The sequence below is a fragment of the Pleurodeles waltl genome, chromosome 6 (assembly GCF_031143425.1).
Source record: "Pleurodeles waltl isolate 20211129_DDA chromosome 6, aPleWal1.hap1.20221129, whole genome shotgun sequence".
Lineage (NCBI taxonomy): Eukaryota > Metazoa > Chordata > Amphibia > Caudata > Salamandridae > Pleurodeles > Pleurodeles waltl.
Window position 1 is genome coordinate 419,571,612 of NC_090445.1, and position 288,358 is coordinate 419,859,969.

General features: G+C 45.6%; 1 protein-coding gene across 2 annotated transcripts; it reads left to right on the forward strand.

Moving 5' to 3' along the window:
- The first annotated feature begins 36,427 nt into the window (after window positions 1-36,427).
- MDFI (MyoD family inhibitor) lies at window positions 36,428-160,500 on the forward strand. Of its 2 annotated transcripts, XM_069238403.1 has the most exons (5): window positions 36,428-37,632; window positions 100,037-100,141; window positions 131,387-131,872; window positions 156,720-157,001; window positions 158,219-160,499. In XM_069238403.1, exons 2-5 carry the CDS (start codon window positions 100,048-100,050, stop codon window positions 158,470-158,472), a joined length of 1,116 nt encoding a protein of 371 aa, XP_069094504.1. In that variant the 5' UTR covers window positions 36,428-37,632; window positions 100,037-100,047; the 3' UTR covers window positions 158,473-160,499. The 2 variants fall into 2 exon arrangements, with proteins under 2 accessions (XP_069094504.1, XP_069094506.1); XM_069238405.1 differs by lacking the exons at window positions 36,428-37,632; window positions 100,037-100,141 and adding an exon at window positions 115,478-115,547 and having other exon boundaries at window positions 158,219-160,500.
- Window positions 160,501-288,358: the final 127,858 nt, after the last annotated feature.

Here is a 288,358-nt window from a genome sequence, read left to right on the forward strand (position 1 = left end):
CTGGAGTCTTCCCCCTCTCCCGCTGGGCACTGGACAACTTCTGATGCTTTACAGGTGGGGGACTGTCGGTGCTGTGGCTCCGTGCCACACTGGCTGCCCTGGTGGCCGGTGCACTCCAGATTCCGGTGACTACAGGCACCACTGGTCCCGGAGATGTTGTGGCTGAGGTGCTAGGTTGGGACCTGGAGAGTCGGGCCCTAGGAGGGGGAGGTGTGGGAAAGAGGTCAAGGTTGGACAGGAAAAGTTTTTGGGAAACACTGGGACGGGTAACTGGAGGGGGTTTGGGAGTGGAGGAAGAGGTTGTAGTTGTAGGAGGTGTTTGTTTGGTGACTTTGGGTGAAGGTGCATGCGCTGGAGGCTGTTGTGAGGTGGATGGCTGTTGGGTGGGTGTGTGCCTGTGTTTGTGTATCTTGGGAGGTGGCGTCACAGACACACTGGGAGAGGACACAGGGGACATGTGAATGGTAGTGGGGATGGTGACTGCACATGAACGGGGTGTAGTTGTGGGTGTGCTGGTGATGGCAGTAGTGGCTGTAGATGTAGTGCATGCAGGTGTGAGTGTAGACGAGACTGGGAGGGAGGAGGGAGACGAGGAGGAGGGGGAGGCAGTAGATGTTGGTATGTCTCCATGTGTGTGATGCTTGCGTGAGTGCCTGTGGGATGTGTGGTGCTTATGTTTGCCAGAGCTTCCCTTGTGTGTTGAGGGGTGTGCATGCTGGTCTGAAGGTGTGCTTGGGATAGGCTGGGGTACAGGGGATTGGGTCTGGGTGGAGGAAGTTGGGGGGGAGGCTAGAGACTGGGACAATGGCTGCCATCAGTGCTGAGGCCAGAGTCTGAAAAGCTCGCTGAAGGGCCGCCTGACCAGAATAAATGCCCTCCAGGAATGCATTGGTTTGTTGCAACTGCCTTTCAACACCCTGGATGGCATTTAAAATGTAGACTGCCCAACAGCGAGGGACCTGAGGAGGTCAATGGACTCCTCACTGAGGGCAGCAGGGGTGACAGGGGCAGTGGCTGAGGTGCCTGGGGCGAAGGTGATGCCCACCCTCCTGGGTGAACGGGCACGGGGCAAAGGCTGAGGGGCTGCTGGGAGGGCGGTGCTGGTAGGGGGGGTGGCGGCTCTACCTGTAGATGCGGGGGGCACAGATGTTGCCCCCACCACAAGGGAGCTCCCATCAGAGGACGAGTCCGTGTCGCTGGTGTCAGCTCCTGTGCCAGCCGTGGAGCTCCCCTCGCCCTCCGCCCCACTGGTGAACTCCGAGTCCGTAGTCTCGCCCTCCATGGACATGTGGGATGCAGCTCCCTCGTGCTCCGGTGCCACTGCTTCTCCACCTGATGATGCTAATGCACACAAGAACAGGGAGACCACAAAAAGTGGGGGGGACGACAGAAGAAAGACATGTTGAGTGCATGCATTACCGCTACCTTTGGCGGACACGACAGACACAGAAGCCCCCTGCACTACGCCGCGGTCTTGGGCTCCACTGTTCAATCCCTGGGAAATGGCCTACTAGGCTATCATGGATGACTTCTGCACACATGGATGACACAGGGGCATGACTAGGTGTACTTGGCACTCTACAGAGGTGGGGTGCGAAATGGCCTGCCTTACGGAGGGACCTTGCCTACTAAACTCACCCTGGCCTAGGGAAACCCACAGCCCACCTCCCCCAGCCAGACCCCTCCGCTGCACGCAAAATCAGCAGGATGAGAGTGTACTGATCCCCTTGTGGCTGCTGTGATGCCCCCAAGCGCCCATCCAACTCCGGGTACGCCACCGCATGGATCCTGAACATCAGGGGGGTCATGGTGCAACGGGCATCCCTCCCACGTTGGGAGGCCATCCCCAGGTGAGCCTCCGCCGTCTTTTTGCTCCAGCGGTGAATGTCCTCCCATCTTATCCGGCAGTGGGTGCTCCGTCTGTGATAGACCCCAGGGTCCGGACGTCCTTGGCGATGGCATGCAAATATGTTTTTTCTGGTGAGTGCTGACCTACATGAATTGTACAGGGGGAAGAGAAATGTATTACCAACTGCACCATCACAGTCATTGGCCCCCATCCCTACCCTTGGCATGTGGCACATGCACTCACCGTCGTTTCATGCACGCCACACTCCCCCCCCTTCTTACATGCACTCCACTCCACACAGGCATAGCCCATACAGCATGCTCCCAGTGTACTTACCTGTTTGTCTGGAGGACTATAGAGTAGCGTGTACTGGGGGAGGACCCCGTCCACGAGATTCTCCAACTCCTCCGATGTAAAGGCAGGGGCCCTTTCCCCAGACACTTGAGCCATTGTCTCTTCCAGACCGAGGTCACAGCAGCACTTGCAGTGTAGGTCCTCTCCTGTTGAAGATCAGGTATCGAGTGATTGAACAGATGGAAAATGGCAGTCACGTCTGCGGCGGTGCGTACCGTCATTGGGTCCTGGGACCCATAGGGTCCAATGTTAACCAATGCAGCATTGCGCCGCGGTCTTCGACCGCCTACCACAACGGTGTACAACGCAAGCGCAGTTACCTCACATCCCATTGTCCCCCTTTAGAGGTCAGGGAGCCGCCATTTCAGGGGCCTACATCGCTTCATTTTCAACTGCGTCACACATACCTAGGCCTAGACTCAACACACGTACAGGCCACTTTTCGGATTATGATTCATGTTCTGTGTAAACTGTGGGCACGTACCTCTGAGTTGGTTGACTCTGTGCTCGCTGTTGTCCTTCATAGGCACCGTCCGCTGGGACATGTGAGGAGATGGCGGCATCCTCCGGTGTACAGACTGCTGGTGGCCCTGTCGACAATGGAGGAAAGACATGTGATCATCACATACAGGCTTGACCATGCCACAATCCAGGAACTGTTTACCCAGCTGGAGCCAGACCTGATGTCAGCTATCTGCCATCCCACAGGAATCCCCCCTCAAGTGCTGTCAGTACTTCATTTCCTAGCAAGTGGGTCATTTCAAACAACAGTGGCCATAGCATCAGGGATGTCCCAGCCTATGTTTTCCAACGTGTTGTCCAGAGTGTTGTCTGCCCTGCTGAAACACATGCGGAGCTACATCGTTTTCCCTCAGGTGGAGGATTTGCCTACAGTGAAAGGTGATTTCTATGCCTTGGGACATATCCCCAACATCATAGGTGCCATTGATGGGACCCATGTGGCTTTGGTCCCCCCCCACAGGAGTGAACAGGTGTACAGAAACTGGAAGAGTTATCATTCGATGAATGTGCAGATGGTATGTTTGGCAGACCAGTATATCTCCCATGTTAATGCCAAGTTCCCTGGCTCAGTGCATGACGCCTACATCCTGCGGAATAGCAGCATCCCTTATGTGATGGGTCAACTCCAGAGGCACTGTGTGTGGCTATTAGGTGAGCACCTGGAAGCAAGACAGTGGGAATGGTTGTCTGGGGTTATCCCTACAGGTTAGTGTGTGTCTAACAGTTGTCCCTCGCCATTTGCAGGTGACTCTTGTTACCCCAACCTGTCATGGCTACTGACCCAAGTGAGGAATCCCAGGACAAGGGCAGAGGAACGCTACAATGAGGCCCATGGGCGAACACGGCGGATAATCGAGCGGACCTTCGGCCTCCTGAAGGCCAGGTTCAGGTGCCTCCAAATGACAGGTGGATCCCTATTCTACTCACCAAAGAAGGTGTGCCAGATCATCGTGGCCTGCTGTATGCTTCACAACTTAGCTTTGCGACGACAGGTACCTTTTCTGCAGGAGGATGGTCCACATGGCGGTGTTGTTGCAGCTGTGGTGGCTGTGGACAGTGAAGACGAGGAAGCAGAAGAAGAGGACATCGACAACAGGGACTCGGTGATCCTGCAATATTTCCAGTGAGAAACAGGTAAGAATACAAACCTGCCTACTACATGTACTTTAACACTACTACCTCTCTACTGTCTGTCGTTTTCACCCAGTGTATGGTCACTGAGTTGTCACTTTCCCTTACGATTTCACAGATTTGGGTCCCACTGTGTGACATCTGCTTTGATTCTTCATGGACTAGAGCTGTGTGACATAGGTATGTTTACATTGCAATTGAAAGAGCTTTTTGCCACAGTAATTGCTAATACACTATTTCGAAATTACACACTGACTCCAGATTGTTTTGTGCTTCAAGGGTGTTTAATTAAGTGCTCAATATTGGAGGAGGTTGCAGAATGGTGAGGGGTGATGGTGGAGGTATGTCCATGGCAGAGTCCAGTCTATTAGTCTCACAGGATCATTGCCCAAATGGGCATAGGAAGTGGAGCTGGGACAGTTTAAGGATGGACAGGGTGACAAAGTGGGACAGAAGGATGACATTCAGGGTGGTCTCATTTCTTGGCGGGGGTCTTGGCATCGTTCTCTGTCTTTGTCCTGGAACTCAGTGACCGTTTGCGGGGTGGTTCCCCCTCTGCAGGGGGTGGGGTGCTGGTGTGGTGGTCCTGTGGCGGTGCCTCCTGTCCACTAGCACCGGCGGAGGTGGTGGGCAGTTCATCGTCCAGGCTAGTGTCAGGGGCCCCTTGTTGTGCCACAGTGTCCCTCCTGGTGTTGAGTACTTCCTTAAGCACCCCTACGATGGTGCCCAGGGTGGAATTGATGGCTCTGAGTTCCTCCCTGAAGCCCAAATACTGTTCCTCCTGCAGCCGCTGGGTCTCCTGAAACTTGGCCAGTACCGTTGCCATCGTCTCCTGGGAGTGGTGGTAGGCTCCCATGATGTTGGAGAGGGCCTCGTGGAGAGTGGGTTCCCTTGGCCTGTCCTCCCCCTGTCGCACAGCAGCCCTCCCAGTTCCCCTGTGTTCCTGGGCCTCCGTCCCCTGGACCGTGTGCCCACTGCCACTGCCCCTAGGTCTCTGTTGTTGTTGGGGTGGTGGGTTAGCCTGGGTTCCCTGTAGTAGAGGACACACTGCTGCTTGACGTGTCCTGGGGACAGAGGTATGGGCCCGCTGGGTGGGTTCTGTGCTGGTGTTTCCAGAGGGGGAAGCTCTGTAGTGGCCTGTGACTGTGTGATGGGAACCGACTGTCCTGAGGTCCGCGATGGGCCGGGCTGGTCATCTAGATCCAGTTGGACAGAGGTGCTGTCATCACTGTGGGCCTCTTCTGTTTGTGGTGTGGACATGTGTGGACCCTCCTGTCCGGTGACGTTGGGTAGGGGTCCTGCAGGGGTATAAAAGGATGTTTATTACATCTGTGTGTGCCATGGTGTGCAATAGGTGGGTGACCGTGTACCCCAGTGCTTGCATTCCTGTGTGGGACCTTGTGTGATGATGGTTTAGGGGGGTGTATGGGTTTGTGCAATGGGCATGCTTTTGTGATGGGTGTCCATGCTTTGGTGTTGCATGCAGGGCTTGGTGTTGGGATGTGTGGTTTGTGATGTTGGGACATTTGTGAGGAGTTGAAGTGATGGAGGTGAGGGTGGGGGTATGTGATGGCATGCAGGTAGGGTGGGGGATGTAATGGTTAAGATTTGACTTACCAGAGTCCATTCCGCCAGCTACTCCTGCGAGGCCCTCAGGATGCAGAATCGCCAAGACCTGCTCCTCCCATGTTGTTAGTTGTGGGGGAGGAGGTGGGGGTCCGCCGCCAGTCCGCTGAACCGCAAGGTGGTGTCTTGAGACCACGGAACGCACCTTCCACCGTAGGTCATTCCACCTCTACCTAATGTCATCCCGATTTCTTGGGTGCTGTCCCACTGCGTTGACCCTGTCCACTATTCTTCGCCATAGCTCCATCTTCCTTGCAATGGAGGTGTGCTGCACCTGTGATCCGAATAGCTGTGGCTCTACCCGGACGATTTCCTCCACCATGACCCTGAACTCATCCTCCCAGAACCTGGGGTGTCTTTGCCGTGCCATGGGGTGGTGTGGGTGATGTGTGGGGTGGTGTGTGTGGTGATAAGTGTGCTGATATGTAGTGGGGTGTTGTGTGAGGTGCGTGGAAGTTCTGTGGGTGATGGTCTGGTGTGCCTGTGGATGCTAGTATTGGTGATGGTGGTGTCTCTCTGTGTGCTTCTTTCTCAATTGTGGTCGTAGGGGTTTGTGGGTGATGTGGGTGTGTGTTTTATATTGTGTTGGCTGTGTGGGAGTGGTGTGTGTATGTGTATCAGGTGTGTGTATTTTGAATTGTCCAATGTGGTAGTGTTTTGTAAGAGTGTGTGTATTTTGAGCACGGTGGTGTGTACCGCCAATGGAATACCGCGGTTGAAGGACCGCCGCGTGGATTTGTGTGTCGTGATACTGTGGGCGTATTTCTATTAGCGTGACAGTGGAGGTTTTGTTTTCGCCAGTTTATCACTGACCTTTGGTGTGATGGACTTGTGGGTCTCAGAATTTTGGTGGTTTCCGTGCTGTGGGTCATAATAGCTGTGGTGGATTTCCGCGGGCGCGGCGGTGTGTTGGCGGTCTTCTGCACGGCGGTAAGCGGCTTTTACCGCCAATGTTGTAATGACCCCCTTTGTCCCTTTCTAGCTTGCTGTGGATGCACTGCACAGTTCCTGTGCTTAAAAGCTTTGCTAGAAATGTAGACATTTGAGATGGGCAAATTTAAAGCGTCGGTGGTGTGGTAGTGCACTCTAACAGGAGCTGCTCTCCACCTAAACTTGGTAACTACCCAGAGGTCTCTGCTTCTTTTTTGCATAATTTATGCAGCATTCTAAGCCTGAAAGGGTATTGTTTTAACTTATACTTGGTGCTCCCTTGTGTCTGGACTAAGCTAAATCTCTCTGAAGAGCTACAATGATATAATGATAGCAAAACATGTGTCAGAGGTTGCTTTTGCTCATTCCACGTTGACTTTGATGGTACTTTACCAGTTCAAAGCTGTAATACTGTGTCTGGAAGGGTGAAAGGCTTTTGTCATTTGCAACTCAGAGTACGTGCACATGTACCAATCCTATGCTTAAAGACTTTGCTGTATAAATGGCAATGGGACTTTGGGGGGCAGCCGACCGACGGAAAGGTCTGCCCCCCCAGGTACTTTTGGGACCGGGTGCGGTCAAAATTGCACTCCACATTGCTTTAGGGCCTTGGGCTCCCTGGGAGCCCAATGTAGCCCACATTTTTCTATATACTGGGCGGATTTGGACTCCCAGACATCTTTTGCTCTTAAGAAGACCTGGTGGCCGAGAATTTTTGTTTCCTCATGCTTGTTTCTGGATGGTGTCGGCAGACATAAAGGTTGTGGAGAACAGTGGCTGCTACATGAAGCAGGCTGCATGGACCTCATAAGGTCTGGAGCAAGGGAGTCAATGCGACCGGCATGGAAGGCGGCAGAAAGAGTTGCGGCGGCGGTCACTCCCTGCTTGGCGCCATGTAAACTCAGGGCATCGTCACCATGGGTGAGGCAGTGACAATGCCTGTCTCCGGAGTGCAGCCTCTCAAGAAGACCATGGTGGGCTAGGGAGCTGCAAAAGCGAACCTCACCCGTGACAGTAATCGTTCACACCCCCCGCAGCCTACTCTCACGCTGCGTGGGGGGATGGGGCGAAGAACAAGGCCAGCAACGTGATATTCCAGCCAGCAGTGCCTCCCTCACCTGAATATTGTTCAGCTCATGCATGCCCCAGGAGTGGGTATGGACTTGCCTGTACAGATGGCAGACGGGGAGGCTGAGTGGCCTTTGGCTGGACCCGGTCATGGGATGATTGAGTGGCACCCGGTGGTGCCCCCTCAAGAAGGGATGCTTTTGGAGAAGGGTAGGATGTTTGAGGTAAAGAGCAGTACCCTCCATAGTGGGTTTGGGGACCCTGTAGATAAAGGGGCCCCACAGCATGTGGCAGCAGAAAAGCCACACTTGTGGGAGGCAGGTGGGGAAGAGGACCCTTGGTTGGGGTGGTGGAACTGGCTTTTGAGGGCCCCACAGGCACTCCCAGAGCAGTGGGTGGATGGTGGCCCTTGGGGGCCAGTACCTTCGGGACACGCACAGCCAGGCATGAAGGGGCAGGGTGCAGGGCCCTGTGAGGCACCAGCCACAGGTCTTTGTGACTGAGGCAGTGGTGGTTAGAGTGGAGTGGGGAGGGGACACTGGGGCAGCCAAAAGGAGGTGGTAATGCCCTTTTCGAGGTGATGAACAAGGCAGTGTTGGCAACCTCCCAAGGGAGCATTGGCTCCCTTGGTGGATTTAGGTGGGGCAAACAGAGCAGCTGGGCACAGGCCACAGAGTCAGGTGCAGGTACAGAGGGCTGGGAGTGGGGAGTCAGCACACCAGTCCTGTCCGCTGTTTTCCAGGTTAGCGATTGTCGGGCTGTTCCGGATTTGGCAGAGCTAGGAGCGGCACCAAAGTGCCAAAAGGAAGAGATGACTGGGCCCGCATGGCTCGGCAAACACCTGCAGGGGACCTCAGTGCAGTGAATGCATGTAGGTCTAAGATTACCTTGTTGGCTCCAACAATGAGTAGGTTTAGGGCGACCACGAGTCAAGGTAGTAAAAAGGATGGACGGGTTGTGTCCACAGACCGGTATGGTGGGGTCACAGTGGCCCTCCTAGGTACTGGTGTGGGCTTATAGTTAGGGATAATTCCTCATTCCCAGTACGGCATGAAGGAGGAGGAGGCCCAAGTTGGGTCAGGGTGGACTATGGGGAGGACAGCCTTGAGGAAGGAGAATTGCATTACAGGACAGAAGCTGGGGACTGGGTTTGGTGGGGGCTCAGCTAATGTGTTGCCTAGTATCTTGCAGAAGAAGCACGTGGCAGCATCAGAGTGGAGGAAGCCACTGCATGGCAGCACACAGCTATACGGTTCTTGCAGCCAGGGAAGGGCCTTACAATGGGCTTGGTTCCCTGTTTTGGCATCCCCAGGTGTGGATGCAGGTTGTGGCACAGGGGATGGGGTAGGCTGAGTAAAGGTAAGTATGTTGCGGATGTAGGAGGGGACACGGACACAGAGCACCATCTTCGTCAGCAGCAAGCTCAGAGGGGCCGAGTCTGGGGGAAAAGGAGGGACAAAAGAAGCAGGAAGAGCGGTCATCTGCACACAGGGTACAGACGAGGGAGGTAGTAAGAAAGAAGGGCCTGAGAGCAAGGAGCTGAAGGTGAAGTGTCTACCCTACATGTGGACCACTAAGCCTTTGGGGGCACCCTTAATGCTGGCAACCAAAGAAAAAATTTGGAAAGGTGAATATGTAGAAATGCTTTAATTGCGACATAGTAAGTGTGCTAAAAGAAGTATTAAAGAAAGAAGAATACGAGTTGGCCAAGAAGCCAAAGGTCCCCCTAACGATAGGAAACTGGACAACAGCACTTCTCTTCTACACCAGCGTACACTGCAAAAAGTTTCCTGAGTGCTCAGTGTGCATGTTTAAATACATGAATGTCATCTGCAAAGCCGAGCTGATGTTCATGAGTTCAATGCGATGAGAAATTCTGGGCACATATGGTGTGGGACCCGGAGGGGAAGGGGGGAAATTAGACACTGACTTCTGGCAGCATACCATGGGCCCTGCAAAATTTGGCAAGACAGTCGTCACAGCTAGTGGCCTTCCCATTGTCTATAAGCCCTTTCAGGGGCACCCCACCCATGGGGACAGGGACAATCTCCAATGCAACTTGATGGATTGAAAGGGGCATACTGTGATTTTAATAAGGGACTATGTACCAGGGAATACTGCAAATTCAGGCATGAGTGCTCTAAGTGTGCGGAAAAGTGTGCGCTCATACACTGCCTTGGTGAAGCAGCCAGTTACCATGGGTCAAACACAGGGCAATGGCAGCAGCAGGGACACAGTCAGAATTCTCAGCAACAGCAGTTCAGCTACATGGGAGGCAGGGGGATGCAGGGACCTAATGCTAAAGGCTCATACACCAATTAATTTGAAGAAGTTGGAGTACTGGTTGGAGTTTATGATTGAACACAGAAGGCACAACTTTTGAGGGAAGGTTTCAGACAAGGTTTTCACTTAGGTTATAGGAGCCCCAGGGTGCGGAGATTGGCAGACAACCTGCGCTCAGTGAAGGATCACAAACAGGCAGTACGGGAAAAAACAGACAGAAATCACAGAAGGGAGAATGGCAAGCCTTTTTGAGGATTGGCCTATGGATAATCTTATTGTCTCACCTATTGGTGTTGTACCCAAAAAAGGGCAAGGCCAGTTTTGGTTGTTCCAGCATTTCTCCTAGCCTGACTCTGTTTGCGGGGACATCTGGCTCGGTGGACTGCCAGGAGGCATTGGCAAGATTCTAGGAGCTTATAGGTGACCTGGAGGTGGCTCTGGCACATGAGAAAACAATGGGTCCAACACAGACAGGATGGAGGCGAGGCTGCCCCGAGACAAAAAGGAGGCCATGCAAGAATGGTTGGTGACTATGGCCCTCATTTCAACCTCGGCGGTCTTTTTACAAGACCGCCGAGGTTCTGCCGGGCCGAAGACCGCCAGTGTAGGTGGTCTTCCGCCAACCATATTATGACTGCTGGCAACCCTCTGCACTTTTTTGGACGGAGAGCTGCCAGCAGCCATACTGGCGGTTGGCGGTGAAGTGGAGGCTGCTCCACCGTCATCACCACGTCATCAGAACACCGCCCACCATAATACGACCCAGTAGTCGGCGTGGCGGTGTTCTGGTGACGGGGTGCTGGCTGCGGAGCAGCCCCCATGGATCCCGTTCCCTCCTGGAGGATCACCGGAACAGATAAGTAGATCGTCCGTTAGGGGAGGGGGATGGGGGGTGTTTTGTGTTGTGTGCATGCATGGGGGTGTGCGTGTGTAGATGGGTTGTGTGAGTGCGTGTATGCATGCAGGTGGTGTATGTGTACATGTATGTGCATGTGTATGTGTGTGAGTGGTGTGAGCGTGCGTTTAGGGGGATGTGGGGGGTATGTGTGTGGGTTTCCATGGGGTGGGGGTGGGGAGGGGGTCCTACCACTTTTGGGGGGCGGTAGGGGGGTCGTGGGTGTTGGGGGAGGACTCAGGGGAGGGGAAGGAGCGAGGGGGAGACCCCAATCGGTGCAAGTTAACAAATTCCCTGGCACTGATGGTACATACCGCCATGGATTTTGTGGCGGTAGAAAACTCCACGAAATCCATGGTGGTATGCGGGGTCCTGATACCGCCGGCGGTTTAGTGATGGCCGTCGGGCTGGAGACCGAAGTCTCCAGCCCATCGGTCGTTACCACCCTGGCAGTCAGTGCGTTAAAGTGACGGTTTTGGATGGCGGTAACCGCCAGGGTCCAAATCCCATTTTTTTTACTGCCGGCCTGTTGGCGGTATTACCGCCGCTTTAACACCCACCACCAGGGTTGTAATAAGGGCCTATGTTGGCAAAAGAAAAGGTGAAGGTGACGGACACACAAGTACTGCTGGGTCACCTTAATTTCACTTGCAGGGTGGTCAGGACTAGAAGGACTTTCTGTAGGAGGTTGGATCTGCCCCTTACATGGGGCAAGCTACCACACCATCATGTGGGCCTGTCTGCTGGGGTCAAAGAGGACCTCAAGAGTGGTCTTTCTTTTTTAGCTCTTTCAGTGGTATTACAATGGCTAGACAGGAGGACCTGGAATGGGATGTGCAATTTGGTTCTGGTTTGGGTTTTGGCCTGTATTGACAAGTCTGTTGGTGCACTCAGGGGTTGCTGGAACATTGGAAAGCTGGGAGCAGAAGCATTGCTTTTCTAGAATTTTTTCTTTTGGTTGTAGCCATTTTACTATGGGGCAAACAGTTGGCACACCAAAATGTTCTGTTCAGGGTTGTCAACATGTTGGTAGCACAGACAGGGGAGGTCAGCTAGGGATGCACAGGTTTTGAAGCTGTTGCAAGTTTTTGTCTTGGGTTGTCTGCATTATGGCATCTCTTTCAAGGCGCAGCATGTCCTGGGGTGGAGAATGACATCACGGATGCTCTCTCTCGTTTTCAGTGGGAGAGATTCCATAGGCTGGCCAAGGATGCGAACAGATGTAGGACACCTATCTCATTGGTACTGTAGTCAGTAACTAGAAGAGCATACAGGAAAGCTTGGCTGGAGTTCTTGCATTCAGGGGTGCTGCGCAGGCCACCAGGTCAGAGTTGGACAGAGGATGTAGTGCAGTTTATACTGTGCATGATGGACAAGGGACTCTTGCAGATGACAAAAGCAGGGAATCTAGCAGGTATTGGTTTCATTTGAATGTTGCTGTGGGATTATGCCCCGTTGGCTGCTGAGCTGGGAGACAGAATGCTCAAGGGGTGGGCCTGGGACCAAGGCTGTCTGGAGCGACTTAGGCGGCCCCTTACCTGGGATCTCCTTAGTCAGGTCATCCGATATCTGCCTCAGGCAGTGCTTAATTTGTGCTTGTTGTTTCCGGTGCTGAGCACCGGCACTTATTTGTGAGGGCCGGGGCTTATTCTTCTGCCTCAAGCATTAGCTGCGAGCAAAAGACACATATGAGAAAGACAGAAGAAGGAAAAACTAAAAAGCATCATAAAGGGAGAAAGTAGAAAGTTGCAGGATGAACTGAAGGGCAGGGGTGGCCATAAATGGATTGAAGAGGCCGAGATGGCTTCAGGATTACGTTGCCTCAGTATTCCATGCTGGCAGATTTAATTACAGCAGTCTTGTGTTTAAGAGAAGGGCTTTAAGCACCGGCACCTCTTTATTTACAAATTAAGCACTGGTCAGGTGTGCAAGGGGAGGTAGAATGTATTCATTTTCTCCATATTAATGTCATGGATTTTTTTGGGCACTTTTAGGGTGTACTAGTTGCTGGGAGGCAATGATAAGGAAGGGGTGCTGTGGGAGAAAGTTTTTAGGAGGGAGGACATGTGTGTGGTGAGGCTTCACAGGTCAAAAAATGACCACAGGTCTGTAGGAAGGAATGTGAGTTTGCATGTGATCCCAGGGTTAGATATATGCCCCGTGACTTGGGGCGAGAGACGGGTGGCTCAGCGCCCCATTTTGGGGGGTGTTCTTCCAACATCGCTCTGTGGCTAAAGTGTCTACTTTCAATTGATTTCTGTCATTTGCAAAGTGCTGGCAGATCTGAAGGCCACCCACGTGGAATTCGATATGCATTAATTCCGGATAGGAGCTGCTATGGAAGCGGGCACTACAGGATAGGCCAGGGAGGATATGGTCTCCGGATGGTCTTCGGATTGTTTTCGGAGATACTCGCGCTTGCTGCAGGGAAATAACTGCGAATAAGAGATAGTGGCTATGTATATACTTACAGTTTTTTCTGTTACAGGTTCAGTTGCAGGTCTGTCAGTGACAGAGATATCCATCTGGGTTGTAGGGCATTCATTCCTCAAATGGGCAGAAAAGCAGGTGCCCAAAGGGTACCTGGGACCAATTTGGGTTTCAACAAACAGCTTCTTATCCTTTGGAAGGAGGAGGGTGGCATGCAAGAGAGCTTATCCATTGCCTCAACAGCATGATGGATGGGGGCAGGTGCCCGGACATACTAGTTATACATTTGGGGGAGAATGACTTGGTTGGGGAGAATAGAGTGGTTTTAATGAGGGCTATTAAGCATGATCTGCGGCAGTTGAAGGCCCGCCTGCTGTACCCCGCAGGCAGTGGAGGGGGGCAGCGAAACCGGTGGCCCGTAGGAAGGTCAATAGGGAGATGAGCCATTTTTGCAGGGAGCTAGGTTTTGGTCGCCTTTGACACATAGATATCCAGTACAATTGTGTGAAATTTTGTGACGGAGTGGATCTGTTGAGAGTAGGCATGGAGTTACACCTGTTAGATTTCAAAGAAGTAGTGGCAAGGGTTTTGAATATCAGGAGATGAGAATGGGATACTGTGAGACCTCAGGGATGAGTAGGCCAGTAAAAATCAGTAGCATGCCTTTTACTGTGTGGCAGTGGCCTGGAAAGTTTTCCAGGAGGTTCACAGAACTTGGTGTGGCATTGCCATTGGGAAGCACAGGAAAGGGTAGGTAGACAAGAAGTTTAAGGTTAAGAGGTTGGTTGTTTAAAGTTAATATTTGCATTTTTAAGATACAGGGGTAGGCTAAAGTTTTGAAGGTTGAAAAGAGTTGAATTTCCATTAAATGTGGGTGGGGTGGGTTATGACAGGTGGGACAGTAGGGGTGAGTGTAGGATTTAGTTAATTTACTGATTGTTAATGAGGTAGTAGTTCTGTAAGGCAGTTTTGGCAGGTTTATGTTGACATTTCAGCACCTGTTTCAATAAAGAGGCCTTTTCCACACTTACAAATTAGTCAGTGGTTTTTGCCCGCACCCATAGCTCCCAAAAGACTTTGGGCCTGATTTAGATCTTGGCAGTTGCACCGGCAGACCTGAGAAGACCGCCAAGTCAACGGTCTTTCGCTCACCCTATTTAGATGTATTGCAGCTGAGCCGAAGACTGCCATGAGGGAGTGCTCTTCCTAGCCGTATTTAGATTTTACAGTCAGACAGGCGGTGTAATGGCAGCGTTTTGCTGTAAGAGGGAGGACATCGGAGGACCAAATGGACACCGGACAATGCCAGTGGCTGTGGAAAAGAGATAAGTCACACACACACAATTTACCCTTCACACATGTATCCTCCTGCATCACACACGACACAACATACCACATACATACCATTATCCATTGCAATGACACTACAACACAACACCTAGATGCAGCAAACTCGCATACATGTACATCCATCACACAAGATACACACACTAGTGGCACTGCACCCACACACAACACAACCACAACATCCAACACACTCATCTACACAAACACACACACCATGACAGTGACTGCCACACAACATGCACCCACACACAACACAACCAACACACTCATCTACACAAACACACACCGCACAACATTGACTGCCACACAACATGCACCTGAGATCTGTACGTAACAAGACAACACACAACACAATGTACAAAACAACATCCACGCCATATGCAAGTGGCACACATACTGACATAACCACATCACCCACTACACTTCCCTTTACCTCAACCAGCAAATCGCATCGCACACACATATACACACAATTCAAGAACAACATGACAGGTACATGTCCCCTTGCAATGTGTACACATCCGCAGAGTTGGCAAGTGTGAATGTACAGTCATTCTGGTGCCAGCATTCATTTGGCAATAAATACTGACACCATATTGACAGTAGTATATGTGTTTAATGTGTTGTGTACCAGTGTGTCCCTATCCGTGTCTGGCCCACTTTTTTCCCCTACATATGCATGCCACAGTAATTTAAAAAAATTACTGTGACATGTATATGTCTGCAGTGGTCTTGTGCCCATGTGCAGTGACCTTCCCCTCTACACAGCCAATGCGGGTTGCTTACCTTTGTGTACAGCAATGGGGTGGGGTCATGTTTTCTCTGGTGTCCTGTGGCAGCGGCGACAAGCCCTTTCCAGTCATGTCCAGCTGGAAAAGGAAGGAGGATTGGGAGAAAAGGTGAGTTTTCCCCTCTTCCTCCTCCCCCCCAATCCGCCAAGCCAGAAATGGAGGTCAGACTGCCACTTTTTGGCTGTCGGTACAGAACATCCAAATCTGCTTCACTTAAAAAAACAAAGGTTACAGGGATGTAACAGTTAGGTTCTGAATTTACTCATACAAAACCATAGAGATTCACCAGTTATAATTATAGTTATCTCAAGTAACTATAACTCGTGCCCTGGGGCCAACCCCTCTAACCACTCAACCCCGAGAGAAAGTGTGAGAGAGAATAATTGAGAGATTCATGGAGAGAGAGCGATTTGCCTTTGATTAATGCTGTACGTAGAATGAGATATTTTAGGACAAATTAAAAAGAAAAATGTATTTGTTGTTTAAAACGAGTGAGATCAACTTTCAATATGAACTTTTAACTTGTAAAATAAATTAAAGAAGGGAAAAGACCACAAACACATCTGGAGTAGAGCCCTCAACTTTCAGTTTGAGGGCCTGTGACCTTAAACATTACACCATAGGTGACTCCTTACTTTCCTGCTTCCAGATATTCCTATGACATTCAGCCCACACATGTGATAGGATAGAAAGTTCCTTTACTAGGAAGGCGTAACAGTCAAAACACTAGTGAATAAACAAACACACTGCCAAGTGATACTTAGATTTGAACCTTCAGCCTAATAAATGACAGCACAAGACCTTGACCATTAGGCCATAAGTGACTCTGTTCTGCTCTGCATCCAAACATAACCATAACAGTTGTACCAAACATCTTGCTAGTTTGACACTTTGAAGTCATTGCATGGAGAGACCAGTTCAATGACAATCTCTCTCTCTCTCTCTCTCTCTAGCTCTCTCTCTCTCTCTCTCCTTCTCTCTCCCATTATGGGATGGAAGAGAGAGAGACAGAAGAGAGAGGGAAACAGATGAAAACTTCACTTTTTGCAAGCGAGAGCTGTTTGACAGCTCTCACTTGCAGAAAGTGAAGGGTTTGCTCTGACTTTGTGAGAGCTGTCAAAGCTCCTGCCAAGTCAGCGCAAACATCTATGTCCCAGAGATGGGCACCACGGGAAATAGCAGGAGCCAGCCCTGCCTACGTAACCCTTCCTCCAGTGTAAATAGCCCCGGGGAGGTGGGGGTCCCCAGGAGTACCCCCTACCTTTTTTAAAATTAGCCTTGGGGAGGTAGCCGTTCCTGGGGCTGCGGGGGCTGGGTGGCCCCCGCATCCATTTAGTTTCAAGCCCCAGGGAGGTGGCAGTCTCTGGGGCGGCTTGCAGCCCCCACATTAGATACCAATAAAGCCTCAGGGAGGTGGCGGTCCCTAGGGCTGCAGGGGGGCCTCTCCCCCGTATTGAATTTCATTTAAGCTCTAAGGAGGTGGCGGTCCCCGGTGCTGTGGGGGAGCCGTGTAGCCCGCCTGCATTAGATTTAGTTTGTGCCCCAGGGAGGTGGCGGTCCCCGGGGCTGCAGTGGGCCACAAGGCCCCCACATTCTCTTTCACTAAAGCCTGAGGAGGTGGTAGTCTCCTGGGCACGTGGGGGCCATACAGCCTCCTGCATATTACAAATGATAAGTCCTGGGAAGGAGGCGGTCCCTGGGGCAATAATAAGGCCAGAAGGGTGCCCCGTGTGCCCCCCCTCCTTATTTTTTCATATGCCCCGGGAGGTGGCCCACCCGGGGGCTTTAAAAAAAATAGTGGGAGATCGTGCTTGTTTTTTTACTGCAAATTCACAGCAACACCGCAAGTTTGCAGCAATATTTTTTTTTTTTAAACTGTTTTTTTGCCCTGGCAGGGTCCCTCTGGGAACCCAGCCCAAGAGCACCAGAGCTAGGGGGTCAGGGTGCCCCTACCCTGACCCGTTTTTTTGGCTCTTTTTAGTGGGACTCAGCTGAAGCCAAGTCCCAAGATGGCTACCAACACTTCCTGGTTAAACTGTAGGCAATCAATCAGAGCTGTGCATTTCCCTGCACGAGCTCATCATGATTCGCAAAGTCATCAGGGAGGATCCTTGGCCCTAGATATACAAATTTATTTTCTCTTTAATATTGCCAAAACTAATGGATGGATTTACACAATGAAAGTGTAATCTGTGTACCAAAAGCTAGCTTTTTGCCAATTTTGGTATAATTCTGTCCAGCGCTGCGGGCTATAGCTGTACACATATGTATATATACACACACATAAACACATGTAGACACACACAATGTCCTTCCAGGCTTCGAGTGCTGCATAAATTGTGCAAAAAAGGACGCATGGAAGTAAAGGTAGTTCCCAAGTATTAGGTGGAGATCAGCACACTATAACACCATCAACACTCTGAATCAGCTCTCCTCAAATGAATCTGGGGTGATAGATCTTAAGGACACCTAAGAAAAATTAAGGTATCAAATTAGTCATGTGAGAGAAAGAATGAGGTGTTAAACTCCCTCCTCCTTACCTTTTTGCCCAAATAACTAATGATATCCTAGAGAAAAGTAAAGAAAGGGTGATGTATTTATTACATAATCTAAACTTCCCAATTCTAGTGGGAGATGCTGAAAGTGCTGCATGTGTTGCATCGTGAAACGACTAGCTGATGGACGGCTAATGGGATGGAAACTGGGGCAGTGTAATTACAAGTGCAAGCAAGCATAGCATGTGCAACAAATCAAGGGAGCAGGAGCGTGGCAAGTGGTGGCATGGCTGAAGTAGCTTAGCAAATGCAAAGGTAGATGTGATACTGACATGACAACTCCCTATTTGCTGCAACCACTGACATGATCTTGACTGGTGCACGCCATTACGAAACAAGTAGCCAGAGCTGTTGGGAGTGGATTTAAACCTTCACCTGGGAAAGTCTGAGACTGATGACCAAGTGAAAGGCTCGGGACCTTGAATATGTGCCCCAACCCAATAGATAAGCCCAATACCTTAGCGATAATGATAGTGAAAACTCTGATGACTTCTTCTGGGTCCAGTGTGATTCCCATGTACAGTTCTGACAGTATCTAGACTCTAAAGAAGGGGTTGAATCACTATTCACATCCTTCAGTCTCCATTTTATCACATGAATATTACTAAACAACTTCAAGGTCTGATAAAATACATAGAAATCCAGGAAGAATTACAAACTGTTTTGAATGCTATATTCCTAGCTGGGCTGATGTGAATCAATTGATTCTTGTTATTATGGCTGGAGCATGAATGACTGACCAGCTGGGCAAGTGAGAAATCCCCAGGAGCCCCAGGAGGCCTGTTTTAAAACTTTGAGGCTGGTTTCCCCCTCCAGGAGTGGTGGTGTACGTTATGTGATCCCAGTTGCAATTTGGTTCTGGTGCTCATTAGCACGTCTGCACACAGGGGCTGAATTTTTAATTTTTGCTAGGACTGTGTTAAGTTCCCAGTCTGGCCCTGGCCTGGAGAAGTCCGAGACCAGTTGGTGAAGCAAACTCAATTGGCCACAACAATCACCTATTGACAATACTGCTTTGATTGCTCCCTGGGATGTTTTGTAGAATGCAATTGCTGAAGAATGTTTTACTAAAACTAATTGGAGCACAATTAACAACTTTATACAAGAAAAGGATAAGACCCTGCTTACTTCATTCTTGTTCTGGGAACACTGCAAAAAGTGCTCAATAAACGGTGGGAGCCCTTTTTATCGTCAAAGATGCAAGGACAATGAAAGATCATATTTGTTGGTTGACAAAACAAGAATTGGTTTAAATTGGCCTCTGTAGCACATCAGTATGTAGCTTCAAGATTGTGAGAAAGAATCTACTGAATCAAAACTAATGTCATTGCAAGTGCAGTCTTTTCATAGAACATTCTGAAGTTGCCAGAGTAGGGCTAAATGGGCACGCTGAACTGGAAGGTGGAAAGGTAGGAAAGAGACAAAGGTTGGCAAGGGGAAAGTTTGGTCCACCTGGTAGCCCATCATGCTTCAATTGTGGTCAATTAAGATTCTGGAAACAAGACTGCTTGAATCTTCTACCATGATCAGCCAGAATAACCAAATTTTCTTCTTCCTCCTCAGAGCAGGGACCCATCATTTTAGGAGACCCAGAGGGGAGCCAGTTGCTTTGTACATCATTTGATGTCCATGTACCGCAAAAAACCATATGCATGATGTTACATCAATGGAAAGCCCACTTCATACCTTTTTGATACTAGTACTAGTGAATCCACTCTGAAAACCTTTGAGTTTCTGACTCTTCCTCTCTTACGCAAAATGATTCATGGAATAGGCATGTTTTCGTCTGAGTTTATTTAAAAATGAATAGTGTAAATCACAGAGATTATAGGCAAGCAGGACCCGATATATATCAGCACTGGAGCAGGGATATCCGACACAAGGCAGAGACAGAGTTGAGTATGGATCACATGACAAAATTCTCATCAAGAGAGCAAGTAGGTGTCTAGCTGTGCTCATATGAATTAGTAGGTAGCTTTCAAGAGTAAGAAAAACGTAAATTCTTTTGGTAGAGATAGCTAATTTGCAAACTTCCGTTTGTTTGTGTGCCAAGATGCAAACATCTTATGCTCAGAGATAGGCATATTCGCTAGCTTATCATGTGAACGTTAACATGTCTGTAGCAGGTTACAGTTATAACAACACTAGCAAATGTGTTTAAAATCGTCCACAATCCCTCCCTCTAGCACTAATAATTGCACTTCACTATTTATTTATCACCCTTCACTATTTATCACAACACTTTTTTCACTTCACCTTCTTCTCCACTTCCCACAGTACCATCATCAAACCCATCATCCATCTTATAATCATTATCATCATCATCATGGGCTTTTAGAGGACAAGATGAAGAGGTACTTTTCCCTCTAGAAAAACTTAAGGTGAAGGAAATACAGACTCTGACATCTAGGTAAATAAGCAAGAGAGAATCTATTTTGATCAGAATAACCCACTCTCCAAAAATACTTTCCAGCAATGGCACCAGTCCGCACCATTCCAATCCATCATCAGTCGTGAATAGCAGCAACCTGTTTGTGGGTCTCTACAGAAATATCAATGATAAATATATAACCTTGAACTCAAGTTATCGTACAAATGTTACCCCTAGTGGCCAAGATGAAATCTAGTACCATCATACTCTGTAGGATTATTGTTGCCTGGGCTATTATTTGAGAATTTATTACGTTTAGAGGATTAGCAGTTGAATTAGCTGCCTCCACCAGTATTTTAGCAACACAATTTCATGAATAGATGAACCTATTTCATAACTCAGGATATCAAATAATCATACAGTCTCTGAAATGTCTCATTTCTTTCTCCCAGGCAGGAAAGGGCACAACATATCTAGGATAGTAGGGAATAGACATGTCTTTAAGAACCCAAACCTAAGCCTGATTGCCACAAGTGGTGTTGTTTCCAGTTTGATCAGAGACACCCCTTTTAAGGAACAGTACACCAGTCTAAAAGTAGTTCCTGGGATTTAAGCCTGGAAAAGGGATAGAGGCAGTTATGTATAATCATATGACACTCACTGCATTCCAAGAAGATGGTACAATTCCTTCTTCACAAACTAGTAAATTGGTAGCTCAGTCAAATGGATAGTAGAAGGCAGCAGTTCTTGGTCGGGCAAGGGTACAGTCAGATCATCAAGTGTAACACAGGTGGTGTTGTTATTGCATTCGGGGATAAAGTTGTTTTTGTCATTCAAACAAACTGGAAACAAAGGTACTCCCCTGTTAGAGTCAGTGGCCACATTGGAGCACAACCAGAATGAAAAAAGCTTTAGGTCCTGCTTGAACTGATCCTTGACTTGCAGAAAAGTATTGCCTTTGTTGAAAAAAAATGCTTTTTCTGAAAATGACCAGTGGGCTTCATACCCCTGCCCCCTCCTGACACAACCTCATGATGAACCAACCAAACATATTAGCAGTTAAGAAGGCCAGCTAGCCCCATTGTGCGATCAGGTGCTGTGACGTTTCCCAATATGAGATTGCAGACTCTAGCCATAGATAGGAGGAGGGTTACATCCTTACTATTCCTCTGTGGTATACTTTTTAGGGACAAGGGCTCTTCTGTCAGTGGGTCTGATATCTTTTGGCTCTGAGGTCAATTTGCAGTGTGATACATGGATTCCGGTGGGCAGTCTTCAGCACATGGTAGCAATATTTTGTGATGAGCTGGGCTTGGAACAGACCTCACCACTGCTGTTGAAGTTATGACTTTCATTGGCGAGACTTAATATGAATTCAGTTGCCTGGCTGCAAATCGTGGCAGATTTGGTTTGGCTGGTTTGGTTGGAAGCTGTTGAGACAGCAAATCCATTGTTTGCAGTACTCTAAAGTCACGTCATCACAGATATGCAATTCAAGTAAAGCTGGAAACACTATAGAGGTGGAAGGGTAAATATGTCTGTCTATAATAATTTCCTATAGGTTCAGTTTAGTCTCTCATCAATGTTTGCGCTAACAGTAATCTATTTGCGTGGATCACTGAAAGAAGTTTGTTCAGTGGTGCAAGACGGAACCTCTAAACCAGTTTCAGTTCTCAGCTTCCCAATTTTCTGTGTTTGCACTATAACTTGCCCTGCAAGGTCTAGCAATGACTACTGTGATGGGCTATTTGACTGCCCTTTTTGCCTTTATGTTTCTCCCTGACCAGTCTTCTATTTTTAAGTCACAAATAGTGGTGCATTTTCCAAACAGTTTACTGTATTTATTTCTTACAAGTCTGTTTATTGTTCTTCAGTGGGATTTGTAACTAGTGTTGACTTTCCTTATGGTGTCCCCATTCGAGCAGATACAGAGTTGCCTGGCTCAACGTCCTATTCTACAGACTGTTCTCTGGAGGCAATAATGTCAATCCATAGAGTAGAGAAATTCAGCCCCTCTTAGTTCATCCTCCGTTTATGGTATTCTACCAGGAAAATTTGGTCTATATCTTTTACAGAATGTGGTACCTAACTTTCAAATTAGCTAATCCACTACTCTTCCATTTATCTTCCCTCCTTGTCCCACCACAGAGGAGGAGTAGCTGCATAGACCAGACCCCAGGTGTGAGGTATCTGTACATTGACCACAATCAACAAGACAAACAGGATGATCGGTTCTCTGGGGGCCTCATCTGAACCATGAAGGGCAAGACAGTGTCCAAATATGCCATTTCACATTTGGTTATCCTATAGATTAAGCTCTGCTGCACCTTGGCCACATAAGACCCTTCAAAATATGTTCATGTCTACTCCACTAGGGCCATTATTGTTCCTTCCATTACTCTTTTTAGATGTGTCCCACTAGTTGACTTCTGCTAGGAGGTCACATAGACATCCCTGCATACTTTTTCTAAACATTACTGACTCACAGTTCAAGCATGCATGAAGGATACTTTGTCAGGGTTGTGCTGCATGATTTCCCGATAATCCAACACTCGTTAGCCTTCCCTCCTGGGCAGTATTGCTTTGGGACCTATTCATAAGATAAGGAATCTGCAGGAAGATGTATCCATCAAAAGAAAAACTTTACTTATCTTTAGTAATTATATTTCCGGTGGATACATAAACTTCCAACAGATTCCTAACCAGGTCCCTCCTCCATTATGAATTTGTGCTATTATTAATAAGAACCCAAGGCATGCAAACTTATATGCAATATTTTCCTGTTGTTGGTGCTCTCTGGATTCCTCCTAAACACCTCAATGGGAGGTGGGAAAACCTAAAAAGGAACAGACCCCCAGTAATCCGGTCACATCCAGTGGGTGGAGTCATGGAAAAATCCACATGGTACTCCATGGAGACCTATTACTGAAGAAAGGGGCTTCCAGATCCTGTTGGGCACCCAGAAGATATTTATAAGGTGAAGAATCTGAAGGAAGATTATACATCCACCAGAAATATTGTTACCAAAGGTAAGTCCGTTTTTTAGGACCGCATGCAGTGTCCCAAATTGTCAATCACCATGCCAGAAGAAGGCAAAAGCACCTATAATTAGTTGTGTGGAATGGAATTCCTACAGGTTTTTCAGCAGAACAAACACTCTCAACACATTTAAAAGCTTTACTGGGTGTGTAATTCCACATATGGTTATCATGTGAAATGCTGAACCCAGGAAATCCGCATCCAGTCTAAGTAATACCACCTGCTTTTCTGGCCACATATTTCACTGGCTAACACCCGCATATTATTCTTCATACTGAGCCCAAAAGTTTAAATCCCCTGATACTGGCATGAACGTCAATTCACCAAAATGCCAGAGGCATAAGCAGAGACCTCACACACCTTTTGACCTTAATAACAGGACGGGATGTCACATGACCTGAACAAGGAGGCAATTACAATAACTGACAGAACACAGAAAAACGTCCATTTAAGATCCCACCTATATTAGGGTGCTGACATGATATGTTAGTGGAGCATTACTTATTTCCCTTTTTTTATTACATGAAAAAGTAAGGACCTGATTTAGATCTTGGCGGGGTAATAATCTCATTATATCCTATGGAGATTGTAATACGGCAGACAGGATATCCGTCACGGAGTATTCCATCTACCAAGATCTAAATCAGGCCCTAATTGTTCATTTGAAGAGGATTTAAGGTCAAACAATGTATTGTAGCAACAGTAACCTAAATTATCATGCTTTAATAGTTCTCATAGTGTGTACTACAACCAGAGCAGTATTGATGAATCCTAGGGGTCGGGAAAAAAAGAAATGAAACAAAAGTAGTAATGCTCACACATATTAATTAGACAATATAATTAATTTGATTTGTTGTTGGCCTAATTATTTCTTAATGTTAAAACCTTTTGATTTAAGATAATCTTCAAAGCATTATCAATCGGGTGAAGCACAGATATGATAGTTGTATTTAAGTTCATAAATGTTCATGTATCTGCAATAATGAAATGTGCAAAACTGTGTTTGCTTGTTTGTCATTTTTATTTAATCAGGAGAGTGCATATTGAAGTACTGAATATATGTATTTTATAATAAACCTAAAGCATAATATGCTGGCCCAAGTGAAAATTGCAGAAATTAAACAGTGCTCATAACAGCACTGTTTACCCTGTGTGTTCTTCCATTGGTGGTTAGTAATTTTGAAAAGTGGTGGGAAGTAATACTTGCTCTGAATTATAGCATGCATGCAAAGTGAGCCTCACCCCTTCTAGGAAGAGTACGGGGGCTTTCTCCCTCAAGAAATATGTAAAAGAAGAGGTCAAATACTACATATACAAGCATCATTTTCAATACATCTGAAACCATAGCTAATGAAATAATTCATCAAAAATAAGGGGTACCCAGTATTACAAGGAACATGTGTAATAAGGTCATAAACATCAGTTTTTCCCTAGGAATAATTCGGTCATTAAGTAATACATAAATGAATGATACAATTGGCCAAGTATTAGTACATCATAAATGCAGTCAGTACACTTTCACCAGTAATCAGTGTTTAGGTATCACAACATGAGTACAATACAGTCAAATCAATGTAGGTGCCCCAAGTGACAATGCTGTGTAAGTGCAACATATAATACATTGATAATATTTAGAATATATACAAACGTCCATGCCTGTAAAATGAAAAGACTGTATAGAAACCCAACAATATAGATATTTAGGTTTGAACAGTCCAATAATTAATCATATGTGTGGAATGCAACAAGTCGATGTTTCGACCCTTCAAACTGAGTCACATGGGGTCTTCATCAGGACAGGAAAATATTGGTAGTAACTTACAGGAAATCACATAGGAACTGTCAGAGACTGCACTGGTGTTCAACATGATAATGTCAATACACCCATGAGACGGCTGAATCCTACCTGACCAAAAACAATCTGATCTGCACCTTATAACCTATGAGTAGTCTGGATAATGGAATTTGAGGGATAATAAATCAACTGGCCAGTCAATCATCAATTTGTCAAGGGAGGGGCTGCAGATGTGGCTACTACCAACACAAGACCCCTGGGTAGAGACAAACAGGAAGAGAGAAATATGAATGGTGAATAACAGACTCATCAGTAACACTGATTGTGAGGTGCCAGTCTTCAATTTGTCCAGGCGTAGTTTGACTCCAGGTGAAGTGCCAGTATTGTTCCACCAACAGAGCTGACCCCTTTCTAGTTAAATTAGAATTACAAAAATGTTGTCACAAGATCCGATTAAGGAACTTCTTTTTACACAATTCTCACACAGGCAATACCAGTCCCACAGGGCTACGTCTTTCTTTTTTATTCAGTCCTTCCACCAGCACCCTCCACACCCCAGAAATCACTACCTATGAGAAAGTTTTTATCAAGGATATAGTAAATATTCACAATACCTGGAGATACATCAAGAACAATAGTATAGCCAATGAAAGAAAGGTCTTACAGACGTGACATTGTAGTTAAACCTGCTGACAAAGGGTGAGGTGTTATTATACATGATAAGGAATCATATTGTTCTGAGATTTTTTAGACAACTCTCTGTGGAAGACCACTATACCATATAAGGGGACATCCCACTTCTGAGGTCAAATCCCTCATCAACATAGTCATGCAGAAAGCCTTGGAAGAGGGTTTTCTATCGAGCCCTGAGTACACTTTTTTAACGCAAACAATTCTAGAATTGGGTTGTTAGAAACTAAGTTTTCTGACTGGCAGAGGTATGCACCCTGTCCAAGCAAGAATCACAATCCTAGTCAGGGTAAGTCACAAACACAACCTAAATTAAGCTGTTCTCACTCCGTGGTACCTTGGCACAGAGCAGTCAGGCTTAACTTAAGAGGCAATGTTTAAAGCATTTGTGCAGCACTTAAGACAGTAAAACAGTGTAAACACCCACAAAAATAATCCACATAAGGTTAGGAAAATAGAGCTTAGTTTAATGAAAAAGACAAGACCAAAATGACAAAAATCCAATATGTAGAAGTTGAGATATGAATTTTTAAATAATATCTGCAAATTGAGTGCTTAAAAGCTTAAAGCGTCAACCAGGGTTATCTGGTCGCGCTAAATGGGTTGAATCGGAAAAGTGAAGCTGACCATGATGAAGTGCGGGTCAGATACAGGGACTAACCTTGTTCCACTGAAAAAGTACCTTTGGGAAGGAAGATGCGTCAACGTCAAAGTCCTGATGCGAGGAGCAGGAGGTGGCAATGCACAAGCGATATGTCAGTTACGATCCATGCAGTCACCGATGTGTCATTGACTAATCCTTTATGTTGAAGATGATGCATAGATGTTGAGCTGCACAGCTGGTGATGTGATGTCCTCGTCATCAGTGGCAGAGGCGATGCGTCAGTGTTTGGGCAGGTGATGAACTGGTTCCGATCTGCGCAGTGACGGTGATGCTTTTTTTTTTTAAACAGCTGAAGAACACACTTCCAAGGGCCCAGGACTGGATTGGCACCACTTCGCAAGGCACAACTCACAGCTGGAGGAATCCACAAGCTGTAGCAGGGTTGAGTGTAGTCTTTGATATCCCTGAGACTTCGGAACATGAGACAAACCAGCAAGCCCTTGGAGTCACTGTAGTTCTGTGGATGTAGGGATGCAGAGTCATTCCTTCTCACTCCCAGACATGGAGGGCAGCAGGGCAGGCACAGCAAAGCAGGCAGGAGTCCAGCAAAGTCCAGTAGATTCCAGCAGAGTGACAGTCCCATCATCAGCACAGCAGTCTTCTTCCTGGAAAAGTGTCCTCAGGTCCAGTCGTGTACTGATTTGGTAGGGTGAGAAGTTCAGTTCTTATACTCAGTGGTGCCTTTGAAGTAAGGGAGACTTCAAAGACAGGCCTTTGAAGTGCACAACGCCCCTGCCCTGGCTTCAGACACACTACAAGGGGGTTTGCAGCCCTTTGTTAGGGCTCAGGACACAGCCCATTCAGGTTTGTGTCAGCCCCTTCCTCCCATCCTACCTAGGATGGATCCTCAACATGCAGATGGTGACTCAGTCAAACCTAAGCTCCCTTTGTGTATGGCTGTCTAGAGGCAATGCAGAAGAGCCCTGCAATCACCAACCCAGATGCATATTCAGAGACAGGCAGAAGGCACTCAATGGTTTAAAGTAAGAAAACGCCAACTTTCTAAAAGTGGCATGTTCAGAATTAACAATTTAAAATCTGACTTCACAATAAATTGTGATTTTGAATTGTGATTCCAGAGACCCCAAACTCAGAGGTCCCATCTCTTCCCAATTGGAAATTACACTAATCAAATGTAATAAGGTAATCTCAATGTTAACCTATGGGAGAGATAAGCCTTGCAGTAGTGAAAAATGAATTTAAGAGTTTTTCAATACCTGGACATGTAAAGCTTAAAAGTACATGTTCAACTTTTGAAATACACTGCACACTGCCCTTGGGGCCTACTAGAGCCTACCTTAGGGGTGACATATGTATTAAAGAGGACGGTTTGAGCCTCACAAGAGGGTTACCTTGCCAGGACGACATGGCAGTTTAAAACTGCACTCAAATGCTTTGCAATGACAGGCCTGAGTCATGTTTAAAGGGCTACTTTGGGTGGCACAATCAGTGCTGCAGGCCCACAAGTAGCATTTAATTTATAGGCCCTGTGCACATGTAGTGTAGTGTATCATGTCTTAGGGAAAACACACATGCACTTTAGCTCTGGTCAGCAGTGGTAAAGTGCCCAGAGTCCTAAAACCAGGGAAACCGAAGTCAGCAAACAGTAGATCATAAGGCAAGAAAGTCAGGAGAGACAATGCGAAGGATGCCAGGTCTAACACTGGTCAAAAGGCATTTTCAAATGTGGAAATTGCTTAGCCTCGAAACAAAGTTCTTTGAACATAGTGATGTCAAATGTGAACTGAGCTCTTTTACTAACTGCAATTCTAATTATGTAATCCACCCATTTGGTGACCATGACCAATTAATTATATTGGTCGGCCCACACAGAAAGTAAAGAAATGCACAATAAAACAACGGAGCAGATCAATTGTAAAATGGCTGGAGCACCTCTGGCGGAACATTTTGAACAACATGGCCACATGATGGAAGATAGCAAATAGCAAGTGGTGGCAGCACCGAAATGTGACCTTAGAGACAGCAATTCCAACAAAAGACTATTGGCATCTGGAATACAGGTGGACTGAATGAGTGCAGTCCATACAAAACAGACTGAGTAAACAGTGTGAGCACACTTTACCTTATTTGGTCTTTTATAGTTTAATTTACAAGGGGACGCGTTAGAGGTTCGACTGACCTTTTGACTACGCTTGTAGTGATTCCACTATGAGCTTCACTTTTAAACATCAATCAACATAATCAATAAACTAACATTTCATCTGGAGATAATAATCTTCACGCAGCACAACCCATTTGGCCACGAATAACCACACTTGTGAGTGAAATTTAGAATGTTTATTTCCCTATATTAACAATCCTAAAGTCACGTAAGTTAATCTCAAAATCAAATGATAAACAAAAATGAATTACACCAGCTGACCAAATCTGCTAAAGAACCTCAGTTTAACTAAAGCATTTATCAGTAAGCCTTCAAGAGTCACAGTACAAATTAATAACAAGAATAACTGTGCAACAGAAATGACATACATCTAGATTCAACAGGTAAACAACATCAATTCTTTGTTGATTGCAAAGTTAACATTTCCAGGGCTGCCTAACTAACCTTCTTATTACAATAGCATGTTTGGACTTCATTCAAAACAGTTTTAGTTAAAGTTAATTTGGAAAGCATCTAAACTATGGCTCTATCAAAATCGCAGTTGGTACCTAAAAACAAAGAACAAAACTACAGCAAAGACAATAGCATTGTGTTATACCTCTCCTCAAATGAATCAGCACACTGCGATTCTCTTTGTCAGTTGGACATCCGTCTGGTCAGCTTCACCAACGGGCAGTGAAAGGGAATGGTTCAGACACAGGAGACTCTAAGCTATCTGAACCATTTAAGGAACAATATATAAGGGATCAACATTCAGCGTTAGAAACTTAAGCAACATAGTCAAAGTTAGAAATAAAGTCATCAGGAACTGTTCAGCTCCTCAAACAGAACCACTGCGGTGAAAGTCAAAATAGGAAGAAGACCTCTGTCCTCTGTGCTATTGAGCTAAGTTAGAATTTCCTAAAGAACTAACAACCCTATCATTGGTCAGAAAATTGTACGTTTACAGTTAGTCCAAAAGAAATGTAAAACAAAATCTGAGATATAACTAAACTGTCTTTCACATGTCGATGCTTGGCTCCTCTTCTCCTGTTCCCATCGTCAGGCTTGTCAGGTAACTTTTCATGTTGCAATCCGTACTCCAGTCAGTGCATCCATTGTCGGTTCCTGGGAACACTGCTGTCTCGCTCATCAAATCTTTACAAAGTTGCAATTTCTAATACAAGGCATTCTAGCAGGCAGTTCTCATGAGAAAGTTAAAGACATCTGCAAATTGATTGGTCAGCACAGTGCGAACAATGAAAGCATCAAATCTCTGGTCATACATTTCCCACTATTTTATTAGTCAATGCAGCTTAATATGAGGCTGTGCAGACTAGGCCCAAGTCTCTCTAACTTAAGGCCTACAGTAATTTAAGGAAATACATAGCTTATAATCATTACTATGACATTCTACTACAATTTTCTAAATGTGTGCACTTCAACTAAAAATAATATGCATTTAATAAAGGGATTACATTTTTAATGGCAGTCACTCAAGTGGGCACATTTTCCAAATCGCACATTATTTTCTTTATGTTAGCTTTTTCTATGCAAATTCTTAACCCATAACAAATAAAAATCATCAGTGATTAATTCAGCTTTCATAACAGGACGTCAGTTCATTACTCATATGACTGGCTAAACCGTCATTTCTTTCTGTGAAATCATAATTCTGTCCCCTGATCATTTAATTGCTTGGCTAACCCACCATTTCTTTTTCACTTTTCTGTTCTGGTTATGCATGATGTAATTCAACCAAGGAATGCACTGATATAACTATATTGATTCGTTAATGCATGAGCCTTTCTATCTTATATTTAGCAGTAAATCACAATTTGTCTTAAGGGAGGCATTGTTGTTTTTCTTTTATATCATTATATTTATGGAACAGCGAATACATGGCTGTCTTACCTTTCTATCCCAATACACTTTTGAAACTTTGAACAGGTGCACTATCGTTGAAGTATGGTTGAACCCTCATAATGTAGGAAACCACATTTCTCTTGTTGATTTTTCTTTTTCAGGGCCTGAATATATGACAAGGCCATTGTTAGCAGAGGAACTAGGCAGTGCTCTAGTTGTTCTGTGGTCCGATTGTAATGCAGGTGATCTTTCTTCCACTCAGTCTGTCCCTTCTTTGGTTCAAGTCCCAGTGGGTGTAGTGGTTGTTTCCTTGCCACACATTGTGGCACACATTGTCTAGTTGTTAGTCGTCTGCACTCTCTTCTGCTCATGTGGTTCCCTCTTCCTTTTTCTATTGGGGATTTATCTCTCCCTGCAGGCCAGTGGTGTTTGAGTTTGATACACGCATGCTTCAGGTAACAATACTTGTCTTTCTGACTACACTCTGTTGGAGTTGTGTTTTGATACATGCAGTTTCACTCATATTCTGGATATTCTTTACAGTGAGCCCTAAAGGAGATATTTTAAAAGAAACCCAGGTTTGTTGTTGAAAAAATAGCAGCTGTTTCCACTACACAATTACAGGCATTTTTGCTTAGACTTCTATTTGAGTGTTGGTATGATTATTTTCCTTTGTGGTACCATGCTATGCACATTAGCAAAGAAGAATCACCACAATTGTGACTACAGCATTTATACTCAGACAGTTGGCTCATATCTCCCTTCACTTGTGATGGATTTATACACTTTTGTATAACAGAAAAATTCCGAATGAGACCAAATTGTCTCTGCATGTGGCACTTGATAAATTACACGTTGCATGTATGATATGACATACTGGAGTTTTTGTTTCTATCTCTTCCTCATGTTCCATTAAGACTTGACAACAGATTGACTAGTTGATTTATTCTCCCTCAGATTCCATTACCGACAATACGTGGAGGTTATAAGATACAGGCCAAATTGTCTTTGGTCAGATGAGATTCAGTCTCCTCATGGATGTATTCACATTATCATGTGGAACAATCAATGGAGTCTCAGACAGTTACTATGTGAATTCTTGTACGTTGCTGCCAATTTTCTCATGTCCTGATGAAGACCCCATGTGACTCGGTTTAAAGGGTTGAAACTTCACATTGTTGGGTTCCACCCACATGATTCATTGTTGGACAGTTCAAACATAAATGTCTATATCCCCTGGGTTTCCCAAAAATTATTTTTATCCTATGGGTGTGGACCTTTGTATGTATTGTAAATGTTGCCATTTGGTTGGTTATTGTTTGGCTCACCTGTTTGTATTTACACTGCGTCATCACTTGGAGCACCTGCGTTGTTTTGACTGTTTATTAGACAAGTTGAAATACTTTATTATAAAACACTGATTACTGGTGAAATCATATTGACTACTTTTATTATGAACCCCCGTTTGGTGTATAGTGGTGTCCCCTGCCCTGAGTGTCCAACTGCGAGTATCTCGTAACTCAGTTTTTCGATTTTGGCCCCAGCTTCACAATAATGAAGTGGGCTGCTGATTAGTCCTCCTGAAACTCCATTTTAGTGGATGGTGAGTGTGGAGGGTGGGGCTGCAGTTCCTTTAGAAGGGAGTCAGTCATTTGTCTCTCTTCCTGAACAATGACAGATGTAGCTATTGATAGTAAGGTGCAGATTACTCACACTTCTTGCTGTCGCTACTATGGGTGCTCTAGCCTGGAGACAACACTATTGTGAGGATCATCACTGTAGATGAAGGGTGAGTCTGGAAGATCGATTGAGAAAGGCACATGAAAGGAGAACCGACCCAAAAGGGTTCTGTAAGGGAAGGCAGAGAATACACATCCCCTGTCTACTATTGTTGCATGATAGTGGAAGTTGTTGTCCCACTTGTGGTTTCAGTTGCAAGATCCCTGTGACCAAGGAGAGGTTATGCTACGACTGAACAGGACCCTATAAGTCGAAACCAGTCATGGGGTGCTTCTTTCCTGGTTCAGAGAGGACCTTACTTGGCAGTTTTGTCATTGTTTACCCCCACCCAATACATGCAACTGTTCACTTTCCTTGTGTCAGGAACTATCTCCAATAAGGCAGCAACAGTATTTTGCAAAGGGTGCTTTGGCAGAATACCATAGTCTCATTCATGACTGTTTCATTTACTCACTCACACCCACTAATTGATTTTCACTCATGTGCATTCAATCTTCCCCACACTCATCCACACCCACTCTTACTATAAGTCACTCATGCTTACTCAGTTTCACTCACTCCTAGTCTCACTCATTCTCAGTTATTCTCACTCATTCTAACTCAGGTATTCTTATTCATTCGCACTCACTCACATTAACTCATACTTACTCAAACTCATGTGCACTCACTTTTGCTTGCACTAATCCATCCCCACTCACTCTGTCTCACTCGGTTACACTCACTAACTGTTGCTCACACTCACCCACACTCCATCAAACTTGATAACACTACCTCACGTGCATTCGAATCCAATCTCACTCTCGTTTGAAGCCACTTTCCTCAATCATTCATTCTCACTCACTCACACTTACTGTCACTCATTCTGACTCACTACTTGTCACTCACTTTTACTCCACACATACTCATGCACACTGGTACACAAATACACATAATCTCTTCCACACAAATACACTTTCACCTGCATGTATCAATCAATCAGAATTTGAAAAGCGCAACACTGTCACCCCTAGGAGTATCTGGGCAATGAAGGTGTCATCTCTCTGTTGAAAAGCCAGGTCTTGAGCTTCTTTCTGAAGTTCATCAAGGAGAGTGCTGTTCAGAAGTGGAGGGGCAGGTCGTTCCAGAGCTTGGCGGTAATGTAGAAGATGGAGCGGCCACACCAGTGTCTGTGATGGATGCAAGGTGTATGCGTTATGGCGAGTGAGAAGGAGCGCAGGTGTCTTGTGGGTTGAATAAAGTTAAGACAGTTGTTGATGTAAGAGGGTTGTTGATCGTGTAGGTGAGCATGAGGATTTTGAACTGTCATCTCTTTTAGATGAGGAGCCCGTGGAGGTTTCTGAGGTGGTGGGTGATATGGGCCCACTTATGAAGATTTAAGATGAGTCTGGCCACAGTGTTCTGAATGGTCTGGAGTCTTTTGAGGAAGTGGATGGAGATTGCGGAGTAGAGGGCGTTACCGTAGTCGAGGCAACTGATTATGAGTGTCTATGTACAGTTTTTCTGGTGTTGTTTGGGATCCAGCTGAAGATCATGTGGAAAATATGAGGGTGTGAAATCAGGAGGAGTAGACTACGTTGATTTGTCCTTTCATGGTTAGTTGACTATCTAGGATGATACCCAGGTTGCGAGCATGATCTGTTGGCCTGGTTCTAGGTCCGAGTTCTGCTGGCCACCAGCTGTGGTCCCATATGGAAAAGTTATTTTACCGAAAATCAGTACCTCAGTTTTGTGGGTGTTGAGTTTAAGGCAGTTGTCTTTCATCCACTTGGCTATGCTTGCCATGGTGTTGCAGAAATTGGGTTTGGTGTTGGCGAGGTCCCTGGAGAGTGAGAGGATTTGCTGGGTGTCATCTGCATATGAGATTATTTTGAATCCATGGGAGTCATGTAGATGTTAAACAGGGTGGGACTGAGGGACAATTTCTGGAGTACGCCGCATATGATGTCCTTGGGCATTGATGTGAAGGGAGGCAGTCGGATGCTCTTTGTTTGCCCTGTGAGAAAGGAGGCGATCCATTTGAGGGCATTTTGCTACATGTCAATGTTGTGCAGTCTGTTGATGATGGTGTGATACTTGTCGAATGCAGCAGAGAGGTTGAGGAGGATAAGAGTGACAGTTTCTCCTTCGTTGAGGAGGGTTTGGATGTTGTCTGTGGCGGCGATCAGTGCTTTCTCTGTGCTGTGGTTGGTACTGAATCCTGATTATGATCCATCAAGGTGGTGGTTCAATTAGAGATTGAACCACCAGTAAGGGAGCTGGGAGATCGGTCTGTAGTTTTTGAGATTGTTTGGGTCGACAGAGGGTTTCTTTAAAAGGGGTCTGACATATGTGTTTCTATTTTCTGGAAAGTATGATGGGGAGATGCAGGTGTTGAGGATGATGGTGAGTTCTGTAATGATTTGGTTGGTTCTGAGGTTGAGGGGATGGTGAGGCAGGGGTCGGTTGGTGCCCCGGAGTGGATGAAGCCATGATGGATGCAGTGGTATGAATGGTGAATGGGGACCAGGTAGTGATCATGTGGTTGGTGTTCGTTGGTTGGTTGGGGTAGTTGAGGGTGAGAAAAGTGGGTTGGAGGTTGAAGTTGTTGTATATGGTGGTGATCTTGCTATGGAAGTGGTTAGAGAGGATATTGCAGAGCTCTTGGGAGGGGTTGATGGCGTGCTCAGTTGCTTTTGGGTTGGAGAATTCCTTGACTATATTGAAGAGTTGCTTTGTGTCTCTGGCTGCAATATTGATGCGGGCAATGGATTTGCTGGTTTTAGCGGTGCAACATTGTCAGCGTAGTCAGTGATCCATGCAGTGAAGTTCTGGGCTGCTTGGTTCAGGTCTGCTGAGGCTTCGGGATAGGGTGGAGCTGAAGGCCTGTGCCCATTGAGTCTCAGTTACCTTGCTCCAGCAGCGGTGGGAGAAGCTGTTGTGTGTGGCTGTGGCCTATTGGTTGTCAGAGATGGAGAAGTGGATGATGGCATGGTCAGTCCAAGTGAGGTCAGTGACATGGCTGAATTTCACTTGGTCGCTGGCAGAAAAAATGGCGTTGAGTGTATGCCCTGCCTTATAAGTGTTAAAGATACATTTTATTTTACTTACCTCAGCTGCCACCAAACGTCCCAATTCCAGCTCTGAGTGCTCCATTTTCCATTACATGAATAGTGAACAAAAGATTTTTTCACTTTTAGTATAATAAAAATGGGAAGAAACACAGACAGTGGAGCCCCAATGCATATAAGGGCATGTAGCCCCTGTGATCTATGCATTGATTTTGCACCTTTGAAGCCAGGGTCCGCAAGGGGCAAGCCACGGGTCACAGCTGTGACCCCTAGCAACCTCTAAATGACGTCCATAGGTAGTAGGGTGGCAGTACTAGGCCTGGTATTGTTGCATCATTTTTACTGGGTGGCTGCTGTTGAGGGCCCATAGAAGATAGATACACACACATACATATACCCACATTCGAAACGTTATAGAGGACTGGTTGGTGGAACGTTACACGGAAGGGACACTAGGCAGTCTCATCATCTGGGGTACCTTCTAAAAAGGCCTTTACCCTGGAGATATGGCCTGCTGCCAGGACCAGTCACCGCATAACCTGATAAAAGGGTGCAGTAGTGACTCTTGCTCTGGCAGGGGCACATTATGGTTGCCTTTACTTTCAGTAGAGCTAGGTTCTTTCGTTAAGCCCCTCTTGTTAAAAGGGAGAGCCTCTCCTCTGGGATTGTTGATTTTCAAGTCTACTGCTGAAAGAAATCCAAAAAAGCGGGTCTGAAATAATCCTAAAATACTAGGGATAAAAATTATTGAGACCATTTAAGGTCGATGAAAAAGACACTTTAAAAGGGCCACGCAATCCTTTGTTTTCAAATTCAGTGTGTCGCTGTTATTTACGCCCCAATGTCTCGAAACGAAGCTATAATTTAGTCAGAATGTGTTTACTCCTTAACTCTTCATAAAACTCAGGCAAAGTTGTGAGTGAAAGATAAACTGGGTTGTGGAATTAATTAAATCTTTTGCACACACCAGTCTCTCTCCTCCTTTACGTCCAGTCTGAGACAATCTCCCAAGCTAGCAAAGTCTGTACACTAATGGTTGTTTTGAAAAGTTAAAACTTTCAAAATTGTGCTATTTCACATTCCAATTTAAAAACAGATGTATTCGTTTGCCTGTTTTTGTTTGGAGAAGAAGCGGGTTACTGCTGGGTTGTTCTTAAAGTTTGCTTTTTTGTGGTTTTTCTTCATTCCCAGCATCTTTTTTTACCTCGATTCCTGCCAGCCGATAGGTTGCACAAACTCCAAAATCTCTGTGGCCAGAAGGAAGCTGGTAATCATCTGCTCTGTGATTTCCTGTGAGAGGAGGAGGCAGGGCTGGGGAGACAGAGAGATATTCAGGAACTCGGCGCCGGGAGACTCTGCACGGCAACAAGTGGGGGTGGAAGTGGGAGGGAACAGGTAGGCGCTCGGAGGTTCGGGAGCGAACCAAACGACACCGGGAAGAGCAGATACCGCAGGACGGGACCAGCACTCCGAGTCCGTGGCCAACCACATCGGAGAGCGCATTCCAGACCTCCGAGAGCGCGCCCCGCAGCCCGAGAAGGGAGCCCAGCCAGATGTGAGAGTTCACTAAACCATCCGCAGTTCGAGAGGGAAGCGAGGGAGCCCAGCGATCCGAGAGCGAAGTCGTCAGCAACTGAGAGTCCACGCAAACGTCGGACAAGGGTAGAGCGAAAGGAGGACCGGCAATCCAGGAGTGCAACCAACGAAACGAGAGCGCGTCCAACATTCCAGCTTTATACCCAAGAGTGGGAGTGACACAACCAGCTGAGAGTTCACCCAAGAACTGCAGCGTGGACCTAACACAGCATGTGCAGAGCCAGAAACCCAACCGCACCCACAGCAATCTGAGCGCGCACCCAACAAATGCAGAGTGCACTCTACAGTACAGCCGTGGGGCCAACAGCACACCCAACAATCTGAGCTGGAACCCAGCAGCTTCAGAGCAACCCCGATACAAGCGTGGACCCAGAAATCTAACAGCCCACAAACAAGTGCGAAACCCACAATCTGACTGATACAAAAGCACATGTAACAATCTTTACGGCATCCGAAACAACTAAAGGCTGCACACAACAGCACATCCAAAAACCGGACAAGGGAAACAACGATCTGAAGCAGACACAGTCACCCAGGGGCTAACCAGCAATCCAGTGTTCAGAGAGCATCCCCGACAACCGGGCTTTGAACCCCGCCAGCCGAGCCAGCGATTGCCTTCAACTAGGAAAGGAACTCCACAACTTCTAGCCAATCTTAACAGCCAGTGAAGGACGCAACCGTTCAGGCTCAAGCCCATCAAGACATAAATACACCAGATGTATGAGCGTACGCCCGTGGGATCAGACACACTCTAGGGGTCACACAGCCATCTAAAGCCCCGAGGTCAGAGGTGAGGAAGCAAAACCACCGAAGGGCACGTCTAGCACCCTGATCCACCAAGTCTTAGCCTGGGACCAGCCGGCCAAGGGCCCAGTGCTTCGGATATAGCGCCTAGAATGAGAGGACATCTGCGCCGAGGGAACCTGCCCTGATCCTTTTACAGTGAGTACAGGTGTTATCCACCTACAGAGTATATAGGCACACACGTGTATAGACCGTATATGTGCCCAAATGGTGCACGTGTAGTATGAGCGCAATGTGCACACACAACCGATGTACATCCCGTGTGCATTTCTACACAAACTGCCGACAATATATTAACACATGGAGCATTGCAGTCTGCACATAATGTATGGCACACATGCAAACCGCACACGCAATATATAATAACACGCAGTCAAAATAGCAACACATTATATTCAGTTTGCCGACCAAAGCAATGGTGTTTTTGCACGTTCCCTGCTAGTTATCCACACGTTGCATGTCAGCTCCATGGTGATTTCATGGGACGGTGGCATGCTGAGCACATGCTTACTTGCAGTTTCCTTGGAGGTTCTGAGCTCTCTGCCATGTCACTTCTAGGCCCGCTGGTACAGATTTCGTGCAGAGCCCATGAAGGTGCAGTGCTGGCTACATACAGGTTATTAGCTACATACAGGCAATTAGCTGGTTTTGTGCAGAGCCCGTGGAGATGCAGTGCTGGTTACATACAGGTTACAAGCTGGTTTCGTGCAGAGCCCATGAAGGTGCAGTGCTGGCTACATACAGGTAATTAGCTGGTTTCATGCAGAGCCCGTGGAGATGCAGTGCTGGTTACAGGCAGGTTATAAGCTGGTTTCCTGCAGAGCCCATGAAGGTGCAGTGCTGGTTACATACAGATTATAAAATGGTTTCGTGCAGAGCCCATGAAGGTGCAGTGCTGGTTACATGCAGATTATAAACTGGTTTCGTGCAGAGTCCGTAGAGATGCAGTGCTGGCTACATACAGGTTATTAGCTGGTTTCATGTAGAGCCCATGAAGGTGCAGTGCTGGTTACATACAGATTATAAAATGGTTTCGTGCAGAGCCCATGAAGGTGCAATGCTGGTTACATACAGATTATAAACTGGTTTCGTGCAGAGCCCATGGACATGCAGTGCTGATTACATACAGATTATAAACTGGTTTCGTGCAGAGTCCGTAGAGATGCAGTGCTGGCTACATGCAGGTTATTAGCTGGTTTCATGTAGAGCCCATGAAGGTGCAGTGCTGGTTACATGCAGGTTTTTAGCTGGTTTCGTGCAGAGCCCATGAAGGTGCAATGCTGGTTACATACAAGTTATAAGGTGGTCTTGTGCAGAGTCCGTGGAGATGCAGTGCTGGTTACATACAGGTTATAAGCTGATTTCGTGCAGAGCCCGTGGAGATGCAGTGCTGGTTACATAGAGGTTATAAGCTGGTTTCATGCAGAGTCCGGGGAGATGCAGTGCTGGTAACATACAGGTTATAAGTTGGTTTTGTGCAGGGTCCATGAAGGTGCAGTGCTAGTTACATAAAGGTTAACAGCTGGTTTCATGCAAAGTCTGTGGAGATGCAGTGCTGGTTACATACAGGTTATAAACTGGTTTCGTGCAGAGTCTGTGGAGATGCAGTGCTGGTAATATACAGGTTATAAATTGGTTTCGTGCAGAGTCCATGAAGATGCAGTGCTAGTTACATACAGATTATAAACTGGGTTTGTGCAGAGTCCGCAGAGATGCAGTGCTGGTTACATACAGGTTATAAACTGGCTTCGTGGAGAGCCCATGAAGGTGCAGAGCTGGCTACATAAAGGTTATAAGCTGGTTTCATGCAGAGGCCGTGGAGATGCAGTGCTGGTTACATAAAGGTTATTAGCTGGTTTTGTGCAGAGTCTGTGGAGATGCAGTGCTGGTTACATACAGGTTATAAGTTGGTTTTGTGCAGAGTCTGTGGAGATGCAGTGCTGGCTACAAACAGGTTCTAAGATGGTTTCATGCAAAGTCCGTGGAGATGCAGTGCTAGCTACATACAGGTTAAAAGATGGTTTCGTGCGGAGCCCATGAAGGTGCAGTGCTGGTTACATAAGGTTATGAGCTGGTTTCGTGCAGAGTCCTAGGAGATGCAGTGCTGGTTAAATAGAGGTTTTAAGCTAGTTACGTGCAGAGTCCATGGAGATGCAGTGCTGGCTACATAGAGGTTATAAGGTGTTTTTTCGCAGAGCCCATGAAGGTGCAGTGCTGGTTACCTACAGGTTATAAGGTGGTTTCATGCAGAGTCCGTGGAGATGCAGTGCTGGTTACATACAGGTTATAAGCTGGTTTCGTGCAGAGCCTGTGGAGATGCAGTGCTGGCTACATACAGGTTATTAGCTGGTTTCTTGCAGAGTCTGTGGAGATGCAGTGCTGGTTACAAACAGATTATAGGATGGTTTCGTACAGAGTCCATGGGGATGCAGTGCTGGTTACATACAGGTTATAAGCTGGTTTCGTGCAGAACCCATGAAGGTGCAGTGCTGGCTACATACAGGTTATAAGCTGATGTTGTGTAGAGTCCGTGGAGATGCAGTGCTGGTTACATAAAGGTTATTAGCTGGTTTTGTGCAGAGTCTGTGGAGATGCAGTGCTGGTTACATACAGATTATAAACTGGTTTCGTGCAGAGCCCATGGACATGCAGTGCTCATTACATACAGATTATAAACTGGTTTCGTGCAGAGTCCGTAGAGATGCAGTGCTGGCTACATACAGGTTATTAGCTGGTTTCATGTAGAGCCCATGAAGGTGCAGTGCTGGTTACATGCAGGTTTTTAGCTGGTTTCGTGCAGAGCCCAAGAAGGTGCAATGTTGGTTACATACAAGTTATAAGGTGGTCTTGTGCAGAGTCCGTGGAGATGCAGTGCTGGTTACATACAGGTTATAAGCTGATTTCGTGCAGAGCCCGTGGAGATGCAGTGCTGGTTACATAAAGATTATAAAATGGTTTCGTGCAGAGTCCATGGAGATGCAGTGCTGGTTACATAGAGGTTATAAGCTAGTTTCATGCAGAGCCCATGAAGGTGTCGTGCTGGCTACATAAGGTTATAAGCTGGTTTAGTGCAGAGTCCGTGGAGATGCAGTGCTGGTTACATAAAGGATATTAGCTGGTTTTATGCAGAGTCTGTGGAAATGCAGTGCTGGTTACATACAAGTTATAAGATGGTTTCGTGCAGAGTCCGTAGAGATGCAGTACTGGTTACATACAGGTTATAAGCTGGTTTTGTGCAGAGCCCATGAAGGTGCAGTGCTGGTTAGATACAGGGTATAAGCTGGTTTTGTGCAGAGTCTGTGGGGATGCAGTGCTCGTCACATACAGGTTATAAGCTGGTTTCGTGCAGAGCCCATGAAGGTGCAGTACTGGTTACATACAGGTTACAAGCTGGTTTTGTGCAGAGTCTGTGGAGATGCAGTGCTGGTTACACACAGGTTATAAGCTGGTTTTGTGCAGAGTCCGTGGAGATGCAGTGCTGGCTACAAACAGGTTCTAAAATGGTTTCATGCAAAGTCCGTGGAGATGCAGTGCTAGCTACATACAGATTAAAAGATGGTTTCGTGCGGAGCCCATGAAGATGCAGTGCTGGTTACATAAGGTTATGAGCTGGTTTCGTGCAGAGTCCGAGGAGATGCAGTGCTGGTTACATAGAGGTTTTAAGCTAGTTACGTGCAGAGTCCGTGGAGATGCAGTGCTGGCTGCATAGAGGTTATAAGGTGTTTTTTTGCAGAGCCCATGAAGATGCAGTGCTGGTTACATACAGGTTATAAGGTGGTTTCCTGCAGAGTCCGTGGAGATGCAGTTCTGGTTACATACAGGTTATAAGCTGGTTTCGTGCAGAGCCTGTGGAGATGCAGTGCTGGCTACATATGGGTTATTAGCTGGTTTCTTGCAGAGTCTGTGGAGATGCAGTGCTGGTTACAAACAGGTTCTAAGATGGTTTCATGCAAAGTCCGTGGAGATGCAGTGCTAGCTACATACAGGTTAAAAGATGGTTTCGTGCGGAGCCCATGAAGGTGCAGTGCTGGTTACATAAGGTTATGAGCTGGTGTCGTGCAGAGTCCTAGGAGATGCAGTGCTGGTTACATAGAGGTTTTAAGCTAGTTACGTGCAGAGTCCATGGAGATGCAGTGCTGGCTACATAGAGGTTATAAGGTGTTTTTTCGCAGAGCCCATGAAGGTGCAGTGCTGGTTACCTACAGGTTATAAGGTGGTTTCATGCAGAGTCCGTGGAGATGCAGTGCTGGTTACATACAGGTTATAAGCTGGTTTCGTGCAGAGCCTGTGGAGATGCAGTGCTGGCTACATACAGGTTATTAGCTGGTTTCTTGCAGAGTCTGTGGAGATGCAGTGCTGGTTACAAACAGATTATAGGATGGTTTCGTACAGAGTCCATGGGGATGCAGTGCTGGTTACATACAGGTTATAAGCTGGTTTCGTGCAGAACCCATGAAGGAGCAGTGCTGGCTACATACTGGTTATAAGCTGGTGTTGTGTAGAGTCCGTGGAGATGCAGTGCTGGTTACATAAAGGTTATTAGCTGGTTTTGTGCAGAGTCTGTGGAGATGCAGTGCTGGTTACATACAGGGTATAAGCTGGTTTTGTGCAGAGTCCGTGGAGATGCAGTGCTGGCTACATACAGGTCATACAATGGTTTTGTGCAGAACCCATGAAGGTGCAGTGCTGGTTACCTACAGGTTATAAGCTGGTTTCATGCAGAGCCCATGAAGGTACAGTGCTGGCTACATAAGGTTATAAGCTGGTTTCGCGCAAAGTCCGTGGAGATGCAGTGCTGGTTACATAAAGGATATTAGCTGGTTTTATGCAGTCTGTGGAAATACAGTGCTGGTTACATACAGGTTATAAGCTGGTTTCGTGCAGAGTCTGTGGAGATGCAGTGCTGGCCACACACAGGTTATAAGCTGGTTTCGTGCAGAGCCCATGAAAGTGCAGTGCTGGTTCCATACAGGTTGCAAGCTTTTTTCGTGCAGAGCCTGTGGAGATGCAGTGCTGGTTACATAAAGGTTATCAGCTGGTTTTGTTCAGAGTCTGTGGAGATGCAGTGCTGGTTAAATACAGGTTATAAGCTCGTTTCTTGCAGAGTCCGTGGATATGCAGTGCTGGCTAAATACAGGTTATAAGCTGGTCTCGTAAAGAGCACATGAAGGTGCAGTGCTGGTTAAATACAGTTTATAAGCTGTTTTCGTGCAGAGTCCGTGGAGATGCAGTGCTGGTAACATACAGGTTATAAGGTGGTTTCCTGCAGAGTCCATGAAGATGCAGTGCTGGTTACATACAGATTATAAACTGGTTTCATGCAGAGTCCATAGAGATGCAGTGCTGGCTACATAGAGGTTATTAGCTGGTTTCGTGCAGAGCTCATGAAGGTGCAGTGCTGGCTACATACAGGTTATAAGCTGGTTTTGTGCAGAGTCCGTAGAGATGCAGTGCTGGCTACATACAGGTTATAAGATGGTTTCATGCAGAGTCTGTGAAGATGAAGTGCTGGCTACATAGAGGTTATTAGCTGGTTTCGTGCAGAGCCCATGAAGGTGCAGTGCTGGTTACATAGAGGTTATAAGCTGGTTTCAAACATAGTCCGTGGAGATGCAGTGCTGGTTATATACAGGTTATAAGCTGGTTTCATGCAGAGCCCGTGTAGATCCAGTGCTGGCTACATAGAGGTTATTAGCTGGTTTTGTGCAGAGCCCATGAAGGTGCAGTGCTGGTTACATAGAGGTTATAAGCTGGTTTCATGCAGAGTCCGTGAAGGTGCAGTGCTGGTTACGTAGAGGTTATAAGCTGGTTTCGAACAGAGTCCGTGGAGATGCAGTGCTGGTTACATACAGGTTATAAGCTGGTTTCATGCAGAGTCCGTGGAGATCCAGTGCTGGCTACATAGAGGTTATTACCTGGTTTTGTACAGAGCCCATGAAGGTGCAGTGCTGGTTACGTAGAGGTTATAAGCTGGTTTCATGCAGAGTGCGTGGAGATGCAGTGCTGGTTACATACAGGTTATAAGCTGGTTTCGTGCAGAGTCCGTGGAGATGCAGTGCTGCCTACATACAGGTTATAAGATGGTTTCGTGCAGAGCCCATGTTGTGCAGTCTGTTGATGATGGTGTGATACTTGTCGAATGCAGCAGAGAGGTTGAGGAGCATAAGAGTGACAGTTTCTCCTTCGTTGAGGAGGGTTTGGATGTTGTCTGTGGCGGCGATCAGTGCTTTCTCTGTGCTGTGGTTGGTACTGAATCCTGATTATGATGCATCAAGGTGGTGGTTCAATTAGAGATTGAACCACCAGTAAGGGAGCTGGGAGATCGGTCTGTAGTTTTTGAGATTGTTTGGGTCGACAGAGGGTTTCTTTAAAAGGGGTCTGACATATGTGTTTCTATTTTCTGGAAAGTATGATGGGGAGATGCAGGTGTTGAGGATGATGGTGAGTTCTGTAATGATTTGGTTGGTTCTGAGGTTGAGGGGATGGTGAGGCAGGGGTCGGTTAGTGCCCCGGAGTGGATGAAGCCATGATGGATGCAGTGGTATGAATGGTGAATGGGGACCAGGTAGTGATCATGTGGTTGGTGTTCGTTGGTTGGTTGGGGTAGTTGAGGGTGAGAAAAGTGGGTTGGAGGTTGAAGTTGTTGTATATGGTGGTGATCTTGCTATGGAAGTGGTTAGAGAGGATATTGCAGAGCTCTTGGGAGGGGTTGATGGCGTGCTCAGTTGCTTTTGGGTTGGAGAATTCCTTGACTATATTGAAGAGTTGCTTTGTGTCTCTGGCTGCAATATTGATGCGGGCAATGGATTTGCTGGTTTTAGCGGTGCAACATTGTCAGCGTAGTCAGTGATCCATGCAGTGAAGTTCTGGGCTGCTTGGTTCAGGTCTGCTGAGGCTTCGGGATAGGGTGGAGCTGAAGGCCTGTGCCCATTGAGTCTCAGTTACCTTGCTCCAGCAGCGGTGGGAGAAGCTGTTGTGTGTGGCTGTGGCCTATTGGTTGTCAGAGATGGAGAAGTGGATCATGGCATGGTCATTCCAAGTGAGGTCAGTGACATGGCTGAATTTCACTTGGTCGCTGGCAGAAAAAATGGCGTTGAGTGTATGCCCTGCCTTATAAGTGTTAAAGATACATTTTATTTTACTTACCTCAGCTGCCACCAAACGTCCCAATTCCAGCTCTGAGTGCTCCATTTTCCATTACATGAATAGTGAACAAAAGATTTTTTCACTTTTAGTATAATAAAAATGGGAAGAAACACAGACAGTGGAGCCCCAATGCATATAAGGGCATGTAGCCCCTGTGATCTATGCAGGTTGCAAGCTTTGTTCGTGCAGAGCCCATGGAGATGCTTTGCTGGCTACATACAGATTATAAGTTGGTTTCGTGCAGAGTCCCTGAAGGTGCAGTGCTGGTTACATAAAGGTTATTAGCTGGTTTCGTGCAGAGCTCATGAAGATGCAGTGCTGGCTACATACAGGTTATAAGCTGGTTTCGTGCAGAGTCCGTAGAGATGCAGTGCTGGCTACATAAGGTTATAAGTTGGTTTAGTGCAGAGTCCGTGGAGATGCAGTGCTGGTTACATAAAGGATATTAGCTGGTTTTATGCAGAGTCTGTGGAAATGCAGTGCTGGTTACATACAAGTTATAAGATGGTTTCGTGCAGAGTCTGTAGAGATGCAGTGCTGGTTACATACAGGTTATAAGCTGGTTTTGTGCAGAGCCCATGAAGGTGCAGTGCTGGTTACATACAGGGTATAAGCTGGTTTCATGCAGAGTCCGGGGAGATGCAGTGCTGGTAACATACAGGTTATAAGTTGGTTTTGTGCAGGGTCCATGAAGGTGCAGTGCTAGTTACATAAAGGTTAACAGCTGGTTTCATGCAAAGTCTGTGGAGATGCAGTGCTGGTTACATACAGGTTATAAGCTGGTTTCGTGCAGAGTCCGTGGAGATGCAGTGCTGGCTAAATACAGGTTATAAGCTGGTTTCGTGCAGAGCCCATGAAGGTGCAGAGCTGGTTACATACAGGTTATAAGCTGGTTTCGTGCAGAGTCTGTGGAGATGCAGTGCTGGTAATATACAGGTTATAAATTGGTTTCGTGCAGAGTCCATGAAGATGCAGTGCTAGTTACATACAGATTATAAACTGGGTTTGTGCAGAGTCCGCAGAGATGCAGTGCTGGTTACATACAGGTTATAAACTGGCTTCGTGGAGAGCCCATGAAGGTGCAGAGCTGGCTACATAAAGGTTATAAGCTGGTTTCATGCAGAGGCCGTGGAGATGCAGTGCTGGTTACATAAAGGTTATTAGCTGGTTTTGTGCAGAGTCTGTGGAGATGCAGTGCTGGTTACATACAGGTTATAAGTTGGTTTTGTGCAGAGTCTGTGGAGATGCAGTGCTGGCTACAAACAGGTTCTAAGATGGTTTCATGCAAAGTCCGTGGAGATGCAGTGCTAGCTACATACAGGTTAAAAGATGGTTTCGTGCGGAGCCCATGAAGGTGCAGTGCTGGTTACATAAGGTTATGAGCTGGTTTCGTGCAGAGTCCTAGGAGATGCAGTGCTGGTTAAATAGAGGTTTTAAGATAGTTACGTGCAGAGTCCATGGAGATGCAGTGCTGGCTACATAGAGGTTATAAGGTGTTTTTTCGCAGAGCCCATGAAGGTGCAGTGCTGGTTACCTACAGGTTAAAGGTGGTTTCATGCAGAGTCCGTGGAGATGCAGTGCTGGTTACATACAGGTTATAAGCTGGTTTCGTGCAGAGCCTGTGGAGATGCAGTGCTGGCTACATACAGGTTATTAGCTGGTTTCTTGCAGAGTCTGTGGAGATGCAGTGCTGGTTACAAACAGATTATAGGATGGTTTCGTACAGAGTCCATGGGGATGCAGTGCTGGTTACATACAGGTTATAAGCTGGTTTCGTGCAGAACCCATGAAGGTGCAGTGCTGGCTACATACAGGTTATAAGCTGATGTTGTGTAGAGTCCGTGGAGATGCAGTGCTGGTTACATAAAGGTTATTAGCTGGTTTTGTGCAGAGTCTGTGGAGATGCAGTGCTGGTTACATACAGATTATAAACTGGTTTCGTGCAGAGCCCATGGACATGCAGTGCTCATTACATACAGATTATAAACTGGTTTCGTGCAGAGTCCGTAGAGATGCAGTGCTGGCTACATACAGGTTATTAGCTGGTTTCATGTAGAGCCCATGAAGGTGCAGTGCTGGTTACATGCAGGTTTTTAGCTGGTTTCGTGCAGAGCCCAAGAAGGTGCAATGTTGGTTACATACAAGTTATAAGGTGGTCTTGTGCAGAGTCCGTGGAGATGCAGTGCTGGTTACATACAGGTTATAAGCTGATTTCGTGCAGAGCCCGTGGAGATGCAGGGCTGGTTACATAAAGATTATAAAATGGTTTCGTGCAGAGTCCATGGAGATGCAGTGCTGGTTACATAGAGGTTATAAGCTAGTTTCATGCAGAGCCCATGAAGGTGTTGTGCTGGCTACATAAGGTTATAAGCTGGTTTAGTGCAGAGTCCGTGGAGATGCAGTGCTGGTTACATAAAGGATATTAGCTGGTTTTATGCAGAGTCTGTGGAAATGCAGTGCTGGTTACATACAAGTTATAAGATGGTTTCGTGCAGAGTCCGTAGAGATGCAGTACTGGTTACATACAGGTTATAAGCTGGTTTTGTGCAGAGCCCATGAAGGTGCAGTGCTGGTTACATACAGGGTATAAGCTGGTTTTGTGCAGAGTCTGTGGGGATGCAGTGCTCGTCACATACAGGTTATAAGCTGGTTTCGTGCAGAGCCCATGAAGGTGCAGTACTGGTTACATACAGGTTACAAGCTGGTTTTGTGCAGAGTCTGTGGAGATGCAGTGCTGGTTACACACAGGTTATAAGCTGGTTTTGTGCAGAGTCCGTGGAGATGCAGTGCTGGCTACAAACAGGTTCTAAAATGGTTTCATGCAAAGTCCGTGGAGATGCAGTGCTAGCTACATACAGATTAAAAGATGGTTTCGTGCGGAGCCCATGAAGATGCAGTGCTGGTTACATAAGGTTATGAGCTGGTTTCGTGCAGAGTCCGAGGAGATGCAGTGCTGGTTACATAGAGGTTTTAAGCTAGTTACGTGCAGAGTCCGTGGAGATGCAGTGCTGGCTGCATAGAGGTTATAAGGTGTTTTTTTGCAGAGCCCATGAAGATGCAGTGCTGGTTACATACAGGTTATAAGGTGGTTTCCTGCAGAGTCCGTGGAGATGCAGTGCTGGTTACATACAGGTTATAAGCTGGTTTCGTGCAGAGCCTGTGGAGATGCAGTGCTGGCTACATATGGGTTATTAGCTGGTTTCTTGCAGAGTCTGTGGAGATGCAGTGCTGGTTACAAACAGGTTCTAAGATGGTTTCATGCAAAGTCCGTGGAGATGCAGTGCTAGCTACATACAGGTTAAAAGATGGTTTCGTGCGGAGCCCATGTAGGTGCAGTGCTGGTTACATAAGGTTATGAGCTGGTTTCGTGCAGAGTCCTAGGAGATGCAGTGCTGGTTACATAGAGGTTTTAAGCTAGTTACGTGCAGAGTCCATGGAGATGCAGTGCTGGCTACATAGAGGTTATAAGGTGTTTTTTCGCAGAGCCCATGAAGGTGCAGTGCTGGTTACCTACAGGTTATAAGGTGGTTTCATGCAGAGTCCGTGGAGATGCAGTGCTGGTTACATACAGGTTATAAGCTGGTTTCGTGCAGAGCCTGTGGAGATGCCGTGCTGGCTACATACAGGTTATTAGCTGGTTTCTTGCAGAGTCTGTGGAGATGCAGTGCTGGTTACAAACAGATTATAGGATGGTTTCGTACAGAGTCCATGGGGATGCAGTGCTGGTTACATATAGGTTATAAGCTGGTGTTGTGTAGAGTCCGTGGAGATGCAGTGCTGGTTACATAAAGGTTATTAGCTGGTTTTGTGCAGAGTCTGTGGAGATGCAGTGCTGGTTACATACAGGGTATAAGCTGGTTTTGTGCAGAGTCCGTGGAGATGCAGTGCTGGCTACATACAGGTCATACAATGGTTTTGTGCAGAACCCATGAAGGTGCAGTGCTGGTTACCTACAGGTTATAAGCTGGTTTCATGCAGAGCCCATGAAGGTACAGTGCTGGCTACATAAGGTTATAAGCTGGTTTCGCGCAAAGTCCGTGGAGATGCAGTGCTGGTTACATAAAGGATATTAGCTGGTTTTATGCAGTCTGTGGAAATACAGTGCTGGTTACATACAGGTTATAAGCTGGTTTCGTGCAGAGTCTGTTGAGATGCAGTGCTGGCCACACACAGGTTATAAGCTGGTTTCGTGCAGAGCCCATGAAAGTGCAGTGCTGGTTCCATACAGGTTGCAAGCTTTTTTCGTGCAGAGCCTGTGGAGATGCAGTGCTGGTTACATAAAGGTTATCAGCTGGTTTTGTTCAGAGTCTGTGGAGATGCAGTGCTGGTTAAATACAGGTTATAAGCTCGTTTCTTGCAGAGTCCGTGGATATGCAGTGCTGGCTAAATACAGGTTATAAGCTGGTCTCGTAAAGAGCACATGAAGGTGCAGTGCTGGTTAAATACAGTTTATAAGCTGTTTTCGTGCAGAGTCCGTGGAGATGCAGTGCTGGTAACATACAGGTTATAAGGTGGTTTCCTGCAGAGTCCATGAAGATGCAGTGCTGGTTACATACAGATTATAAACTGGTTTCATGCAGAGTCCATAGAGATGCAGTGCTGGCTACATAGAGGTTATTAGCTGGTTTCGTGCAGAGCTCATGAAGGTGCAGTGCTGGCTACATACAGGTTATAAGCTGGTTTTGTGCAGAGTCCGTAGAGATGCAGTGCTGGCTACATACAGGTTATAAGATGGTTTCATGCAGAGTCTGTGAAGATGAAGTGCTGGCTACATAGAGGTTATTAGCTGGTTTCGTGCAGAGCCCATGAAGGTGCAGTGCTGGTTACATAGAGGTTATAAGCTGGTTTCAAACATAGTCCGTGGAGATGCAGTGCTGGTTATATACAGGTTATAAGCTGGTTTCATGCAGAGCCCGTGTAGATCCAGTGCTGGCTACATAGAGGTTATTAGCTGGTTTTGTGCAGAGCCCATGAAGGTGCAGTGCTGGTTACATAGAGGTTATAAGCTGGTTTCATGCAGAGTCCGTGGAGATGCAGTGCTGGTTCCATACAGGTTATAAGCTGGTTTCGTGCAGACCGTGGCGATGCAGTGCTGCCTACATACAGGTTATAAGCTTGTTTCGTGCAGAGCCGATGAAGGTGCAGTGCTGGTTACATAAAGGTTATTAGCTGGTTTTGTGCAGAGTCCGTGGAGATGCAGTGCTGGCTTCATACAGGGTATAAGCTGGTTTCGTGCAGAGCCCATGAAAGTGCAGTGCTGGTTACATACAGGTTGCAAGCTTTGTTCGTGCAGAGCCCATGGAGATGCTTTGCTGGCTACATACAGATTATAAGTTGGTTTCGTGCAGAGTCCATGAAGGTGCAGTGCTGGTTACATAAAGGTTATTAGCTGGTTTCGTGCAGAGCTCATCAAGATGCAGTGCTGGCTACATACAGGTTATAAAGCTGGTTTCGTGCAGAGTCCGTAGAGATGCAGTGCTGGCTACATACAGGTTATAAGATGGTTTCATGCAGAGTCTGTGGAGATGAAGTGCTGGCTACATAGAGGTTATTAGCTGGTTCCGTGCAGAGCCCATGAAGGTGCAGTGCTGGTTACATAGAGGTTATAAGCTGGTTTCATGCAGAATCCGTGGAGATGCAGTGCTGTTTACATACAGGTTATAAGCTGGTTTTTGTGCGGAGTCCGTGGAGATGCAGTGCTGCCTACATACAGGTTATAAGCTGGTTTCGTGCAGAGTTCATGAAGGTGCAGTGCTGGTTACATAAAGGTTACTAGCTGGTTTCGTGCAGAGTCCATGGAGATGAAGTGCTGGCTACATACAGGTTACACAATGGTTTTGTGCAGAGTCTGTGGAGATGCTGTGCTGGCTACATACAGGTTATAAGCTCGTTTCTTGCAGAGTCCGTGGATATGCAGTTCTGGCTAAATACAGGTTATAAGCTGGTCTCGTAAAGAGCCCATGAAGGTGCAGTGCTGGTTACATACAGTTTATAAGCTGTTTTTGTGTAGAGTCCGTGGAGATGCAGTGCTGGTAATATACAAGTTATAAGGTGGTTTTGTGCAGAGTCCATGAAGATGTAGTGCTGGTTACATACAGATTATAAACTGGTTTCATGCAGAGTCCATAGAGAAGCAGTGCTGGCTACATAGGGGTTATTAGCTGGTTTCGTACGAGCTCATGAAGGTGCAGTGCTGGCTACATACAGGTTATAAGCTGGTTTCGTGCAGAGTCCGTAGAGATGCAGTGCTGGCTACATACAGGTTATAAGCTGGTTTCGTGCAGAGTCCGTAGAGATGCAGTGCTGGCTACATACAGGTTATAAGATGGATTCATGCAGAGTCTGTGGAGATGAAGTGCTGGCTACATAGAGGTTATTAGCTGGTTTCGTGCAGAGCCCATGAAGGTGCAGTGCTGGTTACGTAGAGGTTATAAGCTGGTTTCGAACAGAGTCCGTGGAGATGCAGTGCTGGTTACATACAGGTTATAAGCTGGTTTCATGCAGAGTCCGTGGAGATCCAGTGCTGGCTACATAGAGGTTATTACCTGGTTTTGTACAGAGCCCATGAAGGTGCAGTGCTGGTTACGTAGAGGTTATAAGCTGGTTTCATGCAGAGTGCGTGGAGATGCAGTGCTGGTTACATACAGGTTATAAGCTGGTTTCGTGCAGAGTCCGTGGAGATGCAGTGCTGCCTACATACAGGTTATAAGATGGTTTCGTGCAGAGCCCATGAATGTGCAGTGCTGGTTACATAAAGGTTATTAGCTGGTTTCGTGCAGAGTCCGTGGAGATGCAGTGCTGGCTACATACAGGTTATAAGGTGGTTTTGTTCAGAACCCATGAAGGTGCAGTCCTGGTTACATATAGGTTATAAGCTGGTTTCGTGCAGAGTCCGTGGAGATGCAGTGCTGGCTACATACAGGTTATAAGCTTGTTTTGTACAGAGCCCATGAAAGTGCAGTGCTGGTTACATACAGGTTGCAAGCTTTGTTCGTGCAGAGCCCATGGAGATGCTTTTCTGGCTACATACAGGTTATAAGTTGGTTTTGTGCAGAGTCCATGAAGGTGCAGTGCTGGTTACATAAAGGTTATTAGCTGGTTTCGTGCAGAGCTCATGAAGGTGCAGTGCTGGCTACATACAGGTTATAAGCTGGTTTTGTGCAGAGTCCGTAGAGATGCAGTGCTGGCTACATACAGGTTATAAGATGGTTTCATGCAGAGTCTGTGGAGATGAAGTGCTGGCTACATAGAGGTTATTAGCTGGTTTCGTGCAGAGCCCATGAAGGTGCAGTGCTGGGTACATAGAGGTTATAAGCTGGTTTCGAACAGAGTCCGTGGAGATGCAGTGCTGGTTACATACCGGTTATAAGCTGGTTTCATGCAGAGTCCGTGGAGATCCAGTGCTGGCAACATAGAGGTTATTAGCTGGTTTTGTGCAGAGCCCATGAAGGTGCAGTGCTGGTTACATAGAGGTTATAAGCTGGTTTCATGCAGAGTCCGTGGAGATGCAGTGCTGGTTACATACAGGTTATAAGATGGTTTCGTGCAGAGTCCGTGGAGATGCACTGCTGCCTAGATACAGGTTATAAGCTGGTTTCATGTAGAGACCATGAAGGTTTAGTGCTGTTTACATAAAGGTTATTAGCTGGTTTCATGCAGAGTCCGTGGAGATGCAGTGCTGGCTACATACAGGTTATACAATGGTTTTGTGCAGAGTCTATGGAGATGCAGTTCTGGACCCATACAGGTTATAAGCTGGTTTCGTGCAGAACCCATGAAGGTGCAGTGCTGGTTACATACAGGTTATAAGCTGGTTTCGTGCAGAGTCCGTGGAGATGCAGTGCTGGCTACATACAGGTTATAAGCTGGTTTCGTGCAGAGCCCATGAAAGTGCAGTGCTGGTTACATACAGGTTGCAAGCTTTGTTCGTGCAGATCCCATGAAGATGCTTTGCTGGCTACATACAGGTTATAATTTGGTTTCGTGCAGAGTCCATGAAGGTGCAGTGCTGGTTACATAAAAGTTATTAGCTGGTTTCGTGCTGAGTCCATGGAGATGCAGTGCTGGTTACATAAAGGTTATCAGCTGGTTTCATTCAGAGTCTGTGGCGATGCAGTGCTAGTTACATACAGGTTATAAGCTTGTTTCGTGCAGAGTCTGTGGAGATGCAGTGCTGGTTACATACAGGTTATAAGCTGGTTTTGTGCAGTGTCTGTGGAGATGCAGTGCTGGCTACAAACAGGTTCTAAGATGGTTTCATGCAAAGTCCGTGGAGATGCAGTGCTAGCTACATACAGGTTAAAAGATGGTTTCGTGCGGAGCCCATGAAGGTGCAGTGCTGGTTACATAAGGTTATGAGCTGGTTTCGTGCAGAGGCCGTGGAGATGCAGTGCTGGTTATATAAAGGTTATTAGCTGGTTTTGTGCAGAGTCTGTGGAGATGCAGTGCTGGTTACATACAGGTTATAAGCTGGTTTTGTGCAGAGTCTGTGGAGATGCAGTGCTGGCTACAAACAGGTTCTAAGATGGTTTCATGCAAAGTCCGTGGAGATGCAGTGCTAGCTACATACAGGTTAAAAGATGGTTTCGTGCGGAGCCCATGAAGGTGCAGTGCTGGTTACATAAGGTTATGAGCTGGTTTCGTGCAGAGTCCTAGGAGATGCAGTGCTGGTTACATAGAGGTTTTAAGCTAGTTACGTGCAGAGTCCATGGAGATGCAGTGCTGGCTACATAGAGGTTATAAGGTGTTTTTTTGCAGAGCCCATGAAGGTGCAGTGCTGGTTACCTACAGGTTATAAGGTGGTTTCATGCAGAGTCCGTGGAGATGCAGTGCTGGCTAAATACAGGTTTTAAGCTGGTCTCGTACAGAGCCCATGAAGGTGCAGTGCTGGTTACATATAGGTTATAAGCTGTTTTCATGCAGAGTCCATAGAGAGGAAGTGCTGGTAACATACAGGTTATAAGGTGGTTTCGTGCAGAGTCCATGAAGATGCAGTGCTGGTTACATACAGATTATAAACTGGTTTCATGCAGAGTCCATAGAGATGCAGTGCTGGCTACATAGAGGTTATTATCTGGTTTCGTGCAGAGCCCATGATGGTGCAGTGCTGGCTACATACAGGTTATAAGCTGGTTTCGTGCAGAGTCCATAGAGATGCAGTGCTGGCTACATACAGGTTATAAGCTGGTTTCGTGCAGATCCCATGAAAGTGCAGTGCTGGTTACATACAGGTTGCAAGCTTTGTTCGTGCAGAGCCCATGGAGATGCTTTGCTGGCTACATTTAGGTTATAAGCTGGTTTACAGGTTATAAGCTGGTTTCGTGCAGAGTCCGTGGAGATGCAGTGCTGGCTAAATGCAGGTTATAAGCTTGTTTAGTACAGAGCCCATGAAGGTGCAGTGCTGGTTTATTCAGGTTATAAGCTGTTTTTGTGCAGAGTACGTGGAGATGCAGTGCTGGTAACATACAGGTTATAAATTGGTTTCATGCAGAGTCCAAGAAGATGCAGTGCTGGTTACATACAGATTATAAACTGGTTTTATGCAGAGTTTATAGAGATGCAGTGTGGTTACATACAGGTTATAAGCTGGTTTCGTGCAGAGGCCATGGAGATGCAGTGCTGGTTATATAAAGGTTATTAGCTGGTTTTGTGCAGAATCCTTGGAGATGCAGTGCTGGTTACATAAAGGTTAGTAGCTGGTTTCCTGTAGAGTTTAACAAGACGCAGTGCTGGTTACCTACATATTATAGACTCGTTTCATGCAGAGTCCATCGAGGTGCAGTGCTGGTTACATACAGGTTATAAGCTGGTTTCGTGCAGAGGCCATGGAGATGCAGTGCTGGTTACATAAAGGGTATTAGCTGGTTTTGTGCCGAGTCTGTGGAGATGCAGTGCTGGTAACACACAGGTTATAAGCTATTTTCGTGCATGGTCCGTAGAGATGCAGTGCTGGCTACATACAGGTTATAAGGTGGTTTCATGCAGAGTCCCTGGAGATGCAGTGCTGGCTACATAGAGATTATTAGCTGGTTTCCTGCAGATCCCATGAAGGTGCAGTGCTGGTAACGTACAGGTTATATGCTGTTTTCGTGCAGAGTCCGTAGGGATGCAGTGCTGGCTACATACAGGTTATAAAATGGTTTCGTGCAGAGTCCGTGGAGATGCTGTGCTGGCTACATAGAGATTATAAGATGGTTTCGTGCAGAGTCTGTGGAGATGCAGTGCTGGTAATGTACAGGGTATAAGTTGGTTTCGTGCAGAGTCCAAGAAGATGCAGTGCTGGTTACATACAGATTATAAATTGGTTTCATTCAGAGTCCATAGAGATGCAGTGCTGGTTACATACAGGTTATAAGCTGGTTTCGTGCAGAGGCCGTGGAGATGCAGTGACGGTTTCATAAAGGTTATTAGCTGGTTTTGTGCAGAGTCTGTGGAGATGCAGTGTTGATTACATACAGGTTATAAGCTGGTTTCTTTCAGAGTTCATGAAGGTGCAGTGCTGGTCACATAAAGGTTATTAGCTGGTTTCGTGCAGAGTCCGTGGAGTTGCAGTGCTGGTTACATACAGGTTATAAGCTGGTTTCATGCAGAGTCCATAGAGATGCAGTGCTGGTTACATACAGGTTATAAGCTGGTTTCCTGCAGAGTCCGTAGAGATGCAGTGCTGGTTGCATACAGGTTATTAAATGGTTTTGTGAGGAGTCCGTAGAGATGCAGTGATGGTTACATACAGGTTATAAGCTGGTTTTGTGCAGAGTCCATAGAGATGCAGTGCTGGTTACATACAGGTTATAAGCTGGTTTCCTGCAGAGTCCGTAGAGATGCAGTGCTGGTTGCATACAGGTTATAAGATGGTTTTGTGCAGAGCCCATGATGGAGCAGTGCTGATTACATACAAGTTATAAGCTGGCTTTATGCAGAGTCCGTAGAAATGCAGTGATGACTACATACAGGTTATTAGCTGGTTTCGTGCAGAGCCCATGAAGGTGCAGTGCTGGTTACATACAGGTTATAAGGTGGTTTTGTGCAGAGTCTGTGGAGATGCAGTGCTGGCTACAAACAGGTTCTAAGATGGTTTCATGCAAAGTCCGTGGAGATGCAGTGCTAGCTACATACAGGTTAAAAGATGGTTTCGTGCGGAGCCCATGAAGGTGCAGTGCTGGTTACATAAGGTTATGAGCTGGTTTCGTGCAGAGGCCGTGGAGATGCAGTGCTGGTTATATAAAGGTTATTAGCTGGTTTTGTGCAGAGTCTGTGGAGATGCAGTGCTGGTTTCATACAGGTTATAAGCTGGTTTTGTGCAGAGTCTGTGGAGATGCAGTGCTGGCTACAAACAGGTTCTAAGATGGTTTCATGCAAAGTCCGTGGAGATGCAGTGCTAGCTACATACAGGTTAAAAGATGGTTTCGTGCGGAGCCCATGAAGGTGCAGTGCTGGTTACATAAGGTTATGAGCTGGTTTCGTGCAGAGTCCTAGGAGATGCAGTGCTGGTTACATAGAGGTTTTAAGCTAGTTACGTGCAGAGTCCATGGAGATGCAGTGCTGGCTACATAGAGGTTATAAGGTGTTTTTTTGCAGAGCCCATGAAGGTGCAGTGCTGGTTACCTACAGGTTATAAGGTGGTTTCATGCAGAGTCCGTGGAGATGCAGTGCTGGCTAAATACAGGTTTTAAGCTGGTCTCGTACAGAGCCCATGAAGGTGCAGTGCTGGTTACATATAGGTTATAAGCTGTTTTCATGCAGAGTCCATAGAGAGGAAGTGCTGGTAACATACAGGTTATAAGGTGGTTTCGTGCAGAGTCCATGAAGATGCAGTGCTGGTTACATACAGATTATAAACTGGTTTCATGCAGAGTCCATAGAGATGCAGTGCTGGCTACATAGAGGTTATTATCTGGTTTCGTGCAGAGCCCATGACGGTGCAGTGCTGGCTACATACAGGTTATAAGCTGGTTTCGTGCAGAGTCCATAGAGATGCAGTGCTGGCTACATACAGGTTATAAGCTGGTTTCGTGCAGATCCCATGAAAGTGCAGTGCTGGTTACATACAGGTTGCAAGCTTTGTTCGTGCAGAGCCCATGGAGATGCTTTGCTGGCTACATTTAGGTTATAAGCTGGTTTACAGGTTATAAACTGGTTTCGTGCAGAGTCCGTGGAGATGCAGTGCTGGCTAAATGCAGGTTATAAGCTTGTTTAGTACAGAGCCCTTGAAGGTGCAGTGCTGGTTTATTCAGGTTATAAGCTGTTTTTGTGCAGAGTACGTGGAGATGCAGTGCTGGTAACATACAGGTTATAAATTGGTTTCATGCAGAGTCCAAGAAGATGCAGTGCTGGTTACATACAGATTATAAACTGGTTTTATGCAGAGTTTATAGAGATGCAGTGTGGTTACATACAGGTTATAAGCTGGTTTCGTGCAGAGGCCATGGAGATGCAGTGCTGGTTATATAAAGGTTATTAGCTGGTTTTGTGCAGAATCCTTGGAGATGCAGTGCTGGTTACATAAAGGTTAGTAGCTGGTTTCCTGTAGAGTTTAACAAGACGCAGTGCTGGTTACATACATATTATAGACTCGTTTCATGCAGAGTCCATCGAGGTGCAGTGCTGGTTACATACAGGTTATAAGCTGGTTTCGTGCAGAGGCCATGGAGATGCAGTGCTGGTTACATAAAGGGTATTAGCTGGTTTTGTGCCGAGTCTGTGGAGATGCAGTGCTGGTAACACACAGGTTATAAGCTATTTTCGTGCATGGTCCGTAGAGATGCAGTGCTGGCTACATACAGGTTATAAGATGGTTTCATGCAGAGTCCCTGGAGATGCAGTGCTGGCTACATAGAGATTATTAGCTGGTTTCCTGCAGATCCCATGAAGGTGCAGTGCTGGTAACGTACAGGTTATATGCTGTTTTCGTGCAGAGTCCGTAGGGATGCAGTGCTGGCTACATACAGGTTATAAAATGGTTTCGTGCAGAGTCCGTGGAGATGCTGTGCTGGCTACATAGAGGTTATAAGATGGTTTCGTGCAGAGTCTGTGGAGATGCAGTGCTGGTAATGTACAGGGTATAAGTTGGTTTCGTGCAGAGTCCAAGAAGATGCAGTGCTGGTTACATACAGATTATAAATTGGTTTTATTCAGAGTCCATAGAGATGCAGTGCTGGTTACATACAGGTTATAAGCTGGTTTCGTGCAGAGGCCGTGGAGATGCAGTGACGGTTTCATAAAGGTTATTAGCTGGTTTTGTGCAGAGTCTGTGGAGATGCAGTGTTGATTACATACAGGTTATAAGCTGGTTTCTTTCAGAGTTCATGAAGGTGCAGTGCTGGTCACATAAAGGTTATTAGCTGGTTTCGTGCAGAGTCCGTGGAGTTGCAGTGCTGGTTACATACAGGTTATAAGCTGGTTTCATGCAGAGTCCATAGAGATGCAGTGCTGGTTACATACAGGTTATAAGCTGGTTTCCTGCAGAGTCCGTAGAGATGCAGTGCTGGTTGCATACAGGTTATTAAATGGTTTTGTGAGGAGTCCGTAGAGATGCAGTGATGGTTACATACAGGTTATAAGCTGGTTTTGTGCAGAGTCCATAGAGATGCAGTGCTGGTTACATACAGGTTATAAGCTGGTTTCCTGCAGAGTCCGTAGAGATGCAGTGCTGGTTGCATACAGGTTATAAGATGGTTTTGTGCAGAGCCCATGATGGAGCAGTGCTGATTACATACAAGTTATAAGCTGGCTTTATGCAGAGTCCGTAGAAATGCAGTGATGACTACATACAGGTTATTAGCTGGTTTCGTGCAGAGCCCATGAAGGTGCAGTGCTGGTTACATACAGGTTATAAGGTGGTTTTGTGCAGAGTCCGTGGAGATGCAGTGCTAGTTACATACAGGTTATAAGCTGGTTTTGTGCAGAGCCCGTGGATATGCAGTGCTGGTTACATACAGGTTATTAGCTGGTTTCTTGCAGAGTCCGTGAAGATGCAGTTCTGGGTACATAGAGATTATAAGATGATTTTGTGCAGAGTCAGCGGAGATGCAGTGTTGGTTACATACAGGTTATAAGATGGTTTTGTGCAGAACCCATGATGGTGCAGTGCTGGCTACCAATAGGTTATAAGCTGGTTTTGTGCAGAGTCTGTGTAGATGCAGTGCTGGTTACATAAAGGTTATTAGCTGGTTTCGTGCAGAGTCTGTGGAGATGCAGTGCTGGTTCCATATAGGTTTTAAGATGGTTTTGTGCAAAGTCCGTGGAGATGCAGTGCTCCCTACATACAGGTTATAAGCTGGTTTCGTGCAGAGCCCATGAAAGTGCAGTGCTGGTTACATACAGGTTATAAGCTGGTTTCGTGCAAAGTCAGTGGAGATGCAGTGCTGATAACATACAGGTTATAAGTTGGTTTTGTGCAGAGTCCGTGAAGGTGCAGTGCTGTTTACATAAAGGTTATTAGCTGGTTTTGTGCAGAGTCCGTGGAGATGCAGTGCTAGTTACATACAGGTTATACGCTGGTTTTGTGCAGAGTCCGTGGAGATGCAGTGCTGGTTACATACAGGTTATAAGCTGGTTTTGTGCAGAGTCCATGGAGATGCATTTCTGGTAACATACAGGTTATAAGCTGGTTTCGTGCAGAGCCCGTGAAGATGCAGTGCTGGCTACCTACATGTTATTAGCTGGTTTCGTGCAGAGTCCATAGAGATGCAGTGCTGGCTACATACAGGTTATAAGCTGGTTTCATGCAGAGCCCATGAAAGTGCAGTGCTGGTTACATACAGGTTGCAAGCTTTGTTCGTGCAGAGTCCATGGAGATGCTTTGCTGGCTACATATAGGTTATAAGCTGGTTTATAGGTTATAAGCTGGTTTCGTGCAGAGTCCGTGGAGATGCAGTGCTGGCTAAATGCAGGTTATAAGCTGGTTTAGTACAGAGCCCGTGTAGGTGCAGTGCTGGTTTATTCAGGTTATAAGCTGTTTTTGTGCAGAGTACGTGGAGATGCAGTGCTGGTAACATACAGGTTATAAATTGGTTTCATGCAGAGTCCAAGAAGATGCAGTGCTGGTTACATACAGATTATAAACTGGTTTTATTCAGAGTCCATAGAGATGCAGTGCTGGTTACATACAGGTTATAAGCTGGTTTCGTGCAGAGGCCATGGAGATGCAGTGCTGGTTATATAAAGGTTATTAGCTGGTTTTGTGCAGAATCCTTGGAAATGCAATGCTGGTTACATAAGTGTTAGTAGCTGGTTTCCTGTAGAGTTTAACAAGATGCAGTGCTGGTTACATACATATTATAGACTGGTTTCATGCAGAGTCCATCGAGGTGCAGTGCTGGTTACATACAGGTTATAAGCTGGTTTCGTGCAGAGGCCATGGAGATGCAGTGCTGGTTACATAAAGGGTATTAGCTGGTTTTGTGCTGAGTCTGTGGAGATACAGTGCTGGTTACATACAGGTTATAAGCTATTTTCGTGCAGAGTCCGTAGAGATGCAGTGCTGGCTACATACAGGTTATAAGATGGTTTCATGCAGAGTCCGTAGAGATGCAGTGCTGGTTGCATACAGGTTATTAAATGGTTTTGTGCAGAGCCCATGATGGTGCAGTGCTGATTACATACAAGTTATAAGCTGGCTTTATGCAGAGTCCGTAGAAATGCAGTGCTGACTACATACAGGTTATTAGCTGGTTTCGTGCAGAGCCCATGAAGGTGCAGTGCTGGTTACATACAGGTTATAAGGTGGTTTCGTGCAGAGTCCGTGGAGATGCAGTGCTAGTTACATACAGGTTATAAGCTGGTTTTGTGCAGAGCCCGTGGATATGCAGTGCTGGTTACATACATGTTATTAGCTGGTTTCTTGCAGAGTCCGTGAAGATGCAGTTCTGGGTACATAGAGATTATAAGACGATTTTGTGCAGGGTCAGCGGAGATCCAGTGTTGGTTACATACAGGTTATAAGATGGTTTTGTGCAGAACCCATGATGGTGCAGTGCTGGCTAGAAATAGGTTATAAGCTGGTTTTGTGCAGAGTCTGTGTAGATGTAGTGCTGGTTACATAAAGGTTATTAGCTGGTTTCGTGCAGAGTCTGTGGAGATGCAGTGCTGGTTCCATATAGGTTTTAAGATGGTTTTGTGCAAAGTCCGTGGAGATGCAGTGCTCCCTACATACAGGTTATAAGCTGGTTTCGTGCAGAGCCCATGAAAGTGCAGTGCTGGTTACATACAGGTTATAAGCTGGTTTCGTGCAAAGTCAGTGGAGATGCAGTGCTGATAACATACAGGTTATAAGTTGGTTTTGTGCAGAGTCCGTGAAGGTGCAGTGCTGTTTACATAAAGGTTATTAGCTGGTTTTGTGCAGAGTCCGTGGAGATGCAGTGCTAGTTACATACAGGTTATAAGCTGGTTTTGTGCAGTCCGTGGAGATGCAGTGCTGGTTACATACAGGTTATAAGCTGGTTTTGTGCAGAGTCCATGGAGATACATTGCTGGTAACATACAGGTTATAAACTGGTTTAGTGCAGAGCCCGTGAAGATGCAGTGCTGGCTACCTACATGTTATTAGCTGGTTTCGTGCAGAGTCCATAGAGATGCAGTGCTGGCTACATACAGGTTATAAGCTGGTTTCATGCAGAGCCCATGAAAGTGCAGTGCTGGTTACATACAGGTTGCAAGCTTTGTTCGTGCAGAGCCCATGGAGATGCTTTGCTGGCTACATATAGGTTATAAGCTGGTTTACAGGTTATAAGCTGGTTTCGTGCAGAGTCCGTGGAGATGCAGTGGTGGCTAAATGCAGGTTAAAAGCTGGTTTAGTACAGAGCCCATGAAGGTGCAGTGCTGGTTTATTCAGGTTATAAGCTGTTTTTGTGCACAGTACGTGGAGATGCAGTGCTGGTAACATACAGGTTATAAACTGGTTTCATGCAGAGTCCAAGAAGATGCAGTGCTGGTTACATACAGATTATAAACTGGTTTTATTCAGAGTCCATAGAGATGCAGTGCTGGTTACATACAGGTTATAAGCTGGTTTCGTGCAGAGGCCATGGAGATGCAGTGCTGGTTATATAAAGGTTATTAGCTGGTTTTGTGCAGAATCCTTGGAGATGCAATGCTGGTTACATAAGTGTTAGTAGCTGGTTTCCTGTAGAGTTTAACAAGATGCAGTGCTGGTTACATACATATTATAGACTGGTTTCATGCAGAGTCCATCGAGGTGCAGTGCTGGTTACATACAGGTTATAAGCTGGTTTCGTGCAGAGGCCATGGAGATGCAGTGCTGGTTACATAAAGGGTATTAGCTGGTTTTGTGCCGAGTCCGTAGAGATGCAGTGCTGGCTACATACAGGTTATAAGATGGTTTCATGCAGAGTCCGTAGAGATGCAGTGCTGGTTGCATACAGGTTATTAAACGGTTTTGTGCAGAGCCCATGATGGTGCAGTGCTGATTACATACACGTTATAAGCTGGCTTTATGCAGAGTCCGTAGAAATGCAGTGCTGACTACATACAGGTTATTAGCTGGTTTCGTGCAGAGCCTATGAAGGTGCAGTGCTGCTTACATACAGGTTATAAGGTGGTTTCGTGCAGAGTCCGTGGAGATGCAGTGCTAGTTACATACAGGTTATAAGCTGGTTTTGTGCAGAGCCCGTGGATATGCAGTGCTGGTTACATACATGTTATTAGCTGGTTTCTTGCAGAGTCCGTGAAGATGCAGTTCTGGGTACATAGAGATTATAAGATGATTTTGTGCAGAGTCAGCGGAGATGCAGTGTTGGTTACATACAGGTTATAAGATGGTTTTGTGCAGAACCCATGATGGTGCAGTGCTGGCTACAAATAGGTTATAAGCTGGTTTTGTGCAGAGTCTGTGTAGATGCAGTGCTGGTTACATAAAGGTTATTAGCTGGTTTCGTGCAGAGTCTGTGGAGATGCAGTGCTGGTTCCATATAGGTTTTAAGATGGTTTTGTGCAAAGTCCGTGGAGATGCAGTGCTCCCTACATACAGGTTATAAGCTGGTTTCGTGCAGAGCCCATGAAAGTGCAGTGCTGGTTACATACAGGTTATAAGCTGGTTTCGTGCAAAGTCAGTGGAGATGCAGTGCTGATAACATACAGGTTATAAGTTGGTTTTGTGCAGAGTCCGTGAAGGTGCAGTGCTGTTTACATAAAGGTTATTAGCTGGTTTTGTGCAGAGTCCGTGGAGATGCAGTGCTAGTTACATACAGGTTATAAGCTGGTTTTGTGCAGAGTCCGTGGAGATGCAGTGCAGGTTACATACAGGTTATAAGCTGGTTTCGTGCAGAGCCCATGAAAGTGCAGTGCTGGTTACATACAGGTTGCAAGCTTTGTTCGTGCAGAGCCCATGGAGATGCTTTGCTGGCTACATATAGGTTATAAGCTGGTTTACAGGTTATAAGCTGGTTTCGTGCAGAGTCCGTGGAGATGCAGTGCTGGCTAAATGCAGGTTAAAAGCTGGTTTAGTACAGAGCCCATGAAGGTGCAGTGCTGGTTTATTCAGGTTATAAGCTGTTTTTGTGCACAGTACGTGGAGATGCAGTGCTGGTAACATACAGGTTATAAACTGGTTTCATGCAGAGTCCAAGAAGATGCAGTGCTGGTTACATACAGATTATAAACTGGTTTTATTCAGAGTCCATAGAGATGCAGTGCTGGTTACATACAGGTTATAAGCTGGTTTCGTGCAGAGGCCATGGAGATGCAGTGCTGGTTATATAAAGGTTATTAGCTGGTTTTGTGCAGAATCCTTGGAGATGCAATGCTGGTTACATAAGTGTTAGTAGCTGGTTTCCTGTAGAGTTTAACAAGATGCAGTGCTGGTTACATACATATTATAGACTGGTTTCATGCAGAGTCCATCGAGGTGCAGTGCTGGTTACATACAGGTTATAAGCTGGTTTCGTGCAGAGGCCATGGAGATGCAGTGCTGGTTACATAAAGGGTATTAGCTGGTTTTGTGCCGAGTCCGTAGAGATGCAGTGCTGGCTACATACAGGTTATAAGATGGTTTCATGCAGAGTCCGTAGAGATGCAGTGCTGGTTGCATACAGGTTATTAAACGGTTTTGTGCAGAGCCCATGATGGTGCAGTGCTGATTACATACACGTTATAAGCTGGCTTTATGCAGAGTCCGTAGAAATGCAGTGCTGACTACATACAGGTTATTAGCTGGTTTCGTGCAGAGCCTATGAAGGTGCAGTGCTGCTTACATACAGGTTATAAGGTGGTTTCGTGCAGAGTCCGTGGAGATGCAGTGCTAGTTACATACAGGTTATAAGCTGGTTTTGTGCAGAGCCCGTGGATATGCAGTGCTGGTTACATACATGTTATTAGCTGGTTTCTTGCAGAGTCCGTGAAGATGCAGTTCTGGGTACATAGAGATTATAAGATGATTTTGTGCAGAGTCAGCGGAGATGCAGTGTTGGTTACATACAGGTTATAAGATGGTTTTGTGCAGAACCCATGATGGTGCAGTGCTGGCTACAAATAGGTTATAAGCTGGTTTTGTGCAGAGTCTGTGTAGATGCAGTGCTGGTTACATAAAGGTTATTAGCTGGTTTCGGGCAGAGTCTGTGGAGATGCAGTGCTGGTTCCATATAGGTTTTAAGATGGTTTTGTGCAAAGTCCGTGGAGATGCAGTGCTCCCTACATACAGGTTATAAACTGGTTTCGTGCAGAGCCCATGAAAGTGCAGTGCTGGTTACATACAGGTTATAAGCTGGTTTCGTGCAAAGTCAGTGGAGATGCAGTGCTGATAACATACAGGTTATAAGTTGGTTTTGTGCAGAGTCCGTGAAGGTGCAGTGCTGTTTACATAAAGGTTATTAGCTGGTTTTGTGCAGAGTCCGTGGAGATGCAGTGCTAGTTACATACAGGTTATAAGCTGGTTTTGTGCAGAGTCCGTGGAGATGCAGTGCAGGTTACATACAGGTTATAAGCTGGTTTCGTGCAGAGCCCATGAAAGTGCAGTGCTGGTTACATACAGGTTGCAAGCTTTGTTCGTGCAGAGCCCATGGAGATGCTTTGCTGGCTACATATAGGTTATAAGCTGGTTTACAGGTTATAAGCTGGTTTAGTACAGAGCCCATGAAGGTGCAGTGCTGGTTTATTCAGGTTATAAGCTGTTTTTGTGCAGAGTACGTGGAGATGCAGTGCTGGTAACATACAGGTTATAAATTGGTTTCATGCAGAGTCCAAGAAGATGCAGTGCTGGTTACATACAGATTATAAACTGGTTTTATGCAGAGTCCATAGAGATGCAGTGCTGGTTACATACAGGTTATAAGCTGGTTTGGTGCAGAGGCCATGGAGATGCAGTGCTGGTTATATAAAGGTTATTAGCTGGTTTTGTGCAGAATCCTTGGAGATGCAGTGCTGGTTACATAAAGGTTAGTAGCTGGTTTCCTGTAGAGTTTAACAAGATGCAGTGCTGGTTACATACATATTATAGACTGGTTTCATGCAGAGTCCATCGAGGTGCAGTGCTGGTTACATACAGGTTATAAGCTGGTTTTGTGCAGAGGCCATGGAGATGCAGTGCTGGTTACATAAAGGGTATTAGCTGGTTTTGTGCCGAGTCTGTGGAGATGTAGTGCTGGTTACATACAGGTTATAAGCTATTTTCGTGCAGAGTCCGTAGAGATGCAGTGCTGGCTACATACAGGTTATTAGATGGTTTCATGCAGAGTCCCTGGAGATGCAGTGCTGGCTACATAGAGATTATTAGCTGGTTTCCTGCAGATCCCATGAAGGTGCAGTGCTGGTAACGTACAGGTTATATGCTGTTTTCGTGCAGAGTCCGTAGAGATGCAGTGCTGGCTACATACAGGTTATAAGATGGTTTCGTGCAGAGTCCGTGGAGATGCAGTGCTGGCTACATGGAGGTTATAAGATGGTTTCGTGCAGAGTCTGTGGAGATGCAGTGCTGGTAATGTACAGGGTATAAGTTGGTTTCGTGCAGAGTCCAAGAAGATGCAGTGCTGGGTACATACAGATTATAAATTGATTTCATTCAGAGTCCATAGAGATGCAGTGCTGGTTACATACAGGTTATAAACTGGTTTCGTGCAGAGGCCGTGGAGATGCAGTGACGGTTTCATAAAGGTTATTTGCTGGTTTTGTGCAGAGTCTGTGGAGATGCAGTGTTGATTACATACAGGTTATAAGCTGATTTCGTGCAGAGTTCATGAAGGTGCAGTGCTGGTCACATAAAGGTTATTAGCTGGTTTCGTGCAGAGGCCATGGAGATGCAGTGCTGGTTATATAAAGGTTATTAGCTGGTTTTGTGCAGAATCCTTGGAGATGCAATGCTGGTTACATAAGTGTTAGTAGCTGGTTTCCTGTAGAGTTTAACAAGATGCAGTGCTGGTTACATACATATTATAGACTGGTTTCATGCAGAGTCCATCGAGGTGCAGTGCTGGTTACATACAGGTTATAAGCTGGTTTCGTGCAGAGGCCATGGAGATGCAGTGCTGGTTACATAAAGGGTATTAGCTGGTTTTGTGCCGAGTCTGTGGAGATGCAGTGCTGGTTACATACAGGTTATAAGCTATTTTCGTGCAGAGTCCGTAGAGATGCAGTGCTGGCTACATACAGGTTATAAGATGGTTTCATGCAGAGTCTGTAGAGATGCAGTGCTGGTTGCATACTGGTTATTAAATGGTTTTGTGCAGAGCCCATGATGGTGCAGTGCTGATTACATACAAGTTATAAGCTGGCTTTATGCAGAGTCCGTAGAAATGCAGTGCTGACTATGTACAGGTTATTAGCTGGTTTCGTGCAGAGCCCATGAAGGTGCAGTGCTGGTTACATACAGGTTATAAGGTGGTTTTGTGCAGAGTCCGTGGAGATGCAGTGCTAGTTACATACAGGTTATAAGCTGGTTTTGTGCAGAGCCCGTGGATATGCAGTGCTGGTTACATACATGTTATTAGCTGGTTTCTTGCAGAGTCCGTGAAGATGCAGTTCTGGGTACATAGAGATTATAAGATGATTTTTTGCAGAGTCAGCGGAGATCCAGTGTTGGTTACATACAGGTTATAAGATGGTTTTGTGCAGAACCCATGATGGTGCAGTGCTGGCTAGAAATAGGTTATAAGCTGGTTTTGTGCAGAGTCTGTGTAGATGCAGTGCTGGTTACATAAAGGTTATTAGCTGGTTTCGTGCAGAGTCTGTGGAGATGCAGTGCTGGTTCCATATAGGTTTTAAGATGGTTTTGTGCAAAGTCCGTGGAGATGCAGTGCTCCCTACATGTAGGTTATAAGCTGGTTTCGTGCAGAGCCCATGAAAGTGCAGTGCTGGTTACATACAGGTTATAAGCTGGTTTCGTGCAAAGTCAGTGGAGATGCAGTGCTGATAACATACAGGTTATAAGTTGGTTTTGTGCAGAGTCCGTGAAGGTGCAGTGCTGTTTACATAAAGGTTATTAGCTGGTTTTGTGCAGAGTCCGTGGAAATGCAGTGCTAGTTACATACAGGTTATAAGCTGGTTTTGTGCAGTCCGTGGAGATGCAGTGCTGGTTACATACAGGTTATAAGATGGTTTTGTGCAGAGTCCATGGAGATGCATTGCTGGTAACATACAGGTTATAAGCTGGTTTCGTGCAGAGCCCGTGAAGATGCAGTGCTGGCTTCCTACATGTTATTAGCTGGTTTCGTGCAGAGTCCATAGAGATGCAGTGCTGGCTACATACAGGTTATAAGCTGGTTTCATGCAGAGCCCATGAAAGTGCAGTGCTGGTTACATACAGGTTGCAAGCTTTGTTCGTGCAGAGCCCATGGAGATGCTTTGCTGGCTACATATAGGTTATAAGCTGGTTTACAGGTTATAAGCTGGTTTCGTGCAGAGTCCGTGGAGATGCAGTGCTGGCTAAATGCAGGTTATAAGCTGGTTTAGTACAGAGCCCATGAAGGTGCAGTGCTGGTTTATTCAGGTTATAAGCTGTTTTTGTGCAGAGTACGTGGAGATGCAGTGCTGGTAACATACAGGTTATAAATTGGTTTCATGCAGAGTCCAAGAAGATGCAGTGCTGGTTACATACAGATTATAAACTGGTTTTATTCAGAGTCCATAGAGATGCAGTGCTGGTTACATACAGGTTATAAGCTGGTTTCGTGCAGAGGCCATGGAGATGCAGTGCTGGTTATATAAAGGTTATTAGCTGGTTTTGTGCAGAATCCTTGGAGATGCAATGCTGGTTACATAAGTGTTAGTAGCTGGTTTCCTGTAGAGTTTAACAAGATGCAGTGCTGGTTACATACATATTATAGACTGGTTTCATGCAGAGTCCATCGAGGTGCAGTGCTGGTTACATACAGGTTATAAGCTGGTTTCGTGCAGAGGCCATGGAGATGCAGTGCTGGTTACATAAAGGGTATTAGCTGGTTTTGTGCCGAGTCTGTGGAGATGCAGTGCTGGTTACATACAGGTTATAAGCTATTTTCGTGCAGAGTCCGTAGAGATGCAGTGCTGGCTACATACAGGTTATAAGATGGTTTCATGCAGAGTCCGTAGAGATGCAGTGCTGGTTGCATACAGGTTATTAAATGGTTTTGTGCAGAGCCCATGATGGTGCAGTGCTGATTACATACAAGTTATAAGCTGGCTTAATGCAGAGTCCGTAGAAATGCAGTGCTGACTACATACAGGTTATTAGCTGGTTTCGTGCAGAGCCCATGAAGGTGCAGTGCTGGTTACATACAAGTTATAAGGTGGTTTCGTGCAGAGTCCGTGGAGATGCAGTGCTAGTTACATACAGGTTATAAGCTGGTTTTGTGCAGAGCCCGTGGATATGCAGTGCTGGTTACATACATGTTATTAGCTGGTTTCTTGCAGAGTCCGTGAAGATGCAGTTCTGGGTACATAGAGATTATAAGATGATTTTGTGCAGAGTCAGCGGAGATGCAGTGTTGGTTACATACAGGTTATAAGATGGTTTTGTGCAGAACCCATGATGGTGCAGTGCTGGCTACAAATAGGTTATAAGCTGGTTTTGTGCAGAGTCTGTGTAGATGCAGTGCTGGTTACATAAAGGTTATTAGCTGGTTTTGTGCAGAGTCTGTGGAGATGCAGTGCTGGTTCCATATAGGTTTTAAGATGGTTTTGTGCAAAGTCCGTGGAGATGCAGTGCTCCCTACATACAGGTTATAAGCTGGTTTCGTGCAGAGCCCATGAAAGTGCAGTGCTGGTTACATACAGGTTATAAGCTGGTTTCGTGCAAAGTCAGTGGAGATGCAGTGCTGATAACATACAGGTTATAAGTTGGTTTTGTGCAGAGTCCGTGAAGGTGCAGTGCTGTTTACATAAAGGTTATTAGCTGGTTTTGTGCAGAGTCCGTGGAGATGCAGTGCTAGTTACATACAGGTTATAAACTGGTTTTGTGCAGAGTCCGTGGAGATGCAGTGCAGGTTACATACAGGTTATAAGCTGGTTTCGTGCAGAGCCCATGAAAGTGCAGTGCTGGTTACATACAGGTTGCAAGCTTTGTTCGTGCAGAGCCCATGGAGATGCTTTGCTGGCTACATATAGGTTATAAGCTGGTTTACAGGTTATAAGCTGGTTTCGTGCAGAGTCCGTGGAGATGCAGTGCTGGCTAAATGCAGGTTATAAGCTGGATTAGTACAGAGCCCATGAAGGTGCAGTGCTGGTTTATTCAGGTTATAAGCTGTTTTTGTGCAGAGTACGTGGAGATGCAGTGCTGGTAACATACAGGTTATAAATTGGTTTCATGCAGAGTCCAAGAAGATGCAGTGCTGGTTACATACAGATTATAAACTGGTTTTATGCAGAGTCCATAGAGATGCAGTGCTGGTTACATACAGGTTATAAGCTGGTTTGGTGCAGAGGCCATGGAGATGCAGTGCTGGTTATATAAAGGTTATTAGCTGGTTTTGTGCAGAATCCTTGGAGATGCAGTGCTGGTTACATAAAGGTTAGTAGCTGGTTTCCTGTAGAGTTTAACAAGATGCAGTGCTGGTTACATACATATTATAGACTGGTTTCATGTAGAGTCCATCGAGGTGCAGTGCTGGTTACATACAGGTTATAAGCTGGTTTTGTGCAGAGGCCATGGAGATGCAGTGCTGGTTACATAAAGGGTATTAGCTGGTTTTGTGCCGAGTCTGTGGAGATGTAGTGCTGGTTACATACAGGTTATAAGCTATTTTCGTGCAGAGTCCGTAGAGATGCAGTGCTGGCTACATACAGGTTATTAGATGGTTTCATGCAGAGTCCCTGGAGATGCAGTGCTGGCTACATAGAGATTATTAGCTGGTTTCCTGCAGATCCCATGAAGGTGCAGTGCTGGTAACGTACAGGTTATATGCTGTTTTCGTGCAGAGTCCGTAGAGATGCAGTGCTGGCTACATACAGGTTATAAGATGGTTTCGTGCAGAGTCCGTGGAGATGCAGTGCTGGCTACATGGAGGTTATAAGATGGTTTCGTGCAGAGTCTGTGGAGATGCAGTGCTGGTAATGTACAGGGTATAAGTTGGTTTCGTGCAGAGTCCAAGAAGATGCAGTGCTGGGTACATACAGATTATAAATTGATTTCATTCAGAGTCCATAGAGATGCAGTGCTGGTTACATACAGGTTATAAACTGGTTTCGTGCAGAGGCCGTGGAGATGCAGTGACGGTTTCATAAAGGTTATTTGCTGGTTTTGTGCAGAGTCTGTGGAGATGCAGTGTTGATTACATACAGGTTATAAGCTGATTTCGTGCAGAGTTCATGAAGGTGCAGTGCTGGTCACATAAAGGTTATTAGCTGGTTTCGTGCAGAGGCCATGGAGATGCAGTGCTGGTTATATAAAGGTTATTAGCTGGTTTTGTGCAGAATCCTTGGAGATGCAATGCTGGTTACATAAGTGTTAGTAGCTGGTTTCCTGTAGAGTTTAACAAGATGCAGTGCTGGTTACATACATATTATAGACTGGTTTCATGCAGAGTCCATCGAGGTGCAGTGCTGGTTACATACAGGTTATAAGCTGGTTTCGTGCAGAGGCCATGGAGATGCAGTGCTGGTTACATAAAGGGTATTAGCTGGTTTTGTGCCGAGTCTGTGGAGATGCAGTGCTGGTTACATACAGGTTATAAGCTATTTTCGTGCAGAGTCCGTAGAGATGCAGTGCTGGCTACATACAGGTTATAAGATGGTTTCATGCAGAGTCTGTAGAGATGCAGTGCTGGTTGCATACTGGTTATTAAATGGTTTTGTGCAGAGCCCATGATGGTGCAGTGCTGATTACATACAAGTTATAAGCTGGCTTTATGCAGAGTCCGTAGAAATGCAGTGCTGACTATGTACAGGTTATTAGCTGGTTTCGTGCAGAGCCCATGAAGGTGCAGTGCTGGTTACATACAGGTTATAAGGTGGTTTTGTGCAGAGTCCGTGGAGATGCAGTGCTAGTTACATACAGGTTATAAGCTGGTTTTGTGCAGAGCCCGTGGATATGCAGTGCTGGTTACATACATGTTATTAGCTGGTTTCTTGCAGAGTCCGTGAAGATGCAGTTCTGGGTACATAGAGATTATAAGATGATTTTTTGCAGAGTCAGCGGAGATCCAGTGTTGGTTACATACAGGTTATAAGATGGTTTTGTGCAGAACCCATGATGGTGCAGTGCTGGCTAGAAATAGGTTATAAGCTGGTTTTGTGCAGAGTCTGTGTAGATGCAGTGCTGGTTACATAAAGGTTATTAGCTGGTTTCGTGCAGAGTCTGTGGAGATGCAGTGCTGGTTCCATATAGGTTTTAAGATGGTTTTGTGCAAAGTCCGTGGAGATGCAGTGCTCCCTTCATACAGGTTATAAGCTGGTTTTGTGCAGAGCCCATGAAAGTGCAGTGCTGGTTACATACAGGTTATAAGCTGGTTTCGTGCAAAGTCAGTGGAGATGCAGTGCTGATAACATACAGGTTATAAGTTGGTTTTGTGCAGAGTCCGTGAAGGTGCAGTGCTGTTTACATAAAGGTTATTAGCTGGTTTTGTGCAGAGTCCGTGGAGATGCAGTGCTAGTTACATACAGGTTATAAGCTGGTTTTGTGCAGTCCGTGGAGATGCAGTGCTGGTTACATACAGGTTATAAGATGGTTTTGTGCAGAGTCCATGGAGATGCATTGCTGGTAACATACAGGTTATAAGCTGGTTTCGTGCAGAGCCCGTGAAGATGCAGTGCTGGCTTCCTACATGTTATTAGCTGGTTTCGTGCAGAGTCCATAGAGATGCAGTGCTGGCTACATACAGGTTATAAGCTGGTTTCATGCAGAGCCCATGAAAGTGCAGTGCTGGTTACATACAGGTTGCAAGCTTTGTTCGTGCAGAGCCCATGGAGATGCTTTGCTGGCTACATATAGGTTATAAGCTGGTTTACAGGTTATAAGCTGGTTTCGTGCAGAGTCCGTGGAGATGCAGTGCTGGCTAAATGCAGGTTATAAGCTGGTTTAGTACAGAGCCCATGAAGGTGCAGTGCTGGTTTATTCAGGTTATAAGCTGTTTTTGTGCAGAGTACGTGGAGATGCAGTGCTGGTAACATACAGGTTATAAATTGGTTTCATGCAGAGTCCAAGAAGATGCAGTGCTGGTTACATACAGATTATAAACTGGTTTTATTCAGAGTCCATAGAGATGCAGTGCTGGTTACATACAGGTTATAAGCTGGTTTCGTGCAGAGGCCATGGAGATGCAGTGCTGGTTATATAAAGGTTATTAGCTGGTTTTGTGCAGAATTCTTGGAGATGCAATGCTGGTTACATAGTTGTTAGTAGCTGGTTTCCTGTAGAGTTTAACAAGATGCAGTGCTGGTTACATACATATTATAGACTGGTTTCATGCAGAGTCCATCGAGGTGCAGTGCTGGTTACATACAGGTTATAAGCTGGTTTTGTGCAGAGGCCATGGAGATGCAGTGCTGGTTGCATAAAGGGTATTAGCTGGTTTTGTGCCGAGTCTGTGGAGATGCAGTGCTGGTTACATACAGGTTATAAGCTATTTTCGTGCAGAGTCCGTGGAGATGCAGTGCTGGCTACATACAGGTTATAAGATGGTTTCATGCAGAGTCCGTAGAGATGCAGTGCTGGTTGCATACAGGTTATTAAATGGTTTTGTGCAGAGCCCATGATGGTGCAGTGCTGATTACATACAAGTTATAAGCTGGCTTAATGCAGAGTCCGTAGAAATGCAGTGCTGACTACATACAGGTTATTAGCTGGTTTCGTGCAGAGCCCATGAAGGTGCAGTGCTGGTTACATACAGGTTATAAGGTGGTTTCGTGCAGAGTCCGTGGAGATGCAGTGCTAGTTACATACAGGTTATAAGCTGGTTTTGTGCAGAGCCCGTGGATATGCAGTGCTGGTTACATACATGTTATTAGCTGGTTTCTTGCAGAGTCCGTGAAGATGCAGTTCTGGGTACATAGAGATTATAAGATGATTTTGTGCAGAGTCAGCGGAGATGCAGTGTTGGGTACATACAGGTTATAAGATGGTTTTGTGCAGAACCCATGATGGTGCAGTGCTGGCTACAAATAGGTTATAAGCTGGTTTTGTGCAGAGTCTGTGTAGATGCAGTGCTGGTTACATAAAGGTTATTAGCTGGTTTCGTGCAGAGTCTGTGGAGATGCAGTGCTGGTTCCATGTAGGTTTTAAGATGGTTTTGTGCAAAGTCCGTGGAGATGCAGTGCTCGCTACATACAGGTTATAAGCTGGTTTCGTGCAGAGCCCATGAAAGTGCAGTGCTGGTTACATACAGGTTATAAGCTGGTTTCGTGCAAAGTCAGTGGAGATGCAGTGCTGATAACATACATGTTATAAGTTGGTTTTGTGCAGAGTCCGTGAAGGTGCAGTGCTGTTTACATAAAGGTTATTAGCTGGTTTTGTGCAGAGTCAGTGGAGATGCAGTGCTAGTTACATACAGGTTATAAGCTGGTTTTGTGCAGAGTCCATGGAGATGCATTGCTGGTAACATACAGGTTATAAGCTGGTTTCTTGCAGAGCCCGTGAAGATGCAGTGCTGGCTACCTACATGTTATTAGCTGGTTTTGTGCAGAGTCCATAGAGATGCAGTGCTGGCTACATACAGGTTATAAGCTGGTTTCGTGCAGAGCCCATGAAAGTGCAGTGCTGGTTACATACAGGTTGCAAGCTTTGTTCGTGCAGAGCCCATGGAGATGCTTTGCTGGCTACATATAGGTTATAAGCTGGTTTACAGGTTATAAGCTGGTTTCGTGCAGAGTCCGTGGAGATGCAGTGCTGGCTAAATGCAGGTTATAAGCTGGTTTAGTACAGAGCCCATGAAGGTGCAGTGCTGGTTTATTCAGGTTATAAGCTGTTTTTGTGCAGAGTACGTGGAGATGCAGTGCTGGTAACATACAGGTTATAAATTGGTTTCATGCAGAGTCCAAGAAGATGCAGTGCTGGTTACATACAGATTATAAACTGGTTTTATGCAGAGTCCATAGAGATGCAGTGCTGGTTACATACAGGTTATAAGCTGGTTTCGTGCAGAGGCCATGGAGATGCAGTGCTGGTTATATAAAGGTTATTAGCTGGTTTTGTGCAGAATCCTTGGAGATGCAGTGCTGGTTACATAAAGGTTAGTAGCTGGTTTCCTGTAGAGTTTAACAAGATGCAGTGCTGGTTACATACATATTATAGACTGGTTTCATGCAGAGTCCATCGAGGTGCAGTGCTGGTTACATACAGGTTATAAGCTGGTTTCGTGCAGAGGCCATGGAGATGCAGTGCTGGTTACATAAAGGGTATTAGCTGGTTTTGTGCCGAGTCTGTGGAGATGTAGTGCTGGTTACATACAGGTTATAAGCTATTTTCGTGCAGAGTCCGTAGAGATGCAGTGTAGTGCTGGCTACATACAGGTTATTAGATGGTTTCATGCAGAGTCCCTGGAGATGCAGTGCTGGCTACATAGAGATTATTAGCTGGTTTCCTGCAGATCCCATGAAGGTGCAGTGCTGGTAACGTACAGGTTAAATGCTGTTTTCGTGCAGAGTCCGTAGAGATGCAGTGCTGGCTACATACAGGTTATAAGATGGTTTCGTGCAGAGTCCGTGGAGATGCAGTGCTGGCTACATAGAGGTTATAAGATGGTTTCGTGCAGAGTCTGTGGAGATGCAGTGCTGGTAATGTACAGGGTATAAGTTGGTTTCGTGCAGAGTCCAAGAAGATGCAGTGCTGGGTACATACAGATTATAAATTGATTTCATTCAGAGTCCATAGAGATGCAGTGCTGGTTACATACAGGTTATAAGCTGGTTTCGTGCAGAGGCCGTGGAGATGCAGTGACGGTTTCATAAAGGTTATTAGCTGGTTTTGTGCAGAGTCTGTGGAGATGCAGTGTTGATTACATACAGGTTATAAGCTGATTTCGTGCAGAGTTCATGAAGGTGCAGTGCTGGTCACATAAAGGTTATTAGCTGGTTTCGTGCAGAGTCCGTGGAGTTGCAGTGCTGGTTACATACAGGTTATAAGCCGTTTCATGGAGAGTCCATAGAGATGCAGTGCTGGTTGCATACAGGTTATTAAATGGTTTTGTGAGGAGTCCGTAGAGATGCAGTGATGGTTACATACAGGTTATAAGCTGGTTTCGTGCAGAGTCCATAGAGATGCAGTGCTGGTTACATACAGGTTATAAGCTGGTTTCCTGCAGAGTCCGTAGAGATGCAGTGCTGGTTGCATACAGGTTATAAGATGGTTTTGTGCAGAGCGCATGATGGTGCAGTGCTGATTACATACAAGTTATAAGCTGGCTTTATGCAGAGTCCGTAGAAATGCAGTGCTGACTACATACAGGTTATTAGCTGGTTTCGTGCAGAGCCCATGAAGGTGCAGTGCTGGTTACATACAGGTTATAAGGTGATTTCGTGCAGAGTCCGTGGAGATGCAGTGCTAGTTACATACAGGTTATAAGCTGGTTTTGTGCAGAGCCCGTGGATATGCAGTGCTGGTTACATACAGGTTATTAGCTGGTTTCTTGCAGAGTCCGTGAAGATGCAGTGCTGGGTACATAGAGATTATAAGATGATTTTGTGCAGAGTCAGCGGAGATGCAGTGTTGGTTACATACAGGTTATAAGATGGTTTTGTGCAGAACCCATGATGGTGCAGTGCTGGCTACAAATAGGTTATAAGCTGGTTTTGTGCAGAGTCTGTGTAGATGCAGTGCTAGTTACATAAAGGTTATTAGCTGGTTTCGTGCAGAGTCTGTGGAGATGCAGTGCTGGTTCCATATAGGTTTTAAGATGGTTTTGTGCAAAGTCCGTGGAGATGCAGTGCTCCCTACATACAGGTTATAAGCTGGTTTCGTGCAGAGCCCATGAAAATGCAGTGCTGGTTACATACAGGTTATAAGCTGGTTTCGTGCAAAGTCAGTGGAGATGCAGTGCTGATAACATACAGGTTATAAGTTGATTTTGTGCAGAGTCCGTGAAGGTGCAGTGCTGTTTACATAAAGGTTATTAGCTGGTTTTGTGCAGAGTCCATGGAGATGCATTGCTGGTAACATACAGGTTATAAGCTGGTTTCGTGCAGAGCCCGTGAAGATGCAGTGCTGGCTACCTACATGTTATTAGCTGGTTTCGTGCAGAGCCCATGAAGGTGCAGTGCTGGTTACATAAGGTTATAAGCTTGTTTCGTGCAGAGTCCACAAAGGTGCAGTGCTGTCTACATACAGGTTATTAACTGGTTTCTTTTACACTCCAACCAGGAACCCTGCCGGTTTTGTGGTGCTCACACGTGTGCACAGAGGTTTTGGTGCAGGAAACAGCTCTCTACACTTCCAGCCATCAGACTCGGTTCCACAAGTTGGGCCGCAGCCCTTTGATTGACCATACCTGCTATCATTCATCTTTTGCAGTGGACATGCAGCAGCATATCCCTGTGCTATATTTATCGTATGATCCTCCTTTGGTTACATGTGATAGCACACAGCCATTAGCTGGGTGAGGCCCTCGCATCTGGTGATCTGCTCAGTCCTATGGGTCAGGGCGCGACCTGTCAGTCACACTTTGTAGGCCATGACCCTCTTGTCCTCAGCATGAGCCCCCTCACTTACAGGCATTTACACATAATAATCTCGGCCAGGCGCGTTTACGTATGCCCTACGTATGCCCAAACCTGTTAGCACAAGACCCCCTCAATCATACGTGTTCATACATGACCCACAGTCACACGTATTAACAAATGGCCTGTTCATCTCACACTAGTACACGGCTCTAAGTTCGCTCACATATTCATACATGGCCCTGTGCTTCGTTCAGTGTTACCACACCACTCTTCCCATCATTCCTCTTACCAAATGGCCCCACACTCACAGTAGTTTACACAAAGATCCATTTGCCAATCAGTGTATAAATGCTGCACAGGTCCCATCAGTCACATATGAGAGCACAGGTCGCTGATAGCTTACCTTTTAGCACACGATGCTCTGCTTGTAAACATGTGATAGCGTGTGGCCCTCAGCTTCCCTTCCTGGTAGCTCGTAGCCTCCTGCCTTGTCACATGTGATAACAAAATTCCCTGCTTGGTCGCACACATTAACACATGACTCATCTCAAATGTATTAGTGCAAGACTCTGCCCTCTCACATGTTCACATATGCGGGGTCATTCTGACCCTGGCGGTCATGGACCGCCAGGGCCAACGACCGCGGGAGCACCACCAACAGGCTGGCGGTGCTCCCATGGCATTCTAACCGCGGCGGTACAGCCGCGGTCAGATACGGGAAACCGGCGGTGTACCGCCGGTTTCCCGCTGCCCAAGGGAATCCTCCATGGCGACGCTGCAAGCAGCGCCGCCATGGGGATTCCGACCCCCTTACCGCCAGCCTTGTTCTGGCGGTTTTGACTGCCAGAACCTGGCTGGCGGTAAAGGGTGTCGTGGGGCCCTTGGGGGCCCCTGCAGTGCCCATGCATGGGCACTGCAGGGGCCCCCTAACAGGGCCCCACCAAGATTTTCAGTGTCTGCCACGCAGACACTGAAAATCGCGACGGGTGCAACTGCACCCGTCGCACCCCTTCCACTCCGCCGGCTCCATTCGGAGCCGGCATCCTCATGGAAGGGGGTTTCCCGCTGGGCTGGCGGGTGGCCTTCTGGCGGTCGCCCGCCAGCCCAGCGGGAAACTCAGAATTACCGCGGCGGTCTTTTGACCGCGCAGCAGTATTCTGCCGGCGGGACTTTGGCAGGCGGCCTCTGCCGCCCGCCAAAGTCAGAATGACCCCTATGGTCCTCTGCTTGGTCTTGAGTCAATACATGACTCGCTGCTCAGCCAGACTTCTCAGCACGAGTCAGCCAGAGCCCTCTGCAAGTCACAAGTTAAGCACGTGGCCCTTTCCTTGGTTACTTGTTAGTACATGACAAATTGTTCGGTCACACCTATTAGCTCACGCCATTATGCCAGACCATGTTTAAGCAGAAAGCTCAGTTGCATATGTGGCCCAGGCCGACAGCCTTCTGCTTGCTGCTATAATTTAGCACAAATCTCAATCACACGTTAGCATAGAGGTGTTATGTTATCAGGATAGTTTGCTTTGTGACATGTTAGCACCAGACTCTTTGTTGGTCACGTGTCTGCGCATAGTTTCTGGCTCAGTGTTTCAGCTGAATCTCTTAGGATGAAAGGAGCCGTCTCAGGTGAGAGGGTGTGTCTGCAGCAAGTCTTTGCAGGTGAGGGTTTCTGTGTCTGTGCTCAGCCTCCTTAGATGGGAAGATGTATCTTGGGTCAGTCTCCTTGGATGAGAAGATATATCTTGGGTCAGTCTCCTTGGGTGAAGGGTATGTTTTTGGGTCAGTTCCATAGGGTAAGAGTGTGTCTGAGGCTAGTCTTCTAAGGCAAGGAGACCCATCTGGGGAAGAGGGAACGTCTCACGGGAGTCTTCAGTGGTGCCAGGTGTATTTCATGCGAGTCCACAAATATGAAAGGGTGTGTCTAGTTGGGATGCCTGTTTGAGGTTCGGAAGCGTGTGTGACTCGTAGGGTGGTCGAGTGTTTCTGAATATCAATGCATGTCTGGGCAAAGAATGTATATCTTAGATCAGTTTCTTACGTTGAAGGCACGTGTCAGGGGTAAGGAGGAAGGTCAGAGGTAAATTTCATCTGGAAAACAAGTGCCTATGGTGAGATGACATATTTGAGGAGACTCACAGTGGACAAGAGACATATCTGGGTTGAGTAGGCTTCCACAGTAAGGTGGTGTACTCAGCCAGGTTGGCTGGTATCAGACTGTGATTCAAGTGACTTTTTTCAGATGAGACACTAGGTCTTTCTTAAGAGAACAATCTAATTTAATTTTGAAGTCCACATATTCTGTGCTGCGAACACGCCTCTTTGCACCCTATGCCAGACAATTGGGTAGGAGGCATATCGCAAATTAATTTCCCTTGGGCAAAAGGCCATGTCAAAGGTGAGTGTCAGCGCACGGTCTCATCAAGTAAGGGTGTATATATTGTGTGAGTCTTCTCAGGTGTCATGGGTTCAGTGCCCAACAAGGGCTATTGCTATGAAGTCTGTAATTACTATCTATCAGCCTTGCAACAAGCATGGACTTATCAGGGTCTAGAGAAATGTTGTCCATCAACCATGGGAATCTTTAAAGAAAGGAAACCAATCATCTTCAACGTTAGATTCCACGGCATGGCCTTCTTTACACCATATGATTGCCAAGATCAGCCCAACTGTGGCATAAATTGAACACAGCATGGCACAGATCACTCACTGCAGTCTAGATCACTCAAGTATGCCTTAGATTAATCAGATTGTGGCAAATATATCACTCAGGGTGTGGCCTAAATCACTCAAAGTGTGCAATGGATCTCCGATTCTTCTGGATGCAGGCTACATCCCTATGGGTTTGGGCTGGATCCCTCTGAGTGTGAATGAGATACCTTAACATTGTCTAAATCCTCTGCATGTAGACTTTATTCCTTTGGGTATAAGCTAGATCCCTCAGAGTAAGGTGAAGTGCCCTTCGGTGTAGGCTACAATCATCTGCTTGTGAAATAGATGCCTGTAAGTGTGTCTTTTCCCCCTGTGGATGGTGTCTCTCATTCTGTGTGTAGTCATGACAGTTCTTGGGCGTTTGCTACATCACTCAAATAGTAGCCCCGATACTCAAAGTGTGGGCTATTTTCCTTCTGAGCCAATGCTATATCCATATGTGTTTTCACGAGTGACCTGATAATATGTAAATTCATCTCACCTGGGAGCAGTGGGCTCAAGAGTCCCTCACTGTCTGAGTACTTGAGTGTCTAATGGATCTTTCTGAGTACTGCCATTTTTGCCTGAAGATCAGTATAGGCTTAGTCACTCGCTGTAGTAGCTGGATAAATTATATGTTTGCAAAGTCTAATATTATAAATGTTGTTTTCAAAAAACAATTTTCTTTAACTCAGGTTGTTAGATAAGTTCTGTATGAACTGCTTAAATGCCCCATTTAAAGTGATGCAGAAATCCAGATGGCCGCTAGCTGGAAGAAAATGGCAAGCATGTCATTCAGAACCCATGTATTAAGTCATGTAATGCAATCATTCACAAAACCACACAGTTGCTTACAAAAGAAAAAGAACATATACACAAAAAAATTATAATAGTGATAAAAAAGGGGAGGCAGGGAGGGATGAAAAAGTTACTTCACTTCGGTAAGAATATTTCAGTTAGCGCCTCTATCTACCTGCAAATTCCTCACCTTTTGAATATCAATGGTGCCAGACAAGATCTGGAAACATTTCCATAGCTTTTCCATGCCAGCAGATGGTTCTGGCTCCACCTGCACCGGAAACAACATTATCATGATGTCACCAGAACCGTACAGCACTCTAGCCTGCATGTCAGCATCAGTTTCCAATCCATTTGTTCCACACCATCGTGGCAGGGGAATGAGAAAAATGTCAAAAATGTTTTGGTGCAATGCAACAAACTATTTGGAACCATATTAATAGGGTTTTTTACCACAGGGAAGAGGCATGGATCGGTGAGGAATTTGCAGGTAGAGTATCCACCAGAAATTTCCTTACTGAAGGTAATTAACTTTTTTTTCTTATAGGTACTTCTGAGTGCAGATTCTTCACCCCTTGAATAGATTACCAAGCAGTACACCATTTGGAAGAGGGGCTTGAAGGAATGATCGGACAAGGAAGTGGTGAAGGACAGAACGGGCAAAATGACTGTCCTGTCACAGTTCTGCATCTAGGCAGTAATGGCTAGCGAAAGTGTGAAGGGAAACCCATGTTGCCGCTTTGCAGATTTAATCAACAGGAACTCTCCTTGTTAAGACCAAAGTGGAAGGCTTGGATCTGGTTCAATGGATCCTTATGCCCCAGGTGTTTCTTTTCATGCTAATGCATACTGTAGTTTGATGCAAAAGCTGATCCACCTCAATATTGTTCTCCTACGGACAGTTTTTAATTTCCTTCTGCCTTCGTACCCTATAAAAACTGTTTTTTACTGCAGACAGACTTGGGGCAGTCAGTATATAAACTGAATGCCTTTTCAGATCCAGCCTGTGCAGTTTCTCCTCCTCTTTGGTGGGTTGCAGAAAGGATATAGAAAGAAGGAAGTGGGATGGACTTGCCCATATTGACGGGCGTCACCACCATGGGAAGTAAAGTAGCTTTAGTTCAAAGGACACATTTATCAGGGATAAGCTAAAAAAAGGTAAAACATACACAGATGTTCAGCACTTGCAACTCACTGACACGTTTTGCTGAAGTGATGACAATCAGAAACATGTTCTTAAACATCAACAGTCTTAAATGGCAACTAAGCAGAGGCTCAAAGGGAGACACCATAAGGAATGTTAGAACCAAATTAAGGCCCCACTGTGACATAACAAAGGGAGTAAAGGGGAACCATTTGTCACGCCTTCAAGAACAAGTAAACATGGGTGCCCTGGACAGAAATGGGTGGCCCGGAAGGCACAGGAAGGTCGTCAAGGCTTCTTGTATCCTTGATGGTCCCTCTCAGTGAAACCGCAAATCTCAGGATGTCTGACAAGGGATCCACATTGTTCTCAGTACAAGTGGCAAACTTGTTTCACCTTACAGAGTACACCGTCTTGGTGGAATGACAGAGAGCAGACAGAATGCCATCTACCATCTCTGCTGGCAAATGGAATGTGGCTGAACTACCTCGTTCAATTCCCAGGCATGAATGTGGAGGCTTCTTGAGGATGGGGTGCAGAAACGTCCCTTTTTACAGAAATTGAGATTGTCGCTGATAGGGTTTTGGATCACAGAGCACAGGGATAGTTGCAGACGGTCTGTGTACCATACCCTTCTCAGTCCAGCCAGTCCAGTGAAGATAACTTGGGCCCAGTTGTGGTGGATCTTTCTCTGAACCTGAGCAAAAGGAACGAATGGGATAAGAGGACACGTGTTGTGAAAAGGAAAATTCCACTTCAATTGAAACGTGTCTCTCAAGGCTCTTTGCAACGCATACTGGAGGGCAATGAACCTTGAGCAATGCCTGTTGCTTTAAGTGACAGGCAAGTTCACCTGAGGAGTGCCCCACAGGGCGAAGGTGTTCTGAACTGCCTCACGGTGGAGCTGCCACTTGTGGTCGGTAGAATGACACAGACTGAGGCTGTCAGCTCTAGTGCTGAGAGAACCTACCAGATGGTTCACTAACAGCCTAGCTTTATGCTGGTGAGCCCAAGACCATAGTCACAGCTTCCCGATAGAGAAGCTGAGACCCTACTCTTTCCTTGTTGTTGATATACCACATCATTGTTGCATTTATTGGCAATATCTGGACCAATTGAGAAGGGAAGGATCATAGACCTTAAGCATCAACCTAATCACCATCAGTGTGAGTAGACTGATAGACTGATATGCAGAAGCTGCTCGTCTAGAGACCAGAGCCATCTAATCTCCAGTTCCTCCAGGTGATGGCCCCACCTTTGTCAAAGGTGATGGGGGCCAGAAGGTCATCCCTGCCATCATGTTCTCTTTCACACCCCACCAGGCTAGGTCCACTGCAGTGTCCTGGGTAATCATGATGGTGTTTGGTAGGTCTGCCCATGCTGGGACCTCTGCTGAGTAGCCACCACTAGAGGGCTCTCATGTGCCAGCATGCATGTGTGACCAGGTGGATGCAAAAGGCCAGTAGACCTAAGCAGGAAAAAAACCACTAGGATTGACATCTGAGCCCTTTCCTGCTTTCCTGCAATACCTGAATCTTGGTTTGCATGTCTCAGATTCTTTGAGTAGGTGTAAAGCCTTGAAGAGATGTTGTGTCCAGTACTGCCCCTATGAACAGGCAGTGTTGAGAAGGCTCCAAGGGAGCTTTGTATATACTGACTAAAAAGCTAAGGTCGAACAAGTGCCAGACTGCAAGCAGTGTGATCAAATCTCTGGGGTCTTTCCCTTCAGAAGCCAGTCATTCAGGTATGGATATACTGGGAATCCTAATCTTCTAAGAAGTGCTGCTGCCACCACTATCACCATTATAAAGACCCGAGATGTAGATATTAGTAAAAAAGGAAGACCTGCAAAAGGGTATTGATTGTACCCAGCTACAAAGCGAAGGAATTTTCTGTGCAACTGCAGGATGTGTATGTGGAAATACACTCCTGCAATTCTCAGGGCACCATCCAGTCTCCTGCTTCTGGCACCAAAAGAAACTGAGCCAAGGTCAGCATCTTAAATTTCTGTTTGCGGAAAAAGATTCTTGACTCAGAAAAAACACCCTCCTTCTTGGGAACCAGGAAGTAATCTCACTTTAGGATAGGCATAGCTGGTTTTCAGGCTGATAAGAATGGGGAGGGGAATCCGGGGAGGAGTCTGTTGGAAGGGTGCAGGAAACCCCTATACTACAATTTGGAGGACCCTCTGGTCCAAGGTTATGGCTTTTCAGGCCTCTCCCCAGTCTCAAACATTCTTACAAGGGTGAACCAGAGCTACTTCCTATTTTGGACTGGGAGGAAGAGGCTTGTGTGTGTTTCAGCCTCTATACTGCTTAAGCAGGGTGCTGCTGTGGCTGGCGATGGCAGACATTTAATTTGTGGGCATACCATCAAAATGTATTCATCTGCCTGCAGTCTCCTCGAGGGGGCTGTAGGCCAACAGAATGTAAAGTTGTCTTGATCATTCTAAACCACTCCAAACCGAATCATCCTTTTCACCAGATAATGTGGAGCCCTCGATAGGTATGTCCATAAGGGTGGATTGCATGACTGCTTAAAGTCCAGAGTTTCTATCCAGGCATGATGCCTTAGGGCGACAGGACATTCCATGACTCTGGCCACAGATTCCGTGAAGTTCGAACTCAGCGGAATAATTTGTCGGCATGGTGCCTGTCCCCCTTCCACTAACTCAAAGAAATGCCCCTGCTGGTATTTCAGCAAGATTGGTATCACTAGATGTACCATGTACCAAACAGCATGGGTTTGTCATCCTAGGAAATGATGAAAACGCTTTCTTGTACACAGCCTCCTACTTCTTTGATTCTCTATCCACTGGGGATGCACAAAAGGCTCCAGGGAAGAACGAAGGGGAGTAGCAGGCTTTCTGGTGATGTGTGCAAAAGAGGTAATATTCCCAGGAGCAGACCAGTGTCTTCTAACTATTGTCCAATTAACGGCCAGAAAAGAAGTCAGTCTCACTCAAGCCACTAAAATTGGCTCCAAAAGGTCATAATTAACTGGTATGAGCTTCTGCTGGCTGGGCACATGGCTGTAACATGGTACTGAGGATACTGGAATTAGCCTCCATAGAGGGAAGACAACGTTCCAGTACCACTGGCACCTTTATGACCACTGTATGGTAGCAAACAGCCTCAGGGGGAGATAGTCCTGAAAGGCTCAGAATCTCCAGTTCAGGGTAAGTATCTATCCCACTAGTTTCACCCAGCTCTTGGTAAATATCTGTAGTCTCTGGCAGAAATCACAACCAAAAAGGTGATGTACGGTGTCTGGGCAGGTTGATCTTTAAACTTGTTCCTTCCTGTATTGCTGTTCTTCATAGAGGCATTGAGCCTCTCTCCTGGATCAGTGAGTCACAGTTTGGTTATCAGGAAGAAGCTATTCAGTGCTGCGCAGTTGGGACTTCATGGTCACCTCCACTAGTGGAGGGACAGTATTGGTGCCAGTGATGTTTGAATAGGAGTGAGGTTGGAGTCCAAGCCGTAGACAGCATCTGAGCTGGAGGTGGTGCCAAAGGGAAGGCCTAAGACAAGAGGTGGGCGAATGTCGCCAAAGCAAACCCCACCGGTGGATGGCCGTATGACACCATATTGGTCTCATGGGGCTTAAAAGTGCCTCAGGGGGGACTCTTACTCTCCTCACCACCTCAAAGATTTTGTTCAAGAAAGAACACTGGAACATCTCTGAAGTTGGAAACTCTGGATAGGGGAAATACTGAGGCTGTGGTGCAGGTGGCAGGGACAGAGCTAGGCTAGGATTGGTTGGCACCAGCAGTGACAACTCTGAAGATGGGAGATATCTACACTAGCTCTGGTTTTGAGATCGATCATCAACGGGTCTTATTTTTCTTACTCTTGTGTACATCCTGTCTCTTTTTCTTTTAAAGTTTATGTCTCCTTTACCTTGATGGTGAGGCAAGGGACACTGGTGACCTTGACTAAGGCCAGGATTGCAGTTTTCTCCAGTGTTGCCGCTGGCCACAAAGAGTTTAGCCTCTCGCTCTTTAATGGCCTTATGATGCACACTTTGACAGGAGTCTCAAGACCTTCAGTTGTGATCAGAGCCAAGACATGAAAGGCAGGTGACAAGAATGAGGGTCAGTGATTGATATCTGGCCCTCAAAGTTTCTGCATGGCTTAAATCCTGGATACTTGAGGGGAGACATTCTGCACTGCACCATAGGTTATGGAAAGAAAAGTAATTATCTGACGAGCTCCTGATAGAATTGATTATTAGCAAGCTAAGGATCCGTTATGGAAAAAAAGGAACTGACGTCAGCAACCTGGGGCGTGCACCTTATTTATGGCTGCAGCGATGTCACAATGATATTACTTTTGGTGCCTAAGTAGAGCCAGTCCCCTCTATCAGTGTGAAAGATTTATGGAAAAGATTCAAAATCCTGTCTGGTACCTGGGATATTCAAAGGTTGAGTAATCATCAGGTAGAAATATCCATCAGAAATTCCATTAATCATAGACTGGGAGTTCAGCAACATTTTGTAAATCATATTATTATATATCTAGATAGGAATGTAAAACATGAAAACATCATGAACACTCCAAAGCACAAAGAAAGACATGACAGTTCAAAGAAAAAAGAAAACAGTGGACATCCATCCTAAATGGTACTAAAAGACCAATTCCGCATGATTGTATATTTTATCACTATTTACAAAAGAGAAGCCCAGTTTTAAAATCTATAACATGTATTTCAGTCCTGCCAGGAATAAACTGCCTTCTTCAGGAAAAATAGTATTCATAAATTCATAAATCTATTAACTGCTTGGCTTTGGATTTTTTGTATCTTGGCATGCCTAAAGTAGGATTGTCTAGAAAACTTTTTCTTGGAAGTGCTCTTCAATACACTGGATAAAGTTCCAGATCTGTTCCATCAGGACATTTCCATGTGTGTGCTACAGTGATCCATGTGTTGGAAATGCAGAAAGGGCATACAGCCTCACAGCTTACTGCAAATTAATTTTCATATAATCAACACAAAAAAGTGCATATCTTTCTCAAAACAAAGCAATGTATTGTTAACTCAGGCTAAATAGGTAAAGCGGGAGCTACTTTATTAAACTGCAGCAACATCTTCTTAAATAAAGCATAATCTCAATGTCACTTTGTCCAGTTGTAATTTGTGAGTTAACTGGCAGGATTCAACAGAAATCGTGTCATTCCCACAGAAACTGCCTCCGGAGCACTTGAAGGCTTAGTAGGGCAGGTCTCAAGGGATAGGAGGGAAGAAAACAGGAGGAGAGATAGAACGCACACTCAGTCACTGAATAGTATAAGATAACATCAGTCCTTACCTCAGAGCCGGCCTTCACTCTGTCTCATCTAGCAATCAGTGCACCCTGGAGAAGAGGAGCAGACAGCAGTTTTTCAAACTGAGTGTCTATAATGCTACATTTCAAAACAGTATACAAGATCACTTACCAGCGTGTACTAGGGACAGACTGTGACAAACCCAGGGAGTACCTCAGGATACTCCAACGAGAACACCTGCAAGCACAGCACAAACACAACCAGCCAAGAACGAGTGAAATTGAAACAGAAAAAAATTGAGAAAGGAGAAACATGAGGGACTGGAGAGGGAGCAAAATAAAGGTGTAGGACTGGTATCCTACTTCTAACTTGATTTTTTTATAGGATATTACTTGAAAACTAATTTCAACGAGTTTACCAGACATGATTCTAAGTTTGCTTGTTACAGGCATGGCAGCATTTGTTGTGGCACTTACAATAAGGAATGTAGCACCTATAATGATCAGGACATTTCACAAGATTACGACGTGAACACAGCTGATGCGGAAAAGTAAAATCAACTCAAATATTTCTGTCTCAGAGAGAGACTTAGAAGCACAAACAAACTGGAAATTAATGAACATTACCGATGGTACAAGACTATAACGACTCCTACCTGGAAAAAAATCTCAATGGTCATGGAAATCAAGTTGACCTTGATGTTGAGACTTGGCACACCATGCACAATCATCTCAAGTTTGAGTCACTTTTGCTATAAAAGTGAACAAGCTACTAGAGCCTGACGTTTCAGCTGTGACTCATGATAATAGGATCCATTATATAATTTTGACATTGTATATGTTCCCATCACACCAATCAACCAGTTGACTGTTTATCAAGGTCAGGTCACTGTATATGAACCATCTCGAAGAGACACAAGTGGATGATGAAATAGACATGGTTATCGGTGTCACTGATATGTGTACTATTCAGGTTGTGGAAGTGGGTGAAGACAAATGGTTTTCAGAAAGTATGAAGGATGAAGAACTAAACCTTGAGAACAAGTATCTTTACGATGGTTGGCCCATGACTAAAAAAGTTAAAAGGTTCTCGCCATTCTTTCTCCCGAGTTGTATCTGGGTTTAAGTGTGGTAAGCATTCTAGTTTTGCACAATGACAAATGTGTCCCCCCACGAGGCATGTGTGCGATCCTAATAGACTATCATTACCACAGGCACAATGGCATTCTCTCTTCAAAAACTTGCTGAGACACTAATTTTGGTGGCAGGGCATGGGTGCGGAAGCTGACCATTGGGTGAGACAGTGTGGTACCTGTTCTGCCTCTGGTAAGAATTTTATGACCACATACACATCAATGAAAAGTGTTCCTTAGCCAGCTTTCGCTTGACAGCAAGTAGGTCAGATTTCTCTGGACCACTCAAATGTTCACCTACAAACATGCCATCATTGATTACCATTCAAAGTGGCCTGAAGATATGTTCAAAGAAAGGGTCTCCCCTAGAGTGGTGTTAGAGTTTCTCCTGCATGTCCCCAGTCATGAAGGTTATCCTGAATTTCTTGTCACTGATAACGGTGTATAATTTATTTCTGCTTAGATGAATGCGTTTCTAAATACCTATGTTATTAAACATATCAAGACAGCATTGTACATCCCCCAGTGCAATTGGCAGGTGGAACATTTTAATAAGTACCTTAAGGAAAGCGTCCTTCTAGCAATGGATGGGACTATTCCCTTAGTCCTGTCAATCAGGGAGAGGCTTTGGGTATAAAGAATCACATCCAATATGCCACAGGAGTGTCATCTTTCCTCTTATTGAAGGGCAAGGAACCTACCTTGGTGGCTCAAAATCAGAGTTCTCTATTCCAAAAACAGCATACACTACTCCCTTCAGACAGGGTACTCAATAAGGTTCTCCCACACCAAACTAATTCGAAAGCACGTTATGTTTTATTGCATAACTTTGTTTACTCCGATGTTAAAGTTGGTGATTTTCTCAGTGTTAACATCCCTAGGCTAGTGGAAAAGGGGAAAAGTAAATTTTTTCAGGCCCATGAAAGTGATTAAAGGTGCGTCATTCGGCCAAATGGAAAATGTTGGCGTTTCAGAAGAGTGACAAAATATACCAATGAGCTTGTACCAGCCAGTCCAAATGTGTTGACTGATGATATGTTCCTTCCTCATTTTGATGGATTTGATCAATCTGTTTCAATCACCGTCCCCAGCTCACTCCTGCTTTGTACCATCTTTCGAACCCCTCATTTTGGTTTGAGCAGAAGGTTCACAAAGATAGTTTGGTACAGTTGCTGAATAGGTGAAAAATATTTCCAGACCCAGGATGCAGTCCTGGAACATTATGCAAAAATTGTAATTTCTTTTGCTAGAAAAGGAGAAGTCACATTTTGCGTATGGCCTTTTTTCACTGATCCCCCCCACCCTTTTTAATTTTACTTTCATTGGTCAGTAAACATTGAACTGAATGTTCTGTGATGACAGTTGAAAGGTGTTCTGGATGTTGACCTCCTGAGATGTGAGCACTCTAAAAAAGCTCCACTTATTTACACACTGGCCCAAATGTTTTTCCTCTTTATTATGATGCACACTGGCCTTCATACAAAGTATACCTGTGCAGTAAGCCACAGTCCGGTCTTATAGGGTGGTCCAAGCATCAAGCAAGCAATGAAATAAGACAAAGGAACTAAGACAAAGGAACGCAGAAGATAACTGGATATATACAGAAACAGACATCGCTCACAAGAGGAAATAAAAAGGCCATATGAGTGCTGAAGACTGATATCGGATTGCAGCACTGGATTAATTTTTTCAAGAATAAGGACCCTAACGGAAGCCAAAACGACTACCTCTGGGTAAAATGGTGAAATAGTCAACAAAGGAGATGCACCAGGTATTGCATTTTTATTTTTTACTGGAAGAACCCATTAGAGATACCTAAAGAAGATAAAAAGAGGAGAGGAGTCTGGGTTGGGGTAGTTCATCGTAGCAGGTTAGGTCTAAGGAATAATGTAAGAAATGGTTACATTGGCAACTGGACCATCAGTGGCTGTTGGTAGGTATATGGAATAAAAATAAAGTGCATGGAAAGATGATTAAATAACCACTTGATTACCAGTAAAACAGTTTTTTGATGGCAAATAGCAACTTACTTGGATGCCAAGAATAACTGGGCAAACAATTATAATTTCAGAGTTTATACAGCTTTAATACAAGGTTGACAGCCCCCTCATTCTTAAAGGGGACTAATTGAGGATCTCTCTTTTTGAAATTGTAATCACATTTTATGACTCCTATAGGATAGTAGTCCCTCTGAAGATATTTATATTTAACAATTTCAATAACTGTTTGATGTCATACCTTCAAATGTTTGTGAACATTGCTATTAAATAATAAAAAAGGGTTGTGGCCCTTTACTCTCAGTTGATGTGCCGAACAATACTTCTGCATGACAGCATAGACCAGTACACTGGGGAATAAGCCTTTGTCAGGTCCAGTGGTATTAAGTGTGTGGGTAAGAGCTGCACTTTGTCAGTTTGCCATGTCTTATGACAACAGCACTGGTATGAGAAACCGTGTGCTGGCATTATGTCTGGGCCCCAGGCAATATCTGCAACATCCTTCTGTAGACTTTCTATTTTATACCTTCTAATAGATAAATATGAGCACTGTTTATTGTGCTGAGGGCACCAGTCTAGAATACCTCCCTTTTGCACACCCTGAAAAGATGACTAATTTAGCGTACACTAAATACATTACCTTAATACAAGCAGGTCAGTCAGCTAATGTTTTTCTTCATTTTTAAGGGCCCACTAAAAGAGGTGGTCTCAGAAACTGGAAATTATTAGGTCATCCCTCCCTAAAATGTAGCAGAACTACAGAAAAAGACCTCAGTTTCAAAACTTCTGATCCTACTACTAAGTTAGTGATAGCTAGCTCAGATTTTATATTCTTTAGTACATGCACTAATGCAATAGAAAGAGATAGTATGCAATGCAATGTAGTGCAAACTGAAGCACTGATTTCAGGGACATATGAGTGCCATGCTAGAACGTTTTCCACCACATGGTGCAAAATCATCACTAATGCATGCAGAGTTGGTATTTCGGGGGCAGAACCTGCACAAAACTCAGACAGTTTTGAAGCTTTTTCTAATTATGGAAATTAATTTGTGAATACTAATGATTTTCATGATGAATATAGTTGTAACCAATTGATTATTAATGTTGCACTTGAAATAATATATTTAGAAGTGTGTTTATTAATGTAAGATAGTTATGCCACATTTGTTTTGAGACACAATTTTATTAAATGGATGTTTTTTATGTCTCGGCTCTAGACGGTGCTCATGCACTGTCTCAAAAAGAGACCTGTTGTATGTACTTTGCAGGCTTCAGCCCGTCCATAGGCTTACCATTTGCTGGCTCCCATGTCGCTCCATTATTCGTTCTCCCCATTTGTCCATGGCATGTATGTGTCATGCCTCTTCCCACCTTTAGCCCTCCCTGAGAGCAGGGATCAAGTACTCCTAAACATACCCAGACGCCATTTTAAGGCATTGTTTCAGGACTACTCTTTTTGTTTGTTTTGAGCACTTAACTCAAGCATTTGTCTTTACAGTTGCTCCATTTATGTAAACAGGCCTATAAATTGTTGCTGTATTTCTTGTTTGCTGCTTCCCTGCTTAAAGGCTGACTTCTGTTCCCGGGTGCTTCTGCCTCCCCCATCGCTCCCAGAACCCCAACTCACTACTGGTTACCACCCTCACCTCCCCCCGTTGTCTTCTCTCTCACAAACCTTCTTTGCTCCTGCATCTCTGTGATGTTTTTTAAAACAAAAAATTCAGCCCAGCAGCTTTACCGCTGCACATCATCCTGTGCCCAGTGCTGGTCATCGTATCGTGCTCAACTACAGAGTATCGTCCCGTGCTGTACCTAGTTATGTAGGACTATTGTTTTGTGTGCTCAGCTGCCTCAATGTTTGTTGGTCTGTGAGTACATGTATCTGCACGTTGTGTACAGAAAAGCCAGAGTCATTGCTGTTGTGACAGAGCAGACTTGCCCAAGTCCCGTTCAGTGGCTCAGTATTTACCTCAGTCTAGTGTCCGGCACCCAGAGCGCTGGTGCTCACACAAAGGTTTAAATATTTAAAACCCCTAGGGTTCGGCAGGACCCTGGGTAACACTCGCGTCCATATAGGATTTTCTCGGGTGTCTGAAAATGTTCAAGCGAGGCTGGAAGAAGTTCCTAACAAGCATTGGCAAAGCCAATAGGTCTCAGCAGTCCAAGAGCTATAGGCATTGGCAATGTAAATGTATTTGTGATCAGCTCTGGGATTGTTTTTATTGATATACACCAGTGATACTCAAATTATGTCCCTGGGGCCACATGTGGCCCCACACTGGACTGCTGTGTACTTGATCAAACAGTAACGCTTAGAAAGATATTAAATAAATGGCTCATATTTAAAAAAGAAGAAGCCAAGAAGGTGTCCTGCACCACTTAACTGTAGGAAAGCATTATTTTTTTCAAAGACTTTTTGCAACAAACGGTAAAATGTGATAAAGTCTCTCCAAAATCAAAAAAAGTATTTCATTAACATGCAGATGTGTTTCACCCTAGCACATCAGATTATATGAGTGCATTCAGAAGTATTTTTATAACTGATAGTTTTCAAAAATGAACGTAGACATATTCATGCTTCTGTCCACCCTGACAACAATGCCAATAGTGAACTAAGAGGCAAGTCAGCTGCCACATAGAGCCTTTTGGGTGATCTAGGTTGTTATCTTACATGGACAACATTATAGTTTATGAAATCAAACTCACGTTAGAAGGTTTTGTACAGCGCATATCCTGAACTCGTGCATTTCAAGGTGCTTGTTTTTGTCATAACAAAGAAAAAGGAGGCAAAGTAAAATTAGACAATTGTATAGGAACATACACTTTGGTCAAATGGGGAAGCCCGGATTGAGTTCACGTTTTCTGGGTTTGCATTGTGCAATTTTTAAATTTTATTGCAATTAAAACAAGTTACTTCCTTTTTACACTTTAATCTCCCAAGCTAGCGATAGCTCCCACCGTAACCTTTCTCCTAACAGTGCCCCACTTTCACCTTGCTGCCATCAATGTGGCCCTTCAGGCACACTACAGACCACAATTTGCGATCCCTGGAAAAATATTTGTGAGTACCCATGATATACACAAATGCTTTACAACTGCCAACGCCTATAGCTCTTGCATCGCCAAGACCTATTGGCTTTGTCAGTGTTTGTTTGTTGTTCTGTTGAGCTTGCTCCTGCTCATTACCCCTCCCAATCAATGTCCCCCAGTGTGTCTTCTCTCCTTACAGTCTTCACAGACCACAGGACACTGTGATATGATTGGTTATATTCCTTAGAGAGCAATTTATTGTGAACGAAACTTTCTTCGGGTTCCTAATGTAACATTCTGAAGGACACTTCCACTGGAACCAGCTAGAACACTGGTATACGAGTCTGTGTTTTAAATGGTTTCATATTGTGTTGTACATCTCTGGACTGCACTGTGGAAACTAATGGAAATTTTCTTTGCCTTAGAAATGGATTAGTGTTATTATTATTATTATTGTGATGGTCTCCATTCTGATTTGCTCAAAGTGTGTTATCACTAGTTATGCCATGCTGAATTTGCAGTTTTTGCTTATTACCTATTCATAAAATGTGTATAAAACCCATTGGTTTTGAGGGTGAGCCAGATGACTCTGTCCGATCATTGTAGGTGTTTGTCCATTTAAAAAGTTGGGACTATGATTTTTGTTGCTTATTGGGACTTATAATAATTCTGATTTCAGATTTTACTCTATATCTGAGCCCTTATGGCCTTCATAGCATATATCTTGCATTTCTCTGTATTACTTATTTTGAGATTTTGTAATAAAACTCGAACTTTTCATTGATCTAGAACTCAGTTACTGAGCGGTCCTGGTCAGTACTTTTATCACTCTGCTAAGTCAATTCGTTGGGTCTAATGTCAAATAGTGTAGTGACTCTTATAGCAAGATCAAGAGTGCAAAAGCGGAGCCATCCTGAGGATGAGATCAATCCAATCTATGATGAGCTAAGAGGTGACACAGTCTTGAAGCTTCCTGAACTAATGCACTGCCCCTTTAGCCAAGTGCCAAGAGGTGGCATGCAATACCAGCTCTCATTGAATTACTTGTGGTACTGCATCTACTCGTTTCTGCTGCTTGAAGAGCACATGTGGCCAAATGTGCACTATTTGAATTCTTGCCAATATGTTGAATGCAATCTTAGTTATAACACCACAGCACCCCTGTCTCCCCAAACCAGGCCCAAAACAGCAAGAAGTCAAGCCAAATGTCTATGCTATTGCCAAATTCAGACACTTCATGGGTGCCCTTGAGTTCATGCAAGTTGTATTGGTCCCATCTGCTGACAAAGCACACATTTACTGAAACTGGAACTTGACACATTAAATAAGCATACGAGAAAAGTGTGATGCCAAACACTGCTTCACCAATGTTGTAGCCAAGTACTTAGGGACTAAATGGATCCTATTCTTTCTGACACTGTACAATCAATCAATAATTAGAAAGTGGCATGTGGGGATAAGGACTCATATGTTTAAATAACACACATTGCCATCAAAACCCATGAGTAGATGACAGACCAAAGACAGCACGTGTAATCTGTACCCACTGCTTTATAATAAGTGACCAGATTTACTCTTTGGGACCATGATGGAAGAAACCCTTAGGAAATCAAGACACTCCAGCAGAAGAAGTCTGAAGCACAACACAGAGAAGAACATGTAGCATTATTAAAAAGTATTTTGGACTATTTAAATGCAGGGTCTAACGCACAGACGTTTAGGGTGAGAGGCGACTTTTTTTAACGCCGAAGATTGTCTGTGACATGACTGTTATATGGTGCACATTACAAACCTATAAGAATACAAGAATGGGGGCACAGGAAATCATTCTCAACTTATTTGCTTGTAATATTTACAGGTACAATGACACATTAATGCCATGTATATTTAAGCAGCAACATAAAAGGCACATGCTGCCACATTACTCCATGTCCTCCTTGTGAGTACTGCCACATTTGTCTTACTGAGGCTTCAGTTCCACAGAACAGCTTTGGTTACATGAAGACGTTTTGTGGACAAAAAAGTGTGCTCTGATATTCTGTTACTTCGCTTATACTATGTTACCCCCTCTCAGTAAATTTACCATCTTGTTCGTGGCTAAATCCTGGTTTGGCCTTGTGCTCCCCAATCAGCCATGTTGGGGTGTCTTAGGCACTTTCCTCACTTACCTGCACCTCCGCAGAACCTTTCAAGCACCTTCCTGTAATTTGTTGTCTTTTTGTGGGAGCATGATGCTGTTGTGCTGCATATAGTATTCATCATTTGCGTAAGACAAATGGTGTGCAGTATTCTTAGAGCCATTGTGGTGATGTCGTCATTGCATCTCACCGCAAAATAAATTTGGAGCAGCGCAAAAAAATAACTAAGCAGACAAAGGCTGTTTTTCGTGCAATACTGCACTGCGTGAAGTACATTAAATATTGGAAGCTATTATATATGACTGCCTCTTGCATGATTTCTGCATCTCTGTGTGTATTGTTGCCCTTTCTTGTCTCTCTACTAAGTCTGTGCTCTTTTGTCTCTGTTCTTTATCGTCTTCACATCTGCCCCTCTGTGTCGTCCTGCAGCTGTGCCCTGTCTCCTACCCTGTTTCTGTGCCATGCTGTGATTGCCACAGTCAGTGTTCCTCTATCTGTATGCTTGCCTTCCCATGTCCCTCTGTTTCTGTGTTCATCCCTCTGTCTTCCTCCATGTACTTTAAATGAATTTACATAGCACTTACTTTTCATGACGAGGCGCTGAAGCACTTTATTGTAGGTAGCACACTACTCCGTACCCCAAAGTTGGTGGATTAACCTAGTAGTTATTAGTTATTGTGGTATAAAATTGGTTACTAGGTTAGTCTTTGCTCTCATAAGATTGTAGAGGTAGGTTCTCTTAGTTCTTGTTGTAGATTAGGTTAGTAGGAGTTATCCGAAATTACTAGTGATAATTCATGGAAATTTAAAATAGGTTAAGTATTTTGGCTACAGGACGTTGTATAATGTTAGATAAGAAGAGAAGGTTACACAGATGGAGAGCTTATGATGAGCGGTAAGTTAAACTTGGAAGTGTAGATAGGCTAAAAAGGCGAGATATTGCTTGACTTCAAGGAATGGTTACCCAGAAGGTGAGTTAATAATTTTTGAAGAGGGGAATGTTAGGTTGCTGAAATATATTAGATAGTAAGACGGGCTGGCATGCAACAGAGTAGGATACACTCAGAGGCATTAAGGCATGCAGGGGGTGGAAGAGGCTCAATGATTAGAAAAGCAGAAGACAGAATAATACGAATAATCACTAGCTATAAAACCAAGGTCATTGTTTGTGCAGGGTTTTAGAAGTATGGTGGGAGTATGTATTTGATAAAGTGCACTCTGAGGATGTCGAAAGCAAAGTTGAAGGTTGTTACCTGGGGGCAGGTGATATATGTTGTTGCTTCTATTGCTTCATTCGACTGATTCAAGCTGTAGACAGTCTGTACATTTTGGTTACGCAGATATAGAAGATTATATACATTCTTTTCACTTCGCACTTGCCTTATTGTAAAATGAGGGATGGACAATGTGTATCCTCCCCTTGCTGTTTCGCATCTCTGCTGTCTTGTCTGTGTGCCTTGTTATGCCCTCTCCATGTTGTCTCTGTGTTCCTCTATGCCCTCCTCTTTCTGTGTCTGGCTAGCTCTAAGCCCTCCTGTGTCTGTGTTGTCCTGTCTCGGTCCCTCTTAAGTCCATGTTCTAACCTGTCTGCGAACTCTCATGTCAATGTGCCTCCTGTCTCTATTTCCTTTTGTCTTTGGGCTTTTCTGTCATTTTGGCATCCTGTCTGTGGGGTCTCAACTTTGTGTTTACTATTTGCACACCATCCTATGTTTGCGCTTTACTGCTTATGTGCCCTCATTTCTCCATGCTCTTATGTATTGTGTCTTTCTGTGTCTATTACATCTTGCCTATGTTTGTTCCTTTCTATTTTGTGCACTCTTCGCAAGCTCTTTAGTCTTGTACCTCCTATCTATGTGTTGCAGCCTGCTTAGGTACTACTGCTTCCACAGTATTGGCCATCAAGCTTAGAAAGACATATGATTGGGGAATCACAGTTGGGGACTTGGTGCATATGGTGTCCCTGGATGCTGATGATACTCTTCTATCTTAAAGAGCCTCAGACCTCACTACCGACACTGAGGCAACTATTGAGGCAAATTAGGGAGATCTCGGTCTTCGGGTCAATCAACACAAGAGTATTCTTTTCCCCCTTGGGGGGGCTGGCATGGAGTGAAAGGGAATTGGAAAACGAGGCCAACTAAGTAACCCTCGGACGTGGTTATGTACATATGTAAATATGTAGCAAAAAATGTTGGTCCTCAAGGGGGAAGTGTAGTCCTTAACTCCCATGGCACTGTTTTCTAAAAATCTTTTGTCTTGTTAAGATGGTTGTGCAATTTATACATTTTATTCGATTTATAATTCAGTACTGGTTCCAATTCAAAATTCATTTCATTAGGTGCTCCTAAAGAGATGGCGCAGTGAAACTGGTTAAAGTGAAAAATTAAAGTGCACCAGTGTTATTTACAATATTTACAAAAGTGTGGCTAAAAGTAAAAGTGGTCTTCAAAATGACCCCTTCAATCCAGGTCTCTGGAAGCCGCCCATCATTTCTAAAAGCAGTCCACATCAAAGTATGTCGACGTTTCGACCCAACCTAAATATCCATTCACAATGGGTCATCCTCAGGATGGGATATTTTTTTATAGAGGTAGCACCAATGAGCAATTTTATTAAAGTCAAGTATCAATCTGCTATTGTAGCGTCCTTTAGCTATTTCCAATGGAAGTGCTCGACTATCACTGGAGGTTCCTCTCCTAATTCCTTTTAGTGGATCTGGGTCACGTCCAAATCTGAAAACAACAGGTTGCATAAACCATTAATCATGGACAAACATTGTTTTCCGGTTAGTCGAGGGTTGATCACTTTACAACTTCTATTCTTGAATCCATCAGCGAGCCTGTGGACGCCAACCTGCATCTCAAGTGAGTGCAAAGGAGCTGCTCACTGACCTAGGTCTTAGGTGGGAGGTGGACAGCTTTCGATATTTAGGTATTACAATAGCATCAATGGCCGGCAGACAATATGCATGCAACATGGGTAGGGTGATGGATGGACTACGCCCATCTGTAAAGTTCTGGGGTACACACCTGCTCCCCATTTTGGGTCGAGTGGTGGTAGCTAAGATGGTCCTATTGCCACACTGTATGCACCATCTACAAACTGCACTGTGCCCTTTGGGACCTGAAGTCTTTAAGCAATTAAACAACATCCTGGTGTCTCTAGTGCGGGGTGGTAGAAGGAGCAGGGTTGAGCTGGAAGTACTCTTTCTAGACCAGGGATAATGGGCTGTGGTCTCCCAAACCTGGAACTATATTATTATGAGGCCCATATACAACATGCTGCGAAATGGCTTACTGAGAATGACAATTGGGATACATGACTACTGCTGGCACATGCAGTGGAGAGCCTCTGCCTGTCCTATTTAAGAGGGGTAGCAACTTGGGATCCACGCTTACATATGTGGTGCGTTAGATTGTTCGGGGATCTGATGATTATGAGGGTTGTCAGGTGCTCCTACCCAGAGAGTTAAACATTTGGGACTTTCAGCCCTTTCGACACATCAGTAGCGATATGACAATTGCTGGGTGTAAAAGAGTGGTGCCAGTTACTTGGTGATTTACACCTTGAGGAAATATTCATTACCTTCCAGGAAGCACAGGACTACCTTGGAGTTCGACCTGAGAAATTGCTAAAATATGCCAAGCAGGCTGGTACAGCATGGATGTTATGGACAGATTTTTCCAATGCCGCACTCACAACGCACATGCTAATTAGCATCCTGCACCTTGGATTGAGTCAACACTTGATTACACTAATAGACTGAACCTTGAAATCTTATTGGCCCAGTCCCCTATACAAAGTTAGACGAGCGTGGAAAGCAGACTTGGGTGTCCCGCTCCCTGACAAGCACTGGCCAGTGGCATGTGAATTGGTCAGGAGGGTGTCTGGAAATGGTTTATTCAAACTATTTCGTTTTCAATTTCTAACATCACACTTATTTAACACAGAGCAGACTGCATGGGATGTACCATTCAAGACCTGAGGTTTGCACGAGATGTGGGGCAGAGGGAGCATCCTTTCTGCACATGTCTTGGTCCAGTCTGAGAGTCATGCACTATTGGGTAGAGGTCAGCATGCGGACACTGGGGCTGATGGAAATCCCACTGGCGTTCCTTTCTCAACACTGTTATTTGGGCATCGTAGGTCGCTGCAGCTTAAGACAATGCACTACAAGTTCTTACAATGCACCTTATTGTTGGCAAAAAGACATGTTGCCCTTGGCTGGCTGGGTAAAAGACACCCCAGTGTCACTTTATGGGTAAAGGATATGCTAAAATGGACACTGGCTGAAGAAATACATCTTTAGATGTCCAGGAGTGCTGCTAAAGTAGCGGAAGATCTGGCAATTTGGGGGCTGGGGGGGTCTATTACGCAGAAATTTGCTGAGGTGAAAGACAGTAATGTACCAGCAGCTCTTCAGGTACTGCCCTTAACGTATGACCGAGCAATGGCAAAATGTATGCACTTAATGTTGCCAGATCACAGTCCCTCTTGCTGTTTTGTGTATCCCTATACTTTATGTCGCTTCCTGTATATACCGCGGTACTGTATTTTGAATGAAAGGGGACGGGAGAGAAAAGCGGATTTATATGACTTGTTTGCCATTGGACAACTGTATAACATACATATTGTGTTTGTTGTTTGCTTTATTTGAAACTGCACAAATTAGAAAGTTAAAAAAGTGCTCCTTTGTTCCCCTGTCTTGCTTCCTTCCTGGTTGTGCTCATCTGGCTCCCTGTTTTTCCCATCTGTGCGTTCTTCTTTCTGTTATGTATTTGCACTTATAGAGTTCTTATTACCGCTGATGAAGTGCTGAAGCGCTTCATGTTGGGCAGCATGCTGCTCCGGAACCCAAGGTTAGTGGCTATTGATATTAGTCATGTGCTCTCAAGGAGACCATCATTTGCATTTACTCCAGTATCTTTAAAGTGATTAAATTAGCAGGAGTGAGGTGTGATCTGTAGTAGGTGAGGGTTGGCAGTGTATGTGAGTTCATGCAGAGGTTTAATGGTATCGGTAGATGCGCTTGGCTGCAGGGTATGACTTTCAAAGGAGGATAGGTTGTGATCTTCGAGATGAGGAGTGGGCAATTTGCAGAAAATTAATAATGGAGATATCTGTTTCAGGCTCTGGATAATGTATACATTTTTCACTTTCTCTCTTTTTGCCTTTCTTTGCCTCAGGTACTTGTCCAATGTCCCGGGTGAACTGCGACAATCCCAGCCTTCACAACTCTCTCCTTGTAGGTCCCCAGCTGGAGCTGCCCCTTGTCATCACACCCGATGCAGGTCAGTATTCATCCCAGACTCTCACCTGAGTGCTCCCCTTATGATTAGTAGCACTTTCTAAGTCACAGAACTGGTTCTGATAGCTAGAACCTCTTCATAATTGGTGCACAGACAAGAATCGATTTTGGCCTGCATGTGTGGATTTGATTACCTCTCTAAAAACAAATATTGCATAAACATAGACTCCAAAATATGACCTGTCAAAAACTCAGCTTTACTTAACTCTCTTCCTACAAAAATGCAAACCAAAATATTAAAGTATATTTTGGACTCAAGTTTTGGTAGTCTGTGTTTTCTTGAGCGTCTTCTACAAACTGAAGTGGATATACCATATATTACGTATGGCACACCATTGAACAAGATATGTCCCGCTTAGAGCTCTGAGTGAAATTATTTATCTCAAGCCTTTGCCCGTTCAATGAAGTGTCATTTGTGCCTGTGTAAGTCTGAGGTTTGTGTGAGGCATCCTATAGAAGAAGCGCAGGTCTTTCCTGACCTGTGCATGGAGGTAAGAATTCTTATGTAAAGTAAACTTTGCGTGGATCACAAAACAGCTGGTGAAGGAGGAGATTGATCCTGATGATTGATACTACTAGTGGGAGAAGAACCCTTCTTCCAATTCATCTTTTGTAGACTAGTGCAGCATGGGACAAAGGTGCCGATGGTTTTGGTGGCTATTTTTAGTCCTGCTACAATTGTAAGCCCTTATTGAGAGTCATACCCCCGTGGGGGGCAGCATTGTTCTGGGCATCTACACGTTTTTGCTGTCTGCAAACCTGGGATTATCAGGTCATTAATCTTTAAACTCTGAATCTGATCATTCAAGACCTTGGGGGAGAGGAGCAGCAGGGGCGGTGGGCAGTTGTTTCAACCACCCCCTGCCCAAAGTGGCGTAACTTAGAGGGCCCCCCTGCAGTGTAGATGGAAGGGGCCCGCCCCGTCCAGACCCATTGAAGAGCCTGCTGTCCATGAACGGTGTACTGTGCTGAGTGTCCCCCTGGAGCTCAGGGGCCCCCTGCACTGCAGGGACTGTGGGGGCTCATGTTACGCCACTGTCTTCCTGCCCTTGTAATTTACCATGAGGAGCAGAAAAAGCTTCCTCCAGCTGAGGTTAAAATAACTGTGCAACCCCGAGCCAAGAATAAAACTCCCCTGTAATATTTACCACTTGCTCCTTGCAGGTGGTACATGTTTGGTAACTTAAGCCCTCAATGGAATTAAACCACCCAATATCCAAACATTCCTGTCATCATATCTTCAGTGAAGGTAATGTAATGCTTATGGTTGTGGCTGCTTTAAAGCTTGGCTTTATCTCTAGCTTTTAACCAGGCAGAAAACTAAAAAAAAGAAAAATAACTCAGCGAAACTCATTTGTTGCACAGATCTCTGAGCCACAGGCCCATGTAGTCTTTCAGCCATGTAGGCAATCTTTCAGTAAGAGTGTGAGATCTGATTGGCTATCAACACTTCAACCAGAAAGTGATGGCAGCCATCTTGGGACCAATATACACAATAGCCCACCACATTGAAATGCATTGTAGTGAGTGGCAGTTTTTGAGGGTCACAAAAAGGAGAACATCTAAAGGACGATAACATATTTTAGTTGCAATATAATCATTTGTTTCTAGGGTGATTTTACCCAGTGAAAAAGCCTTCTGATGGGAGTTCATGAATCATGTTTGAGAGAAAACAGGTTTCTCATGGGTTTCCCATAGAGATTATGGAAGGTGCACCAGAAACTAGAATGACAGCATATTTTCTGTAAATTCACAATATCTTTCTCAGCCATATGAGAATGAAGTCTGACATTCTCAGTAAGTCATATACTTCCAACAGGAGCAGTCTGTCAGTTGATTCCCTTGTGTTCTACTGCAGCTTCCCAGAGTGTTCCAAAGAAAAGCCAGAGTGCCAACAGTCGTACCTATTCTGAATTTATTTATGCCGAAAGTGTGGCACATCTGACCACCATCTTTATGGAAGCGAAGTGGAAAACTGACAGCATTTTCTCCAGAGGATACTGCAGTAAATGAGGAGATTAGGAAGCTTCATAACAAATAAGTCTCCCAAGACGGTCACCAGAGAAAAAAGAGCCCAATGTAGCACAAATATCATCCAAAAGTAGCCCAAGAATATCCCAATGACAGTGTGCAAAACACTTAATTGTTTTATTTTTTTGCAGTTTCATATAGTGCAGGCTTGACTCAAAGGTATCGGACTGCTTTACTTGAGCATCAGTTACATTACACAAGGACACATTCCTTTCGGCCCTTAGGCATGGGGAGATTGAGTGATTTGCCCACAATCACAGGATGTTGAGCTGATGCCAAAACTCAAACCGGTTTCCCAGTTGCAAAGTCTGCAGTTCCAGCCATAATGCTACTATGTGCAACATATGAGAGTGATCATCTTAATAAAAAACATCAAATAGCAAATAATTTGAAAGTGCTGTGTCGCGATTTGAGAACTCAGAAATATGTCCTCATTTTAGTTTTTTAGAGCACTTACCATAGTTTCTATGAGAATAAGACCCTTTCATTTTTATATTTTCTAAAGGAAATACTTGAGGTATTGCAGTTTTGATTACATCAAGATGACGTCAGGTATGCCACACTTTTGTAATAAATATAGAATGTTAGCAATCTAGTTGTTCATTAAAATACTGTGGGGAGGCAGATGTCAGGGCCACAGACTGGGATAATTGAGGGCAGGGAGGAGGGTGCAGAGACAACAAGTTAACCACGCTGGGCAAGCGGAAGGGGCAGTGGCATCACAATGGACCATAGAAGGCAGGGGAAAGGAGGGAGGGGGCAACAAGCCAACCATGCAGGACAGGCAAGAGAGGCTATGGCAATATGACAGACCATTGAGGACAGAAAGAAGAACTCAGGCCCTCGCCATGCACTGTTAAGTACCCCAGATATTACATCCCTCATGACATCTACTATGACATAATCGATAATATCACTGTAGCATCTTTAGTAAAGGTATTGATACTTTAGGGCATGAGTTACAGTTGCTTGAAATAACTCAACTATACCAGCTGAATTTATATGTATGGTTTTGTGCGTGTAAAATCTGAACCATACTATATATATATATGTATATATATATATATATCTCCAACACCAACAATTGCAAAACAATTGATTCGTATGCACTCCAGGAGAGTTTTATTGCTTCTATTCAAGAAAAGTGTAAGAAGACACCACCAACGCGTTTCAACCTCTCGGTCTTGATCACAATTTAAACTGAGTGCTGGTGGTTGACAGCCACTGGATATTATCAAACTTTTCAGAATGCAACCTGAATAACAAGATACTTACCTTATGTAACACTCTTACTGGTAGAGACTCTATCTAGCTGCAGATTCATCACCTTTTGAATATTCCCTAGGCGTCAGACTAGATCCGGAAACATTATTTGTAGTACTGCTGCATGCCAGAAGGTGGCACCATGCAGCTCTGCACTGACATCGTTCCACTCTGGAAATTACATGCAGGCCCATAAAAGTGCCACTCCGGTGTGCTATCAGCTGCTTTCAAGATTGTCCGTGCCCCCAGACATGGAGCTATCAACAACATATTGTAAGATCAGTGTGCAGATTCTTAGACTTCTGATCTTAATAATGGGTAACTTTCAGTTACTGAATGAGGAGGATTGGGGGGCTGATGAGGCATCTGTAGCTAATAGTCTCTTATAGAAAGAGCGTTACCAAAGGAAAGTAATTTTTTTCTTCTTATAGCAACTTCTACCTGCATTTTTCCCACTTTTTAAATAGATACCGAAGCAGTAGCTATTGGAGGCGGGTTTGTTAATGGACTCAGACCAGAAATTCCTGCAGAAACGAGTGGTGAAAGTGCCCCTTTTGGCAAATCTGGCTATCCAGGCAATAATGCTTCATGGACATACGGGGGGACGTCCATGTGCTGCCTGGTATATGTGCAAGACAGGGACTCCATGAGCTAACGCAGTGGTTGCTGCTTTGGCCCTAATTGAATGAGACCATAGTCCTTCTGGAGGCGCAGCAGATCTTAATGCAGAACACAAACCAGCATGAAATGGTATGTTTCTCCAAAGCCTTGTCGTTTTTCACTCCAACAAACCCCACAAAGAGCTGATCCTCCACCTCGCGCTCTTTGGTACAGTCTATGTAGAAGCTCATTGTTATACTGGGGTCCAAGCAGTGGAGTCTCTACTCCTTAGAGGGGGTGAGGTGTAGCATAGAACTCTGGCAGGGTGATAGTTTGACCAACATGGAACAGTGTCACAACTTTTGGCAGAAAGCATGTGCTGGTCCACATAACCAGTTTGTTTGGGAAGAATGTGGTGTACAGAGGATTTAAAAAAAAGGCAAAATCACAAAATAAAATGATCGACGGAGTGTTGAAACTTTTCAAACACTCACCCCCAGTCACAGATCTGGGTTTAATCCATTGTTATTTTGCTTGCCACGTCAACCCCAGTTCGGACAAAGCTATATGCAAATCAGTCTTGACCCTGCTCCCAATGGGAGCAGTCCAGCCCGAACTGCCAAGCCAGGTCCTCCCTGGACAGGATTCAAGCATCCTGGGACCGGTTTCAGGGCATCACCCTTCATCAGCCAGGCTAGTTTGAATCCAGTGGCGCAGCAAGCAAGGGACCCATGTCTGGGCATACCCTAGCCACTTAGGGCACACAAGGCAAAATCACAAAATAAAATGATGGACGGAGTGTTTAAACTTTTAAACACTCACCCCCAGTCACAGATCTGGGTTTAATCCATCGTTATTTTGCTTGCCACGTCACCCCAGAGGATTAACACACAGAGCCTGAAGCTCACTCACATGCCGTGCCAAGGAAATGGTCATAAGGAACTGAGTCTTGATGGTACAGAGCCATAAGGAACAGCTGCTGAGCGGCTTGAATGAAGTGCAGAAAAGTAAGTATGAGACTGAGGTCCCACTGGGGCACCAATAAAGGAGAAGGTGGAAACATATGCTGTAGCGCTTTCAAAAATTGGATAGCAAAGAATGACTTAAACAATGAGGGCTGATCAGATAACCAGAAGAAGGTGAAAGATAATTTTTAACAGTGCCCAAAGTAAGGCCTTGCTGGACAAAAGATAAAACAAATAGCAGGACGTCAGACACTTTAGCCAGGAGGGGATCAATCAGGCCTGTGCCACACTAAACCACAAACTTTTCCTAATGATAGGCATATACAGTACATAATTATAACAACCACCTCCAAAGGAAGTTCATAGGTGTTCAGCTGTCACCGTTCCATCTCCAAGCATAAAAGTGGAGATTACAAAGGCCTGAGTGAAGAACCTGTCCCTGCTTCTGCAACAGCAGATCTTCTCAGAGGGGCAGTCTGATCGAAGGACAAATGCTGAAGCGCAGGAGTTCTGGATACTATACTCTCAGTTCCCAATCTGGAGGTATTAGGATGACTTGGGCTCGGTCTGTCTTGAGCTTCTTGAGAACTCAGGACAGGAGTGGTATCAGAGGAAAGGCATACAGGAGTCAAGTTCACTTCGAGGCGGAATGTGTGTCTCAGTGAGAGATGCTTTGGAAACTCCAATGTGTAGAACTGTTGACACTGCACTTTCCTGGCGAGGGCGAACAGATCGAGCCAATGTTTTCACTTGCAGAAGAGACCTTGGCCAATCTCCACTCGTGAACCGCAAGGCGCTGATTACTGAGCACCTTGACGCCTTGGCATTAAATGAGTCCACCAGGTGGTTCACCACACAGAAGCTGGCGTGGTGGTCCAGCCATTTCCAGAGGTGAAAGGCCTCCAGGCTCAGTGTCTGTGACCCCACCCTGCCCTGTCTGTTGTAGTGCCAAATGGCAGTTGTGTTGTTTGTGAGCACCTATAAAAGCCTCCCGTTGAAGGATGGATGGAAAGGTTTCAAATCTAAGCATATAGCCCTCAGCTCTAGAAGGTTGATATGGATCTGGGATTTGGCTAGAGGCCAGAGGCCTCCGTTGTCCACCTCTCCCAGATGGCTGCCCGAAACCAGAAGTGATGCATCAGTCACCTCTATCAGCTCTTGGTACGGAAGGGAGAGGGTCTGCCTCTGACCCAATCGCCGTCCAGCAAACACCACTGCAGATGTGTTGCAGCCTCCCCTGAAATCTGGATGAGGTCCAGGGGCAGGGGGTGTTGAGCGCAGACTGGCCACGAGAGAGGTGGGCACCTCGGACTCTCCTGCTAAACTGATTGGTTCTCTGTGGGGGCTGGACAGGCTGGCGGTAAAGGAAAGCCATAAAAGGAACAATGGAAATGTTGCAGTTAGTGAGGCGGAAAAGTCTAGAGAGCGACCTGGGGCCCAACTCTCTTTGAAATGTTTGAGGACTGATTCAGCCTTGTCCCCGAACAGGCAAGTCCTTTCAAAGGGCATGTCAATCAGGGAGGACCAGACATTGCTAGCGAACCCAGTCGAACACAGCCATGCAGTATTTTTACCCGCCGGTAATCATGACAAGCAGTCACAACCAACAAGTGGGTCTGCTTTATTGATATGTTTAAAAGCTCCTGTAAATGTGGAGGAATATCCTGGTGTTACTACTGGTCATTTCAGTGGGCTTCCCTGCCCAGTATCCACAGTGAGATCAGTTCTGACTGGCTGTGGAGCAAAGTATATTCTTCTACATGTGCTCTGCACCTGCTGCGAAACGAGATGGACACAAAATAGGAAAAGGAGAATCAGTGAGGTTTATTCAGATATGGGAAACTGATTATAAGAAATTTAAATATTTTTGGGGTAGGTGAGTACCCACCTCAAGGAATAATCACAACCCTTGTCAGGGTGAACCGTCAAACTCACTAACTTAACCTAAGTTCAGACCCTCACAGCTGTGGCACAGAGCAGACAAGCTTAACAATTTCTAAAGTCCCTTTGCTGCACCCTATTCATGTTTGCTTGCTTTAGAACTCTGTGCATTTTACCCTTGCTAACCAGTAGTAAAGTTCATGTGATTCGCCGTTAAACACGGGTGAATTGGCCTATGTATAATTAGTATAGTTAACTTTCCTGTAAGTCTCTAGTATGTGGTGTAGAAACGGTACCCAGGGCCTGGAAGGTAAATGTCACCTGTGGAATGTAGCACCTATTGTGCCACTTACTAGTTTTACAAGGAAAACGTGGCTTCAGCAGGAGCTGCTCACGGAGCAGAAAAGTGGGGCGGGGATGGGATTGGCGGAAAAGAGAAAAAATAAAAATAAAGAAAAACCACTTACCTAATTCCCTACTGCCGCACCGCTCTTCAGCCTCCACTACAGGCACAAGCTCCCAGCCTCCCCTGCAGCGAATCCGAACGCTGCTCTCATGCTGCTGGCAGCATGAGAGCAGTGTTCGGATTGGCCGGAGCGCCCTGGCTTGGCGCTCTGAGGCAGACGGGAAGCCTCTGCCTGCTCTCTCCAACCCAGGAACACAGTTGGAGAGACGGCCGTCCAAACACACATACGCACTGAGGGAAGTGCTGTGAACTCCCCTCCGTCTCTGTCACACCCCATGGCCCCGCCCCTCTAACAATAAAACGATAATAAACATAGTTTATTATTGTTTCATTGTTAAAGGTTTGCCGCTGCTGCTGCTGGCGGGGTGGCGCTCCTCTGCCATAGCGGAGGAACCACACCTGGGCTTCAGACCTACCATTGTAGACTGGCTGTTGCAGTTTAAATCTGCTGAATAACTTTTTAAAATAAACATTTTTACCAAGTAAAACTTTCCCTTTCAAATATTAATGTCCCCCCTATGTAAGCCTTGTCGCACACAAGATATGGTGCATGGTATTTAAAAAGAGGGACATGTAGAAACTTAATGTTACCATGTCCCTATAGTGACAAACTCTAAAAGCCATTTCCAATTTGGTAGGCCTAGCTGTCATATGTAGAAAAACAGAATACAGATTAAAATACTAATGTAGTATCTCAGGAATGAGACCAGTTAGAAGAATAATTAAACCAGGATTTTTAATAGTTATTTTAATCCAATTCAGTTGTGAAATTGGACTTTTAGTAGCTAATAATAAATATAAATTTTTAGAAGATTACCCTGCCTGAAATGACAAAAAGCTAATTAGCATAAGTCTCTGTCAGCTCTCAGCCTTTGCTCAGCCGTGAGTAGGCATGGAAAGGAGAGAGTGTGGCGTAACGGCCTGAGCTGCCGACTTCAGAGCTGCAGGAACCAGGTGTGAGTTTCTGCATCACTTCAACATCCTGTGATTCTTGACAAATCACTCAATCTCCCCATGCCTACAATTCAGCACTGTGAGACACAGGTGATTTGCTGTGCTTTAAAAGTCCTGGATTTATTATTTATAAAAAAACATGTGAAATGCCTTCCAGGAGAAAACAATAAGCTGGCTTGAATGGGCAGAAATGACCCCTCTGAGCTCCACAGAATATGCAGGGTGGAGGCAGTGGGCACCCTTAATGACACTACAGTGTAACATTTTGGATGACAGGTCTGTTTAGCCAAATGTAACACTTGGGACAAACTTGAAAGGGTGAGCACAAGATGCCAATAAAATTCTTCTACGTCCACTACCTTGTTGCTGGAAGACCGTACCTTTGGCTACCTTTGCCCTACCAGACTTCGGTCTCTGGTTTACCTAAGAGTACTCCCTGCCCCTCTGCTTGTCCCTGCCATAAATAAGGCACCTCCAGGTACCCATGTCAGAAAAGTTCTGGATTGGCGAAAGAACCGAAGAGGACAGGAACTACTGTCTATGACCCGGAGAGGAGTCCTGAAGGATTGGATTTGCTCCTTCTTGTTTCCAGGACAAAGAAGTGGACTCCAGAGGTCAGTTGGCAGACGTCTTGTTTAGCTACAGGATGGCAACAAGCTGCAAGAGGCCTTTTCCTGGAAGTACCCAGCCAATCAGTGGCAACTGAGCTTGTACTGGAGCCTGATGTGGACCTCTGCCTACCCCAAATAATAACCCAATTTTTACAGGGAATAACTTTGTTATGCCACTTTATTGGCTGTCCTTGTAGACGAGTATGCCCAGTGCATTCTTCCCAGTATCCAGCCACTGCTCAAGGATGACAAGAAAAGTCCTCACATTAACTCACTGAGGGTTCATGTTCTTTGCAAAGAAAATACTTCCTTTCCCACAACATGCTCCTCTGTGTAACTCATTGAAACCCTCAAAAAAGAGTTTATGTATCAATCAATCAATCAAATACATTTCTTAAGCTCACTACTCACCCGGTAGGGTCTCAAGGCGCTGGGGGGGGGGGGGAGGTTACTGCTCGAAAAGCCATGTTTTGAGGTGCTTTCTGAAGGTTAGGAGGTCCTGGGTCTTGCGTAGGTTGGTGGGGAGGGAGTTCCAGGTTTTGGCGGCAAGGTGGGAGAAGGATCTGCCACCGGAGGTGGTGTGTTAGATGTGGGGAACTATAGCGAGGGCGGCTGAGCAGAGCTGTCGAGTTGGTTTGTGGAAGTTGATTCGTTCATTGAGGTAGGCCGGTCCAGTGTCATGGAGGGCTTTGTGAGTGTGGACAAGGATTTTTCAAAATGATCCTTTTGTTGATAGGCAGCCAGTGTAGGGATCTGAGATGGGTGGAGGTGTGTTCGTGGCGAGGGAGGTTGAGGATGAGATGTGCGGCTGCGTTCTGGATTCGCTGGAGTTTTCTCTGAAGCTTGGCTGTGGTTTCTTGAGGATCATGCAGAGTAAGTGTTTGTATGAATGGTACCATGTGCTGGCTTCTGGTATATCCTCCCTGCAGCTTTGTGAATTTTAGACCTAGCTCCACTTTTCGCCATGATGCCTTGAAGCAAGAAAACATGCAGCCTTGAATATTACAAGGCTGTCTTTTTGGATTAACAATGTTGCTACGTGCAACTCTACATGGTTTCCTATGCACTCCAAAGTGGTGTTGATTTCTGTGTGTTTGGTATTGCGCTACTGATGCTTTGCAGAAAAACAAGCATACACATGTCCTTTTTTTAAATTATTTTTCAAGTTTTATATAGTGCAAACACCACTGAGAGATATTAGATCACTTTGCATGAGCACTAGTTTCATTACACAAGGACACGTTCATTTTGGGGAGATTAAGTGATTTGCCCAGAATCTTAAACTCACGCCAAAACTCAAACCCAGTCACCCAACTGTATAATAAGCAGCTGTGGCAGCAACTCCACGTCATCACATCCTGTATTAGAGAGCTGTTTCCAGTGCTTAATTTGAGATGGTAGTTGCAAGTGGTGCCCACTGGCACTCATTTTTTGCGGACAGGCACAGATTTTTCTCATCCGACTTTGACCCACAACAAGAGAGAAGAAAGCACACAAGGGGAGAAAAAAGCAGAAGAGTAAGACAGAACAACTGTTACAAAGGGAGACAGCAGAGATCAAAAAGGAACCCGAAAGAGTGACATGAAAGGGCTGGGAATGTCTGGTGGTGGATGAAAGAGGCATGGTTTGGAATCAAGACTGTCTAGCAATCAGCCTTGGTATCTAGCATGCCGAACTTCTGAGGAAAGCGTTGGGCACTTATTCTTTTACAAATTAAGGACTGGCTGTTCTTGATGTGGGCGGAATGTTCACGATTATGGACACAGCAGTAATATAGAGAGAGCATGTTTCAGTTCATACTGTGAAACAAATTTGTGATATTCTTTGTCATGCACAAAACTCTTTTCATTTTCTTAAGGTTTTCTAGAGATTAGAACAGAAGTAATCATAGCGGGTGAGTCAAGCAAGTTTTGAACCTTACTCAGAATGATGTCTGGTTCTGGCTTGGCCGTTAAAAATAGGGACTGACTTGTCAAGAGATATTCAGGTTAGCACCCAATGCATTGCCTATTTCCCTCCCTAATGCCATTCTAATGAACAAAACAATTGCTGAGCATGAGATAGAAAAGCAGAAACTTATAATCCACAAGAGTGCACTTCAACCTAAACATATTTTTAAGCAATGAGGTGGACAACATGTATGTGAAATCAATCATTTCATTTGTACAGTGCAACACTGTCACCCCTAGGGGTATCTGGATGCTGGGGGTGCGGGGTCTCCTTCGAAAAGCCAGGTCTGAGTTCCTTTCTGAAGTCCACCGGGAGAGTGCAGTTCGAAGGTGAAGGGGCAGGTCGTTCCAGGTGTTGGCAGCAATGTAGGAGGAGAGGCCTCCGCTGCATCTACGATGGATGTGGGGTGTGTGCACAAGGGCTAGTGAGGAGGAGGGCAGGTGGCTTGAGGGTAGATGGAAGTTGAGTCGGTGGTTGATGTAGGCCGGTCCTTGATTGTGTAGGGCTTTGTAGATATGTGTGAGGATCTTGAACTGGCATCTCTTCTGGATGGGGGCCAATGGAGGTTTCTGAGGTGGGGGGGATGTGGGTTTGTTTGGGGAGGTCCAGGATGAGTCTGGCTGCAGCATTCTGCATGGTCTGCAGTCTTCTGAGCAGATGGTACTGGATGCCGACGTAGAGTGTATTGCTGTAGTCGAGGTGACTGGTGACGATGGCCTGACGGACAGCTTTCTAGTGTTGACTGGGATCCATCTGAAGATTCTGTGAAGTGTGTGGAGGGTGAGAAAGCAGGAGGAGACAGTTGCATTGATTTGTCATTTCATTGTCAGCTTGCTGTTGAGGATGATGCATAGGTTGCGTGCATGGTCTATTGGCATGGTTGTAGTTCTGTTGGCCACCAGCTGTGGTCCCATATGGATGTGTTTTTCCCAAAGATAAGTACTTCTGTCTTGTTGGAGTTGAATTTAATGCCATTTGCTTTCATCCAGTTGGCTATATTGGTCATGGTGCTGCAGAAGTTTATTCTGGTGGTGGAGCAGTCTTCAGTGAGCGAGAGGATATGTTGAGTGTTGTCTGCATAGGAAATTATGTTGAGGTCGTGGAACCTCGCAGTGTCTGCGAGGGGGGTCATGTAGGTGTTGAAGAAGGCGAGGCTGAGGGATGAGCCTATTCTGTATGCCGCATATGATATTCTTGGGTTTGGAGGTGAAGGGAGGCAGCAAATACTCTGTGTGCATCCTATAAGGAAGAAGGCAATCCACTTGAGGGTGTTTTGCTGTATGCCCATTTTGTGGAGTGTGTTAATGAGGGTGTGGTGGGATATGGTGTTGAACACCGCACAGAGGCTGAAGAGGATCAGGGCTACAATCTCTCTGCGGTTAAGGATTGTCTGATGTTGTCTGTGGCAGCGATCAGCACGGTCTCCGTGCTTTGGTTGGCACGCAATCCTGATTGAGAGTGATCAAGCATGTTGTTTTGTTCCAGGTATTCGATGAGCTGCTAGGAGCAAGGAGATCTGTCGATAATTTTTTAATTCACTGGGTCAGAGGAGAGTTTCTTTAGAAGAGGTCTGACCTCTCTGTGTTTACATCTGTCTGGAAAGGCCGATGTGGTGATGGAGGAGTTGATACTGGTGAGTTCTGTGCAAGATTTGGCTAGTTCTGAGGTTGAAAAGACAGTGGGGCCAGGGGTGCCCTGGAATGGATAGATGACATGATGGCCGCTGTGGTCTGTGTGGTGAGTGTAGATCATGTGGCAATCATTCGGCTGGTGTGCGCCGGCTGGCTGAGGCGGTGGAGGCTGGGAGCGATGGGTTGGGGGTCGAAGTTGTTGTAGAATTTGGCAATCTTGCTGTGGAAGTAGTCCAAGAGGGTGTTGCAGAGTTTTGGGGAGGGGGATGAATTGTGGACTCTGTGACTGCGGTTGGGAGAATTCCTTGACTATTTTGAAAAGCAGGTGGCTGCTGTATTGATGAGGGCTGTGATGGCTGCTCTCTTGCCTTCTTTGATGCGCAAGTGGTAATTGCTGTGGACTGCTCTGTGAGCGTCTTTGTCGGCGGGTTCCTTGTGGCGCACTGTCATCTCTTGAGTCAGTAGCAGTTGCCTTTTGTGGTTATGAACTTTGGGGTGTACCAGCTGACGTGTTTTGAGATTTTGTTGGCTTTTGCTGGTTTCAATGGGGCGACTGTCGGCGCATATGGTGATCCATGCAGAGAAGTTCTGGGCAGCATGTTGTAGGTCTGATTGGGTGCTGGTTTGGTGCTGCTGAGGGCCTGAGTCCACTGAATCCCTGTTACCTTGCCCCAGCTGCAGTGGGAGGAGCTATGGTGAAGTGAATGATGGCGTCCTCAGACCACGTGAGTTCTGTGACATGGCTAAATTGGACTCCATATTTGACTAGCTACAGTTGAAAACCAATTGTCCGGGAAATACAAAACCTTTCTGTTTTACTAGCATGTGTAATTGCCATCACCAAGGTATTAAGCGTCTCCTTAAGCTGGTCTCTTTGTTAAGTCACAGGCAGCCAGTGATACAAATATAGTGTCCTACCTTCCCTTAATTTCACTTTGCACTTTTTTTAATAAAGACTTCTTATGTTACATTGATTTAACATGTGACCACGTATTTATTTATCATAGTGTTTAGATCCGATAGAACTGAACGAAAAGTACTGTCCTTTGTTGGTACAGGGGACAGAGAAGAAAATATAAATCCAGTAGCTAAATTGCACCACATATAACAGGAAACCTTGGTTCAAATGCCAGTTCAAGCATCCCATCTTGACCAAATTGTGTCATCTTATTCAAATCACTTTACTTCACGTCTCTCATTTTCCTCGATTATGACATTTAAGAGCAGAGTTCATGAGGTGCTCTACAAAAAAAAAAAAAAAATGTTGTATATGTTTTGATAGTCCATGATGTTGTACCATATATAACAACAACATTGACATTATTTATTTATTTTAGGCTAAATTTAGTTCAACAAGAATACCCTAGATGTGTCTCTGTATCTAGCAAGTGGAACCAATATGGAGAACTGAGATATAGGCAAACTTTGCAGAGTGAAAAACCTGGGACTTAAAAGAGTCAAGCTTTAAGCTCTTTCTAGAAATTACAGTGAGATCATGTTGCACGTAAGTATAAGGGCAAGGAATCCTTAACAAGGAGCCTTGAACTCGGAAGGACCTACTTCCCCTAAGTCTTAAACTTAAATTTAGGAATCTTAAGCCAGAAATGTACTATTGATCACAAATTTCTATAAGGAACATATGTCATGAATCATTAATTGAGGAAAAAGGTTTCTGCCCGTAAAAAACACAATGCACCCAGAGAGGTGTTGACACTTCTACATGCAGCAAAAGTTCTAGCAGAGGCTAAAGCGTAGCAAAATCTTTTTTTTTTTCAGTAAGCCAAGATAGTTAGCAAACTCAAGAGTTGAATGAATAAAAAGAATTGTTAGCGATCATCTTCTGGCTGAAAGAAAGACAATTCAACATTCTACAAAAAAAACTCTCCCAGGAAGAAATATGAGTTTATGACATGGTCAATTTGATTGGACAAAGTCGGCGTCGACATGAATGGCCAAATCTCTGACTGGGGGTAAGAGATGAGGGCACAAACCTTTCAAATGGGGCCAACGCGTTATTGCCCCGATGGTGATATGTCTGGCCAGCATTCTCCCCGTTTTAGACAGATTACGTTTTAAGAAAGAATGCGGCATTCAGCCACAAACCGCCTGAACTACCGTTGGCAATTCAGTTATAGTACCCAGATATGAAATGAACAATGCCAACTGCCTTGCTCTTGATTCACTCGCTTCTGTCTCTTAGAACCACGTTTATAGTGGCCTGCCGTTGCTGTCATATATTTGCACTATTGTAGCTCTCTGATGCAATACCAAAGACAATATATTTCTAACATGACATAACATGGGCATATTACCTCTAGAACAAACCACTGCATTGTAGCAATGACAAATGTAAAATAACGCAAAAGCGTACAGCATTTGCCTCCTTCGTATGCATCTTGGGGAGTTTATAAAGTTAAAAATACCCCAAAAATCATTTTCATCCCTTTGACACTTTCACATTTCACCCATCTTCTTCGGGAACTAGATCTACTGGCTTTATCAGTGTTTGTTAACGTTGTTTTTTCTGTTCTGTGCCATTGCTTACTCTAACATCTGTCCGTCTGTGTGGTGATGCCGGTTAAAGGCTCGAGGAGGGGAGGGGTGGTCCTCACATATTGAGCAACTTCACACTGAGTTTTTACCGTCAGTGGAGGAACAATAACTTCCCCTTGACGAGTCTGTGCCCAGCGCCGCGATATAAATATGAGCTGCCAGCAGCATGTGATTAGCCAGGGGCCGCCGCAAACCATGACCATGTGAGACTCACGGGGAGGCAGAGGGGCGGGGCCTGCGGGAAGGGAGCAGATGCGAACACCACGGAGGCGGGTGGGCGCAGGCACAGCGTCGTAGTCACAGGGAGCGACCGCGGGGGGTGCGGCAAAGAGCAAATGTACGCTCGTCATGAAAAGGCCTAAGTGGGTGGGGGTGCGTGGGAGTAGGGCTCTGTTAACTACTCGGACAGGGAGCAGTACAGGGAAACTGTCGCTGGACAGAAGAGATCGGGGAAACGGGCATGGTACGGTCATAATGTGGGCACGTAAGTCTGGTGGGGCAAAGATCAGATCTGGCCATAGAGGAGGCCAGCGGTGCAAGGAAACAGATGTGTGATATTGAGTAGGAAGGAAAAAGGACCAATGTAGCCACATGGGCAAGGCAAACTCTTGAGCGAAACTGATATGAGCAGGGGGGGGGGGGGGGGGGGACAGGCGGATAGCGCGCAGTCCGAGCAGGGACAAAATGTGGGCAAAGGAGACTGGTGGGACTCACAGCAGATGTGCATACACGGCGAGGCCAGTGGAGGCACAAATCAGATGTGGACACCTAGTGAGACAAGTGGAGACTGGCTGAGCGAGTGGGGAGAGGCGACAGACTGCGGCACATGATGATGCCATGGGGACATATACCAGATGTGGGTAAATGGTGAGCACAACCCTGGCTGAGAACAGATGTGGACATGGGAGGCAAAGACCAGATACGGGCATTTGTAGAAGCTGGTGGATAATTTGGCAGGGAGCAATGTGGGCAGGTGGAGACTGAATTATTTTCGGAGAAGAGAGCACTTGTGGTGCTCGGGAAAAGGCTGCTGGTGGGGAGAGAGTTTGCAGAGGCAAGAAGCTAGAAAGTAGACTGCAGAAGAACTCACGGTGGGGTGGCAGGAAAGAACTCGTGATCACATGGGAGGACAGTTCAGTCATGAACAAGATGTGGTCAGGTCACAAGTGAAATTATGACTTGATCAAGGGAAGGACCAAACCTCCCTCTCACACCATCTGCGTCTGCACTCTAAGCAGGGTCTTGTCAGTGCCGAGTCTCACCTCATGCACCATACCCCAGGTAGCTCCGTTGATCCCTGCAGATGGCTCAACAACACTATATTTGGTGGGTTACAGTAGGATATCCCAGTTCTGGTATTTTCTAGCATTCGAGAAATATAAGATGGATATCTTTGATTTATGGTTCTCGCTGTTTGTAAAACGTCTACACCTGAAGCTGCCAAACATTTCAACATGTGACACTGATGATGTATATTCAGATATTTCGTCCCTAAGGTTTGAGTGGGCTGTGGATATTACACACTCTAACTAACTTGGTTTACCAGTTTTCATACTAATTCTAGATGGTGGTAACATGTATGGAGGTGCAATCTTGATTCTGTGGGACTCATCTCATGAAAAAAAACTGTAACACGTCCTTGTTTCCTCCTTCCTCTGAACTAGCATTGTCGTAGACTAATCTGAGCTGGCTTAAGAGCGGCATGCTGCACTCAAAGGATCATGCTCAATGAACAGCTGTAGGACATGTACTTGTCAAAATCCCGTAACACTGATGGCCATTCGCTTCTGTCTTGCCCTCACTACTTCACTGAACAGTGTTCTGAAGTACCGCGGCCTAAAACATGTTATCATGGGCTTCCGCCTTGTACACTCTAACAATAATGAGGGTGAGTGTTGTCGGGCACCAACACACCCTAGTGCTTGAAATGGAAAAATAGAAGTGCAGGTACTCTGTTGTAATTTAAAGCACTGCGCACCCCCCCCCGGAGGACTTCCTGAGCACCAGCACTGCAGCAGTAACGATCATGAGTACCTGTTGGGTGCCGGCCTACCTGGTTGGAGGATTTACTGAACGCTTGCAGTCTTAGACTGATTATCCATGGCTTCCTTCTGGTGTTGACTACATCCTGTGTAACAAAACAAAAAAACAGTTCTGAGGTCTGCATTAGCTTTCTGTCAGGGGAAACAGTCAGCTAAAATTTATAGCGATTTTACAAAAACGGTTGCCTGGAAAGTGGCTGAATTAACGTGTAATGTGCCAGTAAGGCCGAGCTGTTCCTTAGATCACAAGCTACTGGAGCAGTCAGTCTTTAGACACACCTCTGTAAGAGATTGCACATTGGCAGAGAGAGGGGTCATCCTTTGTAACCAGCTTCCTCACAATCTAGGAGACTTGTCCGCCCTAAAGATAATATTTTAGTCGCATAAAGTATGATTTAGAGTATTTGCATAAGCAGAATTGTTTAAAAAGGTCTCAGCTTGCTAAAAGGCCTAAGTAAGCAGCATTGCAAGCGTCACGTTTTTGGTGCCCCTCAAGCAATTTCCATGTTAAACTTCCCTTTGGTGGTGTAACGATTCAGTCGGTCTCGGTTACTGGGTTCAGGTGTCTCTCTCATACCATCGTGCTCTGAGGTGCAGCATTCCCTCCTCCGTGCCCCTCCCGCCCCCCGCCCTCAGACTCGCCGCTGCATTAATTTCAGACTGAGTAAATACAGCCCTTTGCCTCATTCCCTGTCTAACACGATTTCAGAGCTGCTTCCCAGTACCGTCGCTCCTTCCCGTCTCCCGGGCACAAGAACCCGACGCCCTCAATTCCTAGCAGCGTCAGCAGGACGAGAGAAGCCCGTAGTACATTCAACTGCTTTGTGAGCACTAGGGATGAGACAGCGACGGGGACTGGGTAGGGAAATGGGCTGTGTCCGCTGACTTTTTGAGAGTACAGGCCCACCCAGGGGCCCTGGCAGTACTTGCTTATGTCATTTTTGTCTGATTTTTTAAGATCGCAAATAGCAATAGAAAAAGCCCTCCAAAAATACAAGCTGAAACCGTGTCGCGATGATGTGGCTAACCGCAGAGATGCTCACTTCGGAACTAAGGAGACAGGTTCGAGTCTCGGCGGGGTTCAACAACCTGTGATTCTGGGCAAATCACTTAATCTCCCTGGCTAAATAAACAAGCATTGCCATAGCCAATACGTCTCGCCTTTGGGCCCTTATGAGGATTTAGCCATACAGTACATTACATTGGCTGATGGAACATACTATAGCTGACATTGTGCAATCAACAGAGACTGTTCAAACTGTCATAGTGTAATAAGGATGTTAAGTTGGCATGAATCATGGTAATAATTGCAATAAGGAGAGATCTATAAAACATATACAGTCATCATGTAAACCTAATAAAAACCTTTATCAGAAATAAACTTTGTGTTTGTGCATTCCTTCATACACTTGGTATTAGACTGTAATGCTTAGAACAGCCCCTAGAGGGCTCCACAATAAAAATAGCATTTGGAAGAAACATGGTCATGTAACCCTAGAAGGCATAACCAAATGAAAAGAGAATGGTAGAAAGTAATGCACTATAGCCATATATTTAGCCCCTAGAGTGTGAAGTGCCTTACACATTTTCAGGCCTACTGCCATAATTTTACAAACAAGGCGCTGAAAAACAGAACCTATCTCAGCTGTAAAACAAAAGTTCCATTGATGAGAGCTTAAAAAGACACTGAATGGTGGAAGAGGTTATTATTTTGGGGTCCCCCCAACCTAGTGTGGGGACCCAGAGATGACCTAGAAAGAGCATGTTACGCTGACTGTTTTGGTGGTGGTCACACTGTTGCAAGACCCCCACAGGCTCAGTTATGGGCTGAAATGTTTTGTAAAAGAAATGCCCCTCAAAGCATCATGGGGCGAGTATCTGGAGTGCAGTGAAAATTGTAGTATCGGCTCTCCCGGTGTGCCGAGAGAGCCGCATTGAAGATTTCTGTATTTTTTTCTGTTTAAAATGAGCCAGTTTGCATATTTTTTAACTGCTAAACTTGTACAAAAGTCGTACTCATGTGAAGCGCTTCTCCAATTGAGTTCGCTCTATATGAAACTTCAAAAAAATAAGTGAAAAAGAACCCCCCTCCAGCTTGCAGCCTTTGGGCGCAAACACCAAAAAGAAACAGCAGCATGCCCAAAAACAAGGAAGAAACAACATATGGCCCCATAACGCGACGTAAAGAGGCAAAAGAAAAAAGTAGTGCGCCACACTATGGTATATGGCTGATCTTGCAAAAATCCATGTAAGAGGGTCAGTCTCAGATGCGGTAACAAAATAGCCTAAAAGCGGGACAAACATAAAGCATTTACCGACAAAATCAAGGTACTTTTGAAAGGCAAGCCAAGGAACGAATGAAAGTGATGGGCGTGAGATGGTCGTGGTTAAAGCCCACAGAGTAGATTACAGCACGTCGAGAGAGCAGTGCATGAGCCCTGGTAGCCTTGACCTAAAAACACAATGAATGTAGTTGGTGCGCGTGTAAAGCATCTCGGGTCAAATTCAAGCTATATAACACTGCAAAAAGAAAGTTAAAGCCTTCCACAGATTGCACTCACTTTTACATTATGGTCTCCAGATTTGGGGCCTTGCAAATCTTAATTTCCCTTCTATGCCTCCCACTGGCCCCTTCCACTTCTTACAGTGCCAACACCAGGTGTCTTACTAATCGGACTGGTTGCTCCGTTTCTGTATCACCCTCAGAATAAAATGTAGTAAGTAGGTGAATTCCTCTAAGCACAACCAAACTTTAACTTCACATTTGTTTGCGGAATTAACCTATTCTTAACAAATTCGACATGGAAATATTAGTATTTCCAAAAGCAGGAGTGACTTCCATAACTGGAATTATATGGCTGCATCTCCAAAAGGTAACTCAGGGTACTAAGGTAAGTACAGCTGTCTCTGGACTAGATTAAACTTCCCAGGGTTTGTTATTCCTAGGGTTCGTTCACACTTTCCCTATGTTTCCCCCAGCACTTTTTTGCCCCTGCCTGTCTTTCTACTCTCTCTTTTTCACGTTGTAACTCTTGTAAATACATTTCTACCCCACCTCCTTCCTCCACACCTCCACACCACACTTCACTCTCTAACACTTAGGCTCTCTTATTCGGCTATAATTATATGTGTGAGCTGTCTCTCATTGTCCCTGTATAATTTATTTTTAAACTCAGCTTCCACACCCTGGGCTGTTTCTGTAAACAGCTACTTTTCAAAAAAGGGTCTGGGAAGCATAAGGAATAACAAATCCAACTCAACAACAGATCACTGATAAAGAAGAAATGAAACGGTTCCCGTAAAGCTTGTAAATACTAACAATAGTCAGTTAGACATCACATGGTCACCCTCAAGTGCTGGCATTTCTCTAGTGCTGCTGGCTTTTTCGAGGCACTAACCTGGTTAGAAATCCCACAGTTTCGACATGGTTCAGTTAGTTTCGGACTTATTTGAGAATTTTAAGGCAGGAAAAGCCCACCAAAATCTGACCAATCCAACCATTGCTCTGTTGCCCTCCCGTAAATACACGAGTGATCCTGTTCTTCTCCCACATGATCTGGGATGAAGGCATGGTCGGCTCCTCCATTAGGGCAGAGGAGCGTCGCCACCCCGCCAGCAGCAGCAGGAGCTGCAACCTTTAGAAACAAAACGACAATAGGGGTGGGGCCATGGGGGTGTCGAGCAAGGAGGGAAGTGGACAGAGCACTCCCCTCAGTGTGCATGTATGTTTGGCCGGCCGTCTCGGGCCAGCCAAAACACACATGCGCACAAGATCTCTCTCCAACCTGGCACTGTGGTGCCGAGTTGGAGAGAGCCTGTACAGGCTCCCAGTCTGCGCTGGAGCACCCAGCTGGGGCGCTCCAGCTGATCATCATGCTGCTCTGTACAGCGTCATGGTTGCCGCAGGGCAGCCTAGGAGCCTGTGCCTGGAGAATGATAGTGGCGACGCAGGAGCAGCGCGGCTACGAGGTAAGTAATATATATATATATATTTGTATGGCCTCCCCCGCCCTGCCACCATGCCGAGTCACCAGCCGCGAATGAATGAAGGAACAGATGTCAAAGTTGAATAAAACATTTCTTCTCCATTCTTAGAAGTGGATGGGATGGAACATTGAGAGGGAAGCCTTGGAATACGGCTGGTCCCACATTAAATCTGGCCCTAAGTCTGAAGGTAGGAATCTTGACTAAGAAAAAGTGCCTAAGTATTTCTAAGAGAATTTCCGTTGCACGTAATTTGGCTTTTCCTGCTTGGAGCTTTTCCTGCCAAAACCAACTTCTTCAGTGGGACCACGCTTTAGACTTTGAAGGAACTTTGCTAGTTACAGCCTGCTGCTCTGCCCTGTTGGAGAATTTTGACTTCAATGCCAGAGACCCCAATTTAATTTTTGGTGGATTAAGTATTCTTCATCGGTCTGGCGGAGGATTAATGTCCGCTGGACTGAGGATACTCCACCTATCAAATTTCGAAATGACCACCAAGCTGGAGCTCATTTCAAAAGCATTGGCAGGGACCACCATCAGAACAGGTCCTGTCAATGCTTTTTTAAGATTGACGCACTGCTCTGTCAACATGACGGAGCCATTTGTCAAGCTTACTTTTTATTTTAATTTTCAAAAAGAAAATCCTTTAGCTGCATTTACTTCTTGAAAATCAAAATAATGCTCCCCTTGCCATGGGAGTTCTCCCATAGCGCAGGGAGCATTGAGCAGTTTTCAATGCCATGTAACATGGCGATTTTCCTGGCGATGATGGGCAGTAAAAACTGACCTGTTTATCTGCCCATCTAAAGTGGGTGGGTGGATATAGACGTCAACCTCTGAGGGCCCTCATTCTGTGTCACTGGGGGCCTTCAACATTTTGAACAGGTGCAGCACAGAGCCTGACACTGCACAGTGCCCGGTGAGAGCACACATTCAAATCCTTTTCTAAGAGGGCGCTACCTGTGTGCCTGTCTAGAGCATAGTTACTTAGAATGTGCCTAGGCATCTCCAAATAACACTGACCTACAATTCAACAGCTACCTCTCAATGCTTGGAACACCAAAGAATCAACACAAACAGCAGTCGCCAACTGACAGCAGCAGCACTTTCAGGATGCTGTCTGGTAAAGTGACCTAAACAAGAGTGGTGTCAGAACTCGCATATTCACTAATTTATCCATCTATACATTCATTTCAGTGACTCAAGCACCCACTTTAGAAATCTGTCTATAATCTATATGTCACTCATGCCTTCACTTTTTATGTTCTGTGAGATAGGGAAGCTTGCTTTGTAACTGCCATACATTCCCTGTTCTGTGAGGCAGTAAATGTGCGCCGCTGCTGCCCGATTTGTAACTATTCAGTGGTGGGAAAGATTTCTGCTGATGCTGTCCCAGCTATATGTATACTCTGAAGTTAGGAAGCTTGCACTGTTTTTCTTAAGGTGCACCTGTTCTACGAAGAGGGATGTTTCCAATGCTGCTGCCCCATCTCCTAAAATTACCAAGGATATTTTGAATGCACTTGCATAACATGCCCAGGCCAGTCAGAAGCTTTTGTTGGACCTGGGGCAAACACTAGTTGTGGAGCCCTGACTCAGAGACTATGGGTTCAATCACAACTGCCCAGCTTGACCAAACTTAGGCCCATATTTATACTTTTTTAGTGCCGCATTTGTGTAGTTTTTTATTGTATTTTGTAAGTTTGCGCCAATTTTGTGTAAAAAAACGCCGCAAATGCAGCGCTAAAAAAGTATAAATATGGGCCTAAGTGGCTCTGGGTAATTACTTTTTTTCTGTCTGCCTCCTTTTCTATGATCGTCATATTTGAGAATACCTTGCAATAGTACAGTTCACGATGTACACTGTCCAAAACCTCTCTCATATATGGCATAATAGACCATAATGTTACTTTTACTTTATCAATAAAACAATAAAGGCCTTGTAGATGTGGCATTAGACAACTGACTTGTCTCTTTGTTCATCCTACCCTTGCTTCCTGTGCTGGGGCATGTCTTTCTCAGGTATCTGCGTGCTCTACAAAATGAAATTCATTTATTTACTAATAAAATTGTCAATAGGGCAGAAGGGGAAAAAATGTGATACCCAATCAGGATCAGAACTGCACAACGTTTAATCAGGAAACCTGTTTTCAGTTCCGGCTTCCAAGGTTGACCAAACATTGTCACCATAAATGATTACTTTTCATCCTTGTGCTCTCTTTTCCATGATCATCGCAACTGGGAGCACCTTAAAATAATCCACTTGTACAACAATTTCTCTTGTGCATGGTTTTGTAGGACCTAATGTTTCTCCATAGGAAAACAAGACAATCAACATGCCTCTTGAGTCATTAATAAAATTAGTGTGGCAGAAATGGTGTCATACACTAATTCTAATAAATGACTCTCAGTGCAGGAATATAATCTAAGCTGCTAAAGTGAATCAATCAAATAAACATTTTTTTATGTAAAAGCCCACACTTCAGCTTCAAGTAAAGTTGCAGTCAGTGACACTTGCAGCAGGTTAGGATGGCCAGGACGAGCTAAGAGCTGCTCTCCTCAGCCTCCACTGCGCTGATTTTTCCACTTCCGACACTCAGTCACCTGTGAGTGTGGTTCGTCAGCGTGGGCAGGGCCTGTTTCATAGAGGCTACGATTACAGTGACTCGCCCTGTGAAATTTGTTGAACTTTCTGAGAGCCGCCAAAAGCACATTGTGAGGCCTTTTAAAGGAGTGAGGCCTTAGGAAATTTGCCCCCTTGCCCTCCCCACCTCTTTCTGGTGAACATGCCACATAGAGCAGGAACTATTTCACAATATTTTATGCGAGATACTTATATTCTTGGGGAAGGCACTTGACCCCTTAGGGGCAACATTTGAGCACTGAAACATGTTGATGGAAAAAACAAGTGTGGTTGGTTGCACTGCTTTCTTGTTTTTAATGCTATTGTTGGGAGACACCAGTAAACAATATTTAACTAACACACATACATTTTAGTAGAAGTGTAACAATGTAACTAAGGCAGAACACAAATATCGACATAAGTGACATAATCACCCTCAAATTAGAGAACATAAAGCTAGGAGACTGTACAAAAAGTGAATAGCAGTACTTGTGAATGCATCCGAGTGCAAGATATGGAACTCACTGATGAAGAGTAAACACTAGTTAGGTGAGTGCTCATAATCCTATTTGAGGATATGAATGTATGTTAATTCCATAAGAGGTTTGGCTGTTTCTTCTAGTTGTTTTGTACTTCTTGTGTGTTTATGTAAATTATACAACAGTCCTTTAACACCTCTTACTCACTCTTTAGTGTATAGTGTAGGAAGCTGGCTCTGTATTTACTATATCAAAATGAGATATAGTGTGCACAGGGTCCAGGGGCTCCCCAAGAGGCTTGTCAGAGGCAATAATAGATAATACTAATGCTCTATTTGTGGTAGTGTGGTCGAGCAGTTAGGCTTATCAGAGGGTAGTGTTAAGCATTTGTTGTACACACAAGCAATAAGTGAAAACACACACTCAATGACTTAACTCCAGACCAATAGGTTTTTATATAGAAAAATATATTTTGTTAATTTATTTCTAGAACCCCAAGATTCAGTTTGCAGGTAAATACATTAAATGAAAGGTACTCTGTATAGGTAAGTTCAGTACTTTGAATCAAATCGACAATATATACAGTTTTCTTTAAAATGGCAAAATGCTATTTTAAAAGTGGACACTACAATTTTTGACAGTTCCTGGGGGAGGAAAATACAGTACAGATTTGGAGGCGAGTAATCGATTTACAGCCTCAGCCTCCGGAGCATAGGTAGCCCACCATAGGGGGTTCATGATAACCCCAAACATCCAGCACCAGCAACACAGGGCCAGTTAGATGCAGAGGTCAAACAGGAGCCCAAAAAAAATGGGTGCCAATAGGTACTCTGGTTCCAGTCTGCTTGCAGGTAAGTAACTGCGTTTTCAGAGGGCAGACCAGGGGTGTTTAGAGGAGCACTTGGTGGGCCCCAAGTAGGCACCAAACATGCACCCTCAGCTGCACAGGGAGGCCGGGTGTAGGGCGCAAACAGGATGTCAGGTTCCCAATGGAACACAATGGGTGGACCCCGGGGTCACTTGGGCGCTGCAGGCGAGGCACAGGGGGGCTTCTTGGGCAAGCCACCGATTGGACAGGGAGGAGAGCCGCCTGATGGTCACTGCTGCACCGGTTGTCAGTCTCCCTCAAGTCTGGGGGCTGCGTGTGCAGTGCTTCTCCAGGCATCGGAAATCTTTGTCCTGGGCAGTCGCGGTGAGGGGGGTCTTCGGGATTCCCTCTGCAGGCATCGTCGTGGTGGGGTGGAGAGGTCAGCCCAGAGTGGACACTCGGTTGGAGTCACTTGGGGGACCTCTCTGGCTGGTTGGTTCCTCTGGACACGGGCCAGAGGCGTCGGGTGCAGAGTAGTTTTGGACTCACTTTTCTGGAGTGAGGTGGGAGTCCCTTTAAAGATGGTTGCTTTTCTTCTTGTTGGACAGGTCCGCCGTCCACAGGAGTTTCTTGGTCCTCAGTGATGCAGGCAGTCCCCTGGGGGCCTTTCAGGGGTTGCTGGTCCTGTAGAACGCGCTGCTTCTTCTTTCGCAGCTTTTTTAAGCAGGAGACGGGCTGGTAGGGCTGGGGCCGAGTCACTTGTTGTCTCCTTCTCTTCTCTGTGGGGTTGTCAGCTCAGCAGTACTTCTTTTCTTGAGGTTGTCAGGAATCTAAGGCCCATATTTATACTTTTTTAGTGCCGCATTTGCGTCATTTTTTGACGCAAAATTGGAGAAAACTTACAAAATACATTTGTATTTTGTAAGATTGCGCCACTTTTGTGTCAAAAAGCGGCGCAAACGTGGCGCTAAAAAAGTATAAATATGGACCTAATCTCTTGGTTTAGGGAGCCCTTAAATTAAAGTTTTAGGGGCGTTTTTAGAGTTAGAGGGCAGTAGTCAATGGCTACTGGCCCTGAGGGTGGCTACATCCACCTTGTGCCCCCTCCCTCTGGGGAGGGGGCACATTCCTATCCCTATTGCTCCTAATCCTCCAAAGCAAGTGGGAGGATTTCTCCAGGAGGGGGTCACTTCAGCTCTGGACACCTTAGGGGTTGTCCTGGCTGAGGGGTTGACTCCTCCTTGTTTTTCCTCATTATCCCTCTGGACTTGCTGACAATAGTGAGGGCTTGTCCGGGGGTCGGGCATCTCCACTAGCTGGAGTGCCCTGGGGGACTGTAACACGAGGCCTGAGCCTTTGAGTCTCACTGCCAGCTGTTACAGTTCCTGCAGGGGAAGGTGTGAAGCAGTTCCACGCAGGACAGGCTTTGTTTCTGACCACAGAGTGCACAAAGGCACTCACCTCATGTGGTCAGAAACTCATCTGGAAGTTGCAGGCTGGCATAGACCAGTCAGTCCTACACTACCTGACTGGCTGACATCTCTAAGATGCCCTTTGTGTGCATTTTTCATCAGTGTGGGTTTACTGTGCTGAGATGTTTGATACCAAAATTCCCAGCATTCAGTGTAGCCATTATGGTGATGTGGAGTTTGTAATGACAAACTCCCAGACCATATACTCAGTATGGCTACCCTGCACTTACAATGTCTACGAATTGACTTAGACACTGTAGGGGCATATTGCTTATGCAGCTATGCCCTCATCTGTGGTATAGTACACCCTGCCTTAGGGCCGTAAGGTCTGCTAGAGGGGTGACTTACTTATGCCACAGGTAGTGGTTTGTGGGTATGGCACTCTGAGGGAAGTGTCATGTCGACTTTGTCTTTTCTCCCCATCAGCACACACCAGCTTCAAAGCAGTGTGCATGTACTGAGTGCGGGGTCCCTGAGGGTGGCATAATACACACGCTGCAGCCCTTAGGGACCTTCCCTGGCCAAAGGGCCCTTGGTACCAGGGGTACCTTTTACAAGGGACTTAACTGTGTGCCAGGGCTGTGCCAATTGGGTAACAAAGGTACAGTTTTGGGGAAAGAACACTGGTGCTGGGGCCTGGTTAGCAGGGTCCCACCACACTTCCAATCAAAGCTGGCATCAATACTGGGCAAAATGTGAGGGGGTAACCATGCCAACAGTGGCATTTTCCTACACATAGGCTACATGTGCCGTACCTCTCCTGTACATGCGAAGGGAATCATCTTAAGTTCCTTTCACTACGGCCACATGTCCTTACCTTATTATTTGTGTTAGAGGAAGTTGTGCTGCTGCTATCCATGTCCCTACAGCCACATGTCCTTAATTTATTATTTGTGTTAGAGAAAGTTGTGCTGCTTCTATCCATGTTGTAGCTTTATTGTGCTGTGAAGCCGCACAAAAGAAAATAAAAGTCCCTCTTGCCCATGGTTGTTTAAATGCATGACGTGAGTGAAAGAGCAAACCCTCACAAAATATGTGGGCAGAGTTTACTTTTCAATTTACATGTGAAATAAGCATTTGTTTTTATGGAGTAGTTGACTTTGTAAAATTTTAAAAACATAACTGACAAGTGGCCAATTCTGGGATTTTAGCCAACAGCACTTTGTATGCTGGGGATCAGAGCCCTTGATGAAACCTTTAAAAGCAAAACTACACACTTGCAGTTCAAGAAACTGTTTGAACAAAAAATAGATGATGGCATCCACTGTCCTACTGCGAAAGTGGAGAATTACGACATGCAAAATAAAAGTTGGTATCTGGCGTTCTTGCTTTTTTCTTTTATGCAATGAAGGGTTAAACAGTGAGGGCAGAGATCCCCTTTCAGATGCAATTGAGCCTCTCACTGTTAGTCGTCCAAAATGAGCAGTCCTTGATAGACCTGAGATGGGTTAATTTACCAGAACAATGGAGGCAACAACAGATAGATGTGTCTACAGTCACTCAGAGAGGAAGCTTAATGGCCTGCCACCACTCTTCCAAAACATGTACTTGGCCTGGAACATGGTGGGCTGAAGGATAGGACATTTACAGCACTACACGCAAGCACCCTGCACTGAAGAAGTGCAGCACGGACTGCAGGTGCTGCCCTGTGAGGGCAGGCAGTAGTTTGTCGAGTATTTGCAAGGATGTAACCATGGCAGAGATGGAGTAGTCTCCACTAGTTACACTAGTGGTCCGTTCGCCTTTAAATCGGGCAGGCGGACAGTTATCTTGATGTCAAGGATACTCTGTTGCCACTGTGACGGAGTATCCTTACTGCCAAGATATGACTAAGATCCTTAGTAAGAAGGTAAAATCTTTGACTGGTACAAATGTGCTTGGTGTATCCCATCCATGCTAAATTGTGATTGGCCTGAAATCGTTAATAGGTTCATGTCACACACAAACATCACTTTCTTTTGGAGCTTTACTTTTTCTTGGTGCAAGTTTCTTAAATCTTTAAAAAAATCATATCTCCATTCCCCCTTATTGGATTTGTGTGCTTGTGGTGTCATTTTGTTTATTAATGTTTCTCTATTTGTTCAACTTGGAGTGGGATTTTTATGCTACTGCATTTTTGACTTTTTAACTGTTTTGGAACTTTCTAAATACTTTACACATTTTCTCTAAGTTACGCCTTTCTGGTCTATGCAATAGCTACCAGGGGTTAACCTCAGGTTTCAATGATTGAAACCTTTGCCTGGACCTATCAGGTCGAGGACTATGGGCTGACTAAGAGTTTGGTGGAGAGGATACGTTGTTGCAATAGTGACAGAGAACCCTGTCCTCCTAAATCTGAGTATGCCACTCTAATTTGAGTTGAGAAGACCAGCAGTATGTCAATGATTGAGCCTACTCTGGCTCCGTCACTAACATACTATTCCAGTGGCCCGACAGACTATGGACTGTCGGAGGTAAGCCATTCGATCATCCAACCAATTTAGAGTGGCCGGTTGGATGTCTTTTTTTTTTTTTGCTCTCTGTCACCACCAGGGAAAGACAGTAAACATAAAAAATGGCTGCCACATCATGGAAGAAAACTCAATGTTGTGGGGGCCATTAGTTTTACATTTTTCTCAAAAACAAACTTCAGCTTTGGGAGTTTGAGTTTGGAAAGGTTTGCCGGCCAGCCATCATATTGGATGGAGCAAACTGTCAAACTTTTCAAATATTGACAGGAGCGTCTATGATGTTAGATCCTGCAAATGCACAGAGATTTCTGTAGAGCGGATGGACATCACTAAATTTGATGGAGGAGATGTCCATCAGAACAATGGAGTAAAGTACTCTGTCACCATAACGTACATTAAACCATCCCCCAAACTCTAAATTAGTTTACTATCATCACCATCCTGATACTCCATCTGCTGTATTAAGGTTTCATTTCCTTCTGGAAACCTCTACAGGTCAACCAGCAAAGGCCTGGACCCAGGACTTTAAGTGCACTGGGTCCGTCTGGATTTCAGACCTGGTAGTAATTAAAAATGGACATTGATATGGCTCCCTATCAGGCCCTAAATGTATGTCCTGAAATTTAGAGGCAAAGATACTTTGTGACTTCTGAATGATGAATGTGAAAACATTAAGGTAGTTCGTAGCAGCATTTTAGTACCTGTTTATGTTTCACATATTTCTTAATCTTAACCTTGCACTCCAGAGGAGTGTTTGCTATTTTCAGAATAACGAGTTTCTGTATTTTTTGTATGTATGCTATTACTCTTGCATTTTGCATTTTGAACTGTCTCACCTCCGCTGCTTACACTGGGTCACGAGAGAGAGCACTGGCGTTGAAGCCGAAGGCAGTGCAAGTTCCACCCAGTGGCTATTAGTGAAGTCAGAAAGGCGAACAGAATACATGGTCTCCAATCCTTGGGCTCTCTGCAGAGCGCACAGCGCAGTGTTCACGTACTCCTGCTTCAATTGTGATTCTGTACAAATGTGCGTGAAGGAGGTACAGAATTGTCAAAATATTGACAAGGTGAAAGTAAAAGAAACTGCATGCTTAGAGGTGATTGTGCATATTGTGCGTTTGTAGGTTGGTGAAGTGAAGGAGATGCAGGAAGTGCACTCAGGAGCTAGTGAAAAGAAGCTGCTGAAGAGGAAAGAGATGAGGTGTAACATATGAAGGAGATATGGAGAAAAAAGGGTTCACTCTGAACATAAAGGGCATGATTGGCACATTCTGAAGACCACTACCCCTTGCATAGACCTCAGTAACGGTTGATTTGCAGTCTCAAAATTGAAACATTTTCAATATTAATCATTTACAACAACATAATTGACAAAGCCAATAGTACTGTCGGGCCTTAGGTGTACAGCAGTTGTTGTGTTATATATCTGGATGCAATAACGTAAAGCTTAGTCAAAATGCTGTTCATATGGCGCACTATGGAAATCACAGAAATTGACTTTACGTCGCATCCATAATTTCGTAGACTACAACCTTTTTCGAGACCCTCGCCCCAACACTTTTTCATCCCACTTAAAGCCCCGTCTGTACTGAAATATCTCCCACATTTTAGAGTGGAGGACGTTTTAAGTGTGGCGACCAGTTACACAATTCAAACTGAGGTGGACCATCAGGAAAGGTCAGGGGAAGGAATGGTTAGAGTTAATAACGGAATGCACCAAATCTGTGTGTATCATGGCCTACATTTAACTAGAAAAGTAGCCCGAAATAGTTCAGCGTTCTTTTGGTGTGCACTGTATAACGGCAAAGCTAAAATAGCATTTAAACAAAAGAGTCGACATCTTTTTGAATAGAAGGGTGACACGTAGCCTTAGGATGAGCTTCGCTCGTGTGATGAGGAAGGAAAGAGAACAACGGAAGAGGAATGTCACAGTTGTGTGTGGCAGCAACGAAGAGAGGAAAGGGCGGAAGTGGGTCGTACTTTCTGTGACGGGCAGTTCTTTACGTGCTCTGGTACTGTGATGTACTAAGCACCTGCACGTCTTTCATTTTAAAGGGGGAGTACCGCACTTATCAGCAGGGGTGCAATACTTTACACAGCGGGGTACCGCCATTTCTATGCTGAAAAAAGGAGAGTGCATACCGCACGTGGCGCTGCATTAGCCCCCCTGGTGCCAGGGAAGTGTGTGTGGAGGTGAGCTCTGGGGGGGGGGGCTCAGCGCAGTAGGGGCCTGACATCTCCTGACGGTATCTGGGAGGCCCCCTCCAAGTAATTTGCGGGAGGAGGGAGTTTCAAGTTTCTTTACGCCACTGTATACCCCCACATTTGTATATTTCTGTTTTATGATCTGGTGAGGGGACGGGTCTGCGAGGGATTGTGAAACACCCAAAGACTCGTTTCTGTAAAGCGGCAAGAAGTAAGCCTCGGCCGTGATTCTTACAACGTCTCTTTGCTCTCTCTTTCAGGTCAAAGTGAGACTCCGGTGCAGGGTTCTCCAGCAGCGTTATTTAACCGGGACAAGATCCTCGGTGAAGCCCTCACTAGGGGATGGTGCAATGAGGAGGAACAGAACGATCGCTCAAAGGATGAGACACCGCAGTGCTCAGCAGCTACGGGGCAGGAACCCACGGGTGCCGCAAACCTACATAGCACAGCTTGTGATGCACAAGAAAGAACATCACGTGACCAGACCCAACCAACGTCAGCCAATGAGAAACCCACAGAGGACGAGAGCCTCCTGAGCTCAGCCGATGAGAGGCCTCACGAGGGCAAGCCCCTGCTAAGCTCTCCAAATGAGACACCCTATCAAGACAAGGCCTCAAAGCGCTCCACAGCGGAGGGTGAGGAGCAACAAGGGGGAGAAAAGGCCCTCCTCAATACACTGAACCATAGACATTTTCTAGTGAATTTTGGGAATTCGGTCCCCGGGTCAAGCCCAGGACCAATTACAAGTAAGTCTTAATTCTACTAGTGGAAGGTATAGAGTGAATTTATGGGGTCCTGATGAATTCTAGGGTTAGTTATCCTCACTGCAACCTGTAGCTGCACCTCCAACTCCTTCATTCAAGGGGACTGAACTGCCCAAAACAGCAAAGACTTCCACAACTGCAAAGTCAGTCAACATGGATGTGAATAGATATTTGTCAGGGTTAGCTTATGCAAGGGAGATGTGAAAGGTGATATGGGGCTGCAAAGCTAGGTAAGGTAAAGGTGACAGATTAGCACTCTAAGAACAGTTACGCCTTGCTCCAATCCGATTAGAACGCAAGCATCGCTGTTCCCAGTGGAATGCTTTTGAGGCTCCCGGAGGAGCACCCCCCCCCCCCCCCCCAGCATAAGGAGCTAACTTCTCACAGCAGATAACATTTTCCTCAAACAAACAGAAATGGGGTTCCTCCGCATGTATCGTGACACATTACCTTAATTGCAAAACTATGTATTTATCTAGATAAATGTTGAGAACTTCCACAACTAAGAGAAAGGCATACAGCAAGCTAAATTCTATATTAAGTGGTAAAACTGCTTAATGCTGAGGTAGGTACCTTAAGGAGAGTTACAATGATTTGTAAGCCACGTTGCGAAATGGCGAGGTTCACAGTTTCAGAGCAGCCTTCCTTTCTCCCTCCTGGTCTGGCAGGACTAAAAGATTAACCGTTCGAGAGAAAACAAATAACAAATAAGGTGTACCTCTGTTTTTTTCTGGAGGAGGGGTAGGGATGGCTTCCACTGGATTCAGACTAAAGCAGCCAAACATGTATTTGAATAACTGACAACTGAAATAACAGACAAACACCAGCCAATTAAAGGCAATTATTACAAAGTTGTATTGCCACGTTTTTCAGTGCATTACTTGAGTGACCGAGGTTGCTCGATCAAAAAGGTTGTTGCAAATCATTTCAAAACACTTTTCTGATTGCTGTAATCTGATCGAGCAGCAAACCTGACGAAGTATTTCTTAACACACTGAAAACTAGGGAAAGAAATGGGATTGACCACCAAAAGCCTTGATCTTGAGCTAGGCTAGGAAAAAGACAACGAAGGTGGGAAGGATAGGGGCATAAGCAATAGATATATTGGGCTGTAAGGAGAAACCACAAGGGCAGAGATGCAAGAGACACCACATGAGGCAGACCTGAACTCTGTCATCATTCTTGGCGGGCAGGAATCCAAGGCCATCTAAAGCTATTCCATCAGAGCTCAGGCTCTATTTAACATCTGATGCCATTCTAATTTTCAATCTTATGTAAGATCCAAGACTCAAGTTATGCACATAACAGAATGAGATAACCATATACCCAAAATACATATTTTGGTACACAGTACTAAGAGAAGTCCAAAGATATGTTCGTGAGTGTGCCACTGCCCAATAAAGGGATGCACCAAAGATAAAAAATCAAAGGTCTGTAATGTAGACAGGTTTGCAAACTCAGTCTGTGTATCCAGTGGTTTCAGTACTGCTGCCTGTTGATAGTCACACAGACCAGGAAGCTTGACATTTAACTATTGGTTGTTATTGAAAAATCAGAACGGAATTAGGACTTTTTAATGACTTTGGGCTGAACGGTGGGACCTTTCAGACTCCACCACCTCCCGCTCTCCGGGTAAAAGGCTGTACGCTGTGCACTTGGGACCAAAACCTGTTTTGTGTGTATAGCAAGTTAATATATTATTCAGAACACAAAGGCATTGTCAGCCCACCCAACCACGTTTGAGGACAACAAGAAGCAATGTCACAGTTAATAATAGAATGGCAGTAAACTCCACAGTCAGGAGCGCCATGAAGGGGACACACCTTCTTGGGCACATTAAGGATAGACAGAAGCTGCTCACCGTTGGTTGCCTGATGGCAGGACGAGCTAACAGTACACGCAGGAGAACATACCCTGGGGAACAAAGAACCCGCTAGATGCAAGAAGGAAAGGGTCCAGAGTCAGAGAAGCAAATAACAGAACATAGATGCCAGGGGCAGAGGGAAAGAGGACAGAGAAACAGATAAGCATAGGATCCAGTGGTTTTGAGGGAAGATAATAGAAAGAGATGTACCAAAGATGAGCAAGCAGTTACAGATGCACTGGGCAAACAGCGAAGATGAGGTAGGTAAAGGGGACGAATGCAAGGGGCAAACACAGTCAATCTTTTCTGATCTGGCAATGATCCTATTCTGTATCATAAGGACGAAATAACCAGAACTGTAGGACATGGCCCACCTAGAAAAACAAAACAGGAGATGAGGGGAATGTTTGAATTAACCTCACCCCCTGGACCTCCAGGACCCCCTCACCACCTTCCAGCAGCTTTCATGAATCACAAATACACTGGGCTCTTCCAGACAATACTATGAAGATGAACACCCCGATGACCTGCGTGGACCTGATCTGTGCTTTCATGGAAATGGAATCATATAAGCACCTTCCCAACAGCTGAAGAAGTGTTTCTCTCGGACCCTGAAATAAATTACCTGGCTCAAGTGTTTATCTTCAGCTTGTAACAATTCATATGAAAAAGAAAAGCATTGGTGTTACCCTAGGGTAATCCAACCAATCCACATCAGAATATGTAACTGCCCTAAGAACTATAACAGTGTACCACAGAGAAGTACTGCTGACCATGACAATAAGTGAGAGGCCTGAGTTGAGACCCAGCGTGGAGGGCATACTGACACCACGAGCAAGCATGATGCCTCCAACCTCTGTTCTTTTACAGCAGAAGTGTACATCCAGTGTAGCACTGAGCCAGTGCCCTTGACACTCATTTGAGTACGGTGAAAGTGTGTTGGGGCACCAGGCACCATAAGAATACAGAATCCGGTAGTATTATATTCTATCTCAATATTTGCAGGTTGTCCCATATTGTGAAAATCCAAGTACCAAGTTCCCCCCAGTGGCAAACACAAGCAAGAAGTAAGAGAGACCCATCTTTCCTCAAGACCAGTATGAGGTCATGAATGGTAAAATTTAGATATGCTCTTTACCTGAAAGGCTGCTAGTATGATCTTTGTCTCCAGGAGACTACATTCCGGAAGAATGAGTGACTTTCATGTGTACATCCAGGCCATGACATAGTTTAAGGCACCTGGAAACTCATTACTAATGCATGTTGTGTGTTTCTACTAAATATGAAAATGGATGAATGTGAGCACCAGCCCAAATTTAGTCTAATCTAAAAAATCTGTATGATTCCATGAGCTAGCCTTGTGCTGCGTTTGAGCCAGTTTCCACCCCATAGTGGTGTCTCTGCAGTCAAGACACCTTCCTATCTGATCCAGTGAAGTACTTGATGCCAGCACCTCAGCGATTTCATGGTGGCAGAGGGAAGCTAACGATGTTGAAGTGTGCCATAGAGCAAACTAAGGACACCATATTTTTCAAGGCAGTCTAGCTTGTACTTAACAGACTGGTCATCCCTGTCTGCATAGTGACAGTCGTTGATCGATACTATATGGTGGATCAGTAATACAGTGTGATATCTGCTATTCCTAGACCACCATCAAATCAGGATAAGACTTATTTCTGGAATACAATATAAAGACGTTTCGCAGCCCATAAGAACCTTGTAATTGCCAACTGCAATTATTGGAAAAATAAATTAGGGATCACCCAAGGAAAATTTTGGAGGACAGAGATGAAACAGCCTCAGTAAGTCCCCTTATTGTGATCTCAAGGGTCTTAGGTCTAGGCCACCCTTTGAGAGTTAAAACAACGCTCTACAGAGAAGGGTTGTTTTTGAGACTGGCCCTTTTGGTGTCCAGTGCATCTACATCTAGAATACCCTTTGGGGCACCAGGCTAACTATTCTACACAGTAGAAATAAAGACGTGTTATGGTTGTTAAGTGCTCTTACCCATAACCGTAAGGTTCTAACTCACTGAAATCCTAACCACAATACCTGCAACTCTCTCAAACCTTCAGACACTTTTATTTCTTAATGTGACCCATTTTAAAGGCACATTGTTTCAACCTCTACTCATTCATGTTCTTTTTGTTCATTACTTGCCCCTTTTAGAGTGTTTGTATCCCTGCACTGCAACAGTGAAACCATGTCTACAGATCTATAAATGCACGAGGCAGAAAGCGTCGCAAAGACTATCAACCCAAAACTTTCCAAGGTTGCACAAACTCTTCTAAAGGTTTCACACCCCAATTCACGCTCCAGTAATGAAGTAGCTGCCTGCAATACTAAATAACTTGCGGCTACTGCGATCATATTACACTGTGTTATGATAAAACTCTTCGAGTTCATAACTTGTGATTCGTTGGGCGATGCTTTTTACTTTTAACTGACCTCTTACTCCGACCATACAAAAATACATAATTTCCAATAGAAATACTTCTTTTTTACACTTTAAAAAAAAAGTATTTTATATATAATAGGAAATAGTGTACAGCAAGCAGTAGAAGGCACAATGCCACAGGAAATGGCATACATTGTTAATTGTCACAAATAAATATGGCCCAACATTTGAATGAGGTTTTAGTCGTGAAAGTAATTCCATCATGCTCCCCATACCGTTTTTATGTTTATTATGTTTCGCTGGACACCCTTGCAATCTATATGCATATTCCTCTGCTTTTGTGCACCAATCCATACCTGATTACATTCTGCCAATGAAGAGGCCTTAGCCCAGTGCCAATAATGAGCAATATCTCTCTTGGCAGTAAGCAAACCCATTGCCACAAATTGTCTATCAATCAATCACTGCATTTGTAAAGCGCGCTACATACCCGCGAGGGTCTCAAGGTGCTGTGGAGGGGGGGGGGTGCTACTGGACGAAGAGCCAGGTCTTGAGGAGTCTTCTGAAGGCCAGCAGGTCCTGGGTCTGTCGTAGGATGGTGGGGAGAGTGTTCCAGGTTTTGGCGGCGAGGTAGGAGAAGGATCTGCCACCGGCGGTGGTTTTTCGGATGCGGGGGACTGTGGCGAGGGCGAGGTTGGCTGAGCGGAGGCTTCGGGTGGGGGTGTGAAAGCTGAGTCGGTTGTTGAGGTGGGTGGGTCCGGTGTTGTGCAGTGCTTTGTGTGCGTGGATCAGGAGCTTGAAGGTGATCCTTTTGTTGATGGGGAGCCAGTGCAGGCCTCTCAGGTGGAGTGTGATGTGGCTGCGGCGGGGGACATCGAGGATGAGTTGAGCCGAGGCGTTCTGGATGCGTTGGAGTCGTCTCAGGAGCTTGTTTGTAGTTCCTGAGTAGAGGGCGTTTCTGTAGTCGAGTCTGTTGGTGATGAGGGCCTGGGTAACGGTTTTTCTCGTGTCGAGGGGGATCCATTTGAAGATCCTGCGGAGCATACGGAGGGTGTTGAAGCAGGACGCGGAGACGGTGTTGACTTGCCTGGTCATGGAGAGAGTGGAGTCGAGGATGACCTCCAGGTTGCGTGCGTGGTCCGTGGGTTCCGGGGCTGTGCCTAGTGACGTGGGCCACCAAGAGTCGTCCCAGGCTGATGGGGTGGGTCCGAGAATGAAGACCTCCGTCTTGTCTGAGTTCAGCTTCAGTCTGCTGTCCTTCATCCAGTCGGCTACGGCCTTCATTCCTCGGTGGAGGTTAGCTTTGGCGGTGTGGGGATCTTCGGTGAGGGATATGATCAGCTGGGTGTCGTCGGCGTAGGAGATGATGTTGAGGTTGTGTTGTCGTGCGACGTGGACGAGGGGGGCCATGTAGATATTGAACAGTGTCGGGCTGAGGGAGGATCCCTGTGGGACGCCGCAGATGATCTCAGTGGTTTTGGAGCGGAAGGGTGGGAGGCGGACGCTCTGGGTTCTGCCGGAGAGGAAGGATGTGGTCCAGGCCAGGGCCTTCTCTTGGATACCGGCGTCATGGAGGCGTGCTGATAGGGTGCGGTGGCAGACCGTGTCAAAGGCTGCTGATAGGTCCAGGAGGATGAGGGCGGCTGTTTCTCCTTTGTCCATCAGGGTCCGGATGTCGTCAGTGGCGGCGATGAGGGCAGTCTCGGTGCTTTGGTTACTGCGAAAACCAGATTGGAACGGGTCCAGGATGTTGTTGACTTCGAGGTAGCGGGTCAGCTGTTTGTTGACAATCTTCTCGGTCACTTTTGCCGGGAAAGGGAGCAGGGAGATGGGACGGAAGTTCTTGAGGTCCTTGGGGTCCGCCTTGGGCTTCTTCAGAAGGGCGTTGATCTCGGCGTGCTTCCAGCTTTCTGGGAAGGTTGCTGTCTCGAAGGAACAGTTGATTGTTTTCCGGAGGTGGGGCGCGATGGCTGCGCTGGCTTTGTTGAAGACGTGGTGAGGGCAGGGGTCCGATGGGGATCCGAAGTGGATGGAGTTTATGGTTTTGATGGTGTCTTCATCGCTGACGCTGGACCAGGCGGTCAGGCGACTGATGCGAGTGGTAGTCGCAGGGGTGGTGGACTCGGTGGTGGGTGCGGGGGGGTCAGGGTTGAAGCTGTCATGGATGTCGGTGATCTTGCGGTAGAAGAAGGTGGCCAGGGAGTCGCACAGGTCTTGAGATGGTGGGATGTCGTTGGTGATGGAGCTGGGGTTGGAGAGTTCTTTCACGATGCTGAAGAGCTCTTTGGTGTTGTGTGCGTTGTTGTCTAGGCGGTCCTTGAAGGCGGTCTTCTTGGCGGTCCTGATGAGTTGGTGATGTCTGCGGGTGGCGCTCTTGAGGGCTGTGTGGTTGTCTGGTGTTCGGTTGTGGAGCCATTTCTTCTCCAGCTTCCGACAGGTGTGTTTGGAGATCCGGAGGTCCTCGGTGAACCAGGCGGCTTTCTTGTTGGTGTGGTTGGTTGTAAAGGTCTTGAGAGGGGCGAGGGTGTTGGCGCAGTCGTTGATCCACTGTGTGAGGTTGGTCGCGGCAGTGTCTGGGTCGGTGGGGTCGGTGGGTGGTCTCAGGGCGAGGGCGGTAGTCAGTTGGTCCTTGGTGACCTTGCCCCAGCAGCGGCATGGTAGCTGTTGGGTGCGGTGGTGTGTGGTGGGTTTTCTGAAGGTGAAGTGGACGCATCTGTGGTCGGTCCAGTGTGGTTCGGTGGTGTGGTTGAAGGAGACGTGGGGGCTTGCGGAGAAGATGGGGTCGAGCGTGTGTCCAGCGGCGTGAGTGGGTGTCGTTACGAGCTGTTTGAGTCCGAGGTTGGCGAGGTTGTCGATCAGGGCGGTGGAGTTGGCGTCGTTGTTGTTCTCGAGGTGGAAGTTCAGGTCCCCGAGGAGGATGTAGTCCGTGGAAGCCAGGGCGTGGGTGCTGATGAGGTCGGCGATGGTGTCACTGAACTGTGGGCGGGGTCCGGGAGGTCTGTAGATGAGAGTTCCTCTGAGGGTGGTGTTGGGGTCGGTGTGGATCTGGAAGTGCATGTGCTCGGCGGTTGTGAGGGTGTCATCGATGTTCGTTGAGATTTTGATGGAGTCTTTGTGGATGATGGCGATTCCTCCTCCCACTACGTTGGTGCGGTCTCTGCGGGAGATCTTGTAGCCCTGTGGGATGGCTATGGGGATGTCTGGTGTTGAGGTTGCGTTCAGCCAGGTCTCCGTCAGGAAGGCGACGTCGGGGGCAGTGGAGTCTAGGAGGTCCCAAAGTTCGATGGCGTGCTTGCGAGCGGAGCGGGTGTTGAGGAGGATGCAGCGGAGGTGGTTGGGTTCTCTGGCTGGTGGTGTGGAGGGTTGGATGCTGGTGAATCTGCAGTTCCGGCAGGTGAAAGGCCCCTGGGTGCGTTTCGGGGTGGCCCGGTAGCAGGGGTGGTCTCGTCTGGTGTTGAGTGCGTGGAGGGTGCTTGCGTCGTAGTGCAGTCTGGCGTTGCGGGTTCCAGGGGTTCTGGTGCTGGGTGCGGTCCAGGCGCGGAAGGGCGCAGACGGGCTTGCCTTAGGCGCGCCAGCGGCGCGCCCGCTTCGCGGCCTCCATATGAGGGCAGAGGGAGGGAGGAGCAGCTGGGAGGTGGGAGCGGGGCGGCCAATGGGAGTGAAGGGGGCGGGGCAGCAGGGGCTCAGCAGCAAGGGAAAAACCCGGGGAAAAACCCAGGGGAATACCCGGGGAAAACACGGCGGGAAAAGACGGCGGGAGAGGGACAACAGAGCACAGGGGTACAGAAAGCAAAACACAGGGGCACAGAATGAAAAAAACGAAGTGGCACAGAAGCCAAGCGCAGGGGAACAGAAAAAAGGGAGCGAGTAGTCAGGCGGCAAAAGCGGCAACGGAGGTTCAACCCACAGGGGGCTGCGTGGCAGATGGCGGGAGCGACCTGCCTGGTGACAGGGTCAAAGGTCGCTCTCTACCACCGCTTCGCGGCCTCCATATGAGGGCAGAGGGAGGGAGGAGCAGCTGGGAGGTGGGAGCGGGGTGGCCAATGGGAGTGAAGGGGGCGGGGCAGCAGGGGCTCAGCAGCAAGGGAAAAACCCGGGGAAAAACCCAGGGGAAAACCCGGGGAAAAAACGGCGGGAAAAGACGGCGGGAGAGGGACAACAGAGCACAGGGGTACAGAAAGCAAAACACAGGGGCACAGAATGAAAAAAACGAAGTGGCACAGAAGCCAAGCGCAGGGGTTCAGAAAAAAGGGAGCGAGTAGTCCGGCGGCAAAAGCGGCAACGGAGGTTCAACCCACAGGGGGCTGCGTGGCAGATGGGGGGAGCGACCTGCCTGGTGACAGGGTCAAAGGTCGCTCTAGTGGCCTGTAGACCCTCCACTCGTCCATTAGTCCCATGAGAGGCATTTTGGGATCTGACATAACCAGTCAACGCATCACTCTGGACCAAGTCGAATCAATAATAACCTATTTTCTTTTGTACAACAGCACACTCCCAGATCGTATGATAAAAAGTACCACAACCTCACTTTGTAAACAATGTGGATCAAGGCCTCGCTTTATTTTAGATATCCTGGTTAGACTGTAATAAACATAGTGGAAATATTTTAGTTGAATGGATCTCAGTCTCATGGAAACCTGACGGCCATTTTGCCTCCATCCACTCTGTGTCATCTAAAAGACCAACATCCTGAACCCATCTTTCTGCAAGACCAGCATGGGGGTCTGTTCGCTCATGAATGCTATAGTTTACATATGCTCTTTATCTGAAAGGCTGTTAGTGTGATATTTGCCTCCAGCAGACTACATTTCGTAAGAATGACTATGACTGTCATGTGTACATTCAGATCATGACATAGTTAAAGGCACCTGAAAACTCGTTACTAATGCATGTTGTGTGTTTCTACTAGATATGAAAATGCATGAATGTGATCACCAACCCAAATATATCCTAATCTAAAAAACCTGTATGATCGCATGAGCTAGTCTTGTGGTGCGTTTGAGCCAGTTTCCACCCCATAGTTGAGTCTCTACCGTCAAAACACCTTCCTATCTGAGCCAGCGAAGTATTTGATGCCAATACCTCAGCGATTTCATGGTGGCAAGGGGAAGCTAACAATGTGGGAGTGTGCCATGAAGCAGATCAACAACACCATTTTTTCAAGGCAGTCTAGCTCGTAATTAAAAGAGGGGTCTTCCCTGTCTGCATAGAATCAGGCGTTGATCAGTACTTTTTGGTGGGCCCAGTGATACAGTGGGATATCTGCTATTCCTAGACCACCATCATTCAGTATAGGACTTATTTCCAGAATGCAATACAAGGATTCTTCCCAGCCCACAAGAACCTTGTAATTGCCGACTGCAATTACTGGAAAAAGAAATTCGGGATCTCCTAAGGAAAATTCTGGAGGACATAAAATAGTTGTAGGATTGCAAATCATTTTGAATGACACTCCTCTTCTTACAGCATTAAAAGGAAGGAGGGCCCATACTTCCATGTCATGTTGACAAATGAGTGTAAGGGAGAAGTATTCAGAATCCAGGCCATTTGTCTGCTATTCACAATATGCATATCAAGATTGTTAACCTGGCCTGTGGTCCTTTTAAATTTAGTTTTCAAATTAATATTTTCAAGGTTGCCAGAGACTGTCACATGCTTGGATTTAGTCCAGTTGATAGTGAGGCCAGATGCTCCACAGCAGATTCTCAGCATCTGCGTCAATCTCGGTGTAGAAGACTCAGGGTCACATATGTACATTTAAAAATCATTGGTATATAAGGATAGCCTGTCATCCCTCAGTGTCTCCCACCGAAAGACTTACAGTTGATTATCTCATTGGATCCATTCAGCCAATGTTTCAATAGTAAGGGCAAACAGGAGGGGCGACAAGAAGCCCCCCTGACATGCTCCATTTAATAGCAAAGGGCAAATAGAGTGTGTCATTAACCCTAACTCATGCCCAAGGTTCCTGACATAAAACTTGTACATACCTGAGAAAAAGAGGGCTGATGTTCAGCTGGTCGAGCAAATGCATCATAAAAGGCCAATTTACTGAATCAAAAGCCTTTCGAAACCGATCACAATCAGCACCCTGTTCACCCCTGAGCCCTCATAGCATGCCAAAGTGTTATGGAGCCATGTAGTGGTGCATACTACTCCCTGGCGTAAAGCAGTTGAGGTTTTGGTGCTCAAATCAGGTATTACTATTGCTAATCTACTAGCACGGAATTTGGCAGTGCTCTAGTTTCAAGGTTATTTATGTAAATGGGCAAGTAAGAGCCACATTCCTATGGGTATTTCCTGGATTTACAATAACTGTGATTATCACATCTTACAGGTCGCAAGGAAGGAACCTGTGTTCATACGCCTTTCTATACATTGACAGGAGTGTAGGGGTTAAAAGGGATGCACATGTTCTGAGAACTTTTGAGTGGGAAGCCATTTGGATCAGGGGCCTTCCTGGAGTGAAGCGAATTTAAAACCTCACATTTCTCATCCTCACTCAGAGTTGATTTAAGCTGATGGTGGGCCTTATCAGCAAACCTGGGAACCACTAGGTCTTCGATGTCGGGGGCATCTTGGACATATAGCAGGATTTAAATTAGTGTGTAAATTCCTTCATTAAAAAAATACCTTGGCCCTGAAAGCTGATCTTTGTTGATCGCATTACATTTAGTTAGACCGCACCTGCTAGGTCAAAGCTACCACTCAAAAGCCAAAGAAAGCGAAGTCTTGTCTAATCTAGGGTGAGTAAGGATAACATGCAACCTCACCAGTGAAACTGCAAAGTGCTCTCTGCAACCAACAGGATCCAGAGAAATTCCTATCCTCAATTTGTGGCTTTGCTGAATGGGTGTAAATATGAATTTTGTCAATTATATGCATACTGTATTTGGGATATATTCCACCCACCCCACCGAGCAACACCCTTCAGTGGGACATCAAAAACACTCAGGCCCTCATTATGACCCTGGCAGTCTCTAGAATACCAGGGTCACGGTTGGGGTCGGACTGCCACCAAAGCGTCAGTCCAACTGCAACATTACCACTGTGGCATTCCCGCCACGGTCAGACCGCCGGCACCACCACTTCTCGGCCACCTGACTGCCTGGCAGTGCCTGCACTCCCAGTCTGCCAGGCAGCAGTGCAAGCAGTGCTGCTCTGGGGATAACGACCCCTCTCTCCACTGGCGTTTACATGTCATTTTCACTGACATATAAAGGCTGGTGGAGAAGGGGTGCTGGGGTCCCCGGGCCAGAGCCCTCACGTAAATCACTGTCTGCTCTGCAGATATTGATTTGTGCAATAGGTGCTGGAGCACCTGACACATAACAGCATTGCCGCTGGCTCTATTATGAGCCGGCTTCAATGTTGTTGTGCGCTTCCCGCTGGGCCAGCGGGCGGAAACTGTGTTTCTGCCCACTGACCCAGCAGTAAACTTATAATAGGGCCGGCGGTATGGAGACCGCACTGGCGGTCTCCTGACTGCGGGAGTTTGGCGGGCGGCCTCTCCCACCTGCCACACGTAATTAGGGCCTTAGACTCTCATTCTAAATTACAATACAGTCCCACTGTTAATCACCCTAACAATCTCACAGATACCATGCTCATGGGTTTCAACTTCCAGCTGTTCATGTCTGGTGAAATTATCCCACTAGTCCTCCTCAGATGGGGTTGACAAGCACACTGGAGACTGCATGTCTTTTTTTTTTTTTTTAAATTTTTTTATTAGAGAAAAATATAAGACGATACACAGTATGCATTGACATTTTTCAGTAATCCGTGGTTCAGATGGTAATTTTACAAATGATATCTGAATGTACATTGTCTAATAGGTACATTGATTCGTCGACATAGACTATGGTTTAAAAATTAGGGAGGGTGCGGGGAAGGGGGTAGAGGTTATTGGGGGGGCAAATTGTAATAGAGGGGAGCAGGAGAGAGAGAAGAGTGATAGAGAGGAGAACGGGGAAGTAGGAGGGTTAGGTAGAATATTAGGGGGGAAAGGCAAATATTTTGGCTCGGTGTTTCTGGGTTATTAGATGAATATTCCGGTTGTTCCTCGTCATTTGCCGACGATCTTATAGGATTGTGCCATGTGATACATTTATCAACGTGTATTGTAGGGTGGGCCAAGAGGATATATTTATGGGGGGGAGAGGGCCATTCCAGGGGAGGGTAGACAAGGGAGAGTATCTGTGTAGATTCAGGATTAGATGTATAAAGAATCCGGTTTTGCCTACTAATGTTGGACAGTTAGCCTCTGATCGAGCAAAACCAAGAAAGATAGTTTCTAGTACGTATTTAAGCGAGTCGATATGGCATGGTGTAAAGGATGTTCTCTGGGATGAATAGTCTCTGGAGTGGAGGAAAGGGGTACGAGAGCAGGGAGGGAAGCGTGGGAAGGAGAGAAAGGAAGATGGTGGGGTGTCAACTGCCATCCACTGACCATCAGCCAGCTGCCTCATGGTCTTGTCAGGAAGGGGCTCCAAATTACTGTAAATAGGGCCGCTTGATCCTGTAGGTTATAAATGACTCGCTCATGGGTAGCTGTTTGGAACATGGCTGTCATCCATTCCGTTGGTGTTGGGGCAACAGCAGACCTCCAGTGTCGAAGAATACAGATTTTCGCTGTGGCAATTGCAGTGTGAAGTAGTCGTTTATGGGGGCGTGATAGGGAGGGGTATGGGCGCATGTCGTGTAAGATAATGAGTGTTATCGGTGATGGGTTTGGTATTGATATGAAATCCCTAAGTGTCTGGAACACAGCTTCCCATAGGGGCTGTATCGTCGGACAGTGGCACAGAATATGAAGTAGATCACAATGGAGCTCTGCGCATCGCCAACACCTCGCATGTGGTATCAGACCTGCCCTGAAGAGTTTTGTGGAGGTCCAGTACCAGTCCTGGAGGATTTTGAAGAGACAGAATTTCAGGCGGGCCTCGCGGACCCCTCTGTCTAGGGCTTGGATTATGTCTTGCCAATCTTCTACTGTGTAGGCTATCGCTAGTCGATCTTGCCATCTGAGACGCAGTCGTTCTAGGAGGGGTTGCGAGTAAAGATGGTTCGTAATCTCTGCGTATAGACCGGCCATAACTCCTCTGTGCCGGCCCCATTTCTGCAGGTAAGTGACAACGGGTGAGGTTTTGATCGTCCACCGGGGGGTCCTAGGGCCTCGCGCATACAGTGCATGAGTTGCCTGTACCTCCATTCCTGATTTTTGTGGATTCCGAACTCTTCCCGTAGGGATTCAAAGGACCGGAAATCATTGCCATCTATTATTTGAGTTATGTTGTGGATACCAGCGTCGTTCCACTGGGGCCATCTTAGGGTACTTCCCCCTATTTTTATACATTTGTTTCCCACTAAAGGGGCTTGAGCATGTAGAGAAGGGTGCACTCCCAGTAGCCGGTGGGCTCTGCGCCACGCTGTATTTGTGGCTGCGAGGATAGGATTGGACGAGTGAGAGTAGTCGGTATATATCCCGCCTAGTTCGGAATGTTGTCCCTGTATGTGTTTCTCCGTGATTGTCCATTGTGGGGGATCTGGAGTGCCTGGTAGTGTGTAGGCTAGTTGTGATAGTTGTAGGGCTAGAGCGTATTGTTCTACTGAGGGTAGACCTAGTCCTCCATAGGGTCTGCGCGCTAATATTGTCCCCGGTTTTAGTCTTGGCCGTATAGAACCCCAGACAAAGGACCTTATCAAAGTATCAATCCTTCAGAGAAGAGAGAGCGGAATCTGTAGGGAGAGCATGCCTAAAACATATGTGAAGCGGGGGTGGGTGACCATCCTAACCGCCTGTGTTCTGCCCCACATAGATAGGCAGAGAAAGGTCCACTTGGCAAAGTCCTGTTTCATCCGGGATATAAGAGGGTCTAGGTTATCCCTGACCATGTGTTCTAAGCCTCGGTTAATATATGTCCCCAGATATTTGAGGTGGGTTGGGGTCCATTTAAATGGGCGGCCATGGATTGCAGCTCTCGTTGTTACGCGAGATAGGGGCAACGATTCACTCTTGTCCCAGTTTACTCGATACCCGGACAGGGGTGCAAAGCTTTCTATGATAGAGAGTAGGGATGGGATGGATCTCTCTAAGTCAGACAAGGTTAACAGAATATTGTCTGCATATAGATAGATTTTGGAGGAACCCCCTGGTAAGGAGATACCTGTTATCTGTTGAGAATTCCTTATAGTTGCCGCCAGCGGTTCCATTGCTAGTAGGAATAAGAGCGGAAACAAGGGGCAGCCCTGTCGAGTGCCCCTTCCGATGGGGAATGGGTCCGACAGAAAGCCCCTGCAGTTAACTTGTGCCGTAGGGTGATCGTATAATAATCAGACTTTAGAAATAAATTGATCTCCGAGACCAAAATGTTTCATGGTGGTGAATAGATAGGGCCATTCGATGTGGTCGAATGCCTTCTCCGCGTCGAGGGATAGTGCCAAGGCTTCTTCTGGTAGGTTTAACGATTCAAGCAGGGTGTGGCATAGTGTGCGCATATGGTTTCTGGAAGTGCGGCCCGGTACGAATCCCACCTGGGTATGATGGATTAGGGACGGTATGACTTTGCGTAGACGTGCTGCAAGGACACTAGCTAGTAATTTAACGTCTCAGTTTAAAAGGGAGATGGGGCGATAGCTACTGCAAAGTAGGGGGTCCCTTCCAGGTTTAGGCAGGACGACAATCGTGGCCCTGTTGGACAGGGCACCCAGAGAGCCCTCCTGGCACGCCTCCATGAGTGCCTCGTGTACTGCCGTGGTTGTCTCCTCTCCTGACCATCTGTAAAATTCCGCTGGGAATCCATCTTCGCCCGGGGATTTATGGTATGGGAATTTTGTGATAACCTGTATAATTTCTTCCTTGCTTATATCGCCCTCAAGGAGAGCTCGGCCGGCTTCTGATAGGCAGGGCAATTTTGCCGCAGTGAGAAATGCCTCTGTCTGTGCCTGGTTGGTCAGGGTTTCAGGGGTGTAAAGGAGTTGATAATATGTAGCAAATTCATTCACAATGTCTTGCGGGCGGGTCAGTACTGCCCCGGAGGGAGACGTTATAGCTGGGATAGCTGAGGCAGCATCTCTCTGTCGGAGCTGTGCCGCTAAGAGGCGTCCGGCCTTTTCTCCTTGTTCATAGTGGCGGTGACGTAATCTTTGTAGTGCATATTCTGCCTGCGTTGTGTAAAGATCGTTGTGTGGCATTCGGACTTGTTCGAGGGAGCGGCGTAGCGCTGGGGACGGCTGAGTAGTGTATTGTTTGGTGAGGCGTTGGATCGTGTCTTCTAGGGTGCGGTAGCGGACCTCCCTATCTCTATTGGCCAGTGCTGCGTCCCTCATCATGTTCCCTCTCAGAGTGGCCTTAGCCGCTGCCCATAAGACCCGCTTGGATGTCACAGAGCCTATGTTTTCGGTCATGTATGTGGATATGTGGGCCTTGAGTTGCTCTGTCCCCTGGGGGGAACGGTATCTGTGTATGGCAAAGCGCCATGGTTTACGACCAGGAGAGGTCAAGCCCACCTGAATAGAGAGTGAAATCGGGGAATGGTCTGAGAGTCCGCTATCTAAGATGCTAGTGTCTAGTATTTGGGGGATTATGGTGTGTGATACAAGAAAATAGTCCAGGCGTGATTGGGTGCCATGGACGGACGAAATTAATGTGAATTCCTTGTCCTTTGGGTGTGTTAGTCTCCAGCAGTCGACTAGACCTACATCTGCTGTGATGTCCGTCAGTAAGGCCCTATCGGGATTATTGCCCACATCGATGGGGCCTGTCCTGTCCAGTATGGCATCTCTAGTAAGATTCCAATCCCCTCTGATGATATAGCGTGTGGTCCCTATTTCGGTCAGTACGCGATTGAGTTGTAGGAAGAAAGAACGCTTTGGTCCGGTTGGTGCATAGACAGAGCCCACACATAGGAAGGTATTTCCTATTTTCAGTTTGACAAATGTATATCTCCCTTCTGTGTCATTCCATGTTTTAATGATCGTGGTCGGCAGGGATTTACGTATTAGTATCGCTATGCCACATTTACGAGGTGTGCCTCCCTTGATTCCCTGATCTTCTGGACAGCAGCTGAAGAGGACCTTTCCTACCCAGTCACGTCTAAATTTGTCGGACTCTATATTATCAAGATGCGTTTCTTGGATCAGGGCTATGTCTGCTTTTTTAGATTGGAAATATGACAAGATCTTTTTCCGTTTGATGTAATTCGTCATGCCATGAACATTCCAGGAGAGGATTCGTAGAGGGTGTACTATGTGGGGGGTTGTCGCTGGCATACTGAGTTGGAGGAAGGAATTTCAGCAATACTGGGGGTGGTAGTCGTGTGGTACTGTGTTCGCTGTAATATGAATATTTGGGAGTTCGAGGGGTGAGACAGAGGCAGCTGATGAGGGTCGGGTACCCCGACAAGAAAAGGGGGGGGGGAAGAAACAAGAACGTGTAGGGGTTGGTGAGGGAGGGGAAAGGGATAATATGGGAGGAAAGAAGGCTAGAGTTAGCGTTTGTCTGTAAAGGGGAATGGATGTGATGATTAGGAGGGGAAGAGGTTAGAGGGATATAGGGAGAATCGGGAGTACTATGCTCCCTTAGGGACGGTCTGTAAACGGCGAGTCCGAGTCCTATCCGACCACCTAATGCCGTCGAGGCAGCCTCTCTGCCGAGGAGGCGGCGTTGGGGCAGGGGGAGGCCAGTATTGATCCAAGGTGGTCGAATGCACAGGTTCTGAGCTGAGCTCCGGAGGAGGGGAACGGATATGGGGGGAAGCCATGGGCATATTATGGAAGGGGGGGTGGGCCGGGAGAGGGTAGTAGCTATGTTGATGAGGGAGGGTATGATGTGTAGATAATAGGGGGGGGATTTGGTGACATAATTTTAATATGGTGAGGGTGGGTACAGTGGGAAAGGTGGTAGAGGGGGAGTTCGCACTGGCCTGGATTAAGAGATGGAGAAGGATCCAGTTGATACCTCGCAGTGTCCAGTGTCTAAGTTAATAGGGTAGATGTTTATCCTATTTTCGAGTGAAAGGGGGCTAGCAATCACTGTACTTGATGTATGTCATCGCGATGGGTTCTATGTTGTGAGGGTATATTGGTCGAGCAGGGGGGTGGGTGTGGATCAGGGTGTGTATTTGTAATCATGATTATAATGATAGATATAAATGTGGTGATGGTTGTAATGTAGATGTTACCGTAGGTGTTGGTATTTGTGTAAGGGGGGGAGAAGTGATTTGTAGGATCAAGGGGTGGGTGTCTAATGGGCCGGAGGAGAGGAGAGGGTGGGGGGGGGAGGGAGCTAAGTAACATAATGCAGGTTCAGATCAGGATATTGGAGTACATTTGCACATAATACCAGTTGAAATATTACTATACTTATATAGCATAATATCGCTATGTCAGACAACATAATGTCAAACAGCATAATGTCACTGCAATCTGTTAATTAGTATAACATAACATAGTATAATATAGCATAACGTAACGCAATATAACTTATTTCCACACAGGTAATCTTATTACATTCTATTAGTTTATATGTCGTAGGACCAGCCCCGGGGTGGGTGTTGTTATTGAAGGGTGGAACATGGGTTGTGTATACAAGTGGTTGGTCTACTGCTCATCATCTACGTGGTCAGGTGTATCTTATCGTCCCCTGTGGCAGTACTCTAGTGATCGTCGGGATGTGTATTATTGCGTGTAGATTATATTACATTTGTTTCGTTTCCCGGAACGGCCGTTTAATGGAGAAGTGGAGGATGGTAGATTTAGCTGAGAGGGGACAGCATTACGACTTGTCTGCAGGATCGGGCCTGTTCATGTAGTCTTGTTGTTATTGTGTGGTGTTGTGTTGTCGAATATTCTATATTGTAGTAGTGCTGTGAGGGGTTGAATGGTAGCTTCTCTTTAGGTGTTGGAACTTGTCCCTACTGAGCAAGGTCCCGATGTATGTGTTTGCATCGCCTGTGGAGTCTGCAAGATCCGGCTTGTGCGTTTCGTGTTATACAGTGGATGTCTATGCAACAGTGTTATAGAATAAAGCCCCGTGTTATCTTGTAGAACATGTAAACATTATGGACATCTAATGTTGTTAAAAAGGTTATTGACGATTGTTAAGTAATAATGGTTACAAACAAAACCCGGGCTTGTACTCATCCTTCCGTGAGTTCTCGTCGTTCCAGTTTCAATGTCTTGTAATCATCTCACATGCACCCAACGAGGGATCGGTGTCTCAGGGGGGTACAGTCATTGGTTTTAGAGGTGATCTGGATTTGTCTCTTTCTGACAGTTGGGTGTAGGTTGCCACAGCGTGGAGAACCTGACCCCTGTCGTCGTGTAGTCTGGCTAGCCTCTCTGCGTCCCTGCCCCTTTGATTGAGGTCGGTGTCATGATGGAGCGGGCCTTCTTTCTCTGGGCCCGGGGGTAAGAGTCCTCCCCCTTCGTTTTCTCTCCCGGTATCTTGTGATCAGTCTGGATTGGTAGAGTCCATAGGCTGATGTTGAAAAGAGTCAAGGAAAAGGCTCAGTTCGTCTGGATTATAGAAGTCTTTGGATATACTGTTATTGGTGACCCACATTCTGGGGGAGTCGAAGAGGCCGAATTTCATCGACATTTGGCGAAGTCGAGGTCTTAGAGCTAGGAAGGCTTTTCTTCGTTCGTTGGTGTCCTTGGAGTAATCAGCTGTTATTCGGATGTCATGTTGGCCTATCCGGAAAGGGCCCTGTTTACGCGCCGTTTGTAATATCTGTCTGGCATGGTTGTGGCGTAATAGACAAGCGATTATCGGTCTGGGTCTTAAAGATGTATCAGAACGTTTCGGGCCTACTCTGTGTGCTCTTTGGAATTCCAGCGGTGGGTCGAAGTCCAGGGAGGTTAGTTTGGGGAAGAACGGAGCCCAGGAAGGCCTGCATGTCTGTACCTTCTTCATGCTCCTGGATTCCCAGTAGGCGAATGTTATCTCTTCGGCTCCTATCCTCTAGGTCTGTGAGTTTACTTCTAAGGTAAAGGAGGTCTTGGTCTCTGTCTCGATAAGTAGTCATCTGCGTTTCTAATGAGTCCGTGCGGTGTTCCAAGCCTGTCACCCTGGTTTGAAAACCTGCAATGTCTAATCTCATAGATTTGGTTTCCAGGGTCAGTGAAGACAGAGAAGCGTCCATTCCCTCTATTCGGCGGCTGACAGCGGTGATCTCCTGTAGTATTTTTTCCATGGTTATGGATTGTTCCTTGTCAGACGTTGTGGTGGATTGTGTTGGGGAGGGTGGTGAGTGAGGTCCTGTTATCGTAGATATTAGACGCTTGTGATGGAGAGCTTCGGAGAATAATAATTGTCGTGCCGACTTACCAGTGGGTTTCTGGTTTGTTTTGCTGCCGGGCATCGCCTCGTCCGTCTGTCCGTCCGTGTGTTGTCCAGCTGGTTCCGGAGTTTTCCTCGGAGTCTGGCGAAAGCAGTGTTACGCAGTCAGCCGGCTCTTGTCTTGTTCTGACTTTTGATATTCTCTCTTTTTTTTTTTTTTTTTTTTCCCTTTTCTTTTTCCCCTCCTCTTCTTTTTTTGTTTTATTTTGGGGGGATTTTAGGGTTGAGGCGGTAATTTATTTGGTCCTTTTTCTGTTCCCGGATGTGTTGGGGGGGGGAATTTTTTGGTGTGTTTCTTCTTTCTTTCTGTCTTCTCCTCCTGTTTTGTTTTTCTTTCCCTCTTTCCCCCCCTTTCGCCTCCCCTCTCCTTCTTTGTTTAGCTTGGTTCTTAGCTCTCTTCTTCCCCTTTTCTGTTTGCTCTTTCTTCCTCCTTCCTTTTATTTTTCCCTTACTCCCCTTCTTCTCTTGTTTCCGTGTCTTTATTCCTTTCTATTGTTTACTGTCCTGGTTCGCCCCTCCTCGCCTCCTCACCTTGTTCCCCTCGCCGCTCCGCGGCATTGTCTTCTTTCCTCTCCCGGGCCAAATAGAGGATAAATGCTCACCGCCTCCCTTTGGAAATAGGATGCGAAGGACTGTGCCTGCGACTCCAGTCGCCGTAATGGTAGGGAGGCCGGCTCCTCTCTCGGCTCGAGAGCGCGGCTCCTCCCCCGCAGTTGGGCCTACCTCGATATTGTGCACCCTAGATCCCCTGATGCTCCGGAGCGTGTCCCCACTCAAGATCGGAGGTCCTGGGCTTTGGGAGGCTCCTCAGGGTCTTCCGGACTGGGTTCCTCCGTCCTTAAGAGAGCCGGTTTTCTGGTCGAGGAGACGCGGCTCCGCCCTCTCTGTAGGCCATTTTTCCCCCTTTCCCTCCGAGGCGCGCTGTCGGCCGATAGGGTCTCGGCGGCCAGTTGTTGAGGTTCGGACGGAAGCTCGAGGTTGTGGGAGGGTTTCGGCGTGCGTTAAGGCGATTTTTCGGCCTCCATAGGGCCCCCACCGCCTCCTCGGGGCCACTGCAGCGCGGAGCTCGGGACTTAGGCGGCCATCTTCTTTCGTGGCCCAGCCACGCCCCCTGGAGACTGCATGTCTAACGAATGCACACTACACCTGGAATGCTTTCCCAGAAGCTACTGACAGAAGAGATTGGAAGACTAGGATGACATTAAACTATGTAAAAACAACCACGCTAAATTTGTCCTGAAAATGCTCCACTGACTTCAAGTGGAGCCAAAAATCACACATCAAACCATGTAGAAGGCTTGCTGGAGAGAAGGTCTGGGATCCTAGTATGAACTGTGCATCTAGTCTGTACTCTCCACCAGGATCATTCAGTGAGCCAGCTCTCGCCCGTTCCACCCATGAACATGTATTTAGGTGACAAAAACATGAAGACATTCTGGTTTTAGGATGCCAGCTGCCAGATGTTGGTAACCCCTGAAGCAAGGCCTGAGGCAGAACCAAATCACTTGTTCTCCAAGAAACTTCTAGAAAGGTTTCAGGCTTGTCCATAACTGAGGATACTTAGGCACTGTGATTGCACTCTGCATTTGAATGGGTTCTAACTATCCTCAAACTCATCTCCTGTTCATTACACTGAATATCCCAGTGTTACAAAGCAGCTGTAAGGTATCAAGAACCACCCTCTAAACCTCATCAATGAATAAAAAATGAAGAAAATAGTAGATATCACGACTAAACATGAAGTATTCAAAGATGTCGCAATAACTGAGGGTCTGATTCGGAGTTGAGAATAGAAAATACTCACAGTTTTGAAGAAGGATTTAGATATAGAGGGGAATCCACTTTCTGAATTTGCTGGTTCATTGGGATTGTATTGTGGATGAAATCCAGCCTCTGAATTATACTTCATACTTGGAAGTTCCTCTAGAAATTACATGATTTTACCTACCAACAAATTCTAAATTGTACCCTAAAAGGTCTCCATCAACAGCTATCACAGCTAAAAGTTCTTTATTAGTAGGCATCATGACTAAGAGTTCTCCATTAATAGCTATCATAAGTAAAAGGTCCCCACCAGAAGATACCATGACTGGCATCAGATTATAAGAGTCCTTATGGAACAGCAAGCAATGGCACCTGGTATTATGTGAATAGCCTGAAAAATTAACTAAGAAACAATTATCATTATACTATAGCTTCTATTTCTTTTGGGTTAGAGGGAGCTTTCAGTGGACTGTGGGGGCAGGGAGGAGGTTTGGGTGTTTCCAACACAGAAAAAACAGAAGCAATGGTGACCCACATGAAAATGGTAATGCTTTCTTGGTAAAGGGCTAATGGTTGGTTGTAGCTTCTGAGGTTGTCACATACATCCACAAACGCCTGAAAATACCTGTATTTGGACCGTGCTAGATAACACACTATACAGTTTCTTTTTACACTACAAATATTTACATATGTTGTTTGTAGAACATAGAGTCACTCATATGAAATTATAATATTTGTTTTACGATGCACTACAATGGAGAGGATGCCTCACAGTGGGCTATCGTTCAGTATCATAATTAAAGCCTCGATTGCGATTGACCTAGATTTTTGTGACCCCCGACTTCTCAAACATCTCCAAATGGATTGCAATTACAAGATGTGCAGTGTTTACCATCCCTGGTAAATAACGGGTGAGGCAAAGATCGCACCCCCACAGGGATGACCCTGTGAACCTTTCCATTGTTAAATTTCAGCGTGTTTAACAGAGGGAAATGGCTCACTATGTAGTGGGAGCTGCTGATGTTGGTGCAGAAAACAGCAAAATTCATACTATTGCTCATTTGAGTGGGGAAACGTAATGGGCGATAACCTGGAAAATACCGAAACAGGTGCAGTCGTTATCACATAACACTCGAGGGGGACATATAATGAGGGCTAAAGAGTGCCCCACGATTAGACAGCATGAAAAAAGACTGCTCTTTTGAAAGATAGCACCACTTGGGGTCTCACTGCGAGTTGCCCATTATTTGATGCGGGAATATTGAAGGTATTCCTGTGCCAAACAATAGGCTTCATCTGTTTTTATGCCCAAATTTGGAAATCACGTGTGGACTCAGGAGTACCGGGTCTTATTCTGCATGAAGTGTCCTCTTCTGGGCCGTAAAATAGGCCCTTTTCTGCTGCCAATCAAATCATCTTCTAAATGGAGTGGAGTGATTGCTGCAGTATGTGGAGTGGTGGATGGAGAGGCCATCTGTGGCATGGTAGTCTTTTACCTGGCTGGTTGGAGAGTTGTCTTCTTACCACATGGTGTTGGATGGAGTGGGCAGAGGTCGGGTGGTGCGGCTGCCACAGCCCCCGCTCCTGTCAAGCCACGGTTTTACCAAGTACAGACCTGCACCCTGTAAAACCAGGTCTATTGTTACCATAATTTCAGGTCTAGAAACACTGGACCACATGTTGTTGCCCAGAGCTGTATCCCCTTTCCCTACCACCACCGGCATACCACTCTGGACAATTGAAAATGAGGGCTTCATAGTGTTCCATAGAATTGAATATTAATATAATGCACTTAAAAAAAATTGGATGGGATATCGATCAAGTTTGTGACCATTACTTATGGATCCCTATTGACAGGTATCAGTATTAATAGATCATCATCATTGGGTATTGTGACTAAGAGTTGATCACTAGACATCGTGAGCTTGCTGGATTAGTTGCTATCATCATAAAAAGTGTGCCATTTACCAATATCGTGATGTAGGAGTACTTCCTCAATGGATATAAAGATCCTTATCATAGCGAGTGCATTACCCATTTATCATGCTTTCATTTAACAATATGCTCGTTTGTAGAGCTTTACAGTACTTGTTCACATCAGTTATGCAAACCGGAGTAAAGTACCTGCCTAGTATCATTTGTCATATTAAACCCAGGATGGGAGTATTGTGCCCCTGGCTACAGAGTCACCTCAAAGCCCTAGATATTGGAGAGTCTGTTGTGTTGTATGTCACAAGGATGCCAGTTGCTAGAAAACCATGCACAGTTTCATTCAGAATTAGTGTTAAATCTGGAGGTAATGCCCCAGAGCAGTATTCAAAATACCACTCAGTATCCAGATTTATTGTTAGAGTCAAATAGATGGTAAGTAACATGAAATAATAATGTTGACACATTTTACTCACATTTGTTTGCATTTGGTAGCGCTTTGCTGCCAAAATACATTCATGTAATTTTTGTCACACAATGTTATATCCCTGAGTCAATCTTTTTGTACAGTGCCCACACAAGACAGTGGAGTAACAGGGAGACTCATAAGCTAATCAGTTTCGATGCCTGTTTTGAGTGTGATAGTATGCTAAGACGTGGGTCATGTGCTCGCTCTACCATGACATCCAAGCTGCATCTTATGATAAGGCTCAAAAAGGCTGAAGCAGGTCTGGGGTTGCTTGAGTTCCTGTTCAGCAGGCATTTCCCCCGGCAGATTTCCCACTGGAGCAGGACAATGACATATGCATCTGGTTGCTCACTGCCTAGAGTCATGTGGGGGTAAAAACATAGTTGGAATTGAAGGAGGCCTCTGCAGCTGTCAGTGGATGTCAACCCCATACATATAAGCAAGTAAGCTAGAAGATTCAGGAAAACAATTTGGCCTTTGAGAGAAAAAAGTTCAACTGCTGAATGAGAGGTCAAACAAACCCTGATGAGGGAACGCACGTCCTTACATGGGTCAATATGTTGCTGCACTGGTCTCCTCGCTCTGAATCTTTCAAGTGCCCTCCGGCAGTAGGTGAGCATATTGCACCATAATGTTTTGCAGTTCTTAGAAAATTGGCTACTGTAAATTCCAAGTTGCTCTACTGTTCTGCATTGACGTCTTTTAAGCTCTAGTTAATTTGATACAATTTAGGACCAGGGTTGTTTCTGGAGTACTTTCAACATGACCAGTATATTTGATCAGGCATCACCAAATGCTGAGGAAAAGTCAATTTTGTGGCCATCCAGCTTGCCAGAAGCTTCCCACTGGTGGCCCTGTATGTGGATCCCAATGCTTTGACTGAGAATGTTCAATGAGAGATTTCCAGACTTACGTTGCACTATGTAAAATACTCAGTTTGACGGTTAAGATTTCCAGAATGACTGAGTGGCACTGTGTGGCTGTTTGGCAATGGTCAGGCTTCAATGATGCCTCACATTAGGCGAGGGCTTGTTCTGTCAAACACTAACTTCTCATTTTTCATAGGTCAACCAAAGGACCAATATCTGATGCAAAAGCTGGAACTGGACGCAACCACAGCCTGTGCTCCTCTGCTTCGGAAGGATCCTATAATCATCTCTGAGCCAGGCAGAGGAAAACCAAGCACTGCCAATGGGGTCCTGCCTCCCTTGCAACCTGTAGTCACCAGGCCCCAGAAAACTCATGGAAAGCTGCAGTCACATCCATCACTCAACAGCCAGAGCAGCAAGAGGAGCAAAGGCAGCTCCAAATCCAGCTCATCCCAGCTGCAGAGCGCTGCCCAAGAAGGTAGGACACTCCAGTAGGCCTTCAGGGGACCAGGCTGTTAATGGCTCAGCGTCGCCCCAGGGGCTTAGAATTGGCATTTACATCATCGTAGTGTCAGTGGCCTGCCAAGAGCAACACAGGGAACATGTACTGGGTATACCAGTTCATAGAGAAAGAACAAATGCTGGGATTATTAGCATCCAAAATCAGTAACGCTTGATCTTGTGACAAGCATGCCAACAGGGCTGGGAAACTAAACACAACTTTGGTTTGAAGTTTTAGCACCTCACACACACTTATGATTTGCTAGCTGCAGGAAAGCACAGTAATTTGCATTATTTCACTAAACAAAGTAAACTCTTTATAACTCAGGATCTAGAAAGCAGATCTGCCTAGAAGTGGAGGTCTGGTTCATGAGAGAATGTGTCCTCATGTAAGGTAGCTGTGAGCAGTCAGGTCTCGCCCGGATTGTAGAGGGCGGGGTGGTGCGTGGTGGGGGATGTGGAGGGTGGGGGGGTTTGGAGGGTGAATATTAATGAAACTAAAAATAAATACATTTAAAAAACTTACCTCCGTGCCGCTGCTCCTTCTTCCTCACAGGAGGTACATGATCCCAGCCTGCCCTGCGGCCAATCCTGACACTGCTCAGAGCAGCATTAGGATTGGCTGGGGAGCGCACAGCCAGGGCGCTCCCAGGCAGACCGGGAGCCTGTGCCTGGTCTCTCCAGCCCAGCAACACAGTGCCGGCCTGGAGAGAGCCTTGTACGCATGTGTGTTTGGTCGCCTGAGAAAGCCAGCCAAATATCCCCTCCATTGCTGTCATCCCCAATGCCCCGCCCCTTTTTACTACAAAACGATAATAAACGTTGTTTATTATCATTTCGTAGTAAAAGGTTTGCAGCTGCTGGTGTGGGGGGCGGTGCTCATCCGCCGTTGCGAGGAGCCGCCACTGATTGTGAGAACAAGTGGTGTGCTCAGACTAGTACTTAGCCAGTAGACACAGCGAGGTGGCAAATGAGTAACCTGTATTGATCAGCCGTAGGCGTTTTATTGTAGTCACCTACATTTACCAGGCTCTTAGGCAGATTATGCTGCCCAAGACTTTGTTGGAGCTTTGTGTACTCAGGTTGTGCATGGACAGAACAGTAAACTCAATTTTAATATCAACCCTTTTTATTTCTCTTCTGTCGCACTGATACATGGTCACTCACCACTCCCCTGTCTTTCTTCTCCCACAGATTGCTGTGCACACTGCATCCTGGCCTGCCTCTTCTGTGAGTTCCTGGTGTTGTGCAACATTGCCCTGGACTGTGCCACCTGCGGCTCCTGCAGCTCTGACGAATCCTGCTTCTGCTGCTGCTGTGGCTGCGGAGAGTGTGGAGACTGCGAAGTGCCATGTGACATGGACTGTGGCATTGTGGACGCATGCTGTGAGTCAGCTGACTGTTTGGAAATCTGCATGGAGTGCTGCGGTCTGTGTTTCTCTTCGTGAGTTGAGGATTTTACATCAGGACACGAGTAGGGATGTTAATCCAAAATGTGAAATGAAAAGTTGACTTGAGATGAGGCGTGGCCCCTGAACTTCTGAAATGATGTCTTACTCTCACGACGCAAGCAGAGGTATGGCCCTCATCATGAAAAGAGGACTGACTCCTTCACAACTTGAGGCCTTGTGTACCCTCCATGAAAAAGCAAGAGGTCACACACCATGAAGTCCCAGACATTCAGGTTTCAGCATGAGAAGTGACACTTGCATGGATTATTATTCTAAAACAACCAGAAAACTGTTCAAAGAAAGATTATAAAGAAATTAGAAGGCTTTAGTGTGAGACATAAAGCCCCTGGAAAACTCCATTACATATCAAAGAGAGGAGCATGGTAACAAAAGATGTTATAATATCTATCATCGTGCAGCTTCACTTTGTCTATTTAAGAGAAACTGCAGTGCTAAATGTGAAGCTATAATAATGCTGCAGCGCATGATCTCACAAAAAAGCGCTGCTGCACTGAACTGAGCACGAGAGAGCGCAAAGAAGTGCAGACACGAAATAGCCTCAGTTCAAGAAGAGCATACACGACTACAGCAGCATGAGAGAGATATGATAGGCCAGCAATGTTAGAAGACGTACCTGCAGGCAGCAGGAGACAGGAGGCAGTGTGCTGCAGCTGATATTCTGGGACTGGAAAATCGAAGTGAAACTGGAATAAAGGACAAACTTCAAATAGAGAGCAGAATTCACATATGGGGGTTGGGGAGGGGGGGCAGAGTGAGCAGAAATGCTCTGAGGTAGACCTCTTGAGAGAACATCCTGTGGAATCTTAGCTTCTCTGGGAACCCATAACAAAAGGACCCTCATTACGCAAAAATTTGGCACAATGCCTTCGACACTAGTACATTCACATGAAAGTCTCCAATGGAGCTTGTAGGGTAATATGGGCCTGATATACAAAGTGATTTAGCAGTCACAAACCCTAAATTATGGGGTTTGCGACAGCGAGATCGCGTTTCGTTATGTACTAACCCCGTTTTGCAATCTGAAATACTTTTCTGAATTGCAAAATGAGTTTAGAAATTCATACCAAATAGCAATTTGTAATGGGCATGTTAAAGGTGTTCTTTCCAGATTGACAGTTGGTGAAGGAGCAATGGTTTGTGACCATAATTCCGATAGCAAACCATAATCTGTTGCAGGCTGCCAAATGGGATGGTAACTGATTAGCAAAGGAGAAGGAATCCCCAAGGGACCTCTCCCCTTTTGGGAATCACAGTGGCAGCTTCAGGGCAGTAAGCAGTGGTCAGGAGGACTACTATCTGTTCTCACTGAAGTTTCCCAAAGCTGAAAACTTTCACCTTTTAAAATTACTTTTCCCTATTTAAATTTTCCATCTTGGAAACTAGTCTCAGGGATGGTGGTCTGCTGTCCCTTGTAGGCCATTATCCCCATCCCCCAATCAAAGGGATTGCAAATTGTGAACTACCTAATTATTGTTAATTAGGCATGTTGCAATTTGTGACTCCTTGTGATTTGGTATTTTGTGAATTGAGCACAGATCGGTTTGTAAAACCAGATTGCTTTCGCATAAAGTCAGTGCGCAATTTGCAACCACTTTTTGTGAACGTAATCATTGCACATCAGGTTTTATGTGTCACTGAGAAGCACAGCGCTCTGCCTTCCCCTCTCCATCACTCAGAGCTAAGGAACCCACTTGATGCAGGCTCTAGGTATGAGTGGTGTCATCTGGAACATCTGGAGTGCCTTTATAACTGAACCTCTCTGCAATATAGCTGACTATGCAAACTTATCATTGCTACTGCTGTGCCACAAACTTTGAACTGTTGATATAATATGTGTGATATACCTTGCACTAAGAACTGTCCATGTAACTCAATGCTTCACCAATGTCTTGTAACTGGCAAAACGGAATAGGCTGATTCATGCTTAATACTTTGTTAAGTGGTGAAGACTAGTAAATAAAATGAGTAATTAACTGATTAACAAAGAATCTATGGCCATGTGGTAACATATTATGGAGATTCACACAGTTGGTTTTCATGATGACTATTTAAAATGTAATTGAGATCGACGTGAGTGCATCCTTATCAGGTATATTTTCCCAATGACAATATATGGATTAAAACCAGAGGGGGTCATTACGCTATAATGCTTAGGTCAAGCTGGTCAACTATCCTTTTGTACCTTAAGATCTAGAATGAACTATTTCCCTACAGTCCCGTAGTCCTGGCGCTAGACACTCTCTTACAGTCTCCTTCCCCAGAACGGCCGATCTCATATAGTCATCTTATACCTAAAGGTGGTCAGTCTTCTAAGGTTTCTTAGCTCCAGAGCCTATGGCACCCTGAGTCTCTAGCTGGTCATTGTCCTTTGGTCCATTAGATCTACATCTAGTCATTGTCCTATTCTGTCTTAGACTCCGATCTAGTATTTTACCTATGCCCCTTAGCCCCAGAGATGGGCATCGTCCTCTGTTGCCAAAAACCTGGAGTTGGCTACTTTTAGCTTTACGGATCCAGAACTAGTCATTCTCCTATAGTCCCTTAGGTGTAGAGCTGATCATAGTCTTACAACACCTTACTTCTGAACACAATAGAGCCAGACTAGAGTTTGACATGTGGATTAACTTAAAGAATGAACTTCACTGGAGAGCCAACAATACATAGAACTAAAGCTGTCTTATCCTTGGATAACACATTACAACTGGTCGCTGTAGCCAGGCATGAGATAAAAGGCCGTTGTTCCATATACTGCAATGCCCTGGGAGGTAAATAGGACATACCTTGCGTCTAAGCTTTGTTCTCTAGACTGGGCACGCGTTCTGTTTTTATGATGACTTGGGTATAAAATGTTGTAGATATTCTGTTGTTTGTGCTGAGCAGTAGTGGTAGCTTACCACACTGGGGCCCTCATTTGGACCTCGGCGGTCCTTTTCTAAGACCGCTGAGGTACCGCCGGGCCGAAGACCGCCAGTGTAGGCGGTCTCCCGCCCAGCATATTATGTCTGCTGGCAGCCCTCCACCCTTTTCCGGACGGAAAGCCGCCAGCAGCCATACTGGCAGTCGGCGGTGAAGTGGAGGCTGCTCCACCGCCACGTCATCAGAACACCGCCCACTGAATCACAACCCAAGATTCGGCGTGGCGGTGTTCTGGTGACGGGGAGTGGGCGGCGGAGCAGCCCCCACAGATCCCGTTCCCTCCCGGAGGATCACTGGTCAAGGTAAGGTGATCGTCCGTTAGGGGAGGGGGGTGGGAGGGTGTTGTGTGCGTGCATGTGGTTGTGCGTGTGAGTGTGTAGAGGGGTTGTGTGAGTGCGTGTATGCATGCAAGGGTGTGTTGTGTGTATGGGAAATGTGTGCGTATATGTCTGTGTGCATGTGTGCGTGTATGTCTGCGTGTATGTGTATTAGTTATGTGAGCGTGAGTGTAGGGGGTGAGGGGGGCGTGTGGATGTTTTGGGGGGGGTGGGAAGGGGGTCCAGCCACCTTTGGGAGGTGGGAGGGGGTTTGTGGGTTTGGGGGGAGGACTCTGGAGAGGGGAAGGGGGAGGAGGAGACCCCTATCAGTGCCAGGGAACGAATTCCCTGGCACTGATAGTGCCTACTGCCATGGATTTCGTGGCGGTACAAAACCCCACGAAATCCATGGTGGTATGCGGGGTACTGATACCGCCGGCGGTCTAGTGACGGCCGCCGGGCTGGAGACCGCAGTCTCCAGCCCAGCGGTCGTTACCACCCTGGCGGTCACAGTGTAGAAGTGGCGGTTTTGCATGGCGGTAACCGCCATGTTTGTAATTCCATTTTTTTTTCTGCCGGCCTGTTGGCGGTATTACCGCCACTTCTACACCGACCACCAGGGTTGTAATGATGGCCTATGTGTCTTTATCTCTAAATAAATGTGTTTCTTTAACAGCGCTGCAGTGTCTGTTGCAATGCCATAATGTGATGACTGACTAGCATACGTCACATGACACAATACAAATCACCGCTGACATAATACCACAGACACTCTGAGTCATTTTACCATAAAATGTTTCACATTTGATAGTAAAATGTTATCTAGCACAGGGTTCTCCAACCTTCTCTGTAGTGAGAGCTACTTCTGATGAGTGAAAATCATTGTGAGCTATTGAAGGCCAATTCACTCGCATAGTGTTACCATATAATCCCAGACCCAGCTTCATTGACTTTAAACCTAATGTTCGCAGAGCCAGATACTATGGTTTGAGTGAAATACTTTGACCAGGGGCACTATGACAAGGTTGCCATCTGTGTCAGTCAGACTTTGGTCTTAGGGGATGTATGAACATGTGTTCTCATGAATGGAACATATGTGTATGGGTGAACAAGAGCCTGTGTCCTTTGTACCTCTGGGGGAAAACATACCTTTCACCATATGTGTTACCATTGTATGTATAACACAAACATACAACCATTTCTTTAGATGGGAGAAATTTAAAGTGCAGAAAAATGTTCATGATATGAAACATTTTTCTGCACTTAACTTTTCTCCCACTTGAAAAAATGGCTGTACTTTTCAATTATAAATTTATCAGTGTGTCTTCCAGTCACTGGGGGCAAGATGAATGCTATGTGTAAATGCCACACTTTGAAATGGAAGAAAATTAAACTGAAGAGTTAACTTTGTTTATATGGAGTCCATAAAACTCATCATTTAAGTTTTCTCCCATTTCAATTTTGTAGGAGGCTGGCCCTCTATGTAGTGTGAAAAGCTAGGCACACTGTGCAGGGGGTCCAGGCAACCTTATGTTGATTTCCAGAGGTAAAAATCAAATCACCTAATGCTCAAATGTTTGTGGTAGCTGGTCGAGCAGTTTGGCTAATCCAGGAGATATGCTAGGCATTTGTTGTACTCACAATATCAATTATGCACGACACACACTCAATGAATAACTCGAGAATAGAATTTATAAAAACACTTCATATTTTTATATAATTTTAAGACCTAAATGGTTAAGATACGTTAAGTACTTTGTGATTTATGATTTTTCAAAGTTTTAATAAAGTTAGTCTTTCTGTGCGTAATTACGCACCAGAGGAATCAATAGAAGGCCACCTATAAAAATGCGTATAAAATTCCACAGGTGAGTTACTAGTCTGTTCTTTTGCAGGATGGTCGATGAGGTTGGTGGGCACACTGTGCCAGCTGGAGAGTGTCGGGTGGCTCCTGGTTCTGGCGGGAGCAGTGCTAGAAAGTCACTTGGCACAGGGCCACTTGGAAAAGGAGCTAGTTTGTAGGTTTAAAGGTGGTGCCTTTGGGTCCCCTTGAGCTTTCGAGGTTGCAAGTGGTTAGGGACCCATGGCACACAGCTGGTTCTGTGATGCAGGGCTCAGGGCAGCCGAATGCAAGGTGAGTTGGAGGTCTTGGAGGCTGTGTGCAATGGAATCCTTTGGAGCGGGAAGTAAGTCTTCTTCTCGGGCCCTGCAGGATGAAGAGGGCGCTCTGGTGGGAGGCCCAGGGTGTTCATGAAAATGGACAATTAAAATTTGGCACACTTGTAGGCTTCGTCTGGGCTGTCATTGTTGTGTCATCAGGTCCAGCTGCGACATCCGGTTGCAGAGATATTGTCTAGTCAGTGAAGTGACCCTCACCGGATTGCTGGTTCTTTGCAGGTTTCTTTAGTTTCTTGAGTGGTGCCTCCACTCAGGAGGGAGATCTCGGGCTATTGGCGAAACCTGGAGGTCCTCTGGGTCTTTTGAGTTTGGTCCAGTGGTCAGCTCCTCCACAGCAACGACTGTTGGGACTCTCGTGCAGCACGCAGGGGTCTTGGAGCCTCTTCTGGTGTAGTAGGTCCTCTGTTCTCTTGCTATCGGGTTCTTTGGTGCTGTCTTCTTTTCTTCTGATGAATATGGTTTCTTGGTCTAGTGGAGCCCACTAAATACTGAATTTAGTTGGTGTTTTAGGGGAACCTGGTAATGTCCAATTGGACACTTACCCTTGGGTGGCTACACCCACTACAGTGACCACTTCCTATGGGAAGGGTCACTACCCTAAAACTCGTTGGCTATTTTCCTTCTATCTAACATGGAGGAAAATGAAATGGGGGTCCACTTCGCCTGCAAGCCCCTAGTAGTGGTGCATGGTCAGTGAGACCCCTCCTCCTACTCTGTGTGGTTTCCCACCTTTGCTCCTGCCAAAAGTGGGGGTTGACAAAGGGGGAAGCCATGTGCTGCTAGCCTGGGGGCCCAAGTTTCAAGGGCAGTAGCCCTTTGAAGCTCACCACCAGGAGAGTGCACATTCCTGAGGGAGGGATTGTTAGCTCATCCACCCAGGAAGGGCATTGTCTCACAAACCAGAGAGACAGGGCTCTCCCCCTAGATTTGTATATTGGCTGTCTTGGAGTGGCATGCTGGATGGAACCAGTCGGCAAACATGCCAGTTAGGTCAGTTTTTGCAGGGGGCACCTCTAAGGTGACCCCGGGGTAAATTTTGGGTAAATCCAATACTGGCACCAGTTTGGATTTATCATCCTGAGTTGTTTGATACCAAACAACCCAGGGTTCAGAGTGGCCATCATGTAGCTGGGGAGCTCGTGTTAGACCAGTGCCCAGTACATTTACTTAAAATGGCTGCTCTGTTCACTCACTATGCCTCAGGTTTGACAAGGACACAGTGGGGGCATATTGCTCATGCAGCTATACCCCCACATATAGTATGGTGCACCCTGCTTTAGGGCTGAAAGGCCTGCTAAAGGGGTGACGTACCCATAACATATGCAGTGTAGGGTGGACAGTGCACACAGGGAGTGTGCCATGTCAAATATTTCTTTAGGTGTGCACCAGAGCACTCAGCCTGCATTGACAGTGCTGGGTGGACGTGGGTGCAGGGCCCTGGAGGATGGCACAATTAGTACTGCTGCCCTAAGGGGCCTATCCTTAATACCCCAAGCCCTGGGTACATGGGCACCCATTTGGTAGGGACTTGCAGGAATAGTTAAGGGTGTATCCAATTGTGCCAAGCATCAGAACAGATTTTGGGAAAGAGCTCTTGCCCAGGGAACCTGGTGAACAGGGACCCTGGGCACATCAACATCAGGCAAAAAGTGTGTGGGGGGGGGGCAACCATGTAAAAAGAGGCCTCCTCTCAACCTACCCCCTCAAACAAAAGAGGATGAGACTACCCTTTCCCTAGTGAGTCTTCATCTTCTGAGTGGAAGAACCTGGAGAGGCCATCTGTATTGGCATGGGCAGTCCCAGGTCTGTGTTCTACTTTAAAGGCCATCCATCCCCTTTAGGGAACTAGACCACCTAAGCAGTTTGGAGTTCTCACCTTTCATTTGTTGTAGCCATCTGAGAGGCCTGTAGTCAGTCTGAACAGTGAAGTGAGAGCCAAACAAGTAGGGCCTCAACTTCTTCAGGGCCCAAACCACAGCAAAGGCTTTCCTCTCTATGGCACTCCATTTTGTTCCCTGGGGAATAGCTCTTTGCTCATAAAAGCAACTTTCTGGTCATGGCCATCATCATTCCTTTGGGAAAGGACTGCTCCTATCCCCATTTCTGAAGCATCTGTCTGGACTATGAATTCCTTGGAGTAGTCTGGTGCTTGTAGAACTGGAGCAGAACACATAGCTTTCTTCAAAGTGTCAGAGGCCTTTTGACAACTCACTGTCCAGTTGATTTTTCTTGGCATCGTCTTGGAGGTATGCTTTGTGAAGGGGGCTCTGTTGTGCCTTAATCATTCACAAACTTCCTGTAGTGTCCAGTCAAGCCAAGGAATGCCCTGACTTGTGTCTGGGTAGTGGGAGCTTCCCAAGCCAGATTAGTCTGAATCTTGGGTTGGTGAGGTTGTAGTTGGCCTCCACCAACCAGGTGGCACAAGTACACAACTGTTCCCTGCCCTATCTGGCACTTACTGGCCTTGATAGCAAGGCCTTCCTTTTCCAGAGCCTCAAGGACCTTTCTAGCGTGGATCAGGTGATCATCCCAGGTGGAACTATAGACAGCTATGTCATCTAAGTAAGCTGCACTAAAAGTTTCCAGTCCAGCAGGGATTTGGTTCACCAACCTCTGGAAGGTGGCAGGTGCATTCTTTAGTCCAAAGGGCATAACAGTAAACTGATATTGCCCACTAGGAGTAGAAAATTCTGACCTCTCTTTTTCTCCTGGGGTCAGACCAATCTGCCAGTATCCTGAGGTTAAATCAAAAGTACTCAGATACTTGGCTGCTCATCAGCTCTTGGGATTGGGTGTGCATCGGTTTTGGTTACTGAGTTGAGGACCCTGTAGTCCACAAAAAACCTAATTTCCTTCTTGTCACCCTTGAAGTGAGGTTTGGGACTAACACTACTGGGCTAGCCCAGGGGCTGTCTGAGGGGTCAATGACACCCAAATGCAACATTGTCTTTACTTCGGCTTCTATGCTTTCTCTGACATGGTCAGACTGTCTGTAAATTGTGTTCTTGACAGGCAGGCTGTCACCAGTGTCCACATCATGGGTACACACCTGCTTGTCTTCTAGGGGTCAGAGAAAATAGCCCAGCATACTGGTTGATGACTTGTCTGCAATCAGTCTGCTGTTGTTCTGAGAGGGTGTCTGACAAGACCACTCCATCTACAGAAACATCTTTGGGGTTGCTGGAGAGGAGATCAGGGAGAGGCTCACTCTCATCCTCCTGTCCCTCATCTGTAAGCACAAGCATGGTCACATCAGCTCTATCATAAAAGGGTTTTAGGCGGTTGACATGGATGATTATTTTGGAGTTCTTGAAACTACCTAGGTCCACTGGATAAGTGACCTCCCCTTTCTTTTCAAGAATGGGATAGGGCCCAGACCATTTGTCCTGGAGGGCCCTTGGTGCACCATCACACAAACGTTATGCCCTGGTTGGAACTCCACCATAGCAGCATTTTGGTCATACCAAAGCTTTTGAAGCTCTTGGCTGGCCTGAAGATTTTTGCTGGCTTTCTCCGTGTACTCAGCCATCCTAGAACGTAGGCCAAGCACATAGTCCACAATGTCCTGTTTGGGCTCTTTCAGAGGTCTCTCTCAGTCTTCCCTTACAAGAATTAGTGGTCCCTTAACAGAGTGCCCAAACAAAAGTTCAAAAGGAGAAAAACTACTCTCTTTTGTGTCACTTTCCTGTAGGCAAACAGCAGGCAAGGAAGTAGGACATCCTATTTCCTTCTGAGTTTTTTAGGGAGTCCTCCAATCATGCCTGCAACCTTTCCACCAGCCCATTGGTTTGTGGATTTTATGGGGTAGTGAATTTATAAGTCAGTCCACATTCCTGACACATGTGTTTTAAGTATGCAGACATGAAGTTTGACCACCTGTCTGATACCACCTCCTTAGGGAAATCAACCCTGGTGAAGCTACCCAGGAGGGCTTTGCAACTGCAGGAACAGTGATTGTCCTAAGGGGAATAACCTCAGGATACCTAGTGGCATGATCCACTACCAATGAACTCTATCTATGTCCTGATGCTTTTGGAGGGTCAAGGGGCCAACAATGTCAACCCCTACCCTTTCAAAGGGTACCCCAACCACAGGTAGTGGCATTACGGGGAACTTGAAGTGACCACCTGCCTTCCCAATGGCTTGGCAGGAGAAACAGGACTGACAAAAGTCCTTCACTTTTTGTGACATGCTTGACCAGTAGAAGTGGTTAACGAACCAACTCCATGTTTTATTGTTCCCCAGATGCCCTACTCGGGGGATGTCATGGGCTAAAGTGAGAAGGATGTCCCTGAACTTCTGTGGCACTACCACTACCTGGTTGCACCAGGCTTGAGGTCTCTGGCCTTAGTGTACAGGAGTCCCTCCCAGGTAGACCCTGTGGGTACCACTGACATTTCCCAGCTCCTCCCAAGCAGCTTGCTGTCTCAGGCCTCCAAGAGTGGGACACTCTCTTTGTCCCTGGCATAGAACTTCCTTAGAGGGTTCCCCTGCGCCCAAGAGCTCTGGGTAGTAAGGCCCAAAATCTTCATGCTCAGTTCCTCCCACGGTGGGTGACTCTTCTCCCTGAGGAGAGGGGTCCTGTCTTGTGATCAGTTTGGAAGCTGGTCCCCCAGTCTTCCTGCCTTTTCTCTTGGGAGACTGGTCCACTATTTCAGGATCCAGCTCTCCTTTTTCCCTCTGAAGTTTTCTCTGTACCCTAGTCTTGACACATGCCCACTCAGGGAACCTAGCATTGCTGCATGGGTCTTTAGCTCTACCTTAGCCCAGGGGGAATGCTCCAGGCCATTTCCAAGCAGGCAATCTATAGGGATAGATGAGAACACAGCCACTTCCTTCTCCCCTGCTACTCCTCCCCATTCAAAGTTTACCATAGCCACAGGGTGGAACATGGTCTCATTGTCAGAACTGGTGACAAGATAAGACCTCCCTACTAGGAACTGAGTTGAGGGAACCAGGTTCTGGGATACCATGGTGATACTAGCCCCTGTAACCCTCAAGGCTTCTGATTTCTCCCCATTAATCACAGGGTACTACCTGTAATGTTTCATGTTACTTGGCCAGGCAGCACAGGATAAATCTACCCCATTCTCAGTGACTAATGTTGCCTCTGTGGGGACACTGCCATGGTCAGGCCACACCTCTTACCCTATCTGGATATTGACAACTGCATTTACTGCAGGTTGACTAGAGGCATTATTTTTGTTTTTACAGCCAGAGTCTCCAGTTTGGTGCTCTTTGGTTCTGCAATCTTGGCACCAAGCCTTGCTGGGGTTAAAGTGTTTCCCTTTGTACCTTCCCCTGGACTGTGAGTAGTCTCTGGGCCCACCCTCCTGTGCAGATTTTTGCGGGCTTTGAGAAGACTCTTTATTGTTTTTACCCTGACTCCCATCTTTCCCTTTGGGGGAGGGTTTTTGACTTCTTTCTTTTGGCCTCTCCCATAAGTGTTAGTTCTGGTCACCCTTGTCTTGACCCAATGGTCTGCCTTCCTTCCCAACTCTTGAGAAGAAAGTGGACCCAGGTCTACCAGATATTGATGTAGCCTATCATTGGAACAATTACTCAACAGATGTTTTTTCATAAATAAATTATACAGCCCATCATAATCCTGTACCTTGTTCCCAGTTAACCAACCACCCAGCATTTTCACTGAATAGTCCACAAAGTCAACCCAGGTCTGGCTCTTGGATTTTCGAGCTTTCTTGAACTTTATCCTGTACTCTTCCGTTGTAAATCCAAAGCCCTCAATCAGGGTACCCTTCATGAGGTCATGGGATTTAGAATCTGCCTCATTCAGTGTCAGAAGCCTATTCCTGCACTTTCCTGAGAATAACTCTCACATAAGTGTTTCTTCTCAATTTCTCACCCAATGCAGGCTCTTTCAAAGGCAGAAAACTATTTCACTATATCATCCCCTTCAGTGAAGGGAGGGACAACTCCTTTTGGGAGTTTGATGTTGAAAGCCTTTTCTTTCAACACTTGAATGCTGCCACCAGAGAGGAGTGCCAAGCCCAACTCTTTTCTTTGCATCTCAATCTCCTAAAGCTGACTTTCTAAAGCCAGTCTTTTGGTCAGCTCGGCAAGGTCCAGGTCTGTGTCTATGGGTGCTCTAGAGCTTCTGAGGGAAGAGGTGCTACCCTCATCCCCAACATCCAGAGGTTTTCATCCACCTCAGATGTATCATCATCATTTTCAGTGGGGGGATGATCTCTTTCATGCTGGGCCACCAGAAACCTAAGTTTCTCTGTTTTGGGGCTTTTTCCAGTTTGAATTTTGTACAGTCTGCAGAGTTTCCTTTATTGGCCATAACTATATGCCTCGTAAGTATCCAGGTTAAGCTCCTGGGTTCTGGACTCTGCTTCTGACATTTTTATCTTACTAAAGTTGAGAGGTTTTTAGAATTTAGAATTCCCCTTTTTGGATAACCAACTAAAGCAAGGACTTTTAAAACTTTCTCTAGTGTTGTAGGGACCTAACAAGGGTCCTATCAATTATTTTTTTTAAATTGCAATTTATTTTTTAGTCAATTAGAAAATCAAGAACAATTATCTAAAACCAATTTAGAGAGTTATTCGTGGGTAAACACAATTGAAAAATTGTATCAGCTAATGCAAAGTCTTTATCCTACAGCTGATACACCAAATGTAGGAGGCTGGCCCTCTATGCAGTGTGCAAAGCTAGGCACACTGTGCAGGGGGTCCAGGCAACCACACATTGATTTCCAGAGGTAAAAATCAAATCACCTAATGCTCCAATTTTTGAGGTAGCTGGTGGAGCAGTTAGGGTAATCAAGGAGACGTGCTAAGCATTTGTGATACTCACAATATCAATCATGCACCACACAGACTCAATGAATAACTTTAGGCCAGAATTTTTGAAAATACTTCCAACTTTTATATAATTTTTCAGACCAAAATGGTTAAGATATGTTAAGTAGTTTTTGAATTATGATTTTTCAAAGTTTTAGTAAAGTTGGTCTTTCTGTGCGTAATTACGCACCATAGGAATCAATGGAAGGCCACCTATAAAAATGCATGTAAAATCCTGCAAGGTAGTTACCATTCTCTTCTTTTGCAGGATGGTGGATGAGGTTGGTGGGCACACCATGCCAGCAGGAGAGTCTTGGGCAGCTCCCCATTCTGGTGGGAGAAGTGAAGCACAGGGCCACTTGGAGGGGCCACCTGGAAAAGGAACTGGTTTGCAGCTTTAAAGGTTGTGCCTTTGTGTCCCCTTGAGCGGTAAAAGTCGCAAGGGGCTAGGGCCCCGTGGCACACAGCTGGTTCCGCGATGCAGGGCTCAGGGCGGCCGGATGCAGGTTGAGTTGGAGGTCTTGGAGGCTGTGTTCAATGGAACCCTTCGAAGGTGGAGGTAAGTCTTCTTCTAGTGGACTTGCAGGATGACGAGGGTGCTCTGGTGGGAGGTCCAGGGTGTTCCTGAAGTCCCTCGGCTGGGGCTTCCTCCTGGTCCAGTTGCACCTCTGGATGAGCTGTTTTTGCTGTTGTCCGGTGTGCACTGGACACTACCTGGGTTATTGGCACAGCTTGGCCATGCGAGGGTGCAGTGCCACCAAATTTGGCACACTTGTAGGTATCATCCGTGCTGTTGTTGCTTTGTCGACGGGTCCAGCTGCAACTTCCAGTTGCGGAGATATCGTCCGGTCAGTGAAGTGACCCTCACTGGGTTGCTGGTTCTTTGCAGGTTTCTTTAGTTTCTCGAGTGGTGCCTCCACTCAGGAGGTAGATCTCAGGCCATTTGCAAAGCCTGGAGGTCCTCTGGGTCTTTTGAGGTCGGACCAGTGGTCAGCTCCTCCACAGCAGTGATTGGCGGGACTCTCATGCAGCAAGCAGGGGTCTTGGAGCCTCTTCTGGTGCAGCAGGTCTTCTGTTCTCGTGGTGTCGGGTTTTTTGGTGCTGTCTTCTTCTCTTCCTGATGAATCTAGTTTCTTGGTCTAGCGGGAGCCCACTAAATACTGAATTTAGTGGGTGTTTTAGAGGGAACCTGGTAGTGTCCAATGGGACCCTTACCCTTGGGTGGCTACACCCACCACAGTGACCACTTCCGATGGGAAGGGTCACTACCCTAAGCTTCATTGACTATTTTCCTGCTATCCAACATGGAGGAAAATGAAATGGAGGGTCCACTTCGCCTGAAAGCCCCTAGGGATGGTGCATACTCAGTGAGACCCCTCCTCCTACCCTTTGTGTGGTTTCCCGCTTTTGCTCCTGCCAAAAGTGGGGGTTGACAAAGGAGGAAGCCATCTGCTGCTAGCAACAGGCCTGGGGCTTGATTTGTAAGGGAAGTAGCCCTTTGAAGCTCACTGCCAGGAGAGCGCACATTCTGAGGGAGGAGGTGTTAGCTCCTCCACACAGGAAGAGCATTGTCTCACAAACCAGAGAGAAAAGGGCTCTCCCCCACGGTTTGTCTATTGGCTGTCTGGAGGTGGCATGCTGGATGGAACCAGTCAGCAACCATGCCAGTCAGGTTAGCTTTTGCAGGGGGCACCTCTAAGGAGACCCTGGGTACATTTTGGGATAAATCCAATACTGGCACCAGTTTGGATGTATCATCCTGAGTTGTTTGATACCAAGCAACCCTGGGTTCAGAATGGCCACCATGGAGCTGGGGAACTTGTGTTTGACCAGTGTCCAGTACATGTACTTAGGATGTCTGCTCTGTTCACTCACTATACCCAGGTTTGGCAAGGACCCAGTGGGGGCATATTGCTCATGCAGCTATGCCCCCACAAATAGTATGGTGCCCCCTGCCTTAGGGCTGGAAGGCCTGCTAAAGGGTTGACTTACCCATAACATATGCAGTGTAGGTTGGACAAGGCACACATGGAGTGTGCCATGTCAAATGTGTCTTTTCTTGGTTTGCACCAGAGCACTCAGTCTGGATTGGGAGTGCTGGGTGGACCTGGGTGCAGGGCCCTGGATGGTGGCACAATTAGTGCTGCTGCCCTCAGGGGCCTACCCCTAATACCTCATGCCCTGGGTACATGGTTACCCATTTAGTGGGGGGCTAACCATGCAAAAATAGGCCTCCTCTCACATATTTAGCATTTACAAACAGCTGGCATCTTGCACCCAGTGCCCTGTAGACACAGTGCTATATTTATGACAGAAAACTACTGCCATTTGTTTAAATGGGGGGAATTTAAAGTGAAGAAACTTGCTTCATAAAATATCAAGACATAATTGGCTTAATTGAAAGTGGATGAAAACTTTAAGACTTAATGTTTCATAGAAATATATTTTTTTATACTTTAAACTTCTCCCATTCAAAATAATGAACATTTTCATTTATAAATCTGGCACAGAATCTAGTGCCCACTGGGAGCAAGAGGCCTGCTGTAAATATCACACCTTGAAATGGGAGAAACTTAAAATGAAGAGTTAACTTAAACATTAAATTAAATCTTAATTTGAATTTATTCCCACTTAGACTCATTCAGAAGCATCATTTTGTTCTCAGACTCCAATATTGAGTTGACAAGGACTTTTATTTAAAAGTTAAATACCTCAGTGCTTAATTTCTTCATCTCTGTGCTGGACCCTGTGTCATAAATCTTAGTCCAGCAGTGCTCATTATCGGGCCCTGCTATCTGCAGCCTGATGATAATAATGTAAAATAAACATAGCTTTTCCTTAACTATAAAAGGAAAATGTGGCCCTGTTCTTATTTAAAAATGAACTCAAGGCTGTGAGCTGCTCTAAAAGTGACTGTAAGCTATTGGTAGCTCGTTGGTTGGGGACACCTGATGTAACATTTGTACAGACTTCAGACAGATCATTTACAGGCAGACTCACCAACTATATATCTAACGAGCAACCATCAGGAAAAAACAACCACTGGCAAAACCAATAGGCCTCGCTTACGGGAGAGCCTTTGGCTTTGCCAATTTCTTCTAGCCATGGCCTACAGCGGCACAGCTGCTGTACAACACGACTGAAAGTTAGAAAATAAAAGTGATATGACATAGCCAGCGCTGGCCATGAGGGCCAGTAATCTGTTTTCTTAATATGGGATTTATTCTCCCTTCACAAAAAAATTGAATTTTCTATATCCCAGCTGAAACTCAACTTTTCTGATCAGCCTAAAGATAGAGCAATAAAGGCCACGCAGAGCAGGAAGCACAGTGCTGTTTCCATCTTTTTAGCATCATGACACCCATTGATGTGAATTTTGGGCGCTATTTTCCCAGGAGGGGCAAGCAACCAGGAGGGAGGGGTTGGAAGGAGCAAGCAACCAGGATGGAGGAGATTGAAGGGGCAAGCAACAGAGGAGGGGTTGACTGGACAAGCAACAATGCAGGAGGAGGATGGTCGCAGGGCAAGCAACAATTCAGGAGGGGGGAGGGAGGAAAGGGGTGCAAGTAAAAGTAAAAAAAAGTACCTCTGAAAGCCGCAAGCAGTGGGAGAATATTGGGTAAGGGAAGCTGTATTTGGGCCATGCTCCAGGTTAGGGACAAACACAAAAAGAAGAAATGAAGCCAACACCTACTGACCAAAGAGAAGCAAGACAAGCATGAACTTCACTGGAGAGCCAACAATACATAGAACTGGTGCTGTCTTATCCTTGATTAACACAATACAACTGGTCACTCAGGCATGAGATAAAAGACTGTTGTTCCATATACTGGAATGCCCTGGGAGGTAAACAGGGCATACCGTGCTCCAGGAATAGCCTGAACCAAACACTTTTTTGCCTCTGCCTCTAGAACATTTGATAGCTGTGATTACCTCCTAAGCTGATGAAGCCAACCAATTGTAAGCAATAAACAAAATGTCAGCAAGCAGCAGTGGAGGCGCTGCTTCAGGCGAGACCTAAAGTATAAGGTGTATGGGGAGGTGGAGATGGCAATCTGTCAAAGAGGCAAAGGTGCCCGTGAAACATACTGAAGGGCATGAAACAAGCAACAGCGCCCCCCAAAATATTTGTGTCTTGCCTAAGATGAAACAGCTGTTACGTTGCAGGCTTTACCACACAGGAACTTTACCACGCAGTCTACCACAATTTATTTACTGCAGAGGTAAGTATTTGTACCAATACAATGCAGCACTTTACCATGCAGGTAAGTTTTAAAAAAAATACCATACTGTGTATGTCAGTTAAAAATAAATTAATTTTAGGGCTTAGGGGGTGGGTAGAGGTGAGGGACTGTAAGGGTGGTGTGGGGTTCAGAGGTGGATAGATGTAAAGGGAGGTGAAGGTGACTTGAGGGATCGGTTGGGTAGAAGTAAAGAGAGGTAAGGGTGACTTGAAAGTTCAGGGTGGGGAGAGGTAAAGGGAAGAGAGGGTGACTTGAGGGTTCGGGTTGGTAGAAGTTAAGGGAGGAGAGGGCGACTTGAGGGCTCAGGAGTGGGTAGAGGTAAAGGGAGGAGAGGGTGTCTTGAGTTCTCTGGGTTGGGTAGAGGTAAAGGGAGGTGAGAGTGACTTCATTGGATAGAATTATATGGTATGCAATTTATAGTATGGTGTGGTATGAGCTGTTGCTGTATGGTATGTTACGGTTTGGTATGGCCTGGTATTATATATTACGGTATAAAGTGGTATGATATTGTAAAGAATGCCATTGTATTACATGGATTGGGATGAAAGCATGGTATGGTACATTATGGTATGGTATGTTTTGCTATTGTATAATATCGCCTGTTATTGGTCTCTTATTGTATCACGTCATGGCCTGTTATTGTATGGTATGGCATATTATCGAGGCATACAAACTATGAACTGCAAGCAGCACACATACACATGCATTTAGGTAAGTGCCAAATTGGGTAGGAAGTTGGCATTTCATGGAATGGTTGTATGTCTGAATATCGTATACAGCAATACTGTCTAACAAAAAATACAATATTTAGGACATACTATTTATGTCAGATGACATTCTCAGAATGATATCCTGGTACCACACCCTGCAGAATGTATCTGGAATTTCAAAATTAGGCCAGGGTCAGGAGAATCCCTAGACATTTATGTTCACCACTTAGAGGGTACCAATTAAGAATGAATTTGTAGACCACGCTTATGAAAGTAACTACGTTGCTGGTGCCGTAAAAAATTCTATCCAAGTGGTGTCCTGCATTGGGTCAATGATAAGCATCAATTAACCAAAATACGACGGTCAGTGGAAGTGACATTTCATATCTTTTGAGGCCCGAGAATATCACAGCCATGTCCCTTTGTCCAACTCTTAGCACCTCCACAGCCTCTTACTCACTGTCATGGGCATAGGGAAATGGCGAATATGTCTTAAAGTCCCCCAAAAACACTAAGGTTAGGGTGCCTGAGAACAAGAGTGACGAGAAGGGTGCAGAAGACAGTTGCAAAAGAGGTTCACCACAAGCGGAGGGCAGTAGATCAACAGCTAGGAGATTGTCCCCTTGGGGAATGGGATTTGTTTAACTAGGCGAGAATTACATTCAGAGGCTAAAAGTGATGTAGGTGCTAGGTGTGCAGGGACTCATTATGCACAACTGCAATTCCTCCATCCTTTTATTCGGGCAGATTATCATGGAGGCTTTATAACCTGCCGACATTGTCACATCCAGGAATGGGCTGTCATCAAATTTATTTCTGGTATCTTGATGTTTTCTATGCAATTATGGGATACTAACCAGCATGCTTGGCTTGTGCAGTCATGCTTGTGCTGGTTTCATGGATAGCAAAGAATGAGTTAAAGAAGTGGTTAGTGGGGAAATGTTAGGGTTAATGATAGGGTGGGAGAATGCAATAGGTTATATGAAAAGTAGTCCATAGGCATTGTGGATTATTTTTGGGGTAGACACGCTTCTTATGTTTATTAAAAGGATGTGAAAAAGGTTAGAGAGCCCAGGATATTCACAGCTATAGTGAGAGACCAGTACCAGAGAAGAAAGGAAAGAGGGCATGGAGAGACCTAATCAAGGCGGGTTTGATTGAGAAGGGACTGTAAATAATGGGAATAAAAGGAGGAATTGTTTCAGCGAAAAGGATACATAAGCGTGAACAAGAGTTTGGGAAAGATTAGCTAGTTAAGAGTGTTATGAAAAGGCAGGAATATTTGACACGATTGAGTTAGTGGGAGGAAGGGAAGGAAGGTTTATAATAGAGTTTGTGAAATCACAAGTTATATTCAGTTTAGATCTACTGTCTAGGTATAAAGCGGGAGAAACATGAAGAGTAAGGTAAAGGTAAGGATATCGATGCATCTTGAAGGGAGAGAAGCGTTCTGCATGACTGAAAGTAGGTGCACATAGGGCTTTGCAAACAGCGAACTATGGGAATCCAAAAGAGACTGGTCAGTCCAGCAAACTTAGGATATAGGCGAAGGAGAAGCTGGTGTGAGGTCTTGAATGGACTGTTAAGGTGTAGGTGTGCATGGTTCAACTTCAGTTTTGGTTATGGCATCCTGGAGACAGAAGGGCTTTCTTTGTTGTTTTGTTCTTTGATGGTCATTAGAAGGTATGATGCAGGGTTTGAGGGGCAAGAGCCTCACTGACAAAAGAATCGGAGCTACAGATGTATATGTGAGTAGCTGTCTCCCAAGAAACTGACAAAATATATAAAACGTTTGGAGACTTCCCAAAAGAGCCCGGGGTTCAAGCCAAGGAAGAAAGAAACACCAGTCTATGAATTTAAGGAGTTTACCAAAGAGCAGCCAAAGTGCCATTCAAGGGAGGCAACGATTACCAGAGAATAAGAATCTATTGAATCCAATAGTAAGGGTGCAGCCCAAGGAGAGGCAAAAATACAAAACTACATAACTTTGTATATTCAGTTTATTCAATTATATGACTCAATTTAGAAGCGGAATGGGTGCAACCGTAGGGAAAAAGCAAGCATTTAAATCTATAGATTGTATGCGATTCTGGAAATAAACGTACTTTGGATAAACATTTCTGCAAAAACTTTTTATAGAAATGTGTTTAATTTTCTGGATTAAGATAATCTTCAAGATGTTGTATTCATCCTGTTGAATTTCATGTAAAATGAGGAAAGTCAAAGTCAACAGGTCTGGCCGTGATAGCTTGATGGTTAAAAAAACAAATAAAACATGCTGCCACCTAAACGTGACCACTATCTGCTTTTTAATAACAATCTTTTCAGTCGTGTCCTGTATATCATAATTTGTGATGGAGACACTAAGACATCCCCACCTAACCAAGCATTCAAATCACTGGTAGCTACAATGTTACAACAGCAACAGACAGAAAATAGATCACCAGCTGACTGAGTACTCGAGGCGCAGGCAAAATAAATAATGACTAATTAAAGTTAATATTAAAAACTTTAATATTAAAAATAAATACAATAAAACAGTAAACTTTAAAACTGCACTGTCACTAAAGAGAAAGTGACTTTTGGGGTATATATGAACAATGTGCACAGGCTTTGAGTCGTCACTCAAAAGGGAAGGGAGCCAGTGTATGAAGTGGGATGACCCATTGCCCAATGTGGTGTGTTGTGAGAGGCAGCAGAAATATGTGAATGGAAATGTAATGGACCAATGGATGAAGCCTGCTTACCAAAAGCTCCTCTTTCTAAGAATCTTGTGTATTAGTGTTTTGGAAAAACAGCAGTCTAGTAAGAATGCGAATACTGTCTCAAAAGCCAGATTTATATTTTATAAAAATCCTTGTATTTTTTTAAATCATACCAATTCGGTCCTTCCTTCTGTCATTCTTTTTTTGTCTTTGACACTCTACCTTCTTCTCTTCATCCCTTTTATATCCCAACCATTTTGTTTTTTACCTTTCTCCTAACAGAAATGCAGAAATGCTTACTTATTTGTGGTTCTAGTTCTGCATCAGGGAATCTTTAATAAAGTCATAAAAGTGAGAATAATAACTCCCACCTGTGTGTGCACTTCACCAGCATCATCATCACTTCATATCAATGTATATGTCCATATTTTAATTGATATCTATCTATCTATCTATCTATCTATCTATCTATCTATCTATCTATCTATCTATCTATCTATCTATCTATCTATCTATCTATAAAAGAAGTCACACTCCAGGGAGCAGTTTCTCATCAGTTATTTACCACACAGGATCTTCCCACACCAAAGTGCTTTGACTTAAGGAGTCTTGATCACAGAGCAGGGTCGTGCTCTGAAAGTCAGGACCGGTAAAGTGTGCTGAAATTCAACTGACCATGGAGGATATATATATATATTGTTAATAAACTCAGGATATCATTTAATCAAGCAGATTATTCAAAGCATCTTGATCTACTAATGTATCAGCTCATGAATCTTCGTCTAAACAGTAATGTTGCTCAATGTTGTACTGTTTTCTAGATAGCTGCTTTATAAATCTCTGCTTAAGGTACATTTCTTGCAGAAGATGCTTTAGTGCATGTGGAATGAGCTCTTGATATTCCTGTAAGAAGTATGTTGGTTAGCTAATAGCAGCAAGAAAATCTCCATCTAGCAATAGATTGTTTTGAAAAAGACATACTGGTTCTGAGCCGACCATAGTTAATGAATTAATAATTTGCTTTGCAGTCTAGTGGTAAATTTAAGTGGCAATTTTGAAGGATCTCGGGGGCCATGCTCCTAAATTCAACGAGTGTGCATTGGGGTGGAAAATCTTCAGTAGGTTCTGTTTGCAATGTAAGTTCTTGTATTTCTTGACAGATAGGTGAAAAGGCTCTTGATCCACCATTGTCTAGGCCATTCTGGAGCTATTCAGATCCTTGTCAAATTGGTGTGTCTCAGTTTTATGAACACTGTTGATATCAGCAAGATTGGAGGAAAAGCGTAAATACATTTTCCTGATCAGTTGATCTAAAGGGCATTTTCCAGGGAAGGGGCATGGCTTGAAGAGCCAACATGATGTTGCCTCTTCCACAGAGCTCTGCACTGGCAGCCCACTTAATCCTGTCTCTTCTTTCCTTGGGACCACAATTGGCTTCATTCATTTAACATCATCAGTGGAGTCCAGGGAACCAGCTGGATACTTACTGCATTGGTGCTGCCAGGCACCCAACGATGATACAGAGGGAGCAAACGAGAGAGGCCTCTACCTCACAGACGGCCCAGCTCTGGTTGGCATACCCATTGTTTGCCTGCAGGCCGAATGACCAGAGCAGAGCCCTGGCTTCTTACAGCAGAGGGCTTCAGTGCTCAAATCTTTCACCACAGACCGGGCCCCACTGACCTGGGAGCACACTACCCAGGATCTGCAAATTGGTGGCCAGTCAGGGCTCAGGAGAGTTCTGCGCAGCCAGGCCTCAGTGCACCCACCGACTCACTTACTATTGGCCTTTTGGGGCCTTTACATTTCCCAGGAGACCAGAGAGCCACTGCCGCAGACAGAGGTGAGGAGCAGCTGGAGGGAGCAACACACCTTGGTCCTGCATGTTCAGGAAGAGACTCCCCTCCCTTTCTTTTGTGGCCCTGCACCCCGTGGATGTGGGTGACTCTGGACCTTGCAACTCATGCCTCACCTGCGGCCCATGACCTATTCTACCATTCAGACAACTGGGCACAGACCAACCCTAGCTGCCCCCCCCATGCGTGGTTTGGGACTTGCGGACACTAGGAAGAGCCCTTTAAGACAACCTGCAATTTAAGCTGCCCCATCCAGAGGCTGGTGGGGGGGGGGGGCTGCTTTGATCTTCCAGGGATTAGGGGAGCCTGGCCTGATTCTGGACTGCGAGGTCAAACCTCCCCTGAAGGTGTGGAATGCACTTCCACTTGTTCCATCACTTGCCCCATCTGAGAAACGGGAGCCCACTGCAGGTGTAGCTTCCTGCATTGCGGGGACTAACTGTGTGGACCAGTCCCTTCTAGCACCCCCCTTCTTTCCTGCTGTGTGTCCCCCTGAGGGGCTCTATGGTGCCGAACGGACTACTGGAACATCTCCACCCCCTCAAATTGTCATTCAGAGGCCTGACCGATCATTGACTGCTACCTTATCCTCAGCCCGGCTGATGGTGGGGGACCCGCGATGAACTATCCACAGCCTGGCCTTCTGGTAATGGGTCTCACTGTACCTTGCATCTTCGCTCCCTCACTCTGTCCCCTTTGTACGCCACCACCCATCTTGATCTCTCCTCCGCCGGCGCTGTTCCCCAGACCCTCAGGAGCTACCTACGCTCAGCAGCCCCCGCATCGGGGTCCAGCACAGCTGACCTGTGAACAACAGTGCTGGAAACTCCCCTTCCCAAAAATCTCACAGGAATCTGCCACCACCTGATGACAAGCTTGACAAAGTCCTGGCAACCATTGAATCAAAGATGGGTTCCTTGGTGGCTGAACTGGGCTTCCTAAGAGATGACCATTGCAAACTTATAGACACAGTGTCAGAAGTTGAGAAAGAGCACTCTTCACTTCAGCTGCAGGTATCCACCATACAGTGCTTATTCGCCGACCTACAGAGCCTGGTGCGGACACTTGAAGAGAAGGTGGAAGACACTGAGGGGCACTCCCGCAGGAGAAACATATGCATCATTGGCTTCCCAGAGAGCCTGGAGGGCCAAAATCCTTTGCCATTCCTTGAGAACTGGGTTTGCTCCTTTGTTCTATCCTCTGACTTTGACCCAGTTTTTCTTGTAGGAGAGATCCCACTGTTTTCTCGCTAGACTGCCAGGCCAGATGGTCCCCCCACACCACATGCTAGCTAAGCTCCTCCACTTCCTAGATTGCAACCCCATCTTATGTGCAGCTCGGCAGGCCAGGTCTCTGGAGATCGAAAACCAGTCTGTCATGTTGTTTTCCGACTATCCCCTTGTGGTCCAGGATCAACATACATTGTTCTTAAAAGCCAAGAAGCTGCTCAGTGAACTGAATGTTCAATACTCCTAACTGTTCCCTGCCCACCTCAAGATTCTAGCTGAAGGCAAGTCCCTCTTCTTCACGGATCCTAAGGATACGTAGGACTGGACTAATCAACATCACACCAGTTACCCAGCTGCTCGGGAGGAGGTCTGGCACCTGCAGGCAAAGGAGAGATGACTTCACACACAAACGCAGTGGGTCCCCTCCCCAATCTCCATGACCTCCAGATTCCCGCCCCTGGAACAGATGATTGAAGACTGGCATTGGGCTCTCCAGGTAGTGGAGTCTCAGGGGGACAGCACCAGTGTCTCGGAGGGAGAAAAGGCTTCCACATCTTTGCTTCAGATGATGAATCCATGTCGGCAGAGGGGTTTTGCCAGGACTCTCAGATGCCATCCTTGATCACCGCACAAATGTCAGACACTATAATAGGAATTTACTCTTCCAGAATCCTTTCACAAGTGGTTGAACCCACTGGGCACTCAAACCCACTAGCCCAACCTCTGGCATTCCCTCCAGGCTGCCCTGCGCCTTATAAAATTACAACCAGGATCCGGTGCCCAGGTGCTATGCACCTGCTCTTCCTTCTTGCATTTCACCTGCCTCCAGATTCATCCACCTCTACAGATGCTATGTCTCGGTCACCATTAATACCACATCTCTGGGCTTGACCCCACTCCCGTCTCTCCCCATGCTCCTGAGCTCCACCCCCTTCACTTCATATGTGTTACATGATTCACAACACTGCCCAGTTTGGGCATTCTGCCTCTAAAGCATGCTCTACGGGTTTCACTGTTTTACCTTCCCTCACCACGCAGTTCTACACTTGGTGACCAGTCCTAGGAAGTGTTTCCTGCCAACCTCGATGTACAGGGGGAACAATGCAAGGGCTACCCGGGGTGACCCTCCTTCCCCACCAAATGCCCCCAGTGGTCACTACTACCCACTGACTCCATGACACCTCCTGACTCTGTTAAGTTCCTATCCTTGAATGAGTGCAGCATGCACTCGGTGAGAATACACTACTCTATCTATTCCTATATCAAATTCCAATCCGCACAAATTATATGACCTCAGGAACCTCACATTACACCCGCAGAACTAGCATGCGTCCACAGGAGCTGAAGGGGTTTTTTCATGGCCTTGATGGCTCTAAAGTCCTCCTAGGCAGCATAAATGCCCCTAATGTGAATGAAGGACCTGTCTGGACAACTATCTCTGAAGTTCTGGCTAATAAACTCAAACTGCCTTGAATCCTAGGTAGTAACTAGAACTATCCCCTTGACCTTCGACTCTACCATTCACAACGCTCCTCCCCCAATTTACCCCTTACGCCCAAACTGAGCATTTCACAAATTAATTACCCAATGGTCCCTGGTAGTGCTGAGAAGTCCCTGAAACCCCAATCACGTCTCTATTCCTTTTATACTCAGCATGATATCCTTAATGCGTTCTTCATCTACTACTCCTCCATATACACTGCACCCTCCTGTCCACACATCGGCAGGATTGAATCATCTGTGGCTCACCTTTCGTTGTCTTGTGTCCTGACGGCCCCAGCAGGGACCTCAAAGCCCAAGTGGACGTTCCGGAGATTAAACAGGCTATCCGGTACCTGGCCGGTGCCAAGATTCCTGACCTTGATGGTCTACCTCTGGAATAGTATTGTGCCTTCGTCATGGTATTAGATCCCAGGCTGTCTGCCATGTATAATGAAGATCTGCAGACCGGGAGACTGCCCCCTTTCCTGCAGGAGTGCCTATTAGTCTCTATATTGAAACCAGACAGAAACCCCACCTTTCTGGCATCCTATAGATCGATCATTATCCTAGGCACAAACTAGAAGATCCTAGGGAGGAACCTAGCTGAGAGGTACACTCAAGCACTGCCAACCCTAATACACCCTGGTCAAAATGGCTTCGTCCATGGACACAGCACGTCTCAGAACTTAAGGCGCTCCACCAATATATTAAACTACTTCATACTGACCTCACCTCTCGGGTCTGCTTGGGCAGACTCATTTCACCGTCACTTTCAGTGGGGAGGAGTACCAGGCAGGGATGGCTTCCTTCCCCACCTACTATTTGCCTTAGCCATGGAGCCTCTTGCCGTCAGGCTTTGTCCATAAGCCCAAGAATGGAGGATACCACTGGAAGGTGAGGTTAATGCAGTGTCCCTACATGCAGACAACCTACTTCTCTACGCATGTGACATCCGCTCAGATCTTACCCATATACACACCACTCTATAACAGTTTATGCAAGTGGCCAGTCTTTGAGTAAACTGGGCCAAGTCCTGCGTTTTTCCACTGTCTCCCAAACAGACCCCTCTAAAGGAGCTGCTAACCTGGAAGATTGAAACCTTCAGTTAACTTGGGGTATGTTTCTATCACTCCCCAGCCGAACTCTTGAAAGGCAACTTAAGAAAAGCCCAGTCTGCCCTAAAGTCGTAAGCCTAATTCTAGAAAGTTCTCACACTATATATGACAGGGAAAATAGCCCTCTCAAAAGTGGTAGCCCTCCTCCGACTCCTCTATTACTTGACTAATTTGCTTGTGGTCCCTCCCCGGAGTTTCTTCCCTGATATGGAAAGAATGCAGAGGGACCTTATATGGGGACACAAGCATCGCCGCAACACGTTACGCAAACTACAACTCCCAGTGGGCTAGGGTGCTCCTTCCTTTGGCCTCAACATTTGGGTTGCTCAGCTTCAATGGTTGCATGTTGACTCACAGGGCACCAGCTGGGAGAAACACGTACAGGATTGAGCCCCCTATCTATCTGCTATCCAGAGATTCCTCTTACCCTCCCTCTCTGCACTCCTTAGTTGCTGCATGCAAATGTCTATACAAAGTCTCCCAACTCCCACACCATGTCCTGCTCTACACACCTGCATTTACTTGCAAGGTCTCCCATGTTTTCCAGGCTCCTACACTGCAACCGACCTTGCACTCTGGCATGAATGCTTCCTATCCATGGTGGGAGAGCTCTTTGCAGAGGGACAACTTCTGTCCTTCGACCAACTAATGACTGATAATGCCCTCCTGGGGTGTCAATACCTGACAAACCACCATTTGTATTACACATTCAAATTTCTCTGGCATACATCTGACATTGAACCATAAACCCACTTGGTACTGCACATCTGACTAAGCATAGGGCCTGGTAGGCACCTAGTTACTAGACTCCACAAAGCCCTTACAGACCACACTGGGTTCTCGCTGGAGGCACTCTGTAATAAATGGGAGGTCTGCCATCCCTCCTCTACCCCCACCCATTTCAAGCACATACTCCTGGACCTTCTCAGGCCTTATCCTGTGTGTCTCTCAACCTTGCACTACTATTTTATTTTCAGCAACGATCCCTGTGCATTTCCCCAGCAGAACTTTGCTCCTCTCAAGGACAGCAAACTCCCACCGTCAATGGTCTGCCACCCCCCCCATTTTTTTAAATGTTATTCTGAGTCATTGTTGCTGTTGTTCTTGTTAATTTGAAAAATGTTTTAAAAAATAAGTAAAGAAGGGCATTTCTCAGAGAACGTGGTTCCAACACATTTGAAGGGAAATGTGGGCATTTTGTGTTTGCTTTGGATGCAAAGAGGTCTTTATGGGCGATGCCCCAGTTGTGGAAGACATCTAACAAGACTTCTTTGTCTAACTCCCATTCATGTTTTTCTTGAAAACGCCTGCTTAGTGAGTCGGCTTGATAGTTCTGCATTCCTTCAAGGTGAATTGCTTGAATCAACAGCCGTGTATCTAGCAACCAATGCCAAAATGATTGGGATTCCAAAAATAGAATTCTGGATCTGGTGCCACCTTGTTTGTTGAGGTAGTGTATTTGTTGGAGTGTTGTTTGTTTTTATTAGGATTCTGCTCTTGTTCAATGATGGTAAGAAGGCTCCAAGGGCTAGATGGACTGCTTTAATTCCCAGGACATTTATGTAGTAAAATCGTTTTCCTGATCACAAACCTTGAATAGTTAGATATTGAAAATGAGCTTCTAGACCAGTTAAGGGAGTATCCATGACAATCGTTTGATTTGTAATTCCTGATGGAAAGGCATTGCTCGAAGGAAATTCTTTCTACAGCACCACCAATTTAGAGTTTGTTTCACTTGTATAGAAAGACTCTATTTTCCCAGTTGTCTTTCACTTGAGACAATTCGTCCTCTAGGCATTGTTGTATTGGTTTCATGTTGAGGTGGCTTTGGCAATTAGGTAAATGCATGAGGCCATGGACCCGAAGCGGGACGACATCTGTCAAGCCTTTGGGGATGAACTGAGCAGTAATTGGTGACATTTCTGCAAAATGGTAGATACGCTCTTCTCCAACAGATAAACTTCACCCTCTTGAGTGTTTACAGTTGCATCTAAATAGCAGATTATCAGTACAGTAGATTATGTTCTATTTTGATGCATAACCCTAGCTGATGTAAATGCTTGTTGTGTTGAAATCCATTTGTGTGTGATGTGCATATCGTGCTTTGATCAACCAATCATCTAGGTACAGTTAGATGTATATTCCTTTCGAATGCCATGCTATTGAAAAAATTAATTAGAGCTGATTTCAGCCCAAATGGTAGAACCTTGTATTGAAAATGGGTACTTCTGAATATGAATCTTAGGAATTATTTTGTGTTTCGCCACTGCAGGAAAGTGGAAGCAATCATCCTGTAAATCAACACATTACACCCAGTCTCCCTTCATGAGCTGTGTGTAGATTTGATGCAGGGCCAACTTTCTGAATTCCTCCATTTGATCCATCTATTTCTATGTCTTAGCTCTAAAATAGGTCATAGGCATCACTTGTGACCTCTTTTCTAGGTTTTAATGCTGGTGTTGGGTGAATTGAAGGAGATGGAGCTTTGAATTGGAGAGCATAGCCGGAGTGCTATGTGATGGGCCTATTTGTCTTTAGTTATTGTTTTCCACTCTATAAGATGGTTTGTGCACTTCCTCCCACTGTCACACACTGTTTTTACTGTGGTTGTGATTTTGTAAACAATCTTTGTCTTTGCTGCTGTTGTTTGCCTCTTTGCCATTCCTCTGGTGGTATTAAGGCTGTAGCTGTGGTTGCTGGGGATTGTCTTGAGACTGAGTGTAAGTGGACCACTGTGGGAATTGAACTCTCGGCTGGTAGCTGGTTTCCCATTTCCTATATTGGGATTGATAACATTTCTTCTTTTCATCCACATCAAGAGCTTTTAATGTTTCTGATTCTTTATTCATATGGTCTATTTCCTCATCTGTGTGAGGACCAAATAAGGCTGTAACAGTAAGTTTAATAATTTTCAATTGCGCTTCTGGTTTTAAACTTGTCGGTCTATGTGAAAAGGTTTGACAAAGCGATATTGTGAAATTACTGCTAAATCTACAGAATCTATTGGTGCACTAGTAGACTGGTCTAGACTTGTTTACGGTCCTGAACAATTTTATAAAAATCCAGTTTTCTCTAGTTGGGAAGTTCATTTGCAAAGTAAGGTAAAGACTCCCATAAGACTCTACCATGTCTGCCTAGATGCGCTGATGCAATGGATATTTTACAGCTGCCAAATCACAGATTTTCATGACCACCGCATCTTACTTTCTTTTTCTGGTGAAACTGACGTTTCAGGTGCTCAAGAATGCCTTTTTCTGATGGCTGATAAAATTACCAAATTCATTTTTCCTGTCTGAGGTAGACCTGGTCTTGATCTGATGGTTTATATTTTTGGTATGTCTATGTGTAGCTCACTTTACCATAGCTGGTGCTAGAAATGTTATTGTAGCTAATTCTGCCGAGCTTTGGACCAGGGTAAAGAGTCCATGATAATGGAGACAGCTGTTGAGGGAGCCTCCATTTGTATCTTGAGTTTTGTAGCCACTCCCATTAGGAAACCAGACAGGCAATATCATCCACAGACTACTCCTGCTGTATCACCATCCACTGACTGGTGATACAGCAGGAGTAGTAGGTGTGTAAAAGGTAAAGGAGTCTGTAGAATAAGATCTTGTGGTTGTAGGAGGCAAAGATGGTTGTCTTCTCTTGTGTCTGTCAGGAGTATGTCTAGGTGATTCTTGTGAAGCTGGTGTTATTACTTGAGATCTATCTAGTAGGTTCAGGTGATCTGGTGATCTGGATGTAGCTCTAGGTACTAAAAGAAGGATTTGTGGTACAGGACGCAGTGGCATCAGAGTAAATGGAGAAATGGTAGATCTTGTAGGAAGTTTCAGTGGCTCTAGTGGATCCTGAACTGGATCCTTAGATGGAATAATATATCTTGGAGCCAGCAAAGGATGTTTACTCCAAAGTAATAGCCTCTTAAGAAGAAACAGATTAAATTGATGCAGAAGACTTAACTGATGGCGGTCTCATCGATGGCGGTCTCACTGATGTCAGTCTCATTGACCCAGATCTCATCGACATCGATCTCCTTGATCTTGCTTTTGCTGATGTAGAGTCATGGTGCTTTGACATTAAGGCCCATATTTATACTTTTTTAGCACCGCGTTTGCTACGCTTTTTGACGCAAAAACGGCGCAAACTTACAAAATACAATTGTATTTTGCAAGTTTGCGATGCTTTTGCGACAAAAAATGACGCAAATGCAGTGCTAAAAAGTATAAATATGGGCCTAAGTGTTGTGGCATTGAGGGATATGACGTCTTTGGTTGGGACTTCGGTGCAGGAGTTGAAGTCACAAGTGTAGATTGAAACATAGGTTCTTGAAATATTGATGTTGAGCTTCTCAACAGCGAGCATGTGGGTGCCAATGGTCTCAACCTCGATTGGTGCTCTTGGGCGTGGCAACAATATCTTAAATGGTGGTGGCAATGTTTTCTTTGTCTCCTCTCTTTAGATATCACCATATAGGAGTCTTTTCCATGAGAGGGAACAGTTTCAGAATAGTGAATCCCCCTCTCAATTCGGTCTTTTCTGTTTCTTTCTCTCTTCTTAAGCTCTAAGATTTCCGAGCTTCCCCCTCAGTCATATTTCCTTTTAGTCTTTAAGAGTACGTTTTGTCATTTTTTGACAAAATTGGCAGTCTTCCACTGTGTGCAAGAGTAGGAGACAGACCACACAGACTGCATGAGGGTCTGATGCAACCTTTTTTCTAGCACAGATAGGCCATTCCAGAAAAAGAAGGCATTTTCAGTGATAACTTTACTGAGAGAAGGCAATAATTGAGGAAAAGGCAGCTGAAGTTAGAAGATGTGGAAGAAAAAACTTCAATACTGAAGTAAAATTAGCAAAAAACCTGGAGTATTAATCCTCTAAAGTGTTCTGAGATCCTCTCGCCACAAGGTGTAAAAAAACTGAAGCAATGAGGCAAACTGCCAGTACAGTGCATGTTGGGACAGAGAACAAGCTGACTTTTTAAAGAAACACTATTCTTTTTAGGGATTTCACCCTGTAACTTGACCTTTTCCCTGAAATTTTCACTAGCACAGAGGGAACGTTAAAAGGCTTTTTAGAATACTTTACACATTTCTTCACTTGGGTGATGCAATGTGGTCTAAAGACTTGTTAAAATGTTTTCCCTTTTCAGAAAAATGCAGGTAAAGCTGTACTATCCACATATTGGAGACACTACCAGATTGTTTCACAAGAGCTATCTATCGCTAAGTAAAGATTGACTTTCATGTATAAAAGATATGTTCCAGGGTCTCAGCAGCATAAGTGGGAATATTCTACGTTTATGACCATCAGTGAGGATCCTACAGTGCAGAAGTAACTATTTCTTCTGTATCTTAACATCTTAATTGATGGTCATCAACATTAGATTAGAATGTCAAGCAAAAAAATTTTGTTACACTGATGGCTCTTTGGTAAAAGCAACAATAGCTTTATCTACAATGAAATACTTAGCCTCAATATCAGAATAGACCAATGAGTTTTTAGAACAGCATGACCAATGCTAGAGTCCGCTTTTATAGCAGAATCGTGGCAATAGTGTCTCGTTAAGAGTAGATGAGGAACACTCCATAGCCAGGCTGTGGTAGCTGCTGTCCCTCTAGTGTAACCCCGTCTGAGTCTCCCTGGTGGGAGTTTATTAACCAAGGGATTATACAAAGATGTATGGCCTACTTTCCAGGGAAAACTGGATTGCTTTGAGGTGATCAGACCTTGACAGCAGTGAACAATTGACAAAGAACTAATTAGATTTGTGTTGTTATTTGGGGCCCGATGTACAAAGATTGCATTCACAAAAATGCGATTGCAAGTTGCACACTGACTTTTTGTGAATGCAGTCTGATTTTGCATACCAATCAGTACTAGTAGATCGATTCATAAAATACTGCATTGCAGGGGGTCACAAAACAACCCACCTAATTAATGATTAGTTATGTTGCATGTTTTGAACCCGAAGGGACAGCAGACCACTATACCCGTGATTGCTTTCCAAAATAGAAAACGTTTTTTAATGCAAGAATAGTTCCTTAACCCCTTGGACGCCATGGACTTAATAGTTACGTCCCTGGATGCGGTGCTCAGGTGCCTCTGACATAACCATTATGTCCTGGTACTGGCCCTCTGTGGAAGCGCTAGCACTCCTCCCGAGGGCTGTGCCCCCAAACTCCCATGGCAGGGCTGGAAGGGGAATGGCAGATCGGAAGGGAAATGACAATCATTTCTCTTCCGATCATGTGAGTGGGGCCTGAGAGGCTTCAAAGAGAAGGAAAGGAATTTCCATCCATTTGATGTCTCTCAGAGCATTTCAGCAGCCGGATCGTGAAGCGATCCGACTGCTGAAATGCCCACTAGACACCAGGGATCATTTTTGATTGTGAAATTGGCATAAGGGGACGACCCCTTGGGCAAGGGTCGCTCCCGAGGGGGGCAAATATTTTCAAGGCCTTTTCTGCTCCCCCTGAGGCAAGGGTCGCTCCCCTCGGGGGCAAATTATATTTAGGCCATTTCTGCCCCCTTTGGGGACAGATCGGCCTATTTTTATTAAGCCAATCTGTCCCCAAGGGGAGGCAGAAACCACTAGACACCAGGGAGTTTTTTTTTTTAAGGTCAATTTCACGCAAGGGAAGCGACCCCTTAGGCAAGGGTCGCTCCCCGGGAGGGACAAATATATTTTAGGCCATTTCTGCCTCCATTGGGGGCAGATCAGCCAATTTTTCTTAGGCCAATCTGCCCCCGTGGGGGGCAGAAACCACTAGACACCAGGGATTAATTTGTTTTGTGACATTTTCATGCAAGGGGAGTGACCCCTTAGTTAAGAGTTGCTCCCCTGGGAGGCAAATTTATTTTAGGCCATTTCTCTCCCCCTTGGGGGCAGATCGGCCTATTTCTAATAGACCAATCTGCCCCCCAAGGGGGGGGAGGGCAGAAACAACATAGGCACCAGGGATTGGTGTGTGTATGTGTGTGTTTTGTTTGGGGGGGCAGCCCCTTGGTCAAGGGTCACTCCCAATGGGGACACATTATAGTTTGCCATAGCTGGCGCCCTTGGGGGCATTTCGGCCTATTTTGTAAGGCCCATCTACCCAAAGCCCACCAGAGACCAGGGAAGATTATTTTTTTTCTCCAAAAAAAGAGGGTAGGGTGTGACCATAGCCCCACCACAAATAATTGGGGCCAAAGTTGTTCTGCCCACCTGTGGGCAGATGGAACAATTACCCCTGATTCACTCCCTGGGGGGCAGAAAACCTACTAGATGCCAGGGAATTAAACAAAACAAAAAATTGTGGGGTGGTGGCTATCAACCAGTATGGGCATGGTGTTGCCCCCACACCAACTGATGGCGGTAACAGTCTTTCAGCTCTGCCCCGCACACTAAAACATCTTATCCCACGGCAAGCAAGAGGACATTCGAATATTTTGTGTTTTGGTTTTACATTTAGGCCATGAGAACTTGTCTAGCTCTCAAAATAAAATCGTCCCACTTGGAATGGTGAGGGCTGCACTTTTTGGACTTTGGGACCCTGCCGTGTAGAAAAATCCACAAGACTTAGACACCTCTGAAAACTAAACATCTGGGTGAATCCAGGGTGGTGTGCTTCACATGCACTCTGCACCATTTTCTTACCCACAATGCCCTGCAAACCTCCAACTTTGCTGGAATCACACATTTTCCCACATTTTTGTGATGGAACCTTCCGGAATCTGCAGGAATCCACAAAATTCCTACCACCCAGCATTGTCTCATTCATACGGATAAAAATTCTGCTCCACTTCTCAGCTTGAAAATGTTTTTTTTCAAACTGCCCTTTTGGCCCCGTTTTGGTTGTCCCTCAATTTTGACATGTTTTAGGCTCCTCCCTGTCACAGGCACTTGGCCCACCAACACAAGTGAGGTATCGTTTTTACCGTGAGACTGAGGGGAACGTTGGCTGGTAGGAAATTGGTGATCCCACATAGAAATGTGGGAAAAATGTCATTTTTTAGCTATATTTGGGGTTTGCTGAGGATTCTGGGTAAGAAAACACTGGGGGATCCACGCAAGTCACACCTCCCTGGACTCCCTCAGGTGTCTTGTTTTCACGAATGTTTGGGTTTGGTAGGTTTCCCTATATGGCTGCTGAGCCCAGGACCAAAAATGCAGGTGCCCACCTGCCAAAACAGGTAGTTTTGTATTTGATAATTTTGATGTGTCCACATAGTGTTTTGGGGCATTTCATTTTACGGGCACTAGGCCTACCCACACAAGTGAGGTACCATTTTTATCGGGAGACTTAGGGGAACGCTTGGTAGAAGGAAACTTGTGGCTCCTCTCAGATTCCAGAACTTTCTTTCACTGAAATTTGAGGAAAAAGTGTTTTTTGGCCACATTTTGAGGTTTACGAAGGATTCTGGGTAACAGAACCTGGTGAGAGCCCCACAAGTCATCCCATCCTGGATTCCCCAAGGTGTCTAGTTTTAAAAAATGCACAGGTTTGGTCGGTTTCCCTAGGTGCCGGCTGAGCTAGAGGCCAAAATCCACAGCTAGGCACTTTGCAAAAAATAGGTCTATTTTCTTTGGGAAAATGTGATGTGTCCACTTTGTGTTTTGGGGCTATTTCCTGTCACGGGCGCTAGGCCTACCCACACAAGTGAGGTACAATTTTTATAGGGAGACTTGGGGAAATGCTGGGTGGAAGGAAATTTGTGGCTCCTCTCTGATTCCAGAACTTTCTGTCACCAAAATGTGAGGAAAAAGTGTTTTTTGGCCACATTTTGAGGTTTGCGAAGGATTCTGGGTAACAGAACCTGGTGAGAGCCCCACAAGTCATCCCATCCTGGATTCCCCAAGGTGTCTAGTTTTAAAAAATGCACAGGTTTGGTCGGTTTCCCTAGGTGCCGGCTGAGCTAGAGGCCAAAATCCACAGCTTGGCACTTCGCATAAAACAACTCTGTTTTCTTTGGGAAAATGTGATGTGTCTACGTTGTATTTTGGGGCATTTCCTGTCGCGGGTGCTAGGCCTACCCACACAAGTGAGGTACCATTTTTATCGGGAGACTTCGGGGAATGCTTGGTAGAAGGAAATTTGTGGCTCCTCTCAGATTCCAGAACTTTCTCTCACCAAAATGTGAGGACAAAGTGTTTTTTTGGCCAAACTTTGAGGTTTGCAAAGGATTCTGGGTAACAGAGCCTGGTGAGAGCCCCACAAGTCACCCCTTCCTGGATTCACCTCAGTGCCTAATTTTCAAAATTGCACATGTTTGGTAAGTTTCCCTAGGTGCCGGCTGAGCTAGAGGCCAAAATCCACAGCTAGGCACTTTGCAAAAAATAGGTCTATTTTCTTTGGGAAAATGTGATGTGTCCACGTTGTGTTTTGGGGCTATTTCCTGTCATGGGCGCTAGGCCTACCCACACAAGTGAGGTACAATTGTTATAGGGAGACTTGGGGAAATGCTGGGTGGAAGGAAATTTGTGGCTCCTCTCAGATTCCAGAACTTTCTGTCACCAAAATGTGAGGAAAAAGTGATTTTGGACAAATGTTGAGGCTTGCAAAGGATCCTGGGTAATAGAACCTGGTCAGAGCCCCACAAGTCACCCCAGCCTGGATTCCCCTAGGTGTCTAGTTTTCAAAAATGCACAGGTTTGGTAGGTGTCCCTAGGTGCCGGCTGAGCTAGAGGCCAAAATCTACAGCTAGGCACTTTGCAAAAAACACGTCAGATTTCAATGTAAAAATGTGATGTGTCCATGTTGCGTTTCCTGTCATGAGCATTAGGCCTACCCACACAAGTGAGGTACCATTTTTATCAGGAGACTTGGGGGAACACAGAATAGCAAATCAAGTGTTATTACCCCTTGTCTTTCTCTACATTTTTTCCGTCCAAATGTAAGACAGTGTGTAAAAAAGACGTCTATTTGGGAAATGCCCTGTAATTCACATGCTAGTATGGGCACCCTGGAATTCAGAGATGTGCAAAAAAAACACTTCTTCTCAACACCTTATCTTGTGCCCATTTTGGAAACATAAAGGTTTTCTTGATACCTATTTTTCACTCTTTATATTTCAACAAATTAATTGCTGTGTACCCAGTATAGAATGAACACCCATTGCAAGGTGCAGCTCATTTATTGGCTCTGGGTACCTAGGGTTTTTGACGAACATACAAGCCCTATATATCCCCGCAACCAGAAGAGCCCAGCAGACGTAACAGTATATTGCTTTCAAAAATCTGACATCGCAGGAAAAAGTTACAGAGTAAAACGTGGAGAAAAATGGCTGTTTTTTTACCTCAATGTCAATATTTTTTTTCTTTCAGCTGTTATTTCCTGCAGGAAAACCTTGTAGGATCTACACAAATTACCCCTTGCTGAATTCAGAGTTTTGTCTACTTTTCAGAAATGTTTAGCTTTCTGGTATCCAGCATTGGTTTCACACCCATTTCTGTCACTAACTGGAAGGAGGCTGAAAGCACAGAAAATACTAAAAATGTGGTATGTCCCAGTAAAATGCCAATATTGTGTTGAAAAATGTGGTTTTCTGATTCAAGTCTGCCTGTTTCTGAAAGCTGGGAAGATGGTGACTTTAGCACTGCAAACCTTTTATTGATGCCATTTTCAGGGAAAAACCACAAGCCGCCTTCTGCAGCCCTTTTTCCCATGTATTTAAAAAAAACACTTTTGCTGTATTTTGGCTAATTTCTTGATCTCCTTCAGGGGAACCCACAAACTCTGGGTATCTCTAGAAACCCTAGGATGTTGGAAAAAAGTACGTAAATTTGGCATGCGTAGCTATGTGGAGAAAAGGTTATGAGGGCCGAAACACGAACTGCCCCAAATAGCCAAAAAAAGGCCTTGCTCCTAAGAGGGAAAAGGCCTGGCAGCGAAGGGGTTAAAGGAACCACAGCTATTTAAAAATAACTCATTTTGTAAAACTTCAGGCGGATCATGACAGTGTCCCTTGGAACACTGCCTACTTCCCCTGAAGCTGTCACCATGATTCTAAAAGTGGAAGGAGTCCAACGAGAACCACTTCCCCTTCGTAAATCAGTTTACCACTCCAAATTGGGGGCTGGTAACTGGTCAATGATTTGGGTCCAGAATTATGATCACAAACCTTTGACACATCATGGTCTAAATCGCTATTCAGAAACAATGTCCAAAACTCACCCCTTCCAAATAGCGATTCCATAACCATTTTTAAACCCAGTTAGCGATTTGGAAAAACCTTTCTTAATGTCGAAAGGGGTTTATTGCATTAGAAAAAGATATTTACCAGTCATATGCGACCAGTAAAAAAAATATATATATTAGACGTTTCGTTTTGCTAGATCCATAGAGAGCATGGAATGCTCTGCTGGGGAGAAGGACTACTCAAAAAATCCTAGAAGGGTTATGGTCTAATGTGGAATTCTGATACTAACTTTGAGAGAAAAGAAGAACAAGTTCTCATTACTCCCCAATTGATGTGAAATATTGTAAGGTTTCACAGCTGAACAAAATTGAATCTCGCTAACCATATAGGTTGATGTGATTGCTATTAGAAAGGCTGTCTTCCAGGTGAAAAGCTGAAACGAAGCCTTGTGAATTTGTTCAAGTAGCAGGCCCATCAATTTAGTTATAACCAAAATAAACTCTCAAGAAGGAGATGGAGATCTATCAGGAGTTTAAACCTTCTTTAGGCTCTTTAAAAAATCTTTACTACTAGGAATTTTAACTATAGATACCTGTTATGTGACTACAGCAAGATGAACTGTAATGGATGATAGCTGTAATTAGAATTTGTGCTGGCACCACTAGTAAAACCGCTTTTCAATTGAAGGAATAGCATTCTCTTGTTGAAGGACGTTTGCCTTCTTTTAAACTATCAATGCATGACTAAGAGTGGTTCAGATGTTTGCAGTGAAGATCTCAGGATCCATGCTGCTAAGTTCAAGTCTGTCAGGTTCAGGTGGAATTGGTGGCCCTGATACAGGGTCAACTGGTTCAGTGTGCGTGGAAACGTCTTGTGAGGTTTGACTGACATTTGTTTCAGATCGGAAGACCACCACTGCAGAACCAGTGTGGTACACTGAGGATCATCTCTGCTTGACATTTTCGGAGCTTCAGAATGACTGCAGGTAGCAACAGGATCAGTGGGAGCTCTGCCAGTGCTTCAAAGCGGCACTGCCAAATGACCCTGGCTTCGTTAGTTTAGAGTCAAAGTCTTGGCATTTTTTATTTTGGCATGTTGCACAGATCTTTGAATAGCTGCACTCAATGAAGTTTTCATGAAGAATTTGTGATTTTCTTTGCAGAATCGGCTTAGGAAATCCACCCGATGGTTCAAGATTCCTGGTAAATATACTGTACTTACCAAAATGCCCCTTGCCAAGTCCCACAACAGATCTTCTGAGCCTCGAAACCGAGATGTCTCAGTCTTGTGATCCCTTGTTTGCTGAAGTAGCCCATGGTTGTTGTTTTGTCAGTTGAAATAGGAACGATGTTCATTGGCAGAGATGGTAGGAAGGCCTGGGAAGGTACACAGCTCCGGTAACACCGGACTCAGGAAGTGCCAGCCAAAGTCACAGGCAAAACAGGATGTTTTCCAGCGTCTTTGTCTTTGGTGATTTTCGGTACAGGGCTTTAGCCCAGGTCTTCAAGCAGGGCAGTTTCTGCCTGCTTTCAGACGTAGCAGTAATTAAATACTGACTTTGGAACAGGGCCCCTTTCAGGCAAAAACTCTGATCAATTGCTAAACAATGGCTGTGAAAATCCTTAAAGTAATGCAAGTCGACAATGTAGTCACAGTTTACGTTTCACACGTTTTACTTCATTGTGCACCCCATATGAGTATTTGCTTTTCCCAGATGTTGTGTTTCCGTGTTTTCCTTCAAGCAACATTCCAATTGTGCCTAATGCGTACACCGATGTGAGTCACCTCTACGTTTCTGCTTGAGCTCAGGCTGTCGGTAGGAATTCATGACAGAGCTTGATCGAGTCCTCTGGATTTAAGGCAGAAAGCAGCGTGAGCTTCTCAGTGCCGGTCAGTGCCTAACAAAGGTGTTCAGACTACATATTCATCCAATCCTTGGGCTCTTTGCAGGTTGCATTGACAAATGGTCATGACGGCCGATTATAATTACCATTTTTATGTGAATATGCATGAAACAGGTATACAGAGCTGGAGCTGTTGATATATTGACAGCACTAAAAGAAAAATGATGTCCATACTGATGAGAATAGAGAGTGTGAATGCATTTGTGAAAGAGAAAGACATTGTGAAGAGGGAGTGTAAGGAGGGAGTACATGCAGAAAGACAGAGTGACAAATGAGCGATGAAAAGGAAGGAGATGATATGATGTATGAAGATGGAGATTCTCACAAAGATACTGGGAGAAAAATAACTTAATTGTCTATAGACGAAAATGGTGTGAAGGGAAGAATGGGACAGAATGAGATACTACAAAGACCACTATTTCCAAAGACCTTAATAGTGTTTAATGCGCATTTCATACATTCAAAATAAAAACATTTTCAATTTGAAACATTCACAAGAAAATCTTTGTTGTTACTCGCTGATCGGATACTTTAAATGAGCAAGCAAAGCCAATAGGTCTGGCTTGTTTTAGGCATATGTTTTCTGCTGTGAGGTATATCATGAAGCAATAACAGAAAACATAACGACAGACAGCCGAATACTGATAAGGTGGCATGCTATGTGAAACACAGACTTATAATGTACATGTTTTAAGCCACACCCTTATTTACATAGGCCACACCTCATGCTATACCCATTTTCGAAATCCACATCTCCCATCCCACTTAAAGTTCTACTTAATCTTATTACTCTATATTCTCTGTTTTAATGTTTTGTTCTTGTAGTTTTGATGTCTTGATAACATGTAACACATTGTCACAGTGGAGTTGTACACAGGGTCAGCAACGTGATTGGCCATCTGAAGCAGTCAAAATGTTGTGTGCGGCAGGCCTTCGGAATGATAATCATGTTACGTGTAATAAATGTCTGACTGCATATAAACATGGCTGTGTTTAATATTAGAGAATGTGTGTAACAGACGTACGGCTTAAAATAGCAGACTGAATGGTATGCAGGCAAATGTGCGCTCGATCACAATGTTTTAAGTTTAGATAATCGATATTCTCTGACATTGTTCAAACTAATAAGACAGGGAAGGAAAACATTCCACTTTTGTGATGTACAAACTGCAACCGCAGCTGCAAAAGAAAATTACTTTGCAGAAATCCGTCCTAGAAGGAAGAAGGGAAAAATACAGTTTGCTTTCGTTTGCTTCAGAAAAGGATATTGTTTGCAAATTTTTGCCGCAAAGCAGCAACCAAGCACAAGTGACCGACCCCCTCCTTATTCTAAAATACATCACTGGTACTAAATATATACAAAATACTGGTGCAGCGACATGGTTAGTCACATGGACCGGTTGCTGATGGCAGAAGCTGAGTGGCTAAATTCCGACAGCTGATCCGATGACAACATACGATATATGAGGAGACATTTTTTTTAACACAAACATTATTGCATTTAAGAATATCAGGTTAATGTCACATCATTCAATTTGGCATAGTAGGCAGTGTGTAAAGAAAAAAGTTCATGGTAAGTATGTTATAGAACAGTATCAAGAAGGGATCCTCCATTGAGAAACACACATTGTCACAGATTAATGCAATTCCCACAAAAAACAACCCACTCTCCACAACAACCGGACAATGTCACCTGTCAATGATTCTCAGCACAGTGGATTATGAAGCAACAATCAACTGCGGAGGCAATGAAGTGGGGCCTGAGTATCTACAGTGTTGTGAAGATGTAGTGGATTACTGGCTCCCCGTCAACAAGAGAATCACGTTCAAACTCCTCACCCACGCTCACGAGGCACTGCACAACACTGGACCAGAATACCTCAACAGACGGCTCTCCTTCTACACCCCGACCCGACAGCTTCGCTCCGCCGACCTTGCCCTCGCCACTGTCCCACGCATCCACAGAACGACCGCCGGTGGCAGATCGTTCTCCCACCTCGCCACCAAGACGTGGAACACTCTTCCCACCCATCTGCAACAGACACATGACCTACTTACCTTCAGGAGACACCTCAAGACATGGCTGTTCGAGCAGCACCCACTCCCCCCCAGCGCCTTTAGACCCTCATGGGTGAGTAGTGCACTTTACAAATACTCTGATTGATTGATTGATTACAACGGGTGCCCCGACAATACAGAATAATAATCATGGTGGGCTACAAAGCACTAGAAGGTGGGAGCGCAGACCTGGTGGTGAGAGAGGATGCAGGGAGTGCAACCCAGAAGTAAGATATCTGTTCCATGTGTAGTCTGAACAATCAGCATCCTATTCCTCATCAGAGACCTAATTTGTAGTCTAAACCTTTCTAGGAAGTCATCCCATTCAAGTGAGATGGGCCATCTGCGCAGTCCCCTATATTCCTCCCATCTTATTGCATTACATTTAGCTTGTAACCCAGTATAGGACCTTGTCTAATCATGAGATCACTTGTGGAGCCTTATGGGATTTCAAGCGTCTGATTATCAGTCGTTTTTCCATTAAAAGGGATAAATCAATAAAGTGTAGTGCCACTTTGGAACTCTTCGATCTGAGAAATATCCCTAACAGAACGCATGCTGGGGTATCCCAGGGCGCAATGTCCATCAGTTCTACCAGGGTGTTGGAGATTTCGTTCCAATAAGCAGTCAAGGAAAGGCAGGACCATGGCATGAGTAGGAGATAGGGACATGTAGAGGGTGCTGATGGAAACATTCGTCTGACTCTGTGTGGAGTTAAGTATGCCCTACGTAAAATTAAAAATTGGATCAACCTAAATCTCAAATTACAAGAGACTTTTGTGGGGTATACCAACAGGGTGGCCCAATCCTTGTCCGAAAGTTCATGCAAAACATCCTCTTCCTATCTCGCTTTCAAAGAAGAGAGCGATATCAGGAGGTGGGTTCAGAATCCATGACAGAACCAATGCCCCAGGTGTCTGCCATGTCCCATTGTGTGTAACACCTGGAGTGGTGCATGTGTTTCTGGTTCCTTCCTTACAGGTGCCCAGGGTGTCACACATATCTAAAGATACTAGTGTGTGAGAAGCAAGTAATCAGTTAGCCCATGTGCTGTACAAAGTCCCCATGTGTGAGCAGTACTCTATACTGGAACAATGAGTCCACCGTCGTCACCGCCCCCGCTCCCAAGGGATGAGTCTATGTGCATCAGAATGCCCAAGGACATGGGTAGGTCGCATACTGGTATATTTGGCACATCTGGAACCATAAAACCTGTTTAAGGTCTCACCATCCTCCAGTACATCAGGGCTATGCACAATAGAAGGGAACTCGCCGCTCCTGGGCATACGAGTTAGTGGAGATGACCCTGTCTAATTCTTTCCTTAGAATACCCGATATCACTCAGGTTCCGGCCGGCCAGCTGATAACACAGCCACTGCAGCTGCCTAGCCAGGCAGTATGCTTTCAAGTCTGGGCATCCCAGTACACCTCCATCAGTAGGTAACTGTAATTTTGCATGGCTGACCCTAGAGTGCCCTTTTCCCCATGCAAGCTTTACTAACATGGTGTTCAACAGCCTGAACACCCAATCTGGTACTAGCGATGGTAGGTTGACAAAATGGTAGAGCATGCGAGGTAGCATGGCCATCTTTGCTAGTTCTAAGCTTCCAGCTATTGACAGAGGTAATGTGTTCCAGAATGAGATCTGAAAATGCAGCGAGTTGAGTGTACAGACCAGATTGCCCTTGAGTAGATCCTGCGTCTCTTTCTCTATATTTGGATCCCTAAATATCGAAATGTATGCAGAGCTGTAGGTATAGAGATGGATCCGAGCTGTAGTGTGGGATCTGAGTATGTGTAAGCGAAGGAGAATGGACAAGATTCATCTGCCTTAATCTGTAGCCCAGACAATGCCCTAAATCGGTCAATAAATTGAGCTATACCTTTTGAACTCCCTTTTTAGTTTTTAAAATAAAGGATCATGTCATTGGCATATAAGGACACAGAATGGATTGTGCAGCCCACTGGGATTCCCAAATCAGCAGCCTTCTGTTGGATTCTCTCTGCTATAGGTTCCATGGCAAGCATGAACAGGAGTGGCGATAAAGGGAAGCCCTGTATCGTACCCCACAAGATCCGATATGAGTCAAAGATGTAAGGACCAATACCAATCTGGGCCATGGAAGTCGAGCATAGTAACGTCACCCATTTAAGATATTCTGGGGGATGCTGCATTTGATTAATGCTGCTATCATGTAGCCCAAACCCAGTGTGTCAAAAGCCTGGGGAATATCAAGGGACACGCATCCAGCCTGCTGGTAGTGCTGACAAGTAGCATCCATTTTTTCCAACAAATGATGAATAGTGAGGGAGGTACATCGCTGGCGAACAAAGCCACATTGATCTGTGTTTAATAACCCCAGTAGCAGCAGGGGGAGCCTGAGTGCAAGTATTTAGGTTAAAATTTTATACTCGGTATTTAACAAAGACAATGGCCTATAGGAAGTAAAATCTTTGGGCAACTTGCTGGATTTTGACAGTGAGGTCACTAATGCATCCCTGGCAGGCAGTGGACAGAAGGGAAGACTTATCATTCAGATAAGGGCCTCCAGCTGGCCCAGGTGCAACAGTCAAAGCAGAGGCAATGCCGGGAAGTTCATTAAATTAGGAGGGCTCCAGCCACTCCACAGCAGCTGCAACTGGTCGACTTTGCTGTCCAAATCTTGTTAAGCTGATGGGCCTGTGCATGTCCCTCCCGGGCAGCCGTACGCTCTACCAGCGGGGCCTACTCGTGGTTCGCATCTGTGCTCCTCCTCACCTGGACGTTCTGGCAATGACCAGAGAGCAACTTCTGTCAGCCAGTTTGCAACTCAGGGGCAGGGGATAGCAAGCCTTCAGCCGTCGCCACAACAGCAGCGTTAGTTAGGGTGAAATTGCAATGATTCTCCTCCCTGCACAGACTCAAAACACCAGTCGTGGGTCGTCTGGGTAAAGTGCTAGTGCTGCAACAATTGAAGACTGTTGGTGCGATTTATGGGGAAATGTTAACAGATCAGAAAGCCCAGGTCCGGAGCCCTTAGACTATGCTTTTGCCATCAGTGCTGTGTTTTAGTGAAAAAGATAGAGCTTCAGTGAGACTCTTTCTAATGGACCATCACCGACATAATTCGCCACTCATGTCTGGGCTAGGAGTAGGTGCCAAAGGGAGCAGAGAGGCCTCCAAATAAACCTCAAAGCTCCTCACTTTATTGCTGATAAAGAATCACACTGTGGATACTTTTACACTTCGGGGAAAACAGGCTATCCATACAATGTTAGCCATCATGAATTTGATGGCATTTATGGAAGGGATAACGGCAATGTTTGAATTGTTGAACATGTGCATAGCTGCCAATTTAATGAAATAATCAAGGAAGATGTGTTCATAATTGTCATCTTAATATTTTGGGTGTGGGGTGCCCAGCACCCGTCCCAAGGTGTGGCCCCTTTAAGGGTGGAGCACGTAGCCTTTAAAGCTGCGCACTGCCCCTGACAACTGCTCGTCATTCGAGTTCCCTCCCTCTCCCGTACTCACCTGTTGTTGGACACAGTGTTTGTGTCGTCCACCGTTTTCCCTATTCCAAACGTGCGGCGTCCTTGACTAGAGTTGAGGCGGATCTCTCCTTGGCATCGGAAGTGTTGGATTCCTGGCTTCTGCATGTCAGTTTCCTAGGTGTTCCTGCAAAAGATAAACAAATATATTATTCAAGCGGCAATCTACGCAATCTGGTAGCATTTAAGAATTGTATACAAGTCAAAGCATAAAATACTCATCTTATGGAGTTTTGTTGAAAGGACAGGTGAAGTTAACCATTTTCTGTTATTTTATACAAAAGGACAAGAAACATATAAATATATATAACTATTATATAAGGTCATTATTACTCGCACCGCATACTGATTAGAGAAGAGTGATTCACAACTAGGGGGCACAGTTCATTTAAGTATCTTATGTTATAGGAGACGAATGCTGATTTAAGCGTATGGACCTTGATTTATTATCCAACAGACTGATGTTCTTGTCTACTATATTCATAGAGTTTATACATTTAGGTAGGTGTTAGAGAGTGAAGTATATTAGTATACATATGTGAAAAGTACCTGTTGGGATTCTAATCTTGAGTTCTGTCTTCTAGACATATAACACAGCATAGTCCAGCAATCAGAATCCAGCACCCAATAGGGAGAAGAAAAATGAGGGAAGTTCAAAGTGGGTTAAATACATAGAAACGAATCACAAGTTATATGTTTAATAATCTATGGTTTGGTCTTATGTTTTTTAGAAATTGTTAAGATGACCTACATCAAACAGTGGAAACTTGGTGCTGGTCTTGGTCAAGATCTGTCCCTTTGTTCCGGTGGGTCAGACATCACTTCTTTGGAGTCTGTTCTGGTTCGCAGGGAAGTAGGGAACTACGTTGTGTCCATTTCACTCTTGCGAAAAAGGTATCACGCCTGACACTGGGTAGGGAACAGATTAAAAGGATAAGAAGGTGTCAGGAAATGTGATTGGGGCTTATCTAACATTTATGGTAATATGCATACTATCTGTTTATAATAACAATATTCATTCATGTTTCATAGTTATATATAATATATCAAAATAAATAATGATATGAAAGTGAAATACCAACCAATGTGTGTGTGTGTGTGTGTGTGTGTATGTGTGTATGTACTGATCTGGGCTTCATGTATTATCACCTGCAGATAAGAGATTTGTTGACAGTTTTCCCTGAGTTCTAACACTCCGCATCAAATAGTACATAACGCACTAGAAGGGGAGTGTGAGGGATCTGCCAGTCATCCTATTCTAAGAAAATAATATTTACTTCTGGGGCTAAGAGCATCTATCAGATGTGACCCCAAAAATATTGGATGATCATTAGATGGTGCCCAATGTGGGGCTTGGTTAATGCAGGCCCTAGAACCCCAAAAATAAGTTGTACACACAAACTTAACAGGAGACAACCAAAGGTATATTACAGCCCTCATCAATAACAGGGAAGGCATCTAATTTTTCAAATGAGGCCTGCTGAGAACTCAACAGATACAAATTCTTTGTGAGCACTTGTGGGTGAAATTGAGGAGCCAGAGCTGGAGACCGCAGACTGCAGATATATCAGGAAAAGTGCACTCTGCCCTTACACCCCATTTTGCAACAAGAGGATACACACTGATTGGAGCCAAAGTCACACTGGTGGTTGGAGCAGACCCTGTATATACTAGCGTTGTGTTTTATTAATGGATTGAAATTGGAGCTGCAGGATTCCCCAGTTCACTATGTTGGAAATGGCCTTCCTTACAGGGTCACCCCCAAATGTTTTGCCTTCCTCCCCCTACGTTTTTCTGGATTTCTGCTTGTTAACCTTAGGACTCTGTGCACGGTACTACTTCTAACCAATGTTAAAGTGCTTGTGCTCTCTCCCTAAAACATGGCTTGATTGGCATGTACAGGACATATTTTATTTACATGAAAGTCCCTTGTAGAGCGGTATAACATAGAGTCAGGGCCTGTAAATTTAATGCTACCAGTGGGCCGGCAGCACTTATTGTGCCAGCGGCTTAAGTAGCACCTTAAAGCTCATCCAGGCCTGCCATTGCAGCCTGAAGGCAGTATCCCACTGCCATGTCAACTTGATAATTAAAACCCCTTGCCAAGCCTTAAACTCTCCTTTTATTACATATGTCACCCTTAAGGTAGGCCTTAGGTAGCCCATAGGGCAAAGTGTTGTGTAATTAAAAGGGAGGGCATGTACTTGTTAGATTTATGTGTCCTAATAGTGAAAAACATCCAAATTTGCCTTTTCACTACCATGAGGCATACCCTCCCATAGAATAACATTGGGGATTCCTTATTATATTTAATAAGCTGTAATTCTGAAACCAGGGGTGATAGATATCTCATGTTTGGTATCTATAAACTTGTAATGATAAACCCTCTTTATTGGTAAAACCGGATTTATCATTACAAGTTTGAAAATGGCACTTCTAGGAAGGTGTAATTTTTCTGTCCTTAACCCTCTGTGCCTTCAGCCTAGCCTGCCTTATGTCACATGACTAAGAGTACCTCACACTTCTAAATTTGACAATTCATCACAAACAGTCACACAATGGTGGGATTAGCAGATCCTAAATAAGCCATTAACTGGCTTGATGTGGGGGGGGTGGGTGGGTTGGAGCTAAGCACAGCCCCATTTACATCTGAACAGATGAGCTCTGCTGCCACACAATAGGCTTAATTACCCAGTATTGCCGGTGCAGCCAGCAAGGAGCCAGGGCACAAGAGGCTGGAAATTCCTGGAGCTTCAGAGAGCCCTTCTGGAAACTTCTAGGAGCAGGGCAACAGGGTATAAAAATAGATCTCTCAGACCCACTCTTCAGTTCTCTACTGGACCTGCAGAAGGATTCTCAAAGGACTGCCTGCTGCAACCTGCTGTGCACTCTGCCAGGCTGCTGCCGTACCTGGAAGGACTGCTTTGATGCCCAGAGCCAGGTTGGAACTTTCAGAGGCATAGGAATAGGGGAGGGAATACCCCCCAGCCAACACCTTCAGATCGCATAGAGTCAACATCATCTCCTATACCGAAGACAACCAGCTCATCCTCTCACTGTTAGAAGACCCCTCCACCACCAAAACCTACCTCCATCGAAGTGTGATGAACATTGCTGAGTGGATGAAGGACAACTGCCTCAAGCTCAACACAGACAAGACGGAAGTCCTTATCTTTGGGAACAACACCTCGCCATGGAATGACACTTGGTGGCCTGCTAAACTAGGGTATTCCCCCACCCCAATAGAGCATGCCCACAACCTCAACATCATCTTTGCTGCAAGTTATCTATGCAGAAACAGGTAAACGCAGTCCTGTCTGCCTACTTCCACACTACATGATCCGTAAAATCTTCAAGTGGCTCCCAATGGAATTCAGAAGGACTGGCACTCAAGCCCTCATTGCAAGCAGGCTAGACTATGGTAAGATTCTTTAAGTAGGATTCACTGTACATCTCCTGAAAAGACTACAGACAGTACAAAACTCAGCATCAAGACTCATCCTCGACCTCCCCAGATGGACTCACATCAACCCGCACCTAAAGAAGCTAGACTGGCTCCCAATACAGAAGAGATGCCTGTTGAAGATGCTGACCTACGCATACAAAGCTCTGCACAATGAAGGACCAGCATACATCAACAAATGAATGACCTTCCACCAACCAACCAGACACCTCATATCTACCTCACCTTCCTCGCAGTCACCCCCTGGACTGCGCCGATCAAACAGTGGAGGATGCTCCTTATCTCACCTGGTGGCCAAAGCCTGAAACAACCTTCCCCTGCACCTCAGGAATGCCACGTCACTCCAGGAATTCAGTAAAGGACTCAAGACATAGCTGTTTGAATGAACAGAGCATGGTGAAAGCAGCTAGCAACTCTAGCAACTTGACAACCTCACGGGCGATTTGCTGTGCTTCATAAATCCTTATTGATTGATACATGCCTTGCAAACATACTAGCGACTCAGTACAGCAATGATGAAAAATAATGTAGTGAGGGAGTACAAAGAAGAATAACAAGAGACATTGCATTCATAGCAGTAAGCAGCAAAGACCTAGTAGTGTGTGAGTTCAACAGCAGGGAGTATCATCCAATCCCGAGGGTGGCCCAACAGGCAGCACTCTCTGTTGAGAAGTATTGCCCAGGATACATTGGTCGTTCATAGGTTCTGAGGCCCCACCCCACCACTCAGCCATAAATGCGCAGCCAGATGGCCCCAAAAGTCCTTGAGTCGGGACTGGACTGGCATGACGTTCGTATAGTTCGCCTGCTGTTCCTGGCAGTAAACCACATCTCACAACCAACCATTAAACCAGGGAGCGGGGCGCCATTCCCAATGATTTGCCACTCTTCTTTTGGCCAGGAGGAGCAACATAGCAGTGAGTTGTCACACTTCAGGAGGGACATCCTTCACGTATCCCAACACAGCAACCTGTGGCACTTGCTGTGGGAAATGACCAGTATTCTGCCATCACAGGGAGTAGGGGATGCTTAGCTAACGTTACATTGGGTGCATACAAACAGGGGAGATCAGCACGCTCCCACAGGCCATCCTATGCCCACCTAACACATGTCACAGTGTCTATCTCAGTGAGATCAGTGAGGTCAGATAAAGGTTGGTAGCAAGAGGGCACAGTGCTGCTTGATCGGCCTCTGCTGCTCTATGTGGCTGAAAGATATGACACAACTCCACAGTACCAGAAAGAGGTGGAGTGGCAAAAGATCATCCTTCAAATGTATGTCTCCACAATGTTAAAATCCAGATTTGAAAATTAGAGTAATAGAACAGTAAGAACAGGAGATGCACCAAATCCCAAGGGGAGAGTGTGAAAAGCCAGAGTGAATTTAAGAGAAAGAAAACACAATTCTGTCATAGAAGGGTATACCTTGAGTGATAAGAGGGAAGTCATGGACCCAGAGAGTTATAAAACCTCTGATGAGCATTTTTCACGATTGTGGCAAAAAAGATCAACTCCAAGAAGAGGGGCCTATGCTTTCCAAGCACCAGACAAGGGGCAAACACAACAGCCAGTGATCAGGACCCCGTAAGGAGCACTGTCAAAAAATGAAGTATCCACTACCAGGAGACAGATTACCTTGAAGAAATATGTTTCTATTGATAAGCGGACAGTTACTAACCCAGACCGTGCAGTTGAAGTAATAAGTAATTTGTAAACATTGAGGGGACTAATGACTTGGTTCAGGTAGATGGGCATTTGACTAAAACAGACTTACTTCACTCACATTCAAATGAAGGGGATGCTTAATCCACTACATCAATGATTTTCTAGACTCAACTGACTGATTCTTGTAGTATAATACCTGTAGAGAAATGAGGAATACTGGCACCCACAAACTATAATCAATTCTCCTTTAGGAGAGGAAGTTATAGTGGGAGCTTTTTCTCCTTCAGTGGCCAGCGACTTAAGGACTGCTATGCCACGAAATGGGTGTTACAAATGGCTCAAAAAATCAAGCGGGATGGGACAGAAATGCAGTTTCATGTGTAAGCCCTTCATGGATTGAGCCGCAAGTCAAAATAGAGTGCAATGAAAACAGAGGCCAAGCTGGACCTCAAATGAATTCAGGATGAACTAAAATATCAAGGTATCCCCCGTCCATTAAACAGGAACACCTCAATTGTCCCTCTATTGAAGCAGGATGTGTCTTGAAGATCAGTTATGGACATTTGCAGTTTGGACTAACACTGTAAACCCTATGCTGCACAGAACACACATAGCACAGGATTATCGGCACAACATATTTTAATACCAAACTACAGCTGGCATAGTGAATTAATTTTTTACAAGATCATAACCACTGAATTATATTACTTCCAGAGTACTTTAAAAAAAAAAATATATATTATGCACAGGTGCTTATAAAAGATACAAAATGCATATATTCATAGAAAACAATAGTCTTTGCAGCCTAACAAAGGGCAAGAAATGGCCAAATTTCACTTAAGTTTAATTTTCAAAAACATCTCTTACATTAATATAGTTACTGAATCTAAAGTGACTATAAATACAAACCTCTTTTTAAAAAGGGAAACTACGTGGACTGCAGGGCAATGCTAGCCCACAGGCTGCACAACCAGAGCATTAAAACTGCCATTGTATCTGGATGGGTCCCAGCCCTACTCCAGTGTCCAATCATGCACCAGAGGTGACAGGTTAGTTATTTTTTACAGATATATAGATCCTTGGCACAGAATAGAAATTGTGGCTTTAAACTCTTGTCCGGGGAGGTGGGAAGATTGATTATTACTTTGAAGAAGATTCCCCTGGAAGAGGACTAGAATTAAGAAACCTTTCCTTCTCCTCCAGGTGATCCTCATCAATGGTCAAAAGCACGGACTAGATTAGCAAGCTCATCCCACTACAAAAATAGCAGACACAAAGTGAAAAAAAGCCGAACAGTTTCCATATTATCCAAAAAGATTTCTTAAAGAGACCTACTTGGACATCGGTTCTTGAATATGAATCTAAACAATAGTGTCTGGTAAAGGTATGTTTTGATATCCATGTAGCAGCTTTACATATTTGAGAAATGGGCACATTTATTAGAAGAACTATAGCCTCTGCTTTTCGCCAAGTTGAATGAGCTTTAGGCTTACTAGAGAGGGAATTATTTGCCAATTGGTAACAAAATACAATGGAAGAAACAACCACATGGAAATGGATTGTTTTGAACTGGAGAGACCAGAGGATCATAGTTTTAATCCCAGACCCGGCTCTCCTTCTTGCTGCCAGCCCTTGCTGCTGCTTCGCGCTGATTGTGCTTTTCTCTTGTGCCTTTATCACTGATTGTGCTCAATTTCTTGTGCTTTTCTTTTTGTGATCTCTTTTTCTCTTTTCTCTGCTTGTTCTCAATTTCTTGCGCTTTTCTTGTGCTGTTCTCTTTTTGTGATCTATTTTCTCTAATAGTGCTTAATTGTTTATGCTGCCCACCTGCTTTACCCTCCTCCTGCCAAACTCCCCTCCTGTTCACTCCTGCCATCCTCCCACCTCCCGCCTAGCCCTGCCTGCAGCCTCCCAGGGTCACTGCCTCCTCCCACGACCTACCTAATGGTGGCTGCAGCGCGGCCGTGAAGCAGGTGTGCCACTGCCCATGCCTGAACCGTCTCCAGCAACAGGACCCCTAGCTTCGGCCCTCCTGCAGGTACAATGTTGCCCCCTTCGTTTCCTGAACACCAGGTGCTCCAGCGAATACTGCTGCCATGCTGCACAGCACTCCACAGTGGGACCGTTTTTCTGTGCCAGCTGCACATTCTCCTGCACCAGCATGACAACCGTCATGTTGCACAGCACTGTGCCAATCTCCCACGATGCCACACTAGAAGCATCCCACCGACTCCACTGCCTACTCCTCAACATGAGCTCTATCTGCAAGCACTTCACGGAGTTATGGGACCTCGTCGCCACCCTTGCATCCAACATCGTCTTCCTCTTGGAGACCTGGCTCAACCCTTCATCCACCCCTGACATCGCCACAGCCATTCCCGGCAGAGAGAAAATCACTGACCAGGACTGCACCAATAAACTGGGAGGACGAATAGCCATCATCCACAAAGAGACCATAGAGTGCATCACCACCACCCCCACCCCCAGGGTACACCTCAACTTCAAGCTCCACACAGAGGACCATACAACCATCAGAGGCACTCTTGCATATTGACCCCCAGGCCTGCGCTCCAGCTTCTGCAACACCATCCCTGACTTTATTGCGCTCTCGCTCTGGAATCTAAGGATTACATCCTCCTTGGTGACTTCAACTTCCCCCTCAATGACCCCAAATACAACAACACCGCCCACCTCCACAACAGTATGAGCAGCCTCAGACTGTCTCAAATCGTCCACAACTCCACACACACCGCAGAGCACATGCTAGACCCCCGTCTTCACCTTCATCAACAGCATCAAATACAGCCATGCCACATAACTCACATGGACTAACCACTCCATCATCCACCTCAGCATCTCCAGCCCCCCCACATCTACCTCCATGAAGGCCATCACCCCACAACCACAGCAGGAGAAAAATCTTATAGACCCTCTGGACGGATGCCCTCAACCCACCCCAGATGCTGTCCCAAACCTTGATCAGGCAATTAAGAACGTCAACACCTGGATCATCAACTCCACCAACAACATCACCCCCATCAAGAGCAACAATGACAGAAGATCCTCCAAAAAGGCCAGCTGGTGCAGCCAAGAACTCAGAAAAGCAAAACGTGGCAGCAAACAGCTAGAGAGGATATGTCACACCAACAAGGGCATAACTGTCAGGGCAGCCTTCAAGACATCCCTCAACCACTACTACTGTCTGCTGAGGGCAACAAGAAGAGAGACCTAGCCACATGCATCAAAACCAGCCTCAACAACAGCAAGGAACTTTTCAACATTGTTAGGAAGTTCTCCAACCTGGCTGCCAGTGAAAACAACATCATACCCTCACAAGAGCTCTGCGACAGCCTCGTTGAATTCTTCCATGACACGATCGCAGCCATATAGAGAAACTTCAAACCACAACATACACCCTCGGATTTTCTCAACTGATCCACCCACACCGCAACCGACACAAACCACAGACTGACCACCTGGAACCAGTTCTTCACCCAGGACACCACCTCTATCATGAAATCAATCCACTTAGGAGCGCCCACTGTTTCAAGGCCCGGACCACATCATTAACCTCTGAATCCAAAGTATTGGCCAAGAACTCACCACCCTGCTCAACACCTCAATCACCACCGCAACATTTCTCAATGTCTGGAACCATGCCAAAGTCAGACCACTACTCAAAAACCCTTGGCCGATCCCAACAAACTCCAAAACTACCTGCCTATTTCTGGCTCCCATACCCAGCCAAAGTAATGGAAAAGTATATCAACAGGCAGAACACAACACGCATGGAGCAGAACCAGCTATTCAACAGCTCCCAATCAAGTTTCTACAGCAATCACAGCACAGAGACCACCATGATTGCAGCCACTGACTACATCCAAACCCTCCTCAACCAAAGAGAAACAGCAGCCCTGATCCTCCTCGACTTGTTGGCAGCCTTCAACACCATTTCCCACCACATGCTGATCAAAAGATTCCACCACATCACATCAAAGGGGACACTCGTAGATGGTTCACTTCATTCCTTGCTGGAAAAACACAGAGGGTCTGTCTACCACCTTTCACCTCCAAACCTAAGGATATTGTTTGTGGCGTGCACCAGGGCTCATCCCTCAGTCCTACTCTCTTCAGCGCATACATGATCCCACTTGCCAACATCATCAGATCTCCCAGTCTCAACATAATATCCTCCAAAGTTGACGCCAACTCATCATCTCCCTTATTAATGATCCTATCACCATCAGGGCCAACTTTCACAGATGCATGACAAGCGTCGTCAACTGAATGAAGAACAACTGCCTGAAGCTGAACATGAACAAGATAGAAGTACTGATCTTCAGCAAGAACAGCAACCCCTGGAACACCTAATGGGATCCCCCAGACCTAGGACGGGCACCCATACACACAACCATGCCGGAAACCACAGAATCATTATTGATAACACGCTCACCATGAAAACACAGATTAACGCCATCACTTCTGCCTGCTTCCTCAATCTGCACATTCTATTGAAGATCTTGAAATAGCTACCCTTGCACCCGAGACACACTGTGACACAGGCCCTCATCACTAGCCAACTGGACTATGGCAACGCTCTCTACATAGGAATCGCCGCACACCTCCTACAAAGACTTCAAACCATACAGAACGCCACAGCCAGATTTGTCCTCGACCTCCCCTGACATTCCCACATCACACCCCACCTCTGGCAACTCCACTGGCTCCTCGTACAAAAGAGATGCCAATACAAGCAGGTGACCCATGCACCTAAAGCTCTACAAAATCAATGACCGGCCTACATCAACCACCGTCTAAACTTCCATCTGCGAGTGAGAGCTTTATGCTCCACCTCTCTATCACTTGCCCACATACCCAACATCCACCACAGCAGAAGTGGAGTATGCTCCTTCTCCTACATTGCAGCTCCGAACCATCACCTCTCTTACAGAATTCCGAAAAGCCCTCAAAATTTGACTCTTCAAATGAGCCTCCGGGACCTACAAGCGCTTGGATACCCTATCTGGTGATTAGCAGCACTAGATAAATCCTGATTGATTGATTGATATTGGTGGTAAGATTGTCTGATCAGTTTTGTCTTATCTATAGAAAAAACTATATGTACTGTAAGCATTAGATTCCTCCTTGCCAATAGCCATTTCCAAATGGACTGAGCCTCTAGAGACAATTACCTTAAGTGTGTTCCTCTCTGCTTGTTTAAATACTACAATGTGGCTGTATTGTTGTTCTAAAAAAAGTGGACTTGTTCTGAATGAAAGGAAGAATGATTTCAGAGCTAGATGACAACTCTCAACTCTAACAAATTCATGTGATAGGACTTCTTCTCTTTACATCGCTGGAAAAACACAGAGGGTCTGCCTACCACCTTTCACCCACAAACCCAAGGATATCGTCTGTGGCGTGCCCCAGGCTCATCCCTCAGCCCTACTTTCTTCAACGCATACATGACCCCACTTGTCAACATCGTCAGATCTTGCAGTCTCAACATAATATTCGCCACAGACGACACCAACTCATACCCTCCCTTACCAATGACCCTACCACCACCAGAGCCTTCTCTTTACATAGTCCCTGTATCTGTAAATGGTCTATGTAAGCACATCCAAAGAGGGAAGTGTATGTCAATATAGGAAGTATCTGTCACTCTTGGAATGTCCTAATGAAAAAGGAAACACTTTCAGAAGGTTTAAAGCTTGGCTGCACCAAGGAAATGATTGGACCGCTTCTTGGCATAATTTTAACTTGTTTTCAAACAGCCGTACAACACAAGGATGAGCCCCCGGCAGCTCACCAGACACCATATCAGACACTGATTTGTTGGACTCACATCACCAACAGGATGCATCCCTTGTCCGGCACTGACCACTTTCGGAACTGATTTATAATTTGCCTTAACTTCTGTTTTGATATACAACATGTGGGGGAATTAGACGGGTATAGGCCTGGTTTCCCTGTTTATAGTTCACTGTGATATAACTTATGTTTTCATTTTGAGTATCGTTGTATCTTTCTGCTTTGTTAATGGCCAAATATGTTTTTGCCTTGGCATTCCTATTTGAGCAATGCACAGCATTAACTGGTCATAAGCATTAATGTGTACGTCAGGCATTGCCCTAAACCATTCTACATTCAACAATGTATCTGACTGTTAGCCACTTTTGAGTGACAACACCGGTGTGGAAATAATGTTTGAAACGCTGATTTTGCTCTCTATGTAAAAAAACTAAAAAAAGAGTCAAGCAAAAAAATTATGTAAACTTGCTCTCCTAGCTTCCTGAATTCTGGTTAGAGAAATGGCTGGAAGATTAATGTGCTGGCCTTAAGTGGAGTCTGGCATTCGGTATTAGAAAAATGCTTGATGCCATTGATTCCAGTGATGAGAAAATCTGGATTGCATGTTTGTTTTGGAGTAAAACGTTTCTGCTAAATAGATTTGAGTCTTTCCTATGAATGAAACAGTTTTGATACAATGGTATCTAAGATCACTCCCACGTAGTGAATCATTTTCTATTGGGGTTAATGTTGACTTCTGAAGGCTGATTTTCAACTTTAGGTTCTGCAAGATGGTTGGTGCCATATGGAAGTGATTCCTTACTAGATCTGGAGATTAACCGGTCCCCAGATAAAGGTAGATAAAAATCTTTATTCTTTGTTAACGATCAACTACAGCTGCCATAAACTTTGAATAGGTGCGAGGTGCTCACTTGAGACCAAAAGCAAGAACTTTGAACTAGTAGTGACGTTTTCCTACCACAAATCTTAGGGACGTTATGATCAGACTGTGTAAATATGCATCTTGAAGATCTATTGCACAAATCCAATCTCATTGGTGTAATTGGGGATAGATTTGGTATAACACCAATATTCTGAATCTCTCTTTTTTATCCATTTGTTTTTTAGTCTCAGGTCGAGAATAAAGCTGAATACTTATTTTGGACCTTTCTTTCCCACCAGAAAGAAACGGAAATAAATTCCCGTACCTTTTTTGTAAGACGGAACTTCCTCCGTTGCATCCTTTTAGTAGGTTGTTCACTACCTCGGAAAGCAAGTCGATGAAAATGAAAATAATGTTTTGGTGGTATAGGAGGATGAGGAGACTTGAACTTGAGAGAATATCCCTTCTGAACAATACCAAAGACCCACTTTTTTTTGCTATTTTTTGCCAGTCTTGGAAATGGTTTGAAATCCTCCCTCTCTGGAGTGACTGATGGAGAGGAGGGATGGGAGGCTTCATTGTTTTTTGAGGTTTCCATGCAGTGGCAAATATCTGTTGGCCTCCTCTGCCTCTAGATGGCTTTCTAAGGAGACTGTTGTTGAAGCTGCCATGGGAAGGTTTGATGCCTCTATGGGAAACAACTCTTGTCATAGGGTTTGTGATGTTTTCTGAATTTATTTTTTTCTTTTCAAGACCTACCAGTTTTAACATGTCCAATTTGGTTGTCACTCGGGTCATCTTATCATCTGCATAAGATCAGAAGAGGGGATATCCAGAAAAAGGGAGGTTGATGATTCTAGGCTGAGCTTCAAGTTTTAAGTCTATCAGCCTCAACCAGGCATTGCATCTGAGGCAAATTCCCTAGGAATATCCACAGGCAAATAGATCAGAGAGATCTGCTGCCACCCTCATGACCCGATTTGACATGATCACGCACTCCTGTAGGATCCTTTGAAAGCCCTGCCTGTCTTATTTTGGCTACTTATCTGTGAACCTTTGCAGAGAGTCCCACAGAGATCTATTATATCAACCTAAAAAGGCAGTTGTACCTGCAGGAATATATTACAAAAGGTTCAGGGAGGATTCAGTACAAACACAGGCAAATTAAATGTGAAAACGAATTGAAAATTCAATTTTATGTGATAAAAGATAATTTATTATCCCATATCTTTTGTCTTACATTCAGTTCAATCCAACCATTGAGATGCACAAACAAAATATTTTCACAGACAGAACGAAAAATGCATATCATCAAACAATTTGTGGCATCAGTGTTGGATATCACATAGTACAGCCCCCTATTCTGATATCAGCAGCCAGTTTTGACATTAACATCCAATCCTGTCGGAGGCAGCCAACACATGTTTCGTGGTCAACACCGCTTCTTCAGGGCCGTGGATCAACAAAGAAGCTCTTTGATTACATTTCACTAGGGTCACATAATAATAACTGGTCTCCCTCTCTGTTAATGGTGTCGCATTCATTCATTTAAACGATCATATACTTGGATTTCCCCAGCACACTCGGACTCAGATATTAATTATATCTCTTTATGAAGTTAATGATCGATCACAACATCATCACAACTGTGCTGACGAAAAATACTGTACAAAACGGATGAAAATTCACTTTCTTCAAGCAGATATCCACTAAAGTATCAATTAACCTATCTTTGACAACGTATCATTGTGTACCGTCAGTCCAAATGGCAGAGCTACAACATCGTTTTCACGGTTGTAGGGAGCAGTTACCTTGCTCTCCTGGCCGGACACTAAAAAGTTCTCACATGCAATCTTTGATTTGCTAGTATAGTTTAATTATTATTGAGACAAAACACAGCATTAGAATAAGCAAATGAATATTGCACATAGCATCACATGAATATCCCAGCTATTGCAAACTCTGTATCCCCCAGCTTCTACTGAAAGCTTGGGTACCATTTTCCATGGATCAAACATCCTATGGTTAGTTTTCTATACTAAAGAAGCTGGTAAGGAAATATTAGATGCACTCAAATATCCAGTAGGAATAGTTTCATACACACTAGGATATCTAACATCTATCTTTTTCACTAGATTGGCTCCAGTTATCATAGAGGTGTGGAATTGCAGTCGTGGTAGTGTTAACTACTGAATAAGTAAATTAGATCATTAAACCAAAGAAGGTGCTGATGTGACTCAAGGAGCAAATGAAGATCAGAAAAGGAGAATCCCAGTGGAACTGCGTCACCTACAGAATACTGGTGCTATGAAGAGATGATTGCGCATCTGAATTTTTTTTACCTGAGGCATGCTGTTTCACATAAGTGCACCAGGAATGAAACTCGATCCTCCACTAGTTCACTGGAGAACAGCATTAGGAATAAAATATTGGTTTGAAACACCAAGCAGTTTTCTTTGAATAACTCCTTGATCACTGGCTTTTGTTTTTGATCAAGTGCTTCACAGAACATTTAGCTGAGCTTCAATAACTGTTCGTCCAACACTTCAACAACTCACTCTCTTTGGAGGTCAGCTGTTCTTATGAAGCAAAGAAGACCTGTTGCATCATTTTCGGGTTCCTGCAAAGATTTTCTGTAGTATTCTTGGCAGCCGGTCCATTCCAGAGTGGTAAATAACAAAGTGGGTCTGTTAACTTCATTAATTACATGGAAATTGCCCTGTACATGAACAGGGTTAATCTTTTTGAGTTGATCCAATGCTGCCAGATTGGTGGATGCCTTCTAATGAGGTTTCTCAATGTGGATTCACCAGATGAGTTTAGAGTTGTGTGTTACCCGTAGGTAAGAACTACTATATTCCCACTTTACTCCATTAGGTACCATCTGTGGGTGTCCCTTAATCTTCCTCTGAATGAAAAACATTGCATTGAGATCCATCTGGCAGTCACTGTGTAAGCTAAAGAGTCTACTGAGTGAAGTTTGAAGGTTCTCAGCCACTTCCTTCTGGTAGGGATTCCCTATTTATTGCTTTATAAAGTTGAAGGTGTAGCTAATTTCTTAATAAGGAGTAGGGCACTGGGCTGTTTTTCTTAGGATGCAGGCTAACCTCATATTGCAATGACTGGGAGAAGGAAGCATAAAAGAAGGTGATGCTTTCTCACTCCAGTATCTCATATTGGTATGCAATAAGTGACTTACTTGTTTTGTCACTTTTAAATAAATGAAGTCCTTCTATTGGGCATCCTTCCCTGTACTTGCCAGAGTACATGCAACCGTTTCCTTAATACGGAGAGCACAATCAACACTTTCCTTTGTGCTCAGATCTTAACTAACTCTTTCCATACAGTGTAGAGAACACTTAAGCCTTGTTATTTTGAAGATCTCTTTTTGACATTTTACTTAGTGGGTGGTTCTCCTTTCTATACGTATGCAGGGTTCAGTTTGTGTCGTGTATCACTCACACACACCCTTACTATGCAGAGGCCAGGCAGTCATTTCCTACCGTGTGCAGAGATAATTCATACTTTTACCTTAGTGGATAGAGCTTATGCAATCCTTTCCTTAGTATTTAGAAGTCGCTTTGCCTTTTCTTTTCCTTTTGTTTTCAGAGCTCGCTGGACCCTTCTCTCAAAAGTCCAAACTACTTTGTGCATGACTTAATCAACCTTTTTCTCTATATGTGCTGAGAGAATTCAGCCATTCCCCTTATTATATGGCGGGCGTACAGAGGTCATGTAGTTCTTTGCCTTGTGCAGAGCTCACTCGACCATTTACCCCTAGTGTAGCCCTTACCCTTAGTGTCCATCAGCTTTAATATAGCAAGGTCATATAATTCTTTCCTTCAGGGTAGAGAACTCACATCCTTTTCTTGGTGTAAAGAGATTGCCGAGTGGTTTCACTAGATGTGTTGATCTGCTTTTGCTTTCCCTAACTGCGCAGAGCTCACTTGATGTATTCCCTATTCCTGCAGACAGCTTTCTGTCCTTCACCTCAATGTACCGAGCTTACTCATTTGTTTCCTTTTTCTATAGAGACAGTACTCAGCTCCCTTTCTTAGATGTACCAAGGTCACCTAGCACATTTTTTTAGAGTGCACAGCGGAATCACATCTTTTTCTTGGTGTAGCTCTGGAAGATCAAGTACAGAATACCGAGTAGCCACAATATTGTGACCAAAATATCAAGGACCAAAATATTGTCAGGGAAGTATGTATACATTCTATATTGCTAACTCCACATATATGTAGCCTGACAATATATAAATATATACCTGCAAGGTACGTAGACGTGGAGTTAAGAAAGAATCGTAAATCTATACGTATCTATATGCGCTTATGTCCCCAATGTTTTGGTTTTTCGATATTTTGGTCGCAATATTGTGTCTCTTCGATATTTTATAGTTGATATTTTGGATTATAGCCCTTATTCTTTGTGTGCTGACCTCACTCCCCCGTTTCTTTTCTCCAAAGTTTCAGAGTGGTAACCCCTACTATACTGCATGTGTTATATTGCATTACGTTTATATAGCATCCACTACATCATCATACGAGTACATCATAACGGACGTATACTAGGTGAATACAATAGTTAATAGAATTAGGATCACGATGTAAGAGAAACAACATAAAAATAAATTTACCATTATGTTGTGGTTCTCGAGATGTACTCGGTGGAATCATAACTCAGTAGTATTAACCAAGATACAGCAATACACCCATTCAGAAAGCATTTGGCTCTTTCTACAAACTGTAGGTCTTAGTCACGTCCCTGGTATTCAGAGCTCACTTAGTCCTTTGCTTTTCATAATTTGCAGAGCTCATCGAGTCCCCTTGCTGTGCTCTTCCTGTCCTCGCAGCAGCTCTGAGAGGAAATTCACTTCTCAAATATGAAACACATTCAGTAGTCACAAAGAGTCTATTGAGGACATGAGCTGAGATGGAACTCCACAGGAAGCAGTCTGGCCTATATTCCCTTTTCCGACCCTTCCTGCAGTCTGTAATCCACTATCAACACCGGATGTAGTATTCAGATGAGAAACACCACCCCCTTCCATCTACTAATCTTAACTTCCCCTCCCCCAGTTACTATGCACCTTCAAAGGCAACTTCACTAACATTAAATACACCCTTTGCTGGCACCCCCCATGTGCCGGTCTTTCATCTGTTTCTCATTTGGCAAACATCTATCCCTCGCTCACATTCATTTAATGTTTTTCTTCTTCCAAATACATATAGGTCTTCCTTTCTACATACACCCTCTCATTCATCAGTCACACAGTAATTCACAAGGCAATTATTTTTCCACTTCATTTTCATCTCCTCTGTAGAGCATATCTCAAAATAAGTTAACAAATTCCACGATTTACATGAATATAAATGTGCCACATGTTCCCAACGAAGATTGATCCCATCACAAACCTCTATAAAATAACCCATTTTCGGTGTAGCAGATTATTATAAAAGATTATTTTTTATATGGTGGAGGTTCTCTTTGTTGAGAGCTTACACCATCTTCAGTCTCACCCTTTCAGCCAGTGGTGAGTTTAAGCCAAGGGCAGGTTATAATATTTTGGGATTTTTGTCAATATTAGTATTGGCCTTAAACATTCCGGCATGCAAATGTATCCTACCTAAAAAAGCATTTCAAGTACTAATATGTCTGGTTTATGGCATGCCCCTGAAATTATTAGGGAGCTTGGGCGCTCAATAAATCATTATAACTGTACTCTGTAATTCATTGTTACACACATACATGAATTCATTTACCCACAAACTCATTCTTGCATTCAACAACTTACCCATCTACACTGAAATACATACAAAAACTCCACATAAGTATGCAAGATAAATGAAAAGAATAAAAGCAGAAAAAGAAAACATCTCACCTATGTGTGGTGGGCATATGCTTGAAAAATACAATTAAACATAGGAGTTACCTATTTGCAACGGTGCTTATCATAATGTATTTGTATGTGTTATTTATAAAGCACATTATGCCCTGAGGCATCAAAGCGCTACCTACGGCGGAGGCACAAAAACAATGTGCAGCCCACAAAGGACCATTAGGGGTGAGAGAGGAGCTAGTGTATCATTATTTTAAAGGCCCAATAAGGCCACAGCATTTAGAAGCAATGTTTAGGCCATTTTAAGGCAAAATGACGCCCCATTCCAAGATGGCTGCTCAATAAACATCTGAGAGGGTAGCTATCTTGGGATGGTATTGTGCATTTGTTGTACTGAATCAAAATCATGGAAATAATGCTTCTACATGAGGCAAACATTTTGTAACAGTAAAACAATGATACTCTGTGGTCAACACATATCTGTCAACATTTGAAGCACCTTGTCCGGCAAAACCTCAGGTTTCTTTTTTTTAAGTATGGCATTATTTTACATGTGTGCGTATAATTGAACTGCTATGTTTAAAGCACCCTGGAGAACCAATCATTCAAGTGCTGGATGAATAGATCAATGAGTTGACTATTCAGCATGTTAATGCCTTGGAGAAATTGTTGAGAAACAGGTCAATTATTTGAATCCTATCAAAGCCCACTCAGCCTTCCATCCTCTTGAATGTCGCTGAATAGATTAACAAACATTGGGAAATAGCAACATCTGTTATTTACAGTGCATGAAGTGATGTGTAAAAGGAAAACTACTCTTATATGCAGTATATGGAGTTACTGTTTATCATCTAACACTGTTCGGAGCCAAACAGCAAGACGGTTAAAGAAGGATGAGCCAGTAGGTATATGACAATCCAAGGCTGTTGTTACCTGCCAAAGGCAATTGAGTTGAGACTTATGACAATCCCATTCCAAAATGGCCAATTTACAAGCTGAGGCCAGGTGGGACGATGCACACTGCAGATAAAATGAGCATCAGGAGGACTGGCGTCACAGTTTGGGTTGCTGCAGAATGCTCTAAGAAACGTATAAAATAAAAAAGAACGAGGAAAGAAATTAAATGAGATGCATAAAAGGAGAGCATTGAAACCTAAAAGACTGGTAAACCTATCCTGGTACTGTAGCACACTCATGTACAGGCATATCTGGACATATGATCAGGCAAAATGCAGTAATTTACAGGGCAATAGAGTGAATGGCTTAAGTGAACTGATCCAGTGCTTCAAGCTCTATGTCGTGATGGGTGTAAAGAGGACATGAAGATGCCCAAACAGACAAGTGGCAAAGGAGTGCTGTCCCAAAACTTCCCTATGTATGTATCTGTATATATATATATTTTTTAATGATTTTTATTGCAAGGGCCTGGCAGACAACTAAACCTGCCAGGCCCCTCTAAAATCGTCTAGGAAGGATTATCAAAGTGCAAGTCGTCTAACACCAGGGTTTGCCAAATGGGCTAACTTGACATCCTGTATACAGGGATTAACACTGTTCAATAACAATCCCTTATTAAAGGCCTACTGACTTGAACATGCTTTTCATAATAAATAAGTAAGGCCTACATGCTTTGTTGTAACGTATCACAATGAAGAGGTTAAATCTATGGCACCTGACATAGGTTTACCCAACTAACCAGTCAGGCCCATATCCTTTAAAATTGGCTTGTCACTATATCTCATGCCTACTATATTATGCGATCTGACTGAAACAGTGGAGGAAGTTAAGTAGGCTGAAATACAAAATGAACATCTATGCATCACAGGCATCCTTGTGTGGATCACCTACCTTTAAATAGGTGCTAAATAATATTGACTGCACCGCTTGGAAGACCAAGAGGGTATAGTAATAATGAGTGTTGGAAATGGTCCTTTTTGCAGGGTCATCCCTAAACTTTTTGCCCTCTTCCTCCTATTTTTTCTGATCTGGTTTTGCTGGTTTATTGTCTCTGCAAACTTTCCAACTGCTGATCAGTGCTAAAGTGCAAGTGATCCCTATGTAAATTATATTGGTGATTGGTTTATCCAGGATTGGCATATCTGATTCACTAGTAAGTCCCTAGTATAGTGCACTTGAAATGCACAGGACCTGTAAATCAAATGCTACTAGTGGGCCTGCAGCACTGATTGTGCCACCCACACGAGTAGCCCTGTGAACATGTCTCAGACCTGCCACTGCAGTGTGTGTGTGTGCAGTTTTAAACTGCCAGTTCAACTTGGCAAGTGTACCCACTTCCCAGGCCTAAACCTTCCCTTTTTATACATGTAAGGCACCCCTTGGGTAGGCCCTAGGTAGCTCCATGGGCAGGGTGCAGTGTATGTTAAAGGTGGGACATGTACTGATATGTTTTACATGTCCTAACAGTGAACTACCGCCAAACTCGGGTTTCACTGTTGCAAGGCCTAGCTCTCTCATAAGTTAGTTTAGAAAGTGGGCATTTTCTTGCTTAATCCATTCTGTGCCTCTGCCTGCTTGTGTATTCCACGTATGGGTCAAACTGACAGTTGGGCAGTTCTGGATTCCCTCTAGACAGTGACACAAAGGGAGCCGGAATGTAGTCTGCATATCCCAATCGGCCATCTGGGCTAGAGTGGAGGAAGGAGTGGTCACTTACACCTGAAAGGGCTGTGCCTGCCCTCACACAATGCAGTCTCCGACCCCCTGGTGTGTGTCTGGGAACAGGCCTGGGCAAGGCAGGATCTTGTCAACAACAGAGACTTTACTTTGAAATTTGCCTACTTCAAAGGCAGAAAGGGGTGTAAGGGGTGGACCAAAACATCCAGATTTTTAAAATCTTTTTGGATCAAGAGAAACCTGCCAAGGAGAAGAGCTGAAGAGCTGGAGGAGGAGTGATGCTCCTTTGCTGTGTTGCTTTTGTGGGTTGGCCTGCAGTTGTTGCTTCTGCCTTAAAAGAGAGCAAAGGGTGAACTTTGCTGTATATCCTGCTTGAGAGAGTTCTCCAAGGGCTTGGAGTAGAGCTTGCCTTCTGTTGGAAGTCTCAGGGATGCCAAAGACTTCAGTTTCATCTGCCTACAGCACTGGGAACTGTGTGTTTTGTGCTGTTCAGGAAGAAAAACCACTGCAACGCCGCTGGTCTGCACCGTGACCTGCGGACGCGGCACAGAGACGTACCGCCCGCTTCACACCGCAACCCTGGTCTCACCGCTGCCACCATCTGACGCCGCCACCGAGCCGCTGGTTGCACCGTGACCTGTGGACCCTGCACTCTGGTATCGCCTTGCTCACACTGCAGCCTGAGCATCCCCAAAACTGCCGGTCCTGCTGACACGGGATCCACTGCCTGCACCGTGGCCTGTGGACACCGCTCGTGAGGTATACGAAGCACAGTCCCGATCCACCGACGTCAGCACCATCGACTCTAGTGTCGTCACCAGGCATCCCTACCTACATCCCGACCCATGGACGCTGCACAGAGCCTTCACACGCCACACCACCGACTTGGGCCTACCGACAACAGCGCTTCAGCAATGATGCCGCTGCTGTCTGCACCATGACCTGGTGACACCACACGTCGCACCGCCCTGCTTCACACTGTAGCCCTGGTCTCACCGACGCTGTCATGGAGATGTTTTGCCACCGGATTTAAGCTAGCTGGGGTGATACCCCAATACCGGTCACAGGATGCTTGTTTCTGGTCCAGGGAAGACCTGCTCTGGCAGTTCGGGCTGGACTGTTCTCACGGGAAACAGAGTCAAGGCTGATTTGCAAATGGTTGAATCCAAACTGGAATGACATGGGTAGCAAAAAAACGATGGATTTAGGCCCAGATCTCTGTACTGGAGGTGAATGTTTGACATTGTTCATCATTCCGCCCATCACTTGTTCTTTTTGCAGTATACATTTTCTAACAGTACAAAAGGAGGAACGTGAGAAACAAACTGCTGAAAATTAATAACTAACACCCACAGCAGCAACAGTGCGTGGGCAGGCACATCCGATCCAGGAAATACAATGGAAGACTAAGGACTTAGAGAACAGCCAATAACTGAATAATCTATGTCTACTGGGGATTCCAGAGTGATGAGAAGGAGGTGACCCCCCAACAATTCATTATCAAACTATTTCAAAAGTATTCCTGGATCTGTCTGACTAGTACATTGATTGCCAAATCAAGCAGGCCAATCACAACTTATTAGGAATGGCTAGGCAGGCCAACTCATCCACTGATAATAGATCCTCCCCATACTGATCTACATCGGGAACTTTCTGCTCCATCAAGCTATCTTCCTCAGGAGACGCTCCCCTACACCAAAACAAGTTGGTCACACATCCTTTTTCTTGCACTTGGATTTTTGCCAACCGACTGCTGAGCGGAGATGGTGGCCACATAAAAAGATTAATCCTTTAAAAGTGGCAGGGTGCACATTTATCTACAGGAGCCAGGAAACTGAAAATTCTCAGAGACAGTAATACCCATTTTGGTTTTGTGAAGGGAAAGTACCTGATAATATGAAGTAATGGGAGAAAAAGAAAGAGCAGTTTGAGAAACTCCTGTGAGCGGGGGAACAAGTGACATTGATTCAAGGAGAACGGCAGACACTGTACTGATTTAAAAGTCAGGACTCATACTTTAGAAGTACTCAAAAAATTCATGAGTTGATCAATGTTTAGTAAGGTGAGGAGGAGGTTGACAGTCATATATATCACTGTCTTAGACAACTTATAGTTAAAACAGGGATACTTTTTTCCCTATTTTTGGGTGAGAATGGGTGGGGGATGTTTACTTTCTGGGTCACCTATTGTGCAAAGTATTGGTTGGAAAATGGGAAAGAAGAGTGGTTTAAGTTATTGAGGTTAGAGATATTTACTAATGTATCTAAAAGGAAAGTGATTGTGAATGTATCTTATGGTAATGCTGAATTGAAATGTTTGTTGATTAGTTATAGAAGAGGTTATGACATATATCACACAGATCCTTTGTTTGAAAATCATATTGCTTAAACACATAGCACTGTCTAACTGCAGTTGGGCTACAACTTGGTTGTCTGTACAACCCAAGAGGTGTCCATTCAGGGGGGCTGCTACCCTACATCAGAAATCTGCTCATATAAATGTGATTAGAAAAGCCTCTGATCAATCTGACAGATGGGTAATCAACCTACTAAAATTGAATGATCGGCTGTACATTTATATGTTGTTAATGACCCTAACATTGATGATCCCCAGTTGTTTGACATGTTTAAACAAGACCTGGCAGCACTGGCCAGGTAGATAATTGTTAAGGGGGAATTTAAGTGTATAATAAATTACAAAATAGATTCCATAAATTTTTGGACAACTCTCTCAATGCTTAAAACTCAGAGCAATATTGTAATCTGAGGAGGGCACATGCAGAATCTTAAAAAAGATTGTCCTGGCTATACTTATTACGTTGCACCCCACAGTCACTACTTTAGGATTTGTGAGATTTTGGTTGCACAGAGGATTATTCCCGGTGTTAATATGGAAATATGCACCAAAATAACCCCAGATCATAATCCCCTTTTGTTAGAAATTGGGTTTCTGGTTGGCAGCCGGTATGCATCCTGTCCAAGCAGGAACCATAATCATAGTCTGAGTAAGTCACAAACACACAGTAAATGAACCTGTGCTCACCCCTGGTAGCTTGGCACAGAGAAGTAAGGTTTCATGTCAGAGGCAACACTTCAAACAGTAAAACGGTGAAAACACCACACAAAAAGATAGCACACCTGGTTAAAAACATAGAGCCCAATTTAATAAATGAAACAAGACCAAAATGACAGAAATCCAATGAGTAGAACTTGAGGTATGAATTTTTAAAGAATAAACTGTGAAATAGCACTTAGAAATAATAAGTGCCTATTTGGGATATCTGGTCAGTCTGGACTGGGGCAAAGTCAAAAGTTCAGGCCGACCTTGATGGAGTGCAGGCAAAATACAGGACCCACTTGGGCTCAATGAACTAAATTACCTGGACCCTGGTTGCGTCGACATCAAGAAGATGCGGGGTGCAGACTGAAGTGATGCACTGGTGTTGATCCCTGCAATGGAGGCGATGTGTCGGTCCTTCATGCAGTGGCGAAGATGCGTCGATTTCATCCATGTGACAGCGGCGATGTGCCAGGTCCTAGATGCTGCGGCTCCGAAAGTGATGCGCCGGGATCTGTCCGCGCTAGAACGGCGATCCATCGACTCCGATCCACACAATCTGCCCGATGCGTCGGTTCCAAACCATGCAATAGGGATGATGCGCCAGTTCCAATATGCACAGCAGCACCGATGTGTTGGTTCTGACTGGAGCAGCACTTTCTACCAACTTCCAAGGGCCCAGGACTGGACTGTCAGTACTTTGCAGGGGAAGACTCACTGTTAGCAGAGACCAGGTGCTCTAGCAGGTGAGATGGAAGTCTTTGATGTCCCTGAGACTTCTGAAAACAGGAGGCAAGCCAGCAGGCCCTTGGAGTCACTTTGGTTCTGGGTTAGAGAGATGCAGGTCCAGTCCTTCTCACTCCCAAGAGGTCAGCATTACAGAGCAGAACAGGAGCAGAGTAGCAACCCAGCAGAGTGGCAGTCCTTGTAGCAGCACAGCAGTTCTTCCTGGCAGAGTATCCACAGGTCCAGAGGTGTACTGAAGTTGTGGTGTCAGAGGTCCAGGACCTATACCCAGTTGTGCCGTTGAAGTGGGGGTGACTTCAAAAAAAGATCTTTGAAGTGCACAGAGGTCTTTCCTTCCTGCCCTGGCCCCAGACTCACTACAGGGGTGTGTGCAGTCATTTGTGTGGGGACAGGACACAGGCACCAAGTGGCTAAAATAAGCAAATACCACCTTTCTAAAAATGGCATTTTCAGAGCTGCAATTTAAAATCTAACTTCACCATAAGTTGTCATTTTAAATGCCTTCACCAGGAGTTAAGCAGCACGAGCGGCGCCGTACCATGTGCTGATCAGTATTACTGAACTGAACAATTTTACCCTGTCACTGGAGTGAGGCCTACAGGCTTACTCACCTTCTTAAAAGTCCCACTGCTGTGTGCTTAATTCACACTTGGCCTACATCAGGTAGATGTGGAGTGCTGCATGCAGGAGTAGTGACTGCGTTAGTTGTATGTGTGCCTGTGATGGGTACAGTACAGGAATGGAGCAGTACTGTGCAATACATGCCTGAGAGGAATAAATTACATGGGAGATGTAGTGGTACAGCATGTGTTGGGTGTACGTGTGCTTGCTTGAAGTACAATACCTGAAGAGTAAAAAGTTGTGCAGCGCACATATTGAGTGTGTGTGCTGGCAGTGCATGTGTTTTGCAATAATACACTTTGGTAAAACATAGAAAGCCTCTGGGCTGAACAGTGCCTGCAGATTGAGTGTTTGTGCCGAATGCATATGTACATGTTAAAGTACAATCCATAGAGGTAACTGTGCTGGACCCAAAGCGTTCTGTGAAAGTACACTGAGTGAGTGTCCCTGAAATGATACATTGTTTGGAGGATCCTGGGTTTCATTTTGGGAACCCCAGACCTGCCTGGTAAAGACATGAGAAGGGGAGGAATTACCCAGACAGATTTGTGTACTGCTGGGGACACACTGGAGGGAAAGGGAAGAGACTCCCTTTACATTTCAGAAGACCGCTGTTAGATTCAGTCATAGATCACAAGAAAGGGGTGGGGACACATCTCACGAAGGGAGATAGGGCTGATAAGAGAATCATGAATAGTAGGACTGGGAGTCTGGGATTAAACTTTTGATGCACATATCACTATGAATGACATCCAGGTGTGACCCTCTCCCATGAATTGTGCTGTGGATAATCAGCTCGGAGTCGTGCCTGCCGTGGAGGACCTCTTTCATGAAGGAAGAGAAAAAGGAAAAGTTCCGACTTCAAAAGACGCAAAATCCCAACATAACACATTTACATACCTAGACACTAAGGCCGTCATTATGACATTGGCGGTAAGTGCAGCTTACCGCCATGCTGACTGCCGCCAACATAACTCGACCGGTGCGGTATACCACTATGCGTATTATGACTCACACATAGAAATCCACCACTATTCAGGCACACACACAAGTCCGCCAGACCAAAGGTCAGTGATAAAATGGCGGTACCAAAACCCACACCGTTATGCCAACAGAAATACGCCCACATCATTATGACCCACGCATCACCGCGGCGGACATTCAACCGCGGTAAACCATTGGCGGTATATACCTCCACGCTCAAAATACACACACACTAACAAAACAAAACCACATTGGACAATTCAAACTACACACACCTGACACACATACACACACCACTATAAAACACACACCCACAACCCTTTACGAAAAAAACAATTGACAACTGAGAGAGTGACATGACAGGAGCACCCACTGAATCAGAGCCACAGAACAACATCACCGATACACCATCCAGGCACCTCACAGCACACACCCCAACACATCACCCCACACACCCTCACACACACCACACACACTACACCCATGGCATCACAGAGACACACCAGGTTCTGAGAGGAGGAGCTACGGGTCATGGTGGAGGAAATCATCCGGGTAGGGCCACAGCTATTCGGATCACAGGTGCAGCAGATGTCCATTGCTAGGAAGATGGAGGTATGTTGGAGAGTCGTGGACAGGGTCAACGCCAGCACCCCAGAACAAGGGATGACATCAGGGAGAGGTGGAACGACCTATGGGGGAAGGTGTGTTCCGTGGTTGCAAGACACCAGATAGCTGTACAGAGGACTGGCGGTGGACCCCGCCTCCTCCCCCACAACTAACAACATGGGAGAAGCAAGTATTGGCGATCATGCATCCTGAGGGCCTGGCAGGAGTAGCAGGAGGACTGGACTCTGGTAAGTCAAATCTTTACTACTTTCAACCCCCTACCTACATGCCATCACTCCACCACCTCACATATACCCCACCAACACAACCCACCCATCCCAATACCAAGCCCTGCATGCAACATCAATGCATGGACCCCCATCACAGACCTGCAAGGACACCCATCCCCACAGCATGCACACTAGTGGCAATCACTTAGCCACCCAAATCACAACTCACACAAGCCAAAGCTGCCTTGGTAATAACAACCATAGAGGGAAACATACCGATGCACAAGATGTCACACACAGAAACAATAACACTGCATTTACATCCCCATAGGACCCCCACACAACGTCACAAGACAGGAGGTGCCAGCAACATCCAGTGCCCCCCCAGAAGAGGCCCACAGTGATGACAGCAGCCCTACACGCCTGGATCAGGATGACCAACCTGGCCCATCAGACACCTCTGGACAGTTGGTGACCCAGCCAGAGTCCCAAACCACCACAGAGCCTCCCCCTCAGGAAACACCACCACAGCACCCACCCAGGGGGCCTATACCTCTGTCCCCAGGACTCGTCAATCAGCGGTGTGTCCACCACTACAGGGACCCCAGGCAACCCCACAAACACAGAACAATCAGGGACCTGGGGTCAGTAGCAGTGGGCACACGGTTTAGGGGACAGAGGCACAGGACAACAGGGAAGCTGGGAGGACTGCTGTGCGACAGGGGGAGGACAGGCCAAGGGAACCGACTCTCCACAAGGCACTCACCAACATCCTGGGAGCATACCACCATTCCCAGGAGACCATGGGCCAGATACTGGCCAAGCTGCAGGAGACCCAGCGGCTGCAGGAGGTACAGAACCTGGGGATCAGGGAGGACCTGAGGGACATCCACACCACCCTGGTCACCATTGCAGGGGTGCTGGCAGACATGGACAACACCATGAGGGAGGCAGTGGCACACCATCGGGCCCCTGACACCAGCCACACCAAAGAACAGGCCTCCACCTCCACCAATGCTAGTGGACAGGAGGCCCCGCCACAGGAACAACAAGCCATCAGCACCCCTCCCCCTGCAGAAGGAGAACCACCACGCAAAAGGTCGTTGCGATCCAGGCAGAAGCCAGAGAACATTGTCAAGACCCCCGCCAGGAAATAAGACTCCCCTGAATGTCACCTTTGTGTCCCACTCTGTCACCCTTTCCACCTTGAACTGCCATTGCCCCACTCCCTATGCCCCTTTGGACAATGCATCTGTGATACCAATAGACTGTACTCTATCCTGGACATTCCTCCACCATCAACCCAGCCGATTGCAATACCCCCACACTTATTATCACAGAAATAAACACCCTTGGAAATAATACAAGTATGGAGTCTGCCAATTGATTGAAAAATGTATTAGTTTAACAAGCTGTAAACATTCCAATTCAAATGTAAAGTTATATATACATAGGTATGACCTGTAGTGGGCAGCAGTAAACACACCAGGAGCCAGATATCTGACACTAGAGATGCCAAAAGGTACAGAAAGTGGCCACAGAAATAGGAAAATCAGGCTGCCATGTACAATGTCCAACACAAAACTGCAGTGGAAGGTGAAGTTACAGTGTCTTACCTGTGTGTCACTGGAAGTACTAATGAATTCTAGTAGTTCTGTTGTACACATCCACTTCCTCTTCTTCGTCACTGTCCACAGGCTCCACCGCTGCCACACGCCCATCTCCAGCCTAATCCTCCTGCAGAAAAGACACCTGGCGTCTCAAGGCCAGGGATCCACCTGTCAGATGGAGGCACCGGAATCTGGCCTTCAGGAGGCCAAAGGTGCGCTCAATGACCCTCCTTCTTCGCCCATGTGCCTCATTGTAATGTTCCTCTGCCCTTTTCCTGGAATTCCTCACTGGGGTCAGTATCCATGAAAGGTTGGGGTAACCAGAGTCACCTGTAAATATTGAGGGATACCTGTTAGCCATATACTCACCCTTAGGGCCAACCCCACACCCATATACCTACATCAACTGGGTGGGGACCATGGGCTCACCTATTAGCCACACCCTGTGCCTCTGGAGTTGACACATCACATATGGGATGCTGCTATTCCTCAAGATAAAGGCAACATGCACAGAGCCAGGATACTTTGCATTGACATGGGAGATGTACTGGTCAGCCAAACACACCATCTGCACATTCAGAGAGTGAAAGCTCTTTCGATTTTTGAACACCTGTTCATTTCTCCGGGGTGGGACAAAGGCAATATGTGTACCATCAATAGCACCAATGATGTTGGGGATATGTCCCATTGCATTGAAGTCAGCCTTCACTGTGGCCAAATCATCCACCTGGGGGAATACGATGTAGCTGCGCATGTGTTTCATCAGGACCGACAACACTGGTCAGCACGTTTGAGAACATAGGCTGTGACATCCCTGATGCCATGGCCACTGTCACTTGGAAGGAACCACTTGCAAAGAAATGGAGCACTGATAGGACCTGCACTGGAGGGGGGGATACCTGTGGGGTGGCGGATATCTGAAATCAGGTCTGGCTCCAATTGGGCACACAGCTCTTGGATTGTGGCCCTATCAAGTCTGTAGGTTAGGATAATGTGCCTGTTCTCCATTGTCGCCACGGCCACCAGGGGTCTGTACACAGGGGTATGTCTCCATCTCCTATTCAGCCTCAGCGGTTGAACTCTAGGGTGAAAAACGGCGAGCAGATGGTCATATTCAACCATATACTCAGATTAATATGCCTTGCTTTTTTTTACAGACACAGTACGTGAACGTGTAGGTCTGTTGATGTGCCTGTGTCTGGTTTGACGCAGTTAGTTGCCATGGCCTGTGCCCCCCTGAAATGGCAGCCGCCTGACCTGTGAGGAGGGACAAGTGGAAATGAGGTAATTTCGCTGATGTTGTGCGCTGTTGCGGGAGGCGGTTGATGACCGCCGTGCAACAGATCATTGCTTATCATTGGGGCCTAAGGGTTCCAGGAGCCAATGGTGATGTACGCCGGTGGTGATGGTACGTGCCACCATGGACGTGACCGCCGTTTTCTATCTGTTCACTCACTTGCTACCTGACTTTCAACAGGAGAGGACTTACACTGCAATTGCTGCTGTGACCTATGTCTGGATGCGACTATGGCTCGAGTGTCTGGGGAAAGGGCCCCTGCCTTCAAGAAGTTGGAGAGACTAGTGGATGGGGTCCTACCCCAGTACCCTTTACTTTATGGTCCACCAGACAAACAGGTGAGTACACTGTGAGCACAATCCGTGGGGCATGAATGTATGGAGTGCTGTGTGTGTAAGCCTCGTGTGGGGGGTGCTGAGCGGTCCTGGGCAGAGTGCTGCATGTTTGGAGGGCAATGTCTGTGCGTAAGGGGATGGGAGGGATATGGTGGGCCATGAGTATAACAGTCTGGACGGTATGAATAATACCTTTTCTTATGTATCTTTTTCTGTAGGTCAGCGCCCATCAGAAAAAGGGTGTTTGGCGTGCCATCGCCAAGGAGGTGCGGACCCTGGGGGGTCTTTGACAGGTGGAGCACCCACTATCGCAAACGGTGGGAGGACCTGCACTGCTGGGAAAGGAAGACGGTGGAAGCCCAGCTGGGACTGGTCTCCCAACGAGGAAGGGGTGCCCGTGGTACCCTGACCCCCCTGATGTTCCGCATCCTGGCAGTGGCCTAAATAGAGTTGGATGGGTGCTTGAAGGCATCACAGCAGCCACAAGGGGGTGAGTACAGATTCTAAATCATGACTTTCCGTGCATTAAGGTGTTACCAGGGTGGGGAATGTGGGTCTATGGGTGCCCCTAGGCCAGGGCAAACATGGCAGGGTAGGTTCCATGATGGGCAAGCTCAGATGCACTCCAACCCCAATAATGCTACTGGGCATCTACTACTGGGCAGGGTCCTGTGGGTTTCAGGTGTGCACCTAATGGCGTTAGGCATTGTACCCTATTGGCCTGGTGACTAGTATTGTAACTGGTAGTGCATGGCCTAGTGCATAGGGCTTTTCTCTGTGAGTTGTATACGCCAATGGTAGTGTTGTTGCTGGAATTGACCAAGTGTATTCTCTTTCTCTCTCCCCCTTTTTGTTTTGTCACCCTGTCCTTGTGTGCATTAGCATCATCTGGCGGAGGAGCAGAGGAACCAGCGATGGAGGGAGCTGCATCCCACTGACAGTGAGGACACCAGTAGGAAGTGGGACGGAGGGCGAGGGGAGCACCACGAGGGAGACAGGAGGGGACAGTTCTGATAGCGACACCTCCTCCGATGGAAGCTCCCTGGCGGTGGCGGACACCTCTGTGGCCACCCCAACTACAGGTACAGCCGCCACTCCCATACGAGCACCGCCCTCCCAGCAGCCCCTCAGCGAGTTTCCTGTGCCTGCTCACCCAGGAGGGTGGGCATCTCCTTCGCCCCAGGCACCTCAGGCCCTGCCCCAGTCAGCCCTTCTGCCCTCAGTGAGGAGGCTACTGACCTCCTGAGATCCCCCTCAGTTGGGAAGTCAACCATACTGAATGCCATCCAGGGTCTACCAGGGCATATACAACAAACAAATGCATACCTGGAGGGCATTCACTCTGGCGTGGCAGCCCAACAGAGAGCATTCCAGGCTCTGGCCAGCTCACTGATGGCAGACATTGTCCCTCTCTCTAGCCTCCCCCTGCAACTTCTTCTACCCAGTCCCATTCCCCTCAACTCCAGCCTATCCCAAGCACACCTTCAGACCAGCATGCACCCAAATCAACACACAGAGGTGGCTCAGGCAAACACAAGCACCACACTTCATCCCACAGGCACTCACACAAGCACCATCCAGATGCAGACACACCAACATCCACTGCCTCCACTGTGTCCCCCTCCTCCTCCTCGTCCACCTCCCTCCCAGTTGCGTCTCCACTCACACCTGCATGCACTACATCCTCATCCACTACCTCCATCACTAGCACACCTATCACAACACGCCCCTCACTGGCAGTCACCACCCACACATCCATGCACACGTCCCCTGTGTCCTCTCCCACTGTGTCTGTACCCCCTCCTCCCAAAGTACACAAACACAAGCACTCAGACACCCAACAGCCATCCACCTCACAACAGCACCCAGCCCATGCACCTGCACCCAAGCACACCAGACTGACACCCCCTACCACCACTCCCTCTTCCTCCACTCCCAACCCTTCACCCTCTTCCAGCCCCAGTGTCTGTAAAAGGCTTTTCCTCTCCACCCTTGACCTATCCCCTGCCCCCCCCCCATCATTCACTTAGGGCCTGGGTGGGCAGAACCTAGGCCAGCACCTTAGCCACCCAGTCCACGGCCATTGTAGTTTCTGCAGCTACCTCAGGTGTGAGAGGCTCCAAGGAGGCACCCGTCAGCACAGCTAGTGTGCCTCCACCACCTGCCAAGGGCAAGAAGGGGCCGCCAGCTAGCAAGGGCAAGAAGGGAACACCAGCCAGCAAGGGGAAGGAGGCACCACCAGCCAGCAAGGGGAAGGAGGCACCACTAGCCAGCAAGGGGGAGGAGGCATCACCAGCCAGCAAGGAGAAGGAGGGAACACCAGCTGGCAGAAGCAAGGAGGCACCACATTCTGCCAAGGACAGGAAGGGGACAACAGCTGCCAAGGCCAATGCAAAGGAACTGACGCCGCAGGAAGGATGGATCCGGTGCCTGGGGCTGGAGCAGCATCTGGGCAAACAACACCAGCCATGGCACTTCAGCTGTCCAAGGCTGCAGGGGAAGGGCTGGAGCCTCCCCCCACCACTGACAGCACCACCACCTGCACCGCTGGCAGCACCACTGCCAGCAGCAGCAGCCCCAGTGGGCAGCCATCCGAGGCTGCAGGGGAAGTGCTGGAGCCTCCCCCCACTACTGACAGCACCGCCGGCAGCACCACCACCTGCACCGCCAGCAGCACCACTGCCAGCAGCAGCAGCCCCAGTGGGCAGCCGTCCGAGGCTGCAGGGGAAGGGCTGGAGTCTCCCCCCACCACTGAAAGCACCACCACCTGCAGGGCAACTGCCATCCACTGAGCAGCCATCACCACTGGCGAGCAGTGTGTAGTCGTGACTACATGGGCTGTAGTTTGTCCTGGCCCCTGCAACACCTGTAGGTGTGATACCCGGGAGAGAGACTGTGACCTTGCACCATCCAGGAGCAGCATTACAGGGCACAAGGCCCCCTCCAGAACCAGTGGAAGAAGGCATCCACTCAACCCCTCTGTGGCAGGATGAAGCACACTGGGCACAAGGCCTCCTCCAGAACCAGTGGAAGAAGGCATCCACTCACCCCCTCCTTGGCAGGATGAAGCACACTGGACACAAGCCCCCCTCCAGAACCAGTGGAAGAAGGCATCCACTCACCCCCTCCTTGCCAGGATGAAGCACACTTGGCATTAAGCCCCCTCCAGAACCAGTGGAGAAGCCATCCACTCACCCCCTCCTTGCCAGGATGAAGCAAACTGGGCAGAAACCCCCTCCAGAACCAGTGGAGAAGCCATCCACTTCAGAGACTGTGGCATTGCACTCCCCAGGACCAAGCAGTGGTCAAACCACCCACTAGAGAGACTGTGGCTTTGCACTCCCCAGGACCAAGCAGTGGGCAAATTACCCACTAGAGAGACTGTGACTTTGCACTCCCCAGGACCAAGCAGTGGGCAAACCACCCACTAGAGAGGCTGTGGCTTTGCACTCCCCAGGACCAAGCTTTGGGCAAACCACCAACTTGAGAGACTGTGACTTTGCACTCCCGAGGACATCGCAGAGGGCATGTAGCCCCCTCCAGGAGCAGTGGCATTGTACCATCTTCCGTCTGAGATGCCCCCCATTCCCTGTCCCCCTAAGGTGCCTGTGTGTTTTCGACCTGATGCCCCTGCAGTATTCTCTCCGTATTGAGGCAGGAGTCAAGTGTGGCCCTGGCCTATGTGTTCTGGCCCTGTGGGCCACGGACATTTTGGAGTGGGCATTGTCCCTCCATTTGTATATATTGTACATACTGTTTATTGCTTTAAGGATGTATTTATCTATATTTGTAATATTACACTCACTTTAATCAATTCCTTTTGTCCTTGCTTTATTCCTGAGGGTTACGAGGTGTATATGTGATGTTGTTGCATCTGTTTGTGTGTATGGTGTTGGGGGTGGGCGGTTCATGTTGCATGTGTGTGTCACTCTCTTTTTCCTCCCCCTCTCCCTTGTGTGCTAGGTGCAGTACTCACCGTGGTCGTCATCGCCGCCGTTCGTGTTCCTGGTGTAGGAGGAGGTAGACCCCCACTGTAAAAATGTGCAGTTTGGGCTCCATGGCGTTGTGGTTCTTCCTTGTGTGAATCCAGGTAAGTAGGTTCCCTTCTGTGTACCTTTTCCGCCATGCTTTTGATGGCGTTGGTACCGCTTCGGAAAAGGTGGCAGGTTGGTATGTCATAATAGAGTGGGCGGTACATTGTCTTCTGCCTGGCTGTTGGCGGTTACTGCCACGGTGTTTGTTGCTACCGCGGTGGCGGTCTGAGTGTTAATGTGGCTGAATGTGTTGGCGGTTTCCGCCGTGGTCATAATTCCATGTTTCGTTCCTCTGGCCTGTTGGCGGTATTACCGCCGCTTTATCACCGACCGCCAGGGTTGTAATGAGGGCCTAAATCACATTTGGTGTCTGGACTATGAGAAGGTGAAATTGAGTTCCCAAAAATGTGTCATCTGCCAAGCAGACAGATGGGCTCTGTGAGAAGGGGAAGCTCTGCAAGACTACTGCCTGTGGCCAGGACTAGGGACCAAGGCCTGCTACTCTCCCTGCTGAGTGAGGGGACATTACCTAGGGACATCAAGATAGCCTGCCCTGAAGCTTGGACACCAGCACCTGCCTGCTTGACAAGAGGAGTATGCCTTGTGAGGAATAAGTGAGCATTGGAGGGAGTGAGGTCCAGTAGGGAGCCCTATAGTGAGGACTCCCTGTGCGAGGTGTGAGGCTGTGGCTGTACACCGATCAGGCTGTATCCCATGTGCAAGAATGTTTTTGGCAACCCCTGTATGCCAGGAGAGGGCCACCATAAACTGTGCCAAAAATCAAGTGCTGTGTGGAGCGTGCTAAGCCCACACGGCCTCATTGCAGTGATCCAATATGCCAGAAGGGGCCACCAGTGAAGAAGTTGTGTGACCAACGTGCTACAACTTGTGAACGCCTGAGCGATGATCCCATATGCCAGGAGGGGCCACCATGGTGCTGATGATTGCACTCAAGAAGTCTATGTTGCGTCCAGAAGGTACCTTGGAAACCCCATATGTCAAGGGGAGCTGCCATAACCAAATCATCAAAGACTTTGGCTGTCACCCTGACTGACCCCTGTGGACCATGAGGATGCAGAGGAGTATGATACAACCCTGAAGGACTGAAATCCCCCTGCTGGTAAAAACTTGACTTATCACATTGCTGGAAGCTGCTCTGATTGCTGGGAAGAGCAGCCGCTCCACTCAACAGAGTAAGTCTGCTCCCGCCCAACGCTGCAGTGTGTACCGTGAACAGCCTGACTTTTCTGATCAGGATTGGATCTTGTGATTGCCCTCACCAAGGGCACCCACTGTAACACTGAAAACTTTAATGTTGCTGGAGCGGATAAGACTTGAACTAGTGCCTTAGTGGCCGTCGGGGATTCGCAACTGAAGGTGCTGTAGCACTAAAGGCACTTTTGAATGAATTCCTGAAGAGTCAAAGTGGGACTCTTGAGTACAGTCTAACAGTTTGCATTGCCTGATGCAGCCACCAATGAATGGGGAATAACTCTGAACGTGTTACACAAAGAAGGGTGGGACAGGGTTTCACGAGACGACTACTAGAGTTCCGACTTCAAGGGGGATTGTGTTGTTGCACATTAATGTTGCATCATATTGTATAGTTAGAAATAAAAAAAATAAAAATGTTATAAAAGTAAGTATTTGTCGGGATAGTGATTTAATGTTCGTACTGTTTGCATTTTGAGTTATGAGTTGCGTTCACTCACCTGTATCTACATCCTCCCAGAGGAAGCCTTAACTGCTCGACCATAGCTACTACTGAGAGTCAAGTGCAGAAGGGGTACTTGGCCAAGTTCTGCAGGTTGTATATTAAGTCGGGCCCTAGGATATCAGGAGTGAACGGCTTAATACACCACGGTTGGGCCCAGTAGCTACTGCATGACCGGTGGCCCTTCTAATAGGGTCTGACAATGGGACTGCACATTCATCACAAAATACTGGAACGAGACTGAACGTGCAGTTGATATAAAGATGACACACACTCCCAAAGACTGTTAATGGGGTAAAGCATTTTTTAAGACCAAAGGTAAAATGTACGCTGACAATGCTGCAGGTTTTGGTATTAGCGAAGAATTGACACTACTTGGATGACAGATGATTGGGTAAGACATTGTAGGGAATGATCCCCAACTCAAAAACTATGACTATCATGTAGCAGAAAATAGGAACAAATTTTTGCAATTATGACCATGGCGGTTACCGCCATGGTCATCCGCTGCTTCTCTGTTCCGCCCGCCAGGGCGGAGACGACTGCTGGGCTAGAGACCTGGGTCTCTAGCCCGGCGGTCGTCACTATACCGCCGGCGATATTTGGACCAGGCTGACCGCCATGCATTTCATGCGGTTTGGAACCGCCATGACTTCCATGGCGGTAAGCACTATCAGTGGCAGGGAATTGCTACCCCACACCCCACCTCCACCCCGACTCCCTCCCCTACACCCCCCACCACCCCTGCCACCCCCCAAAGGTGCCAGGACCCCCCTCCTCACCCCGACCCCCAACATCACTCATTCACACACGACACGCATGCAGGCACCACCGAAACACATACACGCACACACACCAACATACATGCCAACATCCACACACACAGTCAGACACGCACACCCACATTCAAACATAAACGCACACAACCATAGAGACATACCTACAGACATACACGCACTCAATCCCAAACTCACAACAACGCCGCAAGCATACAGGCACTCACACACCCCCACTACATACACACATGCACACCCCCATGCACGCACACAATACACAACACCCCCCCACACCACTCCCCTAACGGACGATCGACTTACCTGGTCCGTCGATTCTCCGGGAGGGGACGGGATCCATGGGGGCTGCTCCGCCGAAAACCACACCGTCAACAGAACACCGCCATGCCGAATCACAGGACGTGATTCGGTGGGCGGTGTTCTGTTGACGTGGCGGTGGAGGTGGAGCAACCTCCACTTCCCTGCCGACCGCCAGTATGGCTGTTGGCGGCTCTCTGTCCGAAAAAAGACGGAGAGCTGCCAACAGTCATAATATGCCGAGCGGAAAACCGCCACCACTGGTGGTCTTCAGCACGGCGGTACCTCGGCGGTCTTAACAAAAGACCGCCGAGGTCAAAATGACCCCCTATGTCACTGGGACCTTATAAGGGTTGGGTACAGTCTTTTCTGTGATGGATGATGGCGACAGGAAAAATATATGATATGCAATATTCCATTAAGCAGAACTACTATATGATGGTGGTATAGAATATGTAATAGGAAGTGCTTATGTGCTGTGAGGGCTTTTATTTGGTAGATTGTTGGGCTAACAGGAACTTGCTGAAAATGTCTGCTATTTTTAACCAAATGTTGTCACGGATTGTTATTGTGTTGAAAAAGGTTAAAATAAATTATCTTCTTTATTTAAAAAAAAATAAAAAAAGGAAAAATGTTTAATTGGAACTAAAAAAAACTTATTGGTGACTTTCATTTTGGTTTCCAATAAGGACACAGTAGTGAAATACTCATGCTTTCGATACATCGACCACCCCTAGAAATCCAATGTCTCTTAAAGCTATCAATCTGTAAAGATTGGGGAAACACTCTCCAAACCCTCAAAATACATGAATATTGACACACTTGCTGTTCATTATCTATACTGAACCTCTCGGGTGTCTTCTGGTGGAATTAGGAATTTAATATCATCGCTAGACAGATGACACCCAGTTATACATCAAAGTAACTTCAAATTAAAATTACTTAGGCTTGTTTTCTGTTTAGCCAACAAATATACACTTGAAATTAATTGAATATAAACTGAATAACTCCTTCTCTCACTTAACCCTAGCTTCCACTTGTATAACTGGAAAAGTATTATTTACAGGTAACTATAGCTCTCCAGTGTTTAAATCTTTTATAAATTCACATGCTTTGTCAGTGACAAACCATCAGAGGCAAGGCCCAGTATAAGCATACATATCATTTAGTGTTAAACTCTACATTTCCTGTACAGTTTATCCACTGGGTTTCGCTCAGTGACACTAACAGTGCAATCTCAAATATGTACGCTCTCACAAGCAATAGAGAAAAGTGCTATCCAACGCAACTGCAATACCAACGTTTTTTTAGAACTATCTATTCCCACACTACTTTGAGTTCACCAAAGAAGTAACTAATCAAGTGTATGCAGCCAGATGCTTGTGTTTTTCAATCATAAACTCCTGAATGTCAGTTGTGAAAAAAAAACAACCACTGAATATCCCTGGGTCACTAAATGCACTTTTAAGATTAAAAAACCCTTATGTGCACTGTGATGCCATTAATAAGAGTCTACTGCAATTTGTGGGTATTTCCACAAATATTGTTTTAATCTGAGTTCATGCAGGACAGAGAAAACAGATATTATGCAATTGTACTGACTGTAGTGTCATGAGACTAGGTGGTATATTTAAGAAAAGTGGTGCTGCACCAGAAATTGCAGTTACCACTAGTGAGCAGCCGTTGCCACCTAAACAGCATATACTCACAACAGCATTAGAAAAGGGCATGAAGTATGATGCATCTGCGTTTCAGAAACCACCTAAACCGAATATTGGCACAAGGTGGACCGTGTGGATTAAGACATTCAATGACTTCATAGATACTGTAGAGGAATTAGATGATACGAAAATCATTAAGTATTTAGAGAACTTTAATAACCTTGCCGGTGATGGAGTAAAAGAAGTATTGAAGAAAATCTTGCAGGAAGATGCAATATCATACAGTCAGATGGAATAAACCTTGAATACCAAGTTCAATCTGATGTTGAATGTCGACTATAAAAGGTACATTTTCAAGATGGCAAGCTGGAGAAACAATGGATGAGTTTCTTGAAAGACTTGGGCCCTCATTATAACATTGGCGGGCGGCAACCACCGCCCGCCAAGTTGTATCCGCCGTGCGGCTGCCAATGCGGCCGCACTCCCGTATTGGCCATTTCGAGATCCCCGCTGGGCTGGCTGGCAGAATCCTAGTTTCCGTCAGCCGGCCCAGCGGGGATGCCGGCCGCAACACGGGAGCCGGCTCCAAATGGAGCCAGCGGTGTTGCGGCGGTGTGACGGGTGCAGTTGCACCCATCGCGCTTTTCACTGTCTACTATGCAGACAGTGAAAAGCTCCATGGAGCCGTGGCCCTTTCCGCCAGCCTTTTCATGGTGGTTCATACCGCCATGAAAAGGCTGGTGGGAGGGGGACTCGTAATCCCCTGGGCAGCGCTGCAAGCAGCCCTGCCCTGGGGGATTACAACCACCGGGACCAACGTGGCGGGAAACCGCCGGTCCCTGTGGTGCGACCACGGCGCTTCCGCCGCTGTCGTAATTCCAAGGGAAGCACTGCCAGCCTGTTGGCGGTGCTTCCGACGAAACAGCCCTGGCGGTCTTTGACCGCCAGGGTTGTAATGAGGGCCTAGATGTGCTCATCAAACACTGTAAGTTCAGTTAATTTAACAATGAGGAAGCCATATGCCATAGAGTGATCAACAGCTTTTTTGTTGGATTCTTTCAGAAGATGCATGTTGAGAGAGACACCCAGTTTAGACAAAATACTAATGGCTGAAAAAGCCGATGAAAGAGCGGAATAGCAAACTGCTGATGTGGAAGCTGGCACAGTGAAAAAAGAATCAGCACTGGTCATGAAAAGCAAGTATACGTACCAAGTAGATGCACACAAGTCAATTTCTTCAAATAACAAAAAGGTGTGTTTCTGATGTGGATTTTCATATCCTCACGAGAGAATGTCCAGCCCTGGGGCTGACGTGCAAGGCTGTGGAAAAGAAAACCACTTCATAACGTTTTGCAAAGTGAAAGAGAAACCAAGTGTGCCACAGAGAGAAGAGACAATGGACACAAGAAAGTTCCAGAAGCATTCTCCTGATGTCCATAAGACCAAAAAGCAATATCAGTTACGGAATGTAGAAGTCGATCACCATCAAGCTCGGCCTGCAAAGGCTCTTTGACATCATTATCAAACACCAATAAGGCAGATTGATGTGCAATGATGATGTCAACCATAGGACACCAGGCACATGTTGGGTTGGCTGCATCCAAGGAATAATTAATGACAAAGATAAATCAGCAAATGGAACAAATAAGTTAATTTGGACACTGCCCCAAGATTACAGTTCAAGTTAACAGTTGTCCCATAACGTTCATCATAGACAGTGGTGTGTTGATTAACTTGATGCCAGTTGAGAAGTTTAATAACCTGTTTCTTGTGGCACCACTTCACCCATCAAACTTGGGATGCTTCTAAACCATGCAAAGTCAAGGATCATTCACAATGGCCATGAAATACAAAGCAGTGTCCTTGCAAGTGCCAATTTACAAACTACACACTCAGTCCAACATTGCAAGTCAGTCTCCGTTGCTATTCCATGGCCTAGGAAAACTCAAAATACCTAAGGTGCAGCTACCCATTAATGAGGGCATTCGCCCTGTTTCTCAGTGGCACCACAGTATTGCCTTTCGTTTGCAAGAAGCTGTTGAGAAAGAACTGAAAATGCTGTTGAAGCGTGACATAATCAACGGCTCTAATGGTCCTACGCCATGGGTTCCAGTCATAGTGGTGGTGCCCAAAAAGGAAAGTAGAGATGCCATGCACATCAGTGTTGATATGTGCCAGGCCAACAAAACAATCAAGAGAGAAAGACGTCCTGGCTCATACATAGTGGACATGATCATGCAGCTGAACGTTGCCAAAGTCTTTTCTTGTCTTGACCTGAACAAAGGATACCACAAACTTGAGCTGGAAGAGAAATTTAGGTACATCACTAACTTTTTTGACTCATGTTGTTTGTTCAGATACAAAACATTGAGTTTTGGAGTGTCATCAGCTGCAGAAATAATTCAACCAGTCATCCATACTTTTAAATACAGTGATGGCATGCATAACAGAGCTCTTATAGAAGTGTGCCAATTACTTGCTGGTGCAGGCCTCACTCTGAATGACACAAAATGTGACTTTCACAAGAACAAACTTAAATTCTTTGGTTACATATTCTCTGATGAGGGAATGACTCCTGATAAAGTGCAAGTGCTGTCAGCTACTTGCCCTCAACAGGATGTCACCATGCTGCAATCCTTCTTGGGCATGGCCAGTTATTGCTTGAGGTACATTTGTGGTTTTGCTACAGTGAGACCCTCATTGAGAGAGTTGACAAAACAAGATGTTCTTTTTCAGTGGTCTGTCGGAGCTTCAAAAAAATAAAACATGCAATTGAGAATACAACTGAGATGATGTATTTTGACCCCAAGTTACACATGGAGTGCACTGTAGATGTAAGCCCGGTGCGGCTGGGTGCGCTCCATGCTCGACATAATGGTCCTCCAAATGCTCAGGAGCACATTGTGGCTTATGCCAGCCGAAGCCTGTCTGATACAGAACATGCTTATTCTAAGCCGGAGAAAGGGAGTCCGGATGTTGTCTGAGCTTGTGTCAACACCAGGACAGTGCGCGCTCTACGGGCATCTAGAATGCAAAAACCCAACACTCGCAAGATAAAGTAATTTATGCATTGTGATGATATGTTATTGTTTAACCTTTTGCATTGCAGAATTCCATCCAAAAGATTCATTTTTAAGGTGTTTATAAATACTGTACATTTACAATGTGTTGCTGCAGACATTCAGAGTGTGTTAGGGTGTGGTCCCTTTCCAGGGCCTTCTGGAGACTTTCCCTGCAACATGCCTGGGCGTGGTTCTGGGCTGGGCCAAGACTCTATAAAAGAGAGTCAGCCCAACTTCCAGTGCTCACTATTCAGAGGTCCCAGTGCAGAGCAGCAGCTTCTTCCTGAGCTCCTGTCCCGGCGGCCTATTTGGATTTTCCAGTCTTCTGCACTCATCTCTCATTGGTGATCACTGTTTCCAGGCGGTAAGACGGTGTTTGGACATTTCCCAACACCGTAATTGAGAATCTTCATATTCTTGATTTTAATTCTTAAATGAATAACAGATTACTTGTGCGCTGCCATTTTTTGACATTTGTATGGTGGTTTGCAAATAGGGAGGACGCGCAATTTATTCCATAAAGATTTGACTTCGTTATTACATTTTTGTTCATTGCGCGCTGATATTTCTTGACATTTACATGCTGTTTTACGAGTTGGCAAGACGTGCAACTCGTTTCATGAGCATTTAACTTTGTTGTTCATTGCGCGCTACCTTTTCTTGACATTTACATGGTGGCATTCGAATCGGCAAAACGCGCGATTCACTTCTCATGTGTAATTCATGCTGTTCATTGTGCGCTACCATTTTCTGGCATTTACATGGTGGCATTCAAATCGGCAACACGCGCGATTCTTTCCTTGAGTGTTTTTTCATGTTATTTATTGTGCGCTACTATTTCTTGGCTTTTGTATGGTGGCATTTGAATCGGCAAGACGCGCAATTCTTTCCTCGTGTATAAATAATGTAAGTTACTGTGCGCTACCATTCTAAGACATTTTCTTGGTAGCATTTCAAGTTGACACGTCGCATGATTTATTCCTTGAATCTATGTTGTGTGATTTCATGGTGCACAAACCTTTATGGTGTTTAATACTCATATAAAAATCTGCAGTGTGCGCAATTTACTTCCCAATGTTTTTTCTGAGATGAACACAACACAATACCAGAGTTCTAGAGGTAATTCTGTGTGTTCCTGATATGTATTCCTAAAAGGAGATTCATATGGTTGTTAGAAAATGCTCAGAGTGTTTCCTGATTCTCATGCTAAAGAAAGTACTTGGATCTGAAAGTCCTATTTAACTTTTCCTGTTTCCTCCTCAGGTATTCAGTTCATCTAAAGCCTAGTCAGTTTTAGGATTATTCTAGGGTTGTTCATGTTTTTCGGAAAAGACAAAGCTTAGAGTTGTAGCATGGTACTGATTTCATGAGATGTAATTTTGATGTTGTGTTTTAACTTTTTGCTTCCTACAGGTCTCCTTCCCAGCTGTTCCCGTCCTAATCCCCTTTTCCCCACTTGGACTCTCTTAGACTCTGTGATAAATCTATTCAGAGTATTGGAGCTGTCTTGTGGTGGAAGTGTTGGGAACGTGCACGGACCCCGAGGATCTGGTGACTCTGACAGAATAGTGAGCCCACAAATTATTATCCTCCTGGTTTGTGTAGGTTCTCAGCATGGCCACACTGGACGAGCTAGTAAAGGCTATCACCCAGCTCCAGTCAGAAGTGGTATCATCAAAGGATTTGACAAATAGTCTAGCTGAGAGGGTGAGTTAGTTACAGAATAAGGTTGAGAAGAAAGAACAAAGTCCCACAGGTGTGTCTTGGCCAGGTACTTCTTCTCAGACTTCTGGAGGTAGTCCGACTAACATTTCCCTCAATGTTCCTTCAGCCATTCCTTTAGCTCCCCCAGAACGCTTCTCAGGTGATCCCTTGAAAGCGCAATCTTTTCTGGTTCAAGTGGAACTTCACTTCACCTGCAGACCACATACTTTCCCCGATGCCCAGTCTAAAGTAGCTTTCTTGTTGTCATATCTGTCCGGAGATGCAGCTACCTGGGCTATTCCTCTTGTGCGTAAAAATAGTCCCCTGTTATGCAACTGGAAAAATTTTGTTCGTGAATTTGAGAGAGTTTTCGATCGTAGAACTGTAACACAGTCAGCAGATCGTGAATTATTAGACTTACGCCAAGGGAATCAGGACCTAGTGTCATATTTAGCCAACTTTAATCGGCTGGTCGCTGAGACATCCTGGCCTGAAGAAAAACAAGCGGCCTTGTTTTACAGGGGACTCAAAGAGGAGCTAAAAGACATCTTAGCGCGAATCGACCCACAACCTGCAAACTGTCAAGATTTAATAAACCTTGTCTTGAGGCTTGATCATCGTTTAAATGAACGAAAAGGAACGCGTAAAAAGACTGAAAAACATTCTTGGCATGCTCATGATAACAAAGACTCAAGAACTCCGAGAGAAAGAACGCCGGAACCGATGGAAATTGGAACCATCAGGAGACCTTTGACCAAAGACGAAAAGGATCTACGCAGAAAAAAATGGGCAATGTCTCTATTGTGGGCGGAAAGGTAATTTCGCCAAAGATTGTCCAATCAAAACAAAGAGCAAGCAAGGCCCAGTTCAGAAAGTTGCAACCAATGCATCAGTCGAGTCGGAAAATCTAAAGCGCCCAAGTTGCAGAGAAGGGTTGCTCTTGGGTGTCACCGTGGATCCTTCACAATCCAAACATCTAAAATTGGGAATAAGAGTTCAGGTCAAGAAAAAGACCTATTTCAAGAAGGCTCTAGTCGACTCTGGGGCTACCGGAAACTTTGTTGACGCCCAATTGGTTTGTGCATGGGGGATCTCATGTATTGAAAAGAAGACTCCAGAAACCATCCAGGCAGTTGATGGAAAACTCTTGACTGGAGGTCCGATAACTCTTCAGACTGTCCCCTTGACAATAATTTGTGAAGGTAAAAATCAAAGAAAGAAACATAAAGAGGAACTCATCCTTGACGTGATCCATGCTCCCCAGTATGGGATCATCCTTGGCTTGCCATGGTTAACTCATCACAATCCAGAGATTAATTGGGCTGAACGAAAGATCGTGTTCTCATCAGTGCTATGTAAAGAACATTGTCTCCAAAGGACTCAAGAATCGGAATTTCCCCTCTCTTACATAGCTACCGCCGCAGAGAAAGAAGTTCAGTTGCCCAAACAGTATTCGTCTTATGAAGATGTATTTGATGAGAAGGAAGCAGAGAACTTACCTCCTCATAGATCTTATGACTGTCAAATTGATCTAGTCCCAGGGGATATACTTCCCAACTGTCGTGTGTATGCCCTGCCGGAACATGAAAATCAACATTTACGAAAATACTTGGATAAATTCTTAGAGAATGGTTTTATCCGCCCCTCTAAGTCTCCCACAGCTTCTCCTTTGTTTTTTGTTCCAAAAGCGAACGGAGAGCTTCGAACTTGTATCGACTATAGGGGCTTGAATAAAATCACCATCAAGAACAAATATCCTTTGCCTCTAATTCTGGTCTTACTGGAACAAGTAAAGAAAGCAAAAATCTACACGAAGCTTGATCTTCGAGGTGCTTACCATTTGGTCAGAATGAGAGAGGGTGACGAATGGAAAACGGCATTCAAAACAAGATATGGCCTTTTTGAATACACCGTCATGCCTTTTGGTCTGTGCAATGCTCCAGCAGCATTTCAATTTTTCTTAAATGACGTTCTTAGAGAGTACCTTGATATCTTTGCCATAGTTTACATTGATGACATTTTGATCTACTCAGACAATGAGAATGAACATGTTCAACATGTCAAGAAAAATTTGGCAGCCCTTCGTAAACACCATTTATATTGCAAGCTAACCAAGTGTGAGTTTCATGTTACCACAGTTGAGTTTTTAGGGGTTATCCTTACCCCTCAAGGTATGGTGATGGCAGAAAGGAAAGTAAAAGCCGTATCTGAATGGCCCATCCCAAAGTCTGTTCGTGATGTACAATGTTTCCTGGGCTTTGCAAATTTTTACCGGAGGTTCATCAATCATTTCTCCCAGACAGTGGCTCCAATTACTAAGTTATTAAGAAAGAAAGAAAAATGTGTATGGTCCCCAGAAGCAGACCAAGCCTTTTCAACTTTGAAAGAAGCTTTCTCCACTGCCCCAGTCTTGACTCATCCAGATGCGGATCGACCTTTCATAGTGGAAGCTGATGCTTCAGATGTAGCGATAGGAGCAGTCTTGTCACAACGAAACAAAGACACTGGTCAGCTTCATCCTGTAGCTTACATGTCTCGGAAGTTGAACGAAGCCGAACAGAACTATGTCATTGCTGAAAAAGAGCTTCTGGCGATTCGTGACGCCTTTAAAGAATGGAGACATCATTTGTTGGGAGCTAAATATACTATAATCACAGTATATACTGATCACCGCAATCTTCAATTCATGAGTTCTGCCAGACTTTTGACTCCTCGGCAATTACGCTGGATGCTGTTTTTTGCCGAGTTTGATTTTGTGGTAACCTTCCGGCCTGGTAAAGATAATCACAAAGCTGACGCCTTGTCCTGCCAAGAGTCCACCACATTGCCTGCAGTTCAAACCTCCAGAGCTATCATTGCTCCTGACAAGGTCCTATGTATCATGAAAACAGAAGATTTCTTTGAAGACATCCGCAATTCATTCACTGTTGAAAAATGGCAGGCGTGGGCCCAAGCAGATCCGAAAAGATCAATCAAGCAAGGATTACCCTTTTACGATGCTCGTTTGTTTGTGCCCACTACCAAACTTCGCAAGATAGTGTTTCATTGGTTGCATGTTATACCTACAGCAGGTCACCCTGGTACTCCTAAAACTCTTGAATTAATCCAACGCTATTTTTGGTGGCCTACCTTAACAAAGGATGCAAAAACAATGGTAAACAACTGCGAAGTCTGTGCTCGCACTAAAACAAGTCATTCAAAACCGAAAGGGTTGTTACACCCACTCCCAACCCCAAGTCGTCCGTGGGAACACATCTCTTTAGACTTTATTACAGGTCTGCCAGTGGTACAACAGCATTCAGTAATTCTGGTGGTAGTAGATAGTCTCACGAAATATGGACATTTCATTGCCTGTAAGAAATTACCCACCTCTAGTGAACTGGCAACTATGTTACTGAATAGAGTGGTTCGTTATCATGGACTGCCAAAAGTGATCCTCACCGATCAGGGATCGCAATTTGCCTCCAACTTCTGGAAGACATGGTGTAAAACACTCCAAGTGACATCTACCCTATCTACTAGCCACCATCCTCAAACAGATGGTCAAACAGAGAGACTAAATCAGACTTTGAAGCAATACCTACGTGCTTACGCTGAAAAAGCACTTAATTCATGGACATCAATGCTCTGGTTAGCTGAGTTAGCCTACAACAACTCCTTCCATACTTCTACTGGTGTTACACCCTTCTTTGGTTTGTTTGGCTATCATCCTGACACCTTACCCATCACAATTCCTCAAGAAAGCTCTCTCACTCCAGCTGTGTCAGAAATCATACAACATTTGCATCAAACTCAGAAATCGATTCAACAACATTTAGAAAAAGCCAAACGAAAATACAAAAAGCATTATGACAAGAAACATTGTGAGGGACCGCAGTATTAACCTGGTGACAAAGTGTGGCTTTCCACAAAACATATAGGGGGTCATTCTGACCCCGGCGGGCGGCGGGAGCCGCCCGCCTGGAGGGAACCGCCAGAATACCGCTGCGCGGTCAAAAGACCGCCGCAGTTATTCTGGGTTTCCCACTGGGCTGGCGTGCGACCGCCAAAAGGCTGCCCGCCAGCCCAGTGGGAAACAGCCCTCCATGAGGATGCCGGCTCCGAATGGAGCCGGCGGAGTGGAGGATGTGCGACGGGTGCAGTAGCACCCGTCGTGAATTTCAGTGTCTGCTGAGCAGACACTGAAATTCAAAGTGGGGCCCTCTTACGGGGGCCCCTGCAGTGCCCATGCCATTGGCATTGGCACTGCATTGGCCATTGGCATGGCATTGGCATTGGCATTGGCCATTGGCATGGGCACTGCAGGGGCCCCCAGGGGCCCCACGACACCCCTCACCGCCATCCTGTTCCTGGCGGGCGGAACCGCCAGGAACAGGATGGCGGTGAGGGGGTCGGAATCCCCATGGCGGATTCCCATGGGCAGCGGAAAGTCGGCGGTACACCGCCGACTTTCCGTTTCTGGCCGTGGCTGTACCGCCGGGGTCAGAATGCCCGGCGGAGCACCGCCAGCCTGTTGGCGGTGCTACCGCCGACCCCGGCCCCGGCGGTCCTTGACCGCCGGGGTCAGAATGACCCCCATAGACTTCAAGACGAAGCACATGTTCAACCCCAAATTTATAGGTCCTTACACTGTTCTTCAGCAAATCAATCCTGTGACCTATAAACTACATTTGCCAAAATCATTACGGATTCATCCAGTGTTCCATACTTCCCTCTTAAAAAAGGCAGTCCAAAAGGTCCGCCCTCCTCCAGCTCCTGTTCTAGTACAGGGGGAAGAAGAATATGAAGTCAAGAAAGTGTTGGACTCTAAACTGAGAGGGCGTAACCTATGGTACTTAATCTCATGGAAAGGTTATGGCCCTGAAAGTAATTAATGGGTTTCCGCATCTGATGTTCATGCTCCAGTACTTGTGAGACGCTTTCATCGTCTCAATCCAGATAAACCAGGCCCTAGAGCGCGCCTGGGAGAGGGGAGTACTGTCAACACCAGGACAGTGCACGCTCTACGGGCATCTAGAATGCAAAAACCCAACACTCACAAGATAAAGTAATTTATGCATTGTGATGATATGTTATTGTTTAACCTTTTGCATTGCAGAATTCCATCCAAAAGATTCATTTTTAAGGTGTTTATAAATACTGTACATTTACAATGTGTTGCTGCAGACATTCAGAGTGTGTTAGGGTGTGGTCCCTTTCCAGGGCCTTCTGGAGACTTTCCCTGCAACATGCCTGGGCGTGGTTCTGGGCTGGGCCAAGACTCTATAAAAGAGAGTCAGCCCAACTTCCAGTGCTCACTATTCAGAGGTCCCGGTGCAGAGCAGCAGCTTCTTCCTGAGCTCCTGTCCCGGCGGCCTATTTGGATTTTCCAGTCTTCTGCACTCATCTCTCATTGGTGATCACTGTTTCCAGGTGGTAAGACGGTGTTTGGACATTTCCCAACACCGTAATTGAGAATCTTCATATTCTTGATTTTAATTCTTAAATGAATAACAGATTACTTGTGCGCTGCCATTTTTTGACATTTGTATGGTGGTTTGCAAATAGGGAGGATGCGCAATTTATTCCATAAAGATTTGACTTCGTTATTACATTATTGTTCATTGGGCGCTGATATTTCTTGACATTTACATGCTGTTTTACGAGTTGGCAAGACGTGCAACTCGTTTCATGAGCATTTGACTTTGCTGTTCATTGTGCGCTACCATTTTCTGGCATTTACATGGTGGCATTCAAATCGGCAACACGCGCTATTCTTTCCTTGAGTGTTTTTTCATGTTATTTATTGTGCGCTACTATTTCTTGGCTTTTGTATGGCAATTCTTTCCTCGTGTATAAATAATGTAAGTTACTGTGCGCTACCATTCTAAGACATTTTCTTGGTAGCATTTCAAGTTGACACATCACGTGATTTATTCCTTGAATCTACGTTGTGTGATTTCATGGTGCATAAACCTTTATGGTGTTTAATACTCATATAAAAATCTGCAGTGTGCGTAATTTACTTCCCAATGTTTTTTCTGAGATGAACACAACACAATACCAGAGTTCTAGAGGTAATTCTGTGTGTTCCTGATATGTATTCCTAAAAGGAGATTCATATGGTTGTTAGAAAATGCTCAGAGTGTTTCCTGATTCTCATGCTAAAGAAAGTACTTGGATCTGAAAGTCCTATTTAACTTTTCCTGTTTCCTCCTCAGGTATTCGGTCATCTAAAGCCTAGTCAGTTTTAGGATTATTCTAGGGTTGTTCATGTTTTTCGGAAAAGACAAAGCTTAGAGTTGTAGCATGGTACTGATTTCATGAGATGTAATTTTGATGTTGTGTTTTAACCTTTTGCTTCCTACAGGTCTCCTTCCCAGCTGTTCCAGTCCTAATCACCTTTCCCCCACTTGGACTCTCTTAGACTCTGTGATAAATCTATTCAGAGTATTGGAGCTGTCTTGTGGTGGAAGTGTTGGGAACGTGCACGGACCCCGAGGATCTGGTGACTCTGACAGCTTGTGAACATTTCATGTGTTCCTATACGGAAAATGTTTCACCATCATAACAGACCACCAAGCACTAATCACTATCTTTGGGACCCAAAATCCACGATGCCTTCCTTGCATTGAGAGGTGGGGGTTGTGACTGCAAGGGTACGATTCTGTGATTGTATAAAAGCCGGGTAAAGATCAGAACCCTGCTAATTACTTTTTATAACTACCTCTATCCAGACACAGTTCAACATATAAAACAGTTGAAGAGTACATTAATTTGATTACAAGGTCCAGCACACCGGCAGCCTTATCTATTGAACAGATTATTGCTGTTACTAATGCCAACAAGAACATGCTCATTCTTACAGACGTCATTTCAACTCAGTCGTGGAAGAAGAGCATTCAACCTCTTGAGAATGACATTAAATTTAAAAAGTATAAAAATGTACAGTATGAACTGTCTGTAACCAAGGAAGGGGTTGTGCTGAGAGGCTCGAGAATCATCATACCTGAGAGCCTATGACAGTAATTAATTGAACTGGCCCATGAAGGACATTGTGGCTTTGTAGCCACCAAAATAGCCTTAAGAGACCTAGTGTGGTTCCTGAGCCTGGACGATCAAGTTGATAGGGTACTAAAGAAGTGCCACCTTTGCAACTGTCTTTTCCCTAAAGTGACTCAATAGCCTTGACAAAGTCTAACCTTCGTACACAGGCTTGGGAAAGAGTTGGCATTTACTTCTTTGGGCCCATAGGGAATGAACATCATCTCATGGTAGTCAATGATGAGTACTCACGCTTTCCGCTAGTGGATGAGATGCCATCGACCACAAGTTCATCGAGCATCTGGACAACGTCTTTGCAGCATTGGGTATACCCGTCATTCTCAAATCTAACAATGTCCCACCATTTAACAGGTGAGATTTCAAGGAGTTTCTAGTCAAGCTGAATGTTATGCATCTAAAAAACACACCTTGGTGGCCTCAAGCCAATGGCATGGTTGAATGAGTCATGGGCACCCCCAAGAAAGTAATTCAGTGAGCATTAATGGGGGGAAATGACCTGAAACAAGCCCTGTGCCAAGCCCTCCATGCTTCTTGCTCAACTCCTCACACTACAACTGGTGAGAGTCCTGACACCTTACAGTTTGGGAGAGAAATTCTAACCAATTTGCCATAGTGGATCGATCCTTGCATGCTGATAAGCATCGAACCCTAGACACCTCCCAAAAGTGCAAGATGAAGACGTATGCCAATTGACATCAATGAGCTTGGAAAACCGTCTTCAATTAAGCTGATTGGGTCCTGGTCAAGCAGAAACAAAAGAGAAAAACAGACACTTTGTTTGATGTAAAACTTTTGAGGGTGGTGATATGTAAAGGACGGATGGTGATGGGCCATCGTCCTGGAAAATCCATCACACAGGAGTCATCACATTTCAAGCACCTACCTTAATGTTCGTCAGCTCCTGCAACCTTCAATGAGCCAATTCCACCTGACAGTCCAGATCAGGCATCAGAACCTACGACATCAGTGCCTGTTTAGAGTGTATCTCAACCACCAAATACCACTCAGTCTGGTGGACTAGTGCCAGCACCTCAACGACTTATCGAAGAGATCTGATGATTTGATATAACTATTGTTTGTACTTTTTATTTAATAAGGGGGAGATGTAGGGGCATAGTTATACTCTGCTTGTGCTGGATTTGCGCCATTTGTTTTACGCAAATCCGGCGCGAAGCCATGTCTAGCGTCAAAATATTGGAGATAACGTCATTTTTTTACTGTGAAAACCTCCCTTGCGTCAATGAGATGCAGGGTAGGCGTTCTTAGGCAAAAAAATTACTCAAAGCCCCTAGCGCCTTATTTATCCTCCATACAAAAATCATGCACAGGAGGAGGAAGGCCTTAAATAATGGCGCTAACTTGCTTAGCGCTATTATTTAATGCCTGGGTCAGGGCAGGCATTAGGGGACCTGTGGGCTCATTTCCATGGTCAGAGACCATGGAAGCAGCCCACAAGTGCCCATCCCTGCCCCCAGGGACACCCCCCACCCGCACCTGGAGGAAACCTAAGGATGGTGGGACCCATCCCAGGTAAGTCCGGGTAAGTTATTTATTTTTTTCTCAATGTGCCATAGGGGGGCCTTACTTGGGCCCCCTTACATGGCACTGTGCCCAATGGCCATGCGCAAGGGACATATGTATTGCGTTAGCGCAGGTTTGCGTCAAAAGGTTTACCACCGGCTAGTGCCATTCCTGGACGCCAGCTGGGCATCAGATTTAAGGAATGACGCTAGCCAGTGATAAGGCCCAATTAATATCAAATTAAATGACTCTAACTGGGTGGGAGAGACATAGGGGAAACAGGAGGTTGTGCATCAAAGAATGGCACTAGTCAGGTTAGAGTAAGAAAAATTACTCTAAGCTGACTAGCATCATTTTTTGACGCACAACCCCCATGGACATGGCTCCTGTCTTTGTAGAGACAAGAGTCATGCCCCCCTGCCCAATGCACAGTGCCATGTAGGGGGGACCCAAGTTAGGCCACCCTATGGCACTTTAAAAAAAAAAAAAAACTCACGGTTCTGGGTGAAAGTAGGAGAGAGATTGCATAATGTGCTTGGAGGTGTTAGTGTGTGGTTATAAATGGTTATGACGTAATCAGGTAATTAATCTGTGACTGTATGTGGAGGAATAAAGGTGTCTCATCAAGAGCTCCATGTGTGGCGTGCTCTTTGCATGCTCTAGGGCTGGGGTGCACTGACCTATTCAGTGAATTAGCTCAACAGGGTCAAGACCAACAGGATGTCCAGCCAGAAGACCTCATTCTCTCTCTCATCTCCATTCCTCTTACCCACCTCCAGTGGCGGCCCGTCCTTTTGGGGCGGAGGGGCCACCCCCCCCACCTTTTGCCCCCCCATGAAGAGTGTCTTTCCGGCTGAACAAAGGTCAGCCTGACAGACACTCTTCATGTTCAGGTCAGGCAGCCAGGAGTAGACATGAGCGATTTGCGCAAACTCCTGGCTGCTTGAGCTGAACTTTGCTGGGCTGAGGAGATCACAGCTCCTAGGGGCGTGACCTCCTCGGCCTAGCAAAGGTGCCTAGAGGCCCTCCCCTGGGTGACGAGGAAAGCGTCACCAACTGACACTCTCCCTGGGCGCTTCAGTTTAAGCCCTGAAGTGCCCAGGGCGAGTGTCAATCAGTGACACTTCGTCACATAGTGGGGTGGGGTCAGCAGTCTCACTGACCCCATCCCACTCTGTGACGAGGCTGGGACTGCTGCCTTCCCTCATTGGCTGACCTAAGGTCAGCCAATGAGGGAAGGCAGCAGTCCCAACCCTCCAGGGACCTGGAGGCCGGAGGTGAGTGTGTGTGTGTGTATGTGTGTGATGTTTCAAATTGAATGTTTGGTGCATGCGTGCATGTTTGAATGGTATGAATGTTGTTAATGGATGTTCGTGCGTGTGTGAAAGAATGAGTGTGTGTGATGTTTTAAAATGAATGTTTGGTGCGTGCGTGCATGTTTGAATGGTATGAGTGTTGTTAATGGATGTGCATGCGTGTCTGTATGTGAAAGAATGAGTGTGTGAGTGTGTGTGTGTGCCCCGCCCGCCCCCCTCCCATCTAAAGCTGCCGGCCACCACTGTCCACCTCCCCTGAATCACCAACACCATAGTCTACTTTTCCTATACTGTACGGTGGTCACAAAAAGATGAGGGACTTGAGTATGGCCACACCACTTCTGCACCTGTAATCAGATTCATAGGTTAGTGATCTTGACAGGTTTTCTATTTTAATAATGAAAATGTGACCCTGAACAATTAGGAACATTACCTGCAGGACACTTTAAATAGGCCGGCCAAACTGACATGCGCACTTAGGTTTCTCGAACCCAGCTGTGTTGCACAGTCGGGTTGTAGAAACTGCAAAGACCCCAGTGAACTGCCTGAGCTGCAGACCAAGCCGCTCGGACCAATCCTGATGCTTCTTCCATGCATGGCATAGCATGACAGCAGTGCCTGGTTTGCATGGGGGAGCCTGTGCTGGTGTCCCAGAGACTGCTGGGACACCAGGAGAGCAGAGGAGCGAGGCGGCAGGCAGCGGCAGTGTCGGAATGGTAAGTTTTTTTTTTTTATAACTATTTTATTTCCCCTGTGTCCCTCTCCCCCGCCACAAATCTCAAAAGTATAAAAATGTACAGGATGAACTGTCTGTAACCAAGGAAGGCATTGTACTGAGAGGCTCGAGAATTCTCATACCTGAGAGCCTACGATGGTAATTTATTGAACTGGACCCTCTCCTTGAAATTTGTAGTGCCCGCCGCTGCTTAAAACTCTTTTTTGTTAATTGTACAGAAACAGTTGTGTAACCTCCAAAATCCTTGCAATAATTGCATCAAAATGATTATACATTTTGTGAAGTCATCTGATGCTCTGTGGATCTGTGACTCCACTAATATAAAGCCTTAGGAATCAAAACAACAACGTAAATGATCTACACAGAGGGAGAATACAGTTTTATATGTCTATTTTTAGGTCTGGCATGACAGCATAGCTGTTGCCACGTCTTATGTGATCAACTTAAAAAAGAACTTTCAGGAGTACTATAAATAGGTGCTTTGGTTCTGTCCAGATGTTGGTGGACATGAGTACATGTTGTGATTGGGCAGAAGTTGTTTACTTCCAAAGAAAACGTGAAAAAGGGCAGAATGGCATCCCAATAGTCCCCTGTGAGCTTTGGTAATAATATCAACTAAAGAAAATTGCCATCAATGGGATAGAAGTGACACGGCAGTGAAATCAATTAGCATTAAGCAAGCTGAAATTATATCACTTCAGTTTCACTCTTGTACGCCTGTTTTTTATGTTCCATTAATTAATGTTGTTTGGACTATATTCATTAGAAAAAAGTTTATTGATGAATAGTAATTGCTTACACTTCTGCGCCACTTCCTAGGGGCGCATGAAATTATATTGCTAACAACTATAATTCTATCCCTAAACATAGTAAATGATCCCCTTGTTGGCTATTTCCTTTAGTTGGTCCAAGTAAAGAGTGACTCCCCTGCACACAGCTGTGAATATTTTGTTTGTTTATCCAGCTGTCTGAGCCAGCAGCAATACGGCTGCCTACAGAAGGCTCATTGACACACATAAAATGTGAAGTTTACAACGAGATTGAGCTTGACCTTTTGGAGGGTCACACATGATAAATAGATAATTAAGTTGTTTGTTTTGCTTTAGCAGCAGCACGGATGGGAGGTGGGCAGTGATTAAGATTATATTGATGTTTTCCAGTCCTATCACCTTCCTCTTCCCTTTCTACAATTAACATTAGACTTCGGAGTGTAATTGTGGGTTTGAAAGGAGAGCAGTATGGGATGACCAGGGCTACACTAATCAACCTTACTTTAACATACTTTGCCCTGGCACTCCTTGAAAGAATTAGTTTTCTTTTGAATTCCACAATGCCTTTATTTGATTTGGAAGATTAGAACACAACACTTTGCAAAAAAAACAACAAAAAAACCAAGCAATAAACGTGCTTTTGTTTATTGTGGACAGCAGATGTTGCTGCAGAATTGAGGGACATCGGTGAGTTATGAGTGAGTCTAACCAATATGATAGCAGGTGCAAAGAGATACACTAGGCACACTGTAAGGTAGTCCAAACATGGGAAAGTCAAGCGGGGCACTACTGAACACAACTTGGGAAGATTGGCAGAGCCACAAATGGGGTTAAGCACTGTGAAACCAAGTGTTGCTGCAGACCTTAGGCACATCAGCTGAGCTCTTTCTGTATGCAAGGTGTGTAGGGCAGAGGTGCACTTGCGAGCTGGACATGGGTCTTTATGCTGCAGTAAGAGTGATATACCATATGAGAGGTGTGTGTATGTGTGAGTCTAAGCAGTGTACTAGCAACTCTGACGGACAATGTTTGTTTTACGTCAACACATAAATTGTTTTTTTTAAATGTAATTACTAATATGGTGGGTCCAATGAATGGAGCAGAGTGCAAGGGGGGGCTTAGATAGCTTCACAGCGCTCAAGTACAAGATATTCCACTGCGTGTTACACGTGCACCACGTTCGACAGACAACCTTTTTGTTGATCTCTTTAGCTTTCAGATGCCACACCTCAGCCCATACTAGGGTTTCTGAGAATTTCACATTAAAAGGAGATAAATAATACTGGGAACTAGTAAGTCATACATAGTCATGAAGTCAGAAATGATGTTTAGCATCAACATCTGCAGGTAGGACAAAATCAACACACAGTTTTTAAAAGTTAGCAAGTTTCTAGATAAAGTACATGACCCACTAGAGTAAAAGACATTATTGATCAGGACCAATGCAAAACACATAAATATCCCTGCAGTCACAAATCCCTTTTGCTTCATGTACTTTTCAGGCACACTTCAAAAATGCTCTGGCCCAAAGAGCCTGAGAAACAACTATTGTATGTTCGAAAATCAGATGTGCACATTTTTCTTTTATTCCAAAAGTTATGTCCCCTTTAAAGAAAAAGGGGATTGGATAGATTCTAATAGATATTTGAACTGTTGAAGCACATACCTTTGTGGAAGTTCGTGTGAGCCGTAGGCAAGATGCACACACCCATGCTAAACCCGTGCTAATCTGTATTTACAACTGCAGTGAGCTGTGGATGAATGACTCTTTACGTGACATGCTGCTTGAACAGCTGAAGGAGAAGCACACAGCAGACAATAGTGTTTGGCAATGAGGGTTGGGGTATTGGTGGGGCTTGAAGTCTTCTTTGGTGTAGACATTTGATACTGAAGTCTCTGCAGGTGGGGCATGTTAATTGGGGTTGGCCTCTGTGTAGTGCAGCAAGAAACGTTAGACAAAGAGATTCAACACCTCTTCATGGGTCGTAAGTGCTTTAAAAATGCAATAAAAATAAAATTCAGAGTACTTCTGCAGCTCCTCAGGGAATTAAACACAAAGTATTAACTTTTGATGTAAAACAGGATAAAGAGATACCCACCAAGAGGCTGAACTGTGAAGCCAGACCCTAGGATGAATGCCTGGTTTCATGCTTGACCATATTGAATGATGCGAGGCAATTACCTTATTTGATTGAGCCTAATTTCTCTTATTATCACATCTGAGAGCACCTTCATAACATCAGTTAAGGATCTGCTCCATGCAAAAAGTCCCTTGACAATAATTTTGCTCCATCTATATTACAAACATATGCCACATTTAGGGCAAACATGACAGCTGACGTGTGTCTTGGTGTAGTAATAGCAATCTGTTAGTACGTTAGGGAAAATGCATCTGTGGTCAACTGTAGAAATTCATTATATTTAATGCTGCGTTCTACTATATTGTTGCTTGTGTGTTTGTTTCCTGTTAAATCTGCTCTTGGAGGTCATTGTGATCTAGGATTATCCATGACAAAGAAGACTTATCAAATCAAGCTCTACATGTTTAGGGCCATGTATAAATATAAATCCCTTCCAACTATGTCCACACATGGTGCATCCTGTAATGCTGGCTCAGTCAAGCTGGGATACACAGCACTGTGGAATCCATGTGTAGTGGTTTACAGGAAACCCACTCTTTTTGCCTAGCTGCTGGTGAAAGACGTTGCACCCTTTCTTCTGGAGATGGGCATTTCAAAGTTGATATAGTGAAAGAGGCTGCAAAAAGAATTGACACCATGATCCCAAGCCTTCCACATCTCTCTGGCACTTGCTGATGTGGTCATCCCAAAGGGCTCCCAGCTTTGGCCATGCGCCCTGACCTACCTGGGCTCTCTCTTTTTCTGTTCTAGTTCAAGAAGGGTCAGTAGGGCAAGTGCCTTCACCACTTCCCTGATCTCCTCACCCCAAGCAGCACAGGGGCCATCATGAAAGATATCCTAAGTAAACAGGGGACTCAAGTTCTAAGGATAAAGTATATTGTGTAAAAATCATGTGAAGCTCCAGCATTTCCAGGTCTGGTGTTGCCTGACCTCTCAGCTAAAGTGCACAGACTGCCTGTTAAAATGTAGAATGCATTACTGTTAGATATATGAGCATGTGACGGGCCGGACACGTTCAGTCCTCTCTAGGGCACAGTCCCTTTGAATTATTGTTCGGACGACATCCTCGAACTCTTTTCAAAATGCTGGACGAGCAATCGGAAGAGTCCGAAGACGAGGCAAAAGACCTCTTGACATATACTCAGGAGTTGAGGGAGACTCTCCATACGGTGTGGGAAGAAGCCCACAACACCTTACGGGAATCACAAGATAAACAAAAAAAATGGTATGATACTAAAAGTGTGCTTTGTAGTTTAAAAGTAGGGGACAAGGCCTTAATCCTCCTTCCCAGTTGTGAAAACAAACTACTGGCCCGGTGGCAAGGACCCTACGAAATTAGTGAGCAAATTAATCCCACTACATATAAATTAGCTTTTCCCCATGGCCAAGGTAGAGAACAAATATACCATATAAACCTCTTAAAGAAATGGCAGGAACCCACGGACGTGCAACCCGTTCGGTATATCACCAATATGGCCACAGATGAAATCCCATATCTGTCCTTCCCCACGCAGCATCTTACTGAGGACTCTTTTCCCCAGACGAATTCCACCCTCACAGACACCTATCAGGGACAACTAATACAAGTAATTGAGAAGTACCGTGATGTCTTTTCCAAACGTCCTGGACAAACGCAGTTAGCAGATCACCCAATACGAACCAAAAATGAGGCTATCTCCCGACAACGCCCATATCGTATCCCAGAAGTAAAAAAAAAACTGTTATACAACAGGAGGTCCAATCAATGTTGGGGCTGGTATTATAGAACCCTCCAACAGCCCCCGGTGTTCCCCAGTGGTGTTGGTACCAAAACCGGATGGGAGTACTCGTTTCTGCATGGACTATAGATGAGTCAACGAGTTAACATACTTTGACGCATATCCCATGCCTCGCATCGACGAGCTCCTTGAGAGATTAGGCCATGCCCGGTTTATGTCCACTTTAGACCTTTCAAAAGGTTATTGGCAAATCCCGTTGAGAAAAGAGGACAGAGAAAAAACTGCATTCACAGCTCCGTCGGGTCTCTATCAGTTCACAGTCCTTCCTTTCGAGCTCCACGGGGCCCCTGCCACATTCCAACGACTTATGGATAGGATCTTACGACCCCATCAACAATACGCAGCTGCATATCTGGACGATATAGTCATATATAGTAACACCTGGAAGGAACACCTAGAACAGTTGAGTTAGGTTTTGCAAGCATTACGGGACGCCCATCTAACCGCAAACCCAGAAAAATGCAAGTTGGGTTACACCAATATAAAGTATCTTGGTTATGTCTTAGGAGAAGGACTGGTCCGTCCACAGGTTGAAAAAATAGATGCCATCAAACAGATACCTGTACCACGAACAAAGAAAGATGTCAGAGCCTTACTCAGCTTAGTAGAGTAGTACAGGCGGTTTATCCCTCAGTTTTCCACCGTAGCAGAACCCCTCACCAATCTGCTCAAGAAGTCCTGTCCCAACACTATAACCTCCCTCTCCGAAGCTGCACGACGCAGTTTTGAACATCTGAAAAGCGCCTTAACTACGAATCCCGTATTATGCTGTCCGGATTTCCAAAAACAGAAAACAAAAACAGACGCCTTCGATGTGGGGCTTGGGGCGGTCTTATCCTAAACTCAGGATGATGGGTCCATACACCCAATACTGTATATTAGTCGAAAGCTCCTTCCAAGAGAGGTCCACTACCCCACAATCGAGAAAGAATGTTTAGCCATTAAGTGGGCTGTGGAGTCACTGCGGTATTATCTCACTGGTCAGACATTTACCCTTGTCATGGATCATGCGCCTCTCACCTGGCTCGCTTGCAACAAAGACACTAATGCTCGTGTGCTGAGGTGGTTTCTTTCAATGCAACCCTTCTCCTTTCAGATCATGCACTCACCTGGCAGCCACATGCTGAATGCGGATTTCTTGTCCCGCTATCCAGCTCCTGAGCGTCATCTGCTGCCGCTCTCTAGGGGGAGTGTCTGTGACGGGCCGGACTGGGTCGGCCTGCACTATGCCCCTGCTTGTGCTGGCGCTTCCCCTGCTGACCCGTAAGTGTTCCAACATCCCACCAATCGCGATGTCCTGCGTCAGCACCAGCGGGAAATCGGACCTTTAAATTGCTCGACATCGCGTTATGGAGGGAGAGAGGCGAACGAGAGAGAGACGAACGAGAGGAAGGCGACAGAGGAGACGGCGAAGAAGGAGGAGGAAGAGGGAGAAACCGAAGACACGAGCGGAGGACCCAGGGAGATCACGGAGCAGTCCGCTCCACTCGAGTACGGGAGTAGGGAGAAGACCAGGAAGTCGGCGGTCCCAATAGGGGACGGAATTAGCAGATTCCGGGGAGCAGAGTTTGACCGCCCGCCATGCTTCAGGAGAAGCATGGCAGAGTCAGGTGCGTGGAAGTGGCCTGAGCAGGGATAGGGAGGACGGGAGGGGAATTATAGGGCAAGGGTTGGAAGGCACGTATTTCAAGTACAAGTACAAAGTCACGAGGGTTGGAAGGCACATATTTCAAGTACAAAGTCACGAGGGTTAGAGCACGTATTTCAAGTACAAAGTCACGAGGGAGGGTGAGCAGGATTAAAAGAGAAGGGTGATGGAATTGCAACAGGAGCTATGGTATTCAGCAGGAAGAGATAACGAGAAGCAAGCAATGCAGTGACAGTGCACCAGTAATCATAGGAGAAAACACCCAGACGTAAGGAACAGAATAGAAATCAGAAAAAACACCTCTGAACAGAAAGAGAAAGTATAAAAGCGGTACCAACATAGAGAGAGATAGAGAGAGAAAGACAGAGAGAGAGAGAGAGAGAGAGAGAGAGATACAAAAACCCAAAGACCAGGAAGTGACAACAAGTGGAAAAGGGAAAGACAGAGACAGGAAGAGAAAAATCAAAACACAAACACTTACGAGACTATTCTTCTTCTTCCCACATGTGCTTCCCGCGAGACCTAAAGGAACAGAAAGAAAAGAGGAACAGACCATGAACCCCTGCCTGGAATATATACTCAGAGAGTGAAAACAGCACAAGACAACCATCCATTACAATATACTGCTATACTCAACCAATAAAATAACATTTACCTGTGTATCTGACGAGGCTTGCGTAATTACTCGCGCCAATCCTGCAACAGAGCATTAATTTGCAGGTCCATAACTTGAGTCTAGAACAGTAGTTCTCAACCTGTGGTCCCGGGATCCACGGGAGTCCACAAAGCCTCCTCAGGGGGTCTGCGACTCCTTAGAAAATGAAATAACATTAACAGATTAATAAAGTGCATATAAACAAAGTGGCAAATGCACAATTTATTTTTTTAAACCTACAGTGTATACCAAGGAATTTTAAATTGGATGCTAAAAATTAAATTAGTATCCTCAGATTGATTTGTGGAAGCAGTTCAGGAGCAACAAACAGAATATAGTATGGACGATGTGTACCTTCAATTACATTTAGAAAAGGTTCAACCTTCCTGTTAAAATTAACATTTTTATTTTCATTTGTTTGCAAATTGAATAAATTGTGTTAGCGTTTGTGTATGTATTCCATGAATGCTTGTTTCTGTATTGTTGTGTATTGTTTTGTGGTTCAGATCATCAACAAAGTTTATGCTGGGATCCCCGGCTTCAGTGGGGGTCCCTGGATTCCAATAATGATCCAGTGGGGGCCCCTGAGTTCCTGTAATGATACAGTGGAGGTCCACAGAAGTCAAAAGGTGGGGAACCACTGGTCTAGAATTTAATAAAATGATATGATTTGTGGTTTAAGGCTCCCTTATTTCACCACCAAAGCCTCTCCAATCTTTGATAGCTCTCCCAAAAGCAAGAATGTAAGAAATACTTTCTCACTCTCCAATCATTCCAGTGCTCCCTAAAACTGTATAAGGTATTTTAGATAGCAACCAGACTTTCCACTCATTCGTTCAGTGTACTTATAAAGAGGCAGACAGAGCAGGATGTTTGTGCTCATGGGACTGTTGCTTATCCTGGTGTGACCGGCCTCAGGTAAGTACACAGCTTAACCATGAGCTATCCCTGTGCGCACATGCACTAGTTCACGGTTGGTGCAAAGAATTTGGGAGTGCTCCATTTCCTCTAGCCACAAAATGTTTTTTGAGGTCATCTGTTGTAATTTGACTCCCTCCTCTAGCTTTTTGTGCAGGTCACATGGGATAGCTGTTAATTCACTTAAAAGGGCTGACATTTAATTTTAAAAACGGTGGTGTTACTCCGAATTTCTGCTCTTTGTATCATACAATGGATTCAACCATTATAAAATGAAATTATTATTTCTGACGCTCTCTGAAGTCAGACAGCATGAATAAATTATGTGAAATAGGCCGGTATCAATAATTGCAAAGACTATTCCAGGGCGCTGTGGTTGGCTTGGGAAGTAAACAAGAACTTTCCTAAACACATTGCCAACAAATGGAGGGAAGATGATTTGAGGCCAGCCCGCCAAAGCCCTCCGTCTTCAGCTCCTTCCACTGCACAAACTAACTAGGCGAACATAAAAACTGGCAGACTAAACTGTTGATTATATAAGACCCATATAAATTGACCCATTCCATACAAAAAATACAAGTTTACCACATGACTCAGTCTCGGTGTCATCAAAAACAGAGCGCTCCTGTAATGGGTTTTCGTTTAAAGCTATGAGTCGCGTAGGGACAGATTTAAGCGCCCCTAGTTCCTCCTTGCGCTACATTAATGTCATTTTTTTTAACGCTAATGTGGCCCAACGAGGCCAAATTTGCCGCACCAAGGCCCATATTTATACTTTTTTGTGCTGCATTTGCATAATTTTTTGAAGCAAAAGCAATGCAAACTTTCAAAATACAATTATAATTTGTGAGTTTGCGCCGCTTTTGCATCAAAAAATTACGCAAATGCAGCGCAAAAAAAGTATAAATATGGGCCCAAATTTACAAAATGGCGCACTACATGCATTGCTCCACTTGGTAACCCTTTGCGCTACATTATGCCTGCGCCAGGCATAAGGTATGCAAAAGGGGCGTTCCCCATTAGGTGGGCCTGAAAAATGGCGCAGAGAAATGTAAGAGATTTCAGGCCATATTCTGGGTCTGTTTGTGCTGTTTAAACGTCATTTTGTTTACGCTAAAACATTGCAATCTTAACTCCATATTCATATTTTGACACTAGTCCTGTCTCGCGTCAAAATATTGGAGTTTGCATCATTTTTTGGACGCGTGAACCCAATTTGCATCAATGAGATGCAAGGTAGGCATTCCCATCCAAAAAATGCTGCTAAGCCCCTGGCGCCATATTTATCCCTCCATCCAAAATTGATGCATGGGTGGGAGGCGGACCCAAATAATGACGCTAAGCCTGCTTAGTGTCATTATTTAACACCTGGGTCAGACCAGGCATTAAGGTACCTGTGGACCCATTTCCATGGCCAAACGCCATGGAATGTGCCCATAGGGTCCCACCCTAAGCCCCAGAAACACCCACACCCACACCAGAGGGACACCAGAGGAAGGGGGATCCCACCCCAGGTGAGTAGGGTATTTTTTTTTAAGTGCCATTGGAGGCCCTTAAATGGGGCCCCTGCCTGGCACAGGGTGTTATGGCCATGCCCAGGGGAAACTGGTCCCCTGTGCTTGCCATTGTGGTGGTGGACATGACACCTTTCTTTACTAAGACAGGAATCATTTTTGGGTGGTTGTGGGTCAGGAAATGATGCTAGGCTAGTTAGGGGAATTATTTTTGCAGCTAACCAGCCTAGTGTCACTTTCTGATGCACAGCCTCCTTTTCCCGTACTGCCAACCCCACCGGGCTAGCGTCTTTTTTTTTAGATCTTGCTAGCCCAAGCTTAGCGCCGGCTTGTGCCATTCCTTAAATATGACGCCCGGCTGGCGCTCTAGAGTGACGCAAGCTGGAGCAAAACTTTTTGATGCAAAACTTCATTAGCATAGTTTTGTGTCAAAAAGTATAAATATGGGCCTTTTTTGCGTCATTTTTTTCTGCACTTTTAACGGAGGCACACCATTTTTCACAATGGGCCTTAATGGACTTTGCAGGATTAGCGTAAAAATATTTGACGCTAATCCCGCAAAGCTCGGAACTAACGTAAAAAACGTTGACGCTAGTTCCCTAACTACCGCCATGGTGCACTATATCTGAGATATGGCACACACATGGTGGCATTGGGGGGGGGCACTAAGGGGCGCAAGAAAAGTGGCGCTGCAGTTGGTGCAGCGCCACTTTTCTTAAATCTGGCCCTATATCCTGGTTCAAATTAATTCAATTTATTTCAATGGGTCATAATAAACTAAACACCTCAAAGCAGTGATGTGTAAAAGAAATTCCATGAACAGGAGCACTGCGTAATTGGTGTCAGAATTATTTGGTAAACTTTACAATGTTTGTGGCCGCTATGATTCCGTATCTCAGTAGAGAACTATGCAGGTATTTAGGAGCCACAGTGAAACAGTTCACATCTCTCGATTAAGCATTTGAACAGGTGAATGGGTGGGGAAGGGTTAATCTTCTGCTCAGGCTTCGGATTCGAAGAGGCAGGTGTGTTGTGTACATTGCTCTCCAGGTGTCTCCCAGCTCCTGATGTTTCTACATGTCTGGATTGCCCAGATGCCAACATCAGCACTGTGCCTGGAGCACTTGGTCACGTGATGCTTGACTGAAAATGCGGTTGCATGACCTAAGGGTACTGTACACACTGTCCAATAAGCTGGATTCATGAAGCGATAAATATCCCAGGGGTGAGCTCGGGAAAGTTTACGCCAGTAGTGTAACATTGTGAGTTGATGGAGCACTGCTGGGGGGAGCGGTGGGAAGCAGCGCTTTAAGTGGGGTGAAAAATGTGGTGTGTCTAACAAGGGCGTGGCCAAATAAGAATAACTAGAATCGTTTCCAAGTGAGTTGGCCTATGAAATAAAAGGTATGGCTCAAAATATATAAACTGAAACCTGTGCTTCACGGGACATGCCGCATTATTAAGGTCTGTGGAAGCGACAGCTCTTCAGAGCGCCCCTGTCATTTCCCGTTCTCCCCTTTAAAGACCCCTTTACTCCATAGTTTCTCACTCTCACTGTTAGATGCATATTTCCTTTTATCTTTTCAAAATGATCCATCTGAATATTTCGCAAGTCATCTCTTTGGAGATCAGCAAGGTCTTTTCACTCTCTCCTTCTGCGCGTACTTCCCCTCACCTCCTCGACTTCATAATTCCCCAACACACACGTGCCCTATTTCTTTTGAGACTCTCTCTGGATTTCATCTCCTGCGCACACTTTCCTGTAGATTCAGAGTTACTAATGGTACCAGGGCACAAGTCGTATGTAATTCATAATGACGAATCGTTCCTTTCTACTAATCCACTTTTAAAAGGTCAAAGGTCTATTTTTTAAGGGGAAAAACATCAAAATTTGATATTAAAGGAATGTGAAAAGAACATTTTTTTAATTGTACTTTTTATACATTGCCTGTATTTTTCTACCTAGCAATTTGTAACTAGCCTCGGAAATGGTTGAAAGTGACAGTATTTTTAAAAAGCTATTTGGAACTTTGATATTACATGTTTAAGCTGCTTTTAGTGTGTAATCAATATGTGTGTTTTTTTAAACAACATTAAACGTGCTGTTAATGCATACTTGTTTCCTGCTCGCTATTTTTTAGAGCATCAAAGCAGAATGTGCTTCAAATTTGCAGTTGGTTGAGCAACATAAGGACTAATAGTGTCAAGCTCTCTGTTCCTCATATAAGAGATAAAAACATAATTCATCCCTCGGCCATTCTCAAATAGAAAGGGGATGCTGCCAGTGGGATGGAGGTTTGCAAACATCGAGAAGACAAGTTACAGCATACAGTGGTTTCAAATGCAAGCAGCTGCAGCTCTGGGGCACCAGGTGACACCTCGCAGCATGGGCTAAGTGGAAGGACTCTGTACACTAGTGTCCACCGCAGACACTTGTGCCACGAATGGCACATATGACCGTCACTCTGTGCGCTGTCAGATAGGCCAAGTATTGGATGACCATGTTGTCTGAACGCCTTTAGGACCCACTGATAGTACTGTGAGAACTTTCTTTGGCCTCAAATTCAGAGCTCTCAATCATGTGTCATAATAAAAAGAAACAAGCATTTACAATGCAGTGGGTCTCGCGTTTGCTCGAGTTAGAGCTATTAACCTTGTAAACGCCTAACTGGACTTTTCTTGCCACATAAACTGAAAATGAAAAGTAAAACAATTTCACATATGTGAGCTGATGCCCACCAATGAGCGCGAGCAAACACACAAAAGGAAATAAAAGTTTGCTCGCAGTCAGACGTATCGGCAAAAGTAAAATTATCCATGTAACTGGCAAAAGTGCAATTATCCATGTGATGTCATGCAAAACCTATGATCACGCTTCCCATTAAATAAAGAGAAAAAAGTAGTCCAGAAACCATACATAAAACATGAAGCCACTTATGTTTTCAGTAGTTGGCCAATGTGCTCCAGGAGGGCTAAACATATGCATGCCTTTCACTAATGAAATTAAGCGAATTTTAAAAGGCAAGCCCACAAAACAACCAAACTGATGGGCGTGACATGGGCGTGATTACAAGCCCATAGAGAGATTACAACGGGGACAGAGCGCTTTGCGGGCTCGACCCTAAAAACACTCACTCGGCCTGAACGCCCCATGGCATTCAAAGACAACACGGTATGCACTATAAAAGTGTATAAAAGAGCCATGTATTGCATAAAAAAACTTCTAAAACCTATCTGAACAAGCAAGTACTGTTAAAGAATGCCAGATGAGGTACAACATGTGAAAAGCAAACAAGGACTGTATTGTTCACATGGATTACGTCAAGTGTTTTTGCTGTCATTGTTGATTATTGATCAGTGTTTTTGCCTGTAAAATTGAGGACATGAATATAGGGCCCTGACAGGGACTTATTTCATAAGTCAGTTTTAGGTCAATCCTACCAGACAGATCAGCTGTTTGGTTGCGAAAGACTTGTTGTGAACCTATTGTGGGCTTACAGCCTGCCCATTGCTTACCATTGCTTGGCTTTAGTATCATTCATTGTTGTGTTTGGCCCTTCCCTGGAGCATGCACTCTTTATCATACTTTTGCATGGCTGCCTTGTATCCCACCTCTGCTCACATTTAGGAACTACTGTTTTTTTCTTTCAGACTCGATGCATGTGTTTGACACAGATCTCTCTCTTGCCTGCTGCTTCACCCTTCAATACCCATCCCCAGCTATGGTGCTCCCACTTCTCCCATCTTGTCTATTAAAGCACGTCAACAGGATATTTCTGCTGAGGTGTGACTAAAAGCACACTTTAAGGATTGTTTTTGTTTTATCTCATGCATTGCATATATTGTGTAAAAGCACAAACATTGACACACAAAGACTTTTATGGTGCAGGAGAAACTACCACCTCTACACTCACTCACATGGGCTCTGAGGCAGAAGGTCTGCTTAGCATGGCACTTCTGGAGGCCTGCAAATTTGCTCAGAGGGTTACCACAGAAGAGTAGTGTAGGATATGGCCATCTTTTGTATGATTTTCCCCCGGATGTTTGCCCTATCAGTTTTTGCTGGATTTAGAACCCTGTGCACTTTATCTCTGCTAACAAGTAGTAACATGACTGTGCTCTCCCTTTAAAAATTGTTCAATCAGCATAACTGTAATTTGTATATTTAACTAATGTGTATGACGTAGTATATGGTAGAAGGTGCACTCAGGGCCGATACTTTAAATGTCACTAGTCGACTGCAGTACTTATTATGCCATCCATTACAGTGGCAGTGCAAACAAGGCTTCGGGCCTACAATTGTAGCCTGACTGAAGTAGCATAGAAACTGCAATTCAACCTGGCAAAATAAAACATTTTTGCAAATAAAAACCTCCCTTTTAAATGTTAATAAGTCACCATATGATGCTTTTTAAAAGTAGGACATGTAGACATTTAGGCCCTCGTTATGATATTGGCGGTAAAAACCGCCTACCGCCGCAGCGACGGCCTGCCAAAAGACCATCACAGCAGCTACCAGCCATCTGCCGTATCAAGAATGCAAAATTTCTGCAACAAGAATGGCCAAAATCCAGCTGTGGCCATGCCGGCGGATGGCAGTAAGGTGGCGCTGCTGCCACCAGCAGTGCCACGCCGGTAGACCTATGTTACTGTTGTGCCACGGCGTCCCACGGCGTCTCCTGATCGGGCCGCGGTGGGAGCCGCGTCCCGTGTTAGGGGTCGCGGCACCTGCGGCGGCCCTTTTTTCCAACCGCGCGCCGAAGTGGGAGCCACGGTCCGTGTTAAGCATCGCAGGAGTTGTCGTGGGGTGTCTGCGCCCCCCCTTCGCATCACACACTTACCGGGTGCCCCATCTCAGGTCCTTCCTTTCCTCCTTATGTTTAATGGTGCCATGCCTTCTCCTTCCCAGCACACCTTGCACCTCTCTTTTTCCCTGCATGCCTCTGTTTCCTTTTTGCTTTGGTGTCTGTTCCTATCTATTGCTATCGCCCCTTCCCAATCCAAAATGGTGGTGTTACTTCTTCCTGTCTATCACTTCCTGTATAGGAGTATATAAGGGGAATCAATTCTTCTTCTCATTGCGTTGCAACACTTCTGCGGTGGTCACGCTCCAGCTGGTCTTCGCTTGGACTCCAGTTCCTGTTTTTTCCTCTGCTTTCCGGTATTTCCAGGCTTCTGAGTGCTAATTCCTTGTGTCCTCCTTCTGTTCCAGGGAGTTCCTGTTGGAGGTTTTTTCCCCTTGGGGTTTTTCCTCTGGGACTCCTTCTGGAGGGCACGGACTGTGGTGGCGTACTATTGTCAACAGCACCGTGGCTACCGGAAGGGTCGCCCCTACCTCGTCCAGAGTAGCACTTTCAGGAACCGGGGCCGCACACCGTCCCTCTCTGATGCAGACGGTAAGCCAAGGGTGAATCGTGACAAATACTGCCTGGCAGTGTTCTGCTGGCAGACGCTGCTGGTGGCAGCAGCGCCCCGTCCGGTCTCCTGCCAGAGGACCCCCTGAACACAAGTAAGAGGGTGCTCCGACAGGGGAGGAGGTGTGAGGGGTGTTGTGTGTGTGTGGGGGTGTGTGTGAATGTTTGTGCATTCGTGTATGCAGGTGTGTGTTTCGTGTTGAGTGTGTGTGCATGTATGGATGTTTGAGTGCGTGTATGTTGTTTTCTCTGAATGCATATCTGCGTGTATGTATGAAAGTGTGTGCGGATGTGTGTGTGAATGGATGTATGCATGCGTGGATTCATGTGGGAATGGGTGTGTGTATGCATGTGTGTGTGTGAAGGGGACGTGCATGTAGGGGGATGGAGGGGAAGAGGGGGGTGGGGAGATATTACAGAGAGGGGGGTGGGGTGGGGAAGACCTCTATCAGTGACAGGGAAGGTATTCCCTGTCACTGATAGTGCCTACTGCCATGGTTCTTGTGGCAGTAAGGAAGCCACGGATACCATGGCGGTAGACGGGGTCATTATCCCACAGGCGGTACAGTGACGGCAGCCAGGCTGAAGATTGACCGGGCTGTTACTGCTGTGGCAGTCGGTGTGGTACATTGGCGGTTTGGCTTCAGCCAAACCACCAATGTCATAATATGGTGGAAAGTACCGCCAGCCTGTTGGCAGTACTTTCCACCATATTACCGCCAACTGCCAGGGTCATAATGAGGGCCTTAATATCAACATGTTCTAACAGTGACTAAATCCCAAAAGCAATTTTTCACTTTTGGTTCTATGTAGAAAACCAGAGTACAGATTTAAAACCCCAAAAATGTATCCCAGGAATGGACCAACAAAAAAATAATCAAATAAATATTTTAAATATATAAGCTATTAAAAATCCATTTCAATAGAGTCAGATTTTTTATAAACATAAAGGAAATAGTAACTTTTAGAAAGTTATCTTTTCTCTGCCTGAAGCTTCCCCAAGCCCTTAAGTAGACTTGAATAAGTGGGAAATGCCCTAACAGGCTGACCTGAATAGGCAGCGAAGCCTCCCCTGAATCTGCAGGGTGGAGACTGTGGGCATCCTTACTGACACTACACATTCAATCCTGCTTGAATGTCAAATCCTATTTGACAGATCTGCTGGGTTCACATGTACCACTCTGGGCACATTTGAAAGGGGAGAGAACAGGATGCAGAGGCAATTCTTGCGGATCCACTCTCTGATTGCTGAAGATTTCTGCCTATGTGCTACCAGATTTATGTCTCTGGGTTTACATATAAACCTTGGGGCACACTTCAAAAGGGAGTGAACAGGATACCAAGACAATTCTCGGGCATCCATTCTCTGGTTGCTGAAGGATTCTGCTTTTCTGCTTTAGTCCTACCATCCTTATGTCTCTGGGTTTCTAGTGGATACAGTATGTACTCCAAAACTGTTTGCGTGTTAGATTATACAAGACCATAGTAAACATTCTACACACACACACTCAGATCTCAGAGCTCAATTTAGTGTAGACGAAGACTTTCACCATCTTGAAAATGCCCAAAGTAGATAAGGTTGGCCTCTGGAGCTTTTACCCCATTAGTCAGGGCACGCCCAGATGTTATTCCCACCAACTAGCTAGTGTCAGGCATAAATGTGGGGGGCTTCTAGTCACCCACTACAGGACAGTTCCTGGACGTGCAGAAGATCAGAAGAAGACTGGATCAGCTGTCTGTGACTAGAGAGGAGCCCTGAATGACTGGACCTGCTCCATCTTGTACCCAGGACAAAGTTGTAGACTTGAAGGTTCATACGGCTGACCTGTTTAATCTACAGGGGATGACAAGCTGCAATAAAGTTCTTCTTGAAAGTACCCCGCTGAGCAGTGGCAAATGAACCTCGACTAGTCCCTGCTGTTGACCTGTGCCTGATACCATGTGAGTCTCTAAGTACCTCATCTGAGGCCCTGGAAGGGGTTTTAGAAGTATACCACTGGGGTGAATTTGGACTTAAAGGACTAAGGGGCTGATTTAGATGTTGGCAGTAATGGTCCCACCATCGACTGTTTGACTGTTCGCCCGCCTGTCGACGCAATGGTCCACCTATCATATTTAGATGTTGGCAGTACCATAGGTGAAAGACCGCACTCGAACCTCCATCTCTGCCAAGAAACACTGTCCGCGTCGTCGGCGTGAAAGGGAAAAGGGGGTGCCGGCAGGAGCGTAGCCAGTATTCCCACCATGCAGATTTAGATGTGCCTAACCGCCAAGGAAAATGTGCCGCTCTGACCTCCACTCCTTAGTTGGCGGATTGGTGGTGAAAGGGGGTGAAAACTCACCTTTTTACCACTCCCCCGTCTTTCACTGGACACCACTGGACAACACCTGCCATTGCTGCTGCCACCGACCCATGGAGAAAAAAACAACCCTGTCTCCCATTGACGGACTACATGGTAGGGACGCTGCATTGCCAGAGTACATTGGGTGGGCCCTGCGTGAGAGGTGGGGACCACTGGAGACATATACATGTCACAGTCATTTTTTAAATCACTGTGACATGCATATGTTGGCGACATGAATGGGTCAGATACGGGTGGGGGTACAATGGTACACAATACATATCGCACACATACACAACAGTCATTATGGTGGCAGTATTCATTGCCTGATGATTGCTGGCACCACAATGATGGTACTGTCAGGGACTGTCCAATCACCAGGAGAGCGAGATCTCAATATGGCCTTCTTCTCTCCTGCAGGACGATTACCACCCCTGTAAGGGAAGTTGACATGCTGACATTCTGAAGAGGGGGAGTGGCTAGAGGATAATTTCTGGGTGCTGACCCTGGTGTAAGGAAGGAAAAAGAGGCCAGACTTGGAGATGGCGTGTTTCGCAGTGGCAACCGAAGGCGGAGTTAGGAGTTAGGAGAGAATAGCGCTGAGCAACCGAAAGAGGAACAGATGCTCTGATGTCTTTGAGGGCAGACTTGAGCTGAAGAAGACGGTGGGAACCGCCCCCTTCACTCTGACCCATATCAGGAGACGACAGAGGGGAAGCAACCCTAAGCAGACCAAGAGATGACTCAGAAGGCCATTTGCCATTGAGCTGCATCTTCCCGCCATGCTTTCAGGAGGAGTGTGGCCTAGTCAAGTGTGTGGCCAGGTGCAGGGACTAGGAAAGATGCTTGCGGCTATCCGACTGCCCCAGTAGTTCTAACAAAGAGAACAAAACATGAGGTGAAAGGGAAGGGGCTCTGTCAAGCATGTCAGGTAAGGGCTGAGCATAAGTCTCACTACCCTATTGGGGCACCGTATTCATTTCTTTATATTTTTCGTTTTCCTCCCAGACTTAAAAGGGAAACACACTTTTCTCCCCCCATCCACCCCTTTGAGCTTTCAGTGCACACCCATGGTTTTTCTGGTGATGGTATTAAACTAAGAAAGAGAACCAACTACTCATTACTACTTACCGTGCTGCTCTCGAGGTAACAGCAAATGGACCTCCTCCTTGGAACCTAGAAGAAAGAAGAAAAAAAGAACAAGCATCAATCTTCATCTGATGTTTATGTTGAGATACCTTGAGAAAAATAAATATAAAAAGTGCATTCCCTAAATAGAGTGTGACCAACTCCTGAGAAGCACTGCCTAAATCTCACAGGTACATTCACACGTGTCAACTGTGTTCATGTGTGCACACCTGGACCTGGACCTGTCATGTTGTGTTGCGAGTTGTGTGTGTGAGTCAGTGCTTGTTATGTGTGCATGCAATGCGATTGGCTGGGTGAGGTGCGGATGTGTGTGTGTGTTTTTGTGTAGTTAAGTGTGTAGTTGTGTTGTGGTTGTGTGGTGTGTGGGTGCAGTGCCAATGATATGAATGTTGTGTCATGCATGTGTATCAATGTGTGTTTTCTGCATGTTTGGTTTGTGGTGTGTCAGACTGGCAATGGGTAATTGTTTGTATGTATTGCGTTCTGTAGTGTGTAGTGAGGGGGTGCACCTATGGCTAAGGGACAGTGTGTGTGTGCCACTTACCTCCCTTCCATTGCCGCCGCCATTGTATGACGTCCATTAAGATTTTTTGTCTCTCCCACCGTATGTGAGAGTGTGGCTGCACAATTTTTTTAAGTACGTGAAAGATCTCTTTAGGGGAGTTAGACGCCTGCTCAATTCTAGAGGCATAATAAATGGATTGGGCTGATTTAATTTCTAAATGGAAAAATCTAATGGCTTTCCTAAAATCTTGTTTTAAGGCATCATCATAGGTTTTTCGCCATCTCTTTTCCCACCGCCTGCATTCTCTTTTTAGGTGCAGAAGATGTAATGAAAACCAAGGGCGCCTTTCATGCGACGTCCTCCAGCTTTAGTAGAATAAGGAAGCAGCAAGTCTAAGCTTTTAGTAATCCAGCCATTAAATGTCTTTAGCAGGCCAGCCATATTGTCCCTGGAGGACGGTTGCAGCCTCTCCAGGGTATTAATCCAATCGCTAGCCTTGAGCTTGTGTCAGCGTCAGAAGGGTTGAGTTATAGTCTGGGGAGATCTCCCAATAATGGGGATAGCTAGCTTAAGTGTTATTAACAAGTGGTCAGACCAGGCCAGAGGGAGGTGGGGCATGGAAATCAAACCATCAATATTTGTGAAAACGAAATCAGTAGTATGACCCTTCACATGAGTGGGGCCCTTGATTAATTGAGCTAACTCCAGTGCAGCCATGACAGAAAGAAGAGATTTGGCAGCAACATTTTCTGGTTCCTCTGCATGAATGTTAAAATCACCTAAAACAATGAAGTTGGGTTTTGTACAAATTAAATCAGCAATGTGTTCTGAAAGTGAATGTAGAAAGGTTTCTAGAGGGCTGGGAGGACAATAGACCAAGGCTCCTGAGAAGGTAAACTGGGGGTTTAGAGTAATGGAAAAGTACATACTTTCGCTGCCCGGTAGCAGTAGAGGATATGAGGTGAGCTTTACTGTGTCTCTGTAGATGATAGCAATCCCCCCACCTCTAGAGGCATCTCTATCAAGCATACTTATCAAATAGCCATGGGGCAAAGCCAAAGCCACATCAGGGGCAGACCCCTCGTGGAGCCAAGTCTCAGTAAGAAAAAAGACTATAGGAGCAAGCTCACTCAGAAGTACATATATGTCAAGTTTATGGGCTGCCAATGAACAACCGTTTGCCAAAAGGAAGGCACTGTTTGGTCCGTCCTGAGTCAATGGTCTAGCCCCCGGATCAGGCCAGGGAGATCAGCAACATGTAGTGCACGGCCTCATGGCATTAATGGGGTCCATACCATGATGACATGTTTCCATAGGGACTGGCCTAAGAGAACATAGGAAGTCCGAGGAGTAAGTAACTACTTTACTCCTAAGAGTGCCAGAGGTTCTGGATCCTGGGCCCATCCAGGCACGGATGGGTGCAGACTGGTTTGCCTTCGGCGCGCCCGCTCGTGCGTCCGCTGCGTGTTCACTGTATCGCGACCTTTATATGGGGTCGAGAGGCAGAAAAATGGTAACTGGACCGCTAACTTCACTAGATGGTGGCTGTAAATGTGCCTGGAGAATAAGACAGAAAGTGGCCACCACCGTGACCATCAGCCACACTAGTCTCCAAAGGCAGCCAAGAAACATTAGGTAAGGGTGCAGGAAGGGGGGACTAAGAAAATTGTCTAACCCCCGAGGCCTCTGAACACGGGACGGGGGGAGAAGGAGGGATGGGTTAAAACCTCAATAAAGGCCGACGAAAAAAAAAAAACACTTAAAAAACTTAGAACAAATTAGGGCATTTAAAAAAGTTATAGCCAAATTTAAAAACGCAAAACTCTAAAAGATGTAAGGCACCAGAGAGCAGAATCGCCCTTAGACTTACTCAGAGTGAAAAGTAGTTGGAACTTATTATTTTTTTAAAACAATACTTTACAAACACTGGCAAAGCCAACAGCTCAGCACTTTCATTATAAAGGTGAAAACTACTGACTTTTCAAATACTTGCAAATACTGCTTGGTCCATAACTCGACCCACTTAAAGCCCTCCTGGGAAAGCACCGCTGATCGAATTAAGATCTCATTGAGAAGGAACAGTTCAGAGAACCTCGTGACAAACGATGATGGCACTGATCGAAAAAGCACGAAGAGTTCATTGTGATAGGGCATCAACTAGACAACCTAACAATAAACTAGACACTGCAGGAGGAAGCTCGTAGTAATATGGGGCAAGCTAAGGGATGTGGAGTTACCATGTGACATGAGAGAGAAAACTCTTATTGACATAGGACCTGTTAGGATGTGCACAAGATGAGCTGGGACGTGCTAGAGAATGCTCATGAAGACATGGGGCATACTAGGAAAAGTTCACATTGACACGGGCTCCCACATTTCTCACTTTCATGCGTGAGTAGCTCTTCCAGTCCAGTTTTTTATTTGCATTCAGGGATTTACAGTCCATCAAAGCCATAATAAAGCCAAGGCAGCATGTCCCAGGGATCAAAGAAAATATCTGGAATGGATGAGTTACTCACGCATGGAACTGTGAATATTGAGTCCTATGCACGCTATGCTAGAGTACTGCTGGAGGAACTGCGCTCAAAGTGAGGAGGCAAGTAACAGGTAGGGTTAGCAGAGGATATAATTTCACTGGCATACCAGGCTCCCAGTCCCAGCTGTGTGCAGCCTGGGAGCAGTTATTTGCGTCTCCTTCAATTTCACTGAACCACCTGATAACAATGGATTAGAAATTGTATGTATAGAAGTAGTGTAACTAGTGATATGGGGTGAGGGCTCTCTTCAGTGATTTTCCCACTGGCAGAACTGATTTGAGAAAACTTCACCACAGATGCCTGTGGAAAATCTCTGTGACAGGGCACTTGCAGGAAGAAGCAGTCAGAGCAAAGTGCACACTGAGAGGAGTGGGCTGAACGAAACTCACACTGACAAGGCACTGCTGTAGTAGAAAAATGGTTGCGAGGGTCTGAGTTTGCTTGATGCTCAGTGAGAGTGATGGCTATACCCATAAAGAAGGGCATGCAAGGGCGTAGTGCTTGGTAGGTGTAGGCAGGGTCACAGTATACTGAGCAAACGGCGTGGACGTATAGGGAATGTGTCAATGTACACAAACGTGGGAACTTTGGCTCTGTGCATGGAATTGTACACGAGCAGGCTAGTAGGCCTCCACTCTTATGAGACAGATAAAAAGGTGTGGTCACGTTAAAATTGTTTAAAAAAAACACTGTATGCTGCCAGCACCACAATATGAGCACAAACCGTGACTAAAACTGTAGTCTCTGCCACAAAGAAGGTCACATTTCGTGCAGGTTCTGGACAGATCAAAGACCAGATTATATGGCAGGTCTAGGCACACAGGGGAGGGGACCCAAGTGGACCTCCTTCAAGGGACATTCCTGTCTCACCAAATAAACACTAAGGTAGTGATTAAAGTTCATTAAAAAGGATGGAAACTGAGATCCTGAGTAAAGGGGTCAGTGGTGGTAGGGCAGTGTCAAAATTGTGTTGTCTTTTCAATCACAGGTAACTGAAAATAAAATAAAATACATTCACGTTAAATAAAAAATAAATGCAAATTAAACTAATCTGTGGGAAATGTGTTGCTTTAACTAGGAAAGCTTAACTGGTTAATGTATTCACTTCAGATATATTCGTGTCCAGAGACCAAAGATTTGAATTGTGGTCAGAGCACTGAGGAATACTGATATGTACATATAGGGCTATGAGGCCCCAGCCTGTGACAGAAAGTACTATGAAAATGTAAAACATTAGTTTAAAACATGTATTACACACAGTACAAGCAAGAGCCACTGCAACTGTGTGATAATTCGGCAGCAGCATTTTCTGCATGATTGTGAATTTTCCACACTCCCACATCCATCATCTGTACCATAATTTGCAGATTTTTTGCAAAAAAATAGTTTCTAGCTCAAGGAGCTCAAAGGTCACTAAAAACACAGCCACATGTGTTGCCGACCAATGGGAAGCACTTTGCAAAGTTTTTAAGTGCTCTTTTTAGGTGTTAAACTAATACTAATGAGGTGAAACTGTACGCAGATAGTCAACGTAATACTGCCAGAAATTGTGCTGCAGGACAACGCATACAAAATAAGTAACTTACCTGTACAATTTATTTCTCATTCATAGATTCACAAGCTTGAATCTTCCCTGTCATCAAGGTGGACGTCCCACTGTAATTATGACAAGCATTATTAAGGAACGCACTGTTTCTCAAAGCTTATAGTGACATTGTTAATTGATTCACATCATTTTAAGAAGAACTAAACTTAAGCTAATGAGCAAGTGGCTCAGTAAGCACTGTTCCCCACCAAGGATTGCCATAGCTTAGATTTCTCAGTACACAAATAAAGGTCATATAGATGAGGTATTTACCTGTGGCGAGCTCCTAATAGGGTGGAGGGTGGGTCCACATAAATCTATGTAAGATATCAATACTGGAGAAATACAGTGTACTGGCAAGTAACTTGTCCTTTCTCCAGTATTGAATCTTTCATAGATCCTCATTCTTGAATCTGACTAGTAAGCAGTTATCAACCCAACAGCACACTCTAGAAGTGGAGGCTGGAAACGGGCATTTAGGGTAGAAAACAGAAGGTGGAGCTCATCTCATTGAAATAGGTGGCAAAGAACTATTTGACACACTGCTGCATAATTTTTCACTGTGAAATCCAAACAGTAAAGCCTGATAAATGCATGATTGTTTCTCCATGTAGCAACTCTGCAGATGTCTAGTAAGAGTACTCCAGCAAACAGAGCAGCAAATAGACACAGCTCTTGTGGAGTGTGCTCTAACCCTTCTGTCCAGAGGACATACAGATTTCTCATGGCAAAAGACTATAGCTGTAGAAACCTATTGTGCTATATTTTGTATCTGCAGTACTTGGACTTTCTTAGAGAGTCCATAGGCTATCAGAAGTTGGTCAGTTTTTCTGACCATTTTAGTAACATTTGAGGCATTGTTTAACATCGACAATATGAAGTGCTCATTCTGCTGCATTAGTAGTATTTCAGAGAAAAATTCTTAAGAATTATTTGTTCATTTAGATGGAACAATGATGGAACTTTGGGGGGTAAAGCAAGGATTCATTCTCAAGTTCTCAGTCATCCCTGAATTGTGAGCGTGACTCTTGAATAGTGAAGGCTTGGATCACACTAATCTTCCTAGCATAACTTTAAGCTAGTAATATAGCCATTTTCCAAGACAGGTGCTTGAGGCCGCTTTATGAATAAGTTCAGACTAACCTTTCATCAGTTGAGAGAGGGCCCTAATTAGTTGTCAAAAAACTGGCGTTTTTTTTTACCAGGGTAAGCCTTAAAAAGGTCTTTTAAGGAACTCTTTTATCAGTCTACTAGACCAGAGTAACACTTAATTTCAAAATCTTTTAAAGCGTGAAATTGCTGCTAAGTGCACATTGAGATAAATATGAAATAGGTCTGATCGTGCTAGGTGTATCAAATATGGCAGCATTGTTGAGGTGAATGTGAAAAAGGGTGAAAATCATTCTAAAAGCATCATATACAGAAACAATTCCATTTAGTTTTATACATTAAATTAATTATTTCAGCTCTATCTTTTGCTAAGATCTTTTTTAAAAAGTTGATAGACGGAACTCATAATATTCAAGTCTTGATGGTGGGACAATTTGGCCTTTGCTCATCATTAGCAAACCGGTCTCAGCTGCATATTGTACTGCTACAATTGGAGAAGTAGCTCTGTGTGCCAGTTCTGTTATGGCCACAATGTGGCTACGAAGATAATGCAACATGGTTCTCATTTTGGGGGAAATGGATAAACGAAGATTTCTGTTTAGGGTATCTGGAAGGCTTTTCCCCACAAACCTTCCTGACTGTATTTTCTGTATTTTCAGAAGCAACATTTGTGATGGAGATGTGTCGCAGACAACTCTAGCTTTGTATTTCCCCAGGTTTGAAAAATGGACATCAGCTGTTTTTGAACCAGTTTGAAAGTGCATAATTATGTGCTGAAGAACACAATCCCATATTCTTTTGGGGGTCTATGGACAAAAGGTGTGACCTTATCCTTCCTTGCTCTTTCAGGTGGTAGGTCGTTTTTGTGTTGTATGTATAAGTTAGCACAGATGAGGGTTTTATTCTTGAAAAAAAAGATTTAAGTTTTAGGGCCTCTGCCCTTAGCTCTAGATGATTGATATGAAAAGACCATTTTCCATTGACTTCCATTTCCCGTAAATGAGCGCCTAAGCATCCTTGACTATCACAAATTGAGGTGGTGAGTTCAGGAATGTCAGCCCTGTCAAAATATTGTTGCCCTACATCCACCATGGTATCACAGTTCTCATTCTGGCAGTAATCTGTATGGAGTCTTCGAAATATCCTCCCCTTTGATCCCACTTCGTGTGAAGGTGACAATGGGGATCTAGGGAGGTGCAAGGAGACATATTCCCCAGGAATTATTTGAAGAGACAAACTGAAACAGACTTTCTTTTCAAAAGGGATGTGGCTAGGTTGGTTAGCATTCTTTCTTTTTAGGCAAGGCCTTGCATTGAATCGTATCCGGAATTGCTCCTAGAAAAGTTATTTTCCTGCTCGGTTGAAAGCAAGCTTTTTCTTTGTTCAGCATCAAACCTAGATCTTGGAATAATTAAAGACATAGGGGGTCATTATGACCTTGGCGGTCCTGCACGCCATGCCCACGGTCGCGGCCAGACCACAGACAGAGTGGTGGTGCAGGACTACCAAATTATGACCTCTGCAGTGAACTGGCTGCATTGCAGCAAGTTCACCGCCTGTACAGCCAGGAGGGTGGGACTGCCTAGCCGAAGGTTTACCACCTTCGACCTGGCGGTCCACCTAACACCGCCATGGTATAATGAGTATCCTTACCACCGGGAAGTCTGTTGCGGCAGACCTGCCATGAAATCTCTGGCGGCAAGGATACTGGCGACAGGAATATTCATTCCTGTCGCCACTACAGGACTCCCCAACACCCCCTCCATGTAGAAGCCCCCCACCCCCTGACCCCATCAGGAGCCCCCCACCCCCAATCAGTGACAGTCCCCGATCCCTGTATGACCCCTCTCCCCCTGATCCCCGTTCTGTACCCCGCCCTCCCAAATCCCCTTACTGACCCCCGCCCAATCCATGCATGCGCACACCACATATACATACCTACATACACACATTCACGCTCACTGATTCACACACACACATGGCCATGACACTCCCCTCACCCCTGCATGCACGCACACATACTCCCCCCACATACACACATTCACACAAGCACACAGACACTTGCACACACACAAACACATACAATACCCACCCCCAACCCCATCCATTCACACACACCCATTCACACACACAACACTCAACACCCCCCTCGCATGTCGGGCGATCACCTTACCTGGTGGTCGTGGTGGTCATCCGGGAGGGAACGGGTCCATGGAGCTTGCTCTGCCGTCAGTGCCCCGCCAACACAACACCGCCACGCTGTTTACAATGTTGTAATATAGTGGGCGGTGTTGTGGTGACATTGCGGTAGCGACGGAACAAGGTCCACTAGACTGCCGACCGCCAGTATGGCTGCTGGTGGCTCCCCCACTAAATAGTGTCAGAGAGCAGCCAGCAGCCATAATAAGACGGTAATGTGGTGGGTGTGACCTGGGCAGTCTACTAAAAAGACTTTAGAAGTCATAATGAGGGCCATAGTCTTATGGATCCCTTGGAAATCTCGGATGAAGGACAATTTGTGAGCCAGTAGTCCAAATAAGGGAACATTTGATGTCCGCCCATCCTCAGAGGCATGGAAACCTCCAATGTCCAATGTTTTCCTTCTCCGGCTGAATGTGGGGCCATACAATCATCCCATTCCGCTCCAGCCTCAGTAGTTGGGTCTTGAGAAAGTTCCCTTCCACTGACTCATCAACATCCGAACAGACATTCTGGATAGAATTCCATCCCAATGTCATACATGGTAATACTTCAGGTCTTGACTCCAAACCTGTGCTTCTCACTGAATGGACAAGGCATAGAATATGAGAAAGTGAAGTATGTTGAGGAGTAGGAGTCAGTTGTGGAGGTACCCGAGGACCAGATAGCTCTAGAAACCTCGAATAGTAGTCCACTAGCATAAGACAGAGGTCCGTAACCAGTGCTGTAGGGACCTGCATCATTAGCTCCCGCTACTGTTTCTAATCATCGTAAGGATCATAAGAATACCGTTCTGCAAACAAATCTGTATGGCTTGATGTTGCAGCCTCCTGTTGTGGATCCTGGCAAGCTTATTATCCCCCTAAATAACTACTTTCATCTTGACATCTAACATGTAGTTGAATGGGACCGCAACCAGGGCTAAAGGGACTTTTCTCCTTTGATTTCTCCAAGTCTAGTAAATGTGTAGGGGACAACAGAGCGACCCTGCTGGGAGATGTATGTTCTGGTAGGATGGGTACTGGTATGCCTTTATCAGAAATCAGGATAATACCTGGATGTTTGGTTGATGGGCCCATTGGTGATGCCCAGTGCTTAATTTGTAAATTAAGAGGTGCAGTGCTCAAAGCCCTTCTCTTAAGCACAAGGCTGCTCTAATTAAATCTGCCAGCACTGAATACTGAGGCATCGTAATCCTGAAGCCATCTCGGGCCTCTTCAATCCATTTACGGCCACCCCTGCCCCTTCAGCTCATCCTGCAACTTTCTACTTTCTCCCTTTCTGACGCTTTTTCGTTTTTCCCTTCCTCCGTCTTTCCCATATGTGTCTTTTGCTTGCAGCAAATGCTTGAGGCATAAGAATAAGCCCCGGCCCTCACAAATAAGTGCCGGTGCTCAGCACCGGAAACAACAAGCACAAATTAAGCACTGGCGATGTCCCCAACTATGGTTTTTCGTGGTCAAAATAGGTGGAAGGTTCTAGTAACAGTACCATTGGGGATGTCGCCCTTGTCGACGGTGGTCTCGTTGACTGTTTCAACAATGTACATCTCATCAGGAGGGATGCCCACAATGCTTTTGAAGAGTCATGTCTATTGGGGACCTGCAATAAAGAAGTAGTAGGCTCTGGCCTGGTTTTCTCAGGTTTTGTAGAAGAAGATGAATCCTTTTTTTCTTTAGTATCTTCTCTGCATCTAAGGCAGGGCTTGACTCAACATGCTTCTTTTGTCTTGGCCCATGTGGACCTTTTTAGAGACCTCTTCTGAAGAGTACTTCTCTGAGGAGAGGTTTCTCTTCTGGGACTTCTTGTGAGATTTAGATGTTTCCTCACCTTCATCATCAGAGGATAGCTCATCTCTTGCCTTTAATTGTTTTGGCCAAATTAGTAATATGCCCTCCCTCTTTTTGATGGTTTTATCTGAAAACGTACAACAGTACTGTCAGTGCTTTTTCTTATCTTTTGGGCAAAGACAGTAAAAGCACTCCTTACAAGGGACTTCAGTGTGGACTCTAAGCTTGCCACAAGTACCATAAGTCATGCCTGAAAATAAATTTCTGGAGGTTTCTGACACAATTACCTGTAAGGATTAACTCTCAGGAGATGAAATATCAAATGGATTGCCAGTTGGCAGTTGAAATGGAGTTCAAATGTTTACAAAATCTGCTTTAGAAAAGGATATACTGAGCATCGCTCAGGGGGACTCCATGCAAAATGTGGTTAGAAATCTGAGGTATTGTATCCCTTGAGGGGAAGAGCACTCAAATGACTGCTTGAAATGTAGTCCTTCTTAAAAGTATGTGAATTGGTTAAAAATGACACCTCTTTAAACTTTGTTAAACAATACTTTCCTTTATACCACTTGTTATAATTACTGTGGAACTGACTTCAATGATGGACAAGGTTCAAGCATGTGAGTCTATGAAAATAGTTGAGGATTTGAATTTTACTGCTGCATAATTTGGTCCTCCTTGCCATATATATCTAGTGGCTTCAAGCATAACATATGCTGCAGCAGTTTAAAAAAGTGTAATATACACTATATAAGATAGGCTGCACACGGTACAAAAGAAGAAGCCTCAAAATGTGCAGAAAGATTCAGGGCCTGATTTAAATATTGGCAGATGACTTACTCCATCATGTCCCTTGTTCTACATGCCAAATCAGCAATATTTCATGGTACAATAGTCAACTGGACGGCATTCATCTCTATTGTATCCATTTCAGTAGTTACTCGCGGTTAGATATCCTCTGCAGCTAGCGCAATATTGATCATGGATCTGCCAACTTTGATTCAGTCATTCTCATCCAGCTGTGACAAGACTAAGGGCCTGATTTAGATAATGGGGGATGAGTTACTCTGCCACAACGGTGAAAGATATCCCATCCGCTGAAATCTAAATCCAATAGGATATAATGGGATTTAGATTTCAGCGGATGAGATATCTGTCATCGTTGTGACAGAGTAACTCATCTGCCAATATCTAAATCAGGCCCTTAGTGTTTAAATGCTTAAGAGTGCTGTCAAAAATTATATTTTTAGTAATATATGCAATCAGACCACACTCAGCCCTGCCTCATTTTCACAGGTCCATGTGTGATGAGCTGCTCCAGTCCAGGTGTTTTCTTTGTAATACGGTCCCAGAGTTCAAAGGAAAAAAACCTGGGCTAAAGCAGCACATCCCAGATGGAATTGTGAAACTTGGCAGTTATGCATACCTGATCCAAACCTTTTGATAGATTTCCATTTAAAGGATGCATTTCAGAACTGGTAACAGCCTCCCAGTATCTTTTCAAGAGAGTAACTCTTTGTCACAATGCTTCAAATGATTCTATCAATTAAAGCCTATATTGGCAAGGGCCGTAGGCATGGGCTTTGGGTAGGTCCAGGCCAGTCCATTTGTCAGCTAAATCTGAAGCAACCTTGAGGTTTCCAAAGTTTACATGTTTAATTTCATTAGTGTCAGTCTTCGTTCATGTGTGCTTAAGTAGGCTCGATTTAAGGTTTGCATTTGTCTGGTGAATGCAGCTGTACTGCAAATGTACCATTTCAAATTAAACTCTCTGCTGCTGTGTCTATGGCACCTGGCACACGTCTGACGTATCAATTGTTGTGTAATGGTGACTGATGGGAGCATCATCACGCCTATAGGTCAGCCTGAGGTACAAGATGGTTTTAATCAGCTTCGTGCAACTGCTTGCCAAAACAGTTCACTGTGAGGGACAAAAGCAGAGTGCATCCTTACAAATGCAAGTCCTGGCACTGGTTTGTTTTATGTCCTTATCTTTCTCAGAACATGCCATTAATGATTTGGGATAGCAGTCTGAATGAGGCTGGAATGGAAGCAGTGGGCACAAGAGGGCCAAAGAAAGGAGTAATAGACAGGTATCATTGAGTGTCCTGTTTTTAAATGCTGCAGTTTTGAGAATTGTTTGATTCAGTTCGATTCAAGTGAAGGCATGGAAGGGAAAATATCTCAAAGAATCTTAATGTGTGATGATTCTAGTGGAAAAAGAAAACGAGTTAAATCCATAAAGTTAAATAATATCTAGACACGTGTGAATTCCAGCAGATATATAACAACAGGTTCTGAGTGAAATTTATTGTTTTGCTTTCACAGAAAGGGAGCAAGGGATACAGATTTTTCAACAAAAATAGAATTGCTTAGGCTATATTAATTGACCCATTGCAATATGTTGATGTTTTTTACAAAGTTTGGGAAGAACCCTAAGAAAGGGGTAGACAGGGCCTGGGCCAACTGCCAGGACAGATTGTTCGATCTTTCGGGTCCTCTTACGAGAATTTTGGATTTGGCTGAAGAAGCCAGGATGGAGGGTAAGAAAGTTGACCCAGTTATTCTTTCCAATTGGGCCCAAAGGGCGATTTGTCTCCTTGGCAACACAAATGCTTCGATGGCACAAGAAAGACAGAAGAGTCTTTTATTAAAGATTGATCCAAAATTAAACAACCTCGCCTCCAAGGAGGTGGGACCTGAGGCCAACGGACTTCTTTTTGGGGACTCCTTTATCAAGGAGCTTAGTAAATATGTGGCCACTTTTACATCTATTGACAAGGCACAGTCATCCATGCAAAAAATATTTCACTTGCATGTTTTTGGAAGAGCCGGCAAAGGCAGGAGCCGCTTTGCCGGCCGATTCACCCCCAGGGGTGCGGCCAATCACACCAGAGGCTCCACTTCCTACCAACAGGAGTACAAGCCACAATTCTATCCTCAGAGAAATCGTTCCTTCAGACGTGGCTTCAGATCCAGAGGCTCGCAAAACTCAGGTAAGCGTTCTTACTTCTGGTCCATTGTTGGTGGGGGGACGGACAGCCTTGTTTCTAAAAATTGGCAAATGTTGACAACAGATCTGTGGGTACTGCATATGGTTGCAGGTTATTGTAGAGAGCTCTATTCCACTCCAAAAATTCGACACCTTCGTGAAGGTTTCAGATACGAGGACTTAGTGTCGCTAGATCACGATTCTCGGATCGAACTTCAATGGTGGCTCGATCATCTAGACGCATGGCATGGCCAGGCAATTTTCTCTACAGCACCAGATCCTGTCTTAGAATCCAATGCAAGTCGGACTGGTTGGGGCGCAAGATGCGCTCCGTTCTCGACTGGAGGTCTATGGTCAAGAGAGGAGTTACCACTGCATATAAATTGTTTAGAGATTCTTGCAGGTTCCTTTGCGATCCAAACCTTTGCCAAAGACAAGGTAAGTTGTTCTATTCTCCTTCGGATGGACAACCTCTCAGAAGTCCATTACATAAATCATCTAGGAGGTATGCGGTCAAAACCTCTCGCCGAGTTAGCAAAAAGTCTGTGGGACTTTTACCTTCAGAATCAAATTTCTCTGCGAGCGGAATATATGCCGGGAAACATGAACACAATCGCAGATTGGTGCTCCAGGTATCTTCAAGACTCCGGCGATTGGCAGCTTCACCCTTCTATCTTCAAGCACCTTTCTTCCAGATTCGGTCCATTCTCCATCGACCTCTTTGCTTCTCGTTTGAATTCCCAGCTTTCTCAATTCTACAGTTGGCGACCGGATCCTCAAGCGTTGGCTTTCAACGCTTTTCAACAAGACTTGTCCAACCAAATGAACTACGCTTTCCCTCCTTTCATTATGATCTCCAGAGTTTTGGCGCAGATCTGCCGCCAATTCACCAGAATCTTACTAATCACCCCCTTTTGGCAGGGACAACCCTGGTTCCCTTCACCTCTCGAATTACTGATAGACTTCCCTGTTCTCCTTCCTCTCTTTCCCT

What these genes read in the sequence shown, in the direction of transcription:
- MDFI (XM_069238403.1), top strand. Translation starts at nt 100,048, where the DNA reads ATGTCCCGGGTGAACTGCGACAATCCCAGCCTTCACAACTCTCTCCTT. An exon ending in AAGCCCAGGACCAATTACAA is followed by an intron (nt 131,873 to 156,719) that starts GTAAGTCTTAAT and finishes CATTTTTCATAG; the next exon opens with GTCAACCAAAGGACCAATAT. An exon ending in GCAGAGCGCTGCCCAAGAAG is followed by an intron (nt 157,002 to 158,218) that starts GTAGGACACTCC and finishes CTTCTCCCACAG; the next exon opens with ATTGCTGTGCACACTGCATC.